The sequence below is a fragment of the Hyperolius riggenbachi genome, chromosome 1 (genome assembly GCF_040937935.1).
Source record: "Hyperolius riggenbachi isolate aHypRig1 chromosome 1, aHypRig1.pri, whole genome shotgun sequence".
Classification (NCBI taxonomy): Eukaryota; Metazoa; Chordata; class Amphibia; order Anura; family Hyperoliidae; genus Hyperolius; species Hyperolius riggenbachi.
Window position 1 is genome coordinate 347071039 of NC_090646.1, and position 288358 is coordinate 347359396.

The 288358-nt window shown below is 44.9% G+C and overlaps 2 protein-coding genes and 1 long non-coding RNA gene across 9 annotated transcripts; 2 read left to right on the plus strand and 1 right to left on the minus strand.

Annotated features, from left to right (window-relative positions):
• The first annotated feature begins 9776 nt into the window (after nucleotides 1-9776).
• Nucleotides 9777-39476, plus strand: CIMAP1D (CIMAP1 family member D). 2 transcript variants are annotated; one of them, XM_068271244.1, is made up of 5 exons: nucleotides 9777-9824; nucleotides 18020-18118; nucleotides 20605-20735; nucleotides 21536-21649; nucleotides 38887-39476. In XM_068271244.1, exons 1-5 carry the CDS (start codon nucleotides 9811-9813, stop codon nucleotides 39378-39380), a joined length of 852 nt encoding a protein of 283 aa, XP_068127345.1. In that variant the 5' UTR covers nucleotides 9777-9810; the 3' UTR covers nucleotides 39381-39476. The 2 variants fall into 2 exon arrangements, with proteins under 2 accessions (XP_068127345.1, XP_068127346.1); XM_068271245.1 differs by having other exon boundaries at nucleotides 9800-9950; nucleotides 20625-20735.
• Nucleotides 39477-43336: 3860 nt separating this feature from the next.
• LOC137550033 (uncharacterized) lies at nucleotides 43337-93502 on the minus strand. The gene is made up of 3 exons (XR_011026879.1): nucleotides 93391-93502; nucleotides 88811-89471; nucleotides 43337-43603 (listed from the first exon to the last, which is right to left on the minus strand). It is a non-coding gene; the product is annotated as an uncharacterized lncRNA (long non-coding RNA).
• Nucleotides 93503-93617: 115 nt separating this feature from the next.
• Nucleotides 93618-197464, plus strand: SHC2 (SHC adaptor protein 2). Of its 6 annotated transcripts, none has more exons than XM_068234068.1 (13): nucleotides 93618-93779; nucleotides 148803-148873; nucleotides 149760-149820; nucleotides 149984-150103; nucleotides 157860-157913; nucleotides 157991-158042; nucleotides 164651-164777; nucleotides 165773-165959; nucleotides 177289-177355; nucleotides 180589-180753; nucleotides 184392-184687; nucleotides 186124-186258; nucleotides 197184-197464. In XM_068234068.1, the coding sequence occupies exons 2-12, from the start codon at nucleotides 148806-148808 to the stop codon at nucleotides 186256-186258; spliced, it is 1332 nt and encodes a 443-aa protein (XP_068090169.1). In that variant the 5' UTR covers nucleotides 93618-93779; nucleotides 148803-148805; the 3' UTR covers nucleotides 197184-197464. The 6 variants fall into 6 exon arrangements, with proteins under 6 accessions (XP_068090169.1, XP_068090170.1, XP_068090168.1 ...); XM_068234069.1 differs by having other exon boundaries at nucleotides 93618-93765; XM_068234067.1 differs by lacking the exon at nucleotides 93618-93779 and adding an exon at nucleotides 98815-99380.
• The last annotated feature ends 90894 nt before the right edge of the window (nucleotides 197465-288358 follow it).

A 288358-nucleotide genomic window follows, 5' to 3' on the forward strand; every position in this document is an offset into this window, starting at 1 on the left:
GAAACCTACCTGGCTAACCTATACTGGGGAAACCTACCTAGCTGACCTATATTGGTGGAACCTTCCTGGCTAACCTATACTAGGGAAACCTACCTGGCTAACCTATACTGAGAAACCTATTTGGCTAACCTATACTGGGGGAATCTACCTAGCTAACCTATACTGGGGAAACCTACCTGGCTAACCTATACTGGGGAAACCTACCTAGCTGACCTATATTGGTGGAACCTTCCTGGTTAACCCAGGGCCGGATTTGTGCTTTTTGCCGCCCTAGGCCTACTATCACCAGCCGCCCCCCCCCCCTACCCCCACGACCAACAGCACCCCTCACACGTGCACGATTTATATGCATTTTTTCATCAGATTAAATATTTAATAGCCACTATGCCCCTAGATAAAAAATAAGTTGTTAATAAAGTGTACCAGACCTCAGTAAAAGGCAAAAATGTATACATACCTGGGGCTTCCCCCAGCCCTATCCGCTCTGATTGCTCCCACGCCGCCATCCTCAGTCTTCTGCAGCGCCGGTAACGGGTCCCTGCACTTCCATCAGTCTGAGCCAGTCTGACGTAAGAGAAGTACGCCCCCTATGTATCTCTCTGGCAGCTGCTGGAGCGATACACAAAGAGCACACTTCTCCTGCGTAGACTGGAACCGACAGACGGCAGAGCGGGGTCCCGGTGCCGACACTGCAGAAGACTGAGGACGGCGGTGTGGGAGTGATCCACGTGGATGGGGCTGGAGGAAGCCCCAGGTATGTATACATTTTTGCCTTTTACTGAGCTCTGAGTCCCTTTAAGTAGCCATGGCTACAGGATGATTAGGATGCCCTGACCTGTGTGACAGTGTAGAAAGCTAAAGGCCCGCATCCAATACACAATTTTTCCGACATCTGGTGATTTTTTTTTAGTGATAAGTGATCGTTTCGGTATCACGACATGGGTGCAGGAGCACGATTACATAAACAACATTTGAGATGCGCAGTGACAATGTCTTAAACGGAGGATCAGATCTTTAAACTTCAACAACTCCTGCGCAAAGTAGAAAGATCTATTGAACTCTTGTTTGCGTTCGTGTGCCATCGTCGCATGTACCAGCCGGCAGGAAGATGGATTGGAGAATGCTCGTGGACGTCTTTGTGATCCATCTTTCTACGTAGTTAGGTGAGTAATCAGTTTAAGACCAGCAGTGGAAGGGTTACAAGACAAGAAGGAGGGATGCTGCTGGTGGGAGCAGAGATAACAGCAGCAGAGATCAAAGCTGGTCAGCGAGAAAATGACAAGTGGAAGCGAGAGGGGAGGAAGAGGGGGCCGTTTACCTGGCATACCACTGGTGACTGTCTGCAGGATGTCACTTGTCCCTAAATTAGCGTGTGCTTCCGAGAGGAAAAGGCAAACTGCAGCTGTTGCTGAGAACCAGAGATGCGAGCCTGGGAGTGAAAGGGTGGTTGGAGCTTCTGCACAGCCCACTACATAATAGACTGTCATGCAGCTAGCTACAGTCTGAATCTGGCGCTGTGGAAAAGGGGGCGGCCACTCACGGAGACAGCACCAGTATTCCCTAATTGTGTGTACATGCACTGAAAATGCTGAATATATACAGGCACATATGTCATCTGGAGGGCTGAGCCATGACTCACCTGATCCCCTGTATGATAGCAGCTTCCCTCGGTCTGCTGCCCCGCTCGCTGGTGGCTGTCCACTTCCTTCTCTCCCGCATCTTCCTGTATTAGCTCTGCTGTTACTGCCCGCTTACTCCCTGCTTTCACCTTCACTTGTCCGCCTTTTATTGAGATCCAAACTTCCACTTTCTCCGCTGCCCAGGCTTTCCTCTATCAGACCTGCAGCAATCAGCGTGGCCCCCAGTGATGAGTCAGGCGAGTGGCGACCAATGAGGGCGCTGCATACTTCACATAAAGTTAGTATGAAGTATACAGTGCTGTGATTGGTCACCACTCGCCTGACTCATCACTGGGGGCCACGCTGATTGCTGCAGGTCTAATAGCGGCAGCGGAGAAAGGGGAAGTTTGGATCTCACACATAGGCAGACAAGCGGGGTGAAAGAAGGGAGTAAGCAGGCAGTAACAGTACTAGCTAGGTTACATAGCAGGCGCCCCAGCTGCCACTTCCGCCCTAGGCCTTGGCCTATTCTGACTTCCCACAAATCCGGCCCTGGGTTAACCTATACTGGGGAAACCTACCTGGCTAACCTATACTGAGAAACCTACTTGGCTAACCTATACTGGGGGAATCTACCTGGCTAACCTATATTGGGGAAACCTACCAGTGCTATATCTCACAGGTTGGCCACAGGCTTGTCAAAGAGTACGTGCAGGTACTGGGGAACCTACCTGGCTAACCTATACTGGTGGAACCTACCTGACTAACCTATACTGGTGGAACCTACCTGACTAACCTATACTGGGGAAACCTACCTGGCTAACCTATACTGGGGAAACCTACCTGGCTAACCTATACTGGGGAAACCTACCTAGCTGACCTATATTGGTGGAACCTTCCTGGCTAACCTATACTAGGGAAACCTACCTGGCTAACCTATACTGAGAAACCTATTTGGCTAACCTATACTGGGGGAATCTACCTGGCTAACCTATACTGGGGAAACCTACCTGGCTAACATATACCGGGGAAACCTACCTAGCTGACCTATATTGGTGGAACCTTCCTGGTTAACCTATACTGGGGAAACCTACCTGGCTAACCTATACTGAGAAACCTACTTGGCTAACCCATACTGGGGGAATCTACCTGGCTAACCTATATTGGGGAAACCTACCAGTGCTATATCTCACAGGTTGGCCACAGGCAACAAAAAGTCTTGTAGTGGCCCTGCTCATATTGGTGAAACCACACATTTGGATTTACTTGTTGTTTGAAGATTCTTCTTTCTTCTTGGATGGTGCACGCTGGAGTCGGACGGTATGAGACACTACAGGACGGTGGAGGGGCTTTTCTGTCTTTTTTCACCTACTAGCAAGTGCTGCAATACTGCTTGGTCTGGTTTCTCACATAACTTGGGCTGACTTTAGAAGCTACAGTTTTCCTGCTCTACATTCAAATGGAGCACGTCCAGGAATGCAGAAATGGATTGAGACTGCACATAAGGTCAGACACTATATCAATATATACCCTAATGCTCCAATTATTCTAACCTTATTTACTTGGAGCAAGTGCTGTCTTTAAATCTAGTGCACATTAAATCTCACTGTTCCACTTTTATGCTGAAAACAAGTCCTCAGTGGAAGTGACACATAAATGTTATATTGTGCTGAAATTTCAAAGTGCCTACTTTGGAAGGTATCTTCCATTTTGATCAGACTAGAACTCCTCCCCGACAGTGGAATCTCTTGTGCTAGGTACACACTGTACAATTTTGTGGCAGATTTACCTGCCACATCGATTATTTACAACGTGTCCCATGTGAATTTTTCGCCGATTTTCTGATCGATTTTCCATTCACTTCTATGGAAAAAAAACGTGATTAAAATTCCGATTGGACATGTTGGAATTAATCGTTCCGGCAGGTAACGGCCAGAAAATTGTATGGTGTGTACCTAGCATAAAAGTGCTGTGCTTTGCTTTTACTAGGGCCTTCCATTCACCAGTTCATCAAAGCATCATCAAATGTTGAGCTGGGAAAGAGAGGGCCATATGCAATTCACTTTTTCACCTGAGTTTTCTCCTAGGTGATATTTTGACAACTCAAAATAATTTTGGCAGTACTTTTTCACCAGTGCTTTTGCAACTTTTTCCATTGCAAAGTGCTAAAAAGTTATTTTAACCACTTGAGGACCGCAGTGCTAAACCCTCCTAAAGACCAGGCCATTTTTTAAAGAAATATTTACATTATTTTTTTATTAATAAATTTTGCTATGTTTACTTTTTTTTTCTAAAACCCCTTCCTCCCCCCAGCCGCCCAATCCTGGTGATCGGCTGTCATAGGCTTCTGCCTATGACAGACGATCGCTCTCTTTTGCCCCAGGGGGACAGCCGTGTCACACGGCTGTCCCCAGTACAGCGCTGCTGCAGATCGCAGTGCTGTACTTAGTCAAAAGATGGCGGTGTCGCCATCTAACAGTCTCCCGAGCAGTGATCGCTGCTCAAGGGCTGAAGGCGGGGCGGTGCTCCGCCCCGCAAGCAGGAGATGCGCGCGCAGCCTGCGCGTGATCTCCTGCAGTAGCCGGCCCCAGGACTTGACGGCAATTGGCGTTAGGCGGTATCACAAGCCCCCTAGTGGCTGGACCGCACAATGCCTTCCAATCTGTTTCAGCACACAGACCATGCAATCTGTGGTCACAATCGGTGCGCAGAAACTGCTGGGATTTTGGCAGCAGATCGACTAGAAGGGAGCTTGTGAGTTACGGTAATACAATTTACACACTATTTCAGGGTATAACTGCCACCACTCCTACAGAAGGGTATTAGTCCTAACTATACTGAGACTAATACCTGCAAATAAAACGGTTAAACACACTCTATTTTATCTAGCTATCTACTATAGTAGCGACTCTACAGAAGCTAGAGTTCTGTTTGTGCGGCTGAGTAGCAGGTGTAGCTGAACAAATAAAATGACTTTTTATAAAGTCTTTATTATAAATGCAATATAAATAATTAATATATACAGAAAATCATTAAAATCAACAATTATAGAGACATTAGTAGAGCAGTATGAAAATAAAAATGGAAGAAAACGTATACTTAAGGTCAGGTGAAATATGTCCTTTCTGGGAAAACACGTGCAGTTCTTTGTTTCAGTTCAGGAGCCAAAGTTCAGACAAGATCTCCGCTACTCTTCCTCAAAGCAGCGGCAGGCTCCCATGAAGATGGAATTGGAGGAATGAAGGAGGAGTCCCTGACAAACACTTTAGAATAATCCACAATTCTGTGTGGAGTCTTAGGTTCAGCCCAGGGGCTGGACAGGGTGCGGTTAACCTCCTGGGTGGGTTTCTGGTGCCCACCAAATATGACAGTTTTATATCTCGGCTTACGCTTCCCACACACACATAACAGTCACAGATTCATATTCCTCAGAATATGCCAGTTCATATGACATCAAACTTGGGTGCTTTCGCATGCCCAGTTAAGATGTAGCGGGATAGAATATCCTGTACTATGATTTATGATATTGTTGACCTCTGATTGTATCTAAGCTTAATTCTGTCCTGTTGTGGCCTCTCGGCACTGTTTTGTTGTATTAAAATCAATAAAATGATTTGTTAAAGATGTAGCGGGATACCTCGGGTTCTGGGTATGTCGGTGGCCTCAATGAAATATTAAAATATTTACCAGATCCGGACCAGCAGAATGAGATAACTTTCATACCTCTCATATGAACGATATTCCTTAAACCGACTAAAAATCGTAAACTCCATGTATTTCTAAGCTGTCTACATGGCTCCGGTGAGTATGAGCCCTTGCTGTGAGTGATGCTCACTTTGCTGGGGCTCACCAAATTGTATCCTTTCCAAAGAACAGGCTCACACTTAGCTGTGATCTGCCTGTGACAGGAAATCCTTTGTTTGTTGCTAATTAAACAAAACCTTGGGACAGTCACAAACAAAAGGGCTACATGAAAAGACTTCCTCTAGCAGCTATGAAAGCTAGATTTCCTAAAGAAGACCCCCTAGACATAACATCTTGAGCTGGCAACGCAACAACAATTGGTTCAGGAAACCGATTGCGATTGCATTTTCTGGTCTCACGGCTCTTCCGTGACAGGCGGTCCTGGGGCTGCCGCCGCAGCCACGCCCATTGGCGTGGGCTGGTCGTTAGGTAGTTAAATTGAAGATGAAAAATTATTTCCTAGGAGAAAACTCAGGAGAAAAAGCTAATTGCATATGGCCCAAATTACACAAATTACAAAAGTTAAAGCAAGACTATCTCCAATGCTATGATGGATACTAGGTCCAACTGCAACCTCCAAGGACTAGGACAGACACATTGAACTTAAAGTGGATCCAAGATAAACTTTTACTCATTGCGTAATTGTGTTCCTTTCATATAGTTTATAGGGCATTCCTGAAGTCAAATACTGTTTTTTAAGTTTAAAGGAGAACTGTAGTGAGAGGTATATGGAGGCTGCCATATTTATTTCCTTTTAAGCAATACCAGTTGCCTGGCTATTCAGCTAATCCTCTGCCTCTAATACTTTCAGCCATAGGCCCTGAACAAGCATGCAGCAGATCAGGTGTTTCTGACAAATTTAGACAGATATGACAAGATTAGCTGCATGCTTGTTTCTGGTGTGATTCAGACACTTCTTTAGGCAAATAGACCATCAGGGCTGCCAGGTAACTGGTATTGCTTAAAAGGAAATAAATATGGCAGCCTTCATATCCCTCTCACTACAGTTCTCCTTTAATACCCTAATCCCCTATAAACTTAACAAGCCTCCCCACAGCTTCTCCAGAGAGCCTTAGCACTCTAAGCCTTTGTAGCAAGGGCTTATGGGAGCTCAGCCAGAGCAGGAGGAGGATGAAGTTACTAGGCAGAGGTTTCAGAGGCAGAGGAGAGTGAAGTTTTCACAGTCTGAGGGCTGGAGAAACAGATCAGCTTGCCTGTGTGTAATGTGACAAACAGAACATGGCTGCTGTCATTGTATCACAGGAAGAAATAATCATATACTGTTGATCAAAACTTTAGATAAGATATATAGACAAGTTACTTGTTATAGTTAGTTTTTCATCTCAGATCGGCTTTAAAGAAAATCTGTTGTGAGGGGTAATTAGATATTTACCTTAGTAGATTAACTACTTGCCAACTGCTCCATGCCAATTGGCGTGAGCAGTGCGGCAGCCCCAGGACCGCTCCACGCCGATTAGCATGAACGGCCGTCTATGGGGCTAGCAGGAGATCGCGCGCAGTCTGCGCGCGCATCTCCTGCTTGGAAGGCGGATCCGTCGTCTATAAACATTGTACAGCGCTGCGATCTGCAGCAGCGCTGTACTGGGGACAGCCGTGTGACACGGCTGTCCCCTCCATTACTGCGGAAGTGACAAGCTGTCATAGGCTGAAGCCTATGACAGCCGATCACACTGATTGGCTGGCGGGGGGAGGGAGGGGGCAGGGGAAAATTAAAAAAAATTAAGAAATGTATTGTAAAAAGAATAAAATAAATATTTATTAAAAACATAAACACTGGGGGGGAGCGATCAGTAGAGATGGACCGAATGGTTTGCAGGCGAATGGTTCCCGGCGAACTTCCGGGGTACACGATCGCGGAGAACCACAAACTTTTCCGGAAGTTCGGTTCGCCCCCATAGTGCATCATGAGGGTCAACTTTGACCCTCTACATCACAGTCAGCAGGCACATTGTAGCCAATCAGGCTACACTCCCTCCTGGAGCCCCACCCCCCCTTATAAAAGCCTGGCAGCGTCAGGCATTGGACTCACTCGTGTGCCTGCAGTAATTAGAGAAGGGAGAGCTGCTGTGCAGAAACTTATAGGGAAAGCTTAGTTAGGCTCTTGTAAGCTTCTTAGCTTGCTCCTTGCTGATTCTTATTGCTAAAAAAACACCCTTCAACAGCTATTTTGAGAGCTAATCTTGTTCTTGTTTGCTATTTTTTTTTGTGTGGCCCTCTTGCATTATATACAGCCCTGTCAGTCAGTTGCAGCTGGCTTTTGGCCCCTTGGTGGTATAATTATTACTACTGTGCCAGGTGCACATTGTAATACCCATCACTGCATATACCTACTACCTGTTGTTCACTTCAGTGCACCCACCTACCTACGTGAGCACACGCAGTGTCACTGTGCCTGTCTGGTACCTGTCTGTGTGTGACAGGTGCACATTGTAATACCCATCACTGCATATACCTACCTGTTGTTCACTTCAGTGCACCCACCTACCTACGTGAGCGCACGCAGTGTCACTGTGCCTGTCCGGTACCTGTCTGTGTGTGACCGGTGCACATTGTAATACCCATCACTGCATATACCTACCTGTTGTTCACAGTGCACCCACCTACCTACGTGAGCGCACGCAGTGTCACTGTACCTGCTCCATACCTGTGCGTGTGTGACAGGTGCACATTTGTAATACCCATCACTGCATATACCTACCTGTTGTGTTCAGTGCACCCACCTACCTACGTGAGTGCACACAGTGTGATATACCACTCTGTGCATACCTGTTAACTGCACCTGTGTGACTGCACATTGTATTAGTCAAGTCAGTGCATAACCTTCACTTCATCCCCCCCCCCCCCCCGATATGGACAAAACGGACAAAACAGGTAGAGGCAGAGGTAGAGGGAGACCCAGAAGAAGGCCACCCGGCAAGTCTGTGCGAGGTCATGCTGATGTGATTTCGTGCGGCCCTGGATCAAAGTATAGTGCTCAGAAGAAGGCATGTCCCATCAACTCCCAAGATTGTCAGGACGTGGTTGACTATTTAACACAGAACCTCATCTTCCGCAGCCACCAGCGCTACTACAAGCACCACATCTGCTGCATTTGACAGTTCGCATGAGTTATTTGGTGGGGAAATCACTGATGCACAGCCATTATTGTTACAACCAGATGAAGGCGCTAAGCAAGTTACACCACCGGTGACACTATGGACGTAACGTGTGAGGAGGAGGATGATAAAGTACCTGCTGTTGGTGCAGTTTTGGAGGTGTCTGAGGCAAGCGAAGCTGGGCAGGATGATTATGATGATAATGATGATACGGATGCCACGTATGTTCCCAATAGAGGAGATGAACAGGGGGACAGTTCAGAGGGGGAGTCAGAGAGGAGTAGGAGGAGACAAGTTCCTGAAAGAAGCAGGGGGAGCTTGTCATCAGAAACAGCTGGTGGCAGTGTCCAGCGCCATGTATCGCCAGCTATGGACAGCCAGCCAACATGCCCTTCAACGTCAGCTGCTGATGCCACCATAGTGCCATCACGCCAGGGGGGCTCAGCGGTTTGGAAATTTTTTAATGTGTCTGCCGTAGATCAGAGAGCAATGCCTTCTGTTCTCTCTGCCTACAAAAATTGAGCCGTGGAAAGGCCAAGGGAAAACTGCCTTACGAAGGCACATGGAGAAAAGTCACAAGCTGCAATGGGAAGAGCACCAGAGGAAAATCAGCACACAAAAGAAAAGCCACCCTCCTTCTCCCCTTCCTCCTTCAGGTGCAGCATCTTTAGCCGCTTTCTCCCTTGCACCTTCACAGCCACCCTCCTCCACTCCGCCTCTGACCTTGAGCGGTTCCTGCTCCTCTGCCCACAGCAGCCAGGTGTCTGTGAAGGAAATCTTTGAGCGGAAGAAGCCAATTTCTGCCAGTCACCCCCTTTCCCGGCGTCTGACAGCTGGCTTGGCGGAACTGTTAGCTCGCCAGCTGTTACCATACCAGCTGGTGGACTCTGAGGCCTTCTGTAAATTTGTGGCCATTGGGACACTGCAGTGGAAGATACCAGGCCGTAATTATTTCTCTAAAAAGGCGATACCCAAACTGTACCGTGAAGTTGAAAGGCAAGTGTTGTCATCTCTGGCACACAGCGTTGGGTCAAGGGTCCATCTGACCACGGATGCCTGGTCTGCCAACCACGGTCAGGGCAGGTACATTACTTACACAGCCCATTGGGTCAACCTGGTGACTGATGGCAAGCAGGGAGTACGTGGCTGTGCAGCGGACCATCTTGTGACACCTCCACTGCTTACAGATAGGCCTCCTGCCACCTCCTCTCCTCCTGCTACATCCTCTTCGCTGTCATCATCCTCCTCCTCCTCCTTGGCTGAGTGGCAGTTAAACTCTACTGGTGCTGCGATCTCCTCTCCTGCTACACAGCCCCAGCTCCCCAGGGCCTATGCTGCATGCCAGGTACAACAGTGTCACGCCATCTTAGACATGTCTTGCCTCAAAGAGGCATGCAGCACTTGCAGAACAAGCTGGCAACTATGCTTTACAATGCGTTTAAGGGTGATGTCACAGCACAACGTAATAAAGGTACCACTGCCAGTAATCCTTCTCCCATGTCCACGCAGGCAAGGACAGGACGCTCCAGTGATCTCATGGTGATGTCGGACCTTTAGTGAAACGCCTTGCCTTAGTCCTTCCGGATCCACCCTCCACCAATGCCTGGACCGGCAGGTAGCCGACTACCTGGCCTTAAGTGTGGATTTAGACACTGTGAGCAGCGATGAACCCTTGGACTACTGGGTGCGCAGGCTTGACCTGTGGCCAGACCTGTCCCAATTTGCCATCCAACTTCTGTCTTGCCCTGCCTCAAGCGTCCTGTCAGAAAGGACCTTCAGCGCAGCTGGAGGCATTGTCACTGAGAAGAGAAGTCGCCTAAGCCACAAAAGTGTTCAGTACCTCACCTTTATCAAAATGAATGAGGCATGGATCCTGGAGGGCTACTGCCCGCCCCAAGACAAAGTCAGTCCCCACACACAGCATCTCTGCCTGCTCGCCGTGTGACTGCCTGTCCCAAGAGTAAGTCGCTCCCCACACAGCACCTCTGCCCGCAAACCGCTTGACTGCCTTACCTGCCTCCACCAACAGGGTCCAGGACTCCAGGTGGATTCCTGAATTTTTAAGGCCGCTATACTACTTTTTCTGGTGCGTGTACATGCCTGCCTAATTTTTCTGGCTGCAGTGCAGCTGCAACAATAAAACAAAAGGCATGTACATGTGCCAATACCCCTTCGTGATCATTGCCTTGCCACGGTGAAGGGGCTTGCGTATCACAATGAAGCAATGACCAACGGCTATATGAGTGTCTCGGGGGGTGGCACACCAAAGATAATAAGGTCGTTGCTTCATTGTGGACAGACCAAATTTGATCAGCTGGACAGTCACTGTTGTTCTATCATTGAGCTACCACAGCCCGGCAACCATATGGGGTTGAAAACCTCCACGACCTGCACTCTCGCCATGGTGCGGACCAGTCCAACACAAACAGCTATTTGCTGTGCGTTACACAGTGAGTTTGGTGTGTCAGTGTGAAGCAGTACACTAATTACACTACCTGGTTGATGAATACACAGTCAAGATGTTTTAAAGCACTTTATGCCTCCAATTTAGCAGGCGATGTGATCTGCCCTTAAAACCCTGCTCTGCGTCAAATCTGTAATTTTCCCCAGGACATGTGTCCATTCCCCTTCGTGATCGTTACCTTGCTGGGGGGAAAGGGCTTGCATATCACAATGAAGCAATGACCGGCTATATGAGTGTGTTGGGGGGCACACCTAACCCAAGATACTAAGGTTGTTGCTTCATTGTGGACAGACCAAATTCGATCAGCTGGACAGTCACTGTTGTTCAGTCATTGAGTTACCTCAGCCCGGCGACCATTTGGGCTTGAAAACCACCATCACCTGCACTCTCGCCATGGTGCGCACCAGTCCAGCACGGCCATCACTACACAAACAGCAGTTTGCGGTGCATTACACAGTGAGTTTGGTCTGTCAGTGTAAAGCAGTACACTAATTACACTACCTGGTTGATGAATACACAGTCAAGATGTTTTAAAGCACTTTATGCCTCCAATTTAGCAGGCGATGAGATTTCTGCCCTTAAAACCCTGCTCTGCGTCAAATCTGTAATTTTCCCAGGGACTTTTGGCGTGTATCCCACTCTGCCATGCCCCCCTCCAGGTGTTAGACCCCTTGAAACATCTTTTTCATCACTTTTGTGGCCAGAATTAGTGTTTGAATTTTTAAAAGTTCCCCTGCCCATTGAAGTCTTCTGCGGTTCGCAAAGTTCGCAGGTTCGCAAACTGTTGCGGAAGTTCGCGTTCGAGGTTCGCAAACCTAAAATCGGAGGTTCGAGCCATCTCTATTATCCAGACATTAACTGAGAAATTGAGGCCACTCGCTCTAGTAAAAGTGACAGATTTATATCAACACTGCAAGACAATTACTTAACTCAGTTGGTAACTAGTGTTGGGCGAACATCTAGATGTTCGGGTTCGGGCCGAACAGGCCGAACATGGCCGCGATGTTCGGGTGTTCGACCCGAACTCCGAACATAATGGAAGTCAATGGGGACCCGAACTTTTGTGGTTTGTAAAGCCTCCTTACATGCTACATACCCCAAATTTACAGGGTATGTGCACCTTGGGAGTGGGTACAAGAGGAAAAAAAATTTAGCAAAAAGAGCTTATAGTTTTTGAGAAAATCGATTTTAAAGTTTCAAAGGGAAAACTGTCTTTTAAATGCGGGAAATGTCTGTTTTCTTTGCACAGGTAACATGCTTTTTGTCGGCATGCAGTCATAAATGTAATACATATAAGAGGTTCCAGGAAAAGGGACCGGTAATGCTAACCCAGCAGCAGCACACGTGATGGAACAGGAGGAGGGTGGCGCAGGAGGAGAAGGCCACGCTTTGTGAGACACAACAACCCAGGCCTTGCATGAGGACAAAAAGCGTGCGGATAGCATGCTTTGTACCGCCATGTAGTCATAAATGTAATAAAGATAAGAGGTTCCATAAACAGGGACCGGCAACGGTAACCCAGCAGCAGCAGCAGCAGCAGCAGCACACGTGATGGAACAGGAGGAGGCGCAGGAGGAGAAGGCCACGCTTTGTGAGACACAACAACCCAGGCCTTGCATGAGGACAAAAAGCGTGCGGATAGCATGCTTTGTACCGCCATGTAGTCATAAATGTAATAAAGATAAGAGGTTCCATAAACAGGGACCGGCAACGGTAACCCAGCAGCAGCAGCAGCAGCAGCAGCACACGTGATGGAACAGGAGGAGGCGCAGGAGGAGAAGGCCACGCTTTGTGAGACACAACAACCCAGGCCTTGCATGAGGACAAAAAGCGTGCGGATATAGCAGCAATGCTTTTTGCCGCCATGCAGTCATAAATGTAATACAGATGAGAGGTTCAATAAACAGGGACCGGAAACGCTAAACCATCCCAGATGTTCATCGGTCATGTTACTTGGTTGGGGTCCAGGAGTGTTGCGTAGTCGTTTCCAATCCAGGATTGATTCATTTTAATTTGAGTCAGACGGTCTGCATTTTCTGTGGAGAGGCGGATACGCCGATCTGTGATGATGCCTCCGGCAGCACTGAAACAGCGTTCCGACATAACGCTGGCTGCCGGGCAAGCCAGCACCTCTATTGCGTACATTGCCAGTTCGTGCCAGGTGTCTAGCTTCATGCCCGGTTTCAGGTCCAGCGGTGCCAGCCACAAATCCGTCTGTTCCTTTATTCCCCTCCAAATTTCCTCCCCTGTGTGCTGCTTATCCCCAAGGCAGATCAGCTTCAGCAACGCTTGCTGACGCATGCCAACAGCTGTGCTGCACTGCTTCCACGATCCTACTGCTGCTGGTGCTGGGTTAGCATTTCCGGATGAGGTACAGCTTTGAGATGCGTTGGAGGAGAAGGAGTCAGAGAGGTAGGTGCTGCTGTTGTTATCCAGCTGTTTGCGGCGTGGGCAACACCCGCGCCGTAGCAGGTGAGGAATCGCTGCCAGGCTCCACAAGGTTCACCCAGTGCGCGGTAAGGGAGATGTATCGACCCTGGCCGAACGCACTCGTCCAGGTGTCAGTGGTGAGGTGAACCTTGCAGGCAACGGCATTCTTCAAGCTTCGGGTTATTTAGCTGACCACGTGCTCATGCAACTCAGGCACTGCAGAGCGCGCAAAGTGGTAGCGGCTGGGAACCACGTAACGTGGGATGGCCACTGACATCATGCCCTTGAAGCTGTTTGTCTCCACCACTCGATATGGCAGCATTTCGCAGGCCAGAAGCTTGGCTATGCTGGCTGGCTGTTACTGCCACGGCCCGGGGGTCATTTGCTGGCAATTTCCTCTTGTGCTCAAACATCTCAGAGACAGACAACTCAACCGTAGCGCTGCACACCGAAGGGCTGTTGGTTGTTGTGTTTGATGAACACTGGGAGACCTCAAGAGCACTAGTCCGGAAAGTGACAGTGTCAGCATCGTCTGATGTTTGTGAATGTTGTGAACCACGCAATGGCTGGGCTACTGCTGCTGCTGAGGCGGGTCTGGTGGTGAGTCTGGTGAACCCAAGGGAGGCAGTGTTGCTGGTGGTACCCTGTCCTGCCGCGTTTGCCCACAGAGTGGGATGTTTGGATAGAATGTGGCGGCTCATGCTGGTGGTGGAGAGGTTGTTAATACTTTTCCCCCTGCTCAGGCGGGTCTTGCACACCTTGCAAATCGCCATGGTAACATCCTCAGTGCAGTCTTCAAAGAAAGCCCAGACTTTAACTGGCTGAGGACTCGGACCTCGTGCGTGATGTGCTGGTGCTGCTTAACCCACTGCTGGACGCTTGAGAGGTCATCCAAGTAATTATCTGGTCCTGTTCTTTTGGATCTGTGAGGGTTGTTGTCCTGGACAACATGGGCAGTATTGAGTGGGTTTTCTTGGGTGCTCCCCTGTGGCCTGTACGTGAACCGTCAGGGGAAACACCTCTTCCCTTGCCCCTCCCTCTTTCACCGGATTTCTTCCTCATTTCACTTATCCTTAAAGTACACGCTGACTGGCAGCAGTACAGTGGCAGTACAGAAATGCTATACAGTGGTGGGTGAGCGGTGTACCACTATTGTCAGCAGTGACACAGAGCACAATGCTATACAGTGGCGGGTGAGCGGTGTACTACTGTTCCCAGCAGACACAGAGTGGAAGTAAACACAATGCTATATAGTGTGGCTGAGCCGTGTACACAGAGTGGCATTAAACACAATGCTATATAGTCTGCTATATAGTCACCCCGAACAGGGTGATGTTCTGCAGAACCCAAACAGTGGCAAACACTGTTCGCCCAACACTACTGGGAGGGAACGCAGATTTTAGTACCTAAACACACGATACAACATGTTTTCCGGGGTCGGACTCTGAGGCACATACAGATGGTCCCGATCATCATCCTCATCATACAACTCTTCTCCTGAGTCTGACCCACCCACCACCTCTGCCACCCCAACATCCCCAGACACAGACCCCTCATCGTCCTCAACATTAACTTGGGATGCTGGCCTGAGCCAGACCTCCTCCTCCACATCAGGCCCCATCATCTCCTCAATGGCAGCCCTCATTAATCGCTCTGGCGACGGACTGATGGACACAACGTTCTCCTCCGGGGAGGGCTGCTGCTGACCACTGGCTGCTGGGGTGGATGTTATAGCTTGCGTGGGGCGTTGGCTGTTGCTGTTGTTGGGAGTGCTGCTCACAGCGGAGGTCTCTGGGGAACTCATGTTGAGCTCATATAGTGGTTGACGGTGAGTGGAGTATTACTGATCCCAGCAATATACACACTGACTGGCAGAGTACGCAATGCTATATAGTGTGGCTGAGCGGTGTACACAGAGTGGCAGTAAACACAATGCTATATAGTCTGGCTGAGCGAGCGGTGTACTACTGTTCCCAGCAGAATCAGAGTGGCAGTAAACAATGGTATATAGTCTGGCTGAGCGGTGTACACAGAGTGTCAGTAAACAATGGTATATAGTCTGGCTGAGCGAGCGGTGTACTACTGTTCCCAGCAGAATCAGAGTGGCAGTAAACAATGGTATATAGTCTGGCTGAGCGAGCGGTGTACTACTGTTCCCAGCAGAATCAGAGTGGCAGTAAACAATGGTATATAGTCTGGCTGAGCGGTGTACACAGAGTGTCAGTAAACAATGGTATATAGTCTGGCTGAGCGAGCGGTGTACTACTGTTCCCAGCAGAATCAGAGTGGCAGTAAACAATGGTATATAGTCTGGCTGAGCGGTGTACACAGAGTGTCAGTAAACAATGGTATATAGTCTGGCTGAGCGGTGTACACACAATGCTATATAGTCTGCTATATAGTGTCAGTAAACAATGGTATATAGTCTGGCTGAGCGAGCGGTGTACTACTGTTCCCAGCAGAATCAGAGTGGCAGTAAACAATGGTATATAGTCTGGCTGAGCGGTGTACACAGAGTTTCAGTAAACAATGGTATATAGTCTGGCTGAGCGGTGTACACAGAGTGTCAGTAAACAATGGTATATAGTCTGGCTGAGCGGTGTACACAGAGTGGCAGTAAACACAATGCTATATAGTCTGGCTGAGCGAGCGGTGTACTACTGTTCCCAGCAGAATCAGAGTGGCAGTAAACAATGGTATATAGTCTGGCTGAGCGGTGTACACAGAGTGTCAGTAAACAATGGTATATAGTCTGGCTGAGCGGTGTACACAGAGTGTCAGTAAACAATGGTATATAGTCTGGCTGAGCGGTGTACACAGAGTGGCAGTAAACACAATGCTATATACTCTGGCTGAGCGAGCGGTGTACTACTGTTCCCAGCAGACACAGAACAGTAAACAGAATGCTATATAGTGTGGCTGAGCGAGCGGTGTACCACTATTCCCAGCAGACACAGAACAGTAAACAGAATGCTATATAGTGTGGCTGAGCGAGCGGTGTACCACTATTCCCAGCAGACACAGAACAGTAAACAGAATGCTATATAGTGTGGCTGAGCGAGCGGTGTACCACTATTCCAAACAGACACAGAACAGTGAACAGAATGCTATATAGTGTGGCTGAGCGAGCGGTGTACCACTATTCCCAGCAGACACAGAGTGGCAGTAAACAGAATGCTATATAGTGTGGCTGAGCGAGGTACACAGAGTGGCAGTAAACAGAATGCTATATAGTGTGGCTGAGCAAGCGGTGTACTACTATTCCCAGCAGACACAGAGTGGCAGTAAACAGAATGCTATATAGTGTGGCTGAGCGAGGTACACAGAGTGGCAGTAAACAGAATGCTATATAGTGTGGCTGAGCAAGCGGTGTACTACTGTTCCCAGCAGTGACACAATGACAGGGGGGACCCTGGCTAGCGTGGCTGGAGCGCGAACTACCCTGCCTGCCTACCCAAAGCTAAACCCACAGACAAATGGCGGAGATATGACGTGGTTCGGGTATTTATTTACCCGAACCACGTGACCGTTCGGCCAATCAGAGCGCGTTCGGGTCCGAACCACGTGACCCGTGCGGCCAATCACAGCGCTAGCCGAACGTTCGGGGAACGTTCGGTCATGCGCTCTTAGTTCGGCCATGTGGCCGAACGGTTTGGCCGAGCACCGTCAGGTGTTCGGCCGAACTCGAACATCACCCGAACAGGGTGATGTTCTGCAGAACCCGAACAGTGGCGAACACTGTTCGCCCAACACTATTGGTAACCGAACCAACCAGGGGAGATGTTCTGCTTGATTTGGTCATTTTAAATAGATCAGATTTTATATCTAATGTTCGAGAACATTTGGGAAATAGTGACCATAATATAGTAACATTTGACCTACTACTTAACAAGGATGTGAACAAGGGACAACTAAAACTATGAATATTTAATACAAAGCCTGCATGCAGTGAGTTAGAATAACACAAACAGTTACAGTGCAGTACTGTGAACAGGCCCATATGGGCAGTGAGTTGACATGCAGAATTGTTGTGCAATGCAACTGAGCACTGTGAACTAGCCCTCACAGGTTCTTGGGAATGTTCTCTGAACTACAGAAAGGCGAGTTAGGATAAGGTAGAAATTTACTATACTTTTGCAAAGGGCATTGTGAGCTATTGTGAAAGTAAATATTTATAAAAATATATTTTTTTTTTACAAAAAAAAATGCAGTTACTCTCTTAGTAACTTCTATCCCTAGAAGCTGTAGTCTTTGACCGTCACTTCTTTTCCATTTCATTCTATCTAGCAGAGAAGGAATTGCAACAGGTAAGGGGAATGGTAGAATAACATTCAGGCATTATCATAATGAAACTGGTCTTGCTCCAGTGACTTGGAACCTGTGTGAGTGGGGCTGATGGGTGTGTTCGGGAGGCTGTGATGAGATAGCACAGGGATAAGCTTACACATATTAGAACATCCGCAGGTCACATTACCACCCTACTGAATACGAAAGGAACATCCATGACAACACACCTTGTTCATCCAACACTGGATCTAATTCACATCCAAAATTCATCTGTCATTTTGTATACTTCCTGTAAGCCTGTGGCGTTTGCTGCTTGTGGTAAGTTGTGTTTTCTGAGTATACACTGTGTTTATCCACAGGTTATTAACAAGACCATCCAAAGACAAGTTGTCTGGCAGTGGAAGAAATGGAAGAGTTCACAGAAAGAAAAACACCCATGATTGCAGCAAAGGAAACAGGTGAGTTAGATATCACCATGTGCTAGCTTACCTTTTTGTTTTGGTTTACCAGAAGCAATTTTTAGCATACGGTACTTATTAATAGGAAGCAAGGTTAAGCAGTCCAGGTTAAATTGTAGCAACCAGAAATGTGTTTTCAAGGAAAAAGAAAAGAGTTATGAAATCAAATTACCCATTGGTTCATTAGCTTTTCACAAATCCTTACTTCTTACACCTACTTTAGATGTTAGGGTAAAGAATCAAAATCATTACAGAGGTCACTGATTCCTATTGTTTTTTTTTTCTTATATCAGATATTGTATATTGCAATTATTCGTAATATTTTAAAAGTAAACATTACTGACCTTACCTGTATTAAAATGAATTTGAAATCAAATAAGCTAATAATGTAAAAAATTGTATCTGTAGTAATAATCCTAAACAGGACTTTTCCAAGTCCCAAATTCTTATTTTGAGTTTAAAAAAATCTGGGTTTTAACATTTTCCTGTTTTCCTGGTATGATGATGATGTTATCCATTTAGTCGTATCTGACTCCTAGCGATTCTGTGGGTTAGCTCTCTGCATGCTGTCCGATCTTGTACCATTTCTGCCAGTTGCCTTAAAGCAGAATGAAACCCAGCATTTCTTCTTTGCTCTAAAAAATTATTTACATCATATTATATACAACCAGCATTTTTTTAACTAGAACAGCATTCAAAGGGTTACACACAGGACTCGAAAGTTCAATGCAGAGAAATCTGGACGAATCCAAAGTGTAGATAATGTTATCTTGTGTTTAATTAATTGTATCAAGTGAGGAATGTGACACATTCTCTGACTTTGCAGAAGCTCCTGGGCACAGACAGACACTCAAAGCATTTCTGCCTTCAATACATAATGAATAAAACCAGTTATGAATAAAATGCAAAGTCAGCCCTCAAAGCAAAAAACTGTACTTTTGGGAACTTGTAATTTCTAAATGAATAATAATACTTACACACAAATGCAAATATGATAACCGGATGTCATATAAAAAATAGGAAACCGTGTTTTTATGGAATATTATGTCACGGTTTTATACCGCTTTAAGCTCAATTCTGTGTCAGCTTTGATGGTGTCAAACCAACGCTTTTTCTGGCGGCCTTATCGCCTTTTGCCACTGATCAGTCCTAGCATTAGGTCTTTCTCTAAAGAATTTGATCATATCACGTGGCCAAAATACGTAATTCTGAGTCTGGTGATCTTGCCTTCCAGTGACATGTCTGGTCTTATACGTTCCAATACTTCCCTGGTATAGGCTGTAGCATTATGTTTAATCAGCTCCCATGCAGAGTAGTGCTGACTTAGGTGTTTGTTGTGTCTGGAAAGCACTGGAATACACATTGGAATACACATTCAGAACTGCCTGGTATGTTGTCGTGTACAGACAGCAGAACCATTGCGTTGCTAAACACGTGTGTAAAGACATTGACAATTTTAAAACAGTGACACTTTGAAAGTAAACACAACAGATTGCAGTGACATACATCTCAACTGCAATACATCGAAATCCATAACCGTACGTTTTGCTAGTTGACTACTAGAAGACATTCAGTCATAAAAGACGTGCGTCATTATGTTGATGGAAATCCTGGTATCCTGTATCTTTTTACACGCATGCGTGACTTATTGGTTGGTCAAGCGACCGCTAGTCGTTTGTACACACGTACAGACCGGACAGCCGTTTGAACGACAGTTGGTCCAACTGATCCGCCAAGTGCCTGGCTGTTATCAGTTGCTCCATTGCATTTACACATGTCCAACTTGTCATTCAAATAACAATTTGGACAACAAGTTGGTCGGAAAAGTTGGACGTGTGTACACACCTTTATTGAATTTCTTATCAGTTTTCTGTTGACACTTGACAACAGTGTTTGCACGGTTACACACAGGTTTTATGGCCTATAATTAGTTATCAGACAGAATTGCCTCTGCAGTTTTTACATCTTTTATTAAACATTACAGCAGGGGAAGGAAAAGAAAACACAAGCAATTTTGAATGTAGAATGTAAACTTTATAAACATTTTTATTTCATCATGCTACATGTCACTTCAAGTACTCTTTAAAGCACACCTGAACTGGGGGCGGGGGGTTATTTTCACTTACCTGGGGCTTCTTCCAGCTCCACGCTGTCAAGGCTACACACCTCCATTGCATTCCTGTGGCCAGATGTATTCTGCACATTGGCACTTTCAACTCTTAAAGAATTGTGCATGTGTAGAATGCTTCTGCCCATGGGAATGCAATTTAGGAGGCACGTGGTCGCGACAGTGCATGCGGCGTAGTGCAGGACTCTGCTGGGTTGGACCTGGAGGAGATCAAGGGACCTGAAAGACTACGGGAGGCTAGGAGAAGCCCTGGGTAAGTAAAAATCAACTCCCCCAGTTCAGGTGTGCTTTAATTCTGTCTACACTCACTTTACAGTTCCTAGTTCTTTTGTTCTTACTTCTTCATGTCTCTGACTAGCCAGTCATTTTCTACCTCAGGTCCTGGTCCTGCACGTTACAATCTGCCACCAACTGTGGGTTTTGTGGGCCATGACTACACAAAACACTCCAGTCCTGCATATTCTTTCCATGGACGGCCAAGCCACTCTGGTGAGTAGGACTTTTAATGCATGTATGCCAAAGTAAAATGCATTTAATAACAAATCCAATGACCTGAATGCATGAGTTTTCTACTTATTTTCCTCTTTATATTGTCATTAGTATAGAGTTACAGTATTTTTATATAGCAAATGTTTTGGATAAAATCCAACTAGCAGTAGAAAGGTTGTAGGGTCTGTAAAGTGCTCCAGTTTTCTTCTATTATTAAAGAAATGTGTGATTCTTGAGGGATTTAGAGTGCAAGTTCTTTTAGTTTTTGAAGTATCTTTATGACTGGTGTGTCATTTGAGACTATTAGCTCTGATGTGGCTCTTTGATATGATGCTAAGCATGTACAGGTAATGTTATTCTATACACCTTTTAACAGCTATAGCACATTTTGGCGGGTGCATATTATTTTGGTGCCGCTCAGTTAGGCGTGGGGAGAGCCGAATGACGGCTCTCTCAGCTGCCGCTAAACTCCGAGGCGGCGTTAAATACTATTCCCCCTCCGAGTTGTCGCAACTCGGAGGGAGATGTAATTCGGGGTTTGGGGAATTACCGCTACGCTATGACGGCACCCAGTTTCGGCGCTCGGCTCTCAGAGCCGTGCGCCGAAATGAACTGATCCGCATTTTGGCAACTTGTTGTTGTATAGAAGTGTGTTTGCTACAAAGTCATTTATAGGCCATGCCCTTTCAATTACATATAAATATCTGTACTGTATCTATAATGATAACTGATTATTACACGTTACCTTTCTCCGTGCATATTTCATGCTTCTCACCTTTTCACATGATCCATTCCTCTAGCGCATGTGAAGGACTCCAGCCCAGGACCTCGATATTATGTAGAACCATGCCTGACACGCTTTGGCCGAAGTGCTGGACCTTCTTATTCCATATTGGCTCGGGGTAGAATAGCAGGTATTTCCAAATAACACTAAATATTTTCTTCTCAATACATTGTATCATGCACCTATTGATAATGGTAAATGCTTGCAAAGCATGTACACTTACTGTGAGTACTGCCCTACTGAAGCTGTATTCCAGGCAGCAGCTTCAGCGCTAGTCTACTTTAGGGGGACCAGGCAGGAATCCCAATAGACTAGCACCGCATGTGTTTCTGCCTTCTGAGTGAAGATTTTCTAGCAAAGTACAAAAAACAAAAAACTTGTGCCAGAACTTGTTTGAGCATTCCTCCTAGTGGTGGCATATGATACAATTCAGTCACTATTAATGTTTTTTTTTCTTGAACGTATTTATTTTAATTATTCAGATTTCTTTATTTTTAAAAGCATTTAGTGAATGGCAGTTGCTCCGTGCATCTGCCAAAATAGTGTGCAGTGAGCAGGGAGGCTGGCGAGCATCTTTGTATTAATCATTTTCAGAGAATGTCTTTATAAAGAATAAAGGCCATGCTGAGAATCCCCCATGAAGAGATGGACTAGCCCAAAACCTGTCAGTAATGTCAGATTTCTACTACTTACTGAAAGCGACAGCAACATAGGAGAAAAGTAATTTATGGCTCACTTTACTCTGGGAGAAATCTACTTATTTGTGTGTGTTAAATTTTAAGATTTTCGCGGCAGTTCCTATTTAAATATTTACAAAGGGGCAGATCTTGCCCCATGGGCAGCCTTACTTGTCTGCAGCTGCTTTGATCCGCCCTCCTCCTTCTCTAAACAGTTGTAATGGCCACCACCAACATGGCCAACCGAGCCCCCATGTCTCACAGCACTGGCACATTCCTGCAGAGAGCTTCTTCCTCCCTTGCCTCTGTTGCAGTATTTGCCAGAACAACTTGAAGCATGGGGAGAGGGTCGGAGGTGCACATTAAGCTCCACCCCCAAAGGCACAACCCCTCCCAAACAACAGCTTAACTCTGCCCTCAACAACATTGGAGAGAAGCAGATCAGGAGGATGGAGAGGCAAGTTTGCTCTTACTCTCTCACCACCACCTTTCAGAACCCTCAATAAACCCTTGTTGTCCTCCCCAGCACCTTTAGTGTCTCCTCTCCACTTCAGTCCAGACCTCAGTAATCTCCTTTTCCTAACCCCCTACACCCTCTAAATCAGGGGCCAGGAACCTTTTTAGCTGAGAGAGCCATAAACGCCAGATATTTTTAAAATGTATTTCCATGAGAGCCATACAATATGTTTCAAACTGGGACAGCAGAGGGCTGGCCCTGTTGCCATGGTGATGTGTATACAGTTACGTCTGGGCAGTGGAAGTGTCAATCATGTCTTCAACTTCTCTTGGGTTTCAGCAACATCAGCAATTTCCCCGAGAGCCAGACAGGAGAAATACCGACTAACAGCTTGTACAATTACAGTGTTTTCACTAAAGTAAGACTTCTCATGAAAATAAGCCCTAGCAGGAATTCCTAGCATGCTTGAAATATAAGACATCCCCCTAATGTAAGCCCTAGTAGCAGCCCGCATGACACCAGCAAGTCACGCTCCCAATACAAAGCCTGGATACAGGAGAGCAGCAGTATAATGTGAGTTCTACAGTCCTGTATACGTGTCAGGCAATTTGTGTTTTTGTTGGAGCCAGCCCTCCTGATCTGTCCTGATAAGCATCAGCAGCACTTCACCTCTTCACCTTTTCCCAGGACACATAGCTTATCCTATCATAGCTCTGGGGAGCCTGACAGAGGTCTCTGCCTGCAAGAAATAGACTCTTACCCACATGGTCAGCAGAATTAATTAAGTGAGAGTCAATATCTGCAAACCACAAGCTCTGTGCATGCTGCTTGTGTTTCAGCATGGCATGCAGTATATACACATTTTGTATAGGAAAACTACCAGTGTTTCCCCCCAAAATAAGACATCCTCTGAAAATAAGCCCTAGCACATCTTTTGGAGCAAAAAATTAATATACAACAGTGTCTTATTTTCGGGGGAAACACGGGTAGCTAGCTGACTTGAGGGTTGATTCACTTTGTAGGACAAGATCCTTGCACTTTGGCCCAATTGGCTGCCTGTCAAGTGACAGACAGCTCATTGGGCCAATCAAAGTGTGGGTATCTAGTCCTACAAAGTCACTGGACCTGATAGGGTACAGAGTGGGACAATTGGTGCGGCCGTTAGTTTTGGGGTAGCATGAGTAAGTTAGTAGTGCATGCTACAGCAGTAGCGTACACTACTTTGAAAATGTTACTTGTGCTGCCACACTAAGCTGTGCTGCTTGAGCAGTGTAGCTTAGTGTAAAGACAAAAATGGAGAAACGAGAGCCCCAATAGTGTATTATTGTTATGGATTATGGAGTTAAACTGAAAGGAATGATACTCACAAGTGTGGGTTGCTGGTCCAGGCAACCACTATTATCACAGACGGGGAGTTTAGACCTGTCCCCGCTCAGGCTAAAAGGTCGCTCTCTGTAGATAGAAGAGGGTGTTCATACCCATCCAGCTGGTGGATACAATCGTATTCAAAAAAGGTAACAGAGGCGCCCAAAGATTAAAATCACTAAATTTAAAATATATCAAATGTATCATCCAGCACCCCCCATTTGATATATTTTAAATTAAATGATTTTAATCTTTGGGCGCCTCTGTTACCTTTTTTGAATACGAGTGTAGCTTAGTGCAGGGCTTTTCAACCTTTTCACCAATTGTACCACTTTCATTGCCTGAAAATCTTAAGTACCACCAGTGTGCCTTCGCTGCTGCGCAGTAGATTGGATGCAATCGGGCTTGGCTGTTTCTGCTGGAGCCTGAACTGAGAGCAGCTACTGCGCATGCACACACACCGACAAGGAGAACTTTGGGGCTCCCAGCGCTGGATCCCCTCTACTGAGGAGGAAGGGGGAAACCTCTTTAGGATACAAAAATGGTGGTTGAAAAATGACAGTTGGAAAATGGCAGTTGGAAGATGGTGTTACAAACCCCACAGAGCAAGCACAAGTGATCACTGTTTGCAGCAGGATATAACGAGGCTGAACACGGAAATAAGTGAATGGTGTTTATTAAGCACAACCACACAGTGTATATACAAACAATGAATAGTGCAACCAAAACCCTAACTAGTCTAACTAAGAAGTCATAAACAAATATACAGTATATACACTTAATTGAGGAATACACACAGAAACAATATACAGGTATATATACAAAATACATACAATATATATACACATCAGATCGCCGTACAAGATCGCAACACAGAAGCAAGGTCAGAGGCTAGCCATAAATCATATACCGGGTAATCAGAATAGAACCAGAGATACAGAGGACCAGAAACACACGAGACCAGAGTTCAGCAAGCACAGGGGAAGCTATGTGATGTTCTGGCACCGGCTGTAATGAGAGCTGGTCTTAAGTAAGGTAAGCCATGGGTGTGTCAGCAGATCGGCCTGCAAAGTCCCAAGCAGGTTGACCTCTGCTAGCAGGAGGTGGAAGTCCCAAGAAACTCCAGAGTCCGATGCCATCTGCAGGTAAGACTGAGGATTGCAAGTTTGATGACATGAAGTGCACAGCCCCCTGGTGGTGGATATAGAAAGTACATAAGTCCCGCACACACTGCCACCAGCAGGTAGATCAAGTCCTGAACAGGTTCCTAACAGATGGAAGTTGGAAAATGACAGTTGGAAGATGGAAGTTGGAAAATGACAGTTGGAAAATGACATTTGAAAATGGCAGTTGGAAAATGACAGTTGGAAGATGGAAGTTAGAAAATGACAGTTGAAAATGGCAGTTGGAAAATGACAGCTGGAAATGGCAGTTGGAAAATGACAGTTGGAAAATGGCAGTTGAAAATGACAGTTGGAAAATAGCAGTTGGAAAATGGCAGTTGGAAAATGACAATTGAAAAATGGCAGTTAAAATTTGACAGTTGGAAAATGGCAGTTACAAATGGCAGTTGGAAAATGGCAGTTGGAAAATGGCAGTTAAAAATTGACAGTTTAAAAATGACAGTTGGAAAATGGCAGTTGGAAAATGACAGTTGGAAAATGACAGTTGAAAAATGGCAGTTGGAAAATGGCAGTTGGAAAATGACAGTTGGAAAATGACAGTTGGAAAACGTCAGTTGAAAAATGACAGGTGGAAAATGGCAGTTGGAAAATGACAGTTGGAAAATGGCAGTTAAAATTTGACAGTTGGAAAATAGCAGTTGGAAAATGGCAGTTAAAATATGACAGTTTAAAAATGGCAGTTGGAAAATGGCAGTTGGAAAATGAAAGTTAAAAAATGGCAGTTGGAAAATGACAGTTGGAAAATGGCAGTTGAAAATGACAGTTGGAAAATGGCAGTTGGAAAATGGCAGTTGAAAAATGACAGTTGGAAAATGGCAGTTGGAAAATGACAGTGGGAAAATGGCAGTTAAAATTTGACAGTTGTAAAATGGCAGTTGTAAAATGGCAGTTTAAAAATGGCAGTTGCAAAATAGCAGTTGGAAAATGGCAGTTAAAATTTGACAGTTTAAAAATGACAGTTGGAAAATGGCAGTTGGAAAATAGCAGCTGGAAAACGACAGTTGGAAAATGACAGTTGGAAAATAGCAGTTGGATAATGACAGTTGAAAAATGACAGTTCAACTGTCATTTTTCAACTGCCAAATTTAAACTGTCATTTTATCACTGTCAAATTTCAACTGTTTAAAGGACCACTACAGTGAAAAAAGTAAGCAATTAAAGGAGAATTGAAGTGAGAGGGATATTGAGGCTGCCATATTTACACTCACCTAAAGGATTATTAGGAACACCATACTAGTACAGTGTTTGACCCCCCTTTGCCTTCAGAACTGCCTTCATTCTACGTGGCATTGATTCAACAAGGTGCTGAAAGCACTCTTCAGAAACGTTGGCCTATATTGATAGGATAGCATCTTGCAGTTGATGGAGATTTGTGGGATGCAAATCCAGGGCATTAAGCTCCCATTCCATCACATCCCAAAGATGCTCTATTGGGTTGAGATCTGGTGATTGTGGGGGCCATTTTAGTACAGTGAACTCATTGTCATGTTCAAGAAACCAATTTGAAATGATTCGAGCTTTGTGACATGGTGCATTAGCCTGCTGGAAGTAGCCATCAGAGGATGGCTACATGGTGGTCATGAAGGGATGGAGATGGTCAGAAACAATGCTCAGGTAGCCGGTGGCATTTAAACGATGCCCAATTGGCACTAAGGGGCCTAAAGTGTGCCAAGAAACATCCCCCACACCATTACACGACTACCACCAGCTTGCAGGGTGGTAACAATGCATGATGGATCCATGTACTCATTCTGTTTACGCCAAATTCGGACTCTATCGAGACTCATCAGACCAGGCAACATTTTTCAAGTCTTCAACTGTCCAATTTTGGTGAGCTTGTGGAAATTGTAGCCTCTTTTTCCTATTTGTAGTGTAGATGAGTGGTACCCGGTGGGGTCTTCTGCTGTTGTAGCCCATCCACCTCAAGGTTGTGCGTGTTGTGGCTTCACAAATGCTTTGCTGCATACCTCGGTTGTAACGAGTGTTTATTTCAGTCAACAATGCTCTTCTATCAGCTTGAATCAGTCGGCCCATTCTCCTCTGTCCTCTAGCATCAACAAGGCATTTTCGCCCATAGGACTGCTGCATACTGGATGTTTTTCCCTTTTCACACCATTCTTTGTAAACCTAGAAATGGTTGTGCGTGAAAATCCCAGTAACTGAGCAGATTGTGAAATACTCAGACCGGCCCATCTGGCACCAACAACCATGCCACGCTCAGAATTGCTTAAAGAGTAACTGTTAGCCCCCAAATTGAAATTTAAAACACTATTGCAATAATTTATTTATTATATAAGTGAGCCAAAAAGCCAATGTACAAGTTAAAAATCAATCTAATTTTGTTACTATCTAACCTTTTCCCCCAGCTCCGGACGCAAGCCGCATATCAGATACTGTAGCATGCAGAGCATGCCTATGTCTGGCCGACCCCCCTCTCCCCCCCAGGACCAGGTGCCAATATATTCTCCCCACCGCAGCTGACCGCTCTGACACGGAGAGAGTGGCAGCACTTCCAGAGCAGCACCGCAGAGCAGCCAGCGCCGTGCATCTCTCTCACATGTGATTCTCTCACATGTGACTCGGCGGCGGCTGCTCTGCGGTGCTGCTCTGGAAGTGCTGCCGCTCTCTCCGTGTCAGAGCGGTCAGCTGCGGTGGGGAGAATATATTGGCACCTGGTCCTGGGGGGGAGAGGGGGGTCGGCCAGACATAGGCATGCTCTGCATGCTACAGTATCTGATATGCGGCTTGCGTCCGGAGCTGGGGGAAAACGTTAGATAGTAACAAAATTAGATTGATTTTTAACTTGTACATTGGCTTTTTGGCTCACTTATATAATAAATAAAACATTGCAATAGTGTTTTAAATTTCAATTTGGGGGCTAACAGTTACTCTTTAACCACTTGCCGACCGCGCACTCATAACGCGCGTTGGCAAAGTGGTAGCTGCAGGACTAGCGACGCACATCTGCGTCGCCGGCTGCAGGCTAATTAATCAGGAAACAGCCGCTCGCGCGAGCGGCTGCTTCCTGTCAATTCACGGCGGGGGCTCCGTGAATAGCCTGCGGGCCGCCGATTGCGGCTCGCAGGCTAAATGTAAACACAAGCGGAAATAATCCGCTTTGTTTATATTTTTACAACGCTGCTAACAGTAGCAGCGTTGTATTAGATCAGCGATCCCCGGCCAATCAGCGGCCGGGGATCGCTGTCACATGACAGGCAGGAGCGTATTAGAGGCTGCACAGGACAGATCCATTCCTGTGCAGCCTCCGATCTCCGGGGCAGGGAGGGAGAAGAGGGGGAATGCTGCGGTGGAGGGGGCTTTGAGGTTGCCCCCCCCCCCGCCACCCACACGCATGCAGGAGCCCAGCACCCTAGTGGGGAAAAAAGGGGGGCAATCTGGTTGCTCTGCCTGTTGTTTGATCTGTGCTGGGGGCTGTAGAGCCCACCCAGCACAGATATTCCTACGGTAAATCAGCGCTGGTCCTTAAGGGGGGGGGGGGGGTAAAAGCTGGGTCCTCAAGTGGTTAAATCACCTTTCTTTCCCATTCTGACATTCAGTTTGGAGTTCAGGAGATTGTCTTGACCAGGACCACATCCCAAAATGCATTAAAGCAACTGCCATGTGATTGGTTGATTAGATAATTGCATTAATGAGAAATTGAACAGGTGTTCCTAATAATCCTTTAGGTGAGTGTATTTCCTTTTAACCACTTCACCCGAAAGGCGTTTTTACCCTAATGGACAAGAGTGAGTTTCACCTTTCAGTGTTCATCCCTTTCATTTGCCAATAGCTTAATCACTACTAATCACAATGTAATGATCTATATCTTGTTTTTTTCACCACCAATTGGGCTATTTGGGGTTGAAATTTGTTTTCAGTAATTACTTTATTTTCTATGCATTTAAAAGGGAAAAACAAGGAAAAAATGAAAAAATACACTATTTCTCCAATTTCATCCCCTATAGTTTTAATAGAAACACTGCTACTGTACATAAAACCCACACATTTTATCTGCCTATTTGTTCTGGTTATCACAACATTTTAGTTATGTCCCTAGTACAAAGTATGGTGACAATATAGTATTTGGAAATAAAGGTGTATTTTTTCTTTGGTGTTTTTTTCCCCCCTACTATTTTCACGTGTACATGCACAGGGATGCACGTGCAGGCACGGGAGCGCGCATGTGCACACGCGCATGTGCACACGCACAGCGGCAGCAGCACTGTCTGACTTATAAAAACATCCTGGAGCCATTACGAGGCTCTAGCAGGACTCTAATGACAAGTCAGCTTGTCATTAAGTGGTTAAGCAATGCCAGTTACCTGGCTTTCATGCTGATCCTCTGCCTCTAATACTTTTAGCCACTGCTCCTGAACAAGCATGCGGCAGATCAGGTGTTTCTGACATTATTGTCAGATCTGACAAGATTAGCTGTATGCTTGTTTATGGAGTGATTCAGACACTTCTGCAGAGACATAGATGAGCAGGGCTGCCAGTCAACTCATATAGTTTAATAGGAAATTAATAGCAGCCACCATATTCTTCTCACTTCAGTTGTCCTTTAAGGGAGTTCTTTTGCATCCTAAAAATCAAACAAGCTGACACTTACTTGGGGCTTCTATCGGCCCCCTGCAGCAGTAACGTCCAACGCCGTCCTATTCAGATGCTCCGTTCCCCGCCTCCAGTACCGGTGTAATCACGCCAGTGATTATACTGCGGCTGTGCGCCCATGGCCACTCACGTGCTCGCTCCCGCGCACATCATTAGGAGCTTATTTCGCAGGCGCAGTACAAGAAAATTTCGAACTGCGCCTGTGCAGAAAGCTCCCGATGATGCGAACGGGAGTAAGAATTATTCGTCTGTTTAGATGAATATTAAACCAGGACCGGCGTCAGGGAACGGAGTATCGTAGGAGAACGGGGCGTAACATTACAGCTGCAGGTGACCGATAGAAGCCCCAGGTAAGTGTCAGCTTGTCTGATTTTTCAAGCACTGCAGTCAAGGAAAACTGTGTGTGTGTGCGGTGTGTGTGTGTGTGTCTACATCAGGGCTTTTCATCCTTTTCACTAATTCTACCACTTTTATCACCTAAAAAGTACAACCAGTATGCCTGCACAGTAGATTGGATGCAATCGGGCTTGTCTGTTTCTGCTGGAGCCTAAACAGAGAGCAGCTACTGCGCATGCACACACACCGACAAGGAGAACTTTGGGGCTCCCAGCGCTGGATCCCCTCTACTGAGGAGGAAGGGGGAAACCTCTTTAGGATACAAAGGCCTCCCCTTTCCTAAGGTAAGTACCCCCCGGGGCACTTTTTTCTTACAGGTACACTTTAAGAAAATAGGGCATAATATGGGAGGGGAAAAGTAGGAGGCATTGGTGGGGAAAAAGATAACTACCCGACAGATTGTCAGCATTGGCAATCTGTAGGTAGATTGCCAATATAGGTAGCCCTGCAAGTTCCTCTCTCCCTGCCCCCTCGCCCACAACATATGAACTGGCTGCCAGGAGACTTGGGCACAGGATACAGCTGGTATGGCTATTGCTGGAAGCCAAATTACAGTGTATTTCCCATAACAGCGCTACACCCCCCCCCCAAAACCCCTCCCCCGGCCCACTTAATTATACATAGCCTGGCTCCACCACCAGAGAGCTGAGAGCTAAGCAGTGACTCACCACAAAGTTTGGCTCCCCCCTTTGCTCACTCCTTGCTGTACTACCCTGCGATATAGTTCACACCTCAGATCATTGGTAAGCCAGCCGCAGTGAAGAGACAGCCAGGCAAACAGTGCATGGTGACGGCGCGTATACTTCAAATACAGGAAGTGAGCAGTGATGTCACTTTCTGTATCTGCGCCATCACTGTGCACTGTGCGCCTGGCTGTCTCTTCCCCACTGATCTGAGGTCTCAAGTATGCTGCAGAGCAGCACAGCAAGGAACGAGGGAGGAGGAGTCAAACTTTATGGAGGCAGGACAGGACCATGAAAAGTGGCAGGCAAACCTGGTGTGTACCACCTGGCCAACAACAAAGTACCACCAGTGGTACGCGTACCACAGGTTGAAAAGCCTTGGCTTAGTGAATCAACCTCCACTGATTTGTCTGTGAGCCAGATGCAGCCATCAAAAGAGCCACATCTGGCTCCCGAGCCATAGGTTCCCTACCACTGCTCTAAAGTATTTAGTATTTCCCCTCCAGTCCCTAGTTATCCCTATTCTTAAATCAAACCTGTGACGTAAAAAGTTATTTGTCACTGCAGGGAAGCACTTGGAGGAGCAGGCAGTGGGGATTCTGCAGACAATGCTTCCACCAGCTTCTGCTCTGCAGTGCCCACGTATAGGAATTAAATAGGTGGCATGAAGCGGTGCTTCTTACCTGCAGTTATGAACAATAACGCGTTGTAGGGGAAAGCGGAGTGAGGGGGAAGATACAGGGTGGGTAGAGATACTGGACCAGCTGCCAGTGGTGAGAGAGGAGGGGCAGGGGAATGAGCCAGAGCTGCTAGACTCTATTCATTTCTCACATTGGCTGCAGTAGCACAGTCACTTTGCATTCTGACCGGCCAGAACCCGAAGTGGCCAGACTTCAGGTTCTGGCACAATATATACCGTATATATATATATATATATATATATATATATATATATATATACACATATACAGTATATATATATATATATATATGTGTATATATATATATATATATATATATATATATATATTTATAGACATATCTATATATTTATATACATGTATACCGTCAGGCCCGTATCTTGGGCCGTGCGGGGCGTGCCGCCGCCCGGGGCGCTGTTGGGAGGGGGGCGGTGTAATGGAGGGGGGAGCCGGCCCAGCGGGGAGGGCAACCCGGCCTCTCCCTCTCTCTCCTCTCCCGGGCCGCCCTCCGTGCTACCCCCTCCAGACTGCAGAGTAATGCGCAGGGAGCGCTGTATACAACATACCTCCCTGCGTTCCAAGGGCTGCTCTCTCGCCGCCGGTCTCTTCCTCTCTGTCGCCTATACGATGATACACACGCTGCTTCCGGCTAAACAGGAAGCAGCGTGTGTATCATCGTATAGGCAGAGAGGAAGAGACCGGCGGCGAGAGAGCAGCCCTTGGAACGCAGGGAGGTATGTTGTATACAGCGCTCCCTGCGCATTACTCTGCAGTCTGGAGGGGGTAGCACGGAGGGCGGCCCGGGAGAGGAGAGAGAGGGAGAGGCCGGGTTGCCCTCCCCGCTGGGCCGGCTCCCCCCTCCATTACACAGAGCAGAAGCTGGTGGAAGCATTGTCTGCAGAATCCCCACTGCCTGCTCCTCCAAGTGCTTCCCTGCAGTGACAAATAACTTTTTACGTCACAGGTTTGATTTAAGAATAGGGATAACTAGGGACTGGAGGGGAAATACTAAATACTTTAGAGCAGTGGTAGGGAACCTATGGCTCGGGAGCCAGATGTGGCTCTTTTGATGGCTGCATCTGGCTCACAGACAAATCAGTGGAGGTTGATTCACTAAGCCAAGGCTTTTCAACCTGTGGTACGCGTACCACTGGTGGTACTTTGTTGTTGGCCAGGTGGTACACACCAGGTTTGCCTGCCACTTTTCATGGTCCTGTCCTGCCTCCATAAAGTTTGACTCCTCCTCCCTCGTTCCTTGCTGTGCTGCTCTGCAGCATACTTGAGACCTCAGATCAGTGGGGAAGAGACAGCCAGGCGCACAGTGCACAATGAGCCAGAGCTGCTAGACTCTATTCATTTCTCACATTGGCTGCAGTAGCACAGTCACTTTGCATTCTGACCGGCCAGAACCCGAAGTGGCCAGACTTCAGGTTCTGGCACAATATATACCGTATATATATATATATATATATATATATATATATATATATATATACACATATACAGTATATATATATATATATATATGTGTATATATATATATATATATATATATATATATATATATTTATAGACATATCTATATATTTATATACATGTATACCGTCAGGCCCGTATCTTGGGCCGTGCGGGGCGTGCCGCCGCCCGGGGCGCTGTTGGGAGGGGGGCGGTGTAATGGAGGGGGGAGCCGGCCCAGCGGGGAGGGCAACCCGGCCTCTCCCTCTCTCTCCTCTCCCGGGCCGCCCTCCGTGCTACCCCCTCCAGACTGCAGAGTAATGCGCAGGGAGCGCTGTATACAACATACCTCCCTGCGTTCCAAGGGCTGCTCTCTCGCCGCCGGTCTCTTCCTCTCTGTCGCCTATACGATGATACACACGCTGCTTCCGGCTAAACAGGAAGCAGCGTGTGTATCATCGTATAGGCAGAGAGGAAGAGACCGGTGGCGAGAGAGCAGCGCTTGGAACGCAGGGAGGTATGTTGTATACAGCGCTCCCTGCGCATTACTCTGCAGTCTGGAGGGGGGAGCACGGAGGGCGGCCCGGGAGAGGAGAGAGAGGGAGAGGTCGGGCTGCCCTCCCCGCGGGGCCGGCTCCCCCCTCCATTATAGGGGGGCAGCTACCTATCTAACCTATACTGGGGGGCACCTACCTAATCTAACCTACGCTGGGGGGCACCTACCTAATCTAACCTATACTGGGGGGCAGCTACCTATCTAACCTATACTGAGGGGCACCTACCTAATCTAACCTACGCTGGGGGGCACCTACCTAATCTAACCTACACTGGGGGGCAGCTACCTACTCTAACCTACACTGGGGGGCAGCTACCTATCTAACCTACACTGGGGGGCAGCTACCTATCTAACCTATACTGGGGGGGGCACCTACCTAATCTAACCTATACTGGGGGGCACCTACCTAATCTAACCTACACTGGGGGGCAGCTACCTAATCTAACCTATACTGGGGGGCACCTACCTAATCTAACATACACTGGGGGGCAGCTACCTATCTAACCTACACTGGGGGGCAGCTACCTAATCTAACCTATACTGGGGGGCACCTACCTAATCTAACATACACTGGGGGGGCAGCTACCTATCTAATCTATACTGGGGGGCAGCTACCTAATCTAACCTACGCTGGGGGGCAGCTACCTATCTAACCTATACTGGGGGGCACCTACCTAATCTAACCTACACTGTAGGGCAGCTACCTATCTAACCTATACTGGGGGGCAGCTACCTATCTAACCTATACTGGAGGGCAGCTACCTAATCTAACCTATGCTGGGGGGCAGCTACCTATCTAACCTACACTGTGGGGCACCTACCTAATCTAACCTACACTGGGGGGCAGCTACCTATCTAACCTACACTGAGGGGCAGCTACCTATCTAACCTACACTGGGGGGGCAGCTACCTAATCTAACCTACACTGTGGGCACTTATCTAACCTGTATTGGGGGCACTTACCTAGCTAGCCTATACAGGTGGCAACTATACTGGCTACCTATATTGCAGGCACCTACCTAAATAGCCTATACTGGGGGCACCTACCTATCTAACCTATGCTGGGGGCAACTATTCTGGCTACCTATATTAGAGGTACCCACCTAGCTACCCTTTACTGGGGCACCTACCTATCTAACTTATACCAGGGGCGCCTGCCTATCTAACCTATACTGGGGGCAACTATACTGGCTACCTATACTGGAGGCACCTACCTGGCTAACCCATAGCGGGGGCAACTATACTGGCTCACCTATGCCTGGCTACCTATACTGGGGTACCTATTCTTGGCTACCTATACTGGGGGGACCTATACTAAGTGCAACTAGACCTGGCTAACCTATACTGCGGGCACCCATACCTTGTCCGGGGGGGGCGCAATTTTTACACCCTCGCCCTGGGTGCATTGTAACCTAGAAACTGCACTGTATACCGTCTCTCTCTCTCTCTCTCTCTATATATATATATATATATATATACTGTATACGCAGTATATGTGTATATATATACATATATACGCAAGATATGTATATATATGTGTGTGTGTGTATATCTATCCATATATATATATATATATATATATATATATATATATATATATATATATTCTGACGTAATTTAGTATTGTGCCCACAAGAGGGAGGTATAAGACCAGATTGCTGCTCCAATTACAGTTTTAACTCTTTTTTTTTAGCTGATATCTGATTTTCACATTACATGAAAGGGTTCCGTTATACACTTCATTTTTCGGACTGTAATCAAAATATATTCTGTTCTATCATCTCAATTTAAATGCTAAAGTCACAATAGCATGAACAGTGAAAATAATCAGAGAACATAAGTGATTCTCCAGATGTAGCCCATAGTTAGTAAAATGTGTCACTGCTATTAGGTATCAAAAGTTTGCAACTCTCTCTTGGATCATATGAGAACTTAAAGCACCTCTGAACAGCCCCCAACATGCTGAACCCGAATGCTCATTGTGTGTAATACGGGGTCCTAATACTTACAGGTCCTCCTATTTGGCCCATTGCTCTGCTCTGCCCCCCCATTTGTGGCTCCAGATGGATACAATCGAAGCCAAAGAATTGGTGCATGCTCTGTCCCACTCTCTACTCCCTGTACGGCAATTCTCCTGCCCAGCTATGTACTGCAGACACGGCCAGGAGCATTCTGGGAATGCACACTTTAAAACTTAACCTCGCCTTGACATAAATCACTTCTGAAACTTAACCCAGACCTCCTCTCCTAATGTAGAGTCAGTGTTTCCTAAATGCCCAACTCTAACCTCCTAAACGTAAATGTAATATCTAACCTCCCCATAGCTTATACCATAACGTTCCTAAAATACCGCCTAACCTTAATCACTAACAAACTGATACTGTCTTCTCTCTCTGGTGTTTGGTTTGTGGTCAACCATTGTAGAGCTGCACACTAGCTATCAGTTTTAATAATTGAGTGGGGAGCCTTATTCAGTTACCATATTTACTCCATAAGACGCACTTCCCACGTACGTATTAGTAGTTAGCCGCTGGTCAGTTGGACGCAAGGCGAGCTTAATGACGGCTCACCCTGCTACCGCTGAAATTTCCAGCAGCCTAAAATACTATTCCCTTGGGGGGGACACGTAATTTGCTGGCAACCTAATTACAGCTATAGCCGCGCTGATAGCAGGTGCTCCAAAGCGATCTCTGCCCCTCCCCCCACTTAATAGGCATCCCACGGGGGCCCTAATAAAGCGACAGCAGCACACTTACCTGTCTGGCAGGTACATTCCTTCCTGTCTGTCTCCTTCTATGTTCATCCTCATTGGCTCCTGTTCTTTGTGACCTGGTGGCATGTATGTACTCATGTACATGCTGCCGGGTCACCAGTGAGGACAAAGGTAGACAGGAAGGAGCAGCGACGGGGGGGGGGGGGGGGGGGCAAGCGGGTATCTTGCCCCAGGCGCAGTTTGTTGAATTCTTAAAAAGGCGACAAAACGAATGGCAGTTTAGGCGCCAAAACCTGACCTTTAGGCGCCAAAACCTGACCTTGCCCCAGGCGCAACTTGGTCTTGATCCATCCCTGGGAAGGAGCATGCTGGATGGACAAGTGAGTGCATGCCACTGTTGCTACTCTGCAGGGGTCCCGGGGGTTTCCTGTTTGCTCATAAGAGAGGGGGGGGGGGGGCAAGATGGGGGACACTGGCCCTATATTAGCTTGGTTGGAGGGGAGACAGCTATATATTACCATTGGGCAAAGGAGACAGCTTGAGGGGAGACCTGGCACGTCTCTATATTAGCTTGATAGGAGGGGAGACATCTGGACATCTGGGGGAGGGGGGGGGGAGCCCTGACACCGTCCCTATATTACCATAGGGCAGGGAAGATGGCTTGAAGGGAGACCTGGCTCCTGCTTTGGGATGATTACCCTAGCCCATCTCCTAAGAAGTAATAACACTATTGTGTGATGTGATGCGCTATCCCTGTGCCAAGAATAGGAGGACATCAAGTTTTCATGTGACCACTAACTTGGCACTTACATTTAAATGGGAGAGGAGGATATTTGATATTCATCTTTCCTGAAGGTAGACTTTAAATTGGCATTCTGAAAGCATTACTAATTCTATATCCTTTAGGGAAACTGTCTACAGACTTGCTTTTATGATTTTGCATAAACTAGTTATATCATATATTAAATCATATATTAAACTGTTGTAAAAATAATTGTGTTGATGTAAAATAAACCACAATCCAGTGATAATTGAATAAGAGCCTTATTATCATACAGTTCAGCCTTAAAGAGAATATGTACTCTAAAATTCTTACAATAAAAAAGCATACCATTCTATTCATAATGTTCTCCTGGGCCCCTCTGTGCTGTTTCTGCCACTCCCTGCTGCAATCCTGGCTTGTAATTGCCAGTTTTAGGCAGTGTTTACAAACAAAAAACATGGCTGCTAACCAGCATGTGATAGGCTGAGAGAAGCTCAGTCTATGACTCATACAGAGTCTGGAGGGGGCGTGGAGAGGGTGTGTATAGCTCCTGCCTATAACAAGCAGAGCAGCACATTCCTGCCTGAGTGCCTGAACCCGACAAAGCTGACAAAGGAAAGAAGATTAGATTATATAACAGAGATAATGCAGCCACTGTGCAACTAGGAAAGGCTGAAGTAAGACAGACCACATTAGAACAGGTATAGGAACTTATAGGATAGAACAGTGATGGCTAACCTTGGCACTCCAGCTGTGACAAAACTACAAATCCCATCATGCCTCTGCCTCCCCGAGTTATGCTTAGAGCTGTCAGAGTATTGCAATGCCTCATGGGACTTGTAGTTCCACCACAGCTGGAACGCCAAGGTTAGCCATCACTGGGATAGAAGAAATAAGGCTGTACATTTTGTTACAGAGTCTCTTTAAAAGGCAAAGTGTTCAATAAAAAGTGATATCTAAATTGCGAATTTCACTGTTTGTCCAGATATATACAAGCCTGGCGCCTCCGTGGCCCACAAGCCAGAAGGGCTGGGACAAGTAATATGACCATAGTGATTGATAGCCAATAGCCTCATGTCATGCGGCCAAGGGGTGTGAGCATATTGCTTGCGAGCCACAGAGGCGCCAGGCTGGGTATAGGTCTGGGCAAACAGCAACGACATCATTTTCTGACAACTTTCATATGAACTCATTAGTGACATGTTTATCACATGGGAAATGTATATATGATTGTTTTTAGTTTATTTCGTCATACTCTGTGTGTGTGTGATATACTGGAACCTGATAGCGAAATTTGCACTTTACAAATCACTTGTTTTTGAACACTTTGCCTTTTAAGGCTGAAGCTGTAGGATAATAAGCCTCTTATTCAGTTATCACTGGATTGTGGGCAATCTAATACTGGTTCTGTGATAATATGTAAACACAGAAGGTTATCACTTTCTGTGCTCCCAGGAAACCAGGAAGTAAATGTTGCAGGATCTCTGTTGGAGTTCTATAAAATCTGTAACAAAGCAATGTTTTTCTTTAAAGGTTATTATGCTTTTGTTTATCTTTTAGAGCAGAGAGGAAGTTCTGAGTTTAGGTTCACTTTAAATTCTGCTTCCAGTTCTTTACTGCAGTATACAAAGAGGCATCCTCTCATAGTTTTTCCACTATAACTTCATGAATAATCTTTGATTCCAGTCCATTCAATGCAAATATTTTCTCCTTGTTTGAATTATTTTTTCCATTTTTCTTTCCTTTGCCAACATAGCCATCTAAGGTGACTACTTAATAGTCAATTCTTTCTAATTGCTTTTTTAGGTTCCACAGATAATAAAGAAATGTCCCCTGGTCCTGGGATTTACAGGCCTGAGAAATGTCTTATCCCAACCCATCGCAAGGCTCCTTCTTACTCTATTGGCCCCAGAACAGCCTTCAGAACAGTTGATCAAGTTCCAGCTCCCAACACATATTCTCTGCCTCCGGTCCTGGGCTCCAAAGTTCCAGGAAAAGCTGCAGCTCCAGCTTTCAGTGTGTCTGCACGGATACATCATGGAGGGCATTCTGAAGATTTGGCTTTTACACCAGGTCCAGCTCACTATAATCTGACAGATAGTAACTCTTATCTGAAGAGAGGTCCAGCTTATTCCATGCTTGGGCGACATCAGCTGCCAAAAGCCCAGCTTGTTACTCCAGGCCCTGGAGCTCACAGTCCAGAGAAAGTAGCAGGCAACAAGAGGCGGGCACCTGCATTTTCAATGGGCATTAGGCACTCAGAGTACACTGCTCCTCTCATTATTGAAGTGTCCAACTGACATCTTACCATTTCTTATTACACAACACATGAGACAAGTGACAAATGAAAACTGGCACAGAGCTTACTTCAAAACAGAATGCTGCTGCAACATATAGTAGATCTCCTGCTGAAGTGCATTATTTTTGTTTTGAATAGGATGGCCTTGCCTAGGAGAACTCATGAAGAAGCATGTGATCAGTCTGATCAGCTAATAGATTTGTAAGGCTCTGAACTGCTGGTCATGATCACGTGTTAAACTCAGGAAGTCATCATAGCAAATCAGAACCTTACAAATCTATCAGCTGATCAAACTGATCACATGCTTCTCCATGAGTTCTCCTAAGCTTTGCTATCCCTAGTTTTTAATAGAGTGAGGATGAGGAATGGTTAGACCCTCTGTCCATTTTATATTGCAATTTGGGTTCCCTTTAGGTTGATTTGCCCTCACTTATTGTATTACAGATTGGGCCATCAAGAAAAGGCAATGCGGTGAGACCTCTGCAATGAGGAGATATACAATAATAAAAACACTTTCTTATAAGAGTGCAGTATGTTCCTGCTCATATCTGCATGCAGAGATAGGGGCACGGACCAGAAGAAGTGAAGGAAAATGCCCCAGGTGAATTGCACATAGAACCCTGACAGATGTTCTAACCCTCACCCATTCTGTTAACAGATAAAAAGAGTTACACTTCCAAGTCAGACGAAAGTCCAACTTGGAAGGATGGCTTAACCTGCAATCTACAATAAAATGTGCACTCGTGTGTTTGATGTCCTACTCTTTGGAACTCCCTACCACACTCAGTAAAGACAGCCCCATCCCTGGAGTTATTCAATTCAAGACCGAAAAGCTACCTATTTATCCTGGCATTTCCAGACGTATAGAATTCTTCCTCTGTTCCACGACTTACCAATCAACCAATTATTGGTCTGAGCCATGCTTACTCGCTTTGAGTCCTACGGGAGAAAAGCGCTTTACAAATGTTATTTGTTGTTGTTTTTGTTGTTGGTAATGGCCCATGGTATTGCGCACTGCTAGTGCTGAACATCAGGGCAATGGGAGGGACAGAATCATGTAGAAATTCATACTAGGAAAAAGTTTTCAGTATCCCTCTTTACTTCACTGCAGAGGATGAGGTTAGCTCCATTTACTGACACGTTGTGTAGGACAGTATAATTGCATGGCAAATGCACGAGATTATATTGTAATGGAATGTTAACGTCAGTGCGTGAACAGTGCTGTGCAATGGAATCAGTTGTAATCACACGAGGTAGGCTGTGCGGTTTGGGATAACATGCACAGTTGTGGTGAAGCAAACTTTCTATGTAATGTATGCGTTACATCACACATGTAACACACTATGCGACTTTTCCCCTCCATGCGATTCTGACTTTACAGGATGTGCAGTGCAACGATGTAGAGTAAAACTAGCCTTAGACAACTTCCAAATGCGCCCCAGATGCAGGCTGGCACTCATTGATACTGTGTACCATACTGTTGTAAACTATTTTCATAAGCAATGTGCTCACACATTTTAAATGCCTGGAAAACATTATTAGTAAATATTTCTTACTGTTCAGGGCAGTGCAGTTTTGGCTGTAGTTGGGTGCAAATCAAGTTCTGCTTGTGTAATCAGTACTAGAACATGCTGTCATAATAGCCTCCATTTGTTTGTGTAGCAACAAGCGACGGTACTGAACTGTTAAATATTCATCAAAGCAGCTCAAATTCCTGTTATCTAATTAGGAGAACCAGCCAACTTGGTAAAGTGGACCTGAATTCAGTACTCTTCTCTGCTCTAAAAGATACACAACAGCACAATAATCTTTAAACAAAAAACATTTCTTTGTTACAGCCGATACAAATCCTAAAATAAATCTGCACAGTTTCTACTTCCTGATTCATGGAAGCAGTCATTGTTTACAGCCTGTGCTTTCAAATGGCCTTATCTGCCATCTCTGCCATAGGCAGTCATGTGACATGGGGAGGATCAAATTACAACTTGTGATTAGACACAAATGAGGGAGAATTACACAGTCTAAACTCGTTAAATACATACAGTGTGCATTTCTGTTATGTTTTTCTTCTGTCCTGTACAAGAGTTCAGGTCCACTTTAAGGATTTTATGCCTAGAGTTTCCCTAAAAGAAATATATTGGGCTCAAGACAAGCATAAATAGAGCTTGATGTTATGCAGCAAAATATCCAGCAAGTATATTGTAGGAATATGTTATGTGTAGGCAACACATTTTATAAACAATCTCTTAAAATCAAATTTTATTTATCAGTTTAAAAATTCCTAAAAACATAACTTTTATTTGTTAATCTGTTTAAATCTTTAGATTTTTATTCAGCTAGTTACTATGTGTTATATAAAGTGTTTTGCTAATTGACTGTGCACCAGTCTCCATCATAAGAAAAGTACAACTATCCTTGCTTCTGATGTGTGTCCTCTTAAAAGGAGATTTGCAGCAGCTGTTAGTGAGCTCTCTGACACTGTAGGAAGTAATACTGTATGTTGTTTGTATCCATCTATACCATACCACTCAGAATTTTGAGGGGTATCATTCATAACATATGAGGACATTTTTTCCCCCTGGACAACTGGACAAATGTAAACCTTGCAAGGATTTTACCAAACACCCCACAGTAAGCGCCTGCCTGTTGTTCTCTGTGTATCTCACACAGGTCCATAAACATGTATATTTCCCAACTATAACAATGATATGCTAACTGTAAAAAGAAAATCTGAAAAAAAAAAATCCAACCATACAAGCAGAGAAATAAGGATTTAGAATACTTTCAGGGCCCTTTTCCACTAGCAGTCGCTAGCGTTCACGCTGAACGCTAGCGATTGCGATTCAGCAAATGTACAAAATTTCGCGGAGGTTTCCCGACGTTTGCGATCGCGATTTTGCTATGCTATGCACTGCATAGCAAAATCGCGACAAAAATCGTTCCGCCGCGCGATCGCGATTGAGTAAAAAACGAATTGCGGTAATGGAAATTACCTACCGCGATTCCTATGCTAAAAAGCAAACTGTAGCGATTTTAAAATCATTAGCAGTTTGCGGTTTTGCGATTAAGCAATCACAAACTCTCTAGTGGTAAAGGGCCCTTAGGAACAGTTGTCATGGCTGAAAACAAATATATGATTATGAATATAATACTGGGAGAAAGATCCAAATAAATATAGAAAATGCTTTTATTATCAAATTTCACTGTGGAGTGCTAGAAAAGTTAAATACCATACGCCCAATTAGCCAATTAAAAAGAACCATGTCGTTTTTCAGGGAATTGTTTTAACACCTTGTTGTTTTTAATTGGTGCCTTAGATGTATTTAACTTTTCTAAGCACTTTTTCATTGTTCATAATAAAGACATTTTGTCTCTTTCTGCCAAGTTTATCTTTTTATATAATTTATTTATTTGTCAAATCCACATATTTGCCTCAATTTATGATTTTTTTTAAGGAAGGAAGCATACTTTAAGTAATTACTATTTATTATTTATTGTTATCTACCTAGACAGTGCTTATACCGTATTTCACCATGATAACCTGCTTGAGGGGAAAAATGTCTTTGATATTCTTCTTCTTTTTTTTTTTTTTTACTTTCATGAAGGGAAAACAATTCCCCCCAGAACTATACTGTATATTGTAAACGATTTTTAGCAAAGTTTACTGTATATTGTTAATTAATCAACATTAATCTATTGAAGCCTACATGGACTTTAAAGTGTAACTGTTGGGCATAAAATAAAAAATCCATTCTTTATTTTTATCTGGTAAACAAGTAATAAGGATGCTAACCCGGCAATCCAAAAGTTAAAAATTACTATTATTTTTCTTGTTGATAAATGATCATTCTCCAGACACATAGAATAACATTAGCAGCAGATTTAAAAACTCAAAACGCTCAGAAAAACTCCTTTGGTGTGTTCCAGGCCTGATTGCCAATATTTCTCAATGCACTTGACTGGGAGGGGGATGGTCAATGATGCACAGACTGAGTAAGGGAGAAAATTATGTCAGGTTTGCCTTCAAGATAGACACAGACAAAATAGAAAATCCTAAGCAGGATTTTCTCTTTTTTTTTCCTATAGAAATATCACTAAAATCAAAACGAGGACAGTGCTATACTTATGTTTTTTTTTCCTGGGATAGTATGGTTGACAGCTCCACTTTAAATCAAGTAGATGATCAATATCCGATGTTCCATCACTGCCACTGCTAGGATTGTACTGTAATGAAATACAAAAGTACAAAGCTATAAGAAACATTGCTCGAGTGCTGTTGTGCAAAACGATCAATAGAGAAAGATCAATATAGAATCAGTAATACAATTTTAACCACTTGAGGACTGCAGTGCTAAACCCCCCTAGTGACCAGGCCATTTTTAGTAATGTGTACCACTGCAGCTTTAAGACTAAGCTGCAGATCTGCACATGATTTCCCCCCCCCCCCCTTTTCTCCCCACCAACAGAGCTCTCTGTTGGTGGGGTCTGATCGCTCCCCCATGTTTATTTTTTTTTAAATAAATATTATTGTTGTTGTTTTTATAAAAAAACTTTAATTATCATCCCTCCCTCCCTCCCCACAGCCAGCCAATTATGGCGATCAGCTGTCATAGGCTTCTGCCTATGAGAGCCGATCGCTCTCTTGTCCCGCAGGGGGACAGCCGTGTGACACGGCTGTCCCCAGTGCAGCGCTGTGTGATCGCCGTCTAACAGTCTCCTAGCGGCAATCGCTGCTCGGCGACTGAAGAGGGGGCGGAGCTCCGCCCCCCAAGCAGGAGATGCGCGCGCAACCTGCGCACGATCTCCTGCAAAACAGAGCCCCAGGACTTTACGCCGATTGGCATTAGGCGGTCCTGGGGCTGCCGCCGTGGCCACGCCCAAGGTTAATATCACTCAGATCTACCATAGTTTTAACAGATTTTCATTAGATTCTGCAATATGTTTTCTAACATAATCTAACTTTTAATTTAACCTGGCTCACAGTGATCGTGATCACAGGGACAGGAGCCAATAAAATCGGCTCCTGACTGTTATAGTGATGGCAGGGCGAGTCAGCTGTCTCGACGGGAGAGCGTACTGTGGCATGCTAATTGAAATCTATGCCCTGGCAGAGATAACAGGTCCCAAACTGGGCGTAGATTTCAATTAGCGTAATGAATACGCTTTTGGACATGCACAGTTTGCATCAGAAGAGACTCCAGACAAAGCTGTCAGTGGTGATGAGTAAGTAGAATTTGCTTCTGTAAAGGCAGCAACACGTTACCAATGTTGAGCTTGTGGAAGCCGTTTGTATAAACCAGGGGTGCCCAAATGTTTTAGGGCACCCCTGGTTAGGCCCCTTTTACACTTAATCAGTTGCTCTCAGTTATAACTGAAAGAAAACTAATTTTCAAAGTAATGCACATGGTTTCCTATGGCACCTTTCACACTTAACGCGTTTTAAATGAAATCTTCTTCCCAATGCACTGCTATGGAAAAAACGTGCACTAACGCGTACTAACGCATACTAATGCACACTAACGCATACCAACTGATTAAGTTTAAAAGGGCCTTTAGGGTCATATTGCCATTCTTGAGAGTGCTAGGGGGACAAAGTAGCAAAATTAAAAAAAAAAATTGCTGATTGCCATGTAGCATAGTCCCATAGCATAGAGATAGCATGTCCCTTTCAGTATGCAAACATAGTGCTACTGGCACAGTGGCAGCTGCGAATTAGAGGCTGTTACTGCTTCTGGCATAAGTGGCGGCTGCTAATCAGTGGCTGCTACTGCTACAGTGATGGCTGTTAACCTACAGGTAAGTACAGGGGGAGGCTGAGTGGTGATACAAGGTGGCCCCTGCATGTGGTACTGCAGCTACAGCCTGCAGGCCACTTGGAATTAACAACTGTAGAGAGCTTCGGGGGCAACCAGAAAAGGCTTGGTGGGCTGCATTTGGCCCCCGGGTGGACTTTGGACATGCCTTGTATAAACCAACTCATCTTCCACAGCCAGGAGGGAGAGCAGTTCTTATTAGAGAGAGTTAATGGATTTAGCTCCCCTAGGATGGAATTTAACTGGCCACAAGCCCATTGGCAAGATGAGAACCCCATTTCAATAGATTCATAAATAATGAGAAAGTAAAATGCACTTTAATACAGTTTGGTTTTTTAAATGTACGTGACAGTGAGATTTTAACCACTATAAGACCGCTCCACGCTAACTGCCGTGGACGCGGCGGCAGCCCCAGGCGTAAGGTCCTGTGGGCGTGATTTGCAGGATGTCGTCAGACTGATAAGACTGATTTTGACTGATCTGTTCAGCGGATACACTGGCCATACACTGCACACAGATTTTGAATCGATTTCAGCATAAAATCGATTCACAATCTGTAGACCTGCCTGCTTTCCCCTGCCAGCAGCAATACTTTACCTGTTCCGCCGGTGCGAGTCCCCAGGTTTCTGCAGTCCCTTTCTCCAGCTGGCCTTCTTCATCTTCACTTCCTGTCTCGTCCTGTGGCAAGGGGAAGTTCAAACAGTAGAGCGCCCTCTACTGTTTGAACTTCCGCTGGTTACAGGACAGGACAGGAAGGACAGGTCGTTGAAAAATTGAACATCGCTAATGACAAGCTCCCGACCCACTGGCGATCAAGCAAAATTTTCCACCTGGACAGATCGACGGAATTGATTGATTTCGGATTGGAAATAGAGATGGCCCAGCCTTGGAGAACTCATGTAGAAGCACATGATCAGTTTGATCAGCTGATAGATTTGTAAGCCTTTGATTTGCTGTGATGACTTCCTGCTTTAACACATGATCATGACCAGCAAATCAGAGCCTTACAAATCTATCAGCTGATCAAACTGATCATGTGCTTCTCCACGAGTTCTCCAAGGCTGGGCCATCCCTAATCGGAAATCGGTCAATCAGTCCGCGTTTGCGTAATCGATTTCACAGCAGATTTGATCACAGTGATTAAAATCTGCTGTCTATCGGCAGGAAATCAAATGAATGTATTGGCACCTTTAGGATGTGGCCAGGAAGAACCCCGCTATGCACCCCCCTGCGCTCCCCCCCCCATGCTCGTTACCACTGAAGATCGCTAGACAGAAGATCAATGAATGGGAATGCAGTTCCCATTCATTGGTCTAAGTCCTTGTGTGAATGAACACCGCCATCAATGAGATGGCGCCCTCATTCACAAAAGCCGATACTTACACGTCCATGCATTGCTTCCTGTTTGCGTAGTAATACTACGCATAAGGAAGTTATGCGCAAGGATATCTTGTGGCCAAATAGTAAAATTACATCTACAAACATTTTACTAACAGACTTATTTTCATTTAAAGTTAACCCCTCACCTCCCACACTCCTCAATAGTTGCCCCCCCCCAAAAAAAAAAAACCAACAAAAAATATACAATTAAAAAAAAAACATAAATAGTTACTTTAGGGAGTAGGGACTGAACTTTTTTTAATATGTATGACAAGAGGGTATATTACTGTTACTTTTTAAATCATGAGTTTGTAATAAGTGATGGACACAAAACTGAAAAAAATGTACCTCTATTTCCAAATAAAATATTGGCGCCATACATTGTACTAGGGAACATTTTTAAACGTTGCAATAACGGGGCAAATGGGCAAATAAAATACATTGATTTTAATTATGGTAGCATGTATTATTTTAAAACTATGATGGCCGAAAACTGAGAATTTTTTCAATTTTTGTCTTATTTTTCCTGTTAAAATGCAGTTAGGATAAAATAATTCTTAGCAAAAAGTACCCCCAAAGAAAGCCTTATTAGTGCAAAAAAAAAAAAAAAAAAAAAAAAGATATAGATTGTTTGATTGTGATAAGTAGTAAGTTAAGGGCGAATGAATGGAAGAAGGGCTGACAGGTGAAAATTGCTCTAGTTTTTTAAGGGGAAAACCCTTGGAGGTGAAGTGGTTAAAGGTAGCTCTATTGTTCTCTCAGTTGAAATACAAATAATCTGCTTCTTCTGTTATCTCCAGACTAAATTAGTTGAGTCAACCACCTGACTAGACAGAGTTGAAAACTTTTTATACTTGCTAACCTTTAAAAAATGTAAAGGTGGGTACTCACCTTGCAATTTACCGTACTTGGGCACGGGGGACTAGACTGACGTGGGAAGCCTCCATAGGATCCAGAGCCTTCCCTCTTCTTAGGTAAGTATCCTCAGGTACACTTTAAACACAAAATAATGCCTACTGGGTCTCATTTTAATGAATGTGCAGTAAAAAATATTTCCCTGGCAACTCCATGGTAGCATAACATATGGGCAGTTCTCCGCCTCCAACTGCCAGATAGGACCACCCTTAGTATAAGTTTGACTCCACCCAATATTCAGCATTCCTTTTTTTGTCCTCGCCGCCGATGGGACCTGCATCTTTTTCTCTCTGAGCGTTTGGCTCATTATTTTTTTTTCTTGTATAATTTTTGATGTACCTTACCTCCGCTCTTTTGCGGGCCCAGATAGGTTGCCTCGCCTATCTGATGTCCTGTGTCCTTGGTTCCTAAATGGGCCGATAGGAGCAGATGTATGCTGGATGGTCTCCAGCCTGGCCAGCACAATCCATCTAAACGATGGTATTGGCGCACCCATGTCCGCTCTGCCTGTGCCTCTTTTCGCTGCTAACAGTGGTTTTCCCCGCAGAACGGTGCCTCCGCGTGTCACTTCCGGTTTGGCGGCCGTGTTCCTGGTGGCAAGGGGGTTTAACCGGAAGTACGGCGGCGGCCATTTTGGATGTGGGCAGGTATGGCCGCGCAGACGATTTAAACAGCGCCAGATGTCAGCTCGGCGTCTATGTCCTGTGCGGCGTCCTGAGCGTCTTGCGGACAGTGGATGGTGTGACTGGGAGCATTCTTTTGCCCAAAAAAAGGTGTTTTTTTTGTACGCAGCTCTTACCTTCCCATTTGCTCAAATCTGTGATACAGGCTCTCAGTGTCTCCCCTTGCTCTGCTAATCCAGACATTGTTTGCTTGTTTCAGCTGCTCTGTCAAAATCATGGGGAAGGCATCCACAAAAGACCGAAGTAAACATAGGTAAGGAGGGTAAGTGTATTTAAAGAGGCATACTCTCTAGACTGAGGGTAGTTCTACATTACGTTTATTTGTGTTTCTTTAGGCATTCCAAAGACAAGTCATCGCGTGATCATTGCTATAACAGGCCGTCAGCCTCTACATCCTACAGAAGATCTCGATCTAAAGAAAGATCTACGGCTGCCCGGTCTAAAAGCTCTGAGTCCGATCTGATCAGGAAAAGAAGGAATGTGAGAAGAATTTCTTCTACTTCTCCTGAAGTGGACAAGGCTACAACTTCTCCACCTAGGAAGTGCTCCAAGAAGACTGACAGGCCATCGGAGGATCAGTGCTGGCTATGTGGGTCACCAATGCTACAGAATAAGTTAGTCTGTGGCTCGTGCTTTGGAGAGATTTCTGGAGAAAAACAGGATTTATCTTCAGTCATTAAACAGACTGACCGTGACGCCATGGCTGAAGTGCGAAAGGATTTCATTCCTGAAAGACGTTCTACTGCAAAGTCAAGTCGGGATGAGATAAGTGGAGATTCGGATTGGAGTTCATCCTCGTCGGAGGATTGGGAATCGACAATAGATTTCTCATCTGTTCCTAACTTTGTAGCTCAAGTGAAAGAGTCTATAGGTTGGAAAGACCCTAGTCCAAGTAAGCAAGGAAGAAAGAAAACATACTTTAAACAGCTGGAAAAGTCACAGGAATCTTTCCCTCATATGGAAGAGGTTAGAGGCATCTTTTATCATGAATGGAATAAAACAGTCAAGAAGCCCCCGATTAGAAATAGACTTAAGAAAATGTACCCCCTTTCTGACAAGGACGGTTCTTTGGTTGAGAGCTATCCAGTAGTGGACGCTTCTGTGGCTAGGCTAGCCAAAAATATCACCTTACCCTCAGAAGATGCTACGTCATTTAAAGATCCACTTAATAGACAGATTGACCAAGACCTCAAGAGATCGTATATGTCGGCTGGAGATGTGGCCAGACCCGCAGTAGCCTTAACCTCTATATCCAAAGCGATGAAGGTTTGGTCTAATTCTCTAATAGAAGCTATAGAAAGTGGAGCGGATAAAGAAACTCTAATCGCTTGGATTAACGATATGAAGTTCACTTCGGATTTTGTGGGAGAAGCATCCCTGGATGTGATAAGGAATTCAAGTAGATCAATGCTATTTTCAATTATGGCCAAGAGAGCTTTGTGGCTTAAGCCATGGATAGCGGATCCTTCATCAAAGGCGACATGGACAAGAATTCCCTATGATGGAAGGAATCTCTTTGGCCCTAAGATGGACTCAGCAATATCGCGTGTTACCGGGGGCAAATCGGGACTACTTCCCCAAGACAGAAAGTTTAGAGCCAGAAGATGGGGTCAACAAAGGCAGCAAACGTCACAAAGGTTTAGGGATTCTAAGTCTTACAAACCCATTAGAAAGTTTGAGAGTAATTGGAGACCTTCTCAACTGTCCTTTTTCAGATCAGCAAAGAATAAGTCAGCGACCACCACAGGGGGCGCTGGGAAGTCTTTTTGATATAAGGCCCGCCCAGGTAGAGATAGTGGGAGCAAGGCTGATACAGTACTTTCCTGTCTGGGCGGAAAACATATCGGAACCGTGGATCAGAAATGTGGTGTCACACCTGGTCTTTCATCAAAAAGCCAATAATGCCTCGTGTAAGGGAGACAACAATTCCAAAATCTCCTCAGAAAAATAAGATATTGATGGACTATGTAAGTTCTCTGATATCGCAGAGGGCGGTGATTCCAGTACCGCACAACGAAAGGTATCTCGGCTACTATTCACCAGTCTTCCTGGTGAGGAAAAAGTCAGGAGAATGGAGGCCAGTATTAGACTTAAAGTCCTTAAACGCATTCATCAAAATTCCAAGATTCAAAATGGAGTCCTTTCAGACGGTCATAAAGACAGTGAGAGCTGGAGATTGGATGGCCTCCCTCGACTTAAAGGATGCCTATTTTCACATCCCGATAGCTCCTTCACATCAAAAATACTTACGCTTTATCGTGGGAGGCATCCACCTTCAGTTTTGCTGTCTGCCTTTCGGTCTGTCAACCTCTCCAAGGACGTTTACCAAAATACTTCTGGCAGTAGTGGCCATTCTCAGGCTGCGGGGAATACGGTTACTGCACTACCTAGACGACATCCTTATACTGGCTAGATCAAGGGAGACGTTAATCATTCATCGAGATGTTCTGATTCACACCTTCAGGGAGTTCGGGTGGCTACTCAACCTGAAAAAAGCCAGCTAGAGCCTACCCAAAATCTCGTTTTTCTGCGGGATCTTTTTTCAACAGATCAAGATATTGTGTCGCTACCCCAGGACAAAATCGATTCATTGATTCGGAAAGTAGGCCTCATTCGAAGCAACTCAGTCATCTCTGCAAGAAAGTGTATGAGGATGTTGGGATTAATGTCATCCACGATCCCGCTAGTCAGATGGGCACATTGGAATCTTCGGAAGTTTCAAATGAATTTCTTACGTCAGTGGAAGAATCGGAGTCTGAACGATCCAATCCTGATTCCACACGAGATATGGAGAAGTCTGCAATGGTGGAAATCTCGAAAAAATCTCAACAACAGCTATTCCATCACGCCTCCTCTATGTAAAGTAGTAACATCAGACGCAAGTGCCCTAGGTTGGGGAGCAACATACAGGAGCTGGGCGGTGCAGGGGACTTGGCCATCTCCAAATACCCAGTTAGTTTCCAATGTCATCGAGCTCAGAGCTGCTCACCAAGCTTTAAAAGCTTTTCTACCGCTTCTGAGGGGATGCTCGGTGCTTTTCAGACTCGACAACAAGGCTGCAGTTTCCTATATCAAGAGGAAGGGGGGAACGCACAGCAGTTCATTACTGAGGGAAGTCACCCCTATCTTGACCCTAGCTCAGGAAAATCTGATGGACATTACAACAATATACCTCCCAGGCTCGGAGAATATTCAAGCAGACATCTTGTCGAGAAGCTCCCTAACCAACAACGAGTGGTCCCTGAGTCCTCAGGTGTTTCTGTCTATAGTGAAAAAATGGGCTGTTCCTCAGGTGGATCTATTCGCGAGTCAGAACAACAACAAGGTACCGACCTTCTTTTCTCGCTTTCCGATGAATGGAGCTGCAGGAGTGGATGCTCTAACACAGAATTGGACTTTCAAGAAAGGTTACGCCTTTCCCCCTTTTCCGTTAATTCTGAGATTTTTACAGAAGGTTTTTACTATCCAAAGTGGTGATTCTAGCAATACTCCCAGACTGGCCGAGAAGGCCTTGGTACACACTACTCAAGAGCTTACTGGTAGACCGTCCATTTCGCCTACCGTTAATCCCGGATCTTCTGTCTCAGAACGGATTCCTACATCCGAATCTCAGCAGGCTAAAACTGACGGCATGGAGGTTGAGAAACACAGACTGTTGACTCAGGGCTGTCCTCAAAGTGTTGTTCAAACTCTCTTGGCAGCAAGAAAGCCGACTACAAATGCCGTTTATAATAGTGTTTGGTATAAATTTGTTTCCTTTGCTCAAAATGTGTCCTTTGACCCGTTAAATCCGGACGTTGCTCATGTACTGCTCTTTCTTCAGAAGGGGTTGGAAGTAGGCCTGGCCTATAATACATTAAGATCTCAAATGTTGGCAATCTCGGCAGTTCTGGGCTTTCCATGGTCGACTAACATCCTGGTTAAGCAATTCTTCAGAGCAGCCTTGAAACTTCGACCATCGAGGAAGCCAAGATTTCCACAATGGGATCTCCCTTTAGTGCTGGAGTATCTGACGGGGTCCCCTTTCATACCAATAGAAAAATGCTCTCTATTTAATTTAACTTTGAAGACAGTCTTTATAATAGCCATCACTTCTGGGAGGCGAGTGTCGGAGATACAAGCGCTAAGCTGCAAAGAGCCGTTCATATCCTTCTTTGGAGATTGGGTCGTCTTAAACCCAGTGGAGGCTTTTGTGCCCAAAGTATCGTCTTATTTTCATTTTAATCAGGAATGGACATTGCCTGTCTTTATGGATCCTCTAGATTCTTCTAAAGTTCACCCCTTGGATCCGGTTTCAACAATAAAAGAGTACTTGAAGGCCACTGAGTCATTCAGGACGACGGACAGGCTATTCGTACTACCTTGGGGTCTGAACAAGGGTAAGGCAGCTACAGTAAGAACGATCTCAAAGTGGATTGTGATGATCATTCGGAGGTCATACAAAGCAAGTAACCTGTCTCCTCCTCAAGTATTATCTGCACATTCAACAAGAGGCATGTCAGCCTCTTGGGCGTCAATAGGAAAAGTTTCAGTTGAAACTATATGTAGAGCAGCTAACTGGGCATCGAGTCACACCTTCATTAGGCACTATGAAATAGAGCCGGCGACTCTGTCCACTTCAGCGTTTGGGAAAGAAGTCCTTTCATTAGCTGTTAATCATTCGTGTTGATTTATATTTTTGTTTGACTGATATGATTAAATATTCTCTTTTGGTTCAGCATACCCTCCCTTGTTGTCCTGAATTTTCTTCTCTAGTTATTAGCCCATATGTTATGCTACCATGGAGTTGCCAGGGAGAATGGAAAATTGAATACTTACTGTATTTTTCGGACTATAAGACGCTCCGGACTATAAGACGCACCTAGGTTTAGGGGGCAAAAACCAGGAAAAAAAAAACAAAAAAACCCCCTGTTGCCTCTATGATTCAGGGGCGTCTTGTAGATGTTCTTCCTTTGGTGTCCTCCTAATGTCCCCTTTATGTCCCCCTTTGTTTCCTCCAAATGTCCCCCTTTATGGCATCAATATGTCCCCCTTTATGGCACATCTATCTATAATATATACTATATGTGTTCTCCATAGGCCCCCTCTTTGTGTTCTCCATATGTCCCTCTTCATGTCCCCCTGTGTGTCCTCCATATGTCTCTCTTTATGTCCCTCTTTATGTCCTCCATATTCCCCCCCCCCTGTAGCCTTTTGATTACCCCTCCCCCTTCCTGAAGTCCCCCTCTGCCTTATGTGACGCCCTTTATGTCCTCTATATTTCCCCCCCTGTATCCTTTCGATTACCCCCCCCCCCCCTTCCTCATGTCCCCCTCTGCCTTATTTGATCCTACTGCATAAATGTAATTAGTGGCAGTGGCAGCCGCTGTCACTCACCTCATCGCTGGAGCCCGCGGTGATAAGCTTCTGACCACCTCCGGTCCTCGGTGTTGTCCTCTGAGTGTCCGGCGTCCTGATTGCCCCTCTGAAGAAAACAAGCAGCAGCAGCAGCAGCCGCGGGCATCACTCGCCTCATTGCTGGAGCCCGCGGTGATGAGCTTCTTGCCTCCTCCCGTCGGCGGTGATGTCTTCCGTGTGTCCGGTGTCCTGATGAATTCCCCCTCTGAAGATTACAATCAGTGGCAACCCGGGCAGCACATACCTCATCCTTGGAGCCCCGCGGTCAGCCGCTCCATCACACGCCTTCACTCTAGTGCTGGCACTTCCTGGTCGCATCTGTATGCGTCATTACAGATGCGACCGGCACTAGAGTGAAGGCGTGTGATGGAGCGGCTGACCGCGGGGCTCCAAGGATGAGGTATGTGCTGCCCGGGGCTGCCACTGATTGTAATCTTCAGAGGGGGAATTCATCAGGATACCGGACACACGGAAGACATCACCGCCGACGGGAGGAGGCAAGAAGCTCATCACCGCGGGCTCCAGCGATGAGGTGAGTGATGCCCGCGGCTGCTGCTGCTGCTTGTTTTCTCCACAGAGGGGCAATCAGGACGCCGGACACTCAGAGGACAACACCGAGGACCGGAGGGGGCCAGAAGCTCATCACCGCGGGCTCCAGTGATTAGGTGAGTGACAGCAGCTGCCACTGCCACTAATTGCATGCAGGAAAAGTTCAGGAAGCCCACAGGGAGTGCAGGAAGTCCCCGACATTGCCGCAAGTCCAAGGTTCATATCGGCAGGCGATCATTAAGTCGGGGACTCCCTGCCTTTGGACTATAAGACGCAGGGACTTTTTCTCCATACTTTTGGGGGAGAAAAAGTGCGTCTTATAGTCCGAAAAATACGGTACCTTTACAAGCAATTTTCCTTTCCTGGCAAACAGCTGGTGGCAGTGTCTGACGCCATGTATCGCCACCTATGGACAGCCAGCCAACATGCCCTTCAACGTCAGCTGCTGATGCCACCATAGGGCCATCATCCCAGGGGGGCTCAGCGGTTGGGACATTTTTTAGTGTGTCTGCCTCAGATTGGAGCAATGCCATCTGTTCTCTCTGCCTCCAAAAATTGAGCCGTGGAAAGGCCAACACCCACGTAGGGACAAGTACCTTACGAAGGCACATGGAGAAAGGTCACAAACTGCAATGGGAAGAGCACCTGAGCAAAAGCAGCACACAAAAGAAAAGTCACCCTCCTTCTACTCTTCCTCCTTCAGGTGCATCATCTTCAGCCGCTTTCTCCCTTGCACCTTCACAGCCACCCTCCTCCACTCCGTCTCTGCCCTTGAGTGGTTCCTGCTCCTCTGCCCACAGCAGCCAGGTGTCTGTGAAGGAAATCTTTGAGCGGAAGAAGCCAATTTCTGCCAGTCACCCCCTTGCCCGGCGTCTGACAGCTGGCTTGGCGGAACTGTTAGCTCGCCAGCTGTTACCATACCAGCTGGTGGACTCTTAGGCCTTCCGTAAATGTGTGGCCATTGGGACACCAGAGTGGAAGATGTCAGGCCGCAATTATTTCTCTAAAAAGGCGATACCCAAACTGTACCATGAAGTTGGGAGGCAAGTGGTGTCATCTCTGGCACACAGCGTTGGGTCAAGGGTCCCTCTGACCACGGATGCCTGGTCTGCCAAGCACGGTCAGGGCAGGAACATTACTTACACAGCCCATTGGGTCAACCTGGTGACCGATGGCAAGAAAGGAGTACGTCGCTGTGCAGCAGACCAACTTGTGACACCTCCACGGCTTACAGACAGGTCTCCTGCCACCTCCTCTCCTCCTGCTACATCCTCTTCGCTGTCGTCATCCTCCTCCTCCTTGGCTGAGTGGCAGTTCAACTCTACTAATGCTGCGATCTCCTCTCCAGCTACACAGCCCCAGCTGTGAAGGCGAACAGTTACGGGAGGAACAGTTTTTGGAGCAATTTTCAGCAGAACCAGATGTTACCTCAACACCTGCGGCAGCGCAGAGGGGGGAGGAGGAGCAAGAGTCGTGTTGGGAAGAGAGTCAGACTCGGATGATGAGGAAGGTGTTTCTTTGGAGGAGGAGGCGGCTGCAGAAGAACAACCGCAGCAGGCGTCGCAGGGGGCTTGTGCTGCTCAACGTTCCTGTGGTATTGTTCATGGCTGGGGGGAGGAGGAGGACTTATCTGAGGTCACTGAGAAAGAGCAAGAGGAGATGGATAGTATATCTGGATCTAACTTTGTGCAGATGGCGTCTTTCATGCTGTCCAGCCTGTTGAGGGACCCCCGTACAACAAAACTCAAGGGGAATGAGCTGTACTGGGTGGCTATGCTACTAGACCCTCGGTATAGGCACAAAGTGGCGGACATGTTACCAACTCACCTGAAGGCAGAAAGGATGCAGCACTTGCAGAACTATCTGGCAACTATGCTTTACAGTGCGTTTAAGGGTGATGTCACAGCACAACGGAATAAAGGTACCACTGCCAGTAATCCTTCTCCCAAGTCCACGCAGGAAAGGACAGGACGCTCTGGCGATCTCATGGTGATGTCGGACATGTGGACATTTAGTCAAACGCCTCGCCTTAGCGCTTCCGGATCCACCCTCCACCAACACCTGGACCGGCAGGTAGCCGACTACCTGGCCTTAAGTGTGGATGTAGATACTGTGAGCAGCGATGAACCCTTGGACTACTGGGTGCGCAGGCTTGACCTGTGGCCAGAGCTGTCCCAATTTGCCATCCAACGTCTGTCTTGCCCTGCCTCAAGCGTCCTATCAGAAAGGACCTTCAGCGGAGCTGGAGGCATTGTCACTGAGAAGAGAAGTTGCCTAAGTCACAAAAGTGTTCAGTACCTCACCTTTATCAAAATGAATGAGGCATGGATCCCCGAGGCCTACTGCCCGCCCCAAGACTAAGTCAGTCCCCACACTCAGCATCTCTGCCTGCACGCCATGTGACTGCCTGCCCCAAGACTAAGTCAATCCCCACACACACAGCATCTCTGCCTGCAGGCCGCCTGACTGCTCCGCCATCACCAACAGGGTCCAGGACTCCAGGTGGATTCCTGAATTTTTCTAGTAGCGGCCGCTATACTAATTTTTCTGGTGCATGTACATGCCTGCCTAATTTTTCTACAACAACAAAACAAAAGGCATGTACATGTGCCAATTCCCCTTCGAGATCATTATCTTGCCGCAGTGAAGGGGCTTGCGTATCACAATGAAGCAATGACCGACGGCTATATGAGTGTCTCGGGGGGGGGGGGGGGCAGAGATAATAAGCTCATTTCTTCATTGTGGACAGACCAGATTTGATCAGCTGGACAGTCACTGTTCTGTCATTCAGCTACCTCAGCCCGGCGACCATATGGGCTTGAAAACCGCCACGGCCTGCACTCTGGCCATGGTGCGCACCAGTCCAGCACGGCCGTCACTACACAAACCACTGTTTACGGTGCGTTACACAGTGAGTTTGGTGTGTCAGTGTGAAGCAGTACTCTAATTACACTCCCTGATTGATGTATACATATGCAAGATGTTTTAAAGCACTTTAGGCCTGCAATTTAGCATTCAATGTGATTTCTGCCCTTAAAACGCTGCTTTGCTTCAAAAAATTTTCCCCGGGACATTTGGCGACTATCCCACTCTGCCATGCCCCCCTCCAGGTGTTAGACCCCTTGAAACATCTTTTCCATCACTTTTCTGGCCAGCATAAGTGTTTCTAGTTTTCAAAGTTCGCCTCCCCATTGAAGTCTATTGCGGTTCGTGAAAGTTTGCGCGAACCGAACTTTCACAGAAGTTCGCAAACCCAGTTCGCGAACCGAAAATTGGAGTTTCGGGCCATCTCTATTTGTAATTATTAAAGCGGTCTGGATAATATAACCATACACTGAAATGCAGCATCCTCTGCTGAGGGAGAGGGTTCAGCCAACAAATAGAGCTCATCTGTCAAATGTCAGCTGTCACAATACTATTGACATTAAAGCCCATAAAGTCTCTGTGAGATTTTATTATTACTGATTTATATAGCGGCATCAACTTCTGTAGCGCTGTACAATATAAATCCAAAACAGGGTGCATATGACAAAGGACGTGCAAGTATATTAATGCTCTACAAGACAAATACAGCAGTTTCAAGGAAAAAGAAAGTGGAGGGAGTCCATTCATAGTTTTTTGATCAACAAAACTTAGTTTATTAAGGTCACAAAATATACAATTCAGCAGAAAAACAGGGCATCAAGATAATGACATACAATACAATACAATACAATACATAGTCAGATTCAGATATATTAATTGTTGAAACTTCCAAATACACCAATATTAGCCAAAATCTGATCTCTTACAAGGTCAGGATCAACGTAATCCTGTGCTGCTAGCCATCTGCTCCAAATCTTTTGGTATTTATCTGGGGATCCCGATGTGCATATATCATTTTCTCAAGTTTTAAAGAGGCATTAAGTTGTGAGATCCACATTTTAGTAGGAGGGTTGACACTTTTCCACATTTGAAGGATTCGTTTCCTGGCAATTCTAACGTTATCTGACAGATTTCCCTCCCCAAATACTCCCAATACGCAAACCAGAATATTACGTGGAATCTTTATAACAAGCACTTGATCAATAATGTCTAAGATGCCATGCCAGTGTCTCCTGAGTTTGGGACAGTTCCATAACGTATGTACAAGATCTCCATGATCTCTAGCACATATAGGACAAGCAGGTGTAGAAATCAGACCCATACAATATAATCATTTAGGAGTATAGTGGATTCTGTGAACAATTTGAAGTTGTGAACATTTTTGAGTGTTATTGACTGATATTAGAGGGACAGTTTGCAGCACCTCCAGCCAATCCTCATCTGTAAGATTCGGGATAACCTTATTCCACCAGGATTCTCATCTCAAAGGGAACTCCCTTTGATAATCCCTAAGCAACATATTATAGCACATAGAAATGAGGCCCTGCTTGGTCGTAGCTTGAGCAACCACATTAAATACTGGTGACGTCTGAAGTCAAAAGTATTTGCCTGCGTCCTGATCGCATGCCTAAATTGTAACAGCTGAGATTGAAGTGTATTCCTGGGTATTGGGCAGAGTAACTGTGTTAACAAATCTGCTGATAATAATCTATCTTAGACAAACACCTTGCTCAGTTTATCTATACCCATACTTTTCCATCTATGTCCAAAATCCAGATTATCCAAGTCAGGCAAATCCCAATTTTGCCAAATCGGTGTGAAGGCGCTCACCATCCAAGGAGCAAGTATAACGCCATGATGTCCGGTGCATCAAGCTAAAGTTTGTATACTCAGTGGTTGAGGAAACTTTGTTATTGAGAGCACTAGTGTTGCGCATGTGGAAGTTAACACCTTAGGATGTTGCAAACAGCAAGGAAGTAATCGCTAACTCCTGGGATCGGCCAACAACAATTGTCACGTATGTTGGGTGTACTTGTGGTGGAGGAGGGACAGATTTTTGACACCGGCACAGACTTTCAGCATAGGCATTCTTTGCTGGGCGATTGTCTGGTGCTTAATATGTCAAAATGCCCCCGCAGTAATTGAATTGATCCTGGCCAGGAACCATGTGTTTTTAAATGTATGTGTCATTTTTAACATGTGTGTAGTGCAATAGGTATTTTTGCTAAAGTCAACTAATAAATGTTTTTTTCTAATATGCTTGAGACTGCTGGTCCTAGTGGAGTGTTTGGGATAAAAATAAAGAATTGATTTTATGCCCGACAGTTACACTTTAAGGTTACAAAAAAAGTCAATTCTTCTAACTCCAGGATTATCCAATGTAGCAGAAATGTACTTTTCAGCTATCTTTTAAACCATATTGCTCTCAATTGAAAAACATAATTCCAAGATTAATTCCAAAAAATTATATAACTGGTGTATAGTTTTATTTGATACACGTTGGAGTTCTCTTTCGAATGCTGCAACACTGTTCCTTTCACATTTGTGGTGGCGCAATCTACATACCATACGAGTCAATTAGCACCTCTCCTGGCCAGGCAGATTTCCTGGCCATGCACACTGAACTATGTGAATGCAAGGTGTGTGCTGGTAGCGAGACATGCATGACAACTGAACTGAGGAAGAGGACCTGGCCATCTGGTATACCAATCCATCACTTTCCTGCACTAATCATGTACCCTACAAACTGCTCTGTTTTATTTCATACTAAAAGACAGTGCTGACACGTGACTACACCAACCAGCCTTTTTATTCTCATCAATATACTTAGATATAAAGCAGAAGAAAATCCATGTCTTTCAAAATAAAAAAAAGAACAAAACCTAAGAATGTAACAAAAAATTATTAATCACAAATGGACATAATGATGTCGGATCACTACTATACAGTAAGCTTTTGTGTACTCTTTTTTTTGGGAGTACATCTACCAGCATGCCCTGGGGCAGGCAGGGATGTGTGACACAATATATATATGTATATATATATATATATATATATATATATATATATATATATATATATATATATATATATATATATATATATATATATATACAGTGGAGGAAATAATTATTTGAGCCCTCACTGATTTTGTAAGTTTGTCCAATGACAAAGAAATGAAAAGTCTCAGAACAGTATCATTTCAATGGTAGGTTTATTTTAACAGTGGCAGATAGCACATCAAAAGGAAAATTGAAAAAATAACCTTAAATAAAAGATAGCAACTGATTTGCATTTCATTGAGTGAAATAAGTTTTTGAACCCCTACCAACCATTAAGAGTTCTGGCTCCCACAGAGTGGTTAGACACTTCTACTCAATTAGTCACCCTCATTAAGGACACCTGTCTTAACTAGTCACCTGTATAAAAGACACCTGTCCACAGAATCAATCAATCAAGCAGACTCCAAACTCTCCAACATGGGAAAGTCCAAAGAGCTGTCCAAGGATGTCAGAGACAAAATTGTAGACCTGCACAAGGCTGGAATGGGCTACAAAACCATTAGCAAGAAGCTGGGAGAGAAGGTGACAACTATTGGTGCGATTGTTCGAAAATGGAAGGAGCACAAAATGACCATCAATCAACCTCGCTCTGGGGCTCCACGCAAGATCTCACCTTGTGGGGTGTCAATGGTTCTGAGAAAGGTGAAAAAGCATCCTAGAACTACACGGGAGGAGTTAGTGAATGACCTCAAATTAGCAGGGACCACAGTCACCAAGAAAACCATTGGAAACACATTACACCGCAATGGATTAAAATCCTGCAGGGCTCGCAAGGTCCCCCTGCTCAAGAAGGCACATGTGCAGGCCCGTCTGAAGTTTGCCAATGAACACCTGAATGATTCTGTGAGTGACTGGGAGAAGGTGCTGTGGTCTGATGAGACCAAAATAGAGCTCTTTGGCATTAACTCAACTCGCTGTGTTTGGAGGAAGAAAAGTGCTGCCTATGACCCCCAAAACACCGTCCCCACCGTCAAGCATGGGGGTGGAAACATTTTGCTTTGGGGGTGTTTTTCTGCTAAGGGCACAGGACAACTTAATCGCATTAACGGGAAAATGGACGGAGCCATGTATCGTGAAATCCTGAACGACAACCTCCTTCCCTCTGCCAGGAAACTGAAAATGGGTCGTGGATGGGTGTTCCAGCACGACAATGACCCAAAACATACAGCAAAGGCAACAAAGGAGTGGCTCAAGAAGAAGCACATTAAGCTCATGGAGTGGCCCAGTCAGTCTCCGGACCTTAATCCAATAGAAAACCTATGGAGGGAGCTCAAGCTCAGAGTTGCACAGAGACAGCCTCGAAACATTAGGGATTTAGAGATGATCTGCAAAGAGGAGTGGACCAACATTCCTCCTAAAATGTGTGCAAACTTGGTCATCAATTACAAGAAACGTTTGACCTCTGTGCTTGCAAACAAGGGTTTTTCCACTAAGTATTAAAGTGGACCCAAACTAAAAATACAAGATTTCAGAAATAAAATCTGTCCTCTAAATTATAATAATAAATAGCAGCCTTTTTTCAGCTGCATAATGACAAATATAAAATATTTTACATTTATTGTAGGCACCCCTCCCTTCCTTTCATATTGCCGGGATTTTTCCAGCAAACTGGTGGAGTACATGGTGTCCGGCAATGGAGGAATTGCTAATGGCTGCCCCCTGTATAATCCTAGTTATGAAAAGAGAAGGGTGAAAAGCATGCACTGAAATGCTCATAGGCTTGAAGGAGTGTTTATTTATCTTTGTATGTGTCAGAGTGGTGCAACTAAATATTTTGAATTAAAACAAATGTTTGGTTTGGGTCCGCTTTAAAGGGAAGGTCCAAGCAAAATAAAAAAATGAGTTTCACTTACCTGGGGCTTCTATCAGCCCCATGCAGCCATCCTGTGCCCTCGTAGTCACTCACTGCTGCTCCAGTCCCCCGCTGGCAGCTTTACGACCTCGGAGGTCGGCGGGCCGCATTGCGTACGTTTTTACGCATTCCCGCTAGTGCAGGAACATTAACACATACATTTTTACGCATTACTGGTTCAATGCGTAAAAATGTACGCATTGAACCAGTAACGCGTAAAAATGTATGTGTTAATGTTCTTGCACTAGCGGGAATGCGTAAAAACGTACGCAATGCGGCCCGCCGACCTCCGAGGTCGTAAAGCTGCCAGCGGGGGACTGGAGCAGCAGTGAGTGACTACGAGGGCACAAGATGGCTGCATGGGGCTGGTAGAAGCCCCAGGTAAGTGAAACTCATTTTTTTATTTTGCTTGGACCTTCTCTTTAAGTCTTTTATTGTTAGAGGGTTCAAAAACTTATTTCACTCAATGAAATGCAAATCAGTTGCTATCTTTTATTTAAGGTTATTTTTTCAATTTTCCTTTTGATGTGCTATCTGCCACTGTTAAAATAAACCTACCATTGAAATGATACTGTTCTGAGACTTTTCATTTCTTCGTCATTTGACAAACTTACAAAATCAGTGAGGGGTCAAATAATTATTTCCTCCACTGTATATATATATATATATATATATATATATATATATATATATATATATAATATATATACAGAAAATGTTCGGCTGCTGTGGTATGTATTGCTGCCTTTAGATGGCATAGTTGCTTTAAGAGTAAAGAGGACTCTGGAAAAGTGGGTGGAGCTACAGAAAGCTAGAGGAGACTGTGAAGAGGCCATGAGGATTGAGCCACATGGTGAGAGCCTACCAAGTAAGTGGGGGGAAGCGGGGGCACAGATTAAAGTGCCCTGAACGGTTTTATCACTCTGGTGGAGGAATACAGCACCTAGAAGAAGGCTGAGTGTCTGTGGTGCTGGTGGATGTCGGTATTTGGATTATGCTGACTTTTGGAGGACTATCTCTGCTGCATTATGAAGATTTTGAATTTTATTCTCCCATTCTCAGAACCACTGGCCTGTGGTTTCTGCATTCACCATGTGGTATTGTACAAGAGACTGGCCCTTGCATCCCATGGTAGGCCTTTTCTTCCCAGTGCCAGAAGGGCAATAGCCTAGCAGTGGTGTTTGGGATCTATCATTCATTCCCTTTGCAACAAAGTCAGACACAGTGTATGTCAGGACTACTTAGCAATTATAAAAAGCCATCTTGATAACCTGTCCCCACTCACCTCAATGGTATGTGTGCTGTTGTTGCTGAGTGCAAAGGGTCAAACTTTAATTTGCAAACCTCTATAAAAGATGCTCAACCATGTGCACTTTATCTGTTTTAGACTTGGTCCACACTACATGCGTTTGCAGATTGCAATCCGTGGTCCTGGCTCCGGTTTTTGCTGCCCTTTTGCAGCATACATTTCAGATCCGTTTGCGCTCTCAAAAATGCATCCCCATCCTCAGCCGTGGGGGGGGGGGGCATTAAACAGGAGGGGGTAGCAGCCGGGAAGGGCTCACCTGGGTGCCCCCTTCAAGTAGTTTCTTTTAAAATCAATCCAGCGGCGAGTGGGGAACTCACTCACTTCCTTGTTTGTTCCACCGCTCGCCGCGTCACTTCCTGCAATGCCGCTCACTGAAGTACAAAGGGCGGCATTGCAGGAAGTGACACGGCAAGTGGTGGAACGCAAGGAAGTGAGTCAGTTCCCCACTCCCTGCTGCATTGAATTTAAAAGAAACTAGCTGGAGGGGGAGTGGGTAAGGGGGGACCCAGGTGAGGGAGGGGGGGTCCGCCCCCCCCTTTCCAACGCTGTGCCCACTGCCCCCCTTCCTGTCTGCTATCCCCTCCAGCATGGCAGCGCCCTCCCCACCCACAGACAGGGCTGGGACACTGGAAACACATCCGTTTCTGTGTCCAAAGCTGTCTGTGTAGTGGGAGATTCATTTTTCCATTGCTTTTCACTACCTCTCCGTGTATCCGGGGCCCGTGAAAAACCTGCAAATCCAGACTCTCCATTAAGTTTTTCAGCCATTGGTCCATTGGTAACATTGGTATCCGCGGTTCCGGTTTTAGCCTGGGGCAAAAAACGTTTTTAAAACAAATGTTAACTGAGCCTTAAACAGGTACCCTGGTTGGAAAACGCCATCTAGCCCACTGGCTATGGACTTGATCAAATTTATACTGTTTATTACATTTGCTTAAATCCATAAATCCGCTAAATATTCGCATCAGTGTACTAACATATGCATACATTCCACCTTCCAATGCAGAATTGTATACGTATAGAAGGGCAATAATATTTCTGCGCATGCACAATGATCCGTATAGTCGCAATTACCACACGCGTAGTTGACTTCGTAAAACATAGGTCAACTACGCGTAGCGGGTGAAGCTTCGAATAGCGGTTCTACGACTAGGCGGAAAGTGATGTTTTTAAACTTCGTCTATGAACTACGATGCGTAGTTGCGGACTACGACGTGTAGATTCGCACTGGCGTAGTTTACGAGCAACCCTGATATTTTAGAATATTATTAAACTGATGGTGGACTCTTTTGGGGAATTACTCCTGGCAACTCTCTCTGCCATTATGGACATTTATGGTGCATACAAATGATACAATCATTTTTGTTCAGTCTTACCAAATCTATGTAGTAGAAGGGTATACTGAGTGAATAGGGCCTTCTGGATGCCAGCCCCCACCAAATATTACATAGTTACATAGTTATTTGTGTTGCCAAAAGACATACGTCCATCGAGTTCAACCAGAGAACAAAGTACAACACCAGCCTGCTCCCTCACATATCCCTGTTGATCCAGAGGAAGGCGAAAAACCCTTACAAGGCATGGTCCAATTAGCCCCAAAAGGGAAAAAATTCCTTCCCGACTCCAGATGGCAATCAGATAAAATCAATGGATCAACATCACTGGGTATTACCTGGAAATTATAGCCATGTATCTTTCAATGCAAGGAAAGCATCTAAGCCCCCTTTAAATGCAGATATAGAATTTGCCATAACTACTTCCTGTAGCAATGCATTCCACACGTTAATCACTCTTACTGTAAAGAACCCTTTCCTAAATAAATGCCTAAAACGTTTTTCCTCCATGTCATCTAGTTCTTTGTAAAGGCCTAGGGACGAAAAGCTTATCTGCCAAGCTTTTATATTGCCCTCAATATAAAAACTAAAAAAAAAAAAAAAGCCAGGTGACCATCAGCAGTGGGCAAAAACTGATATCTTGCCTAGGGCCCCATTTCACCTTAATACATTTCTGATTTGCTTTGTGCAAGTCAGTAATGTCATTTGTTTTCTTCTTATCTGTCCCACAGTATTTTGAAAGTTATTCCTTAGGCCTAGGGCCCACTAGAGCTGTTTCAGCAGTGGTTTACTATTGAAGGAAGCGCTAGGCTAATAAAAGCCTATGGCAGTGATTCCACAGAAGCGGGTGCGATTTGCCGAAATTGCAACCACGGTGCCTGCAGCATTTTTAGAGCGATTGTATTTAGGTAATGCCGCAGCCAAAATTGCATTCCCTGAAATTGCTCTAGAAATTGCTCTGTAGCAATGAGTGATTTGGGATCTCTAGTGAGCCACAGAACTAAAACAGTAAAAGAGATGCCATTTTACATCTAGCGATGATGGGCAGATTCCACCAAGAGACAGTTCTTTCTCTAATCAAATCTGATTAGAGAGAGAGACCTGTTGGCTACCCATACACCGCAGGCCGATTCCCGAATTGGCCTTGTGACCGACTTGCCGACCTGACGCTATCCCCCCTAATGTTTAATGTACCCCACCCCTCCCTCCGCTGTCCATACATGCATGCCTAGTAAGGCCGCATGTGTGATGTCATATGCCACTCGCCCCCACGTTACTAGGCAACTACGTGGCGCGCGTGTATGGACACCGCAGGGAGCCCAGAGCAAGTGGAGGCCGTGGACAGGAAATGTATAGAGTGCACTGGGCCCCAGGGGGCATTAAACATTAGGGCGGACAGCGTAGAGGGTTTTGTCGTATTCAGTGCTCGTCCTGATATTGCACGCCGTTACCGCTGCGCACCCGATCAAGCAAGTTGGCCCTACATCTTGCAGCATGTCCAACTGATTAATGCGACTAATTTCGGCCGTATTGTTGGTCGGGCATGCACTCGGATTTTCATCCGATTCTAATTACAGAAAATCTCGTTATATATAAACGCTAATATAGTAAACATTTGGGTATAGTAAACTACCTCTTCAGGTTCCGGCCAATCTCCATTATAAGTCTAGGGTAGCTACACCTGGTATAGTACACTCTAATATAATAAAACTTCTGTTATTGTAAACCTGTTTTTGGCCCCTACATGACGCAGACTCTGGATATAGTAAACAATGGGCGGCGCATGCGTCACATGTCAGTGTGAAACCCATGGTCTGCTGCTCTCTTCAAGCTAGTTGCAGGAGCAAGAAGAATGGCACCCATGCTAGATATACAGTACTGTAAAAATAAGCAGCCAGGGGAAAATGAGGACTTGTGTGAATGTAAACAAAAGAGGATGCAGTGTTACCACTTCCACTTTGCAATCACCAATAAAAGTATCGTCACAGTCCTCCCAATGGATTTTACACATGTTAGCAATGATGCTCCTGGTAACGTGTGGAGTGCAGTAAAGCTACTTTCACTTGTAGTGCAGATCACAGCGGGCCTACTCACTGCAAAACTAAGAAGAGTGGAGAGGAGAGTGCTAAGTCCCATCCGCTGAGATATCGGAGCCACTTGCATTAGATGAGAATAGCTTATTATGATTGGCTGCATTTTGAAGAGAGGCTTCATGATCGGATCAAGTGTGAGCAGAAAGTTTTCCTGGACATGTGCTGCAAGTCCTGCCCATGGAGGTATCGGAGCCACTCACAGGCAGCGAGTGGCTGCCTCTATTCAGTGACGGCTGCAATTTTTAAGGAGCCCTGGATACTGTACTAGTGATTTGTCTAGCCAGGCTATGCAGCCCTAAGGTATACTTACCTTGTAGTCCACCAAATTTGCAAGTGCTAGGACTGTACCTCCAATGGGAAGACAGAGATGGTCATTTGCAGCAGAAAATGTACCGGGGCACGCTGGGCCATTTCTAGGACAATTTCTGATGTAGTAAACTTCTGATATAATAAATCACTTTTCTTTGTCCCTTTGAGATTACTATAACAAGATTATACTGTATAATTATCGAATCGGATGGTCGATATCAGTATGTTTTCAGGATATGGATGGAAACTGCAGTGCCTGAAGCAAACTCACAGTAACATGAGGAGAACATGCAAACTCCATAGAAATATTAATATAAAAATCACTGTGATGACAAGTCTGGGTGTGATAATATTCGGTGGTGTGCTTCCAAAGTTTAAGATGAACACATATGCACAGGCAGGGCTGTGGAGTAGGAGTCGAGGAGTAATTTTTAGGTACCTGGAGTCAGAGTCTTAAAAAAAGTGCTCCGACTCCTAATACATTTAAACTGTAATTAAAAGAAAAAATATGATTTTTTTTTGCTTTTCAAACTTACTTTACTCATGAAATCAATTAATTTATGTTATTAAATTTAGGGTTGATGATTACAAATTGAGGTATACAGTAGTACTATACATATGCACTCCCTGCAGGGCTGTTGAGAATCCATGGAGTACTGGCAACATTTCAAATGTTGCAAAACACTTTGCACAAATGCATGGTGGAGAATTGATATCCTTTAGCTTCAAAAGTGTGGAGAAGCTGACCCACACAGTTAGAGGATGGGATGCTTACCACAAGCTTCTATTATGCAAAATGAAGGGGATCTTTAACTTAGGTACCAGAATGTCAGGTGGCTTAAAGAGAAACCGTAACCAAGAATTTAACTTCATCTCAGTCAGTGCCGTACCTAGGGCATTTGGCACCCGGTGCTGGGTATTAAAAGACACCCCCCCCTAAAAAATGGGCGTGGCCACAACCTGCGACGAGCTTCGCGGCAAAAAATGGGCGTGGTCATGACCGGATGAGGGTGGAGCTAACTGTAATTTAAAGTATTAGCTAGTATAGTTGCCCCAGTATAGCTAGTAGTTTCCCCCAGTATAGTTGCCCCCAGTGAAGCTAGTATAGTTGCCCCCAGTGAAACTAGTTGCCCCCAGTATAGCTAGTATAGTTGCCCCCAGTATAGCTGGTTTAGTTGCCCCAGTATAGCTGGTTTAGTTGCCCCAGTATAGCTAGTTTAGTTGCCCCCAGTATAGCTAGTATAGTTGCCCCCAGTATAGCTGCCCCCAGTATAGCTAGTATACCTGCCCTCAGTATAGCTAGTTTAGTTGCCCCCCAGTATAGCTAGTTTAGTTGCCCCCCAGTATAGCTAGTTTAGTTGCCCCCAGTATAGCTAGTTTAGTTGCCCCCAGTATAGCTGCCCCCAGTATAGCTAGTATACCTGCCCCCAGTATAGCTGCCCCCAGTATAGCTGGTATAGTTGCCCCCAGTATAGCTAGTATAGTTGCCCCCAGTAAAGCTGCCCCCAGTATAGCTAGTATACCTGCCCTCAGTATAGCTAGTTTAGTTGCCCCCCAGTATAGCTAGTTTAGTTGCCCCCCAGTATAGCTAGTTTAGTTGCCCCCAGTATAGCTAGTTTAGTTGCCCCCAGTATAGCTGCCCCCAGTATAGCTAGTATACCTGCCCCCAGTATAGCTCTTATAGTTGCCCCCAGTATAGCTAGTATAGTTGCCCCCAGTATAGCTAGTATAGTTGCCCCCAGTATAGCTAGTTTAGTGGCCCCTAGTATAGCTGCCCCCAGTATAGCTGGTATAGTTGCCCCCAGTATAGCTAGTTTAGTTGCCCCTAGTATAGCTGCCCCCAGTATAGCTGCCCCCAGTATAGCTGGTATAGTTGCCCCCAGTATAGCTAGTTTAGTTGCCCCTAGTATAGCTGCCCCCAGTATAGCTGCCCCCAGTATAGCTGGTATAGTTGCCCCCAGTATAGCTGGTATAGTTGCCCCCAGTATAGCTGGTATAGTTGCCCCCAGTATAGCTAGTTTAGTTGCCCCTAGTATAGCTGCCCCCAGTATAGCTGGTTAAGTTGCCCCCAGTATAGCTGGTATAGTTGCCCCCAGTATAGCTGCCCCCAGTATAGCTAGTACAGTCCCCCCCCCCCAGTAAAGATGCCCAGGAGGGGGAGAAGCAGCGCTAGAAGAAGGGGCAGTGGGGGCAGCGGTGGGGAGGGGGGAAATATCCCCCCCCTCACCTGGGACCCCTCCTTCTGCCGCTCTCTCCCCCTCCAGAATAGCTGCGACAAGTGCGGGGCGGCCGGAGGCGTATAGACAATTACTCACCTAATCTCCGCGTTCCCAGCGTCATGACGTTACAGGTCTCCGCCTCCAATGCCGCCCACTGTGCTTCCACTAATCAGGAAGCACAGTGGGCGGCATTGAAGACAGAGACCTGTGACGTCATGACACTGCGCTCCACGCTTGGAACGTGGAAATCAGGTGAGTAATTGTTCATACGCCTCCGGCCGCCCCGCACTTGTCGCCGCTATTCTGGAGGGGGAGAGAGGCAGAAGGAGGGGTCCCGGGTGAGGGAGGGGGGGGATATTTCCCCCCTCCCCACCGCTGCCCCCACTGCCCCTCCTTCTAGCCCTGCTTCTCCCTCCAGCTGTGCTGCTGTGGGGGGTCGTGGTGACACCCCCCTGGGTGTCTGACACCCGGTGCGCCCCGCCCCCCTGCGCACTATGGTAGGGACGCCACTGATCCCAGTCAATAGCTGATACCCCCTTTTACACGATAAGATCTATTCCTGTTCACAAACGGATGATCAGGGGGCTCTGTATGGCTAATATTGTGGTGAAACCCCTCCCACAGGAAACTGTGAGGACCATGGTCCTGGCATTTTCCTGTCTGTGGACCTTTTTGCATTGTGGGAAATGGCTGTTTACAGCTGTTTCCAACTGCCAAAAAAAGCAAGCAGCAGCTACTTCTACTGACATCACCTACCAGCAGTAAAAAAAATGTCACTCACCATGTGATAAATGTCAGAAATGTCAGGAACGTTTTTCAATGGGCAAACACTGACTAAATCATTTATACATAATTATTGTAAAAATGAAGCACTTTTTTTAATACATTATTTTCACTGGAGTTTCTCTTTAAATGCAAAATGGGATTTTTTTTTTGTAATCAAATTATTTTTTTTAAAGCTTATCAAAAGTACAACGGCACATCCAGATGAAGTCAAATAGACACCAAGTACACAACATATTGTCACAAATCTGAGAAGTTCAATGTAAACAGGCATAGCATATTGAAAGCCATAGAACCAACCCTAAGAACAAGGGATATGCTCATAGTCTATACACTGTTAGGTGCCCTGCTAATGCTTGCACTCAATGTCTGAGAAACCTCAACCACAAGAGTTGAAGTAATAGCATGAAATAGAGTAGCTAGAGAATAGAGAAGAATAGAAAAGAAGGAAGATAAAGAAAGGAACAGAAAAGAAACTAACATTCCCCCAAGATCCCCGGATTTATACCATTCTTCTATATCCACCAGTCCACAAGAACAGCAACAAGCAAATCTACAGTACCCATTAGAACAGGTAGCATTCATTAATTACAAAGATGCATAGTTATACAACCTTAGGCTGTAAGAGCCTTTGCCTTGCCTCGCCTGACATTATCTTGATTTTAACTTTTTGTATTAAAATGACATTATATGGATTTTAACCACTTCACCCCAAGGCGTTTTTACCCTAACGGACAAGAGCGATTTTCACCTTTCAGTGCCCATCCCTTTCATTTGCCAATAGCTTAATCACTACTACACACAATGAAATGATCTATATCTTGTTTTTTTCACAACCAATTGGGCTTTTTGGGGTTGATATTTGTTTTCAGTAATTACTTTATTTTCTATGCATTTTAAAGGGAAAAACAAGGAAAAAATGAAAAAATACACTATTTCTCCAATTTCATCCCCTATAGTTTTCATATAAACACTGTGACTGTGCATAAAACCCACACATTTTATCTGCCTATTAGTTCTGGTTATCACAACATTTTAATTATGTCCCTAGTACAAAGTATGGTGACAATATAGTATTTTGAAATAAAGATGTATTTTTTCTTTGGTGGTTTTTTTTCTCTCACTATTTTCACATGCACGCACGGGAGCGTGCACGTGCGGACGCATGCAAGTGCAAGCACGCACATGGACGCGTGCAGTGGCAGCAGCACTGTCTGACTTATAAAAACGTCTTGGAGCCATTAAGAGGCTCTAGCAGGATGTTTTTATAAGTCAGCTTGTCATTAAGTGGTTAATGTATTGTTACAACTCCAGTTCATGTTTTCCATAGATTTTTGAGGGCTTACATACTGTATTTACCTGTCAGGTGTGTAGCCCAGTGAAGAATGGGTGAAGTATATATGTCATTTCCTGTATGTGTAAAGCGAACTATGACTAATGGACCTGTGAGTCTAAAACATGGCTGCCTACGGTATTCTGTTTGTCAGTTGTGCCAAATTAAAGATCCTGGACGCATTATGCCATGGAGTGCTGTAGGCCGTCTTGTTGAATTCACGGAACTCTCAGTAAACAAACATTACACAGAGATTATTTGACAGGGCTAAAGATGTCACCACCTTTAATTTCAGATTGTAAGAAGCAGGGAAAGATTTTATAATGGGCACACACTGACTAAGTAATTTATAAAGTAACGTAAAAAAAATTAGCTATTTCAATCATTACATTATTTTCACTACAGTTCCTCTTGTGGCTGGTTTCACACTACAAAATGGCATCAGTGTTGTGGTGCGGTGCGCCAGCTGCACCACACCGCCAAAAATAGACCTTCATGGGACACCGCGTTAGTGCATGGTGTTTCCTGTCTGGCATCTGTCCAAACAGGAAGTGATGCACGCTTGCGGTCACTTCCTGTTTTGGGTATGTGAAAGGGTATGGAAGCGTATTGTTAAAATTAATTCCGCGCATGCATGTCGCGACGCTGCAACACCAACGTGTTTAAAGAACCCTGCATCGCCGTAGACTAACATGACTTCCAGGCCGACGCAGATCACCGCAGGAGACATGCAGTAATGTACGTATGTGCTAGCGTTAAATCAGGCACTTCTGGCGTAGCGTACCACAACGTGAGAAGTATGAACTTCCTCATAGACTTTCATTAAGCTGGGGTAGCAGTGCGTCAATGTACCGCACCGCCACAGTGTGATCATTATTTGAACTTTTGCAAACGTTAGATTTATTATGTGTGTACGAGTGCATTTTTACCTGGCACCCAATATGCCAGTAACTGACTAACTGTAATACACTCCAGAGATCTGTATAATGCTGCAACATGAATTACAGCTGTGAAAGCATGGTCAGGGTGCCCCACATTACAGGGCATCCCTGCAGTGTCTCAGGAGATGCCCTAAGCCAGCGGATTACAAATCCTGCATGGTGGGTACCAGGACCCATCTTCACTAGGGCATAATTATTCGGAGAAGATGAGTTCCGTTTTGTCCTATTTTAGTTTATAAATGATCCCATAACTATTAGATCATGTTTTGCAGCATGCAAAGCTACCAAAAAGAATAAAAAATGAGTCTGACTTCAGTAAATAGAATTCTTATTAGTTGCTATGGATGACTGCATGTTGCACACCATCACTGCCTTTTGAACTCTATTACTAAATAAGCTCATATTAAAGCATGCTTTTCCTCAGATCTCCGTACAGTGTTTGCCTTACTCACCTCCCCCACCACTAACGTCATACAGCCCTTTCCCCAGCTATGTAAAGAAAATAAATTATGCACAATCTAGTTGAGTTTTATGCAAACAAGTGTCTCTGAGGAATAAGATTATACTGATCTATGTATGCGAAATCAGCCTTCTAAAACGGTGCACTGAACACACTGGAGGTGATGAAATGAGACAAATACATAACATGGGCACCAGTGCTTACATAGTGGACTGCTGGAATAGGATCAAGGCTGCATTAAGATGTCTGGCCTTGTCTTTTGTGTTCCCACCCAGTCTCAAAATCAACTGTAGAGTTCTAGTTCAATGCTTGAGGGAAGGCAGCCAATCTGTGCAGCTGTCCATCTCTGTCTCTATATTTCATCTACCTTGCTTGCCTTTCTGTTTCTAATTATCTTGCTCTTTACCTCGCTTTATCTCTCCCTCTTCACCATGCTCCTGTTATTGGCTCTGTGGAGCACCATAGCCTCTCTCCTATGCATGCATTTATGCATTACTCCAGCTCTCTCTGCTCATTACCAATACATTTACTGATGCTTCACCTCCCACTAAAATATTATTAGATTTGTAGAATGTGTGCTGCTGCTTTGCCTGCTGATAGCCAATTTCTTCCAGAGCAGCACCTCCTGTCATGTTCTATGTAGCTCATCATGTGGCAAGACAAAAGCCAAATGGGTTAATTGTGCAATTGCCACTGTATCCCAGTGTTATTTGGCTGCAGGCCGGTTACAGTAGTGATGGAGGATTCAGCTAGGAATGTTAGAACAGACTGAACAGGCACAAGATGTATCAGGATTAGAAGGGTTAATTGTTTCTTTGATATCACAGCAGGTCTGCTACTCTATAGGTCAGCGGCTGATTAAGTCACACAGAGTTTGGAGCTAACAGCTGGGGACCTGTAATTAGAGGGTTAATTAGAGGTTCTCGTTATTCATTATTAATAATGGGGACTTGCATTGTTATTAACTATTTATGAGCTAATGGACTGTATAGAAAGCCTTCATCGCTGTGGAAACAATAAGGTATCTCACTTATATGTAAATCAGTAAATTTAAAGTGAAAGTCCACTTTTGCTTAGAAATGCTTGTTGCTTTCACTTCAGCTCTATGCATTGCAAGGAGTTATGACTTTGACCCTAACGGACCAGATCCTAACGAATGTGAATAGATCCTACGTTAATCAACAGGATCCGTTCACATTGCTCCCTTATAACGGTTCCATTTGTCCCATTCTGCCGTAAGGACCACAAATGTGACCAATTACTTAAAGGACAACTGAAGTCAGAAGAATATGGAGGCTGCCATATTTATTTCCTTTTGTAACGATCGGTGTCAGCACGCAGAGAGAATCTGATTATTGGCGATCTGCAGTATCACCAAGAATACAGATATATACCCGATTATTGATGATCTGCAGAATCACCGATAATCCAAGTATAACTAACCTCTGGACACCTATATAGTGTGAGTGTTTGGTGCAACAGTAATGACTTGGAGTAAGAAGTGCAAAAGCCGTCCAGCAGCCTGAGACCTCCAAAGGGGTGGAGTCCCAGGCTGAAGGTAGGAAGGACCTGTGAGTGAGTGACACCTGTAAGATGGATGTCACTAGCAGATCTGGAGACTATCTCTTAAAGGAGAGAGATAGCTCTCAAGGTCGGGCAAGCCAGGTCGGCAACACACGGACAGACAAGGTACATAGACAGAAGGCTGATTCGGTATCCAAAGGCAGGCAGGGTTTGGCAACAGATAATCAGATATGCATAGGGACCGAATCAGAAAGCAGAGGGATAGTCAGAAAAGCAGTAGGTCATAACAGATATCAAAGAATGCCTAGTCTTGGGTGTGAGGTCCATGGTCTCTACACCCTGGAACTAGTCTGGAGTATAATATGATGGTACACAGTATCCCTAGTCTTGGGTGTGAGGTCCGTGGTCTCGACACCCTGGAACTAGTCTGAAGTATAACAGAATGATAACACAAAGTCCCTGATCTTGGGTGTGAGGTCCGTGGTCTCGACACCCTGGAACTAGTCCGAGGTATAACACAATGATAACACAAAGTCCCTAATCTTGGGTGTGAGGTCCGTGGTCTCGACACCCTGGAACTAGTCTGAGGTATAACACAATGATAACACAAAGTCCCTAATCTTGGGTGTGAGGTCCGTCCGTGGTCTCGACACCCTGGAACTAGTCTGAAGTATAACACAATGATTAACAGAAGTAATCTGGCTCAGTGTGAATTCCCAGGTCCTCCCGGTTCTAACACACTGTAGGATCTGACTAAGGTCAGTGTTCGCAACGGCAGACAACTTGGACAGGGGGACAAAATGAGCCATCTTACTGAATCGATCGACTACCACCCAAATGACCGTCATGCCCTCAGACCTGGGGAGTTCGCCCACAAAATCCATGGACAAATGGGTCCAAGGTTCACTCGGAACTGGCAAAGGCTGCAATGTTCCAACAGGTGCCTGACGGGAGGGTTTGCTCCTAGCACACACTGCACACTCTCTTACATACTCCTTACAGTCTGTTGCCAATGACGGCCACCAAGCACATCTAGCAGTTAGATCCTCAGTTCTGGTGGCCCCCGGATGCCCAGCATTCTTGTGGGAATGAAACAGCTGCAACAGTTGTAGGCGAAAAGACAATGGTACAAACATGACCCCCTCAGGCTTCCCCTCTGGAACATCCTGTTGAAATGGCCACAGAGTGACAGTCCAGTCTTTCCAGGTCTCAGTGGCTGCCAGGACCACCTTCTGAGGTATAATGGTCTCAGGGTCTGAGGGCTGTGCTGTCTCGGGCTCAAAACACCTGGATAAGGCATCAGCCTTGATGTTCTTACTACCAGGGGTATACGTGATTACAAATCTAAATCTTGAGAAAAATAACGACCACCGGGCCTCTCGGGGGCTAAGTCTCTTAGCGCCCTCAATCTACTCCACATTTTTGTGGTCAGTGTAAACAGTAATGGTGTGTTCTGCCCCTTCTAGCCAATGTCGCCATTTCTCAAAGGCCAACTTGATGGCTAGAAGTTCCCGATTGCCTATATCGTAGTTTTTCTCTGCGGGTGAAAACCTACGGGAAAAATAGGCACAAGGATGCAGTTTTCCCTGTAAACCGGAACGCTGAGACAGCACAGCCCCTACCCCTACCTCTGAGGCATCTACCTCCACGATAAAGGGAAAGGTGACGTCTACATGTCTCAATATGGGTGCAGAACAGAACAATTTCTTCAGAGTGGAGAAAGCAGCATGGGCCTCTGGGGACCAGTGGTGAGTATCTGCCCCTTTCTTGGTGAGACTGGTGAGAGGCGAGATCACCATAGAGTACCCTTTTATGAACATCCTGTAGTAGTTGGCGAACCCCAGGAATCTCTGGAGAGCCTTCAGTCCCACAGGCTGTGGCCATTCCAAGACAGCTGAAACCTTTACAGGGTCCATAGAGAGGCCAGAGGTCGAGATTATGTACCCCAGAAAGGCGACAGAGGTCACTTCGAAAATGCATTTTTCCAATTTAGCATACAGCATATTCTGTCTCAACTTCTGTAACACAAACCCAACATGTTTCCTGTGTTCTGAGAGGTTGGATGAGAAAATCAGTATATCGTCTAAGTACACCAAGACGAATTTGCCCAACACTTCTCTGAACACCTCGTTAATCAGCTCTTGGAAGACGGCCGGGGCGTTACACAACCCGAAGGGCATCACTAGGTACTCGTAATGCCCGTCGGGTGTGTTAAAGGCCGTCTTCCATTCATCACCGTCCCTGATATGCACAAGGTTGTATGCACCCCTCAAATCCAGCTTCGAGAAAACCTTAGCATTGGTGACCTGGGTAAACAAATCGTCAAGTAAAGGCAAAGGGTAACGATTTTTTACTGTAATCTTATTTAAGCCCCGATAATCAATGCATGGACAGAGGCCTCCATCCTTCTTTTTCACAAAAAAGAATCCTGCCCCTGCTGGTGACCGAGAGGGACGAATAAAGCCTTTAGCTAAGTTTTCTCTGATGTATTCTTGCATAGCTAATTTCTCTGGCCCAGATAAATTATAGAGATGACCTCTAGGGGGCATACAACCAGACCTGAGATCAATGGGACAATCAAAAGGACGGTGAGGAGGAAGTTTATCTGCTGACTTGGGACTAAACACGTCCGCAAATTCTGAATACTGGCTTGGCAAACCTTCCACCTGAATCTTGGTGTTACCCAAGGTTACCTTCGCTAAACAATGATGATGACAATGGGTAGACCAGCTCGTTAGCTGACCTGAAGCCCAATTGATCTGAGGAGAGTGAAGTTGTAACCATGGCATACCAAGAATGATCATGGAAGTCGTCATCCGCAAGACCAGAAACTGTAGATTCTCTTTATGTAACACCCCCACCGTAACCCTTAACTCTGGGGTCTGAGACAGAGGGTATTTACTCTGCAGAGGAGAGTCGTCCACTGCAGTGACCAGAATCCGTTGATTCAAAGGGGAAATAGAAATCCCCAATCCCCAAAGCAGAGGGATAGTCAGAAAAGCAGTAGGTCATAACAGATATCAAACAATGCCTAGTCTTGGGTGTGAGGTCCGTGGTCTCTACACCCTGGAACTAGTCTGAGGTATAACACAATGATAACACAAAGTCCCTAATCTTGGGTGTGAGGTCCGTGGTCTCAACACCCTGGAACTAGTCTGAAGTATAACACAATGATTAACAGAAGTAATCTGGCTCAGTGTGAATTCCCAGGTCCTCCCGGTTCTAACACACTGTAGGATCTGACTAAGGTCTGAGTGCTTCCACGTAAGTGTTCGCAACGGCAGACAACTTGAGACTGACCAGCAGTGACTATATATAAAGCAGCGCTTTCCGGCGCCACCCATCAGTGATTGATAGATTCTAAGGAGTGTCTGCAACACCTCAACCAAATAACTGTGTGTGCTAGGGCTCCAAACAAGAGCAATTATATGGTAGAGAAAGAAAGCCCTTAAAAAAATAGCACCTCCCACAGCAAAATTTGAAAAAGTATAACAAATCTTTATTCAACATTGGGTATATTAATAATCACAGTACTGATGATTCAATTAAGAATAAAACCATTTAAAAACCAAGCAAATATTCCAACATTATTATTATTATTATTATTTTTTATTTATATAGCGCCAACATCTTCCGTAGCGCTGTACATAGTACAAACAAATAATGGGGAACAAATATACGTAAGAAATACAAGACACTGTACAGTCATGACATTGAATAGAGTAAATACAGATACATACATAGTTGATATGTAGTTGGTACATATACATATGTTAAAATTACAGCAGTATGAGAAACACTAGGAGGAGGTCCCTGCCCTTGCGAGCTTACAATCTAGAGGGTAGTGGGGAGGAAACAAAGGGGAAGGAAACACAAGGATTAGTGGGTGAGCCAGTGTGCCTTCAGTGCTGCCTATAGCAAATTATAGGCTTGTCTGAACAGGTGTGTTTTCAGAGTACGTTTTAAGGTTTCCAGACTCGTGGCATGACGAACCGGTTGAGGGAGAGAGTTCCAAAGGAGAGGGACCGCCCGTGAGAAGTCTTGGATGCGAGAGTGAGAGGAGGTGACTAGGATGGAGGACAAAAGGGTCTCCTGTGAGGAACGGAGGGTCCGAGCGGGGAGGTATCTGGAGATTAAAGAGGAAATGTATGGAGGCGATAGCTTGTGTAGAGCTTTGTATGCAAGTGTGAGAAGTTTAAACTGGATCCTTTGGGCAACTGGTAACCAATGGAGGGATTGGCAGAGAGGGGCTGCCTCAGAGGATCTAGAAGAGAGGTGGATGAGACGGGCCGCAGAGTTTAGTAGGGATTGGAGAGGTGCCAATCTGCTTTTTGGTAGACCACAGAGTAGGGTGTTGCAGTAGTCAAGACGGGAGATGATTAGGGCATGCACAAGCATTTTAGTTGCTTCTTGTGAAAGGAAGGGACGGATTCTGGAAATGTTTTTGAGATGGAAGTAGCAGGAGGTAGTTAAAGTGTTAATATGTGGTTTAAAGGAGAGCTCAGAGTCCAGAGTTACCCCTAGGCAACGAGCTTTGGGGGTTGATGCTATTGGGGTGTTCTCTACATTGATTGTGACAGTGGGAGGTGGAACAGAGAGCGAAGGTGGAAATATTACAATCTCCGTTTTGCTCATATTGAGTTTAAGGAAGCGGGATGACATACATGTAGATACAGCGGATAGACATTTGGGGACTTTTGATAGTAGTGTGGAGAGGTCTGGGGCAGAACAATAAATTTGGGTGTCATCAGCATAGAGGTGGTATTGAAACCCAAAAGAGCTTATTATCTGTCCCAGGCCATGGGTGTAAATGGAAAAGAGGAGGGGTCCGAGGACGGACCCTTGTGGTACTCCCACAGACAGTGGGCGTGGAGAGGAGTTGGAATTGGCATAGGAGACCATGAAAGAACGTCCAGACAGGTAGGAGTTGAGCCAGGAGTGTGCTAAGCCCTTGATTCCCAGTGTTGAGAGGGTTTGGAGAAGCAGGGTATGATCAACAGTGTCGAAGGCAGAGGACAGATCTAGGAGTATTAGTACCGAAAATCTGCCTTTGGCTTTAGCAACTAGGAGGTCATTGGCAACCTTAGTGAGAACGGTTTCCGTAGAGTGTTGAGGGCGGAAGCCAGACTGGAAGGGGTCCAACAGGGAATTAGCAGAGAGAAAGTTAGACAACTCTGAGTAAATGTGGCGTTCCAGCAGTTTGGAGGCAAAGGGAAGGAGAGAGACTGGGCGGTAATTAGAAAGGGCAGTAGAGTCTAAAGAGGGTTTTTTGATTAGTGGTGTTATGATAGCTTGTTTAAATGAAGAAGGGAAAATGCCAGTTGAGATGGAAAGGTTAAACAGTGTTGTTAAAGCAGGAATGAGGGGGGAGGAGAGCTGGGGGATAAGATGAGAGGGAATAGGGTCTGAGGCGCATGTAGTAAGATGAGCTTTAGAGATTAGTGAAGAAAGATGCTGTTCAGTTAAGGCAGAGAAGGTTGTTAGCAGGGAGGGGGTTTGAGTGGGTGAGTGGTTATGTGGAGAGGGATAGTTAATAGTAGGGGAGCTGCCGGGCAGAGAGGAAAAAGGAAGAGGTGATTGGACCGGTGAAGAGGGTTGCTTTTGAAAGCTGTTCTGTAGCGTTTCAATTTTGCTCACAAAATATGCTGCAAAGTCCTCTGCAGACAAGCTTGTGGTTGTAGGGGGAGGCGGGGGGTGGAGAAGAGAGTTGAAGGTGTTAAAAAGTTGTTTAGGGTTATGGGATTGTGAAGAAATAAGTATAGAGAAGTATGACTGCTTTGCAAGTGAGAGAGCGTCCCTGAGCTGGAGCAGCGTGTTTTTATAGTGGGCAAAGTCATCTGCGTTGGAGCTTTTCCTCCACTGCCGTTCTGCTGCCCTGGACTGTCTTTTCAGTTGTTTGATGGGTTCAGTCAGCCAGGGCTGTCTGTTGATGCGGCGGGGGCTGAAGTTGGTGAGAGGGGCGGCTGTGTTCATGGCAGCAGAGACTGTGGTGGAGTAGTAGATGGATGCTGACTCGGGGTCGGTGTAGGATGACAGGGAGCCCAGGGGTTTTAGAGAATCAGCTAGGGAGCAGAGGTCGAGGTTGCGATAATTCCTGCATAAGCGTGATGGCTGCACTACAGTAGCTGGAGGAGGCAGGGAGGGGCTGATTGTAAACGTTATGAGATTGTGATCTGAAAGGGGGAATGAAGAGTTATTAAATGTGGAAACTGGACAGAGCCGGGTAAAAACTAGGTCCAAAGTGTGGCCATCTTTGTGGGTGGAGGTTGAGGACCATTGGGAGAGGTCATAGGATGAGGTGAGTGAGAGGAATTTTGTGGTAGTGGAACAGTTAGTGTCTATGGGGATGTTAAAGTCCCCAATGATGATGGAAGGAATGTCAGTGGATAGAAAGTGGAGAAGCCATGTTGAAAAGTGGTCAATGAAGGTGGAGGCTGTTCCAGGAGGACGGTAGATGACAGCAACCTGGAACTGGTGAGGGGAGTAGATGCGGACAGCATGAGCCTCAAAGGAAGAGAAAGCCAGAGAAGGTGCAGGTGCAAGCGGTGTAAAGGAGCAGTGTTCGGAAAGAAGAATTCCCACCCCACCCCCATGTTTGTCACCCGATCTAGGTGTGTGGCTAAACTTGAGGCCACCGTATGAAAGGGCAGCTGGAGACACAGTATCAGATGGGGTTAGCCATGTCTCAGTGAGCCCCAGGAAGGTGAAAGCATTAGTGATGAACAGATCATGGACGTGAGCTAGTTTGTTGACTACAGAGCGTGCATTCCAGAGAGCCCCAGATATGGGAGGGGGAGAGCTGGGAAGGCAAGAAATGGTGATCAGGTTACATCGGTTGCTGCATATGAAACAATCACTCTAAATGCAATATATTGTATAATGACACAATGCTGCTGTCAGATATAAAACCCCACAGTAGGCTCAATATTGAGCCCAACAGGGGGAGAACCCGGGTTCAGTATACAACCTAATGTGATACAGGACCAATAAACACCTGTGCAATAAAAAAAAAACAAAAAACCACACGTATAAATATCACATATATAAGATTATGAAATAAAGTGCACAATTGCTATCCAAGTATACAGTATTACTAGTGATAAGATGCCTAGTAAAAAATTAAGGCAAAGGAGCAGCCCATAGGAAAAAGAGCATGAAGTGGAGTAGTGCATAAAATAGGAGATACTTAGCCCAGAAATGGTGAAGTCAATCTCAGCAGCACAGCAGGGAACAAGTAATCCCCTCAGAGGACAAGATCCCACTAGTTCCGCGAGAGTCACCTCGCTTTATCAAGGCAGACAACTTGAGACTGACCAGCAGTGACTATATATAAAGCAGCGCTTTCCGGCGCCACCCATCAGTGATTGACCAATAGTCACTTGCTCTGAGGTCAGCTGACCAACCTGGTCAGCTGATCCCTCCTCAGCTGTCATAAAGGTTCTGCCTCTCAGCGCGCGCACGCGTATTTCTCAATCTGTGTAAACTAACAGACCCAGTCACACCAGATGCACGCTGCTGCGTGCAAACCGCCGTGCTGGACGCGGAATCAGCCGCCTTGCTGTCAGTACACGCGGCGGCTTTTCCGCGTTCCATTACACCTTTTAAACAATACCAGTTGCCTGGCAGCTCTGCTGATCTCTTTGGCTGCAGTAGTGTCCAGAAACAAGCATGCAGCTAACACCATCATATCTGACAATGTCAAACACCTGATCTGCGTATGCTTGTTCAGGGATTATGGCTAAAAGTATAAGAGGGTCAGCAGGATAGCCAGGCAACTGGTATTACTTAAAATGAAATAAATATGGCAGCCTCCATATCCATCTTGCTACAGTTGTCCTTTAAGAGAGAGGGGGAGGCGGGGAGGTGAGTTTGAAGAGGTGGTTTTGAGGGCTTGTTTAATTGTGCTGAAGGAAGAAGGGAACCTAATGAGATGAGGGAGGGAATTTCAGAGAGTGGGGGGAGGCCTAGAGGAATCTTGGAGTCATGCATGGAATGCATGAATTAGCATGATCAATGTAATGCAAACTACATTCTCCTTGCATTCATATTTTATGTATATGTTATACAGCTTGATTGTGGACTAATAAAAATGACATGAAGTTATTTAGTTGTATTAATTAATAACATTTAAATGCATTTAAATGCAAGGAGGAATTATTTGCATAATTGATCATGGAGAAGCAGAGAGGGTGGTCAGGAGTTCAGGTTTTTGAGTAAGGTTGGAAACGTACCGGTAATTGGGCAAGAACACTGAAGTGCTTTAAAGGGAATGCAAAGTAGCTTGAATATGAATCTGAAGTGAAACGATAAGAGTGTGTGCCAAGGGTTTGGTGATCTCTGCGGATAGGAAAGGGGGTATTTTGGAAATGTTGTGCAAGCTTAAAGGAATACTATCGATTGAAACGACCTTTTTTTTGTAATACTCTATATTAGTGTACAAATTACCACTAGTGCTAGGGGCACTTTATTTATTCACCCAGGTCTCTCTCTTGCTATCCATGCTTAAAAATTCATTTCTCACACAGCTCATAGTAGTTTGGGTGACCCTGAGCTGCTTGGTTACTCTGTCACACAGCTCACAAATATATTTCACTGTGTCACTCACAGCATGCAGGAGACATGAGGAGAAATAGGCTGATCTGAGGTGGTAACAGGTAACTAAATGAGCTGGAATATTGCTGGAATATAACTAGCTATACAACGAGTCTGTGTTTACACTCAGACTGGCTGCCTGCTTGAGGTGATTCACTCCAGGCTGCATCCACTTTACAAGCTGCTGAGAGGGGCAGACCACTGTTTACAATTAGCATTATTAGTATCTTTATCAGTCAAGAGAAGCAAAGATAAACACACATTGCTAGAATCTTAGCCCCTTACCATCATATCAATAGGATTCTTTCAGCAAGGTGATAATTCAACTATAAACTGAGGAGTTGATAGCAACTCCCCTGTGCAGACATGGTCTAAAGCTGGCCACTAACGGTCCAATTTCTAGCGAAAAATCGTTCGAGCGATCAGAAATTCTGATCGGACGAAAAATCGTTCACTACATCATCAACTAACCAATCATTGCTTCCTATCTATCATGACCACCAAGAAAATCCAAATTTTCGTTCGACGAAAATTCATTCGGGCGACATTTTTTTCACTCGTTCATAATCGATCGTGTCCACCAATGGAGATTATTTACAACCAATCCGATCAGAATTTCTGATCGCTCGAACAATTTTTCGCTAGAAATTGGACCGTTAGTGGCCAGCTTTAGCCCTTTGGGAGCCCTCAGTTTTTAGATACATTTGTATCCAACACTGAAACTGACGGAGGATTTTACAGCTGAGAGGAACAGCTGTGTGAGGAATCAAATTGCTCCTAGTACTTGTCCTAATGTGTGCTACAACATACAGCATTTAAAAATAAATGCATACATCGATAGTATTCCTTTAAGTGAAAGGCACTACTAATACTTTGCATATGTGGAGTAAAGGAGAATAAAGAGTGCCTATATAGAGGGGAATATGACTAGATTATTTACAGGTAAGGATATGTCTGGAAGGTGGCAGAGGAGGAGAAGGGGGGTGGGGGGGATTGGTTAAGTTCAATCTTAAAGTGAACCTCTGGACTAAAAATCTACTCAGCAGAACTAAAAAGGCTTGGTGTTTCATTAACAGTTTCACAGCATCAGAACTTTGTTTTTCTTACCAAAGCATCATTTTTAGCTGCATTTTTAGCTAAGCTCCACCCATCAAAGAAAAAAGCCCTGGCTTTTTTCCCTGATGCTGTGCAGAGCATGATGGGATTTCCTATGTTGTTATTCACGGTACCTAGCAACTGGGAGAAGTGCTCAGGGCACAGGACAGTTGGAACTGTGTCTCATGCTCCCTGTCACCTCCTTTCAACCAAAAAGATGGCTGCCATCATGAAATCAAACATTTGCCTGTTCTTTTAAAACAGTTCTATTATGTATATATTTTAGTTAACATAACTAATGTAACTTAATGACAGTATGTTTGTTTAGGCTGGAGTTCCTCTTTAAGTAAGAATCAAAAGTGAGAAATTCAAATAAGACCATGCAAAGGTTTCTGGTTGTTGGTGAAGAAGTGACAGGTCAGGATGGCAAGCAAGGAATTATACAATCATTATAGAAGGATTATTACAGATAAGTAGAAAAAAGAAACATTACATGTGAAGAAGATAAAATTGTCTGAAAATAGATCCAGACACTGCTGAACCATAAAAATCGCCATCACAATTGTAATTGCACACTAATTGTCGATTACAATCCAATCTGAGATTGTCTTGTGTAGGAATGCTTTGGGGTTTCCTTTCTATGTTAGGGTAGCCATACACTGGTCGATAGCCATCAGATCGACCAAGAGATCGATCCCTCTCTGATCTAATCTGATCACAGAGGGATCTATTGGCTGCCCATACACTGAACACAGATTTGAATCGATTTCAGCATGCTGCCTGCCTCGCCGTCCCCAGGTCCTTCCTGCTCCCCTGGCCAGCAGCAATAACATCACCTTTCCGGCCGGCGTGAGTCCCCTGGATACGTGCTGATTCACTTCTTTCGGCGTCCTCCATATCCTCTTCACTTTCTGTCTCATCCTGGGGACTCTACTGTTTGAACTTCGTCTTGCCACAGGACACGACAGGAAGTGAAGAGAATATGGAGAAGAAGGCCAGCCAGAAGAAGTGACAGCACGGACTCGGGGACTTGCGCCGGCTGAACAGGGGATGTTACTGCTGCATCGGTTGCTGCCGAATCGAAAACCGCTAGCGATGCGCTCCCCACCCGCCGCCGATCGAGCTAAATTTTCCATCAGGACCAATCGACTGAATCAACCAATGTCGGATGGCAATCAGTCCATCGGTCAGCGTTTGGGTTATCGATTTCACAGCAGATTAAATCACAGCAATCAAATCTGCTGTATATTGGCGGGAATTCGAGCCAGTGTATGGGTATCTTACGACTTCTGTTTCATTTAGACTAGTGTGTAGACTCTCCATTTACATATCAAAGGGCAGATGCTACAAGGCCTTGAGAAAATTAACACCTAAGGTGCGTACACACATGCGACTATAGTCGTTTGTAACGATCGTTCCCCGATCTTTACCAACGACGATCGTTACAAAAAACGAACCAACGACTATTAAGGCAAACGACGAACGAGGCAAATCGCTACAAAACAAAGTTCTGTCTTGGCGGATTTTTACCACCGACGATCGTTAGCAAAAGTGGTACATCGTTGGAAACGATCGTTCGTACCAGGCTGGACATGCGCATTTCACTTTTTCTCCAAGGAACTTTACAATTTTATGCGCAGGCGCATTAAGTGCTTTTACGTGGTGTAACGTTCGTTCTAACTATGTGATCGTTACACACTTTTTACAACTAACTTTACTTCGGTCGTTCTTTCGTCAATTAAAAGATCGTTCGTCGTTGACAACGAACGATCGTTGTCGCATGTGTGTACGTACCACTAGTCTTAGCACCTAAAGGTAGCCATACATCTAGCGATGTATGGGCAGATTTGACCAAGAGACACATCTCTCTCTGATAAAATATGATAAGAGAAAGATCTGTCAGCTGCCCATACACCACAGGCCGATTCCCCATCAATTTCATGCTTGTGCCTCCCTAACGAAGAATGTCTCCCTGGTGCCCCATGTAAAATATACATTACTTGTCTGCGGCCTGTGCTTGTACCCCGCTGCCTCCGAGATTCCTCATCTGCATAAACGTGCACCCCACGTGGTTCCTAGTAAGGGCGTGCGTGTGTGACATCATGCGCGCGCCCTTACTAGAAACCACGTGGGGCGTTTGTGTATGAAGAGGGGAAGCACCCAGAGCAGCAGAGGGACAAGCGCAGGCCATGGACAGGTAATGTATACTTTACACGGGGCACCGGGGGGGGGCATTCTTCATTGGGGGGGTTTCGTTGTGTTCGTCGATCATCACTAAATTGCATGCTGTTCACGCTTGCGCACCCAATCAAGCAAGTCGGCCCTACATCTTGCAACATGCACGATAGAGAATAGAGCCAATTATCATTCCGAAATTGGTCGCATTGTCGGTCAGGCATGCACTTGAAGGCACACATTTTCATCCAATTCGATTATAATAATCGAATCGGATGGTTGGACAGCTGCCAAGTTGCCTGATGTATGGCCACCTTAAGTGTGAAACAAATGCCAAATCAGAAATGAGGAAGCCTATAGCCAAGGTGGTCAGATTTCTGGTGTACATGTAATTAAGGCACAGGGAAATTTGGTCACGGGGGATTGGTGGGGGGGGAGTCGAAAAAAAGGCTCACCCTGCTCCTGCCAAAGTCCCGGTGGCATTAATTAATATCCCTCCTCCAGGCCACCATGGACACAGGGTTAAGTCGTAATTCGGCTGCCAGCTATTGTTGGCGGCCAAATTATGTTGTTTTTATAGTAATTTGGGCTCTGTCTTTTGACGGCACCCAAATTGCTGGCTGAACGCTGCTATAGCTGCTGACCGCAAGAGAAGGAAGTTTACTTACCCTTGCCGGCTGTTTACTACAGTTGCGTTTCACATCGCATTCCTTGTCAGTCCAGAAGAAGGAAGCATGGGAGTGACATGGAACGCAAGTGGAGCGCATCATATCCAGGCAGTGGCATGGGTAAGTTAACCCCCCCTTCTCCCGCGGTCAGCACTGGCTAATTTAAATTCAGAAATGTAGGTCCAACCCTGTACTTTTATATAGGCCAACATTTCTAGACTTATAGTCAAGGATATAAGGTAATAAAAATGGTGGCAGACAGTTGACCTGATCATAACTGATGCCTTGTGCATCTTTGAGAAGTTAATTCCAAACTGTGCAGATCTTGACAACTGATCCAGCAGATAGATAGGTGAAAAGATAATGACAGGAACAGCTCCTGCATGCATGAGGCAAGATGGCTGAAACAAACAGAAAAACAAGCTAGAGGGAGGAGTTGGCCACAGCTAGAGCTACAAGAGAGGAGCTGTGACAAACATTTAATGGGACTGTGAATCTGCTGCACAGCAAGAAAATGCATGTCTAACATGACACTCCCCGTCTGATATCTTTAGATTTCAAATTATATACAATATTTAAATGATGAGACTTGTGCTGGTACACTTGAAAAACTAGAGGGAAAGTAGGACAATAATAAAAACAGTACATAAATGCTTAGTCTTTTCTTCAGAGGGGAAGTCAACAACATGCACCAATCCTTCTTCCCTCCCTTGAAAACAAAGCTAAGAAACTCCAGAGAACTGCTGCTGTGATGTAAGTTACAGCAACTCTAGAGAATGCCATGGATCAAGTCATTAGTCTTGAAGAGGCATCCTCTTGTTTGAATAGAAGAAGTACCTGTTAATTAATGGGTCTAAAGTAAAGTTGCAGAACCTTCTTTAAACACCCTGACTTTGTCTTTCCGTACCTTCCCATTGCTGCTTTGCATAGTTTTGTTCAGAGCCGGGACAAGGTCCTCAGGCACCCAAGGCTAAGACACCAAAGTGTGCCCCTCCATCCCTCCCACCCCAGCCGTCACACACTGATTGCTATTAGACTAAGGTGCCTCAAGGCCTCCAACACCTTAATCTCTAGTTATCTAGCTTGCAGTCACTGCCATGTATCCCCTTTTCTTATTTCTCTCTACTTCAAACACAATAGGGGAATGATAGCTGAGTGAGTTGTGCCCCCCCTCCTATACTGCGCCCTGAGGCTGGAACCCCTCTCGCATCTGCATCGGCCGGCCCTGGTTTTGGTAATGCATTAATGAAGCAAGAAGTATCCATTGATTCTATCACTTCAATGTGGTCTGCACGAGTGCTTAGGCAAGTTAACAGCAAGGCCCAACATTTACTGTTAGCTGCTCCACCACAAGTCTTGCATGTAACTATGGACCAGGGTCCAAAAACATTAAAACCAACATTAGTGAATGGCGGTTCAGTACTTAAACTTTCTATATTTGGCGCTTTAACGCAACAATCTTCAAGTTCAACGTCAGGCCACCACCACACCTCTAGTTTAAAATACACTCACTGGAGGATGAGATCAAATGTTTAATACCAGCTTAAAATCAACCAGTTTACAACTCACACAAAATATGTCTAATAGCGCAGGTGTAAGAAGCAAGTCGCAGGTAACCGCCTACGTTACCACTCCGCGTGGTCCCAAATCCACCGCTCTCTCCTCCATCACCCTTACACCTGTGCTATTATGTATACCTGTAATAGACATAATGCTTGTAATAGACATACTTTTTTAAAGTGTGAGTTGTTAATTAACTGGTTGATTTTAAGTTGGTATTAAACATTTGAAGCAGTATTACACTATTGGAGCTTTTTCATCATGCATGTCTTGGCCCACTGATTGAGAGTGAAAGGAGACATAGCCCATTGATGACCAGACAGATATGGATTATATACACGCATATGATCATTTGGTATGATCTCATCCTCCGGTGAGTGCGTTTTGAACTAGGGGTGTGGTGGTGGTTTGACGTTGAACTCGAAATTCATATCGGACACGTTGGAAATAATCGATCTGGCAGGTAACTCTAACAGACAATTGTATGGTGTGTACCTAGCATCATTAGAACAGTATTTACCGGCTTTGGCATCAGCTTGTCCTTACTAAGGATGAAACCTGTGCTTAACTTGCCATTTGGGCCTGTAACTGACGTCTGTAGGGTACTGCAGCTATGGCTTCCATTGATGTATCCAGAAAAAAAACATGGATCTCTTTTGATGGCGTTTGTTAAGGATAAAAGGGTGTAACAAAGAGGTATTTTAAGTTTCTCTAATGCTTTCAGTGAGTGCTTCCATGAATCCCATTTTTGTTGTCACAGGCTGATACTTGAAATGTGAAGGTATCTTGTTTGATATCACGCAACAGTCCAAGGCTACGCGGCATAAAGGGCGAGTGAGTGAGATCCTGGTTCAAATTCCTTTATGCAGATGGCATAGTCTTCAGAATAATAATGATTTCATTATGTTCTTTCTGTTAGAAACAATTTTATGCAGTCTGAGATTGGCTGTGGCAAGCATCCCCTGAGTTCTGGTAAGAAGATCAATCGCTTCTTCTTTTGTTGGCAGAGATTTCAGTCCTTGGTTTTCAGAAAAGTTTCTCTCAACAAATTGGCGTGCATCAGATCCAAATTCTTTTTCACCCTCTTGTGAAAACCATAAGTTGCCACCGCAGCTGAAGGGCTGTTACCAACCTCATGCACCTTCATCTGAATCTCAGGAAGTGTCGGTTGTCTTCACGAACTATAAAACAGTGAAACAATTACTGAATGTCAGCTATCACAGCAACTGGTTCTTGCCTAAAACAAATTAAAATTTCAATGAGGTTGTTGTTCAGATTACAGTAGGTCCTGTGAGGACTAACGGTCACTTAAGTCAAAAACCACCCTAACATGATCTGGTTTTGTGAGGGTGGTACAAATCAAAACAAGGGGGATACCAACATTCTTCTCCTTGCATAAGCAATAGATCAGGCTCAGCATAATTTCTCTCAAACACTTTCGGCATAAAGTCAACAAAGTGCATTTTCTTCATGGGTTTCCTGTTCAGAGAGCGCTCTAATGCTGGGAATACACGGTTCATTTTTGAAGTGATGGTTCAATAGATAATTTCCGACATGTCCGATCTCCCTTTCATTCCTTTTCGCCAATCGATTTCTGATAGAAGTGAATGGGAAAAGATAAGAAAAACAAGCGGAAGATACGAGAATCGACTGCAGAATCGAGTGGCAAAAACGATCGAGAGGAGAATCGAGCGCCAGAAACGAACCGTGTATTCCCAGCATTAGGAAATAAAGCATGCTTCTGCTTATTGACCTTACTTTGAACCTGAGCTTCGGTTCGGGATTACTTTAAGTTTAGGTGGTGAGAGGCAGATGCAGGAGTAGGGATCTACATTCTGTTGGCAGGAATCTGGTTGCACTCAATGAAGGTGGGCAATGGTATTTCTATTTTCGCTGAGCTCCATAAATAAAAGTCTATATTAATTAGGAGTATTTGTACCTTACTAGTGATACTTATTCAATGAAATTGTCTGTTATTTAACATACTGTATAATTCCCCTGGGGTGGTAAAGGACATGCTTGTTTATCAACTCCCTGACACCAACAGGGTGAAAATTTCTTACATTTTTTATTACACTGTTAATATACACCACTAGGCAAATTCTCCTAACATGAAAATATACATGAACCCAAGAAATTGAAGTTTTTTTAGGATGTGGAAGGTGTGCTAGTAACTAGCTGCCTATCAGTTTTCCAGTGGGTATGTTAATGAATTCGCTGTAATTAGGGTGTGGAACTCAGTATTTACCGTAATAGTTAATTATCAGTAGTGAGTGGAACTCAGTATTTAATAGTTCATCATCAGTAGCTAAGATGATCAGTGTTATTACATTTGGATGACACAGTTACCAGTAGTAGTACCTGGAGGTCACTCATACTTTCCCTAGTATGTGTGTTCATTTTAAAATAAGCTTCATGCAGCAAATCTTCTAGAATCACCTCTACTTAACTACCTGACTGCGGCAGAAAGACACTTGAGGCTATTTCCTGACTGACTAATTCCAAAGATGGAGATTCTGGTTGGTTAATGCCAGACCATAGCAGTGTACATTCTTTCTCAAACTCACTAATGGGATGAACGTAACATCTCAAATTGGGCTGACAGGTGGCATCTTGTCTGTGTTGTCAGGCAATGTGCCTTGGCCAAGCCACTGCTATCTGCTCCACCAGGAGCGATGATCTGTCTGTGGAGAAGGGAATGCTGTAGATGAGTGATAAAGGTGGAGGTTGCTGAATGGAAATCTACCTCTAGCATGACTAAAGCATACTTCACAAGCTAGATGAAACTCGTCCAAGGTGGACGAAAATCACTCCCTTTACCGAGAATCCAGCATGTGTACAGCAGCCCATGACCTCTTGGCTGCCTGGCAGATCACTTCAACCGAGCAACGGCCAAGAACATTGTTCTCACCACTTATCCCGCCCACCATGTGAATTCGCTCCCACGCCGCTCTGTCCCTTCGCATAGGAATAAAGCACTTGCTATCCTGCAAGCTAGTGGTGCATATGTACAGCCTCTGCCCTGCAATGTTGCCCAAAGGATTGGGTGCCGGTCCCCGACGTGTGACATGCCTTGTATGTGGCTTAAGTGAGTAAGCTCCAAGCAAGGTCTGCACTTATTCCTGTGTTTGAAGCTATTAATTGTACACAGGAACAGCTGGATTCATTTGTTTACAGGGTTTCTCTGGGGAAATCCTTGACACCAGCCAATTGATTGCCATCTGGTGGCTTTCATTTTTTAGTTCAGCTTCCACTTCCTGGATCTCAGTAAACAGTTTGATGCTAAGCAGGACCGTTTCTAGACTTTTTGCTGCCTGAGGCAAACTTTTGAGGACCCCCCCCCCCCTCCCCGATTTGGAATGATCACACAGAACCCGAAAATGTTTACCCTTAGTGTAGGTAGGTAGGTAGCCAGGTATAGGTGCCCCCTGTATAGGGTAGCCAGGTATAGTTACCCCGAGTATAAGTAGCCAGTATAGGTGCCCCAGTATACGTAGCTAGTACTGTAATTAGCCAATATTGTTGCCCCCTGTATAGGTAACCAGTATAGTTGCCCTAGTATAGGTAGCTAGTATAGATGCCCCAAGTATAGGTTAGCCAGTATAGGTTGCTAGCCTAGTATAGTTGCCCCAGTATAGGTAGCTAGTATAGTTGCCCCCAGTATAGGTAGTTTAGTTGCCCCAGTATAGGTTATATAGTTGCCCCAGTATAGGTAGCTAGTGTAGATGCCCCCAGTATAGGTAGTATAGTTTCCCCAGTAAAGGTAGTATTGTTGCCCAGATTAGCCAGGTAGATGGCCAGCCTGCTCCCCCCCCCCCTCCCTGCAGCCGCCGTTCTCCCTACCTTCTGATCCCGCAGCCACATCCTTTAGGATAGGTCCCAGACGGCCCCCTCACCCCTTATAGATCTCAGATCAGTGCGACACGCAGCTGCTGTGCAGAGAAAGCAGGACAGTGGTTCCCCTGGTAGCGACAATATACAGGAAGTAAGCACAGGCGGACGGGACATAGACGGCCACTGCTGCCTTAAGAACTAGTTTCACCTGGCATCATGGGCCATCCACCACTGATGCTAAGAGAATTTTAAGCTCACCCTCCTGTTGGTGAAAGTCCAGCATTGTGTGTTTCCCAAGCAGTCCATATGGTATAACAATTGTACAGGGTGGGCCATTTATATGGATACACCTTAATAAAATGTGGTGGTGCACCATATTATGGGTGTCAGGTACCAGCATTCCTAAATAAACAGTTTCCTGGAAAGTGGATTGGTCGTCGTGGGCCAGTTCAATGGCCCCCAAGGTCTCCCGATCTGACCCCCGTAGACTTTTATCTTTGGGGTCATCTGAAGGCAATTGTTTATGCTGTGAAGATACAAGATGTGCAGCACCTGAAACTACGGATACTGGAAGCCTGTGCTAGCATTTCTCCTGTGTGTTGCTATAAGTGTGTGAAGAGTGGGAGATGAGGGTTGCATTGACAATCCAACACAATGGGCAGCGCACTGACCACATTTTATAAGTGGTCAGAAACTTGTAAATAACTCATGAAAGAATAAAGTTACGTTAAAACCAAGCACACCATTGTTTGTCTTGTGAAATTCCCAATAAGTTTGATGTGTCACATGACCCTTTTCTTATTGAAAAAACAAAAGTTGGATTCAAAATGGCCACCATGGTCACCGCCCATCTTGAAAAGTTTCCCCCCTCACATATACTAATATGCCACAAACAGGAAGTTAATATCACCAACCATTCCCATTTTATTAAGGTGTATACATATAAATGGCCCACCCTGTATAACAATTGTTGTTAGTTTACATAAATGTCACAGGGATGGCTTTTAAAATACACGTTATGGCTCCGGGCCTACTAAAGACCCTTTTATTGCTGAGTCAAAGTTATGCTACCACTATGACCAGGGCCGCCTACAGCACATGATTGACATGAGAGCAGGGAGAGGCCTTGTTCATTCTAGGGCCCTGTGGAGTGTGGACACAGAATCAAACAAACTGGGCCCCAGCTGCTGCAGTAATGTACTGTAAGTTTCCCTCATCCATCCATCCCTGCTGCTGCTGCATTGCTTTTAATCTCTCCCTACTCACGCTGTTTGCTGTGGGGATGCTGTGACTGTGTGTGCTATTGTGCTGTGTATCCGTGTAATTTCATCAGCCTGGGCTGGGGTGGGCTGGTCTCATAACACTGCTCTCTCCAGACTCTCTCCTCCTTGTCCCGCCTCCCTGAGCTGGTGGTGGATTCTAGTTTCGATTTCCTTGCTGTCCACCACTAGCTCAGCTCCACCCCCATGTCTCCAACTCACTTCCTCACACAGCGCAGGGGCTGATGGGAGGTGGAGAAATGGAGAGAGATCAGCTAACAGCCAGGAGAAGCATGTGTGACTGTGACTGAATCTCAGGTCTCAACACAGACAGCAGGACCCAGACAGCACAGAGCACTGCACAGCCAGGCTCTTGAAAAAAGTATGTATTGATGGGTGAGTGAGATTTTTTTTTGAAGGTTTATTATTTTGTTTAAGATACATCTTAATGGGGCTTATTTTAAAGTGAATTTTAGATTATGTTTGTTTATAGTTACCTGGATCTTCCTCCCTCCCCATGAGCACTGTGGCCTCACTCCTTGTCTTCTTGCACTATGCATCCCAGTAATCCGTCCAGCCGCACTCCTCTGCGCATACGCGAGTTGACCCCGCGTGCACCCCTTGTTGCGCTCCCAAAGATGGGAGCATTCTGTGTCTGCGCAGTAGTACCACAACCATGCGTAGAAGCCTACGACTTGCGCGGCGACTGAACGGATTACCAGGAGTCAAAGCGTCAGAACAAAGGGGGTGAAGAGGATGGTAAGAGAGGCCACATTCCTCATGGGGCTGGAGGAATCCCCAGGTCAGTATAAATGAGGCCCAGTGTACCATCTCAGGTACACTTTAAAAGATACCAGAGCCATATGCGTCTCCCCCCTTTGTCACCTAATTTCCCCCTGCAGCCTCTTCTGTGCAACTGGGTCAGTGAGTAAGTTGCAGTAGTGCTCAGGCACTGGCCCGGCTGCGCAAGTCCTATATCGCGCAACCACGGCCAGGAGCAATGCACAACGTACCCGTGACACGCACATGTGCAACTTGCCTACGTGGAAGGGGGTGCAAGGGGGCAAATAGGTAACACAAAGGAAGGGTCCGGAATAGAACGGACATGAGAACAATACATGCCTGGTCCCCCTGTTTTTCCAATTCCTTTTGGCTCTGGTATCCTTTCAAGGGTTATTAAAGTAAAAAAAATGCAGTTTAATTTATCTGGGGCTTCTTGCAGCCCCCTATAGTCATCCTGTGCACGCCCTCCAGTCAGCAGTGGTAACCCCCTCAAAGCTGGCTGGTGATCACAGGAACATTCTACTTATGAGAAGAAATGATTTTCCCATACTGCGCATGCACAGAATGCTGCTGCAAGAAGCCCCAGGTAAGTAAGGCCCGGTTCACATTAGCGGTTGTTTGCCAAACGGACCGGATGACCTGACCGGATCCGGACCGGATCCGGATCGGAACCGTACGGTTCTGATCCGGATCCGATCCGGATCCGGTCAGGTTGCATCAGGTGGTAATCAGGATGCGATCCGGATCCGTTTGGCAAAGTAACGTAAAAAAAAAAAAAATGTTGGGGTCTGGGAGGTCAGCAGAAGGGGGACCTGTGGAATCAGGCCCTCTGCTGTTTAGCACTCACCTCCACCTGCGACATGCTGCCAACATCTCCGGATCCGGATCCAGCTGTGCTGCTCCACTCCAAAATGCTTGCCCACGTGTCCCCAGCCAATATCGCCGCAACAATCCGCATAGGAAGTGGGGTAGAACATCCGGATTTCTCAGCCAGTGTGTTGTGCGGCCTCCGGTTCCCATTGGTTTGTATTGGCCGGATGGTGCAGTCCGGCTCCGCCCCGGATACGGCTGCCGGAGGGGCCGGATGAAAAAATAGCGCATGTTGGAACGGAAGCCGGAGTCCGGATCCGGCCCGGATCCGGTCCGGCTCCGGTTCTGCAGAACGGACCCATGTGAACGGACGCATAGGCTTTAATTGCTATGCCGTGCGTCCGTTCCGTCCGTTCTGCAGGCGGTGCGGCTCCGGCACGGCGATTCCGGAGGGCCACCGCAAGTGTGAACCGGGCCTTAAAGTCTAAAGTAAAAAAAAAGTTAAAAAAAAAAGCAGTTTAATGAAATCCTGAGTAATTGTAATGAAGCAGTGTCCGTACTATTTGTCCAAAATGCAATCTATGGACACAAACTGTGTCCTCCATTCTCTGCCCCTCACAAATCTGTTCAGCTACAACTTGGTCCAGACTAGGGGGTTGGGGTGTTTGAACTACGGTAGTAAAAGTCTGCCCGCATGCGCAGTTCAGGCCGTTTGTATAAAGCATATGAGCAATTTATTCAGAATGATGTGTCTGCGCTCCCGGTGGCTTCTTGAGTGGTGTGCTGCACTCATAGCAGCTGCCAGCAGTACATAAGAAATGAACTGTGAATGCAGGGCAAAGTTTGTTTGTCCAGTATGGGGCCCAAAAATTTCTGAAGGCGGCCCTGAGTATGACTACTACCGTATAACTTTATTTACCCACTATGCCACCAACATCCACTCTGAGGGCTAACTGAGAGGACATATGGCTAGGAAACAAGCTTTTCCTCTGGACCTCTTCATAACTTATTGCAACCTCTACCATTGTAAACCTTTTTAATTCTATGTCGGACTATGTAAGACATTGTCATTTTTCAGGATAGGCACAATGTTGGACATACGCTGATATAGAAACACATGGCTGCCGCTAGGGCCTTTTTCTGTCCCTTAAAATCAAAGTGTTGGATTAAGTCCAACACTGTGATTGCAGCTGGCCCCTACTCTGCTGCTTTGCCACATAATTTAAATATATTTAGCTGGCACATTTGGGTTCGTCGCTAGGGGGAGTGCTGCCACATTTATTCCAGCACAATGTCAGGCTATGTGGATCAAAGTGTCAGACAGAGTCTGACACTTTGACCCACTTTGGTATCATGTGTAATAACATTATTAAGTTGGTGCACGTGCAATAGAGGTGGAGCTACAGCATGCTAGCTTGAGCTAGCCCTGCTAGTGCGAGGAGGTAAGGCCTGTACTCGCCCAATGATATTCCCGACAACAGGGGATACTTTGAGTGATAAACTGTCATTTTTGCAATCTCGTAATGGATACAGGTGCATGATCATGCAAATGTCATTTAGCAGCATGCGCCAATATCGACTTTCACGGTGGATCAGATCTTCAAGATCCCCGACAACTCTTGTGCAAAGTACCATGAGTGCTTGAAGTCTCGTTTGCACCCGCCGTGTGCCATAATGTGACATCACGCATACCCGCCAGGCCAGAAGATGGATGGGCAAACGCTCGTCATCGTGGGATGTCGCTGGGATCCATCTTTCTGGGTTGCGAGGTGAGCTGTAGAGATTCAGCCAGATCCCTCTACAGCAGCATTCACACATCCCTCCCCTCCTCCATTCCAGGGGGCCAGACGGGTGGGCAGGTGCGCGCACGTGGTGGTGGGTGCACAGACATGTGGCGGTGATGACTAGAGCCCGTTTTTAAATGGGCTAAGGTCACTAGTTTAGAATAATGCCCTCAGTGCTAGAAAATGTATGTGCAGATATTGAGAGAATGTCACAATGGGTCAATGATCAGAAGCAAAGTACTGTAGTCAAAACCCAGTGCTGGCATCCAGTCCACCTAAGCTGAATTCACATGCACACTGTAATGCCATTAAGTCTCTAAATATGTTGAAGGGACAAATCTTATCTCCCCCCCTCCAGATTAATTTTGTGGTCTAGCCAACTAGACTGAGGGCCCGTTCAGACTATGTGCGTTCCTAGCCGTTTTTACAGAACGCATACAGAAAGATTTTACGCATAGTAACAGTTACTAATGTTTTCTAATGACCTCGTTCACATGTATGCGTATGAGGCGCAGACGTTTCTCATCCGCATTGCTGCACACAGTTCTGTGCATCACGCACAGAAACGGACACAATGAAAGTCTATGGACGCGTATCAAAAATGCGTACTATTGCGTTTTTAGTGTACATTTCCCTCTGCGGTTCCCATAATTCTTTTCTGTTTCCCGGGTCACGTGTGTGTGCATAATGTGTGTTTTCATGCGTTTTTCAACTTGCGTTTCTTTGAATTTATACGCGTTCTACAAACGCTGACAGTCTGAACAGGGCCTGAGGGTAGGTGCACACATAAAATAACATGAACAAGGCTGCGTTTTATGTCATGTTTCATTTTATGTTGTGTGCGTTTTTACTGCGTTTTTGGTACGTTTGCGTTAGCGTTTTCTTTTTACAGCAGATGCATTCAAGCGTTTTGTGTGCGTTTTAATGCGTTTGCGGTTCACATATAAAAACGCATATGCGTGTTGTATGCGGTTTTTTAAATTGCATTTTATGCAAATAACTAGGAAGACAGGAAGGGGAAATACATCACAAAAGGCATAGAAAAACGCATACCATTGCTTTCCATTTACTTTCATTATGTGCGTTTTTGATGCGTTTTTGCATTTTGCATATTATGCAACAAAACCAGCATTTTTCAAAAACGCATATGCATTTTTTACTGCGGCCCATAGACTTCCATTAGCGGCAAAACCGCAGCGTTTTCCGCAACGCTAGCATTTCTGCTAAGTGTGCTCCTAGCCTCAGGAGAAGAATACAAACTCAGGGGCTATTTTATTAATAGCAATATTCAAACATTTTTATTCAGCATTATAAAGTTATTTAGCAGTCTCGCCTTAACTGCTTTACTGATTCATGTGAAATATGATTTTGGTGACAGGTCTGCTTTAAGCCATTCCCTACCCTTCATACTGTAAACCTAGGCCATACAGCTGCTCATCTTCTTTAACTGATGAATCACCTTTCATTTTGTTTTAATACACAATACTTACTCATCTCCTATCTTGGTAGGAGATCAGAACATACATCTTGTGAACTTCTTTTAATTATCTGTTCAGTAGTTTTTAAAAATTGTTTTTATCATTTATTGCCAATATAGATATCAGTAAGATGTATTCTTTCAATACAGAGGTTAATTCTTGCAATTCCCAAATGTCAGGATGCAAGCTACTTGTTCAAATAAATCACTGAATTTTGGTCTGAGGGGGTTTGTATTTGTACGTTTCAACGCGGTTGCTTAGGAACACTGCAGGAAAAGGACAAGTCAGTTTCGAGCAGCATGTGCATGGCCAATGCAGAATATACTTCATGACACAAAGGCATCTTGAACTTAAACTAGCTTTGTTTATTAAATATAATCATTATTGTGAGTGTGAGGGGATGAGAAGATGCTGTGGCAGGTTCTGCTGACCTGACCTGGGATGATGTGTGTGGTGGGGGTACATGAGTAATATGAGAATGACATCATCCTGTGAGAGTGGATCCTCCCGAGGGAGAAGGGGAAAGCAGGAGGAGGGAATGAGAGAGGAGCAATCACTCTGAAAGCTCTGGATGAATCCCAGTACACGGCATGCTGGCTGACTCCAAGTATGATCGCTTTCGCAATGACTCCATAACTTCTGCAGAGAAACAGATGCCACTGACAGCTGAAGCTATGAGTGGACAAGTAGCCCCTAGTTCTCCAGCCACCTCACCTGCTTTAGGTCAGCCATTTGCTGAACCGCAAGGTCCAGATGAACAAGACATGGCTACTACCTTCTGCATGATGATACCCCGGATGGGACAGTGGAAATTCTCAAGTCCTGCAGCTTTCCTGAGCCGATCTCCATCTGGAGCTAGCAAGGATTTGTCTCTGGAGAAACCGGGGGCTTCTGGGGGACTAGGGTCGGTGTTCGGAGCCTGTGACCCAGTTTGTTCCACACCTTGTACTCTGCAGGTGATAAACCGGTTGCGAGGGGGAGCAGGAACAGCTGGAGGAGGAAGAAAGTCTTCGCGAGCAGAGACATATAAGCTATCTGGAGAGGAGTGGACCCGCAAAGGGAATTTTATAAGCAAACCAGCTCAGGGATGGCTTCATCCTGATGACCGTCTGCAGGGTCCTGGGGTGTCTTATATTGTGAGGGTAAGTCATGCACCACCAAGGACAGAGTGAAACATCTGTGAAGAATCCACAAATGAAAATCATTTTGGGTGGGGCTATTGTGTGCATAATACAGATGCAGCAGCACTGTGCAAAAGTATGTATGTGTGGATGCTGAAGACTATACAGTGTGCTCTTGGTTAAGCAGAAAGCATTGAAATGACTGCAGTGATCAAATACAAAAAAAGAGCTTTCTGCTAATATACGTTTTCTAATAAAATACATTAACCTCTTTTATTCTGATGACCCATAACACTTTGTGATACACCCATTCTTATCACAGTTCTGTGTATTGCCCCTTTAACGAATGGCTCAGCGCAGAGAGAGTAGTGCGCAGGTTGCTGTGTCCTGTTAACTGATTGGCTATGTTCCCTTCTCCCTAGTGCTGATTTGTAAAAGTGCTGATGCAATGTTATTCTCCTTTGTTTTGCTGAACACTGATTGGCTAATGACTTCTTTGTTTTGGAAGGAGCAAAGGAAGGTCTGGTGATGATACTGTAACCATATTACCTTCTAGAGCAGTTGCTTTTAAGCAGTCCTTACAGGCCATTAGCTGCTCGCCAGCATTGCCAAATCAACATTAAATACCATTTTCACTCTAGGCCGCAATGTTTTTCCAGCTTAGAAATAAAAAATTTAAATTATGTAGTGCAGACTTAGTCATCTTTTAAGAAATGGTATAAACCTAACGATCACTGTAGGCACATCTTAAAAAATCAATACATCAATAATAAATTTACATTTCTAATCAAATGGAATGTTAGGCCAAAGCTACGTGGGCAACCCCTGGAAGTTACATCTGGTTACAAGGTTAGCAAAGGCACATCAGGTAAATGGTAACATCTAAAATAGATGATAGGCATAACAGCTGCCATGTTTATGTTATGACAGGTCAAGTTTAAAGGACACCTGAACTGAGAAGGATATGGAGGCTGCCATATTTAAGTCAGTTTAAACAATATCAGTTCCTTGGCTTTGCCCTGCTGATCCTGTGCCTCTAATACTTTAGTCCATAGACCCTGAACAAACATGCAGATCAGATGTTTCTGACTAAAGTCTGACTTAATCTAGTCGGTCTCTTTAGTTGCAAGCTGCATACTTGTTTCAGCTGTGTGATGCAGATACCACTGCAGCCAAAAGGTGCGTAAACATCTTTGATGGATGTAGCCCGTCAGGGATTGGGACCTGATCCCTTCGGGTGACATCGCTGGGCTAGGCTGCACAGATGTGTTGTGTTGCTATGGGGGGGGGGGGGTGGCCTTAGGGATTACAGATTGTAGTGTGCGTGACATCATGGCTGTCACTGGAGGTGAGTTGTCCCACCGGGCTGATTGCTTGCAGGTCGGGAGTAGTGCACCTCTGTACACATGCATGATTATCAGCTGAGGCGGTCATTATCAGCCAACTTTAATCAAGCATGTGTACAAAGCTGAAGAGATTGTTTAGACTGCCAGACAACTGGTATTGCTAAAAAGAAAATAAATATGGCAGCCTCTATAGCCATCTCAGTCCAGGTGTCCTGTAACTAGTCCTCATATATGCCAATTATTAGCATTAAAGGCTTATTGTACATTTGATAACCAGTGCCTTTGTGTACTGCTGGCAACCATTTAGCTAGTGTGATGATGAAGTGTGGAAGGTTAGTGTGAGGGTTTGGCTAAAATAAGGTGGTGCACAAAAGACCGACCCAACTGCCTGTCACATGTGTGAGTATACAGGCAAACGCTGCCCCCCCCGTGTGGCTCTTTCTCTGTCCCTGCTGTGTGTATCCTTTCCAGATTTATTGAAGCCTGTCTCGCCTGCTGCTCTATGAGAGTTACCCGTACAAATGCAGGTGACACAGGCTTCAGTAAAGCCTGGGAGGACACACACAGCAGGGACAGAGGCACATGGGGGCAATGTTTGCCTGTATGCTCACACATGTGACAGGCAGCCAGACCGGTCTTTTGTGAGACGCCCTGTAATGTGGCTATGGTAGCTGGCTTGGATTAGGCAAAATGATCAGGTTAAAGTGTACCTAAGATGAAAGCCGTCTCAGGTACCATACTTGTCTGGAGCTTTCTTAAAGGGGTTTCTTCTGCGAATGAGGAAAAAAATAAAAAGTGGATTTATGCATAAACTATTAAACATCCTTCTGAAATAGTGTAAAAAGTTTTTTTTTAAATGAATGGTTTCATCAATACAACATGTAATGTAAACAGTGACATATGAAGGACTGGGAGGCTAATCCATTTGTTAGGGGTGGTTTTTTTTTACTTTCTTTTCACAACTATAACTCCTGCCTAAGCAGTTTTCAGTGGTATAACCCACTTCTAGCAGGAATCGCTGTTATAGCCCTAACAGCTGAGCTCTACTGAGCTGCTGAATATGCTTACATTGTTGCTAGGCAACCAGAGGCCGTGTAGAGACTCGTTTGTGAAAAGAGTCATAAGCTGCTGAGAGAATGAATCAGTCCCATCTACACCATATGATTCTTTGTCAGATTCGATTCAATATGATTTGATTCATTGATTTGATTCAATCTGACATGTCCGATTCATGATTCGATTCAAATTGAATCGAATCATGAATCGGACATGTCAGATTGAATCAAATCAATGAATCAAATCATATTGAATCGAATCTGACAAAGAATCATATGGTGTAGATGGGACTGATTCATTCTCTCAGCAGCTTATGACTCTTTTTTACAAAGGAGTCTCTGCACGGCCTCTGGTTGCCTAGCAACAATGTAGACACATTCAGCAACTCAGCAGAGCTCTGCCCTTAGGGCTATAACTGTGATTCCTGCTGGAAGTGGGTTATACCACTGAAAACTACTTAGGCAGGAGTTAGGTTTGTGAAAAGAAAGAAAAAAAAACACCCCTAACAAATGGATTAGCCTCCCAGCCGTCATCCGTCACTATTTACATTACGTGTTGTATTGATGAAACCATTCATTTTTTTTTAAAAAGCTTTTTACACTATTTTAGAAGGATGATTAATAGTTTATGCATAAACCACTTTTTATTTTTTTCCTCATTCGCGAAAGAACCCCTTTAAGCCACTCGGGGAGACAGCGAGGGACTGAGTGGCCTCAAGGGAGCTTAACAATGCCCCAGGTAAGTATAGAACATGAGATAGCTTTCATCTCAGGTTATCTTTAAGTTAGTTTTGATATTTTTGAATAAAGTTTAGTTTTATGCTTTTTTGAAATGGTTACAAAAATTCAGTCAGAAGTTTTTCTTTGAAATCTGAATACAGTGAGGAAGGGTTATTGCGGTCTGTGCTCTTGTTGGAGAGATTCCCCATCACTTCCTGTTCTGGGTGGTACATGCACCAGACAGGAAGTGACAGAAATACTCTCCATAGGACTCAGCCAGCCCTACAAATCTCTCAGGGTCCATTCACACTGAATCAGTTGCTGTCAGTTATAACTGAACAGGCAAGTGATGTGCAATCCAGTATCTATGTTTCTCTATGGGTCAGTTCACTGCTATAGAACAATTAATCAATCAAACTGCATTCATTTTTCAAAGGTCGGTGTGAAAAAGGCCATAGGCATTAAAACAGTAGCAAGAAATGAGGACACATTTTCATAAAAACAACCAAGACAGCAATGTAAATGTGCTAGATTTTCTAACCATCCTCCACTTTGTCAAAAATAAAAAGTTTTGACTTGAGTTCTGTTTTAAAGTTAGGCTTAGGTTAGGCTTTCGCTTCTGGTAAGAATCGGACTGGGCCACAGTAGTACAGTTTTTTTCCTCGGTGGGCCCTGCCTCCAGGTCTCTGGTGGGCCCCCCTCCTTGTCTGACAGAGCTCCAATTGCTGCCTGTAGCACAAAAATTCTCTTCTCAGTGCTGTAATCACTCATGCTGAGAGCAGTGACGTAGCTAATGAGCTGTAGGCCTCGATGCAAATTTTACAATGGGGCCCCCAAGCACTCTATACATAACAATTGATACGACGCACCAAAACCTGCCAATGGCAACTACAGTGTCAGAGGTGCAAGAAAGGGATGCAAAATAGCTTGTTAATGATTACCACTGTTCAAAGTATCTATAGAAGTGATTATTATGAGCACAGGACCAATAGAGAGGTAATACTGTAGTTGAGGGAGGGCCCTTCGGGGCCCCTTTGGCCCAAGGGCCCCAATACGGTCGCAACCTCTGCACAGTAGGCGATTACTTTATATTGAAGGAGGGAACTCAATGCAAAGTTTTGCTGGGCAGCAGTGTCTCTGAATTACAATGAAAAATTGATCTCCTAAGAGAAAACTCAGGAGAAAAAGTGAATTGCATATGGGCCACGGTGTGAAAGTATTACCTAGGAGAAAACGCAGGAGGAACACTTTAGTTGCATATGGCCCATAATGTGAACTAAGCCAAAGAGTTCGGATTTTACCAGTTAATGTGAGGTGCAAAGTTTGGATTAGGGTTATAAGAAGAGTCAAAGCCCAACAGAAGGAAAAAATGCATTTTAGTTGTGGATGGTGTGCAACAGGGTTAAAAACTCAGCAGAGTTTTTATTGCTGTGTGTGGCACACTAATAGAGAATTATCATTACTTTCTATCATTCCAGGTGCTAAACTGGTGTCAAATCATGTCCACAGGTCACATGGACCGCACTAATCCTTAAAGGGCAACTGAAGCAAGAAAGATATGGAGACTGCCATATTTATTTCCTTTTAAGCAATACCAGTTGCCTGACTATCCTGCTAATCCTCTACCTCTAATACTTTTATCCATAAACCCTGAACAAGCATGCAGCAGATCAGGTGTTTCTGACATTTTTGGCAGATCTTAAAGATAAGCTTTATGCTTTTTTTCTGGCATTATTCAGACACTACTGCATCCTAATAGACCAGCAGGACTGCCAGGCAACTGGTATTGTATAAAAGGAAATAAATATGGCAGGTTCCATACATTTCTCACTTCAGTTGTCCTTTAAAGTGATACTGAAGTGAAAAAATACTTATGATGTAATGATTTGTGTGTAGTACTGATAATAAAACATTAGTAGCAAAGAAAAGAGTCTTCATATTTACATTTTTACATATATAGCTTTTTTTTATAACATTAGATAATTCTGTCATATTTGTAATTACAAGCCACACTCTGTATTTTAAACTAAAAAACAAGCAGAGCTAATGACCCTTTCAACTTACCTGCTGTAAAAAATCTCATCTAAATCTGTCTCTGACTGTTTCTTTGATGTACAAGTTCTCCAGAAAACACCGACACAAGTTGGGTCAGAGAGCTCAGAGAAGGTCTTTAACATACAAAACAACTGAAGTTTCTTAACTCTTCCTCTACTGTAAACAATATGAGACTCATATCTGTGCTACTAATCTTCTGGGTCTTATACTGGGAATACACGGTACGTTTTCGCCGCTCGATTGAGCCATTTAGATGGCTCGATTGATAATTTCCAACATGTCTGATCACCCGCCCGATCGATTCCGCACGCATCGGGGACAATGGAAAAAGATAAGGAAAACGAGCAGAAGATGAGAGGTTAGCCCGCAGAATCGAGCGGGGAATCAATCGGGCTGCAGAATCGAGCCGCAAAAACGCACCGTGTATTCCCAGCATTAGCTGTACTACACATACAATTCATTATATCATACGTTTATTTTGACTTCAGATTCCCTTTAACCACTTTACCCCCGCGTGTACGTATTTCTCCGCCCCCTTTTTCCATCCTTTAACAACCAGGGACGGAGAAATACGTACTTTCCGCGTTCCCGACGCTGTCCGCGCTCCCGCTTGTAAACACGCCGCCCGCCGCTAGTAAACACGCCGCCGCCCGCTCGCCCAGAGATCAATGAACGGGAAAATCCATTCCCGTTCGTTGATCTAAGCCCCGCAATGATCCGCTGCTCTCCTATGGGCAGCGCGATCATTGTGAGAAAAAACTCACGTGTCCAGCCTCCTTATACTTCCTCCAAGCTTCCGGAAGGAAGCTTGGAGGTCGCATTAAAACAAAAAGTTACTGTGGCCATCTTGTGGCCAAATAGTAAACTACACCCTACACATTTTTCACATACAAATAAATGACTTTTACACATAAAATTAACTCATTACCTCCCACACTCCCCATTTTTTTTCTTTTTTGTAATTAAAAAAAAATTAAAAAATTTACAATTAAAAAAAATACATAAATAGTTACCTTAGGGACTGAACTTTTTAAATATTTATGTCAAGAGGGTATAACACTGTTACTTTATAAACTATGGGCTTGTAATTAGGGATGGACGCAAAAATGAAAAAAATGCACCTTTATTTCCAAATAAAATATTGGCGCCAAACATTGTGATAGGGACATAATTTAAATGGTTTTATAACCGGGACAAAAGGGCAAATACATTTCATGGGTTTTAATTACAGTAGCATGCATTATTTAAAAACTATAATGGCCAAAAACTGAAAAATAATTATTTTTTTCCCCACATTTTTCCTATTTTCCCATTAAAACACATTTAGAAAAAAATAATTCTTGGCATAATGTCCCACCTAAAGAAAGCCTAATTGGTGGCGGAAAAAACAAGATATAGTTCATTTCATTGCGATAAGTAATGATAAAGTTATAGACGAATGAATGGAAGGAGCGCTGAAAGGTGAAAATTGCTCTGGTGCTCAGGGGGTAAAACCCCTCAGTGGTGAAGTGGTTAAGGCCCTTTTACACTTACCATGTCACATCTTCGTACACTCCCTTGCTGCAGCTTGTCAAAGTGGCCATTAAAGTCTATGAGATGTGACACACTGCGGTGCGACACAATGCAACAGAAGTGCTCTGGGCGCCGCAGACACAAGCTGCAGATTTTTGCCCTGCATTTCCCAGAACTCACGTGTTCAGTTTTCTTTTTTTTTTTCTTCAGTCTCACCGCAGATATAATGTGGGGTGAAAAATTTCAGCAGCGGTGCAATTGTTCTGAATCGCACAGCTACAGCCAGGGTCGGACTGGGACACTAAGGGCCCACCGAGGAAGTTTCAGCCTGGGGCACCCGCCCCCCCCCCCCACGCTCCTCCTCCCCCCACGCTCCTCGCTCCCCCCCCCATCCCATTTTGGGCTCACATATACATGTACTGTAGAAATTTTGCATGATTTTATGGTAGGGAATAGATTATAAACACTTCTGAGGACAGTGTCCAATAGGGATATGTCCGCATGCGGCGCGCTCAGCGCGCCGCAGCAAAAATGAATGAGTGTCGCCATGCACTGGAACATGGGCGTGATCATGATGGGTCATGGGCAGACTTTAAAAAAAAAACACACAAAATAAGTAGCGGTTTTATTCACAGAGATTAGGTCCGACCAGATACATTTTAGATAAAATAATCAAGTAGTTACATGCCTCATGATAATTCATCAAGTAGTCAAATGGCAGCAGATTTTCCGACAAAATGCAATCAGATTGGCGGCAGATATCCCCACAAAATGCAAATAGATTGGCGGCAGATATCCCCACAAAATGCAATCAAAGTGGCGGCAGATATCCCCACAAAATGCAATCAAATTGGCGGCAGATATTCCCACAAAATGCAAACAGATTGGTGACAGATATCCCCTCAAAATGCAATCAAATTGGCGGCAGATATCCCCACAAAATGCAATCAAATTGGCGGTAGATATCCCCACAAAATGCAAATAAATTGGCGGCAGATATCCCCACAAAATGCAATCAAAGTGGCGGCAGATATCCCCACAAAATGCAATCAAATTGGCGGCAGATATCCCCACAAAATGCAAACAGATTGGCGGCAGATATCCCCACAAAATGCAATCAAATTGGCGGCAGATATCCCCACAAAATGCAATCAAATTGGCGGTAGATATCCCCACAAAATGCAAATAAATTGGCGGCAGATATCCCCACAAAATGCAATCAAAGTGGCGGCAGATATCCCCACAAAATGCAAACAAATTGGCGGCAGATATCCCCACAAAATGCAATCAAATTGGCGGCAGATATCCCCACAAAATGCAAACAAATTGGCGGCAGATATCCCCACAAAATGCAAACAGATTGGCGTCAGATATCCCCACAAAATGCAATCAAATTGGCGGCAGATATCCCCACAAAATGCAATCAAATTGGCAGCAGATATCCCCACGAAATGCAAACAGATTGGCAGCAGATATCCCCACAAAATGCAATCAAATTGGCGGCAGATATCCCTACAAAATGCAATCAAATTGGCGGCAGATATCCCCACAAAGTCTGGTCCCCTGTTAGTGGGGGCTCCCATGCTGGAAGGGGGTGCAGTGGGCACAGAACGGCAGGGAGGGGGGGAAGCCTCCCCCTCCTCCCTCACCTGGAGCTCCCCCCTCCCTCACCTGGAGCCCCTCCCCCCCAGTTTAGGTAAGCAGGTCACAAGTGTCCCCAGTTAGGTAGGTCTAAGTTCCCCCCCAGCTTGGTAGGGGGGGCAGTGGGCACTGAAAGCGGCGGGGAAGCTTTCTCCCCCCCCCCTCACCTGGAGCCCCTCCGTATAGGTAGGCAGGCCGCAGGCGCAGGTCACAGGTGTCCCACAGTGCAGGAAGGGGGGCAGTGGGCACACAGAGCGGCGGGGAGGGGGGAAGCTTCCCCACCCCTCCCTCACCTAGGGGCCCCCCTTCCGCGCTCCCCCTTCCGTACTCCCCCTCCCTCCAAAATCTCAGCCAGCGGCAGCGAGCGGGGAATAGCTTACCGGCATGAAGACATCAGTCATCAGAGGAGATCCATCGCTCTGCGTGCCGCTGGCTGGTCTCCGTCTCTCCTGCAATGCAATGACCAATCACGCTCTTGCAGTACTTCCTGTGAGAGCGTGATTGGTCAGTGCATTGCAGGAGACGGGAGACGGAGACCAGCCAGTGGCACGCAGAGCGATGGATCTCTTCTGATGACTGATATCTTCATGCCGGTAAAGCTATTCCCCGCTCGCTGCCGCTGGCTGAGATTTTGGAGGGAGGGGGAGTGCGGAAGGGGGAGCGCGGAAGGGGAGGGCCCCTAGGTGAGGGGGGGAATCTTCTCCCCTCCCTGCCGTACTTTGTGCCCAATTTCCCCCCTTCCTGCGCTGTGCCGGCTCTGGGGCCCCCAGGAGGCGGTGCCCACCGATGGAATCATCGGCAGTTCGGTGGGTCAGTCCGAGGCTGGCTACAGCAGAAATAAGCATGCAGCTAATCCAGTGAGAAACTTCTGATCTGCATGCTTGTTCAGGATCTATGGGTAAAAGTAGAGGCACAGGATCAGCAGAACAGCCAGGCAATTTGCATCCTTTAAGAGGACATAAATATAGTAGCCTCCATATTCCTCTCAGTTCAGGAGTTCTTTTAATCATATTTGTAGTCCCAAAAGTCACTTGAGGCACTCATGGGATGCTATGATAAAGAACCTGGACTGATATTGCATGCTGTGGCCTTGTTTAAATCTATATTCTTATATGCAAGGTATGTGAGTGATACCCTGTCATATATCACTCTGTAGTAGGGAGTGAGTGCAGTTATTTGGGGTATAGAAGTCCTAAAAAGAAATAAGTTACCCTGCCACAGTTGTAATACTAAATAAAACATTTTTTTTGTAGCAACAGAATCCATAAGGTTTGGTTCCCATTTGTTGCAAAACACATACCCCCTCTGTATGTTTTCTGCAGCTCTGAGAAAGGAAGGCAGTGAACTGTTAAAATAGGCTTTGCTTCCAGTTGTTAGAAAAAATGGAACACAAAAGTCCTAACCTGCTACGTTTTCCGGGCGATAGGATGTGTTACCCATAGCCACCTATGGTGCTAAGGCATCCACTCCGGAGCAGAGCATGACAAGAAAACACAGCGAAGCTGACTTTGAACTTTTCTGCTCTGTGGCCAATGGATTGTCACCAATGGGAACCTCGCCACAAGCCTATTACACACTTTCAATTAAGTTTGACCAATCACGGACCAATTTAACCACCTTCATGAAGTATGAGGGTTGACAGATATTGAATACTATGACAAGATTATGTAGGTAAACCCTCATACTACATGGTAATGATGTTAGCTACGAATACGTAGCTACTGGTAATTGAAATTTAAATTAGATTTACTTAACTATAGCCGATGCGTTCCAGTTGCAGTCCATGTAAAGCCACTACTTCCTCCTTTCGGGTTTGAAGGTTTAAGTAGTACAAACAAAACAAACACAGAACATTTATATCATGCTTTTCTCCTGGCGGACTCAAAGCGCCAGAGCTGTAGCCACTAGGACGCGCTCATTAGGCAGTAGCAGTGTTAGGGAGTCTTGCCCAAGGTCTCCTACTGAATAGGTGCTGGCTTACTGAATAGGAGGAGCCAAGATTCAAACCCAGGTCTCCTGTGTCAGAGGCAGAGCCCTTAACCAGTACACTATCCAGCCAATTAGGAGAGTTATGTGGGCCACAAGTGGAACACATCAGCTATAGGCGACAGCATAGGTAAATTAACCAACCTCCCTGTTTACATAGATTTTGAAAAAGGCATATATTATGTTCAACCTCACTACTTAGCTCCAGTTATTCTGAACCAGAGGAAGGCAAAATAAAAAGCAGAAGTAAATATGGGGAGGGATACACCACTCTGTGAAACACCACATGGGTAAATATTGTAACAATGAACACATTGGTGCCAGTGGGAGTGTGGGGTCTGCAGGCAGACACTGTACAGGAACTACAGCTACACTGCTTTGCACTGAATCAAGCACTAGTAGTGCAGGTACAGGGTAGGTGAAAAAGGTATAATGTACCTACTATAGGATTTTTCCAAACATATCTATTTATTGCAGATTTAGTGGACACAAAAGAGCTTCTGACATGGAGCCAGACAGCCAGTCAATGCAAAACATTAGTGCAGGTGGCAGTTTGCATAGTAGTTGACAAGGTTTCATTTAAAATGTATCTTATTTAATGGTGCAAGGTGATAGACTGTAATAGGTGAAGGATCGAAATCAAGTAGCTATCTAATAGTATAATACCTGATTTGCCAAGCATCCTCTAGTGTATGGCCAGCTTTACTATACAATATTAGTTGTTCTAGTTTACAGCTTTCATGAAATATAAGATTATATTTGCAGATTAAACAAATCGTCGGAAAAACACAAAAGCAATTGCACCTTGTGTGAAACTGTATGGAAAAATGTGTTATAATTTGGAAAATTCATAATCCCATCACATTGCAATCACCATTTTCAGTGGAAAAGGTCCCTTACTGACACCATACTAGAAATGACATCAGGCTTTTTTTTACCCTGGGGCTTTGCGTTGCATACACTGTAAAAAAAAAGGATTGCAATGCAACAGAAGGAAAAAGTCACATCACACGGTACACTTGCAATGTGAGGCATACAGTATGTAAAAAGTATGCTTCACTGCAGCTGTAAACACACATTGTCTAGTACCGCACAGCATAACTCGTACAATTCTTATAAATTCTGTCACACCGCACTAATAATGTTCCAATGTGAACTCACCAGTGCAATATGTCATGAGACAGAACACCATGTACCCAACTGTGACATTTTTAGGAAACAGTTGGTAAAACATGATACCATTAGCAAATAGCAAAACAGGAATCTGAATTGCAAATTCAGAGATTTTTCCAGTGACAACAGTGTGTAACATATTCACAAGTGTCCATCTGATCTTTATCCATAGACCTTGTAATTGAGCATTCTATACTTGTGTATACATGGCATAACAAACCCCTTTGGGATTAGCACTATGGAGTTTGTGCATAAATCAGTTATACATGTTGCTTTTAGTGCCTTACTACATGGTGAATGCATATAAAATAACTGTTGGATTGCAGATGTTATTGTATTTGTGGTTTTTCAAGCATTACAATATGGAAGCAAATATGGCTTATACTTAGGTCTCTTAAGCTGGTGAAAAGTGGGAAGCATTAGAGGGGCAAAATGATCTACCCAGAGTGGTCTGGAATTAAAGTGTACTCGAGCTGAAGCTTGGTTACAAAATGAGATATTTACCTAAAGAGAGGGAAGCCTCAGGATCCTATTGAGGCTTCCCTCAGTGATCTGATGCCCCCCCCCCCCCCCCTCGCACAGCACACATATGTGGTAAAAGATATAAATTAGAGTAAATAGCTTTACATGAAGAATTATGAATATATTACATAAGAAAATAAAGACTGAAATGTGCAAAATATTAAATTCTTTATTTCTGGCAAAAAAACTTCACATATCAGAAATGTTAACACAATGCCTATAAGTGCATAACTCTAGTCCCAGGACTGTAAATGCATAAAATCACACAACTATCCCTAATTAAGGATCTTGTATCACAATATGGGTTGTTAATAAAAGCAATAGCTTACAAGAATGCAACCAATATGATTGATACATACAGGATTTCTAGCACTTCACAAGTATATTGAAAGATAAGATATCCACCTTACTATTCAGATGCTCTGTAACCAGATAGCCAGGGTAGAGATCCCTGTCTCTCTCTCTCTCAACTTCAAAGAAATTCCTTGCTGAGCCTGTAGTTTTATGTTCTTGTGCTGCTGATGAAGTTCAGCGTGAGGCAAAGCTGCAGAGTGTGATGTGATACATGTATTTTAGTGTTCTCTGCAACGACTCTGGGCAGTGAAACAGTTAACTGCAAACTCTCCTGCTCTGTGAAGAGGTCGGGACATTTGACCAGTGCCCCGTGATGCCGTGATAGAGGCTGCAAATTGTTAGAGCCACGGCGAAAACGTGACACTTGGCCGGTCTGACTTTTGTCTTCCATCAGTGCACCCATGCAGTAGCCTGTGCATGTAGGCCCGTGCATGTGCAGTAAGCTGGAGCCATTCATTTACAAGAGGCTCTGTGCTACTGCATATGCGCGGCCATGCTCGTAACAGGAGAGAAGTGTGGCCCTGATGTAGAGGGGGGCTGCACTGAATGAGGAGGGGACATTGTAGCACAGAGGGAAGCCTCAATAGAATCCTAAGGCTTCCCTCTCTTTAGTTAAATATCTCTTTTTGAACCCGAGCTTTGGCTCGGGTTTCTTTTAAAGAAGAACTTCAGGTTCTGCTAAACAAAATAATTTCCATACTTATCAGTATTTGCAATTAATATTTGAAAACTGGATCGTTGCAGGGACTGCTTCCCTGTAGTTATGCTGGTGGGTGGAAAATACACAATAGTGATATCACATATATATCCTATTTTCATCCCTAATATCCTCCCATTTCCACTATCCAAAGTGCTTGTTCAGCACCTACAACTCCATTCTCCACCCCCCTCCTCCTTCATCTTGCTTATCAGCTGAAGAATTTGCAACATACTTCACTGATAGAATTGACAAAATCTGAAGTGAATTCTCCATGCAGCCCTGAAATCCCACCTCCACACCTCTCATTGACTGTTCTCTAACTGCCTTCTCTCCACTCTCTGAACATTCTCTCTCCTATATAATATCCAAAGCTCATCTAAACATCTGTTCTTTGGATCCTATTCCCTCTAATCTCATTCCACAGCTATTCTCCTCTAACATGCCTGCACTAACATGGCTATTTAACCTGTCCCTCTCCACTGGCATCGTTCCGTCCCCACTCAAAAAGGATATTGTGACACCACTACTTAAAAAAAACATCTCTAGATCCTACCACACTCACCAACTACTGCCCAGTGTCACTTCTCAATTTGCATCCAAATTACTTGATTGTCATATACACACTGAATTAAGCCATTATTTATCTGCTAGCACCCTGCTTGATCAGTTCCAGTCTGGCTTTCGCTCTAACCACTCCACAAAAACAGCTCTCACTAAAGTTGCCAATTATTTTCTTACAGCTAAATCCAAAGGTCATTTTTCCATACTCAACCTTCTTGATCTATCATCAGCATTTGATACTGTTGACCACACCTTACTCCTACAGATACTTTCATCTGTAGGCATAAAGGGCCTCGCTCTCTCATGGTTATCTTCCTACCTCTCTGGAAAGTCCTTCACTTTCTCTTACTCAGATCACATCTCTTCTCCTCATCCTTTGTCTGTGGGGGTTCCTCAAGGCTCTGTCCTTAGCCCTCTCCTCTTTTCCATCTACATGCATGGTCTTGGTGACTTAATCAACTCATTTGGGTTTCAATACCACCTATATGCAGATGATACACAACTGTAACTCTTGGCCCCAGGCCTTAACTCCCTCCTCACACGTGTTCCTGACTGCTTGTCTGCTATATCCTTCTTCATGTCCTCTTGCTTCTTAAGACTTAATATGAGTTAAACAGAACTTATCATTTTCCACTGTCTCTGCCCACTACTCTGCATGAAATAACAATAAATGTTAATAACACTCCCATAACTTCAGTTCCCAAAGCACAGTGCTTAGGGGTAATAGTCAACTCCTCTCTCTCTCTTTTATTCCTCATGTTCAATCCCTAACCAGCTCCTGTCATCTCCAACTCAAAAACATATCTCGCATCCAACCTTTTCTCACTCACAACTAAAATGTTAATACATGCTCTTAAAATATTTTGTCTGGACTATTGTAACATACTACTGTGTGGACTACCCTTTTAACAGACTGGCCCCGCTCCAGTCAGTACTGATCTCAGTTGCCTGTCTCATTCATCTTTCTTCTCGATCTTCCTCTGCTGCCCCTCTCTGTCAATCTCTTCACTGGCTGCCAATTAACCAGAGGATCCAGTTCAAACTCTTAACCCTAACCTACAAAGCTCTCCACAATCTCCCCTGTACATCTCCTCACTAATTTCCAGATACCAACCCAATCGCAATCTCAGATCTGAAAATGATCTTCTGTTGTCCTCCTCTAGAATTATGTCCTTACATTCACGTTTGCAAGATTTTGCATGTGCTTCACACGTTTGGAATGCCCTCCCATCCCAACACATCCTTCACTCGCCAACCTTTATTACCTTTAAACGCTCTCTGAAAACTTAGCTGTTTCGACAAGCATGTGCTGTACCTTCCCCTTTGTCCTAAGACCAAATTGCACTCCTACTAGATATCCTAAAGCTAAAACACACTGCCTCTACATGTTTATTGTATAATACTCCTCCTCTTGTTCCTCCCCCCCCCCCCATTCCCTTTAGATTGTAAGCTCGCAAGGGCAGGGCTCTCTCCCCCTTTTGTGTCCTGGAAGTCATTATACATTTAATTCATCATGTTACTTTTATCACTGTCATTACCAATTCTGTATCTTGTATTCTGTATTTTGCATCGTTTTTGTATTTTCTCACCAATTATGTATTTTGTCGGTATTATTATGTACCCCATGCTTGTTTCTTACTTTCTACAGCGCCACGGAATATGTTGGCACTTTATAAATCAATAATAATAATAAGAGAAGGAGAGCCTTCAATTCTAAGGTAATAGGGTAGATCTACAGGTAGGGGGAGCTGTGTACAAGGTGGTGGTCAGTGGCTAGTTAAGGGTCTTACGTGTCTAAAGGTCCGTACACACGCCGGACTGGAGGCAACGACGGGTCCGTCGTCGCCTCCCGCTGGGTGGGCGTTCCAACGACAGTCCGGCGTGCGTACGCACTGTCGGCGGACTGATACGGCTGCTTCTGAGCGATCCGCCCGGCGGATCGCTCAGAAACAGCCGTATCAGTCCGCCGACAGTGCGTACACACGCCGGACTGTCGTTGAAACGCCCACCCAGCGGGAGGTGACAACGGACCCGTCGTTGCCTCCGGTCCGGCGTGTGTACGGACCTTTAGGTGAGATTATTTGCTGTGAGCTTTCGGGTTCTGCCTAAAGATATCACCTGTGGATGAGTGACAAACAGATTGTGGAAGGGACGTTCCAGAGAAATGGGAAAATTAAGAAGATTGTGTATGTGAGAATAAGGAGAGGTGCCTAGAGAGAAAAATATTGTTGGTAAAGTGAAGATTATACTGTATACAGGGCAGTATCTGGAGACAAGTGTGATTAAGAAGGGAGTAGCAAGATTGTAGAGTACTTTGTAGGCAAGAGTTAGGCTACATTCACAGCGGAGCACTGCGATGCAACCTAATGGCTGCATTATAGCACAGAACGTCGCATTGTCAAGCACTACCTGCTATGCACAGATAACTTGCTATGCAACATGCAGATAACATGCAGGGCAATATTCATGTTCATTGCGTTGTATTCCTGCTTTTACAGGGATAGCTTAGAAGGGTGCTTGATTTTTATCCTTTGTGTGATAGGCAGCCAGTGAAATGGCTGATTGAGCAGGTTGGCAAGCATTACAGGAGTGAGAGGAGAGGTAGATTTTAATATGTAGAATATGGATACTCTGCGCATCATGGCCCGGGCCTTACACAATACACATATTGTCATATTAGCCTACCTGTTAATTTGGATTGCCCCAGTTCCAAGCTGCATAGAATAAACATTGTACGCAAGCATTGCTTGCATGCATGCCAAAACTATCTGCATTTAATTAATCATCACTACTTGTACGATTACGTTGTTATTTATTATGAAAATGTGTATCTTGTGAAAAGTCATTATATTTTGTAAAAATGTTTTTTAGGGGACACTCTGCCTAATTATGGTATTTAGGGATTTATGCTGGCTAATTATGTTGTTTGAGGGAACATGCTGCCTAATTATATTGTTTTGTGAGACACTCTGCCTAACGATCAGGGGCATAGCAATAGGGGTTGCAGGGGTAGCGACCTCATCAGGGCCCTTGGGCCAGAGGGGCCCCATGAGGCCCTTCCTAAACCAAAGTATAAGCTGTTTATTGGTCCTGTGGTGGTAATAATCACTTCTATAGATGCTTTGAATAGTAGTAATTATTAACAAACTGTTCCCCATCCCCTTCTTGCACCTCTAATACTGTAGATCAGGGCTTTTCAACCTTTTCACCAATTGTACCACTTTCATTGCCTGAAAATCTTAAGTACCACCAGTGTGCCTTCGCTGCTGCGCAGTAGATTGGACGCAATCGGGCTTGGCTGTTTCTGCTGGAGCCTGAACGGAGAGCAGCTACTGCGCATGCACACACACCGACAAGGAGAACTTTGGGGCTCCCAGCGCTGGATCCCATCTGCTGAGGAGGAAGGGGGAAACCTCTTTAGGATACAAAAATGGCGGTTGAAAAATGACAGTTGGAAAATGGCAGTTGGAAGATGGCAATTGGAAAATGACAGTTGGAAAATGACAGTTGGAAAATGACAGTTGAAAAATGACAGTTCGAAAATGGCAGTTGGAAAATGACAGTTGGAAAATGGCAGTTAAAAATGACAGTTGGAAAATGGCAGTTGAAAATGACAGTTGGAAACCGGCAGTTGGAAAATGGCAGTTAAAATTTAAGAGTTGGAAAATGGCGGTTAAAAATGGCAGTTGGAAAATGGCAGTTGGAAAACGGCAGTTAAAATTTGACAGTTTAAAAATGGCAGCTGGAAAATGGCAGTTGGAAAACGGCAGTTAAAATTTGACAGTTTAAAAATGGCAGCTGGAAAATGGCAGTTGGAAAATGACAGTTGGAAAATGGCAGTTGAAAATGGCAGTTCAAAAATCGACAGTTGGAAAATGGCAGTTGAAAATGACAGTTTGGAAAATGGCAGTTGGAAAACTTCAGTTTAAAAATGACAGTTGAAAAATGACAGTTGGAAAATGTCAGTTGAAAAATGACAGTTGGAAAATGTCAGTTGGAAAATGACAGTTGGAAAATGGCAGTTAAAATTTGACAGTTGGAAAATGGCAGTTGGAAAACGGCAGTTAAAATTTGACAGTTTAAAAATGACAGTTTAAAAATGACAGTTCGAAAATGGCAGTTGAAAATGACAGTTGGAAAATGGCAGTTGAAAAATGGCAGTTGAAAAATGGCAGTTGGAAAATGGCAGTTGGAAAATGACAGTTGGAAAATGACAGTTGGAAAATGGCAGTTGAAAATGACAGTTTGGAAAATGGCAGTTGGAAAACATCAGTTGAAAAATGACAGTTGGAAAATGGCAGTTGGAAAATGACAGATGGAAAATGGCAGTTAAAATTTGACAGTTGGAAAATGGCAGTTGGAAAACGGCAGTTGGAAAATGGCAGTTAAAATTTGACAGTTTAAAAATGACAGTTGGAAAATGGCAGTTGGAAAATGACAGTTGGAAAATGGCAGTTGAAAAATGACAGTTGAAAATGACAGTTGGAAAACGGCAGTTGGAAAATGGCAGTTGGAAAATGACAGTTGGAAAATGGCAGTTAAAATTTGACAGTTGGAAAATGGCAGTTAAAAATGGCAGTTGGAAAATGGCAGTTGAAAATGACAGTTGGAAATGGCAGTTGAAAAATGACAGTTGGAAAAAGGCAGTTGGAAAATGACAGTTGGAAAATGGCAGTTAAAATTTGACAGTTGGAAAATGGCAGTTGGAAAATGGCAGTTGGAAAATAGCAGTTGGAAAACGGTAGTTAAAATTTGACAGTTGGAAAATGGCAGTTGGAAAATAGCAGCTGTAAAACGACAGTTGGAAAATGAGAGTTGGAAAATAGCAGTTGGATAATGACAGTTGAAAAATGACAGTTCAACTGTCATTTTTCAACTGCCAAATTTAAACTGTCATTTTATAACTGTCTTTTTTAAACTGTCATTTTCCAACTGTCAAATTTCAACTGTTTAAAGGACCACTACTGAAAAAGTAAGCAGTTAAAGGAGAATTGAAGTGAGAGGGATATTGAGGCTGCCATATTTACACTCACCTAAAGGATTATTAGGAACACCATACTAGTACAGTGTTTGACCCCCTTTTGCCTTCAGAACTGCCTTAATTCTACGTGGCATTGATTCAACAAGGTGCTGAAAGCACTCTTTAGAAACGTTGGCCCATATTGATAGGATAGCATCTTGCAGTTGATGGAGATTTGTGGGATGCAAATCCAAGGCATTAAGCTCCCATTCCATCACATCCCAAAGATGCTCTATTGGGTTGAGATCTGGTGATTGTGGGGGCCATTTTAGTACAGTGAACTCATTGTCATGTTCAAGAAACCAATTTGAAATGATTCGAGCTTTGTGACATGGTGCATTATCCTTCTGGAAGTAGCCATCAGAGGATGGCTACATGGTGGTCATGAAGGGATGGAGATGGTCAGAAACAATGCTCAGGTAGCCGGTGGCATTTAAACGATGCCCAATTGGCACTAAGGGGCCTAAAGTGTGCCAAGAAAACATCCCCCACACCATTACACAACCACCACTAGCTTGCAGAGTGGTAACAATGCATGATGGATCCATGTACTCATTCTGTTTACGCCAAATTCTGACTCTATCGAGACTCATCAGACCAAGCAACATTTTTCAAGTCTTCAACTGTCCAATTTTGGTGAGCTTGTGGAAATTGTAGCCTCTTTTTCCTATTTGTAGTGGAGATGAGTGGTACCCGGTGGGGTCTTCTGCTGTTGTAGCCCATCCACCTCAAAGTTGTGCGTGTTGTGGCTTCACAAATGCTTTGCTGCATACCTCGGTTGTAACGAGTGGTTATTATAACCAAATCTAACTCTGATCAAATCGGCGTGAACTAGATGGTGAGCAAATCAGCATGAACTAGATGGTGAGCAAATCAGCGTGAACTAGATGGTGAGCAAATCAGCGTGAACTAGATGGTGAGCAAATCAGCGTGAACTAGATGGCGAGCAAATCAGTGTAAACTAGATGGTGAGCAAATCAGTGTGAACTAGATGGTGAGCAAATCAGTGTGAACTAGATGGTAAACAAATCAGTGTGAACTAGATGCTGAGCAAATCAGTGTGAACTAGATGGTGAGCAAATCAGTGTAAACTAGATGGTGAGCAAATCAGTGTGAACTAGATGGTGATCTAATCAGTGTGAACTAGATGGTGATCTAATCAGTGTGAACTAGATGGTGATATAATCAGTGTGAACTAGATGGTGATATAATCAGTGTGAACTAGATGGTGATATAATCAGTGTGAACTAGATGGTGATCTGATCAGTGTGAACTAGATGGTGATATAATCAGTGTGAACTAGATGGTGATATAATCAGTGTGAACTAGATGGTGATATAATCAGTGTGAACTAGATGGTGATATAATCAGTGTGAACTAGATGGTGATATAATCAGTGTGAACTAGATGGTGATATAATCAGTGTGAACTAGATGGTGATATAATCAGTGTGAACTAGATGGTGATATAATCAGTGTGAACTAGATGGTGATGATGTTAGAACCATATCAGCTCAGACTCCTACTGTGTAGAGCTAGTCAATGAGATGCAAATAATTCCGAGTTGATGCAGAAGTATGCAACATTTGAATACAAATTAATGTAACTTAAAAATTGAAGGTGGAATTCAATTGGTCCATTTTCATAATTTATATAATCCTTCAAAACAGCATGCCTTCCATGTTATATATCAAAAGGTCGGAAAAGGTTGAAGAGCAAATGTGATTCTAAAAATCTAAAATTGACTGCTATGAGATAGTAAAAGATTGCTACTCAATTGGGTCATATTAGACCATAGTACAATTTGCTGAAAAGTAAATGAATGATTGTGCAGTTGCAGTCTCGTGTGCACCCACAGTGAACTTTTTTATATAAATCACAGAACGCATTCATTTATTAAAGCCCTAGCCCAGGCTCCAGTTTTTTTTTGTTTTTATTTCTGCTACACATGATAATATTATTAGCGATGCATAATATTCTGTGCATTAGGCAATTCATATATTTAAAGCAGCAAGGTGGCATAGTGGTTAGCGCTCTTGCCTTTTAGCACTGGGTCCCCAGTTCAAATCCCAGCCAGGTCAACATCTGCAAGGAGTTTGTATGTTCTACCCGTATCTGCATGGGTTTCCTCTGAGCACTCTGGTTTCCACCCACATCCCAAAAACATACAGATAAGTTAATTGGCTTCCCCCTAAATTGGCCCTAGACTATGATACATGCACTATACGATACATACATATGACTATGGTAGGGACTAGATTGTGAGCCCCTCTGAGGGGGGCCCTCTGTACTCTGTACAGCACTACGTAATATGTTGTCGCTATATAAATACTTAAAATAAATAATACCTAGCCTAGTGATAACTGGCTAGGTTCTGTAACTTCTTTCCCAGTTGAGATGACAATGTAATTTAATTTCACTGAAAAAAACTCTGTTCAGACTCCTTTCCTATCCCATCATCTCATACATAAGGTAGTCAGAGATGACCTTGGATGATGCAGCAGCCATTTTCTACCTGTAAGCAAATATTACCTGACTACACCCACCCCAACCTTTTGCTTAGAAATTAACTTTGTGTGACCAGTACCCCAGCTACAGCAGAGTGTCCTGATAAAAGCAATGTTGCAGTGTTGGCCACAAAGAGCTGATCTTTCAATATTTTGGGTGGAGCTGGAGAGCAAGAGCTGCTTGTTACTGGGAACAGGTGATATTCAGATGAATTAGGCTCAACAATGCAGGGAACTTTGCCTGTTTTGGTTTGTTGCCCTTTGTCAAGTGCCTATTTGCTTAGAACAACAAATGTGTGCATCAGCAAGGAATGGAGCTAGAGGGCTCAGCCAGCAAGATCATTTCAATATATTTATTGCAAAACTACAGATATGCCATGCACAAAATATTGTCGCTATGTAAGGCAAATGTACTATCCTATGCATTAAATAAACAGAAGGTTGATAAGGCCCTTTTAGCAATTTATGATGTTTCCTAGACTGTATTTGGATGTTGGGACTCTTTTTGCTGACTTTTAGGTCTGATGCCTTTAAAAAATATATTTAATAATCTATCTTTAATATGCATTAGTATAGGGGTCTAACAGAGAGAGGTTATTATAACGACAGCATGTTGTTGTTGGTTTTTTTTCATCCAAAGCCATACCTTCCTTTCAGTTTTGCTATTTATACTTTGAGGGTAGTTTCTGTCTGATAGGTTAGAGCCACAGGCCAATCAGTCCTGCTGTACAGATCTTGTCTGTGCTAATCAGCCATTTGTTCTGGCTAATAAGATGGGGATTTCCCTAATCACTGGAAACTATGAATAGCATCACTGTCACTGAATACAGTGTTATAGGCTCCATTTAGAAACAATTCTTTCTATTCTGTTTTAATTTTTTTCCTATTGAAAGGGCCATTGGGACATCAGAAGCTGGCAGAGAGAATCTGCTTAGCAGTCTTTACACAAAAATGGGGAAAAAGCACTACTTAGTTTTCACAAAGATGAGCAACATTTCTATTGTTCTCATAAGCAGTCGGTGCTATGGTCATTCATTTCCATGTGTCATGCAGGGACTCCAGATGCATAGACATTGCTCTGCAGCATCTGTAAATATAATAACTGTATGATGTATGGCTTAGTCAGATCAGTATTGTCTGCAGGAGCTATTAGTGACTGCTAGCAACACTCAAGGCATTAAGGCAAGAAAAAGCCTTCAGTGAGTGAAGTGCCATTATATTCTTGGTGTATGGCGTCATTATTTATTATTAGTGTACATACACTGGATGATATTATCATTGTCTGTTTATAAGATGCATGCTGGACTGTCTTGCAGTTTGGCTTTTGCCAGCTTGGAAGTTGAAAGCTTCTAAAAAGAAAGGCAAGCACATGATTCCATATTACAGTATAGTAGTAATATGGACTTTACACTACTTTTGTGTTTACTTCCATGCAGCCAGATATATATTTTCACCATTAACATATAATGATCATTTCATGGTCTGTTACATTGTTAATTTGGCAGAAAAGAAGACATCCATCCATCAAGTACAACCATAAAAAAAAAAAAGAAAGAAAAATCACAGTCCTGAACCTGCATATATCCCAGTTGATCCAGAGGAAAGCAAGAAAAACAAAACAATAAAACATTAGGGCCTGAGCCCACTAACGCAGTTGTGTCCGCTTCTGTCCACTTTTCAGCATCTTTGACATTGATGTGTAACTGAAAAGCAGACACAACTGTATCAGTGGGCTCAGGCCCTTACAAGGCTTGGACTAGTTAGCTTTAAAAGGGGAAATTCCTTCCCAACTTCTAATTGTAGTCTGATAAATACCCTGGATCAACATATAGTATTTATAACCATGGATGCCCTACATTGCAAGGAATCCAGACACAGATCATGTCCCCTTGTCCTTTGTACAAACCTATGGACAAAAAGCTCATTTTCCAAGCTTTAGTACTGCCCTCTGATATATTATATATATTATGTATACATGCTAACCAGGTCACCCCTTAGGCGTCTTTTTTCCAAGCTAAATAAGCCCAGTTTGTCCAACCTTTCTTGGAAAGTGAAACCTTCCATTCCTCTGATTAATTTAGTTGCTCGTCTTTGTATCTGCTGTAGAACATCATTGTCTTTTCTATACTGTGGTGCCCAAAACTGTATCCAATATTCCAGATGTAGCCTCACAAGTGATTGATACAGAGGGAGTAGTATACTAGCTAGTAGCTAGAAATAGTAGTATACTAGTAGTTGTAACGATCGGTAAAGCACAGAGAGGATCTGATTACCAGTGATCTGCAGAATCACTGGGAATACAGATGTATACCAGATTATACGTGATCTGCAGTATCACTGATAATCCGATATACTAGCTAACCTCTGTTCACCTGAGTAGAGTGTAGTGTTTGGTGTAACAGTAACACTTTGAGGACTAGGCCTCAGTGCAGCAAGGAGTACTGCACAGATTCCTTCCGCAGACCTGAGCTCCCCAAGACGGGAGGAGTCAGACTGACAGTAGGAAGGATAGTCTGAAAGTGACCCTCAGGAGGAAGGGTCGCTAACAGAGCGAGGAACCGCCTCTAACGGTAAGGTCGGTTCTCGAGGTCGGACAAGCCAGGTTGTACACACACGGACAGATAAAGTACAAGATCAGGAGGCAAAGACGGAGTCAAAGTACAGGCAGGGTTCAGCAACGGGGTATCAGATATATCGGGGTACAAAATCAGGAGGCAGAAGCAGAGTCAAGGAACGAGCCGGGGTTCGGCAACAGAGTATCAGAAATATCGAAGTACAAGATCAGAGTTCAGGAGGATAGTCAAGGCAGGCAAAAGTCATAACAGATAATCACAATCAAACTAGTACTTTAGCTATCAACAGAATCTAGCTAAGTGTAGGATTACAGCTCCAGCTGGTCCCGGCACACTTGCGGATCTGACTACGGATCTGGGTGCTCCCACATATGTGATCGCACGCCAGACAAAGAGCAAGTGAACAACCAGCAGTATATATACTCTAGGACCTTTCCAGGACCTCCCTAATTGCTGGTCCAATGAGAGCAGTGGAATTTGTCAGCTGACCCAGCTGGTCAGCCGACTCCCTTCTAACTGCTATTTAAACTCTGCCTCTGTGCTCGCGGGCGTGTAAGTCTGAATCTTGGTGGACTATCAGTCCCAGCCACACCAGTACTGTCATGCAATGTATCTAGTGCGGGGGCCGCCTCTGAAAGGATTCCGCCGTTACCAATGCGGATTCCGCCGCACTGCCTATGCGGCATGCGGCGTTTTTTCTGCGTTGTGACGCCATGCTGGACGCGGAAACGGCCGCCTCACCTCGAGAGACAGCGGCCTTTCCGCGTTTCCTTACAGTACCCCCCCCCCCCCCGAGGAGTGGACTCCGGACAACTCCCACCAGGTTTCTCGGGGTGTAAGGCATGAAACTCCCTCACCAACTCATCCGCATGCATACGGTTCCCAGGTACCCATTGCCTCTCCTCGATGCCATACCCTTTCCAATGTACGAGGTACTGTACCGAGTTTTGTACCTTGCGAGCATCTAATATTTTTTCCACTTCATATTCGGGTTGGGTATCTACCAACACAGGAGGAGGAGGAGTAGGACCCACCTGGACTGCAGGTTTAAGAAGGGACACGTGGAAGGACTTCACCCCCCGCATGCTGGTGGGAAGGTCAATGGTATACGTAACATTGTTAATCTTTTTAGTCACGGAAAATGGGCCCACAAACCTGGGACCCAGTTTGGCAGATGGCTGCTTCAGGGTCAAGTGACGTGTGGACACCCAGACTAGATCTCCTGGCTGAAACTTCCATTCCACGGACCGTCTCTTATCTGCTTGACCCTTCTGACTCTGGAACGCCTTCTGCAAATTCCCCTTAACAATTCCCCAATTGTCCCTGAGTGACCTCTGCCAATCCTCCAGTGCAGGAAATGGGGACGAGACAACTGGAAAAGGGGAGAATTTGGGTGACCTCCCTGTTACAATCTGGAATGGGGAAAACCCAGACGAGGAATTCTTTAAATTATTTTGGGCGAATTCCGCGAAGGGCAAAAATTTCACCCATTCACTTTGTGCCTCTGCAACGTAACATCTCAGGAATTGCTCCAGAGATTGGTTAATGCGTTCTGTCTGCCCATTCGTCTGTGGGTGGTAGCCTGACGAGAACGACAATTTCATGCCCATTTGGTGACAAAATGCCCTCCAGAATCCAGACACAAACTGGACTCCCCTATCAGACACAATGTCTTCCGGAATGCGTGAATGATAAACAATTTGGCTAATTCTTGAGCCGAGGTGAGTCCTTTCAGGGGCACAAAATGGGCCATCTTGCTAAACCGGTCGACTACCACCCAAATAACAGACATGCCTTCAGACCTGGGCAATTCCCCCACAAAATCCATGGACAGGTGGGTCCATGGCTCACTCGGGGTGGGCAAAGGCTGCAACCTTCCTACAGGTGCCAGCCGGGAGGGTTTACTCCTGGCACATACCGCACACTCCTTAACAAACTCCTTGCAATCTGTTGCCAAGGAAGGCCACCAAGCACACCTGGCAATCAGATCCTGCGTTCTGGCCGCTCCAGGATGACCAGCATTCTTGTGGGTGTGAAAGAGTTGCAGAACTTGTAACCGGAATGGCAGTGGGATAAACAAGACCCCTTTGGGTTTCCCCTCAGGAACATCCCGCTGAAAGGGACCCAAAATCTCTGTCCAATCCTCCCAAGTCTCCGTGGCGGCTAACACCAGTTTCTGCGGGATGATGGATTCAGGAGCGGGGGGCTGTGCTGTCTCAGGTTCAAAACACCTGGAGAGGGCATCTGCTTTGACGTTTTTGCTGCCTGGAGTGTACGTGATTATGAACCTGAATCTCGTAAAAAATAAGGACCACCGGGCCTGACGGGGACTCAGCCTCTTAGCCCCCTCGATGTATTCCAAGTTCTTGTGGTCAGTGTAAACAGTGATCGTGTGCTCTGCCCCCTCTAACCAGTGGCGCCACTCCTCAAATGCCAACTTAATAGCCAGAAGTTCCCGGTTGCCTATATCATAATTTTTTTTCTGCAGGTGAAAACCTGCGGGAAAAATAAGCACATGGGTGTAATCTGCCCTGCAACCCAGACCGTTGAGACAGCACCGCCCCCACCCCAACTTCTGAGGCATCAACCTCCACAATGAAGGGAAAGGACGTGTCAACATGCCTCAAAATTGGTGCTGAGCAAAATAATTTTTTCAATAGAGCAAATGCCGCCACGGCTTCAGGAGACCAGTGGTTGGTATCCGCCCCTTTTTTCGTGAGACTGGTAATTGGGGAAACTAACGTGGAGTATCCCTTAATGAACCTCCTGTAATAGTTCGCGAACCCTAAAAATCTCTGCAAGGCCTTCAACCCCACTGGCTGTGGCCACTCCAACACGGCTGTGACCTTGGCAGGATCCATTGAGAGGCCCGAGGTGGAAATTACGTATCCCAGAAACGTGACCGTGGTCACTTCAAATATACACTTTTCCACCTTAGCGTAGAGCCTATTCTGTCTTAATTTGTTTAGGACAAATTTCACGTGGACCCTGTGTTCGGAGAGGTTATTGGAGTAAATTAGTATATCATCCAGGTATACCAGTACGAATTTACCCAATACCTCCCGGAATACCTCATTGATTAGTTCCTGGAAGACGGCTGGTGCATTGCACAACCCGAAGGGCATCACTAAGTACTCGTAATGCCCGTCGGGTGTGTTAAAGGCCGTCTTCCATTCATCGCCCCTTCTAATGCGGATTAGGTTGTATGCCCCCCTCAGATCTAACTTAGAAAAGATCTTAGCAGTAGTGAGCTGCGTGAATAAGTCGTCTATCAATGGTAACGGATAGCGATTCTTCACCGTGATTTTATTGAGACCTCGGTAATCGATACAAGGTCGAAGACCCCCGTCTTTCTTCTTAACGAAAAAGAAGCCGGCCCCAGCAGGTGACCGAGAGGGCCGAATAAACCCCTTGGCCAAGTTGTCACGAATGTATTCCTGCATAGCCAACTTCTCGGGACCGGACAAGTTATACAGGTGACCCCTAGGGGGCATACAACCAGCACGGAGATCAATGGGGCAATCGAACGGGCGATGAGGAGGTAATTGATCAGCAGACTTGGGACAAAAAACATCAGAAAAATCGGAATATACCTCGGGAACACCCTCCCACGTAAACCTTGGTCTGACCCAATGTCACCTTCCCCAGACACTGCTGATGACAATGATCGGACCTATTGGTTACCTGGCCCGTAGCCCAGTCGATTTGTGGAGAGTGGGCTTGTAACCAAGGCATGCCTAGGATAATAGTGGAGGTTGACATATGTAAAACGAAAAACTGTAATTGTTCCCCATGCAGTACCCCTATCGTGACCTTCACCTGCGGAGTCTGTGACAGGGGACGATCCCGTTGCAGAGGGGAATCGTCTACTGCCGTGACCTGAATGGGGGGTATCACAGGAGTGAGCGGAATACCCAACTCCTGAGCAAACTCAAAGTTCATAAAATTGGCCGCTGAGCCTGAGTCAATGAAAGCCTCAGTAGCCACAGATTTCTTCTCCCATGTAACTGTACAAGGGAGAAGCAATTTCTTTTCTTTAAGGGGTGCAAGTGGCGTGCCTAGGGTGTCACCCCCCACTACTCCTAGGCAAATTTGTTTCCCGACTTGTTCGGGCAGTTGATCCGCCATTCTCCGCCTTCGCTTCACCTGGGTCAATTTCGAACAACCAATCTGCATTGGTTCGGGTGGAGGCAAGGCCGGAGGAGATGAGACAGATGAAGATGGTGTTACTAAGGGTGCAGCGGAGGGTGCCGCATATGATGTTACCCTGGCACGGTGACTGCCCCGAATCTGCCTCTGATGGCGTAATCGACGGTCGACTCGAATGGCCGATGTGATGGCCTCATCGACTGTCCTGGGCTCGGGCAAGGTTAGCATTAAATCGGAGACCTCCTCCGATAACCCAGACAAGAAGTAATCCATGAGGGCAAAATTATCAAATCTGGCCGTGACTGACCATCTGCGAAATTCTGCCGCGTAATCCTCGACTGAACCCCCGTCTTGCCGCAAAAGTTTGAGCTTCCGCTCAGAGGTTGCCGCAAGGTCAGGGTCGTCGTAAATTACGGCCATGGACTTAAAGAATTCCTCTACCGAGGTCAGAGCAGTATCGGTAGGAGGCAGGTTGTATGCCCATGACTGGGAGTCACCAGTCAGCAAAGTTTTAATAAAGGTGACCCGTTGGGTCTCAGTCCCCGAGGATCGGGGTCTCAACTCGAAGTACGATAACACTCTACTCTTAAAATTCCGGAAGTCAGACTTGTGGCCGGAAAATTTATCTGGTACGGGCATACGTATGTCAGCACTAGGAGGGGATCGCACTGAATCAACTGACGTCTGGAGAGTTCGCACAGAGCCTGATAAGACATCAATCATAGTCTTGTGGCTACCCAGCACTTGGTTGATGTTTTCCACCGAAGTGGCAAGTGCGCCCAGACGGTCAGTGTGTGCGTCCATTTGCATTATTTGGTCTAGCGTTCTGTAACGATCGGTGAAGCACAGAGAGGATCTGATTACCAGTGATCTGCAGAATCACTGGGAATACAGATGTATACCAGATTATACGTGATCTGCAGTATCACTGATAATTTGATATACTAGCTAACCTCTGTTCACCTGAGTAGAGTGTAGTGTTTGGTGTAACAGTAACACTTTGAGGACTAGGCCTCAGTGCAGCAAGGAGTACTGCACAGATTCCTTCCGCAGACCTGAGCTCTCCAAGACGGGAGGAGTCAGACTGACAGTAGGAAGGATAGTCTGAAAGTGACCCTCAGGAGGAAGGGTCGCTAACAGAGCGAGGAACCGCCTCTAACGGTAAGGTCGGTTCTCGAGGTCGGACAAGCCAGGTCGTACACACACGGACAGATAAAGTACAAGATCAGGAGGCAAAGACGGAGTCAAAGTACAGGCAGGGTTCAGCAACGGGGTATCAGATATATCAGGGTACAAAATCAGGAGGCAGAAGCAGAGTCAAGGAACAAGCCGGGGTTCGGCAACAGAGTATCAGAAATATCGAAGTACAAGATCAGAGTTCAGGAGGATAGTCAAGGCAGGCAAAAGTCATAACAGATAATCACAATCAAACTAGTACTTTAGCTATCAACAGAATCTAGCTAAGTGTAGGATTACAGCTCCAGCTGGTCCCGTCACACTTGCGGATCTGACTACGGATCTGGGTGCTCCCACATATGTGATCGCACGCCAGACAAAGAGCAAGTGAACAACCAGCAGTATATATACTCTAGGACCTTTCCAGGACCTCCCTAATTGCTGGTCCAATGAGAGCAGTGGAATTTGTCAGCTGACCCAGCTGGTCAGCCAACTCCCTTCTAACTGCTATTTAAACTCTGCCTCTGTGCTCGCGCGCGTGTAAGTCTGAATCTTGGTGGACTATCAGTCCCAGCCACACCAGTACTGTCATGCAATGTATCTAGTGCGGGGGCCGCCTCTGATGCGGATTCCGCCGTTACCAATGCGGATTCCGCCGCACTGCCTATGCGGCATGCGGCGTTTTTTCTGCGTTGTGACGCCATGCTGGACGCGGAAACGGCCGCCTCACCTCGAGAGACAGCGGCCTTTCCGCGTTTCCTTACAGTACCCCCCCCCCCCCCCCCGAGGAGTGGACTCCGGACAACTCCCACCAGGTTTCTCGGGGTGTAAGGCATGAAACTCCCTCACCAACTCATCCGCATGCATACGGTTCCCAGGTACCCATTGCCTCTCCTCGATGCCATACCCTTTCCAATGTACGAGGTACTGTACCGAGTTTTGTACCTTGCGAGCATCTAATATTTTTTCCACTTCATATTCGGGTTGGGTATCTACCAACACAGGAGGAGGAGGAGTAGGACCCACCTGGACTGCAGGTTTAAGAAGGGACACGTGGAAGGACTTCACCCCCCGCATGCTGGTGGGAAGGTCAATGGTATACGTAACATTGTTAATCTTTTTAGTCACGGAAAATGGGCCCACAAACCTGGGACCCAGTTTGGCAGATGGCTGCTTCAGGGTCAAGTGACGTGTGGACACCCAGACTAGATCTCCTGGCTGAAACTTCCATTCCACGGACCGTCTCTTATCTGCTTGACCCTTCTGACTCTGGAACGCCTTCTGCAAATTCCCCTTAACAATTCCCCAATTGTCCCTGAGTGACCTCTGCCAATCCTCCAGTGCAGGAAATGGGGACGAGACAACTGGAAAAGGGGAGAATTTGGGTGACCTCCCTGTTACAATCTGGAATGGGGAAAACCCAGACGAGGAATTCTTTAAATTATTTTGGGCGAATTCCGCGAAGGGCAAAAATTTCACCCATTCACTTTGTGCCTCTGCAACGTAACATCTCAGGAATTGCTCCAGAGATTGGTTAATGCGTTCTGTCTGCCCATTCGTCTGTGGGTGGTAGCCTGACGAGAACGACAATTTCATGCCCATTTGGTGACAAAATGCCCTCCAGAATCCAGACACAAACTGGACTCCCCTATCAGACACAATGTCTTCCGGAATGCGTGAATGATAAACAATTTGGCTAATTCTTGAGCCGAGGTGAGTCCTTTCAGGGGCACAAAATGGGCCATCTTGCTAAACCGGTCGACTACCACCCAAATAACAGACATGCCTTCAGACCTGGGCAATTCCCCCACAAAATCCATGGACAGGTGGGTCCATGGCTCACTCGGGGTGGGCAAAGGCTGCAACCTTCCTACAGGTGCCAGCCGGGAGGGTTTACTCCTGGCACATACCGCACACTCCTTAACAAACTCCTTGCAATCTGTTGCCAAGGAAGGCCACCAAGCACACCTGGCAATCAGATCCTGCGTTCTGGCCGCTCCAGGATGACCAGCATTCTTGTGGGTGTGAAAGAGTTGCAGAACTTGTAACCGGAATGGCAGTGGGATAAACAAGACCCCTTTGGGTTTCCCCTCAGGAACATCCCGCTGAAAGGGACCCAAAATCTCTGTCCAATCCTCCCAAGTCTCCGTGGCGGCTAACACCAGTTTCTGCGGGATGATGGATTCAGGAGCGGGGGGCTGTGCTGTCTCAGGTTCAAAACACCTGGAGAGGGCATCTGCTTTGACGTTTTTGCTGCCTGGAGTGTACGTGATTATGAACCTGAATCTCGTAAAAAATAAGGACCACCGGGCCTGACGGGGACTCAGCCTCTTAGCCCCCTCGATGTATTCCAAGTTCTTGTGGTCAGTGTAAACAGTGATCGTGTGCTCTGCCCCCTCTAACCAGTGGCGCCACTCCTCAAATGCCAACTTAATAGCCAGAAGTTCCCGGTTGCCTATATCATAATTTTTTTCTGCAGGTGAAAACCTGCGGGAAAAATAAGCACATGGGTGTAATCTGCCCTGCAACCCAGACCGTTGAGACAGCACCGCCCCCACCCCAACTTCTGAGGCATCAACCTCCACAATGAAGGGAAAGGACGTGTCAACATGCCTCAAAATTGGTGCTGAGCAAAATAATTTTTTCAATAGAGCAAATGCCGCCACGGCTTCAGGAGACCAGTGGTTGGTATCCGCCCCTTTTTTCGTGAGACTGGTAATTGGGGAAACTAACGTGGAGTATCCCTTAATGAACCTCCTGTAATAGTTCGCGAACCCTAAAAATCTCTGCAAGGCCTTCAACCCCACTGGCTGTGGCCACTCCAACACGGCTGTGACCTTGGCAGGATCCATTGAGAGGCCCGAGGTGGAAATTACGTATCCCAGAAACGTGACCGTGGTCACTTCAAATATACACTTTTCCACCTTAGCGTAGAGCCTATTCTGTCTTAATTTGTTTAGGACAAATTTCACGTGGACCCTGTGTTCGGAGAGGTTATTGGAGTAAATTAGTATATCATCCAGGTATACCAGTACGAATTTACCCAATACCTCCCGGAATACCTCATTGATTAGTTCCTGGAAGACGGCTGGTGCATTGCACAACCCGAAGGGCATCACTAAGTACTCGTAATGCCCGTCGGGTGTGTTAAAGGCCGTCTTCCATTCATCGCCCCTTCTAATGCGGATTAGGTTGTATGCCCCCCTCAGATCTAACTTAGAAAAGATCTTAGCAGTAGTGAGCTGCGTGAATAAGTCGTCTATCAATGGTAACGGATAGCGATTCTTCACCGTGATTTTATTGAGACCTCGGTAATCGATACAAGGTCGAAGACCCCAGTCTTTCTTCTTAACGAAAAAGAAGCCGGCCCCAGCAGGTGACCGAGAGGGCCGAATAAACCCCTTGGCCAAGTTGTCACGAATGTATTCCTGCATAGCCAACTTCTCGGGACCGGACAAGTTATACAGGTGACCCCTAGGGGGCATACAACCAGCACGGAGATCAATGGGGCAATCGAACGGGCGATGAGGAGGTAATTGATCAGCAGACTTGGGACAAAAAACATCAGAAAAATCGGAATATACCTCGGGAACACCCTCCCACGTAAACCTTGGTCTGACCCAATGTCACCTTCCCCAGACACTGCTGATGACAATGATCGGACCATCTGGTTACCTGGCCCGTAGCCCAGTCGATTTGTGGAGAGTGGGCTTGTAACCAAGGCATGCCTAGGATAATAGTGGAGGTTGACATATGTAAAACGAAAAACTGTAATTGTTCCCCATGCAGTACCCCTATCGTGACCTTCACCTGCGGAGTCTGTGACAGGGGACGATCCCGTTGCAGAGGGGAATCGTCTACTGCCGTGACCTGAATGGGGGGTGTCACAGGAGTGAGCGGTATACCCAACTCCTGAGCAAACTCAAAGTTCATAAAATTGGCCGCTGAGCCTGAGTCAATGAAAGCCTCAGTAGCCACAGATTTCTTCTCCCATGTAACTGTACAAGGGAGAAGCAATTTCTTTTCTTTAAGGGGTGCAAGTGGCGTGCCTAGGGTGTCACCCCCCACTACTCCTAGGCAAATTCGTTTCCCGACTTGTTCGGGCAGTTGATCCGCCATTCTCCGCCTTCGCTTCACCTGGGTCAATTTCGAACAACCAATCTGCATTGGTTCGGGTGGAGGCAAGGCCGGAGGAGATGAGACAGATGGAGATGGTGTTACTAAGGGTGCAGCGGAGGGTGCCGCATATGATGTTACCCTGGCACGGTGACTGCCCCGAATCTGCCTCTGATGGCGTAATCGACGGTCGACTCGAATGGCCAATGTGATGGCCTCATCGACTGTCCTGGGCTCGGGCAAGGTTAGCATTAAATCGGAGACCTCCTCCGATAACCCAGACAAGAAGTAATCCATGAGGGCAAAATTATCAAATCTGGCCGTGACTGACCATCTGCGAAATTCTGCCGCGTAATCCTCGACTGAACCCCCGTCTTGCCGCAAAAGTTTGAGCTTCCGCTCAGAGGTTGCCGCAAGGTCAGGGTCGTCGTAAATTACGGCCATGGACTTAAAGAATTCCTCTACCGAGGTCAGAGCAGTATCGGTAGGAGGCAGGTTGTATGCCCATGACTGGGAGTCACCAGTCAGCAAAGTTTTAATAAAGGTGACCCGTTGGGTCTCAGTCCCCGAGGATCGGGGTCTCAACTCGAAGTACGATAACACTCTACTCTTAAAATTCCGGAAGTCAGACTTGTGGCCGGAAAATTTATCTGGTACGGGCATACGTATGTCAGCACTAGGAGGGGATCGCACTGAATCAACTGACGTCTGGAGAGTTCGCACAGAGCCTGATAAGACATCAATCATAGTCTTGTGGCTACCCAGCACTTGGTTGATGTTTTCCACCGAAGTGGCAAGTGCGCCCAGACGGTCAGTGTGTGCGTCCATTTGCATTATTTGGTCTAGCGTTCTGTAACGATCGGTGAAGCACAGAGAGGATCTGATTACCAGTGATCTGCAGAATCACTGGGAATACAGATGTATACCAGATTATACGTGATCTGCAGTATCACTGATAATTTGATATACTAGCTAACCTCTGTTCACCTGAGTAGAGTGTAGTGTTTGGTGTAACAGTAACACTTTGAGGACTAGGCCTCAGTGCAGCAAGGAGTACTGCACAGATTCCTTCCGCAGACCTGAGCTCTCCAAGACGGGAGGAGTCAGACTGACAGTAGGAAGGATAGTCTGAAAGTGACCCTCAGGAGGAAGGGTCGCTAACAGAGCGAGGAACCGCCTCTAACGGTAAGGTCGGTTCTCGAGGTCGGACAAGCCAGGTCGTACACACACGGACAGATAAAGTACAAGATCAGGAGGCAAAGACGGAGTCAAAGTACAGGCAGGGTTCAGCAACGGGGTATCAGATATATCAGGGTACAAAATCAGGAGGCAGAAGCAGAGTCAAGGAACAAGCCGGGGTTCGGCAACAGAGTATCAGAAATATCGAAGTACAAGATCAGAGTTCAGGAGGATAGTCAAGGCAGGCAAAAGTCATAACAGATAATCACAATCAAACTAGTACTTTAGCTATCAACAGAATCTAGCTAAGTGTAGGATTACAGCTCCAGCTGGTCCCGGCACACTTGCGGATCTGACTACGGATCTGGGTGCTCCCACATATGTGATCGCACGCCAGACAAAGAGCAAGTGAACAACCAGCAGTATATATACTCTAGGACCTTTCCAGGACCTCCCTAATTGCTGGTCCAATGAGAGCAGTGGAATTTGTCAGCTGACCCAGCTGGTCAGCCAACTCCCTTCTAACTGCTATTTAAACTCTGCCTCTGTGCTCGCGCGCGTGTAAGTCTGAATCTTGGTGGACTATCAGTCCCAGCCACACCAGTACTGTCATGCAATGTATCTAGTGCGGGGGCCGCCTCTGATGCGGATTCCGCCGTTACCAATGCGGATTCCGCCGCACTGCCTATGCGGCATGCAGCGTTTTTTCCGCGTTGTGACGCCATGCTGGACGCGGAAACGGCCGCCTCACCTCGAGAGACAGCGGCCTTTCCGCGTTTCCTTACAGTAGTGTACTATCTCAAGATTGTTTTAATTCCTGGTTTATGCATCCTAGAAATGTATTTGCTTTATGGTGGCCATATATTTAGCGATTTAGCTGTACGATCGACCATTCGATTTTATCATTTTATAGAATTGACAGTATATTGAGTGTGTTCCAGAATTCCCAATCGATGAAAAGTGGCTGCTATCATGTCGAATCGACCAGCTTAGTCGATCGAGCAGGATGCAAGATATTGGTCGATCGCACAGGAATCGGCTACTATTCACATGTCATGCGATTGACTCTGAATCGATTTTGCATTCAGAGCATGGAGACTCATCATTTGTCAGATCAAACGTGAAGGTGAATCGCAGGTGAATCGCATAGGATATCATTTGTAGTGTGTGGGTCACTAGTCGATCGACTTTCAATCAACAATACTGAATCCTTAATAAAGCAGATCGCTTTGTCAGTTGAATCAGAATTGCTAGATATATGGCTAGCTTTAGTTGCCGCTGCTTGGAATTCCATATGATTATATGACTTCACTTGTTTTCAAAATGTATTCCCAAGTCCTTCTCCAAGTCTGATGTTCCCAGCTGTATGCCACTTAGCTAATATGGTGCTCTACTGTTGGCATGTCCAAGGTGCATGACTTTACATTTATCTACATTTACTACTTCATAATGGGCAACAGTACCATACATTGCTGTAGATACATTGTGTTATTGATTTGACTTCTCTCAGCATATCTGAGTTTACTCCTGGCCATCTAGGGCTGTTTCACACGTTGGAAACCTAAGAAGTTGCCTGTGGTACCTTTGGTATGGGGGGAGTACCAGAGAACCAAGTCAAATACACTATGTTTTATGGAATCATTATATATAGCTGCAATGTTAAGGCGAGATGATAAGGCCCAATGGTATACAAGTGAAAAACACATTCTGAGGATATGCTGCAAAATCTAGACCTCCATAGCGAAACAACCTCCAGTGATTAGCATAGCTTTGCGACCTGATGGGCTTATTATGTACAACACAGAAATATCCCTCTACACTGAATCTCTAGACTATAAAACTTAACTTTTAATAAAATACTAAAAGAGCAATCTGGCTAGTAGATATCTTATGTCACTTGCAAATATTGCAAATATTGCAGGGCCTACTCTGTCAGTCAATTGGGAGATAGCTAGTTGCCATCCAAGGTTCTATTGCAATATAGATAAATATTAAGTTACACAACCCCCACCAAACAACCCAACATGTTTCACTTCAAGACGAAGCTTTTTCAAGGGAAAAGTGCTTTTAAAAAGTGCTATTAGTGATAAGGTGCAAAGATAACATTCTAAAAACAAGTATAAGATATAGCCTATAGGCTCATGACATTATAGCAGCCATGACATAATAGGCTTATGACATTATAGGCTGCTATAATGTCATGAGCCTATAGGCTATATCTTATACTTGTTTTTAGAATGTTATCTTTGCACCTTATCACTAATAGCACTTTTTAAAAGCACTTTTCCCTTGAAAAAGCTTCGTCTTGAAGTGAAACATGTTGGGTTGTTTGGTGGGGGTTGTGTAACTTAATATTTATCTATATTGCAATAGGACCTGGGATGGTAACTAGCTATCTCCCAATTGACTGACAGAGTAGGCCCTGCAATATTTGCAAGTGACATAAGATATCTACTAGCCAGATTGCTCTTTTAGTATTTTATTAAAAGTTAAGTTTTATATTCTAGAGATTCAGTGTAGAGGGATATTTCAAAATCAGGGTCTGTTTCAGTTATGGGCTTATTATGTAACTGATTGATAATTGATTTAGATTTAGATTGATAGAATTGATTTAGATTTGTTCTTGGTAGATAACAAAACAGAAATGTGCCTTCAAGGAAGGCATTTACGATTATTCAGGTTGGAGTGAGCATATGAGGTCTCCCACAATGCATCGCTGCTGTATATGCAGATCAGCCTTTTGTTGTCCCTGTAAGCTAAACACACCTTGAGAAGCACTGGAATGCAATGATGTGTCAGCTTGTTAATTGTACAGAGCCGCACTAATCCAAAATGCACACAGACTGTTTCGGACTGGTAAATCCTCATCAGTAAATGGCATGGATTAATAAAGCTCTGTGGGGTAGGACTTGAAACACAGTTACCGATTGCCCAGCAAGCTCATGGTGAATCAGAACTCGTACTTTGTAAATTGTCACTATAGCTAGTAAACTACTGTCAAATTAGTAATTTCACATTTATGGAAATGTACATGCCACTATTGTTATAGGGGGAAGTGGGGTGAAAGTGAAAAGGGGGTTAAATGGCCAGGACCGGGCATGTGAGCAGCTAATACAGTGACGTTTTCAAACTACACAGCACTGTATGTATTTGTACGTGTGTCGCTGGATGTCCTGATGTGTATTTCCCTCAAGTTTTTGTACTATGTACAGTGCTACGGAAGATAATGGTACTATATAAATACAATAATAAGAAATAATAAGAAAGCTGACTATTCTGTGATCAATGCAATCAATTTTAGTTTCAGATTTTTGTTAAAAAAGCTTGCAAATCAAAGGGCAGGGTTGCCTGTAATTGTTGCCACAGCCATACCTACCAATGAAAAGGCTGTGGGTCATTATGGAGGCATAGCTGTGATGGTGTGAGCTGTTGGCTGTGCTCCCTGTGCGCCCCCCCTTCCCGCTATGAATGACAACAATGTGATTCAAGGGCTTTGTATGGACTGCGTGGAGTATCTGGAGACCTTTTTTATATTGCAGAAATGAAATATTTCTTGTTAGTGCTGCACAAGGCTAAACATGACTTTTTGGTTCTTTACATGGTGTCATTCATACCAATGTGGTATTGTGTGCACCACCGATAGCCATCTTGCATTCTGTATTTTGATACATTACAGTGTCACTAAGAGCTGGCAACTGTAACCAATTTCTTAGCCTTCAGTAGTTTATCAAGCCTGATCTCTGCCATATCGAGACATAAAAAGTACTCAGTCAGTGGCGTTAAACAGCGCTCAGTTACCTGGTGAGCGATATGTACATGAAGTTAATCAGGACTTTGTTGAGCATGTCTGCCTGCAGATGCTTCTGGATGATATGATGTCATATACCTTTGGACAGTTTCCCAGTTATATATGGCAAACAGATTGTTGGCCAGAGATAAATGCCTAGGGACCAGCATTGGTCTTCTTGTACAATATCGCCTCTGGGTGTCAAATCTGGTCTTTATTCAATCTGACATTGCTAACTTGACTTTCTTCCAAAGTTTCTGGTTTTAACTGGTGTGCAATTAGGTCACCACACTTTCCTTATTTCTATAAATAGGATAACAGATCTATTCAGAAATAGACTACCAACAGAGACACTAGGGGAGTTTACTAATTCTGTTGCACAGCTAGCGATACAAAACATGAGCAGTGTGCATCCGATTCACTTATGCTGTATGTAGCAGTGCAGCTTGGTTTACAAATCATAGCCCTTTAAAGTGACACCAAAGCGAAAAAAAACTTATGATATAATGCAGGGGTCAGGAACCTTTTTGGCTGAGAGAGCCATAAACACTACATATTTTAAAATGTATTTCCGTGAGAGCCATACAATATGTTTCAAACTGGGACAGTAGGGCTCACGTCCCTGTTGCCATGGTGATGTGTATACAGTTGATCTGCTGGGCAGCGGAAGTCCCAGACACGTCTTCAGCTTCTCTTGGGTTTCAGCAACTTCCCCGAGAGCCAGACAGGAGAAATACCAACTAACAGCTTGTACAGTTAACTAGCTGACTTGGAAATTGATTCAGTTTGTAGGATGAAATCCCCGCACTTTGGCCCAATAGGCTGCCTTTCAAGTGACAGACAGCCTATTGGACCAATCAAAGTGCAGGGATCTTGTTATACAAAATCACTGGACCTCACTGGTCCAGAGTGGGACAATTGCAGCAGCCGTTAGTTTTGGGGGTAGCGCGAGTAAGCTAGTAGTGTGCATGCTACAGGCGTAGCGTGCCTACTTTGAAAATTTTACTTGCGCTGCCACACTAAGCTGCGCTGCTTGAGCAGTGTAGCTTAGTGAATCAACCCTACTGATTTGTATGTGAGCCAGATGTAGCCATCAAAAGAGCCACATCTGGCTCCTGAGCCATAGGTTCCCTACCAGTGATATAATGAATAGTATTTGTAGTACGGATAATTAATAGAACATTAGTGTAACGATCGGTGGGCGCAGAGAGTATCTGATTACCGGTGATCTGCAGTATCACCGGAAATACAGATATATACCAGATTATAAGTGAACTGCAGTCTCACCGATAATCCGATATACAAACTAACCTCTGATCACCCGAGTAGAGTGTAGTGTTTGGTGTAACTGTAACACTAAGAGGACAAGGCCTCAATGCAGTAAGGAGTACTGCACAGATTCCTTCCGCAGACCTGAGCTCTCCAAGACGGGAGGAGTCAGACTGATAGTAGGAAGGAATATCTGAAAGTGACCCTCAGGAGGAAGGATCGCTAACAGAGCGAGGAACCGCCTCTAACGGTAAGGTCGGTTCTCGAGGTCGGACAAGCCAGGTCGTACACACACGGACAGATAAAGTACAGGATCGGGAGGCAAAGGCAGAGTCAAAGTACAGGCAGGGTTCAGCAACGGGGTATCAGAAATATCGGGGTACAAAATCAGGAGGCAGAAGCAGAGTCAAGGAACGAGCCGGGGTTCGGCAACAGAGTATCAGAAATATCGAGGTGCAAGATCAGAGTTCAGGAGGATAGTCGAGGCAGGCAAAAGTCATAACATATAATCACAATCAAACTAGTACTTTAGCTATCAAATATCTAGCTAAGTGTAGGATTACAGCTCCAGCTGGTCCCGGCACACTTCAGGATCTGACTACGGATCTGGGTGCTCCCACGTATGTGATCGCACGCCAGACAAAGAGCAAGTGAACAACCAGCAGTATATATACTCTAGGACCTTTCCAGGACCTCCCTAATTGCTGGTCCAATGGGAGCAGTGGAATTTGTCAGCTGACCCAGCTGGTCAGCCGACACCCTTCTAACTGCTATTTAAACTCTGCCTCTGTGCTCGCGCGCGTGTAAGTCTGAATCTTGGTGGACTATCAGTCCCAGCCACACCAGTACTGTTTTGCAATGTATCTAATGCGGGGGTCGCCTCTGATGTGGATTCCGCCGTTACCAATGCGGATTCCGCCGCACTGCCCATGCGGCATGCGGCGTTTTTTCCGCGTTGTGACGCCATGCTGGACGCGGAAACAGCCGCCTCACCTCGAGAGACGGCGGCTTTTCCGCGTTTCCTCACAGTACCCCCCTCCCGAGGAGTGGACTCCGGACAACTCCCACCAGGCTTCTCGGGATGTACAGCATGAAATTCCTTCACTAACTCGTCCGCATGCATGCGGTTCCTAGGTACCCATTGCCTCTCCTCAATCCCGTACCCCTTCCAATGTACGAGGTACTGTACCGAGTTCTGTACAGTACGTGAATCTATGATCTTCTCCACTTCGTACTCGGGTTGGGCATCCACCAACACGGGAGGAGGAGGAGTAGGACCTACCTGGACTGCTGGTTTAAGAAGGGACACGTGGAAGGACCTCACCCCCCGCATGCTGGTGGGAAGGTCAATGGAATAAGTAACATTATTAATCTTCTTGGTCACGGAAAATGGGCCCACAAACCTGGGACCCAGTTTGGCAGATGGCTGCTTCAGGGTCAAGTGACGTGTGGACACCCAGACTAGATCCCCTGGCCGAAACTTCCATTCCACGGACCGTCTCTTATCTGCTTGACCCTTCTGACTCTGGAACGCCTTCTGTAAATTCCCCTTAACAATTCCCCAATTGTCCCTGAGTGATCTCTGCCAATTTTCCAGTGCTGGAAATGGAGACGAGACAACTGGAAAAGGGGAAAATTTGGGTGACCTCCCTGTTACAATCTGAAATGGGGAAAACCCAGACGAGGAATTCTTTAAATTATTTTGAGCGAATTCCGCGAAGGGCAAAAATTTCACCCAGTCACTCTGCGCCTCAGAAACGTAGCATCTCAGAAATTGCTCCAGGGATTGGTTAATGCGTTCTGTCTGCCCATTGGTCTGTGGGTGGTAGCCTGACGAGAAAGACAATTTCATGCCCATTTGGTGGCAAAATGCCCTCCAGAATCCAGACACAAACTGGACTCCCCTATCAGACACGATGTCTTCCGGAATGCCATGCAGCCGGAAAATGTGAATGATAAACAATTCAGCCAGTTCTTGAGCCGAGGGGAGTCCTTTCAGGGGCACAAAATGGGCCATTTTGCTAAACCGATCGACTACCACCCAAATGACCGACATGCCTTCAGACCTGGGCAATTCCCCCACAAAATCCATGGACAAGTGGGTCCATGGCTCACTCGGGGTGGGCAAAGGCTGCAACCTTCCTACAGATGCCAGCCGGGAGGGCTTACTCCGGGCGCACACCGCACACTCCCTAACATACTCCTTGCAATCTGTTGCCAAGGAAGGCCACCAAGCACACCTGGCAATCAGATCCTGCGTTCTGGCAGCTCCAGGATGACCAGCATTCTTATGGGCGTGAAAGAGTTGCAGAACCTGTAACCGGAATGGTAGTGGTATGAACAAGACCCCTTCGGGTTTCCCTTCAGGAACCTCCTGCTGAAAGGGACCCAAGATCTCTGTCCACTCTTCCCAAGACTCCGTGGCGGCTAACACCAGTTTCTGCGGAATGATGGATTCAGGAGTGTGAGGCTGTGCTGTCTCAGGTTCGAAACACCTGGAGAGGGCATCTGCCTTGATGTTTTTGCTACCTGGAGTGTATGTGATTATAAACCTGAATCTCGTAAAAAACAAGGACCACCGGGCCTGACGAGGACTAAGCCTCTTAGCCCCCTCGATGTACTCCAAGTTCTTGTGGTCGGTGTAAACAGTGATCGTGTGCTCTGCCCCCTCCAGCCAGTGGCGCCACTCCTCAAATGCCAATTTAATGGCCAGGAGCTCTCTGTTGCCTATATCGTAGTTTCTCTCTGCCGGAGAGAACCTACGGGAAAAGTACGCACAGGGGTGTAGTCTTCCCTGTAACCCTGATCGCTGAGACAGCACAGCCCCTACCCCGACCTCCGAGGCATCGACCTCAACAATGAACGGATAAGCGGTGTCGACATGTCTCAGGATTGGTGCGGAACAAAACAATTTTTTCAGACTAGAAAATGCATTCTGAGCCTCCGGAGACCAGTGGGTAGTATCTGCCCCCTTTTTTGTGAGACTGGTAAGGGGTGCAATGATCGTGGAGTACCCTTTTATAAACCTCCTATAATAATTTGCAAAACCCAGGAATCTCTGGAGGGCTTTCAGACCCACAGGTTGCGGCCATTCTAGGACAGCTGTGACTTTAGCAGGGTCCATTGACAGACCTGAGGTAGAAATCACATACCCCAGAAACGTGACGGATGTCACCTCAAAAATACACTTTTCTAACTTGGCGTAGAGTCTATTCTGTCTTAATTTGTTTAGGACAAATTTCACATGGACCCTGTGTTCAAGGAGGTTATTGGAATAAATTAATATATCATCGAGGTATACCAGTACGAATTTACCCAATACCTCCCGGAATACCTCATTGATTAGTTCCTGGAAGACGGCGGGCGCATTGCACAACCCGAAGGGCATCACTAAGTATTCGTAATGCCCGTCGGGTGTGTTAAAGGCCGTCTTCCATTCATCGCCCCTTCTAATGCGGATTAGGTTGTATGCCCCCCTCAGATCTAACTTAGAAAAGATCTTTGCAGTAGTGACCTGCGTGAATAAGTCGTCTATCAATGGTAACGGATAGCGATTCTTTACCGTGATTTTATTGAGACCTCGGTAGTCGATACAAGGTCGAAGACCCCCGTCTTTTTTCTTAACGAAAAAGAAACCGGCCCCAGCAGGTGACCGAGAGGGCCGAATAAACCCCTTGGCCAGGTTGTCACGAATGTACTCCTGCATGGCCAACTTCTCGGGACCGGACAAGTTATACAGGTGACCCCTAGGGGGCATACAACCAGCACGGAGATCAATGGGGCAATCGAACGGGCGATGAGGAGGTAATTGATCAGCAGACTTGGGACAAAAGACATCAGAAAAATCGGAATACACCTCGGGAACACCCTCCACATACACCTTGGTCTGACCCAATGTCACCTTTCCTAGACACTGTTGGTGACAACGATCAGACCATCTGGTTACCTGACCCGTGGCCCAGTCGATTTGTGGAGAGTGGGCCTGTAACCAAGGCATACCTAAGATAATAGTGGAGGTTGACATGTTCAAAACGAAAAACTGTAACTGTTCCCCATGCAATACCCCTATCGTGACCCTCACCTGCGGAGTCTGAGACAGGGGACGATCCCGTTGCAGCGGGGAATCGTCTACTGCCGTGACCTGAATGGGGGGACTTACTGGAGTGAGAGGAATACCCAACTCCCGAGCAAATTCAAGGTTCATAAAATTGGCCGCTGAGCCAGAGTCAATAAAAGCTTCAGTGTCCACAGACTTATCCTCCCACGTAATAGTACAGGGGAGAAGTAACTTCTTCTCTTTTTGGGGTGAGAATGAAGTGCCTAGGGTGTCACCCCCCACTACTCCTAGGCAGACCCGTTTCCCGACTTGTTAGGGCAGTTTCGCACCCTGTGCCCTGCTTCTGCACAATACAGGCACAGTTGTTCTGTTATTCTCCGCCTACGTTCCACCTGGGTCAATCTTGATCGACCAATTTGCATGGGTTCGGGTGGTGGTGAGGCTGGAGAGGGTGACACCGGTGGAGATGCCGTTACTGCGGGCGTACCAGAAGGTGCCACATACGAAGTCACCCTGACCCGGTGACTGCCCCTAGTCTGCCTCTGATGGTGTAGTCGACGATCGACTCTGATGGCCGATGATATGGCCTCATCGACTGTTGCGGGCTCGGGTAAGGTTAGCATCAAATCAGAGACCTCCTCCGACAACCCAGATAGAAAATAATCCATCAGAGCAAAATTGTCGAATCTGGCGGTAACAGACCACCTACGAAATTCTGCTGCGTAATCCTCGACCGACCCTCTGCCTTGCCGCAAAAGTTTGAGCTTTCGCTCTGAAGTTGCCGCAAGGTCAGGGTCGTCGTATATTACGGCCATAGCCTTAAAAAATTCCTCGACTGAGGTCAGAGCTAAACTAGTGGGGGACAGGTTGTATGCCCAGGACTGGGAATCACCAGTTAACAGTGTTTTAATGAAAATGACCCGTTGGGTCTCAGTCCCCGAGGATCGGGGTCTTAACTCGAAGTATGACAACACTCTACTCTTGAAATTCCGGAAGTCAGACTTGTGGCCGGAAAATTTATCAGGTACAGGCATACGTATGTCATCACTAGGAGGGGATCGCACTGAATCAACTGACGTCTGGAGGGTTTGCACAGAGCCTGAAAGGGCATCAATCAAAGCTTTGTGCTGGCCCAGTGCTTGATGAAGGTTATCCACCGAAGTGGCAAGCATACCCAGACGACCAGTGTTTGCGTCCATTTTGTTTTTTGGTCTGGCGTTCTGTAACGATCGGTGGGCGCAGAGAGTATCTGATTACCGGTGATCTGCAGTATCACCGGAAATACAGATATATACCAGATTATAAGTGAACTGCAGTCTCACCGATAATCCGATATACAAACTAACCTCTGATCACCCGAGTAGAGTGTAGTGTTTGGTGTAACTGTAACACTAAGAGGACAAGGCCTCAATGCAGTAAGGAGTACTGCACAGATTCCTTCCGCAGACCTGAGCTCTCCAAGACGGGAGGAGTCAGACTGATAGTAGGAAGGAATATCTGAAAGTGACCCTCAGGAGGAAGGATCGCTAACAGAGCGAGGAACCGCCTCTAACGGTAAGGTCGGTTCTCGAGGTCGGACAAGCCAGGTCGTACACACACGGACAGATAAAGTACAGGATCGGGAGGCAAAGGCAGAGTCAAAGTACAGGCAGGGTTCAGCAACGGGGTATCAGAAATATCGGGGTACAAAATCAGGAGGCAGAAGCAGAGTCAAGGAACGAGCCGGGGTTCGGCAACAGAGTATCAGAAATATCGAGGTGCAAGATCAGAGTTCAGGAGGATAGTCGAGGCAGGCAAAAGTCATAACATATAATCACAATCAAACTAGTACTTTAGCTATCAAATATCTAGCTAAGTGTAGGATTACAGCTCCAGCTGGTCCCGGCACACTTCAGGATCTGACTACGGATCTGGGTGCTCCCACGTATGTGATCGCACGCCAGACAAAGAGCAAGTGAACAACCAGCAGTATATATACTCTAGGACCTTTCCAGGACCTCCCTAATTGCTGGTCCAATGGGAGCAGTGGAATTTGTCAGCTGACCCAGCTGGTCAGCCGACACCCTTCTAACTGCTATTTAAACTCTGCCTCTGTGCTCGCGCGCGTGTAAGTCTGAATCTTGGTGGACTATCAGTCCCAGCCACACCAGTACTGTTTTGCAATGTATCTAATGCGGGGGTCGCCTCTGATGTGGATTCCGCCGTTACCAATGCGGATTCCGCCGCACTGCCCATGCGGCATGCGGCGTTTTTTCCGCGTTGTGACGCCATGCTGGACGCGGAAACAGCCGCCTCACCTCGAGAGACGGCGGCTTTTCCGCGTTTCCTCACAATTAGTAGTAAAGAAAAGAGTGCCATATTTCTTAAACAAACAAGAAACAGTGAGAGACAGGTTGAGATAAGTGCTTCAGAAAGCAGCACTTTAGCCGTTCCAAGTTGCATCGGAGAACTCAGAGTAGCTCTTTTGCATAGATAACAACTGAAGATTCTTAATCCTTCATGTACTGGAAAAAATATGAGACTCATATCTGTGCTACTAATGTTCTTTTTCTTAGCTGTACTACACATACAATTCATCATATCACAAGTTTATTCTCACTTCAGATTCCCTTTAAAGCTTAGAAATACAACTTCACCATACAGCAAAAATAACAAAAACACATCCCAGCCACCTTCCAGAAAAGAGAGTTCATTGTTTCCACATATTCCATCACAGAATCCCAGATCCATGACTAGTCACTTTCATTCTAGGGTCCATACACGAGTGGTAGAGGGTAATGCAACCTACGCAAACAATAAAACAAAAACTAGAAAAGAAGCCCACTGGGCCAGTTAAAACTAAATAAAACCTGTTCAGGTCATTTATTGTGGGATGGTCCAATTTTGCCTCAGATAAAAAAAACTCTTCAAATGACATCAGGAGACACATATACACATTCTAGGGTTTTGACAGAAACACTCAAAAAGGACCTTTTGTAAACTCTAAAGTGTGCATAGCTTAAAGGGGAAAACAAACCCTAACATTACTCTGGAGTATCTTCTTCAAAAAGTAACCTACATATATACAACATATTTTCTAGTCAAGTGTGCAGGTGTTCAATCACAGACAAATTATATCAGTAACAGGCAGAAATAAATCAGTACATTTTTGTGATAAGCAGGTAATAATTGTGATATTCTAAAGGCAGGCTGGTGGTGATCAACAGGTTCAATCAGTCAAACAGTGAGCAATAGATGTTTGTGGCAGGCAGGTAGTATATGATTGTTTTAGTGGTAGGATGACAGTAACGATTCCCTCCCCCTCCCCCCCCCCCCACGTTTTCCACTGTGAACCCTATCATCACATCAGATCAACCTTTTCAAGAAACATTAGGTCTAGGGGCTGTGGACTCCAATGGATCCTTCTTATGGCTATATGCAAACAACAGGTAAAGTGCTCCCAAGTCCTTCCCTTGAGAATCCACAAATGTTCTCAAAATCTACTTTAGCAGTTCACTGAAAAGCTCACAGAGGCCATTGGTCTGCAGTTGACAAAGAATAGTCATGGTATGTCATTATGTTGTATTTTCTAGGCATGGTTTGACTAAGTAGGTTGATCCCCCCAAACGTTGTTTATTGCTTGTGCAAAGTCTGTTTATAAATAAGACAGCTTCTATTGAAATTGGATGGTGCCGGTCTCATCGCTTTAAAACAGGATTGTAGCTCACTGTGCTGCTGAACCAATAGGCCAGGCACATCGTTCTAACAAATGAATGAATAACAGATGGACAAAACTGAGTGTACAGAGTACACATGTTGTTAAAGTTTACAAAAAAAAACCCTTTCTGGGCAGAGTGGGATGGGATACCAGAGATTACCCCTGACGTAAATCTTAAACTGATAGGAGCAAACAGGTAACTAAGGACACTACAGACCAAAAATAGTAATAAACTTGTACTACCAATCATGCCCATACCATAGCCATAGCAAACATTGCTTGCAAGTGTTATCATGACCATTATGTTTTAATCTTCTAAGTAATTTTTTCCTAAAAAGGGCTTCCAGTAGTGGCCAGCTCCACACTAAAACTAATCTGTGCATCTGCATATTTACTGAAATGTTTTCCAACTCTTTACACGATAAACACATGGTAGGCTTTGAATAATTGCCTTTATGACAAAACATAATTTGTAATATTGTAAAAAGCATCAGGAGATGTGCCAAGATTTGTATTCCTTCCATGGCTAGTCACAGAAGAGGGCGTCATTTGTCCTACCCTCTAGAAAACTCTACTATGTATCTATTACCAGGGGTCGAGTGTATCTATTACCAGCGGCACGCACAGTGTCAACTCGCCGGAACAGGAGGAGGTAAGTCCCGCCCACTGATGCCCGCTGCCAGCCACCGCCGCAAACGTTCTGGAGGGGAGAGCCAGGAAGAGGAGCCCCAAGGTGAGGGAGGGGGGGGTCTAGACGTTCGCCCTTCCCCGTTGCTCTGCACAATGCTCCTCTCCACTGCGCTGCTCCCCTCCAGCTGGGGGGACACCTGGCTACCGATTCTGGGGATGCCTATAGACTGGCTATACTGGGGACACCTATACACCTGGCTACATATACTGGGGACACCTATACACCTGGCTACATATACTGGGGACACCTATACACCTGGCGACATATACTGGGGACACCTATACACCTGGCGACATATACTGGGGACACCTATACACCTGGCTATACTGGGGCCACTATACACCTGGCTACATATACTGGGGACACCTATACACCTGGCTACATATACTGGGGACACCTATACACCTGGCTATACTGGGGCCACTATACACCTGGCTACATATACTGGGGACACCTATACACCTGGCTACATATACTGGGCACATATACACCTGGCTATACTGGGGGCATCTATACACCTGGCTACATATACTGGGGACACCTATACACCTCGCAACATATACTGCGGACACCTATACACCTGTCTATACTGGGGACACCTGAACACCTGGTTACATATACTGGGGACACCTGGCTATACTGGGGACACCTATAGACCTGGCTACCTATTCTGGGGACATCTATACACCTGGCCACCTATTCTGGAATGTCTCTACATCTGGCCACCTATTCTGGGGACAACTATACACATGGCTACTTATACTGGGGAAACCTATCGACCTGGCTAGCTATACTGGGGGTACCTATTTTGGGGGAACTGCTGTCAGACCTGTATTTTTGGGGAACTGCTGATGCCAGATTACGTGTATTTTGGGGAACCACAGCCAGATTGTGTATGTTGGGGGACCACTGCTGCCAGATTACATGTATTTTGGGTGTTACGTGTATTTTGGGTGATCTACTGCCAGGTTTCGCGTATTTTGGGGAACTGCTTCCAGATTATGTGTATGTTGGGGGAACTGCTGCCAGATTGTCTATTTTGGGGGAACCACTGCCATATTATCTGTATTTTGGAGGAACCTCTGCCAGATTATGTGTATTTTTGGTGAAATGCTGTCAGATTACATCTACTTTTTCGGGATACACTTCGACAGAGCTCAAACTTCCCCTGGCAGACCTTTTATACCACTGCTAAGGCCATGTATATTTGACCCCATCCATGACCACACCCACGCTATGCTTAACCACGCCCATTTTTTGGCGCTACGCACGGGGCAGGGATTTTTAAGGTGAGTCCACTCACCTCTTTTTTCAGGACTAGAGCCCTGTCTATTACCCTAGATAGCAAAACCTCTAATATCTTGTAATGCTCCATAACATTTAGATAAAACAACATAAAATGTAAGAAATAATATTGTTGCTTAACACCCATGTTCCTTATTTTTGTGGTTCACAAAGATAAGTCTGCCCCCTACCACTAGAAAGATCCCTGCAGATTACCTGACTCATCATTTATTATTTCATTTATAGCAGAACTAATGTGTTAACTGACGTAATGCTGACTTCTAACATTACATCCTCTCTCTTTTTCACGTTAGTACATGGGCTGCATTGAAGTTCTTCGCTCTATGAGATCACTGGATTTTAACACAAGGACTCAAGTCACAAGGTGAGTAATACGCTAAGAGGAAAAAAAAGTAAAATTAACAATACCAACTAAATTAATATATACAAGGTAGCACCAAGAAGTACTAACATAGCACACACAGGTTTTTGCCATTGGTATTCTGCCTTGCACAAATTATCAGGATAATATGCAACTCTGATCTCTTGACTCGTGCTGCATCCCTGGTGGCTAGCCTTCTCCCAACCTAACGTAGCCCTAAAATCCTCTCTATCCTATGCCTAAAGGTGGCCACACATGATACAATAAAAGGATCCGATTTTACAGCAATTCGATAAAAACGATCGGATATCCCAAAAAATCGAAAGCTTTTTTTTTTTCATTCGACTGAAAAATCTGATCGGATATACCGTTTTCTTCGATTTTTATCGATCCGGAATGCCAGATATTTTTCTTCAATCTTTCTAAAGATTGTATGGTGTGTGTTAGATTGTCAATTTATTAATATATACACCCTAGCAATTTTGTCAGCGTTTCCAATAATTTTTTATCATAATTAGGGAAAAATTGAACACGTGTGTGGTACATTGGTCATATTTTTGAAATGTTACATTCAGTCAGAAAAATTGATTGCAATTCTTAAATTGAACAGATAGTTGAAAAATTGTATGGTGTGTGGCCACCTTAACTCTAATCTCCCTCCAATACTGTGCTTAATAACCCTAACTAGAACCTATTCATGATACTATAAAACCAACAGCCCTGCACCTAACCCATAACACTGCAAAATCCTAGTGTAGCAATGAATGAAGTTATAGCAAATTGTCAATATCAGTTGTCCCTGGTAATTGTTTATGTGACTAGATAACTGTGTGACTCCACAAAAAGTAAAAAAAAAAACAACTAATGCTAAATACATTTTCTGTAACAGAGAAGCCATCAACAGGCTATATGAGGCTGTCCCAGGAGTCAGAGGCACCTGGAAAAAGAAGGTGAGTAAGCTGATCCATGAAGGCTTTATCTGCCTATGTAAAATAACCATAGGCTGAATCCTTTTGAGCATGCAGTGCTTTTCTTGATGCATGTGGAGACAGAAATTCTAATCACAATGCTGCAGCTTTCTGTTCTACTTTATTTCTGGTTCTTTTCTTTTAGGCACCAAACAAAGCGTTAACTTCCATTCTGGGCAGAAGTAATCTTCGTTTTGCAGGAATTAGTATTGCTGTAAACATATCCATTGAAGGACTTAACCTCAGCATCCCAACCTCTCGACAAGTAAGTATCTGTTACATGATTAAAGCTCTTGCTCAGTGCTACAGTATGCATTACATTCTATAGCCATTTTATTTTAGCACAAGTTTATAATATACTTGAAATATTAATTACAGTACTTCAGCATCCTGTACAGGCGTTCTTCTTGTGTGTTGTTTGGCATTGGTTCATGCTGCTCAAAGCTTTAACTCCACCCCCATTTTTAATGATGTGTTGGGGTGGGGGAGGGGGGGAAGAGAGGAAGGGGGGGGGGGTCTTGGATTAGGTCAGGGCTTCTACTGGGATTTTATTGAAGTCTGAATATGCAGTGGGTTCATTTCACGCATTTCCCATTGCTCTTTTGGTTGTCACAGAGTGCAGAATTGAGGTTAAAGGTGACCACACACCATACAATTTTTTTATATATTTTCAATTCAAAAATTGCAATCAATTCTTCTGACTGATTGTAACATTTCAAAAATCAGACCAATCAGACCACAGGCAAGTGCCTACCTGCAAAAGAGTGCAAGCCCCACTTATGGGATATAATACACACCGAGCATACACATGACCTATCTACCACTGGAGGAGGATGTTAGTTTCCTGTAACAGCTTGCATGCAACCTATTAAGTACTCGTCCCTCCCACTGCGAAGAAGTCGATCCTCCATGGGAGGGGCCTAACACTAACTAAATCCTAACCTATGTATATGCATAGCCTGGGCTGGGTGCGGCTAATCAAATAAAATCAAAAAATGAAAATTGCGCAAAAGGTGGATCAGCGCAACACCAGGCCGCCTCCAAATGGCCTCCAATCAGAGATGCGCTGAGCCCCCCAAGAAACTACAAACGCACCTTGAACCCAAACAGAAGCTCTGCATATACACCAAAAGCATGGCTGTTAAGTTAGGAAACTAACATCCTCCTCCATCCTCCTTCTTCGCAGTGGGAGGGACGAGTACTTAATAGGTTGCATGCAAGCTGTTACAGGAAACTAACATCCTCCTCCAGTGGTAGATAGGTCATGTGTATGCTCGGTGTGTATTATATCCCATAAGTGGGGCTTGCACTCTTTTGCAGGTAGGCACTTGCCTGTTTTTAAGTAGCGCTGTTCGTTTCCTTGCTATGTACTAATTTAATTCGTTTTTGGTCAGCTGCTCCCACTTAACAGCCATGCTTTTGGTGTATATGCAGAGCTTCTGTTTGGGTTCAAGGTGCGTTTGTAGTTTCTTGGGGGGCTCAGCGCACTTCTGATTGGAGGCCATTCGGAGGCGGCCTGGTGTTGCGCTGATCCACCTTTTGCGCAATTTTCATTTTTCGATTTTATTTGATTAGCCGCACCCAGGCTATGCATATACATAGGTTAGGATTTAGTTAGTGTTAGGCCCCTCCCATGGAGGATCGACTTCTTCGCAGTGGGAGGGACGAGTATTTAATAGGTTGCATGCAAGCTGTTACAGGAAACTAACATCCTCCTCCAGTGGTAGATAGGTCATGTGTATGCTCGGTGTGTATTATATCCCATAAGTGGGGCTTGCACTCTTTTGCAGGTAGGCACTTGCCTGTTTTTAAGTAGCGCTGTTCATTTCCTTGCTAAATACAGATATACAACCTGACTGCACTAATGGAAATGCCTAGTGCAGTGTGACGTTTGCGGAATCGTTTTCGTGGTCAGCGCACGAGATGCGCACTGACACAGCGAAAACCTTCCACAAGCGTATAATTGGGTGAACCCAGGTTAGGTGCAAGGCACCAGCAGAGGGCAATCCCCACCGGCAGATGGCGCTGTGGAGTGCAGACGAGTACAATCGCTGCACGGCCACAGATGCCAGATGGGGATTGTACAGATCAAGACAATGCGGGGCTGAACAGCCCATAAAGAGAAAGAGCACAGGGACAGGACGAATGTGTGTTCACCAATCTAGTCGCGACCCTGCGACGGTGAACACACATCAGCAGAAACAAAAGTAGGAACGCGATCGCGAGAAAGGCGATCGCCAGAAGTGACACAAGACAGACTAGAACAGAACACAAGAGGAGCAAAGGCACAGCAAATAATACAATGAGAATGATACAGAAAATAACAAACGCTAACTAAATGCGAACACCGCACTCATTCGCAACAGCGAACGCGTTTATGCGCGGTCTCCGCGTGTTAAGCACAACAGAGACAAGCACGCCTAACTAACCACCAACAGACAAACACGAAACAAAGAACGTGAACGCTTGCTTAACGGTTACCTCACCGAGCCTACAGCAAGCGCCCGTATCAGACAAGACAGACGAACGAGAAACAAGAACTAGGCAGAAAGGATCCACCGCTCTTCCCCCAGAGCAAGTGTGATCCAAGCAGGAACACAGATCAGAAAGATCCACAGCCGCTAACGCTAGCGGCTAGTGCGATCTAAACTCAGGAACAAGAAAACAGATCAGAAGGATCCACAGTGCTAGCGCTAGAGGCTAATGCGATTCAGGAACACAGAACAGAAGGATCCACAGCACTAGCGCAAGGCGAGTGCGCTCCAGGCAAGACAGATCAGAAGGGGCTACCAGTAACAACCGCTGTTCCAGTTAGCACCCAGACACACAGAACGATTTCCTGCCGACCACCGCTGGGACAGGACAATCGCAACAAACAAACAAACAGATATGCAATCCTAACTGCACTAGGGAAACTAAGTAGTGCAGTCCCATGAATTACTCTAAGCTAACTTTAACAAAAAGTAGCATGGCTGACACTCTAGGAGTGTTTACTACAAACCCTGAAGGAATGACCAGCAAAGGACTCTGGGAAACATAGCTCTTTATACTGCCAGTTATCAAAGGAGGCAGGTAGGGGTTTTGCATAACGAATGTATGCAAATTCCTCAGCAGCAGAACAGACCAGAAACTTGCAATGGAAAGACAGGTCTCTCTTCCAGAGACCTGCAGCCCACAGACTAGAGGAATGGTCAAACAGCTGTCTGCCAGTGCAGCCATCTGAGCGGATCCTCACATGCAGTTCCAAGGAATTACTCTAAGGTAAACTTTAACAAAGAAACAGGACTGATACTCTAGGAGAGTTCATCAGTAACAAACCATGAAGATGACCAGCCAAGGATTCTGGGAGAACATGGTATTTATACTGCCAGCCTTCAAAGGAGGCAGGTAGGCGATTTGCATAATGAATGTATGCAAATTCCTCAGCAGCAGAACAGGTCTGAAACTTGCAAAGCAAACACAGGTCTCTTTTCCAGAGAACTGCAGCCCTCAGGAATGGTCAAACAGCTGTCTGAGCGGATCATTACAGTACCCCCCCCCCCTCTAGGGACGGATTCCAGACGTCTCTCAAAACTGGCGTTTCCAAAAAACTCTAGCTGAAGACTCATGAAGGTCGGGACAGCCCGACAAGGCCCAATTCTAGAGTCAATCGTCCCGAAACCGACCTCGTCAGAAACAGAAGCCACCAAAACATGCCCATCAGTACTACAAGCCTCAGCGTAACACCCATCAGAACTGTGAATGCCAGGGAAGAAGCCATCGACACCCTCCAGGCAATACCCACAACTTTCCAGGGAGCGTCTGAAAATACCAAACCTGCCACAATACCTGTTCGAAGTGTCCCTTTCAACACAAAAGCCACTGTTGATCCTATCCAGGGTACCAAGCAAAATTTCTCCCGGAATCTCCCAGAACCCTTTAAAGCTCCGCAGAGATCCCAAGAGGCCAGAACGCTCACCAGGCTCACATGGAGAACTACCAAGAACCCCTATGGAACCTATGATTATTCCGGATTCAGAATTACCAGGACACCCATGAAGATCAGGACTTTCAGGGACCACTTTTGGGCATGCAAGCAGGCAGGCAATATCAGAACATGTCTCCACCGAGGAAGCATCTGAGCATGCTGGTAACCGAGGCACACTTGGGCTTTCTGTATCACAGAGCACATCGGGGTACACCAGCACAGGAGAAACCTCAGGACATGTCGGGGAACTGCCAACCTCAGAGTCCGACACAACAAGACTAAAACCAGGACCGGGCAGAAAATCATCACGAGTAGAAATCACGGGTACTGGTCTTTCAAAAGAAGACTCGGACTCAGACTCAGAAATTTCTGTGACTGTAATATCATCTAACCAAAACTCATCATTGACTACACATGAGTGAAGCTCCACAAGAGCTGCAAAGGTAGTCAGCACAACAGCGATGTCCACTGAAGTGGGCAAAACCTCAGACGGATCTGGGGGGCAGAAGGCATCTCCTAGAAGTTCTGCACCCTTTAGGAGGGACTTGGAAACCTCCAAAACATCAAACAAGATCTCAGGAGTGTTATTTTCCAAGTTTTCTGACGAGGATTCTGAACTTTCCATGTTACAGGGCCAAACATTAAATACCTCCTGCGGACAGGGCAGATGTCCCAGGAATGGTTCTACCATATGCTGAGACTGAATTTCATCATCAAGACAAGGATACACAGGAATATCTAGTGAAACTTATGGTGGCCATACATGGTACAATAAAAACGTTCGATTATCCCGTTTATTCGATCTAAATGATCGAATCGAATGAAAGTTGAAAATATTTTTTTTCCGATCAAGAAATTCGAACGATTATCCTGTTTTTTCGAGAAAAATCAGATTGGACATGCTGGAAAAATCTTCATATTCGATCTAACGGAATAATCGAACTAAATTATCTAATCGAAAAAAAAAAATGAAAAATTGTACCATGTATGGCCACCATAACTCTGACTCTCTGAGTTTCGTTTCACTGCAGGCAGAATCCTCCATAGCAGTCAAACCAGACTGCAATTCTAAAATAGCAGAGAAACAGGTGAGAATAGTAGCAATACCTAGACGAGCCTCTAGGGTCACTGCAGGAGATTTTGTACAAGGCAATATTGACTCATCCAGAGTACAGGGTGGGAAATCATTACTTTCCTCAGTATCAGATTCGCAAAACCAAAGCGCTGTCTCACCCCTAGACTCGGCTAACAATGTCGAATCCGAGGAGACAGAACGCAAAATTTGCGAATCTAAGATCGCTTTAGGTTGCGAAACTGACGCTTCCAAAGCGCAAGCCTCCGCAATCTGTGGAGCGGACTGCAAGGTGTTCAAAGGGTTACTTTTGAGGCTGCATGGTTTAGGAATTTTCTCCATAGCAGGATTATGTGAAAAACAGGCATCAGATCGCACAGATTCAAACTCCAAACAAACAGAAGAGAATCTATCAGAATTCACACAGGTGTCCACAAACAAGGCACACCCATTCATTTCAGGTCGCACAGTGTTTAAACTCACTTGCTTTACCCCAGAAAGGCAGGAATAATCATGTGACAACGGTGTCTCTTTATTGGAATCAATTGGTTGGTGTGTGTGCAATTCATCCAAAATCGTCTGCCACACACAAATCACCGGATCCACAACACACTCGTCACACTCATCAGAATCAATCAAAATGTACATAGAATCGAGACAATCATTCAGAATATCTTCACTTTTTGCGATGTAAAAATCGCAAAAGGCCTTCCAATCAAACTCCAATTCCTCCATCAAAGCTCCCAACTCCCATGGAGCAAATGGAGGTTCAAACAACCCTGTATCAAGGTAAGATTCATATGGGCTGGGATCAGGAATATGCACAGATTTTTTAACTGCTTTAATATAATGTATGATCCTACCTATAATAGGATCCACATATGCCATTGCCTTAGGCAATGAAATCTGAAGCAAATCGAACATTCCCTCTACCCTGGGAATTTCGGTTGGGCTGGTCATCCTGTAACGTTTGCGGAATAGCTTCCGTCGTCAGCGCACCAGACGTGCACTGCTGCAGTGGAAATCCTCCACAAACGTGTAATTTGGAGAACCCAGGTTAGGTGCAATGCACCAGTAGAGGGCAATTCCCACCAGCAGATGGAGCTGTGGAGTGCAGACGAGCCCAGCCTCTGCACGGCCACAGATGCCAGATGGGAATTGTACAGATAAAGGCAAAGTAGGGCACGATAGCCCTCTAAGAGAGAGAGCACAGAGACAGACTAAATGTGTGTTCCCCAATCTAGTCGCCACCCAGCGACGGTGAACACACATCCGCAGAAACAAAGCAGGAACGCAATCGCAGGAGAGAGGCGATTGCCAGAAGTGACACAAGGCGGAACATCACAGAGCACGAGAGTAGCAAAGGCACAGCAAAGAACAATGAGAAGGTAAAGAAAATAACAAACGCTAGCTAAACGCGAACACCACACTCATTCGCAACAGCGAACGCATTTACGGCGCGGTCTCCGCATGATAAGCGCAACAGAGACAAGCATGCCACCCTAACTAACCAACGAGACACACAAACACGAAATAGAGAACGAGAACGCTTGCTTAACGGTTACCTCACCGAGCCTACAGCAAGCGTTCGTATCAGACAAGACAGAGAGAAGGAGCAGCCAGCACCAACCGCAGCTCTGGCCTACACTCCCAGACAGAGTTCAGAAGGAACCACCGCTGCTACCGCTAGAGCGAGTGCGATCCAGACAAACAAACAAACAGAAACAGGAATAGGTCAGATAAGATCCACCGCTCTTCCGCCAGAGCAAGTGCAATCCGGGTTCAGGGACAGGACAGGAAGGATCCACTGCTCTTTCCGCCAGAGCGAGTGTGAACCAAATACAGAAACAGAGATAGCAGAATCCACTGCTCTTTTCCACCAGAGCAAGTGTGATCCAAGTACAGAAACAGAGCTAGCAGGATCCACTGCTCTTTTCCAGACAGAGCAAGTATGATCCAAGTACAGAAACAGAGCTAGCAGGATCCACTGCTCTTCCGCCAGAGCGAGTGCGATCCACATGGCAAGACAGACAGGAGTAACCAATAGCAACCACAGCTACGGTAAAACTCCAAGACATGGACTAGAGAGATCCACTGCCACTAACGCTAGGGCAAGTGCGATCCAGGTTCTGGACCAAACGATTCACCATCGCCAACCGCTGGCGACAGTGCAATCGCAATGACAAGACAAGACAGAACAGGCAATACAGATATAGAACCTGACTGCACTAATGGGAATGCCTAGTGCAGTCCCAAGGAATTACTCTAAGGTAAACTTTAACAAAGAAACAGGACTGATACTCTAAGAGAGTTCATCAGTAACAAACCATGAAGATGACCAGCCAAGGATTCTGGGAGAACATGGTATTTATACTGCCAGCCTTCAAAGGAGGTAGGTAGGTGATTTGCATAATGAATGTATGCAAATTCCTCAGCAGCAGAACAGGTCTGAAACTTGCAAAGCAAAGACAGGTCTCTTTTCCAGAGACCTGCGGCCTCTAGACTTAAGGAATGGTCAAACAGCTGTCTGTCTGTGCAGACAGCTAAGTGGATCATTACAGGGACAAGCTCAGGCTGCAGACAGGTAATGTATCCTTTACACGGGGCACCAGGGGGACATTTAATTTAGGGGGGCACAGCGTTGTGATGGCGAGGCGGCAGATGTGGCGCACAAGGCAGATTCCGGATCGATTTCAGCATGAAATTGATCGGGAATCAGCTTGTGGTGTATGGGCATCTGACAGATCTCTCTTATCAGATTTGATAAGAGAGAGATTTGTCTCTTGGTCGAATCTGCCCATACATCACTAGATGTATGGTTACCTTAAGGGTAAATTTGCCTCATCAGGATGCATTCAGCAACAAGCTTGACAAAGGCTGTAACCATTTCTACTTTGTTAAATACAGAATAAAAACTTAGCTAAAACTCCAGTTTCAATGTGTAAAATAGCTGCAATAGATGGATATATGTTTTATTTCCAGATTATCGCTAACCATCATATGCAAGCCATCTCTTTTGCATCAGGAGGGGATGTGGTAAGGCTCAGTTTTGTGTGTCCATTTCTTGGTTAGAATGTGAAGTAGAGCAATGACAGGTTTCTGTTCTCCCACAGGATACCACTGATTATGTGGCATATGTGGCCAAGGACCCAATAAACCAGAGAGGTAACAAATTCAAAACTTTTTATATTCATGCTCATCTATTATCAGACGAACAGGTGAAGGGCAGATGTAAACATAACCAAACAGGAAGTGAATATACAATTTGAAAATCGTTTTTTACCAGATAATAATTACATTAAATAATTTTTCAAATAAATACTCTTAAAATGCAGAATTGTAGATAAGTTGTTCGATTCCCACACACATTGTATTCACCACCTGTGATTATAAATACATGTGTAGCACAGTCTCAGAACAAACTGTCAGTTTTTGCCAAGCACAGGGCTTCTGCAACTACATTTAACATGCTTCACATCATTGTTGTGCATCTGTTTGAGTGCCAGCTTAGTGCCACACTTAATTCTTTTGAAAGTCGGCGGTTTCCTGGCTATTTCTATAGGTAAGAATTAAAACCCTTGTTTTAACTCCATTTTATGGCGGGAGATCTCTTCACACTTCTTATTGGTGTTACAGTTGACTCTTAAAAAACAAACTGTATGAAGGTTGGCATGTAGAAGAAGTTGGGAATGGATTCCCCAATGAGGTAATTTTTAGTAAAAACTCCAAAGACAGGACTTGTTTGCTGATAATTCTCTGTCAGGAGATGCCCTCTATCTTCCTGCCATGGTTCCCAGATATAACATGATCAAATTCATCCCACATGGATGCAGGTTGCAGTAAGAACCTAACAAAGGGTCAAAAGTGAGGAAGATTGGTCTGAATCTGTTCACTATCACTATTCCTCACTTAAAATGCAAATTCTAGTCTGGTCCTGTTGATGCTTTGCCCTTCATATTCCAATGAGGTTTCAAGCAGAAATCAAATAGGCATACGTGGATTATTGTGCAGCATTGGCTTTCTATCCAACACATTATAAAACTACAGACCCACTACTCTCTCCCCATCTGCTTTTCCACAACACCTAATGACTGTTTCTATGAGTTCTCCCTTGAAATGAATCACGCGTCTGTCTTCTTCATGATGATTCAATAGACTACATGCAGATTCAATCAAAACATCTCTTTATCTGTCATAAGTGGAATTGAGCATATGGCCACCCTCACCATTCCCCACTTTTCATGACAGTAGAATAGAGTTTTGGCTGAACTTCTACTTTTGTTGTTAAGATGCTACCGTATTAAAATGTTGTATTCTTCCGATCATCCTAGCACAGACAGTTGTAAACTGAGATATTGTACATACTGTAGTTATGTCTTTCTGTGTACTCATTTCATCCCAGTTAGTTAACTTTGAATACCTAATTTAATTACTGAGTAACCAGACAGAGGGTAGGTAGAGATCTTTTTGTGCAATTTATCGTTCTATTGGCTGCTGTAGCTACAGCTCTGGCTTTAGATTGTGGCTGTTTGAACGTCTCTTCAGAATGTTTATTGAAACATTTGTGTTCAAACATACATGTATGTACACAGTCATATTTTCATCCAACAACAATATGGCCACTGTTTTATATTTGCACTTTTCACTTTACCACATGGAGACAACATTAAAGCAAAGCAGGATTATAAAATATTGCACGTAAAGGACCACCATCACAAAAATCGTAAAATTGTAAATACATGTAAACAAATACAAATAATTAGTTTCTTCCATAGTAAAATGAGCCATAAGGAGATGAGCTGGTCCAAAACCTGCCGCTTCTGTCAGATTTCTACTGCCTACTGTAAGTGACAGCAACATAGGAGAAAAGTCATTTATAGCTCATTTTACTCTGTAAGAAACGCATTTCTAATTTCTATTTGTTTACGTGTATTTTAAATTTTACAATTTTTGTGATAGTGGTCCTTTACTTTTTCTAAACCTACACTTATGGATACTTCCTTGTTGGATGCAATGTCTGTCAGGAGATGCAATGTCCTACTTTCTCTGCTAGTTTTGACTGTCATTTAAGTTTGCTAGCAGAAATCCTTCATACAAATCAATTGATTCTCCACCAGTAATCTTTTTAGACTGATCAATACAACTCTTCATTGGGAGGTAAGGCAAAAGCATCTTTCAATTAGTCTTGGTATACATCAGCAGATAGAAGTATACAAATGAAAAAAGAAGTCTGCAGCTGGAAAAAAATACTCTTTACTTTTATATTAATAATGATTTTAGTTGCTGCATCAACTTTTAACCCATTGTTATAAATAAGTAAGGTGTCAAAATAGCCCCCATTTACCTATCTAACTGTTAGGTGCTGGACATATTGAGAGTCCCTTCATTATTAATGGGAAGTCCTTCAGGACCTACCTTCACATGCGTGGAGGTAGTAATGCCCACAGCCTCCTTGGCAGCCTCCATATTTCAGAGTTTTGGTTTCACAAATTTCCAAATATGAATCGGGTTTCAGGAAGACTGCTGTACACATTAGCAAGGCTGGTGTGCTTATCTGCGCTCCGAATTTTGAGTAAATTAGATAGCACCACCTGACCAGGAGATATTGAAAAATCTGTGTGCCCATGAGCATGGTGCTTTGTGAGGAGGGAAGAATTTACTACCTCTTTCCTCTTGTATAGCCCCCTTTCTTATTATTACTGATGGTCATGCGAGCTGGTAACTGGAGCTAGGGGAATCTCTGTGCATGGTGCTTTTAAGGTGGGAATAATATACCGCCCCTTTCCCCTTGTAAAGCCTCATTCCCTACTACTGTTGGTCATGGGAGCTGGTAACCAAAGCTATGGGAGACATTCTTGTGGTATCTCAACATGATGCAACCAGCTTCTGTAGCTGGGACAAGCATATCCCAGGGGTGGAGATGAGACAACATCACACTGTTTGATTTGAACTGCAGGAATGCAGTTTAAATCAAACAAAAGCACAGTCCTGCTTTGTGTTATCAGTTAAAGTGAATCTGTAGTGTAAATAGAAAGAAAAAACAGATACTCACCCAAGGAGAGGGAAGGCTCTGGGTCCTATAGAGCCTTACCATTCTCCTGCCGGTCTCCTCATTCCCCCGCAGGCTCTTCTGTTTGCCTCTCCCGCTGTGGGAGACTTCAAGCCAGACTGCAAACAGGGGTAACCTGCGGGGGAACGCAGAAACTGGGAGGTGTCTGCTTTGGGCAGGTCTTGAGTCCTAAAATCAGACACACAAGATGGCCGAAAAGCTCTTGTGAATAATTAAAGCGGTCTAACACCCAGCATTTCAACTTTGCTTTAAAAGATTGTTTACAGCTTAGAAACTATTATGCCAGATTTTTGTTAAGCAGAAATTCACTGAATGGGTTAAACATGACATTTTAGTTTTGCATTTAGCTAGAAATCCGCGTCTGAGGTTTAGATTTAGATAGGGGGAATCTTTGTTTGGAATGCAAATAGACTTCTGAAAAGCCTGTCTGTGAAGCCCTCTGTGCTCTCTCCGAGAGGTGTTTGTTTATTTACATTGTATATAGATACATTTGTATCTTAACCTCAGCACGGACGCGGATTTCTAGCTAAATGCAACACTAAAATGTCATGTTTAACCCATTCAGTGAATTTCTGCTAAAAAAAAATCTGGCATAATAGTTTCTAAGCTGTAAGCAATCTTTTAAAGCAAAGTTGAAATGCTGGGTGTTAGACCACTTTAAGTAATACCAAATGAGATTATTTACGCTCAACATGCACATATACATTATGTATGTACATAATTAGGAGCTAAATGACAACAAAACTTTCCCCCATAGCTTTCAATTGTCAGTGCATCATCAAATTCCTAAAATAGGATAAAACAGATTTTAAAGGCACTAATCATATTTTAGAGTATCATCTCCTCCATGTCTATTACCGTAGCTCTTTTTGAATGATACATTGTTGCAGAGAACATAAGTCATAGATGTAAGAGCAACCAAGTAGCTACATTAAAGCCATAAGGTTGTTAATTAAGGATATAACATAATGGTGGTATTACTCATAGCTGCACGATGACATAGTTTTGCTGTATAGTGATCTATAGTGTCACCCAGCCACACTGTGTTCTACCCATAATCCTGTGGAGAATATGGCATATGGAAGATAACACTACAGTGAGCTGAGCTCAGTATGACATTAGGCAGTGAGTGGGGGGTCCTAAGATCTCAGGAGGACAAATCCTGTATCATATCTGCTAAGCTATTTTAGTATTATGTAGTTGTTGGTTTACGTAGATGTTTCATAAGATCATGCACAGCAGGCAAGAATGGAAATCTGCTCCTTTGTAGTTGTAGGAGGTCCACAATCATTATGTTGCCAGAACACCATATTGAATACTCATAAATATTTATCGCTGCCCACATTTGTTCCATACGCTGAGTTTAAACACTACAAATACGTAACTGACAATATACAGCTTTTTTTCAGAATAATAAAGTTAACTGTTGTTTATCTGTTGTCTGCTCTGACATCTTATTAATGTACAGTTTTATGTCAGTTTTGGTTGAAGTGAAATAAAAGCATTAAATAACACCTATCTGTGATTCTGGAGATTTTTCCAGTATTGCAGTACTAAATTTGGCAAGCGCCCTCATGACAATGTGGGTACACCTCCCTGCTTATTTCCCTATCATTCATGTTCAACAATATCATAATGATGCCGAGAAGAGAGGGTCTTCTGAATTACATGATTTGAACTGATCAGGTCTGAATATTCCAACAAGATGTACAAGCTTTTAATCAGTAGAGATATAGGTGAACAGCTCGCCTGCAAACAGTTATGGGCCTGTACTACTTCCGGGTTATGCTCTCTGAGTAGTACGCATTGCCCTGGCCCGGCGGTGCATGTCCTTGATTGTGCACGCAATCAAGGACGTGCAGCACTGGGACAGGGCATGTGTACTACTCAGAGAGCGTGACCCGGAAGTAGTACAGGCCCATAGCTGTTCGCAGGCAAACTGTTCACTTACATCTCTAAGAATCAGTCTTTAGGAAAAAAGTTTAATGCTGACCTCTTCTTTACACCTTCTAAGTACACCTGAAGTGAGAGGGATATGGAGGCTGCCATGTTTGTTTCCTTTTAAGCAATACCATGTGCTTGCCAGTCCGGTTGGCTCTTGCTGCAGAAGTGTCTGAATTACACACCTGAAACAAGCATGGAACTCATCCAGTCAGACTTCAGTTAGAAACATCTGATGTGCATGCTTGTTTAGGGTCTACGGCTAAAAGTATTAGAGGAAGAGGATCATCAGGACAGCCAGGCAATTTGCATTGTTTAAAAGGAAATAAATATGTCAGCCTCCATAATCCGCTCACTTCAGGGGTGCTGTAAATTGGTATTATACTCCCAAAACTAACATTTCAGTAACTACTCATAGATGCATAAAGGAACATTTGAAAACACTCCCAAGCATTCTATTAGCATGAGAAAAAGTGAGCCAATTCATGAGTGTCTATGCCAGAAGTCAGCTGTTAGGCTATACCTTCTTAAAGTGGGTATACTCCCAAAACAAAAATTTCAGTAACTACTCTTAGATACATAAAATAACATCTGAAAGCATCCCCAAGACTTTTCTCTGCGTAAAAAGGTTTACCGGTACTTTCACGGCAGCAAGCAGTACAGGATTGCTTATCTCTGGCTCATTGGCAAATGTAATAATTGCTGGCAGCAATAATCTCTTTGCCTGCATCTTCACTCCACCCCCTCCTTTTCTGCTGAGGTGACTCAGCTGTTGCCAGAGTGATGTGTCTATTCAGCAGAGGGAGCAGCATCAAGACACAGGCAGACAGTGTCTCCTAGCTGGCAATGATTACATTTGCCAATAAGCCAGAGATAAGCAAGCCTGTACTGCTCTCTGTAGTGAAAGTAAATGTTATTAACTCACAGGGAGTGTTTGGGAATGTTTTCTAATGTTCTTTTATGAATATAAGAATAGTTACAGAAATGTTAGTTTTGGGAGTATAATAACTTTAAGAATGTATAGCATAACAGCTAACTTCTAACCTAGCCATGAATTGGCTCACTGTCTCTCATGCTAATAAAAGGGTTCTATTCATCACAGAAATAATGCCATAATGTGAATACTATTCAGTAGTCCCAACATCCAGTGGTCATTTGACTGGTCTTTAGAATACTTATATTGGGATGCAAATCCATCTTTTTGCCTGGAGTTGGCCTTTAATGACCAAAGCATTAATGAAATTCAAAGGACATAATTATGCTTCATGGCTACAAGATATGAGCCATCTGGGGCACTATGACTTCTTGACATTATTAACAGCAATTATTACAAGCATGGATCTCACAATACTGCAAACCCGTAAGCATAAGAGCAAGTTCTATGTAACAAATATTACATAATTATGTTTTCACTGATCTAGCAATGGCAAACGGGTCAGACATATTTAGCAGTAATCTATGAAGACTGACAAATGTGTAGAGGATAAATGAAAAAGAAATGGAAAGAAAAAAGTAATGCAAACATGTAATAAGAAGACCAAATAAAAGTATTTTCTGCTATCCTACTCTAGGGATATGGTGCATGAAAATTAACATTACAAAGTCTGTCCATTACTCCTTTCCTTCTTTCACACTTCAAGCCATTTGTGGATTTCATCTCGGTGTTAATCTGTGTTTTTGTCTCTTGCTATACCCTTGCTGTCCTACTTTGAACCATCCTTGTCTTCCCATCTCTCCCCTTGTGTCCCTAAATCATCCGCAGCCTGTCACATTCTGGAGTGCTGTGATGGGTTGGCCCAAAGTGTGATCAGCACTGTAGGACAAGCCTTTGAGTTGAGGTTCAAACAGTTCCTGCACAGCCCCCCCAAAGTGGCAGCACCCCCAGACAGGTATGCTGAGAAAATAGCTCAACCCTCTCTCTGTTCTAATGTTAGACTTTTCAGCCAAGCGTTGCCATTAATTAAAATATGTCATATGCAATATCATGTCTTGTATACCCATATTTGAAATACAAAAATAGAGTTAAAAGGACAAGTATAGCAAAAAATTGTAAATTTCAAAATATAGTACATTTCTACAAGAGTAAAATGCACCATAAATTACTTTTCTCCTATGTTGCCGTCACTTACAGTAGGCAGTATTAATCTGACAGATCTGAAAGGTTTTGAGCTATTCCTCCATCTCCTCATGGGGGATTCTCATTATTTCCTTTATTCTTGAAAAAACTACTCAATGGAAACGATCTATGTAAGGATGCCGGCCGGCCTTCCTACTTGCTTGCATGCTATTTTGGCAGTTGGACTGAGCAACTGCTTTTGAAGTGCTTATGAAAATAAAGAAAACCCAGACGAGGTTTAGTCGTAAACCTGTCAGATAGGAAAAAAGTAATTTGTATTGCACTTTATTCTGGAAGAAATGTACATTTTATACAAAAGCATTTAAAATTTTACAATGTTTTGCTATAGTAGCCCTTTAAAATAAATGAGTGTTGTACCAGTGTACTAACTCCAGTCCTCGACTTGTTATTAAAACCTGGGCATTTGATTGATTTGTACATATAAATGAAGGCAAACATTTGTGTTGCCCATATCAGTGCGATTCTCCTAGTTTTTTTTATAGTGCAAATCGATTAATCTTCTTTCCGTTTTGTACCATCCTGTGCAATGACCTTGGGAAAATCACGTTGATTTACTGTTTGGATTAATAAGTCCACAACACTCAAGCACAGATATATGCTATATTATGAATACATTGCCTTTTTGCATTTTGCCTAAAGGCTGGAATTAACAGCTGCTCCATTCTGTAACCTGAAATGCAAAATCTGTAATTTTAGCCTGTAAATTGTGTTGGCCCATTTCCTTTATATGTCATTTTTCTTCTGCAGGGTTGTTATTGGAAGTGAAGATCTTGCGTGGGGTGCTGAGGATGAACAGAATTCAGAACACAACTATTACAACAGCATTCCGGGCAAAGAGCCCCCTCTTGGAGGAGTACAGGACTGCAGAATGAGAGATCCTGCCTCACTAACTCCTTCTAACAGTCAAATGGCAACCAATGGGCAGTGGGTACAGGTGAGACAGACACTTCATTTTCACTTTCTTACATCCAGTACCCACATTGTACCTGATTGTTGTATTATCATCAAACTCTGTTAGCAGCTTTGCTTTTTAAAAATGTATGCATTCATATTGTTTTATTTCACTCTTTAGTATATAGTTTTTATTGTGAGCATAGATTCTGAATCATTGGTCCAGGATTGTTTTTTTATTTACAATGACGGTAATTTATTTCAGAAATTATACCATTTTTGTATTTGTAAATGTTTACATTTTTTGTATATTCTGGCATATATTTATTTAACTTCCCTGGCAGTTCATTTCTTTCTGGATTTGTGGGTCTAAACCCGGTACATTTTTTTCCAAGAATTTTAGGCCTCCAATTCTTAAAGAGACTCTGGAACAAAATTGTCAGCCTTGTTTCTTCTATCCTATAAGTTCCTATACCTGTTCTAATTTGGTCTGTCTTACTGCAGCCTTTCCTAGTTGCACAGTCGCTGTAATATCCTGTTATCTAATCTAATCTTCTTTCCTTTGTCCGCTTTGTCGGCTCAGGCAGGCAAGAATGTGCTGCTCTGCTTTTGATGGGGAGAATTATTATTATTATTATTGATTTATAAAACGCCAACATATTCCATGGCGCTGTACAAAGTAAGGAACAAACATGGGGTACATAATACAGACAATGGTGTACACTAATATACATGATACATAATTAGTGACAAAATACAAAAAATTATACAGCATACAGAATACAAAATACAGAATTGGTAATGACAGTGATAAAAGTAACATGATGAATAAAATGTATAATGATTTCCAAGACACAAAAGGGGGAGAGAGCCCTGCCCTTGCGAGCTTACAATCTAACTGGAGAAGCTATACACACCCTCTCCAAGCCCCCTGCAGGCTCTGTATGAGTCACAGACTGAGCTTCTCTGAGCCTATCACAAGCTGGTTAGCAGCCATGTCTTTTGTTTGTAAACACTGCCTAAAACTGGCAATTACAAGCCAGGATTGCAGCAAAGAGTGGCAGAAAAAGACCAGAGGGGCCCAGGAGAACATAATGAATAGAATGGTATGCTTTTTATTGTAAGAATTTTAGAGTACAGCTTCTCTTTAAGTCATAACTCACCAAAATATGTCCAAATAAAGGTCTTAGACACCCCGCGTATAATAAAAGACTAATACACAAAATTGTTGAAATAAATGTATGGATACACTTAAAAATGGTGAATCAGACTATACAGTATGTACATCTATAACTACTATACTTCCCGCATGTGGTTTATTTTGAAACAGGGAATGGCAGAGAGGGCGACATCACATTCAGGGCAGTAGAAGCGTGATGCCTTTCAGACTTTTTTTCCTTTTCTATCAGTCTTAGGCAGGTAGGCAGAGGTTGGTACAGGCGGCATGAAGAGAGTAGTCAAAATCCAGGCAGAGGTCGGTGCAGGTGGAGGGCACAGAGTAGTCAGAATCCAGGCAAAAATATGTAACAGTAAGGCAGATTGGCAGAAGCACTTAGCTCAGAAGCAGTTGGGAACCAAATTACTATATTCTTAACATCCTGTGCTTTCAAATGAGGTTATCTGCCATCTCTGCCACGGTAGTCAGGTGACACAGGGGAGAGATCAAATTACAACTTGTGATTAGAGACAAATGAGGAGTAATTAGACAGGCTAAACTCTCTACATACATACAGGCTGCATTTCTCTCTGTTTACCTTCTGTCCTGTATTCAGGTCCAGAGGGAAATAAGACAAGCTAAGCTCTCTACATACAGTGGGATGCGAAAGTTTGGGCAACCTTGTTAATCTTCATGTTTTTCCTGTTTAAATTGTTGGTTGTTATGATAAAAAATGTCAGTTAAATATATCATACAGGAGACACACACAGTGATAGTTGAGAAGTGAAATGGAGTTTATTGGATTTACAGAATGTGTGCAATAATTGTTTAAAGAGGAACTGTAACATCAAAATGTCCCCTGGGGGGTACTCACCTCGGGTGGGGGAAGCCTCAGGATCCTAATGAGGCTTCCCACGCTGTCCTCCGTCCCTCGGGGGTCTCGCTGCAGCCCTCCGTACAGCGGCGACGTAAATATTTACCTTCCCGGATCCTGCGCAGGCGCTCTGGTGGCTGTCGGCTCCAAAGTAGGCGGAAATACCCAATCGTCGTTGGGTCTGCTCTACTGCGCAGGCGCAAGTCTCCGGCGCCTGCGCAGCAGAGCGGACCCGACGGAGATCGGGTATTTCCGTCTAGTTCCGAGCCGAAAGCAGCCACAGCGCCCCCGCTGGAGCCTGCAAAGGTAAATATTGAACTGACAGTCGAGTCTGTCGCCGGCTGTTTGGAGGGCTGCAGCGAGACCCCCGTGGGACAGAGGACGGCGTGGGAAGCCTCATTAGGATCCCGAGGCTTCCCCCACCCGAGGTGAGTACCCCCCAGGGGATCTTTTTGATGTTACAGAGTCTCTTTAAAGAGACTCTGTAACAAAAATTGCATCCTGTTTTTAATCATCCTACAAGTTCCAAAACCCATTCTAATGTGCTCTGGCTTACTGCAGCACTTTCTACTATCACCATCTCTGTAATAAATCAGCTTATCTCTCCCCTGGCTGACTTGTCGTCCTATGTCTGGTAGACTGCCAAGTTCTTCAGTGTTGTGGTTCTGCTATGCACTCCTCCCTCCAGGCCCCTCTATGCACACTGCCTGTGTGTTATTTAGATGAGGGCAGCTTCTCTCTTCTTTCTTATCTTTTACAAGCTGGATAAATTGTCCTCTGAGCTGGCTGGGCATTCACATACTGAGGAATTATAGACAAGGGCAGAGCTGTTTGCAGCAAAAAACGAGCAGCCTGACACTTCAGTGCATGAGAGCTGCAGGGGACAGAAGGTAAACACACAAATGATCTCTTGAGATTCAAAAGGAAGGGTGTATACAGCCTGCTTGTGTATGGATGTATTTTCTATGTGTGGACATACTGTACATCAACCTACTTCCTGTTTTGGTGGCCATTTTGTTTGTTTATAAACAAACTTTTCAAAACTGTTTTTAACCACTTTTAATGCGGCGGGGAGCTGCGAAATTAAGACAGAGGGGAATAGGAGATGTCCCCTAACGCACTGGTATGTTTACTTTTGTGCAATTTTAACAATACAGATTCTCTTTAAACAAAATTAGGCAGGTGCATAAATTTGGGCACCACAAAAATGAAATGAAATCAATATTTAGTAGATTCTCCTTTTTACATAAATTACAGCCTCTAAATGCTTCCTGTAGGTTCCAATGAGAGCCTGGATTCTGGTTGAAGGTATTTTGAACCACTCCTCTTTACAAAACATCTGTAGTTCATACAGGTTTCATGGCTTCCGAGCATGTACAGCTCTCTTTAACTCACACCACAGATTTTCAATTATATTCGGGTCTGGGGACTGAGATGGCCATTCCAGAAATGTTGTACTTGTTCCTCTGCATGAATGCCTTAGTGGATTTTGAGCAGTGTTTAGGGTTGTTGTCTTGTTGAAAGATCCAGTCCTGGCGCAGCTTCAGCTTTGTCACTGATTCCTGGACATTGATCTCCAGAATCTGTTGATACTGACTGGAATCCATGCGTCCCTCAACTTTGACAAGATTCCCAGTCCCTGCACTGGCCACACAGCCCCACAGCATGATGGAACTACCACCATATTTTACTGTAGGTAGCAGGTGTTTTTCTTGGAATGCTGTGTTCTTTTTCCGCCATGCATAAAGTCCCTAGTTATGCCCAAATAACTCAATTTTAGTTTCATCTGTCCACAGCACCTTATTCCAAAATGAAGCTGGCTTGTCCAAATGTGCTTTAGCATACCTCAAGCAGCTCTGTTGGTGCTGTGGACAGAGGAAAGGCTTCCTCTGCATCGCTCTAGCACACAGCATCTCCTTGTGTAAAGTGTGCCGAATGGTTGAATGATGCACAGTGACTCCATCTGCAGCAATATGATGTTGTAGGTCTTTGGTGCTGGTCTGTATGCTGACTCTGACTGTTTTCACCATTCGTCGCTTCTGTCTATCTGAGATTTTTCTTGGCCTGCCACTTCGAGCCTTAACTTGAACTGAACCTGTGGTCTTCCATTTCCTCAGTATGTTCCTAATTGTGGAAAATCTCTGAGACAGCTTTCTGTATCCTTCCCCTAAACCATGATGGTGAACAATCTTTGTCTTCAGGTAATTTGCGAGTTGTTTTGAGACCCCCATGTTGCTACTCTTCAGAGAAATGTAAAAGAGGAGGGAAACTTACAATTGACCCCCTTAAATACACTTTCTAATACTTGGATTCACCTGTGCATGTAGGTCAGGTGTCACTGAGCTTACAAAGCCAATTTGAGTTCCAATAATTAGTTCTAAAGGTTTCGGAATCAATAAAATTACAAATTTATGCACCTGCCTAATTTTATTTAAACCATTATTGCGCACTTTCTGTAAATCAAATAAACTTAATTTCACTTCTCAAATATCACTGTGTGTGTCTCCTATATGATATATTTAGCTGACATTTTTTATCGTAACAACCAACGATTTATACAGGAATATCATGACGAATAACAAGGATGCCCAAACTTTCGCATCCCACTGTACATACTGGCTGCATTGCTCTGTTTACCTTCTGTCCTGTGCAAGAGATCGGGTCCAGAGGGGGGATTAGACAGGCTAAACTTTCTCCATACGTACTGGGTGCATTTCTCCATTTTCCTTCTGTCCTGTGCAACAGTTCAGGTCCACTTTAAATTTTGTCACGCCACTTGCGTACCGCCGCACAGCCGCTGATTGGCCACTGGGATCCAGGAAGATGAGTTGAGATGGGAATCCCGGTGGTCAGTAATGGAAGCCTGGAGTCCCGCTGAGGAGCGCCAATCGCGGGTGGGACCTGGGTAAGCAGTAGCAGCAGTTATTTTAGCTAGCCGGAGTGTAGCTCCTTACCGCTCCCAGCATCTAATTCCTCCACCAGGGAGGTTAAAGTGTTATTGAATTTATACTTACATTTGCTTAAAATAACTTAAATGAAGCACTGAACATAATATAAAATACATGCATTGCTGATTCTACATCTGTGTTAAAATATATACTTTTCACTTGTCGTCAGCAGCTGTGACCTAAATACTATTTATAATAACATTACACTATATACTAACTATGTACCTATATGCTATATAACCACGTTATACCATATACCTATATAATATATAATTATGCTACACTATATACCATATTTACAATATATGCACCAATACACAACAAAACATCACATTATACAAGTCTAAGCTACACTACACTGTGCTAAACTACACTATAATACTCTATTATAATACACTACGGAATACTATACAACAAAATACTACACCTAAACTATAACACTAACACATTTAAAACAATTTTTTTTATATACAAGCTAGCTAGCTAAGAGAGAACAGATCACTACTAGCAAACAGCAGCGGGCAGACATCAATGAACAGGCTGCTTTGTTTTTGATCACAGTGGTCACATGATCACTGTGATCATGTGACTTACAGAGTGCCAATTGGCTGCTCAGCTACTAGCCACGGGACCCAGCTGCAGTGTAAAACCGGGTCCCAAAATACCAGGAGGAGAGGCACACAGACACACTGCTCACGCAGAGCTCTCCTCCATTGTTATGATCACAGTGATCACATGATCACTGCGATCAAGTAACCCGCAGAGCTGCGTTTGGCCGCTCTGACACTACCAATAGGACCTGGCTATAGTGTACTGCCAGGTCCCGTGGGATACTTTCAGCAGCGGTGATGGGTGGACACGGAAACCAGCGGTCATATATACAGTGGGTTGCAAAAGTATTCGGCCCCCTTGAATTTTTCCACATTTTGTCATATTACTGCCACAAACATGAATCAATTTTATTGGAATTCCACATGAAAGACCAACACAAAGTGGTGTACACATGAGAAGTGGAACGAAAATCATACATGATTCCAATTTTTTTTTTACAAAAAAATAACTGCAAAGTGGTGTGTGCATAATTATTCAGCCCCCTTTGATCTAAAGTGCAGTCAGTTGCCTATAGACATTGCCTGATGAGTGCTAATGACTAAATAGAGGGCACCTGTGTGTAATCTAATGTCAGTACAAATACAGCTACTCTGTGAGGGCCTCAGAGGTTGTCTAAGAGAATATTGGGTGCAACAACACCGTGAAGTCCAAAGAACACACAAGACAGGTCTGGGATCAAGTTATTGAGAAATTTAAAGCAGGCTTAGGCTACAAAAAGATTTCCAAAGCCTTGAACATCCCACGGAGCACTGTTCAAGCTATCATTCAGAAATGAAAGGAGTATGGCACAACTGTAAACCTACCAAGACAAGGCCGTCCACCTAAACTCACAGGCCAAACAAGGAGAGCGCTGATCAGAAATGCAGTCAAGAGGCCCATGGTGACTCTGGACGAGCTGCAGAGATCTACAGCTCAGGTGGGAAACTCTGTCCATAGGACAACTATTAGTCATGCACTGTACAAAGTTGGCCTTTATGGAAGAGTGGCAAGAAGAAAGGCATTGTTAACAGAAAGCATAAGGAGGCCCGTTTGCAGTTTGCCACAAGCCATGTGGGGGACACGGCAACCATGTGGAAGAAGGTGCTCTGGTCAGATGAGACCAAAATGGAACTTTTTGGCCAAAATGCAAAACGCTATGTGTGGTAGAAAACTAACACTGCATCCCCACTGTCAAATATGGTGGTGGCAGCATCATGCTCGGGGGGTGCATCTCTTCAGCAGGGACAGGGAAGCTGGTCAGAGTTGATGGGAAGATGGATGGAGCCAAATACAGGGCAAACTTGGAAGAAAACCTCTTGGAGACTGCAAAAGACTTGAGACTGGGGCGGAGGTTCACCTTCCAGCAGGACAATGACCCTAAACATAAAGCCAGGGCAACAATGGAATGGTTTAAAACAAAACATATCTATGTGTTAGAATGGCCCAGTCAAAGTCCAGATCTAAATCCAATCGAGAATCTGTGGCAAGGAGCTGGAGCTGTTTTGCAAAGAAGAATGGGCAAGGATTTCAGTCTCTAGATGTGCAAAGCTGGTAGAGACATACCCTAAAAGACTGGCAGCTGTAATTGCAGCAAAAGGTGGTTCTACAACATATTGACTCAGGGGGCCGGATAATTACGCACACCCCACTTTGCAGTTATTTATTTGTAAAAAATGTTTGGAATGGTGTATGATTTTCGATCCACTTCTCACATGTACACCACTTTGTATTGGTCTTTCACGTGGACTTCCAATAAAATTGATGCATGTTTGTGGCAGTAATGTGACAAAATGTGGAAAACTTCAAGAGGGCCAAATACTTTTGCAACCCACTGTATACAGTAGCAATAAAAAGGATGTGAACCCTTTGGAATTATATGGATTTCTGCACACATTGGTCATAATAAAATGTGATCTGATCTTAATCTAAGTCACAATAAAAGACAGTCACAGTCTGCTTAAACTAATACCACACAAATAATTAAATTGTTCCATGTTTTTATTAAACACACAATGTAAACATTCACAGTGTAGGTGGAAAAGGTATGTGAACCCTTGGATTTAATAACTGGTTGAACCTCTTTTGGCAGCAATAACTTCAGCAAAACGTTTCCTGTAGTTGCAGATCAGCCGTGCACAATGGTCAGGAGTATTTTTTGACCATTTCTCTTTACAGAACTGTTTCAGTTCAGCAATATTCTTGGGATATCAATCAAAAACAGATGGCACATCCGAAGTGAATCTATAGTGGTTCTATATAAAACATATATCCAACGTTTTGGAGCCACATAGGGCCCCTTTGTCAAAGCACAATTTGCTTGAAGGCAACAATCTGTCTGCCGCTGTAATAAAGCTCCAGTAGGATTAATCACCCTGGCGTTCTATTAAGATCGCCAGGGCGGCTGCGGGAGGGTTTTTTTTTTAATTAAAAAAAAACTATTTCATGCAGCCAAATGAAAGTTGGCTGCATGAAAGCCCACTAGAGGGCGCTCCGGATGCGTTCTTCTGATCGCCTCCGGCGGCCAGAAGTAACACGGAAGGCCGCAATGAGCGGCCTTCCGTGTTTTGCTTACCTCGTCGCCATGGCGACGAGCGGAGTGACGTCATGGACGTCAGCCGACGTCCTGACGTCAGCCGCCTCCGATCCAGCCCTTAGCGCTGGCCGGAACTATTTGTTCCGGCTGCGCAGGGCTCGGGCGGCTGGGGGGACCCTCTTTCGCCGCTGCTCACGGGCCCTACGTGGCTCCGAAACGTTGACTATATGTTTTGTATGGAACCAATAAAGATTCACTTTGGATGTGCCAGCTCTTTTTGATTGAACATTGTACAAAGAGCGTCATCCGTCTTTTTTCAGCTGACACCCCCCCCCCCCCCCCCTTTGAGACAATGGGTTTGATCCTGTGGTGTGTGCGAGACAACACAATAACCAATATTCTTGGGATGTCTTGTGTAAATCGCTTTCTTGAGGTCATGCCACAGCATCTCAATTGGGTTGAGGTCAGGACTCTGACTGGGTCACTCCAGATCCAGAACACATATCTTGTTCTATTTAAGCCATTCTGTTGTTGATTTACTTCTGTGCTTTGGGCCGTTGTCCTGTTGCAACATCTTCTGCTGAGCTTCAGCTGGTGGACAGATCTCCTTAATTTTTCCTGCAAAATGTCTTGATAAACTTGGGAATTCATTTTTTCCTTCGATGATAGCAATCCGTCCAGACCCTGATGCAGCAAAGCAGCCCCAAACCATGATGCTTCCACCACCATACTTCAGTTTGGATGAGGTTTTGATGTTGGTGTGCTGTGCCTCGCTTTATCCACACATAGTGTTGTGTGTTTCTTCCAAACAACTCAACTTTGGTTTCATCTGTCCACAGAATATTTTGCCAGTACTGCTGTGGAACATCCAGGTGCTCTTTTGCAAATGTTAAACGTGCAGATTTTTTTTTTTAGACAGCAGTGGCTTTCTCTGTGGTATCCTCCCATTGACTCTATTCTTGTTTAGTGTTTTATGTATCATAGATTCACTAACAGGGATGTTAGCATATGCCAGAGACTTTCGTAAGTCTTTAACTGACACTCTAGGACTCTTCTTCACCTCATTGAGCATTCTGCGCTGTGCTCTTGCAATCATCTTTACAGGACGGCCACTCTTAGGGAGAGTAGCAGCAGTCCTGAACTTTCTCCATTTATAGACAATTTGTCTTATCATGGACTGATAGACATCAAGGCTTTTGGAGATACCTTTATAACCCTTTCCAACTTTATGCAAGCCAACAATTCTTAATCGTGGGTCTTCTGAGAGCTCTTTTGTTTGAGGCATCATTCACACCAGACAATGTTTCTTGGGAAAAGCAAACCCAAAACTGGTGTGTGTGTTTTTTTATAGGGCAGGGCAGTTGTAACCAACACCTCCAATCTCATCTCATTGATTGGACTCAAATTAGCTCTTGGAGATGTCATTAGTCTAGGGGTTCACATATTTTTTCCACCTGCACTGTTAATGTTACATGGTGTGTTGAAAAAAAAACATGGAAACATTGAATTATTTGTGTGGTATTGGTTTAAGCAGACTGTGATTGTCTATTGTTGGTCTGCACAAAACCTTATTCTGTCCTCCTCCAGAATCACCTGTGCTCACATGTACAAGATTTTTCCCGAGCAACACCCCTCTTCTGGAATCCCCTTCAAAAACACATCCATCATTTTTTAACTTTGGAAATCTTTAAAGAGAACCCGAGGTGGGGATCTTAGAATGAAACCTATACACAGAGGCTGGGTCTGGCTATAGTGCCCAGCCTCTGTTGCTATTTGAATCCCCCCTAAGTCCCCCCTGCACGCCGTTCTAGCCCATAAATTACAGCCGCGCTGTCGGGCAATGTTTACCTAGCTAATGTCATTCACGCCGCTCCCCCCGCCTCCTGCAGAGCGCCGGTCCCCGCCCGTGTCCCTTCCCTCCAATCAGCGGCGAAGGAAGGGACACGGGCGGGGACCGGCGCTCTGCAGGAGGTGGGGGAGCGGCGTGAGTGACACTAGGGAGGTAAATACAGCCCGCTGCGACACGTTGCGTGTCGCCAGCGCGGCTGTAATTTATGGGGGAGAGCGAAGCGCAGGGGGGACTTTGGGGGGATTCAAATAGCAACAGAGGCTGGGCACTATAGCCAGACCCAGCCTCTGTTCATTCTAAGATCCTCACCTCGGGTTCTCTTTAAAGTAGGGTTAAGCTGTATACATGATAAATTTAAATAAAAAAAACATTGTTCACATTAATTTGCATGAATAGCATCAAATCATAATTGTTGAAAACACTTCTTGCTCTTCTCAGCTTCAGAAGTAAGGGAATGCAGCAGGTACAAACAGGTACATACTCGTGACTGCAATAATTATTTATGCTGGGGGGAGGGAGCAATTGTTTATATGCATTTTGATCAATGTAGAATTCATTATTTATGAAACTGTTTGATACCACTTACTCCCTCAAAACTCATTTTTTCAAGCAAGCAAATGCTCTCACTTATGCCATTCCCCCTCAGCCTCTGGCCATACTGTGCTTATTAATTAGTCAATATAACCTAAAAACACACTGCCTCTAGGTGTACATATTGTATATTACCCATTACCCTTAACTCTTGTTTCCTCCTTTTTCCTTTGGATAGTAAGCTTGCAATGGCAAGGCTCTCTCACTATTTTGTGTCTTGGATTTTGCTATACATTTTGAACCTTATGTTACATTTGTCATTGTAATTACTATGTCTACGAATTCAGTTGTATGTACCAATGTGGATATGTTGTACATACCATTGTCTTTAATATGATATACCCCATGTTTGTTTGTTTTTCCTTGTACAGAGCCACAGAATATGTTGGTGATTTATAAATTACTAATTGTAATACTCCTATTTATCACTTTTGCTGTTATTGGCACTGTGCTGATAGTGCTATGAAGGGGGAACTGGTGATTAGTGCGAGTGATGAACAGCTAAGTTTTTACTTATCAATTAAAGTACATTAGGCTTTTTAATTGCCACCATAAGGGTATTATGGTAGTGGCAGTTCTTGACTATTCAGCACTCCATTTTTGTGACTATCACTCTTCTAAAAATAAATACCGTAGTCCTCTAACTTGTTTCTTGTTAGGAGGATAGCAATGTTATTTGGGAAAGAGATGAGCTGTATTCTTTTAGGCCCCTTTAAGTATTAAGTGCTTCCAGATGGTTATACCTAAATATTCAATTCACATGATATTTCTATACTTGTTTACTGTGCCATTTTATAAACTGATTCTTATTCTAACCTTGTTCTTTGTAGATAGGAGCGCTTACCAAAAGGCCAGCAGCATCGCATTTAGGGTCCCAGTGGGAACTAGAAGATCAAGGTAAGTGTAAAGTAGACTCTACTAGTGTTAGCATTTCCAGCTTTCAGCTTTCAAACCTGAACTTATAATAAAGTCATGAGTTTAAACAATTGTATTTATCCTACTCCTAAATAGAATCTTTCCACAAAAAGAGAGAATGACTAGCACTTCGGCTGTATAAACTCACCACATCGATGCTGGCCACCGACCAATCATCCTCATATGGCCAATCATTAATTCTATCCAACAAATCCATAGTATCCCTCAGTAGCGATGGGAGGTCAGACAGCAGGGGCCTAAGGGTGTGGTCCAGGTATCGGGACAGGGGCTCAGTGAGAGACCTCCGTCCCGACACGGTCGGCCTGCCCGGTGGCTCCACCAGGGACTTAAAAATCTTCGGGAGGAAGTACCACACTGGGGATATAGGAAAAACCGGAAGCAAACCTTCACCGACAGATTTAGTTATCACTTGTTGCTCTACCCCTAATCTTAAGAAGGATCTAAGCTGTCTCTGGTAGGTCAGGGTTGGACTCGATTTCAATCTGACATAACAATCAGTACAGTTTAAACGCCGATACGCTTCCTTTTTATAATAATCAACACTCATGATTACAATATTTCCGCCTTTATCGGCTTTTTTTACAATTAAGTCCTCCCGTGATCTAAGCCAGGACAGTGCCTTAACTTCCATAGGTGTTAAAGAGAAACTCCAACCTAGAATTGAACTTTATCCAAATCAGTAGCTGATACCCCCTTTTACATGAAAAATATAATGATTTTCTCAAACAGACCATCAGGGGGCGCTGTATGACTGATTTTGTGCTGAAACCAAGCTCTGAGTACCGCGGTACTCTGGGCAAACTGCCACAATGTAACAATGTTCACAGACAGGAATTAGCTGTTTACAGCTGTCTCTAACAGCCAAAACAGCTAGGAGCAGCTACATAACCTGCCCACAGTAAAAATGTCACCATGTAATAAATGTCAGAATGTAAATCGGGGAGAGGAAAGATTTTACAATGAGCAAACACTGACTAAATCATTTATACATAATTATGGTAAAAAATGAAGCACTTTTTTTACTACATTATTTTCACTGGAGTTCCTCTTTAAATTTGGTTTATCTTTTGGATATATCAAAGCCTTCATTTCCCTCAGCACAGTTTGTTGAAAAATATCAAGAGAGGATCCCGCCATTACTGGAAAAGGTTTAATACATTTACATGGTTTAAATGCTTGCAGGACATCCTCAGTATTTTTGTTCTCTCTTAATAAATCTTCCAGGATCTGCAGACATTGCAGGTCCTGGGTATTTGATAACTCTGGAGGTATGAAACCTAGATTTCCTATCAGGGGGTCTCCCTCAGATTCAAACCCTTCACCTTTTGACTGCTTAATGGCAAAAAACTTGTCAATGTTCAATCGTCTGATGGCCATATACAAATCCACTTCAAATCTGAAATACTCAAATTGTTGGACAATTGCAAAATGTAAACCCTTCTTTAGAGTCTGTAGACATTCATCAGGTATATGCTCTCCACTTCTATTTACTATTTGTAATTCTTCCTTAATAGGACCCATTATTTCTTCATTTCCTCCTATGGCAGCCCCTTCCAGGTCACCTGCCTCTTCTCTCCTCCTCCCCCTTCGCCTACCCCCTCTCCTTCTCCTCCTAAAGGGACATCTTTTCTTTTGGGGTTACCCTTCTTATTGGATTTCTTTTTATTTGATCCTCCATCATTGTCTGAATCGGACCCAGAATCTGTTGTCCAACCTTCCCTCAGATGGCGTCTAGGGAATCGCCTTGGTGGACACTGGGGAGCTGGAAACCATTCAAAAACCTTGCCATTAAGGAAGTCCTCTTGATCTCTCAAGTACTTGGACAATTTTCTTTCCTTAGTTTCCTTTTCAACACTTTCAACTTTTTTATTAATTTTTGTAGATATGCTTTTAAATTTCTCCTCCTCCACCACCTCTTTAAGTTGTTGCTGCAGCTTCTCCCCTTCCTCCATCACTTTTACATGTTCCTGTGCTGTTCTTTCTTTTACTAAACTGGTAAGATTTTTCCAATGTAGTAGGTGAAAATCTTGTCAGATAGGGAGGAGCGCTCTCCATCGGGGGCCTCCTCTGGTTTTTATCATCTGCTGCCAATAAATTGTTTTTATGGTAACACGAGCACTGGTGCCCGCCTTTTCTATTTATCCTAAATAGAATCTCCCTGAAATCCCACAGCTTTATTTTGTTTATCAGGATGGTTGTTTCAAAATGTTATACAGCAACTTTTTAGAAAAATCTATACCAATTTACTTATCTGTCCCCTGCAATTAGAAGTGTTTCTTAGCCATATGTTTTGTGAGCTGTATTTAATTATCAATGAAGGTTAAAAGACCTCTGTCGCGAAAACCTTAAAATGTAAAATACACGTAAACATATACAAATAAGAAGTGAGCTTCTTCCAGAGTAAAATGAGCCATACATTACTTTTCTCCTATGTTGGTAAAATGAGCCATACATTACTTTTCTCCTATGTTGCTGTCATTTACAGTAAGTATTAGAAATCTGACGTTACCGACAGATTTTGGACAAGCCCATCTTCTCATGGGGGGTTCTCAGGGCTTTCTTTATTTTTGAAAGAACTTAGTGAATGGCAGTTGCTCCATCCAACTGCCAAAATAGTGTGCAGCGAGCAGGGAGGCTGGCCAGCATCTTTGTATAAAGATTTTTCAGGGAATGTCTTTATAAAGAATAAAGGCCATGTTGAGAATCCCCTATGAAGAGATGGACTAACCTAAGACCTGTCGGTAATGTCAGATTTCTACTACCTACTGTAAGTGACAGCAACATAGGAGAAAAGTAATTTATGGCTCATTTTACTCTGGAAGAAATGTACTTCTTATTTGTATGGGTTTTACATTTTAAGATTTTCGCGACAGTTCCACTTTAAGATACGTACTCATGCAAGAAGACCTTTTGCCTGCAGGGATCTGAGCATGATCCCTCTGATGGACAGTTCATGGCCAAATACAGATATGTTGTGAGGCTACAACCTTGCCTGTTGCTTTTGGGGGAGGAGGGGAGAAGGGACAATCATGTGGTAGATGATGGAATAGCTTCCAACAGGAGAGGTAAGGATCTTCTTGACATTATCTTTCCCGGAAGCAATAAATACAAGAGTATACATGGTTTAAGAAAGTACTTACAAACCCCAGGCGGAGGGTGTTCACTTTTTAATTCACGTGCTTTTTCTCTGTCAGGGTCATCTAGTGATGTAGTCCAAGCATCCAATGGGCGTGCAGCAGGTCTTCGAGATTATGAGGAACATATGTATGTCAATACGCAGAGTTTGGAAGCACTGAATATGGACAAAGAGCCGTATATGATTCCAGAAGACAGTCCAAAGAGGGACCTGTTTGACATGCGTAGGTGGTCTTGACAGCTGTACCTATATAGTTATGACTGCTTGTATTCATATTTTAAAATGAGATAAAAATCAAAAGCTGTCTTTGTAAAATACCAAGTGACAGAAATAGTGTGATCTGAAAATGACAGAAATAGTGTGATCTGAAAATGACAGAAATGGTGTGATCTGAAAATGACAGAAATGGTATGATCTGAAAATAACGCACAGTGAACAAGTGTAGCATGTGAGCCAGTAGCTTTTAATATGGAATGCTGTAGTTATTAGATCCAGGCCATGATTTTAAAACTTCTAAAGTCTTGCAGTCAGTTTATGGATAGCTGCACACATAGCTAACCACATCGCTATGGCATGAATTACTGCCACATCTGTACATGCAAGAATCCCTGCAAAATATGCAACGGAGATGCAGTTTCACAACTGGGTTGTGAGGTACTGTCCTTGTGATGTACACTTTAGCAGGTAATAAAAGTACATCACAAGGAAGCCAATCAGAATGGTTATCCCCAGTAACCACTTTGACTGAATAAACTTAGAACTGATGTTGAAATATAAATATGTGCTTCTGTTTTCAGATTGTCATGGAAATGCTGATAAGCCTCTTTGTGATAGCAAGCATGATAGCTCTCCCTGCATCTGTGCATAGATATGTTTCATAACAACAATTAAGAGCTGTGGTGCTATCTGTTTCTACCTAGGATGTTGTGATTATTGATTAACCTTTTTGCTCAAGGCGCTATTCCTCCAAATGGCTAGAATTTATCCTTAGGTGACATGCTGAAAATCATTATATTTTAGTTTCAAATACTTTTTTTAAAGATATCCACAAGAAAAACAAGGTACAGCCAATCATTCAAAGAGCCCCATAGGAGCACATAGAAAATAAAAAAACAATAATTCCACTTAAAAGTCTCTGACCGGATTCCTGCAAGTGACATGTAGCATTACCATAAACGCACAGAGAGTTCTGCAGAACTAAAATGATCAACTATCAGAGTCTGTAGTCAAACAAAGAAAAGACATCCATGTTAGGATATAATAACCAAACTGAGTTGCCAGCTTGTGCTAATAATAATATAAATCTTTATTTGAAAATAATGGTACATAAATATAAATCTAAGTCGGCGTAGGAAAAAAAATGTTAGTAAAATTAAAAATAAATGTATTCAGATTTGGTCCAAGTTCATACCTCCGTTGGTGCAACAAAAGTCAGTACTTGGCTGTTTTATTGTATGCGGTACAAAGTTTGTATGCCATCTTATTGGTGGGCACCTGTCTCGGTCATTAACACTGAATCTATCAGCAATATCGGGAAGGACTGGGCACCATGACAAAATGTCAGTGTGGTCACACACAGCTGGGTATAGATTAGGAATGTTAGGGTTAGGGGATAGGGATGGTAGAGGCTAGCTTTAGTTGTTAAGGTTATATAGGGTTATATTTAGGCACCAGGAAGGGGTTAGGTGTCAGGAAGGTGTTAGGAAGATGGTTAGAGTTAGGTGTGATGAAGGTTTCATGTTAAAGAAAGTTTAGAGTTAGGTATCAGGAAGGAGTAATCCTTAAGAGAAATGTTAATGTTATGTGAGGAAGGGGTGAATGTTAAGGGAAAGGATAGTGTTAAGCGTCTGGTGGGTCAGGCGTTTACGCTAATGAAGAGAGGGTAGGGAAAGTCACCTGGAAAGGAATTTCAAACTAAGGTAATAACTTAGGGTTAGACAGGCTGGGAAAGCCTAGGCTGAGGCAAGGGCTCCATGAGTACTCAGCGACTTGTCTGTCTCCTCCTCTGACCTTCCCCTCTGGCTCCTCTCCTTACCAAAAAATGAAGTTGGTAAGCATGAGAAGCCTTAGGTGGTACCTTGCCTGGGTCCTCATTTTACCCTTAATCCATCTGAATTCAGGTGACTGAAGGGGAGATGCACTGAAAACACCAATAAAAATAATGGTTCCTATCCACAATGTCCACTCACACTGAATTTATCAATGTACCTCTGAGGGTGGCAAAGCCTTATCCCCAAGTAAAAGACCATATTTGAATAAATCAAGATCAGGTTGGCTGGATCATTTATCGTCACCAGTAATTCCATCCGAGAAAAAACATAATACATCAGGCCTGCTGCATTATTAGAAATGTAAATAAATAATTTACCAGTTTTGGAAGGAATGAAAGGTAATAAATATTTCTAATCTTAAAAGTCATTTAAAGGTTGCCAAATAGTAAATAATTCATGCAGAAAAATTATAAAAAGAAGTCAGTAGAAAAGTATTTTATAATTTAATAGTCTACTCAGTTAATGTGTCAGCTACCTATCTCGGAGCATATACAGTATAACTAAGGAGTTTCCTATCTTAAATGATTTGACATAATCTGAAAAAAACGGAAACAGAGCAGAAAGAAAGTGTAGCTAATAGTACAAATAATCCGGCTGTATAACAAAAACAAAAAGTCAGTAAAGATGTTGCATTGCAAATAAACTGTACATAGAGCATTAGTGGTAGAATAACATTTACACACCAGGTTAGAGGTAACAATATCTGTAAAAACTGAAGGTCTTCCTACATTTTCTAAAATAGTGCAGTAGCATAGATCACAGTATTGTGAGTGCTTATCTGACAGATCGCAAACTCCAGCTGTGGCATAATTACTAGGGGAATAGTCCTTACAGTAGTAGGGGTCCCAGGGCAGGGAGCCCTTAACTCATTACTCTCCCCCTCTAATACAGGCTTACCTTCTTTAGAGCCCTCTGGTACCCTTCAATGACAGCCATGCAGAGCAGCATTGCACAGGTATTGTTGTAGCTACCAATCACAACATGTGCTACAGTATTGTTGATTACACTTGTTAGGAGTTGGGTGTAGCTAGGCCTCTTGCACACTGCAAGCGATTCCGATTCAGATTCCGCTTTTAAATCAGTTTTTACATCCGATTCAGATTCTGATTTGCAGTGTGCAGGGAGCAAACTGCAAATCTGAATCAGAATCGGATGTAAAAACTGATTAAAAAGCGGAATCGGAATCGCTTGCAGTGTGCAAGAGGCTGTTATGAAGGTGTCTCACCCTTGGCAGAGGGGCGCCCTAACTATTTGGATCACTATGGTGAGTGCAGTAGGGTGAATATAGCAATAATCTATAACACTTGTTTATTCTTATCACTGTCACATCAGGTTTTAATCAGTATAGAAGTGCACATCAATGATATAATATAATTTTTTAGCAATAAATGATACAATCTTTATTGTATAATCTTACTGTATCTGTGTAATATGAGGGACTACCTAAAGTATCAGAACAAAGTATACTCACTCAGTTTACTCACCCTACTACATAGATTTGGAAAGATTGTACAATCAAGATTGTATTGTTGATGGGTTCCTAAAAAGTACCCATACTCTCTACATTTTTTTTCATTGATATAAGGCCCTATTGATCATTCATTAATCAGTACATGAAACAAACATTGATGTGGAGTTTTTTTATTTTTAAATTTACATTCACCCCATCGGTTTACAACACTATTATCGAATTCTATGTCTGGTCTTGTGCCCTCTTTTACCTCTTGTGTGTACAGAGGCTGAAAGAAAGAATGCTTATTTATTAGAACATTCAACAACAATAAAACACACCCCATTTCTTTGTTTTAAGGTCCATTCGAAGATGCATTGAAACTCCATGAGTCTTGTCTGACAGTGCCCCAAAAGGCAGAAGATCAATGGCCAAGTCCACCAACAAGAAGAGCACCTGTTGCTCCTACAGAAGAACAACTCAAGGGAGAACCATGGTACCAAGGAAAAATGAGCAGAAGGGAAGCAGAAAAACTTCTTCAAAGAGATGGAGATTTTTTGGTCAGGGACAGCATCACCAACCCAGGACAATATGTTCTCACAGGCATGCACAAAGGACAGCCTAAACATTTGTTATTGGTGGACCCAGAAGGAGTGGTAAGACGTTTCATGATGACAGTGGCATGCATGAAAAGCACTGCTCAGAGCCCTATAGACCCTTTGTGAATCATGCAAATTTAAAATAGACTTCCTATAAATGACAGCTTTAAATTAGCTTGGATAGATGTGCAAACATTTTATGTCTCTATAACAGGGGTTATTGAACCAAAGCAAGTAGTAAGTAAGCTTACTATTTATATCAATAATTTGCATAGCGGGTGGCACTGGGGCCCACTATTTTACCATTTATAGCTGCTAATTGTAGCCTTTGACATTGGTACCTATGGTGGCAAAGTCAGGCGGGGGGAGTCTTTAAGGTTGGGTGTGGGGGTTAAAGAGAATCTGTAAGAGAAAAAAACCCTTTTGGGCATATTTTTCTCGGGAGGGGGAGCCTCTGGATCCTAATGAGGCTTCCCCCATCCTCCTAAGCCTCACAAATCCAGTGCTGGCTTCCCAAAAACCACAGGCAGCTCAGTAGCACCTGCAATATTTACCTTTCCCGGTGGCTTTCTGATTGGGTTCAGGAGGAAATAGCCAATCCCGATTGGGTCCGCACTACTGTGCATGCGCAAGTCGCGTGCTCCTGAGCAGTAGAGCAGACCAGAGTAGGCTATTTCTGCCTGAGCCTGGTCAAAACGCAGCTACTGCGCCTGCACTGGATCACAGTAGGTAAATATTTACCTCGCTGGTGTTTGGGGGCTTCCAGCGCTGGATCGGCAAGTCTTCAGAGGACAGGGGAAGCCTGATTGGGATCCACAGGCTTCCCCCTCCTGAGGTAAGTATCCCCCGGGGAGGGAGAAGGGGGGTTTTCTTACAGATTTCCTTAAGGTTAAGCACCACCAGGCAGTTTTAGGGTTAGGTTGCATCAGGAAGGGTTTTTAGTGTTTAGTGGCACCACCAGGGGAGGCTTAGGGTTAGGCAGCCCTGGTGGAGTCCTCAGTGTTAGGCACTACCTTGGGGGTTTTAGGGTTATTGGTTACTGTTAGGCTTTGAGAGGGAGGGCTAGTGTTAGGATAAGGATAGGTTATAGTAATATATTGGTAAAAGACTACCAATAGTTTAATATCAGAATTACCTAGTAGAATATCGGTAATTTTATAGATAATCTACTAGCGGCTCTACTAGCGGATAATCTCCAGCACCCGTTTACATGTAAGCTATTGAACAGCTTTATCGCTTTGTTTTCTGTCATATCCATATTATGTCCAAACATTTATTAACTATAATTTATTTTTAATCCACTGCAAAAAAATATATATATGGAACTCGAGTCAAATATTTCTTTCTTATTTTTTTTATTGTTTAGTTTTTGGCCAGCAATAGCATAGAGCAATTATGGTGTCAAAATACATTAGTGTTTTGTATACTTGGCACAGTTTCAGTATGAGCAGAGCCAATAAATGTCAGACTATTCATAATTTCTTTTTCCACAGGTCCGGACAAAAGATGTGCTATTTGAGAGTATCAGTCATCTGATTTCCTACCATCTACATAACCAACAGCCAATTGTTGCAGCAGAGAGTGAACTGCATCTTAGGCAGGTGATTGCTCGAAGAGTAGTACCCTAGGTAAGATATCATAGCGAAAACGCCACTTATCTTCAACAAGTCCTACAAAATAACACAGGATGAGTAAAGTTTTTGTACCAAAATCTTCAACATTTTTTCAAAAATAAAGACATATTACCTGTATAAGAGAAAGTCAACAGAACTACATAGATGTGACGAGAACAGAGGCGCCAAAAGATTAAAAACAGTACTTAAAAGGTTAAAAAATGCTTAGGAGGCAGTGGTGGACTTACCTCCTGCAAGCAGACACAACAAGCTGTGTATTTCGAACAAATTAAATTTATTGGTACACTCCGGGGGGTAGTCGCAACGCGTTTCGCAGGCAGAACCCGCTTCCTCAGGCAATAGTGAGTGGAGTACACAACTGGGGACAAGAGGCATAATTGATGTATATTCCCAGACATATGCATAGGTGAGTATGACAGACAAAGTAGTGGTATTATGTACATAGGTAAGTATAACAGATAAACAGTAACCTCTGTATAGGCAAGTATAGCAAGTCTAGGGTGGTAAACACTAAATATATGTATATATGTGTATATATATGTATACACTGGTATATAAGGCGATATGGGGAAGCGGAGTGAGGTATACTGTGGAGAGTTAGGATAGTTAGGGGCCATGGCAGGGGTGGGGAACTTCCTTATTTTTAGTGTATGGACATGTGTGTATATATATATGCACCCATCTCGCTTTGTGAGTGGGGGGGTATACAAAGTATATAGGTGTTTATAGAAAGAATGGGGGGGCAAGAAGGCGGGGAACCCTAAGTACGTGGAATGGTATAATAGGGGTATGGGAAGTGTGGAGGGAGGGGGTTGATATCATTACACTCGCTGTGGGGTGCGGGGGAGAAGGAAGGGAGAGAGAGGGTGTGTTTTATTTGGGGAGTATAAGGGTCCATGCGGGACCAGACCGAGACTAGTAGGGGGCATGTTGTGCAGTGTTCATTAAGTATGCATTGCGATAAAGGGGAGTGATAGACAAGTTTCACTTACCAGCATTAGGTCCGGGTAACACCTGGCGCCTTGTTACCATGGTGCTCCGGACCTGCTGTTTAAATGTGGCAGAGTGGCGTGTCTAGACCTATCAGAGGTCGGAGGCCGGCTCTTGGTTTCCCGCCCCACGGGGACGGTTCCTCTGTGTCTTACGTCCAGTGCGACCGTTTTTGTCGCAACTGGATGATGTAGTGGGTAGGGGATGGACGTAGCGTATTGCCGTCATAATCAGGGCGGCACACTCACAGCGGTGGGGTATCCCATGTGACGTCATGCGTGTGCACTACGCATGCGCTAGATGTCGCTGCGGCCATATTTGTTTTGGGAGAAGCTGGCTCCCCCGGCGAGTCTCGCCGCTATGGAAAAAAAGGGGGTTTGTGGGTGCGGGGTGGTGCGCACCCACAAACCCCCTTTTTTTCCATAGCGGCGAGACTCGCCGGGGGAGCCAGCTTCTCCCAAAACAAATATGGCCGCAGCGACATCTGGCGCATGCGTAGTGCACACGCATGACGTCACATGGGATACCCCACCGCTGTGAGTGTGCCGCCCTGATTATGACGGCAATACGCTACGTCCATCCCCTACCCACTACATCATCCAGTTGCGACAAAAACGGTCGCACTGGACGTAAGACACAGAGGAACCGTCCCCGTGGGGCGGGAAACCAAGAGCCGGCCTCCGCCCTCTGATAGGTCTAGACACGCCACTCTGCCACATTTAAACAGCAGGTCCGGAGCACCATGGTAACGAGGCGCCAGGTGTTACCCGGACCTAATGCTGGTAAGTGAAACTTGTCTATCACTCCCCTTTATCGCAATGCATACTTAACCACTTCAGGACCACAGTCTTTCTACCCCTTAAGGACCAGGCACTTTTTTTCCATTCAGACCACTGCAGCTTTCACGGTTTATTGCTCGGTCATACAACCTACCACCTAAATGAATTTTACCTCCTTTTCTTGTCACTAATAAAGCTTTCTTTTGATGCTATTTGATTGCCCCTGCGATTTTTACTTTTTATTATATTCATCAAAAAAGACATGAATTTTGGCAAAAAAATGATTTTTTTAACTTTCTGTGCTGACATTTTTCAAATAAAGTAAAATTTCTGTATACATGCAGCGCGAAAAATGTGGACAAACATGTTTTTGATTAAAGAAACCCCTTCAGTGTATATTTATTGGTTTGGGTAAAAGTTATAGCGTTTACAAACTATGGTGCCAAAAGTGAATTTTCCCATTTTCAAGCATCTCTGACTTTTCTGCGCACCTGTCAGGTTTCATGAGGGGCTAAAATTCCAGGATAGTACAAATACCCCCCAAATGACCCCATTTTGGAAAGAAGACATCCCAAAGTATTCAGTGAGAGGCATGGTGAGTTCATAGAAGATTTTATTTTTTGTCACAAGTTAGCGGAAAATGACACTTTCTGACAAAAAAAAAGAAAAAAAAAAAGTTTCCATTTCTTCTAACTTGCAACAAAAAAAAATGAAATCTGCCACGGACTCACTATGCTCCTCTCTGAATACCTTGAAGTGTCTACTTTCCAAAATGGGGTCATTTGTGGGGTGTGTTCACTGTCCTGGCATTTTGGGGGGTGCCTAATTGTAAGCACCCCTGTAAAGCCTAAAGATGCTCATTGGACTTTTGGCCCCTTAGCGCAGTTAGGCTGCAAAAAAGTGCCACACATGTGGTATTGCCGTACTCAGGAGAAGTAGTATAATGTGTTTTGGGGTGTATTTTTACACATACCCATGCTGGGTGGGAGAAATATCTCCATAAATGACAATTGTTTTATTTTTTTTACACACAATTGTCTATTTATAGAGATATTTCTTCCACTCAGCATGGGTATGTGGAAAAATACACCCCAAAACACATTATACTACTTCTCCTGAGTACGGCGATACCACATGTGTGGCACTTTTTTGCACCCTAACTGCGCTAAGGGGCCCAAAGTTCAATGAGTACCTTTAGGATTTCACAGGTCATTTTGAGAAATTTAGTTTCTAGACTACTCCTCACGGTTTAGGGCCCCTAAAATGCCAGGACAGTATAGGAACCCCACAAATTACCCCATTTTAGAAAGACGACACCCCAAGGTATTCCGTTAGGAGGATGGTGAGTTCATAGAAGATTTTATTTTTTTGTCACAAGTTAGCGGAAATTGATTTTAATTGTTTTTTTTCACAAAGTGTCATTTTCCGCTAACTTGTGACAAAAAATAAAATCTTCTATGAACTTACCATACTCCTAACGGAATACCTTGGGGTGTCTTCTTTCTAAAATGGGGTCATTTGTGGGGTTCCTATACTGCCCTGGCATTTTAGGGGCCCTAAACCGTGAGGAGTAGTCTTGAAACCAAATGTCGCAAAATGACCTGTGAAATCCTAAAGGTACTCATTGGACTTTGGGCCTCTTAGCGCACTTAGGGTGCAAAAAAGTGCCACACATGTGGTACCGCCGTACTCAGGAGAAGTAGTATAATGTGTTTTGGGGTGTATTTTTACACATACCCATGCTGGGTGGGAGAAATATCTCTGTAAATGACAATTGTTTGATTTTTTTTTACACACAATTGTCCTTTTACAGAGAGATTTCTCCCACCCAGCATGGGTATGTGTAAAAATACACCCCAAAACACAATATACTACTTCTTCTGAGTACGGCGATACCACATGTGTGACACTTTTTTGCAACCTAGGTGCGCTAAGGGGCCTAACGTCCTATTCACAGGTCATTTTGAGGCCTTTGGATTCTAGACTACTGCTCACGGTTTAGGGCCCCTTAAATGCCAGGGCAGTATAGGAACCCCACAAGTGACCCCATTTTAGAAAGAAGACACCCCAAGGTATTCTGTTAGGAGTATGGTGAGTTCATAGAAGATTTTTTTTTTGTCACAAGTTAGCGGAAAATGACACTTTGTGAAAAAAAAAAACAATACATATCAATTTCCGCTAACTTGTGACAAAAAATAAAATCTTCTATGAACTCATCATACACCTAACAGAATACCTTGGGGTGTCTTCTTTCTAAAATGGGGTCACTTGTGGGGTTCCTATACTGCCCTGGCATTTTACGGGCCCAAAACTGTGAGTAGTCTGGAAACCAAATTTCTCAAAATGACTGATCAGGGGTATAAGCATCTGCAAATTTTGATGACAGGTGGTCTATGAGGGGGCAAATTTTGTGGAACCGGTCATAAGCAGGGTGGCCTCTTAGATGACAGGATGTTTTGGGCCTGATCTGATGGATAGGAGTGCTAGGGGGTGACAGGAGGTGATTGATGGGTGTCTCAGGGGGCGGTTAGAGGGGAAAATAGATGCAATCAATGCACTGGGGAGGTGATCGGAAGGGGGTCTGAGGGGGACCTGAGGGTTTGGCTGAGTGATCAGGAGCCCACACGGGGCAAATTAGGGCCTGATCTGATGGGTAGGTGTGCTAGGGGGTGACAGGAGGTGATTGATGGGTGTCTCAAGGTGTGATTAGAGGGGGGAAATAGATGCAAGCAATGCACTAGCGAGGTGATCAGGGCTGGGGTCTGAGGACGTTCTGAGGTGTGGGCGGGTGATTGGGTGCCCGCAAGGGGCAGATTAGGGTCTAATCTGATGGGTAACCGTGACAGGTGGTGATAGGGGGTGATTGATGGGTAATTAGTGGGTGTTTAGAGGAGAGAATAGATGTAAACAATGGATTTGGGAGGTGATCTGATGTCGGATCTGCGGGCGATCTATTGGTGTGGGTGGGTGATCAGATTGCCCGCAAGGGGCAGGTTAGGGGCTGATTGATGGGTGGCAGTGACAGGGGGTGATTGATGGGTGGCAGTGACAGGGGGTGATTGATAGGTGATTGACAGGTGATCAGTGGGTTATTACAGGGAATAACAGATGTAAATATTGCACTGGCGAATTGATAAAGGGGGGTCTGAGGGCAATCTGAGCGTGTGGGCGGGTGATTGGGTGCCTGCAAGGGGTAGATTAGGGTCTAATCTGATGGGTAACAGTGACAGGTGGTGATAGGGGGTGATTGATAGGTGATTGATGGGTAATTAGTGGGTGTTTAGAGGAGAGAATAGATGTAAACAATGGATTTGGGAGGTGATCTGATGTCGGATCTGCGGGCGATCTATTGGTGTGGGTGGGTGATCAGATTGCCCGCAAGGGGCAGGTTAGGGGCTGATTGATGGGTGGCAGCAGTGGCGTACTTAGGGCATTTGACACCCGGTGCTAGGTATTGAAAGACACCCTCCCACCCATGGTCCACCGCCTGCGGCGCGCAAAGCGCGCCGCGGCGAAAAAATGGGCGTGGCTATGACCGGATGGGGCGGAGCTAATTTAAAAGTGCACCCAAGTTTTAGTCAACCTTTCTCCAGAAAATTCACATCATTGCGCAGCTTTTCTCCAGAAAATACACAAAATGTCAGAAGCTTTCAACATAAAATACACGTAATGCGAGAACATTTCACCAGACATTACACGTTATGTGAGCAGATTTCACAAGAAAATACATTCAATCATGTCGGCAGATTTGACCAGAAAAAAATCATTCAATCTTGCGGTAGATTTGACCAGAACATACACAATGTCAGCACCAGATTTCACCACAAAATACACAATATCGGTAGTTAAACTGACCACAAAATACACAATGACGGTAGTTAAACTGACCACAAAATACACAATGACGGTAGTTAAACTGACCACAAAATACACAATGACGGTAGTTAAACTGACCACAAAATACACAATGTCGGCAGTTAATCTGACCACAAAATACACAATGTCGGTAGCAGATCTGACCACAAAATACACAATATCGGTAGCAGATTTGAGTGTTGGCAAGCTGATAGCCTGGTGGGTAGGTGGTTAAGGGTGAGCAGCCTGATTGCCTAGTGGGTAGGTGGGCAGCCTGCTGGGTAGCAGTGGTGGGTAGGGGGGCAGCAGTGGTGGGTAGGTGGGCAGCCTGCTGAGTAGCCTGGTGGGTAGGTGGGCAGCAGTGGTGGGTAGGTGGGTAGCATGGTGGGTAGCCTGGTGGGTAGGGGGGCAGCAGTGGTGGGTAGGTGGGCAGCCTGCTGGGTAGCAGTGGTGGGTAGGTGGGCAGCCTGCTGGGTAGCAGTGGTGGGTAGGTGGGCAGCAGTGGTGGGTAGGTGGGCAGCCTGCTGGGTAGCCTGGTGGGTAGGTGGGCAGCCTGCTGGGTAGCAGTGGTGGGTAGGTGGGCAGCAGTGGTGGGTAGGTGGGCAGCCTGCTGGGTAGCCTGGTGGGTAGGTGGGCAGCCTGCTGGGTAGCCTGGTGGGTAGGTGGGCAGCAGTAGTGGGTAGGTGGGCAGCAGTGGTGGGTAGGTGGGCAGCAGTGGTGCGTAGGTGGGTAGCAGTGGTGGGTAGGTGGGCAGCAGTGGTGGGTAGCCTGGTGGGTAGATGGGCAGCCTGCTGGGTAGCCTGGTGGGTAGGAGGGCAGCAGTGGTGGGTAGGTGGGCAGCAGCGGTGGGTAGGTGGGCAGCAGTGGTGGGTAGCCTGGTGGGTAGGTGGGCAGCCTGCTGGGTAGCCTGGTGGGTAGGTGGGCAGCAGTGGTGGGTAGGTGGGCAGCAGTGGTGGGTAGCCTGGTGGGTAGGTGGGCAGCAGTGGTGGGTAGGTGGGCAGCAGTGGTGGATAGGTGGGCAGCAGTGGTGGGTAGGTGGGCAGCAGTGGTGGATAGGTGGGCAGCAGTGGTGGGTAGCCTGCTGGGTAGCCTGGTGGGTAGGTAGGCAGCAGTAGTGGGTAGATGGGCAGCCTGCTGGGTAGCCTGGTGGGTAGGTGGGCAGCAGTGGTGGGTAGGTGGGCAGCAGTGGTGGGTAGCCTGCTGGGTAGCCTGCTGGGTAGGTGGGCAGCAGTGGTGGGTAGCCTGGTGGGTAGGTGGGCAGCCTGCTGGGTAGCCTGGTGGGTAGGTGGGCAGCAGTGGTGGGTAGGTGGGCAGCAGTGGTGGGTAGCCTGGTGGGTAGGTGGGCAGCAGTGGTGGGTAGGTGGGCAGCAGTGGTGGATAGGTGGGCAGCAGTGGTGGGTAGGTGGGCAGCAGTGGTGGATAGGTGGGCAGCAGTGGTGGGTAGCCTGCTGGGTAGCCTGGTGGGTAGGTAGGCAGCAGTAGTGGGTAGATGGGCAGCCTGCTGGGTAGCCTGGTGGGTAGGTGGGCAGCAGTGGTGGGTAGGTGGGCAGCAGTGGTGGGTAGCCTGCTGGGTAGCCTGCTGGGTAGGTGGGCAGCAGTGGTGGGTAGGTGGGCAGCAGTGGTGGGTAGGTGGGCAGCAGCGGTGGGTAGCCTGGTGGGTAGGTGGGCAGCAGTGGTGGGTAGGTGGGCAGCAGCGGTGGGTAGCCTGGTGGGTAGGTGGGCAGCAGTGGTGGGTAGGTGGTGGGCAACAGCGGTAGGTAGGTGGGCAGCAGCGGTGGGTGGCCGGGCCGGTGCACCTGTAAAAGAAAAAAAAAACATTCACTTACCTGCAGATGAAACCTCTCTTCCGAATCCCAGGCAGCCTCCGCAGCTCCTCTTGAATGTCCCGCGCCGTCTCCTGCTACGTCATCAGTGCAGGGCTACGGGAAGATGGCCACCGAAGCCCGCACTGGAGACAAAAATAGACGGCAAGATGGCGTCGGCGGCCATCTTGCCGTCTATTTTTGTCTCCAGTGCGGGCTTCGGCGGCCATCTTCCCGTAGCCCTGCTCGGGTAAACTGAGGGCGGCTATCAGCCGCCCTGTCAGTGCCCGTTCTGCCCTTGGAGGGGAAGCGCCGAAGGAGGGGACCCAGGTGAGGGAGATGTGGGGGGGTATTTCCCCCCTCCCCGCCGACGCTGCCACCCCTCCTTCAGCGCTGCTTCCCCTCCTGTGTCATCAAGGCTTCTGGGGAGGCCTTGATGACACCCCCCCTGGAGCTGACACCCGGAGCGGAGCGCTCCTGGCCGCCCCATGGTAGGGACGCCACTGGGTGGCAGTGACAGGGGGTGATTGATGGGTGGCAGTGACAGGGGGTGATTGATAGGTGATTGACAGGTGATCAGTGGGTTATTACAGGGAATAACAGATGTAAATATTGCACTGGCGAATTGATAAAGGGGGGTCTGAGGGCAATCTGAGCGTGTGGGCGGGTGATTGGGTGCCCGCAAGGGGTAGATTAGGGTCTAATCTGATGGGTAACAGTGACAGGTGGTGATAGGGGGTGATTGATAGGTGATTGATGGGTAATTAGTGGGTGTTTAGAGGAGAGAATAGATGTAAACAATGGATTTGGGAGGTGATCTGATGTCGGATCTGCGGGCGATCTATTGGTGTGGGTGGGTGATCAGATTGCCCGCAAGGGGCAGGTTAGGGGCTGATTGATGGGTGGCAGTGACAGGGGGTGATTGATGGGTGGCAGTGACAGGGGGTGATTGATAGGTGATTGACAGGTGATCAGTGGGTTATTACAGGGAATAACAGATGTAAATATTGCACTGGCGAATTGATAAAGGGGGGTCTGAGGGCAATCTGAGCGTGTGGGCGGGTGATTGGGTGCCCGCAAGGGGTAGATTAGGGTCTAATCTGATGGGTAACAGTGACAGGTGGTGATAGGGGGTGATTGATAGGTGATTGATGGGTAATTAGTGGGTGTTTAGAGGAGAGAATAGATGTAAACAATGGATTTGGGAGGTGATCTGATGACGGATCTGCGGGCGATCTATTGGTGTGGGTGGGTGATCAGATTGCCCGCAAGGGGCAGGTTAGGGGCTGATTGATGGGTAGCAGAGACAGGGGGTGATTGACTGGTGATTGACGGGTGATTGACAGGTGATTGACAGGTGATCAGGGGGGATAGATGCATACAGTACACGGGGGGAGGGGTCTGGGGAGAATCTGAGGGGTGGGGGGGTGATCAGGAGGGGGCAGTGGGCAGGGGGGGGGATAAAAAAAAAAATAGCGTTGACAGATAGTGACAGGGAGTGATTGATGGGTGATTAGGGGGGTGACTGGGTGCAAACAGTGGTCTGGGGGGTGGGCAGGGGGGGTCTGAGGGGTGCTGTGGGCGATCAGGGGGCAGGGGGAGGGAAATCAGTGTGCTTGGGTGCAGACTAGGGTGGCTGCAGCCTGCCCTGGTGGTCCCTCGGACACTGGGACCACCAGGGCAGGAGGCAGCCAGTATAATAGGCTTTGTATACATTACAAAGCCTATTATACAATGTAAGTGCGGCGATCCGGGTGCTAGTAACCCGCCGGCGCTTCCGAACGGCCGGCGGGTTACTACGAGCGGTGGGCGGAGCCAGTCCCCGGCGGCTGATCGCGTCACGAATGACGCGATCGCCGCATAACCACTCCCGCAGCCGCCCCCGCCGATGGGCGTATTGCGGTCGTTTGGGCCCGGACTTTGCCGCCGCCCATCGGCTGGGGGCGGTCCTTAAGTGGTTAATGAACACTGCACAACATGCTCCCTACTAGTCTCGGTCTGGTCCCGCATGGACCCTTATACTCCCCAAATAAAACCCACCCTCTCTCTCCCTTCCTTCTCCCCCGCACCCCACAGCGAGTGTAATGATATCAACCCCCTCCCTCCACACTTCCTATACCCCTATTATACCATTCCACGTACTTAGGGTTCCCCGCCTTCTTGCCCCCCCATTCTTTCTATAAACACCTATATACTTTGTATACCCCCCACTCACAAAGCGAGATGGGTGCATATATATATACACACATGTCCATACACTAAAAATAAGGAAGTTCCCCACCCCTGCCATGGCCCCTAACTATCCTAACTCTCCACAGTATACCTCACTCCGCTTCCCCATATCGCCTTATATACCAGTGTATACATATATATACACATATATACATATATTTAGTGTTTACCACCCTAGACTTGCTATACTTGCCTATACAGAGGTTACTGTTTATCTGTTATACTTACCTATGTACATAATACCTACTTTGTCTGTCATACTCACCTATGCATATGTCTGGGAATATACATCAATTATGCCTCTTGTCCCCAGTTGTGTACTCCACTCACTATTGCCTGAGGAAGCGGGTTCTGCCTGCGAAACGCGTTGCGACTACCCCCCGGAGTGTACCAATAAATTTAATTTGTTCGAAATACACAGCTTGTTGTGTCTGCTTGCAGGAGGTAAGTCCACCACTGCCTCCTAAGCATTTTTTAACCTTTTAAGTACTGTTTTTATTCTTTTGGCGCCTCTGTTCTCGTCATATTGAATATCCACCCTTGGTCGAGGGGGATACCCCATCTTTTTCCTATCTACAGAGAGCGACTTCTTATTCCTGAGTGAGGACAGGCAAATCTCCTCACCTGCGTATATAGTGGTTGCCTGGAGGTAACCCGTGTTTGTGAGTATATTGTACTCTTCTTTAACTTTTCACATTATCATAACCTACTACACTATATTTTGGCTCTCGGTTCTTCTCTTTACATAGAACTACATAGATGATGATTAATACAGGCCCTTTTGAAGCCTAGTTGCTTCGGTGCCCAAAACACTATAGTCACTATAGTCCCTATTCAATTAACTTTTCTCCTGAGCTTTCTCAGAGATATTTATCAATATAACATCTTTTAAGCCCTTGACAAGCAAGAGTATATTTAAATTCAGTTCGGTATTACTCATATAACTACGATTTTTCAGGTGCTGAAGAATTATTTCTTAGATAAAACAAAAACATTTTCTCCTTGGAGAAATCTGTAGAGAAAACTTAACTGGATGGGGGCCCTATCCATCTATATACTACTGAGCAAGAATCAACTGGTTTTGTTTTACATTGGGATTGTGTACTGAATATTCATTTTAATAAAAAGTTACACATACAGGCAAAAAAATAGCATGCTTACAAATGTAGTTCTGCCTAGCTTAAATTAGGAAAGCTTGAATGCTAATTTCTAGGTAAAACTCTTATAAAGTAAAATACATGGCATATTGTGTGTCTTTCAGAGTAATCTGCTCTTCAAGATGATCCATTTTCAAAGTGGGAAGCAAGAGGAGGCACTCAAGGAACAGGTCACAAGTGTAAAAACACGGACTGGACTAAAGCGGCCCTCTGTTCGCCCTTCTGCCTAATACACCACATTTCTGCTTTGTTCTACGACTGTACTTGCCTGCCACTAGAGGGAGTAGAGGACATTCAGTACTCTAGAAGAGGATCATGCCAAGTATCAGTCATCACTGTTGACTGGCTGTGACAATTAAAACTATTACTGTTAATAATCATTCAAGGAAGGGTGGCTTTGTTGTAGGCACTGACATGTGGAACGACGTCTTTAATACAGACCTGTAATTACCTTCTTTTTTTTTTAACTGTCAAAGACAATCTATACCAGTGAATATATTTTCTGTTTTGTTATAAAATCTTACTCCTACTTGGTCCTCATTTTCAGATACACCTGTGCATCTTCCATGCATGGCTAATGTATTTTCAGAATTAATTGTGCTGTGAACCATTGCTAGGAAAATGATTTACTTTTTGTTAATCATTTATAGCGGCATGATCATTAAGATCTGTTACGCTGCACTGATAAAAGTCTATCAAAGTCATTTTGGGCACAAAGCGGCACTATTGTTAAATTAGTGAAACTTAAATTAAAAATATGATAATCACACTGTAAAATAACATAATTATGTGTTAAATAAAAAAACAAACAAACAATTAAACTCAGATAAAATGAATCAGTCAATTACAACGTTCAGAAGATTGCCGTTGGGAATTGCTTTTCCTGAAGAATGTTTGGACCTGCATACAGAGGGTTAAATAAGAGTGTTATTTGTGTGAGAAATATCCACACCTGGGGGCTGTGAAAGTAACACTGAAACATTACAACAACTTCTGCAGCTCCCAAGGGGATATATGAGCAAATGGCACTCTTTACTCTTAAGTTGCGATGCTCCGATGGCAACTTAGCACCTCTAGGATCTCCAGCAACAACTATGGACTTGGGCCACTGCTAGCTCCATTACTCTGTAAAATCAGAAGCATACTGCTTGTGTGCCATCATCTGACGTGCGCAGTACACATCTTATTTCACAGGTTAACAGATCTGGCCATGGTTTAGCTCGTAAGTGCTGCTGAAGGTCAAAGAGGTGCTTTGCTGCCAAAGGGGCAGTGTAACTTAGCATAAAGGGTGCCATTAGCTCAAAAATCCCTGGGGGAGCTGTGGAAGTCACTGGAATGTTCCAGCACTGCTTTCACAGCTTTAAGAGGTGGATTTTGATGACAAACACAGCTTTTTATAAACCCTATTTATAAAGGAATGCATTTATCCAAAAGTTCAAAAGACAGCATTCATCTGAAAATTATAAATGAGTGATCCCTTTTATCATGGTTTAATTAGGTTTTTTTTTTTCTATTTAACACGTTATCTTATTTTACTGTGTAATTTATTTCTTAATTACAACTAATTTCACTATAATGCTTTTTTAAACAGTAGGGTAACCAGTCCAGAGCCAAGGTCTTCCAGTGCGCAAGGCAGAGTTGCTAACGTGTGCCTCCCCCCACCCATCAGACCCTGGTTGATTGTTCAGGCCCCTTCCCTCATCAATCATTTACTCAGGCTTATATTGAGGGGTGTTCTCCAGTGCCTTCCCTCCCCTCCCTTATCAAATCAGAGCCTGCAGCTTCCTTACTGAGAGAATTGCCACCCCCCATTTACCCATACATAGGGTTACGTATCCACATACTCACCACCCCTTCTGACATGCCCCTTGTATTATAGAGTGGATAGAGATAGGCTGGCACATACGCCACCTGTCAGCACTCATCCACTGATCAACATAATGACAGCTGGGGATGAAAGGACAGTTGGGCAGATGTCTCTGCTCTGAATTTGTGCCTGGCCACAGGTGCTCTGATTCAAATGCACCACCTCACTTCCTTACTCAAAGCTGGCAACTCTCTTGCCTCTGACTCGGCATGGCCCTGCTACCAACTATGAGATATTTTTTTACTATTTTGGTGATACCAGTTTAAGAATGTATTAGTTAGTATGGGTTTCTGTACTTTCTACTGAATTACTGCTCTTTGTAATTTCTTCTTATTCACACTAGACAATATGTGCACAAGTGCGATTTTGAGCATGCATTCTCAATGCAAAAAGGGATCCGTTTTAACACAAACTTCGGTGACTCCAACACATTATAATCTGATGGGAAATTGTGTGAATAGTGTTCCCGGGCGTGTTACATCACAATGTGCTGAAACGCTTTCTGTATTGTGAACAGTCAATGGACTTTCTTATCACAATGCATGTCGCAAAAATATGCTCCAGCATATAGTGCAAATGAGCCTTAAGAGAATCTGAACTAACATGAAAAAGCAGCCTGACCTCCCCAGTATACAGTCAACACCAATAGGTTATAGAAATGTCAGATACTCACCCTCCCCACTCCTCTAAGGCCACTCCAGGATCTTCAAATAGACTACTGAAAACAGGCTTTTACTGGTGATACTACGAGTGACTTCTCAGTGTGACATGAGATGCCACAGTGACTAATCAGTGAGACTGAGTATGGTTAACCTGCAGCCAACCGCTCCACGCCAGTTGACGTGAACGTGGCGGCAGCCCCAGGACCGCTCAACGACAATTGTCGTGAAGTCATGGGGGCGAAGAATACAGGGGATCCAGCACGCCTATGCGCACGTATCCCTGCTTGAATGACTCCGTCATCAGTCTCCCAGCGGAGATCGCTGCTAGGAGAATGTTAGATGGCGAAACCACAGTATATTTACATGATACAGTGCTGAGATCTATGGCAGCGCTGTACTGGGGACAACCATGTGATACGGCTGTCCCTGTGGGAGGCCTATGACAGCCGATCGCTGTCATTGGCTGGTGGGGGAAGGGATGGTGGGGAAAAATGTATAAATAAATAGGAATATTTATTAAAAAAAATGTATAAACAAGTTAAAAAAAAACATGTCGGCAGCGACCAGAGTCCACCAACAGAAGCCTCTGTTGGTGGGCAGAAAAGGGGGGATCACTTGTGTGCTGAGTTGTACAGCTCTGCAGCAAGCCCTTAAAGCTGCAGTGGCCTAATTTGTAAAAAAAATAGCATGGTCAATAGGGGGGGGGGGGGGGGGGGTTGGTGTAAGCCTACGGTCCTTAAGTGTAGGATTAGAGGACATGGGCAATACTCTGAAACTTCCAGAAGTGGCTTAGCTTTAGTGTCATTGGTTGCATAGGCCCCACAGTATATTGTGAGTGCATGAGTGTGTGTATAACACAATCACAGCACAATTCTGTGATACAGACCACCAAAACATGAATCAAATAGCTGCAGTGTGAGAAGAAAAGTCGGAGCAGCTAAGTGGAGGTGGGGCATTTTGATAATCATTACCACTATTCAAAACACATACATAGGTGATCATTAACACTATAGGATCAATAAATAGCTAATACAGCAGGTGAAGGAAGGCCCTAGTTGGCCCTTTGGTTCAGAGGCCTGCATGCAGTTGCAGTCTCTGCCTGTAATATTACTATAACATTGTCTTGCAGTCTGACTTATCTGGAGTAGGGAGGTTGAATATTTGATACAGGTCCCCCTCATGGCATCCTGTGTGGTGTCAGGGCTGTTTGTCATTTTTATTTTAGATTCATTTTAAATAAATATCAGGCTTTCCTCCAGTTCAGTCAACAAAAAGATCTATTGAAGCGGTACAGGCCTAATGACTATGTGTAAAATGTTGTAGCCTATTGCAGTTAGACTTGTTTTACTGTGCTTCAGTTTGATCAGGAAGTTCTGCTTGTTTGCTCTGGGTGAACGTACTTAAATGTTTACTACTTAAATAAGCTTTAAAATGCATAACATATCTCTCACTATGCCAGACTAGTTAACTATATAGAAGCAAGTAAATGGAGAAGCACCAGATACTCATACTTTACTCTTTCCTGTGGCGGTATAGCTTGTCAAACTGGATACAGATCCCTTGCTTTTGTATATAATGTGATTTTACAGGTGTTAACTTACTAGTGTTCTTTATCTCAGTAAGCATAAGCAAGTACATTTATTGGGTCCAGCCAGGTGAATGCAAAGATCCTTCACAAACATCCATCGTATGGCTTCTAAGGAAAATAATTATAAATAATTTAAGGTGTTATGAAAATGGCAATGAAGAAATTTGTTTGGTGCATCTGTTATCTAAAACCTTCAATCAGATTTCAGCTCCTGTTTTTTGGACTGAGTTGGAATGATGACAGCGGTGGACCAATATGGACAAGCTAACTTTCAGTATCTAATAAATAAAGCCTACGCTGCCTTCCACATGATCACAACACTCTCCGAAGCAAGATCTGCAAAGAAGCCAATGAGTCTGGCTGCCTGCTACTATGTTGATGTTGTCCGTTAGTGACTGTTTGCATATTTCCTTTACTGCAACCCTCACCCCATGCAGGATTTTCATAGTAAGAAATGCTTACACAAGAAGACTGCCAGACCTTTTTTTCACACTGGAAATACAGATTAGGGCCGCAGAGACAATTTAGCCTAACATTATGTTTTTTGGAGACAACAGGAGTCCCTAGAATAAACCACTGCAATCACAGAGAGAGGGCACAAAACTTTTATGGAACTACTGTTCTTGTTGTGAACTGGACCCAAAACCTTAGTGCTGCACTTATTAGTCATTGCGAGGAATGGTATTGGGCAATGCAGTGGTTGTGTTTGAGGGGGTTGAGAAATATTGCCTTATCCTGAATTCCATTGGCTGGTTTTAATTAAAAGACAAAGAAAATATGTGTCCTTTCTAAACAGTTGTTTTATTGTCATACTGTACAAGTGTTGTTGGTCAATACATGCTGAATGGTTTTATTTATTTATTAAACCCCCGGAATTTAAATATACTTTGGATAATGGGTAATTTGGAATGTCACTACTGGTAGATCTGGTGCATTCCTTTTTTACAAAAGAAATCAAGTTTCCCAAAATATTTTTGAATGCATCTTTGTCCAGTGGTGGACATAATGGCGACCTATTAATGTTTAAGGCTGCTTTCACAGTAAGACGTTACAGGCGCACATTAGAGCAGCCTGTAAAGCAGCCCAACTCACGGTAATGAAAAATCAATGGGCTGTTCACAGTGCCCACGTTGCGTTACATTGTAACGCTGCACGCAGGGGCGTATCTGGGTAATATAGCGCCTATGGCAAACACTGAAATTGCGCCCCATATCCATACCGGAGGTCTCCCTTCAGTATGGATATCCAGAGGTGTGTCCATCCCAGTATAGGTAGCCAGAGGTGCCCCCCTCCCAGCATAGGTATTTAGATACCCCCCCCCCCATATAAGTAGCTTCCCCAGTATAGGTTGCTAGAGTTAGCCCCCCAAGTATAAGTAACAAGCGGCATCCCTCAGTATGGTAGTGGAGCATGAGAGAGGAGGGGGCCGAGGGAGGAGGAGACGGCCATGGCGCCCATGGTGCTGTGGCGCCCATGGCATGAGCCATGCTTGCACCCCTCTAGATACGCCTCTGGCTGCACGTTATTTAAAAGTGCAGCATGCTGTGCGTTCTACGCGGCTTTATCCACGTTAGACTGTTTGCACATGCTCAATATTGTGGTTTTTTTTTTTGTGGAGGAGGGGAGAGTCCGCTATTGTTAGCCACACGGCTAATTAATATTCACTGCACTGCCGTGTAGTGATTGGAAGTTTGGCTCGATTCATTGAATCGATTCATTGAAAAGAGCCGAATTTCCTATCTCTACTGTTCAGAATTGATTCATTGAAAAGAGCCGGACTTCCCATCACTAGGCCCAGTCCTGCTGCTCTGAATCGATTCTGAACAGTAGAGAAAGGAAGTCCGGCTCTTTTTAATGAATCAATTCATTGAAAAGAGCCAGACTTCCCATCACTTCTGCTGTGTTTTCTTCCTGGAGCGGCTGCTGATTGGCTGGCGGGACCATGTGATGCGGAGTGTTCCGATCACGTGGTCCCTGCAAGGTATGAGACAAAACAGGCGCACCAATGGCCGCACAACGCGGCTCACTCTGCCGTCCTCCTCCAACACCAAAAGTCATTGCGTTAGGGGCACGTTATGCGACCATAACTGTCACAGACCGCTAGGCCGGTCTGCGGATGGGGTAAATCGTTCAGCGTCAGAAATCCTCTTACACGGTCATTTGTTCATCACGAAGGGTAACCCGCGTTCGCAATTTGATGAACCGACTCGCGAAGGGAGCGTTCTGATACCAACCGAATCACTCCACACACATACAATTCAAAGATCTGCCACCAAGCGAGTTACACAGCCCGCTACTGTAATTATACTAGGACTTGGAGAACACTTTAGTAACCCCTAGCAGTATGCAGGAACCTGGGTCAGATCGTTATATCTGGGCCGGGTTCTCGCATACGGGTTATAAAGGTGTATTGCTATTAAACACAGGGTAGCGAGTTCAGGAGAATAGGTACGATTGTGTATGTTCAGCAACAGGTCATAACCGCTAAACGATTTTTAAACGTTTAATAACACAAATGCATTACATACAGTTATATACACCTATTAACATATAAAACACAGAGCTTAAAAATAAAAAGGATTAAAATCAGAAAGTTCTTACTTAGTTAGCTGAGCAGTCCATTTGAAGGATGAAGAAAATAGTCCAGTTTAAAGTAGGCATTCAGGTTAAAGTCTTTGTACACAACATGCGCCCGGTTCTCCTTGAGCACATGCCTAGAGCTTCCTGGTAGATGGGAATTGAAGAACTGGGAGGAGTCCCTTGCAAACGCTTTTTACTGACCAGAGTTTTGGGGCGGTCACTACCTGGAAAGTAGGTGTGTTTGAGGCAGGGTTACCTCCTGGCAGTCAGGTTGCCACCCACAGACTTGGAGCAAGGAATGTACCAATTATTAATAATTTGTGTAATTCCGCCCCAGATGGGTGCATCGCAAATCCGAGACCATATTCATAAGCAGCATGCGACTCTGTATTAAATGAGCAAATTTGGACAGAGGCGCCAGGCAGGTTAAAATGATCTAAAAACAACTAAAAAGGAGGAGTACAGGTGGACTTACCTCCTGAAATGATGGACAATCAAGATTGTTCAAATCGCAAATAACAATTTATTTTGGCACTCCGCAACGCGTTTCGCAGGTATAACCCGCTTCATCAGGCAAGGAGTGCAAGCTCAAAAAGGTCCAATAGTGGCAATGCGGCAGAGGCGCATTGCCACTATTGGACCTTTTTGAGCTTGCACTCCTTGCCTGATGAAGCGGGTTATACCTGCGAAACGCGTTGCGGAGTGCCAAAATAAATTGTTATTTGCGATTTGAACAATCTTGATTGTCCATCATTTCAGGAGGTAAGTCCACCTGTACTCCTCCTTTTTAGTTGTTTTTAGATCATTTTAACCTGCCTGGCGCCTCTGTCCAAATTTGCACAGTATATAGTCCACCTTGGGTGGAGGGGACTGTCCCCTTCTTTCTATCTACAGAGAGCGACTTCTTAAACCTGAGTGGGGTCAGGTTCTAATACTCCCCACCTGCAGTTCAAGTGGTTGCCTATGTGGTAACCCGTGTTTGTGAGTATATCCACATCTGTTAATTATTTCGCCAACAATTGTTAGACTTACTGCACTATATTGGGCTCTCGGTTTTTCTTTTTGTTTCAAGTGCATCTGTATTAAATGAGACTATACACGCCTAGTCTGTCGAATTTGCTCTACGCAGGCCGGATAAAGTGGTCTCTCTATTGATTCCTGATAGCCAGAAAATTATAAAATCATGTGAGTGATAGAACTGATTTCTGGGTATCAGGAAATGTGTTTGTTGTCTTTCTGTGCCAAACCCATCTTGAATTATTAATAAAGTAAATGTCCCCATTGTGTGAAGCTATAAGCTTGGAGGGAAATTTGAAGTTCAACCAGTTTGAGCTGGTTTGGTGGAACATGAGCTGTGTGACCAAATGGCTGCTCCCCAGGTGGTCTGGCCACTTGTGAATTCTTTCCTGACCTGAACAGGATGTGGGGGAGGGCTGTACTCCTCCCATGCTCTCAGAAGAAGAGCAAAGAAAGGCATTTGTTATTCTACCCAGGGCTGACAGTAACTGTGTGGGGCCATACGAAAATCGTTGGCGTTTACGCGCACGACTTTCCGTAATGTCCGTCACATCTCCCCCTTACCAGTCGGACGCACAGAGTGGGTCTGCATGACCCGCTCTACGCGCCGCTTAGCTACTGAACGGGTTCTCGACTTCTTATCTGACTGCCCTTTAGACAACTCACCAGAAGCATAAGGCCTCATGGTCCGGTGTGTCCCAGTGTCCGCTTTGCGGACGGTGCGATGCACACCCACAGGCTTACCTCTAAAGGCCTGGCTGGGTTTGCGTAGCGCTTCCTGTAAGGGAGAGAGTCGTTGGCTGACATCCGGGTCACTTCCTGACTCTCGGGTGTCAGCCTGCGAATCTGGAAGCAGCGTGGCATACCCCTGCTCTAACTGACTACACCTTGGCACAACATTTTGGTCAGCACAACCTAGGTGGACATTAGAGCACATTTTAAAAAACGAATCAGCCTTTACCGGGGTGGCGAGGCTTGCCCCTTCTCCAGGAAGGATAGAGGGTGGACCTCTGGGCCGTTTTGCACTGGGTTGCTTCTGCAAGGGGAAAACATGCAAGGGTGAGACAGGGAAGGAGCGGCCTGTCTCCACCAGCTGTTTGTTAACAGCAGGCAATGGTGGAGCACTCTGGCTGTCATAGGAGGAGGGGAGGTCTAGGCCCCCAGCTGCCTGCTCTGACACCTGGCCTGCTTCCACTGCCAAGCACGGATATGACCCAGGCAACACAAGACTGTTACCTCTTAGGTTAGAGGCAATCACACTTAAACATAAATCATTTTTAGTAATAGGAGATTCAGCATGAAATCTATTAGCAACATCTGGTACAACATTAACATCACAGTTACGTTCATTTTTCACATCATGTACACAGGTATCTGGAACAACAGTGACAGGTTTAGAATCAGACAAACCGTGATTAGACAGCTGTCCATTAGAAGCAGGTACCTCTTCCTTGCCTCCTTCCCTAGGAGGGCTAGGTACCATTACCCTTGCTGCCTCCCTCTGTCCCACCCCAAGCTTGTACAGTACCTGAGTGGGTCCAGACTGGCAATCCGGGGTGTTGATCACAGGTTCATAAAAGGATCGTAGGGTGCCAAGATCGGTGCCCAACAGCACAGGCACTGGGATGTCATCTGTCACCCCCACAACTTTTGACTGGCGTCCCCTTCCCCAATTGAGAACAACACGAGCTTTGGCGATGCGTGCGTGTGTGCCACCAACTCCCACAAGTGTGACACGCTCATTAGGCAGGAAATTCTCCCTGGCTACAAGATGAGAGCGAACCAAGGTAAGCTCTGCACCTGTGTCGCGGAAACCAACAGCGATCTGGTCGTTAGCTTCCACGACTTGATGATTTCCGGAAAGTCGAGGATTTGCTGCTCCCATGACGAGGTAGGCGTGGGCAGTAGAGGATGCGCTAGCCACTTCTGCGCTAGGCTCTGGAGACGGCGTCCTCACCTCGGGGCAGGCAGACTTGAGGTGTCCTCGCTGTCCACAGTGGTAACACTTCGGAACATATGTGGCATCAGGCGGATGAGTAGCAGGTGCAGCATCCGGCCTCTGTGGCTGTGGGACCCGATTCCCACGGTTAGCAGGGGGAGGAGAGCTGGGTTGCATAGGTCTCCCCCCTCTCTAGCTCGGGACTGGAGGTTTGCGGCTGTCCGGCACACGGGTGGCCACAAAAGTGTCTGCAAGTTCTGCGGCAGCTTTGGCGGATTCAGGCTTCCGCTCCAAGACAAACTGCCGGACATCTGGAGTGCAGCAGTTCAGCAACTGCTCCTGCACGATGAGGTCCTCCAGACCTTGGTGAGAGTCTTTTTTGAGGCCCCGTGACCACTGCCTGAACACAGTCAGCAGGCGACTCTCCAGGTCGGTGTAAGAGTCGGTGTGGCCTTTCTGCAGGGAGCGAAACTTTTTGCGATAGACCTCTGGGGTCAACTGGTATTTGGCGATAATTGCAGCTTTTATCGCCTCATAGTCATTGTCTTTCTCAGCGGGTAAGTCCACAAACGCCTCAAGCACTTTGTCCCGCAAGTTGGGTGTCAGATATCTCGCCCACTGCTCCTGGGGCAGATGATGCTGACGGCAAGTCTTTTCAAATGAGTGTAAATAAGTGTCCGGGTCGGTTCCCTTCTCCATTTCTGGGAACTTAAATTTTGGAGTCCCAAACAGGCCTGCTGTGGGCCGGGGTTCCAGAGCACTTTGCGAGGGATTTTGGCCTTGCGCTCGCAGTTTGGCCATTTCAAGGTCATGTCTGCGTGCGGCTTCTCTCTCCTCTCTTTCCGCTACTTGCTCAGCCCGCCACCGGCGTTCTGAAGATTCCCGTTCAGCCTGGCGTTCTGCGCGGTCAGCATTTTCTCTGACGATCTGCATGTACAGCTCAGGATTTGTCTCCAACAGCCTTTGTAATCCTGGTTGCATTCCAGCATCAGGAACACAGAACAGGTTGGCATGGGCGGGCTCCTGCCGGCCACCATGCTCCTCAGCAGTTACAGCGACCGATTCAGACGCGGTCCCGTTTTCCTCTGGGTCTGGAAGTAGGTTGCTTTGCTCCAACCGCTCACTTTCCTCTGCCCCAGTTACAGCACCGTCTGAACCAGGAGTGTGCTCTCCCAGCATCTGCTCCGGCTGGGTATTCAGTCGCAACAAGTCCTCGATCAATTGAGATTTCTTTTTTCTATATGTCATAATGCCTTTTTCCTCACACAAGTTTACTAGGTCTGCCACTGACATTTTCTTGTATCTTGCTGCAGCCATTTTTGCCAAATAAAAGATAGGATAGCAAAAGAGATTGGGGGGGAACTCTGTGCTACACGTTTAGTCTATATAAATGGTAATGCAACGGTTATCGACCACAGATTTTTGATCTGTTCTGGCAGGTTAATCAAATAACGTTGCCGTTGATGTTCTGAACATACACAAATCCCAGTAAGCTGCCAAACAATGTCACAGACCGCTAGGCCGGTCTGCGGATGGGGTAAATCGTTCAGCGTCAGAAATCCTCTTACACGGTCATTTGTTCATCACGAAGGGTAACCCGCGTTCGCAATTTGATGAACTGACTCGCGAAGGGAGCGTTCTGATACCAACCGAATCACTCCACACACATACAATTCAAAGATCTGCCACCAAGCGAGTTACACAGCCCGCTACTGTAATTATACTAGGACTTGGAGAACACTTTAGTAACCCCTAGCAGTATTCAGGAACCTGGGTCAGATCGTTATATCTGGGCCGGGTTCTCGCATACGGGTTATAAAGGTGTATTGCTATTAAACACAGGGTAGCGAGTTCAGGAGAATAGGTACGATTGTGTATGTTCAGCAACAGGTCATAACCGCTAAACGATTTTTAAACGTTTAATAACACAAATGCATTACATACAGTTATATACACCTATTAACATATAAAACACAGAGCTTAAAAATAAAAAGGATTAAAATCAGAAAGTTCTTACTTAGTTAGCTGAGCAGTCCATTTGAAGGATGAAGAAAATAGTCCAGTTTAAAGTAGGCATTCAGGTTAAAGTCTTTGTACACAACATGCGCCCGGTTCTCCTTGAGCACATGCCTAGAGCTTCCTGGTAGATGGGAATTGAAGAACTGGGAGGAGTCCCTTGCAAACGCTTTTTACTGACCAGAGTTTTGGGGCGGTCACTACCTGGAAAGTAGGTGTGTTTGAGGCAGGGTTACCTCCTGGCAGTCAGGTTGCCACCCACAGACTTGGAGCAAGGAATGTACCAATTATTAATAATTTGTGTAATTCCGCCCCAGATGGGTGCATCGCAGATCCGAGACCATATTCATAAGCAGCATGCGACTCTGTATTAAATGAGCAAATTTGGACAGAGGCGCCAGGCAGGTTAAAATGATCTAAAAACAACTAAAAAGGAGGAGTACAGGTGGACTTACCTCCTGAAATGATGGACAATCAAGATTGTTCAAATCGCAAATAACAATTTATTTTGGCACTCCGCAACGCGTTTCGCAGGTATAACCCGCTTCATCAGGCAAGGAGTGCAAGCTCAAAAAGGTCCAATAGTGGCAATGCGGCAGAGGCGCATTGCCACTATTGGACCTTTTTGAGCTTGCACTCCTTGCCTGATGAAGCGGGTTATACCTGCGAAACGCGTTGCGGAGTGCCAAAATAAATTGTTATTTGCGATTTGAACAATCTTGATTGTCCATCATTTCAGGAGGTAAGTCCACCTGTACTCCTCCTTTTTAGTTGTTTTTAGATCATTTTAACCTGCCTGGCGCCTCTGTCCAAATTTGCACAGTATATAGTCCACCTTGGGTGGAGGGGACTGTCCCCTTCTTTCTATCTACAGAGAGCGACTTCTTAAACCTGAGTGGGGTCAGGTTCTAATACTCCCCACCTGCAGTTCAAGTGGTTGCCTATGTGGTAACCCGTGTTTGTGAGTATATCCACATCTGTTAATTATTTCGCCAACAATTGTTAGACTTACTGCACTATATTGGGCTCTCGGTTTTTCTTTTTGTTTCAAGTGCATCTGTATTAAATGAGACTATACACGCCTAGTCTGTCGAATTTGCTCTACGCAGGCCGGATAAAGTGGTCTCTCTATTGATTCCTGATAGCCAGAAAATTATAAAATCATGTGAGTGATAGAACTGATTTCTGGGTATCAGGAAATGTGTTTGTTGTCTTTCTGTGCCAAACCCATCTTGAATTATTAATAAAGTAAATGTCCCCATTGTGTGAAGCTATAAGCTTGGAGGGAAATTTGAAGTTCAACCAGTTTGAGCTGGTTTGGTGGAACATGAGCTGTGTGACCAAATGGCTGCTCCCCAGGTGGTCTGGCCACTTGTGAATTCTTTCCTGACCTGAACAGGATGTGGGGGAGGGCTGTACTCCTCCCATGCTCTCAGAAGAAGAGCAAAGAAAGGCATTTGTTATTCTACCCAGGGCTGACAGTAACTGTGTGGGGCCATACGAAAATCGTTGGCGTTTACGCGCACGACTTTCCGTAATGTCCGTCACATCTCCCCCTTACCAGTCGGACGCACAGAGTGGGTCTGCATGACCCGCTCTACGCGCCGCTTAGCTACTGAACGGGTTCTCGACTTCTTATCTGACTGCCCTTTAGACAACTCACCAGAAGCATAAGGCCTCATGGTCCGGTGTGTCCCAGTGTCCGCTTTGCGGACGGTGCGATGCACACCCACAGGCTTACCTCTAAAGGCCTGGCTGGGTTTGCGTAGCGCTTCCTGTAAGGGAGAGAGTCGTTGGCTGACATCCGGGTCACTTCCTGACTCTCGGGTGTCAGCCTGCGAATCTGGAAGCAGCGTGGCATACCCCTGCTCTAACTGACTACACCTTGGCACAACATTTTGGTCAGCACAACCTAGGTGGACATTAGAGCACATTTTAAAAAACGAATCAGCCTTTACCGGGGTGGCGAGGCTTGCCCCTTCTCCAGGAAGGATAGAGGGTGGACCTCTGGGCCGTTTTGCACTGGGTTGCTTCTGCAAGGGGAAAACATGCAAGGGTGAGACAGGGAAGGAGCGGCCTGTCTCCACCAGCTGTTTGTTAACAGCAGGCAATGGTGGAGCACTCTGGCTGTCATAGGAGGAGGGGAGGTCTAGGCCCCCAGCTGCCTGCTCTGACACCTGGCCTGCTTCCACTGCCAAGCACGGATATGACCCAGGCAACACAAGACTGTTACCTCTTAGGTTAGAGGCAATCACACTTAAACATAAATCATTTTTAGTAATAGGAGATTCAGCATGAAATCTATTAGCAACATCTGGTACAACATTAACATCACAGTTACGTTCATTTTTCACATCATGTACACAGGTATCTGGAACAACAGTGACAGGTTTAGAATCAGACAAACCGTGATTAGACAGCTGTCCATTAGAAGCAGGTACCTCTTCCTTGCCTCCTTCCCTAGGAGGGCTAGGTACCATTACCCTTGCTGCCTCCCTCTGTCCCACCCCAAGCTTGTACAGTACCTGAGTGGGTCCAGACTGGCAATCCGGGGTGTTGATCACAGGTTCATAAAAGGATCGTAGGGTGCCAAGATCGGTGCCCAACAGCACAGGCACTGGGATGTCATCTGTCACCCCCACAACTTTTGACTGGCGTCCCCTTCCCCAATTGAGAACAACACGAGCTTTGGCGATGCGTGCGTGTGTGCCACCAACTCCCACAAGTGTGACACGCTCATTAGGCAGGAAATTCTCCCTGGCTACAAGATGAGAGCGAACCAAGGTAAGCTCTGCACCTGTGTCGCGGAAACCAACAGCGATCTGGTCGTTAGCTTCCACGACTTGATGATTTCCGGAAAGTCGAGGATTTGCTGCTCCCATGACGAGGTAGGCGTGGGCAGTAGAGGATGCGCTAGCCACTTCTGCGCTAGGCTCTGGAGACGGCGTCCTCACCTCGGGGCAGGCAGACTTGAGGTGTCCTCGCTGTCCACAGTGGTAACACTTCGGAACATATGTGGCATCAGGCGGATGAGTAGCAGGTGCAGCATCCGGCCTCTGTGGCTGTGGGACCCGATTCCCACGGTTAGCAGGGGGAGGAGAGCTGGGTTGCATAGGTCTCCCCCCTCTCTAGCTCGGGACTGGAGGTTTGCGGCTGTCCGGCACACGGGTGGCCACAAAAGTGTCTGCAAGTTCTGCGGCAGCTTTGGCGGATTCAGGCTTCCGCTCCAAGACAAACTGCCGGACATCTGGAGTGCAGCAGTTCAGCAACTGCTCCTGCACGATGAGGTCCTCCAGACCTTGGTGAGAGTCTTTTTTGAGGCCCCGTGACCACTGCCTGAACACAGTCAGCAGGCGACTCTCCAGGTCGGTGTAAGAGTCGGTGTGGCCTTTCTGCAGGGAGCGAAACTTTTTGCGATAGACCTCTGGGGTCAACTGGTATTTGGCGATAATTGCAGCTTTTATCGCCTCATAGTCATTGTCTTTCTCAGCGGGTAAGTCCACAAACGCCTCAAGCACTTTGTCCCGCAAGTTGGGTGTCAGATATCTCGCCCACTGCTCCTGGGGCAGATGATGCTGACGGCAAGTCTTTTCAAATGAGTGTAAATAAGTGTCCGGGTCGGTTCCCTTCTCCATTTCTGGGAACTTAAATTTTGGAGTCCCAAACAGGCCTGCTGTGGGCCGGGGTTCCAGAGCACTTTGCGAGGGATTTTGGCCTTGCGCTCGCAGTTTGGCCATTTCAAGGTCATGTCTGCGTGCGGCTTCTCTCTCCTCTCTTTCCGCTACTTGCTCAGCCCGCCACCGGCGTTCTGAAGATTCCCGTTCAGCCTGGCGTTCTGCGCGGTCAGCATTTTCTCTGACGATCTGCATGTACAGCTCAGGATTTGTCTCCAACAGCCTTTGTAATCCTGGTTGCATTCCAGCATCAGGAACACAGAACAGGTTGGCATGGGCGGGCTCCTGCCGGCCACCATGCTCCTCAGCAGTTACAGCGACCGATTCAGACGCGGTCCCGTTTTCCTCTGGGTCTGGAAGTAGGTTGCTTTGCTCCAACCGCTCACTTTCCTCTGCCCCAGTTACAGCACCGTCTGAACCAGGAGTGTGCTCTCCCAGCATCTGCTCCGGCTGGGTATTCAGTCGCAACAAGTCCTCGATCAATTGAGATTTCTTTTTTCTATATGTCATAATGCCTTTTTCCTCACACAAGTTTACTAGGTCTGCCACTGACATTTTCTTGTATCTTGCTGCAGCCATTTTTGCCAAATAAAAGATAGGATAGCAAAAGAGATTGGGGGGGAACTCTGTGCTACACGTTTAGTCTATATAAATGGTAATGCAACGGTTATCGACCACAGATTTTTGATCTGTTCTGGCAGGTTAATCAAATAACGTTGCCGTTGATGTTCTGAACATACACAAATCCCAGTAAGCTGCCAAACAATGTCACAGACCGCTAGGCCGGTCTGCGGATGGGGTAAATCGTTCAGCGTCAGAAATCCTCTTACACGGTCATTTGTTCATCACGAAGGGTAACCCGCGTTCGCAATTTGATGAACTGACTCGCGAAGGGAGCGTTCTGATACCAACCGAATCACTCCACACACATACAATTCAAAGATCTGCCACCAAGCGAGTTACACAGCCCGCTACTGTAATTATACTAGGACTTGGAGAACACTTTAGTAACCCCTAGCAGTATTCAGGAACCTGGGTCAGATCGTTATATCTGGGCCGGGTTCTCGCATACGGGTTATAAAGGTGTATTACTATTAAACACAGGGTAGCGAGTTCAGGAGAATAGGTACGATTGTGTATGTTCAGCAACAGGTCATAACCGCTAAACGATTTTTAAACGTTTAATAACACAAATGCATTACATACAGTTATATACACCTATTAACATATAAAACACAGAGCTTAAAAATAAAAAGGATTAAAATCAGAAAGTTCTTACTTAGTTAGCTGAGCAGTCCATTTGAAGGATGAAGAAAATAGTCCAGTTTAAAGTAGGCATTCAGGTTAAAGTCTTTGTACACAACATGCGCCCGGTTCTCCTTGAGCACATGCCTAGACCTTCCTGGTAGATGGGAATTGAAGAACTGGGAGGAGTCCCTTGCAAACGCTTTTTACTGACCAGAGTTTTGGGGCGGTCACTACCTGGAAAGTAGGTGTGTTTGAGGCAGGGTTACCTCCTGGCAGTCAGGTTGCCACCCACAGACTTGGAGCAAGGAATGTACCAATTATTAATAATTTGTGTAATTCCGCCCCAGATGGGTGCATCGCAAATCCGAGACCATATTCATAAGCAGCATGCGACTCTGTATTAAATGAGACTATACACGCCTAGTCTGTCGAATTTGCTCTACGCAGGCCGGATAAAGTGGTCTCTCTATTGATTCCTGATAGCCAGAAAATTATAAAATCATGTGAGTGATAGAACTGATTTCTGGGTATCAGGAAATGTGTTTGTTGTCTTTCTGTGCCAAACCCATCTTGAATTATTAATAAAGTAAATGTCCCCATTGTGTGAAGCTATAAGCTTGGAGGGAAATTTGAAGTTCAACCAGTTTGAGCTGGTTTGGTGGAACATGAGCTGTGTGACCAAATGGCTGCTCCCCAGGTGGTCTGGCCACTTGTGAATTCTTTCCTGACCTCAACAGGATGTCGGGGTGGGCTGTACTCCTGCCATGCTCTCAGAAGAAGAGCAAAGAAAGGCATTTGCTATTCTACCCAGGGCTGACAGTAACTGTGTGGGGCCATACGAAAATCGTTGGCGTTTACGCGCACGACTTTCCGTAATGTCCGTCACAATAAAGTCCCCTAAAACGCAGCGTCCTGGTCCTGGTGGGAAAGAGGCCTAAATAAATTAACAAGATCTTTTAACTTGACCATAATCCCTTCACAGCATACTCCAATTATTCCCCATTTTTGTGTGCCTTTTTTTTAGCTCAGTGGCTAGAATTTCCCCAGCAATACAGGGCTACTGGGTCATCTTATTTTTATAATTGTAAGAAATGGGACGAGTTTCATTTGGTTCCTTTGAACATTTTGTTCTCTTATGATATTGAATTATCATTGGTTAAGAGGCAAACTCATTTTTTTGTGTTCTTTGGTCTATTCATTAAGTGTAATGCCTCTGCATGCAAACTCCAGGTACACTTATTTTGACAGTTGAAATTAAATATTTTCTCTCCCATACAGATTTCCTTCCCCCTGGCTTTAGAAACTATTGTCCTTGGGCAGGGAGCACACTTATTTGATTTGTGCACGTGTTGCCACAGACAGCAAAATGCAGAAATCTGGTCATTTTTCATTTAAAGGGATACTGTAGGGGGGGTCGGGGGAAAATGAGTTGAACTTACCCAAGGCTTCTAATGGTCCCCCGCAGACATCCTGTGCCCGCGCAGCCACTCACCGATGCTCTGGCCCCGCCTCCGGTTCACTTCTGGAATTTCAGACTTTAAAGTCTGAAAACCACTGCACCTGCGTTGCCATGTCCTCGATCCCGCTGATGTCACCAGGAGCGTACTGCGCAGACACAGACCATACTGGGCCTGAGCCGTATGTTCCTGGTGACATCAGCGGGATCGAGGACGCGGCAACGCAGGCGCAGTGGTTTTCAGACTTTAAAGTCTGAAATTCCAGAAGTGAACTGGAGGCGGGGCCAGAGCTTCGTTGAGTGGCTGCGCGGGCACAGGATGTCTGCGGGGGATCATTAGAAGCCCCGGGTAAGTTCAACTCATTTTCCCCTGACCCCCCTACAGTATCCCTTTAATGTTTATAGATGATGCCATGTCCAGCGGCCAGCGTAACAAGTATCTCATGCTGAATCTTCTAATCTTGTAATGTTATTTAAACATTATATTATTTTGTTGACTTTTGTGTTTTTGTTTTAATCTAGCCATTTTTTTTTTTTTTTTATAAAAATGCCCATACTCACTCTTATTCAAGGAGTGCAAAGTTGTTTTCATTCTTCATTGAACCCATTGAATATCATTATTGTAGCATTTTGAATTTACTAAAAATTGTTCCATACAGTAACTATGATTTATTCTAAACTACTGGTATATGTCCAGTAGTTTCTTCATGTGCCCCGGTTGAGCTTTCTTTAACTGGCTTGGCAATCTCAGTTGATAAGTGTAGAACCCACACATTTTACTACAGGAAAGTGCAACTGACTTGGGGTACACATTCATTTTAGTGAAACCTATGCAGGATTCACATTAGCTCTGCAGTGCTCTGTTTTTACAGCATACTTTGGCATGCAGAATTTTGTTCACTGATGCATGCAAAACAGGCCATGAGGCCAAATGTAAAGTTTATTCTCACAAATGTACAGATTCTTACTCCCCTAAGCACAGTGGGCTGCATACACCAAGCTGGTTTGCTTGAGTTTGAATGTTGAATTTTCAGTGGTGACGAACAGAAAATTATCTTAACATGCAAATTTCCACTGGCCCAGAGAGGAAATTAAATCTAGCCATTTAAAGCCTCTATATGTCTTTTAATTAACCAGTAGCCAGGTAACTTACTGGCAGTTGCTGGACTTGACTGGCTTAAAGGAAACCTGAGGCAGGGGTAAAAAGGTGACATTTACTTACCTGGTGCTTCTTCCAGCCCTCATAGTCTGAGGCTGCATTTCCACTTGTGCGGTGGGAATAGTTGCGGGAAAAATTCGCATGCGGATGATTTTCATAGATGACGATGTATGCAAATTTAACCATGGCAGTGCTGGTGTGTTTTTCCATTGTTTCTATGCGAATTCGCATGAAAATTCGCATACCCAAACCGCGTGCGAATTTCCTATTAAATACATTGTATGCGATTCGAATAGCGATATGCGATATGCGAATTCTGATGGCTCTGCCATGCGAATTTTTTCTGCACAGAAAAACGCAAAGGAATCCTGACAAGTGGAAACAGTCCCATTCACTTGAATTGCTATGCGAATTCGCATCCGAAAAATGCATGCGAATTTGCAATAGTGGAAACGGGCCCTTAGAGGTTCCTCTGTGTCCTCCTTGCCCCTTCCATTGTACCACTGTACCCCTCAGAAAAATCTCTGACTAGTCTAGTCACAGACTTATGTGCGTTTACGATGCCTTCTGCACGCCTCATTGGCTGGGAGCATCTTGTTTATGCACAGCTCATAAACACTTGTAACTGCACATGTGCAGAGCAATCTAGAGGAAGGACCTGACAAATAAGTTTACAGAGTTGGGGGAGGAAGGAATTAACACATAAAGGGGGAGGGGCGTGTATGTCCAAAAGATGGGGTTGGAGCTAGGAAAGATGACAGGTATTCAATGGTAAACAGATAAATGTTTATGGCCTTCTGGAATTAGTTGAAGGCTGGGCAAATATGATGGAGGAGGGAGTTCCATAGAGTAGGGGCTGCTCTGGAGAAGTCCTGGAGCCTTGCGAGTGAGCAAGTGATGCAAAGGATGGACATCCCTTAAGTGTTGATGGAGCGGAATGGAGAGAGCAGGTCGGGAAGTATCTGTGGAAGAGATTCAACATGTATGAAGGGGAGGTATGGTGGATGGATTTGTATACCAGGCAGAGCAAGTTAAAGTGAAAGGACTTGTGAAGAGGGCAGCTGAACAGGAGTGGCAGGAGGAGTGAACGAGTCTGGAAGCTGCATTCATACTGGATTGCAGGGGTCAGAGTCTGTTCTCAGGAAGTCCAGAAAAAAAAACATTGCAGTAGTCCAGACTGGAGATGACCAGAGCATGGACCAAGATTTTGGTGGTGCTGGAGGTTAAGTAGGGACAAATTTTGCCAATGTTGCACAAAAGTGGCAAGACCTGGAGATGTTCTGGATGTAGGGGGTTGAAGGTTGATGAAGATCTTCCTAAGTTCTTCCTACATTCTATCAGTGTATGAGATCACTATACTGCTCCATGGTTTCTGATTCTATCCATGGGAAAGGTCCTTTGACAACATTTATCATCAACATGTAATGCTAATTCATCATCCTCCCCTAGGCATTTCACATAATACAACCCTTCAGCCAGGATACTTGGACAATTATTAGGAAAGTCAAGTAGCTAGAAGACTTGTTAGCTGGAGTTAGTGGATTACCTGTAATATGTATATATATATATATATATATATATATATATATATATATAAGCTGATGGCCCAGGGCTGCCGGGGTATATATTTGGTTGGTGTTGGCTCCACCCACTTTTTCTAACCCTGTTACGTTTGAGAACCCTACCATTAAAGGACTTCCGAGGCCAAAAACAAGAAAATGACACTATACCTTTTTAATATCAGAATCCACGGAGGACGTCCAGCGCGTCCCCCGCACCGTTCCGCCGTCATTGCAGCCCTTTTCGTTCCCCCATGGCTCGGCCCGACCCCACTGAACGGGTCGCATGGATGCCACAAGTAAGATGGCCGCCGCCTTGAGCCGCGGCTGCGCAGTACGCTTTGCCGCGAGTGCGACTGCGCAGCCTTGGGCAGCATAACGGGACTCTGTACGCGGCGGGAGGTGGGCTAAAGGCTGCGCAGTCGCACTCGCGGCAAAGCGTACTGCGCAGCCGCGGCTCAAGGCGGCGGCCATCTTACTTGTGGCATCCATGTAACCCGTTCAGTGGGGTCGGGCCGAGCCATGGGGGAACGAAAAGGGCTGCAATGACGGCGGAACGGTGCGGGGGACGCGCTGGACGTCCACCGTGGATTCTGATATTAAAAAGGTATAGTGTCATTTTCTTGTTTTTGGCCTCGGAAGTCCTTTAACAGTGTAAGAATGGCTGCAGTTTACATTTTCCCAGTGAAATATGAATTTGTCTCCGCCCACTTTTTGGTTATGGGGATGAAAAGTATCCTATATGATATTCCATGTAATGTACTATGTGTGTGCCAAATTTCATTCAAATCCGTTCAGCCATTGTTGCGTGATTGAGTAATAAACATCCAAAATTTCGCATTTATAATATTAGTGAGATTTATATAAAATTGTAGTGGGTGCTTTTTGTCTTTTGGGATAGCGCACACAGTGCAAATCAAATCTGGAGATAGTCTTTCTTTATGATTCACCATCGCTAGTGTGTATTTGTGTTGTCCACACAATTTACAGACTATTTACAATATTTCATGAAAAATGGGAAACAAAACATACTTTGCCACTAGATGGGCTGCTAACTATAGCTTAATCACTTCAGCCTTCAGTCGTTTTTCACCTTATGCATCCAAGCAATTTTCACCTTCTATTTATTCGCCAATAACTTTATCACTACTTATCACAATGAATTGATCTACTGTATATCTTGTTTTTTCTGCCACCAATTAGCAGGGCCAGTTGTAGCTACACTGGGGCTCTGGGGCAAAATTAACCTTGGGGCCCCCGACACACAACCTCTGTGCTTCCCCCCCCCCCCCCCAAAAAAAAAAAACCAGTATTTAGTGGCTTTTGTAAGAGGGGCTCTGGTAGAAAGTTAGAAGTCCGGGCACCCGACCACACCTGAACAGGGGGTCACTGGGTTCTGGAGGAGAGAATGAGGGTTGTTAAGGGTGCAGGGTTTTAGCAAACAGGGTGTTACTGGGATCTACAGGGGAGAGAATGGTGGGAGGGAACAAGAATTACTAGAGTCTGCAGGGGAGAGAACATGTTTACTGGAGTTTACAAATGAGAGAACGAGAGTGCAGAGGAAAGGGAACAGGGTTACTGGAGTCTACAGGAGAGAGAAAGTGGGTGCAGGGGAGAGAGGAGTCTGCAGAGGAAAGAATGAGGATGCAGGGGGAAGAGAACAGGTTGCTGGCATCTGCAGGGAGGACAGTGAGGGTGCGGGGGGGGGGGGGGGGGGAGAACAGGGGGTTATTGGGGTCTGCAGGGAGAAGAGTGAGGTTGCAGAGGGAGAAATCAGGTAATTACTGGGGTCTGCAGGGGAGGAAAGTGAGGGTACGTGTGTGTGTTGGGAAAGGCATTACTGGAGTCTGCAATGGAGAGAATGGGGTCTGCAGGGGGAAGTGAAGAGGGGATTAATGGGGTTCCCAGGGGAGAGAGAGTGTGTGTGTGTGGGGGTGGGGGGGAGGAGAACAGGGGGATACTGGGGGCTAGAGAGATGACAGTGAGGATGCAGGGTGGGGGGGGGGTTGAGTGAGAGAACAGAGGGATACTGTCAGGCGACAGGCAGCAGGCTTGAAGTCCCATACCAACCCCCCATGTCAGGCCAGGCTTCAACTTCAAGAACTCTCCCACCCCCCACCGGAGTGAGCAATTAAGCCTGACTCACCAGCGCAGAGTCAGGCAGGCAGGCAGATCTGAGGCGATTCCGTCCAGCCAGGTCCAGCCTGAAATAACAGCAAGCATCTTCCCTCCTCGCAGGCATGGACGCACTGACGCGATGTCCATGCCTGTTTCACATGGGCAGAGTACCGCGTTATGACTGGCTGCGTGTATGTAATGCACACAACCTGGTTACCATGGAGACCAGGAAGCTGCCACCACTGCCAGGAGGAATCTGCTCCCCGACTCAATTCTCACTCAGCCCAGGCAGACTGAAAACATTGAGCAGGCAGCCAAAGTATCTGGCGGCTGCTGTAGCTGGGACGCACTTCAAGTGGTCATATTTTTTTGGATGGCAAAGGGGGCCCCCAGGGACTCTAGGGCCCAGAGGCAATTGCCCCCTTTGCCTTACTTGTTGGGCCGGCCCTGGCAATTAGCCTTTCTTTGGGTGGTACATTTTGGTGGAAAAAATTCATTATATCTCAGTTGTCGGCGATTAAAGCTTTAAAGTAATACATGCTACCATAATTAAAACCCACGTATTTTATTTGCCCATTTGTCCCGGTTATTACATAAATTAAATTATGTCCCTATCACAATGTATGGCACCAATATTTTATTTGGAAATAAAGGTGCATTTTTTCAGTTTTGCGTCCATAACTATTTACAAGCTAGTAATTTAAAAAATATTAGTAATAAACCCTCATATTAAAAAAGTTCAGACCCTTAGGTAACTATTTATGTTGTTTTTTTTTGTTTTTGCTTTGTTTTTTTGTTAAAAATTTTATTTGGAAAACAAATGTATTTGGGTATTTTTGGAAGTGTGGGAGGTAAACAGTTAATTTTAAATGAAATGTATTGTGTTTATTAAAAAAAAAAATGTATGTAGATGTAGTTTTACTATTTGGCCACAAGATGACCTCAGTCATTTTTTAAAATTTCCATCCTGTGAGTGCTCTCGCTTACAGGAAGTGTAGGAAGGACGTGATTTTTTTTTCCTTTTTTGTTCAGAAAGATCACGGCTTCTCATAGAAGCCGTCGGTCTTTCTAATGTGGACTTAGATCAATGAATGGGAACTACATGCCCATGTGTCCCACTGCTGATCGCCGCCGCTTGGTTCCCCTACACAGCCTGGTGGCCGGCAGAAACATGGAGATATCCATTGGGCTGCAAAAGACTTCACAGTAGACCAATGAAAATTCTTCCTGTTGCTAGGGAGAATTGGTCTATTGCTTGCCGGCCTCCCGGCTGAATACAGAGGGGCCAAGCAGTATTGATCGATGGCGCGACAAGTGAGCTGCGAATGCTTCAGATGGGCGGAGTGTATGGTGCAGAGCTGATGCAAAATGGTGCGCATCTGCTTAGTGTATGCGCTTACCGTCTCCATTTTGCATCCGCTAAAGCAAGATCTGAGCCTAAGGAGATAGACTAGAGAACATTGGTTAAGAAAATGAATGCCCTCATCCAGTGCTGGATCTTGTATAAAGCAATGTGAACAAAAAATAACTACTGGGATACTATTCAAGGAACACAAATCACCCTATATTAACCACTTCCGGATACCGGGTGGTTTTGCTGATCGGTGCTGCGTGGGCTCTCCAGCCCGCAGCACCGATCAGCTAGCAGCCAGGCCGATCAGACTTCCCCCCTTTTTTCCCCACTAGGGGGATGTCCTGCTGGGGGGGTCTGATTGCCGCCGGCTGCTTGCGCTTGCGGGGGGGGGGGCTCTCTTCAAAGCCCCCCTCCGCAGCGCTTCCTGGCCGCCTTCCCCTTCCCTCCCTCTACCTCCCCCTGTGAGCAGCGCAGGACGGAATTCCGTCCTGCGCCTGATGGGATAGGCTTCAGCCTATCAGGTGCCGGCGGTCCCCGGCCAATCAGAGGCCGGGGATCGCCGATCTCCGCCACGGCGCTGCTGCGCAGCAGCGCCGTATACATGTAAACACCGGGGAAGATCTTCCCCGTGTGTTTACATTTACCCTGCGAGCCACGATCGGCGGCTCGCAGGGTGTTCACGGAGACACCCTCCGTGAACTGACATGGAACGGCCGCTCGTATGCAATCCACTTCAGGATTCAGGGGCGTAGTTAAGCGTACGCCGAATCCTGAAGTGGTTAAACATACAATAAACCAATGGTTAATAGCGCTCAACGGTCACTATAATCAGTCTCTAAAACATCAATTGGATAAAACTATGTAAGATCCAATTGATGTTTTATAGACTGATTATAGTGACTGTTGAGCGCTATTGACCATTGGTTTATTGTATGTTTAATTGGAGGGGAACACTCCCCTTTAAGGTCTAGCGATCCAGCTACCACAGTAGATTTGCCATTTGCAATTTTAATTACATAATAGTGTGTTTTGTATAGGAATCTTCATAGGCCGAAGGAGCGCACTTTTTTCATAATTGTGTGCACGCTATATTAGCTTGACATGCTACTTTGCATCCTGTAATCAATGGATGTAATAAAACCTGTCTAAGGCCTGCAGACAATAATAGTCTCTGTGGAGCCAAGAAAAAAATCAATCAAAGTCCAAAAAGATCTTGCATTGCTTCTTTAAATTTCAGGAATGCTGTGGACTCCATGTATCACACATATATATTATGATTTGCATTATACATGTCATGCAAGATTGCACAGGAAAGTTGAGCAAGCAATATGCAGCAATAGTATAGCATGCGTCACTGCTGTTAAAACATCCAGCTAACAATGATCATGGACAAAAAGAGATAGAGCGATCTCACCCATATCTGATTGTCGAACTGCCTGACTAGATTCTGAGGAAAGTCCATGCATCCATGGCTTGGGGAAATTCCGCTCTTAAACTGTATACCATGGCCTTGTTTCCCAAGGGTATACCGTAAGTGTAATCCAGGTCTGCTCTGATTGCTGAGCAATATGTGCATATGTCATCTCCGCTACTCCATCATGGATGTTGTGGTATTAGTTCAGTGACGTACACAAACCATCATTGGTGCAAATGTGTAGAGAGGGTTGCACGTGTTGACCGGTTTCACTGAGCATGACGGCTTTTTCAAGACAACTGAAATGTCCGCAATCACTTGCTGGTTTAACGTAATCAGTGTAAAGAGATGTCTGCGCTCTTTACGGTACCCTGAGGTATATGACACTCTTCAACAGTAATTCAGTTCCAACACATGCACCAATCTGGTTGTCCACGGTGATCTGAAGTCGCAATCCTCAGAAAAAGAGACAAAAAGATACAAGGATGGCCGTAATAGTGTAGTATCCTCTTAATTTCATGCACCTCCACCCTTGCATGTGCAATACGTATTAACAAGTGAACACCAGCACATTCATATATGCAGAGCGCTCACCAGCTAAATATGCTGCTCAATCACAAACAGCAAAGATCGCATAATCAATCATCATCCACAGTAATTCTCTTGGCTCCTCTCAGCTGTCAGTCAGTAGTTCCTCAGATGAAAAGACAATAAAAGTACATGGTGCAGTATCCTTTCGGTATTATTACTCCTACACCAATAAAACCGTGAGCACAGTATTCTGCACCTGCCACTCAGTGCCTTCACACCTGTGTTTTAGGGCCCGCAGTCACCACGTGGTAACCACCACACTACAATACTCTACATCAGCAGTGTGATCCCGCACCAGTGTCAAACGGTTGCGCCCACCAGATCAGGGTGCTGCTCAATCACAAACAGCCAATATCGCTTTGTGTACGCTTAACATATGCTTCCCAGCTTCTCCTCTCATGATAAATGCTCCACTCCTAAACAGACGCTTCTATAGCGCAATAATGACTTTAATATGAAGATAAAAGTTGTGATATCACACTCACATGTTCCAAATGTAAAAACGCATATAGTAAAATAATCCAGTGTCCTGGACCCTTCATATCTAAAGAATGTATATAAAGAGATAATCCATATACAGATTGCTCATGCTTGAGGTATGTCAGGCTGAACTAAAACTCCCTAATGTTTTTTCCGGTTTGCGTATTACCAAGTATTACATGCACTTTCCTGGTATCTACAGCTCCACCATGCCATGTGAGCGCAGTTTGGCAGCGTCCCGGTTGCCCTCCACACTTCTCCTGTGTTGGAATTAATAAAAGATGGCCCAGCCAAACATCTCATTGGAGATATTTATAAAGTACTGGTTGAACACAAAGACCTCGCACATACTAACCAGTTTAAGTCGCGATGGTCAGCACTGATATCTGACTTAGACGACGAAGATTGGGAGGAGGCCCTTGCAGCATCATAGCAGGTCTCGCAATCTACATGAAAGTCTTACCCTACTATATATTTTACATCAAACATATTTAACCCATTCTAGGACGCACAAAATTAATTGAGCAGTCCCTGATATGTGTCCTAAGTGTCGAGCCCTGACCCCCTCATTTATTATGGGAAAGCCCACCTGTCAGCGAGTTCTGGCAGCAGGTTGTAAAAGAAATCCTGTCATAAAAAAATACCCCTCTGGGGGATACTAACCTCGGTAGGGGGAAGCCTCTGGATCCTAATGAGGCTTCCCCCGTCCTCCGGTGTCACTCCGTTAAGTGCCCGGATCCCCCGAAGTGCAGCGATGTAAATATTTACTTCTCTGCAATCCTGCACAGGCGTACTAGTGGCTTTTCATTCGGATAAAGCAGAAATAGCCGAACCCGATCGATCAGCTCTACTGCACAGGCACAAGTCCTTTTGCACCTGCGCAGTAGAGCGGATACGATCAGGCTCGGCTATTTCTGCCTAGCCCGAAGGAAGAGCCGCTACAGTGCCTGCGCTGGATCCCAAAGAGGTAAATAAATCATCCCTTGTCAGGCTTGTCGGGGGACGATTGCGTGAGGCTTCGGGGGAGCCAGCGCTGGATTGCCTGCAGCTACAGGGATGGGGAAGCCTCATTGGGACTCTGAGGCTTCCCCCTCCCGAGGTAAGTACCCCCAGGGGAGTTTTTGTTTGAGTCTCTTTAAATTCCTTCCTGATAAGATGGGTTGTCCCATGTCTACTGACTTGACGCAATGCATGTTAGGTGTATTTTCCGATGCGAGCTTACAGGTAGACACCAAAAAGTTCCTGCCTGAAATCCTATTTGCAGCAAGGCAGGAAATTGCATTGAAGTGGCTAAGCCCTCATGTACCAACTAGATCTGAATGGATGAGAAAGATAGATAAAGGCCTACCATATAATAAACTAATTTATGGTTACAGAAATGCACAAACTACATTTCATAAAATATGGCATAGGTGGCGTGAGCGATAAATCTGGCTCCTCGGCAAGAAATGTGTCCTCCATACCGAGATCATGTCCCCTTGTCCGTTGTACAACCTCAGGGACAAAAAGCTTACCTGTCAAGCTTTATTTATTGCCCTCTAATCTCTAATGTATTTATACATATTAATCAGGTCACTTCTCAGTAGCCTTTTTTTCCAAGCTAAATAAGCCCGGGTTGTCCAACCTTTCTTGGAAAGTTAGATTTTCCATCTTTGGTGCCCATTTTGTTCTAGAAGTTCAATGTTTTTTCTATAGTGTGGTGCCCAAAACTGTATCCCATACTCCAGATGTGACCTCACAATTGATTTATACAGAGGGAATAGTATACTACCATCTCAATATTTTATTTCCCGTTTTATGCATCCCAGAATTTTATTTGCTTTAGCTACCACTGCTTGGCATTGTATAAGATTACTTAACTTGTTATCTACCAGTATTCCCAAGTCCTTTTTCAAGTTTTATGTTCCCAGCTGTATGCCATTTATTTTGTATGGTGCTTTACCATTGGTATCTCCAAGGTGGATGACTTTACATTTATCATCATTAAATTTAATCTGTCATGTGCCTGTTCATTTGACCATGTTGTCAAGATCCTGAAGTAATATTTAATTATTATTCTTTGTGTTGATAATTCTGCACAACTTTGCATCATCTGCAAAAATTACTACATTACTCTGTATTCCATCTACTACATTATTAATAAATACATTGAAAATAATTGGACCAAGTACTGACCCCTGTGGGACCCCACTGCTAACAGTTTCCATTTTGAGTATGTTATGTAGGCCACTTTTCGCCTTCTATTCCTTAAAGTGGACCCAAATAAAAAATACAAGATTTCAGAAATAAAATGTATTTTCTAAATTATAATAATAAATAGCAGCCTTTTTTCAGCTGCATGATGACAAAGATAAAATATTTTACATTTATTGGAGGAACCCCTCCCCTCCTTTCATATTGCCGGGACAAAATCCGGCAAACTGGTGGAGTAGGTGGTGTCCAGCAAAGGTGGAATTGCTAATGGCTGCCACCTGTATAACCCTAGTTATGAAAAGAGAAGGGTGAAAAGCATGCACTGAAATGCTCATAGGCTTGAAGGAGTGTTTATTTATTTTTGTATGTGTCAGAGTGGTGCAACTAAATATTTTCAATTAAAAAAATGTTTGGTTTGGGTCCGCTTTAACCAGTTCTCTATCCACATACACACATTTCCTCCAAGTTAAGTTTGCAGATGATACGACTGTCATTGGGCTTATATCAGACAATGAGGAAGCTGCATACAGAGAAGAAGTTAGGAACCTGACTGCATGGTGCGACATTAACAACCTGTTATTAAATACAAAGAAGACCAAAGAAATTATTCTGGACTTTAGGACCACCAAAAAGACCACTCACCTACTGCTAATGATCAATGCAGAGGCTGTGGAGAGAGTTTCCAGCTTCACATTTTTGAGAGTCACCATCGCAGAGAACCTGTCCTGGGCTGACAATGCTTTAGCTCTAACTGGCAAAGCACAACAACGCCTCTACTTTCTGAGAAAACTAAGGAGCGCTAACCTCCCACAGAAGCTGCTGGTTAATTTCTACAGATGCACTATAGAAAGCGTTCTGACCAATTGCATGACGGCCTGGTACAACAGCTGCACGAAGGCTACTAGAGAAGCCCTGCAGCGAGTTGTTAAAACAGCAGAAGCCATTATTGGCACTGAACTACCATCACTGGAACTTTTGTATAATACTCGCAGCGTGAGAAGGGCCAAAAACATTATCAAGGACAACACACACCCTGGAAATACCCTGTTTGAGCTCCTTCCATCAGGTAAACGTTTTAGAATTTAGATCAATCCGCACACACACAAACAGACTGAAAGACAGCTTTTTCCCATCCGCCATAAACTTGATAAACTCTGAATCCTCTCTGAAATAATTAACACTGTGTACAAATTGTTTAAACATCTGTCATACCTGGCATTGTATAATTTCTTCTCTTCCTTGTTACTATCACTATGTTCCCTATATGCACCGTGAGGTTGTCATGAAAAGTAATTTCGTTGTGCTACACAATGACAATAAAGTGAATTGAATTGAATTGAATTGAAGTCCCTGTATCCTCAGCTTCTGCACAGGAGTTTCCAGTGATCCCAAAAATGTGTTTATTAGGCATCTTTTGCCAATAAATAAACGGGATGAAGCCACAGCAATTTTAATACATAAAATGTTAAAATTGGTAGATATTGGGTGTGTGACACTGGTGAGTCATGATAAATCCATATGAAAGAGGTAAATCAGTTTTGCACTGCCATATAGAAAGTGGGCTTATAAACAGTGAAATAGACAGATCGTGTTTGAAGCATATGGAACCACTGGAATAATAACACAGGGACAGTTAATAATGAGTGGAATAGGTGTATTTGTACTTCTAGACCAAAGACCCAACTAAGACCAATCGCACTTGAACTACTGAAAAGTATGTCAAATAGCCACATGCATGTGTACAACTCCCCATCTTTCCAATGCTTGTATTATTTACTTACTAGCACTATATCTCCCAAAATGTTTTGCCTATATTTTATAATCGGCAATCATAGGCCACTGTGGTTTTCTTTATTGCTTGGTCCTTTATACTAGATAAGATCGTGTTTTCTATTATATTTATTATCTATTCAGACTGTATGTAACCTGTTTACTACTACTGAAATAAGAGAACCACCTTCTGTGTAAGGCTTTTCAGCATAAAATATATTATGATTTCCATTTTTTATGTTTTTTTACCATGATTTTTTGTAACAAAAACAAAACATAAACAGTGTTAAATTAAAAAAAAAAAAAGAATGAATGAAGAAAGTACCAAAAATACCAGTTGAATGGAGATAAGTAAATATGCTATATTTTGAGTCACCTGATACTTCAAGATCAGTTTACCCGCAATTTAAAGTCATGGTGTGCTTGGCATTGGATGTATTTGAAGATGGCTTAGTAACCTTAACACACATCAAAGCTATTATATTCCTTGAGGATAATATGCAAATTAAATTTCATAAATGTCACCCTGTGCTTTACAGTATTTACCACCACAAAGTGGACACTACAGTAAATGTGCATTGAAAAAAAAAAGTACATTTGCAAAAGTGCTTGGCACTGGCGTACCAATAGGGGATGCGACCCCTTCTGTCGCGGGGGGGTCCGGGGCCCCCCTAGGGCCCGCTCAGGGTCTTTTGGGGGCAGGAGGGGTCGCAGCATAAGAGGAGAGTGTGGCAGATCGGTGGGGAGGGGGGAAATTCCCCCCAATCCCTCACCTCGGGCTCTCCTCTCTGCGCTCCCCCTCCTGCAATCATTGGTAAAAAAGCGGGCAGGCAGCAGCAGCGGTGGCGGCAGGATGATACATTACCTCCTTCTCGCTGGAGGACATCCGTTCTAAGAGCATCTTGCAACTTCCTGTGTAAACAGGAAGTTGCTCTTAGAGAACGGAAGTCCTCCAGCGAGAAGGAGGTAATGTATCATTCTGCCGCCACCGCTGCTGCTGCCTGCCCGCTGCCACCAATGATTGCAAGAGGGGGAGCGCTGAGAGGAGAGCTCGAGGTGAGGGAGGGGGGGAGGAATTTCCCCCCTCCCCACCGATCTGCCACACTCTCCTCTTATGCTGCGACCCCTCCTGCCCCCCAAAAGCCCCAGAGCGGGCCCTGGGGGGGTGAGGGGATTGGCCCGGATTTTTTTTTTTTGCAGGGGGGCCCGGGGATTTCTAGGTACGCCCCTGGTGCTTGGGGCACCTACAAAACAGCATGATTGCATTTGCTTGTGATGAAATTGTAGACTTATCATTAGCTATGTGCTTCGCAATAATAAATGTCCTTCACCCTTGATTGAAGATATATTTACCTCTCTGGCTGGAAGACCAAAGTTCAATAAAGTCGATCTATTACAGGCTTACAAGCAAAAGAGGAAGGTGCCAATTCCTTACTATTAACACACCAAAAAGACTGCACGCACAGGTACAACTGATAAGGACCTCGCTCTCTCCTGGATATCTTCCTACCTCTCTGGAAGGTCTTTCACTGTTTCTTATTCAGATCAGGCCTCCTCTTCACATCCTCTGTCTGTAGGGATACCTCAAGGCTCTGTCCTCGGTCCCCTCCTCTTCTCCGTCTACATGCACGGTCTTGGTAACTTAATCAGCTCATTTGGTTTCCAATACCACCTATATGCAGATGATACACAACTGTACCTCTCGGCCCCAGACCTTAACTCCCTCCTCACACGGGTTCCCGACTGCCTGTCCGCTATTTCCTCTTTCATGTCCTCTCACTTCTTAAAACTTAATATGAATAAAACTGAACTAATAGTCTTTCCACCATCCCTGTCCACCCCTTTGCCTGATATTACAATAAATGTTAACAACAAGTCTATAACATCAGTTCCCAAAGCACGGTGCTTGGGGGTAATATTTGATTCTTTTCTCTCATTTACTCCTCACATTAACTCCTTAACCAGCTCCTGCCATTTCCAACTGAAAAACATAGCCCGTATCCGACCTTTTCTCTCCCATGATACAACCAAAATGTTAGTACATGCTCTTATTATATCTCGATTGAACTATTGCAATACATTGCTTGGTGGACTTCCAACTAACCAACTAGCACCGCTCAATTCTGTACTGAACTCTGCTGCTTGACTCATTCATCTCTCCTCTCGCTCTTCCTCTGCTGACCCTCTCTGTCAAGCTCTTCACTGGCTACCAATTAATGAGAGGATTCAGTTCAAACTCTTAACCCTAACCTACAAAGCTCTCCACAATCTCTCTCCCCTGTACATCTCCTCACTAGTCTTCTGATACCAACCCAACTGCAATCTCAGATCTGCACACAAGCTTCTTCTATCCTCTTCTACAATTACCTCCTCACATTCACGTGTACAAGACTTCTCACGTGCCTCACCCCTCCTCTGGAATGCCCTTCCACAACACATCCGCCACTCTCCCACCTTTGAAATCTTTAAACGCTCCCTCAAAACCCACTTTTTCCGACAAGCATATTCTCTAGCTTAGGCCATGCACCCGCCACCCACTAAATAACCTAATTACGCACTGCCTGTACATATACTGTATACTTTCCCACCTCTTGTTTCCAACACATTCCTTTAGATTGTAAGCTCGCAAGGGCAGGGCTCTCACCCTTTTGTGTCATGGAATGTTATTAATTTAATTGCTTGCACACTGTTAGACATTTATACATTTTAGTCATCATGTTAAATCAAATTGTAATCAGCAGTGCTGTATCTTGTATCAGTGTTCATATTTGATGTACTGTATATCATTGTCTGTATCATTATGTATCCCTTGAATGTTTTCTTACATTGTACAGCGCCACGGAATATGTTGGTGCTTTATAAATAAATAATAATAATAATAATAAGTGATTGGTATTTTCTAAGCTCTCTCATTTGGCAAAGAGTGATGAATCAGGTTTTTAGGGAAATTTTCATAATCAGTATTACTTAGATGATATAACTGTGGAAAAAGTCAAAAGACAGTATAACTTGAAGAATTCAGGCTGGGAGCCAGAAAAGGAAAATGAGCATTCTTTCAAAATTCTATACAATATTCTGGCTATGTTATTGATGAATGGGTTACCCAAAATGAGGGTCTGATTTACCCATATTGATTATAATCGGGTTGTGGGTAGCAGGCTGCAGGTCAGGTAGTTAAAGCAAGCATAATACATAATGTTATGGGCATTAGAGGAAAGAGACGTAGGAGCACAGGGCAGGCATAGAAGCACATGGGAACAGAGGAACTGTTGAGAGACACTCAGTTTAGCTGCATCCATAGTTATCTGGCTATTGCCCACACACGTGTTACTGCATATAAGACTAGTTAAAGACAGGCTTTTACTGTCAAACAGGTACTCACCCTTAAGGTATGTACTCACGTTGCAATTTTACCGACCACCGATGATCTTTTGAGAGGCCAGCAGTAATTTCCACAATATTGTGACGTGGGTACAGGCGCATGACCACCCAAACGCCGCTTAGTGTCGCATGGCAATAACGACCGTCACGGTGGATCAGATCATTAAGATCCATGACGACTCCCATGCAAAGTACCGTGATCACTTGAAGTCTCGTTCTCGCCCTTCATGTAACATTGCGCGACCTCGCACTTGACAGGAAGAGGCATCGCTAATGATGGTCATCAAGAGGACGTTGCTGGACCCATCAGAAGTGAGTACAGAGCTTAATATCTGAAAATTGAGCGTGGACTCATTGTCCATTCCTTCTTCAGAAAGTGTTGCAGCTCATAGCTGCAGTGGCACAAGTGTTGCACTGTCCACCACAATGCATGCTGGGAGAAGTATTATATTAATGTGACTACTGGCTGGAATATGTGGTCACATTAGTGTACTACATCTCCCAGTGTGCATTGCAGCTGCCAGGGTGACACTTTCATTGCTGCAGCTATGAGTTGCAGCACTTTCAGAAAATGTATCTGCGCATTTAGACAGGGAACTAGGAAGCAGTGCCCTGAAGATAATTGTGCATTAATCTGACCCCAGGGCCCACATTATTTATGAACCTCTCTTGAGGAGAGGTTTGTTTTAGATTTTTTTTATGGTGTTTATGTCTCTTTAATTGTACCCTGCACAGCCTAAAGGAGAAGGGGTCAGGAATTGGGTGCTCCATTCTGCTAATTTTAATTTAAAGAGACTCTGATATCTCAAAAAAAAAGTATTTTTATTTAACAAATAATATTTGTTTAATAAAGTTTAATATCTTAGCCCTAACTAAACCGCCACATTCCTGCCGCTGTAAACTATCTAAATCCCCCCAAACTCCCCGGTGGGCAATCGGGGCAGCGCTTCTGTGAGAGGCAGAGCTATGAGCTGTAGCTTTGCCTCTCAGTGGGTCTGTCAGCCCGGATCGACGCCTCTCCCCCGCCCCTCTCAGTCTTCCTTCGCTGAGAGGGGCGGGGGAGAGGCGGAGATCTGCCGCTGACAGACGCGTGTGAGACAGGGCTGCAGCTCATAGCCCTGCCTCACACTGAAGCGCTTAGGGCAGCAAAATCCACGACCAAGAAAGTTGTGGCTTTTGCAGGGGAGAGGGAGGGCGAGTTAGGGGGGATTTAGATAGTTTACAGCAGCGGTTTAGTTAGGGCTAAGATATTAAACATATTTGTTAAATAAAAATACTTTTTTTGTGACTGCAGAGTCTCTTTAAGGACTGTTACGCCTCTGTTTTTATTGATTTAAATTCAAGTTGAGAAAACAAATCTTCAAAACACCTTTTTGGCTTTGGTTCGTGTGTAAAATTAGGTTTCATTTACTCTACAGCTTTCCAATGAGACTTTCAATGTGTATCTTAGAAGAAATGGAAAAAGGAGATTGTGGGTCTGGAGGCTTGGTGGGCAGATGCTGGTATCAGGTTCAAAGCAGTATGCGGGTTGGGAGCAAGTAGCGGTCGTGGGTGTGAAAAATTAGACCTGTCCCGATTGTGAGTACCAGGCCATGGCCAATGGTTTTGGGTAGGTCTGAAACATGACAGCCAACAGTTAATACCATTGGTGAAGCCTGCAATACAGTTGTAAAGAAGATTCCAGGTTTGTTTGAGGCCAAGGACCCACTGAAGAACTTTCAGCTGAGCTTTGGGATCGCTGTCGATGAAAGTGGATGGAGGTGCACACACTGGAGCAATTGCGATTTACCCAAAATCACAATCGTTCTGCCTGCACCATTTCGCTAGAAATCACAATTCTATGTTAAGTATAGGATTGATGCAAAACCGCTATTCAATTGCTATACATAGCATTTTCAGCTCTTGTACAACTCTGAAACCACTAGCTTATCCAGAATCCCATGGAAAACTCCAAAACTGCAAATTTTTAATCACAATTACTTTTGCAATCGCTAGCACTTAAATAAAATTGCTACAAAAAGAACCAGGAATCATTGCTGGAGTAGCCTTACTAAAATGCTAGCAAAAATGCTGAGCTATTGCAACTGCGATAAGCAATCTGTAATGGGTACCAAGCCTGAGATTCTGTCTAAATCGCTGCTAAAGGATAGTGAGATTTGTTGACCTATAAGCAGCAGAGATGAAATGGACAGTTGACAACAATGCTGGAGAAGAATGGAATTCTTTGTTATAACCACTTGTGCATAAATACAGGGTTCAGTGATTTGAGGTATTTAGAGGTAATTCATGTGCTGCTTAGTGCAGCCTTACTGAACTAATGCATCAGGCCCAATCATTCTTATATCCCTTTTGGAGAATGTATATTTTATGTACATGCTCAGACATATAGATTTTCAGGGGTCTATGTGCTTCCTGTCTGAGTCTATAGAAAGGAGTAAACTGGTGTGGTATAATTTAAAATGCATGGCCACCTCTGTTGCAAACCATCTACCCAGGGGCGTAGAAACAGCCCCTGCAAGGGATGCAGCCGCACGGGGCCCCAGAAGCTGCAGGGGGTCCTGTGGGGGGAAGAAGTTCCTTTTCCCTGTCCTGGGAGACTGACAACTAAGGGCGTGGAAAGAAGAAGCTTTCTGCTCTCTGCACAATTGTTCTAATGACTGCATGTGCTCAACCACTCATAATGAAAGTTTTGTAGACAAAGTTTTGTAGACAATCCCTATTCCGTGTGCAGCAGGCTCTTGTGTAAAGGGCCCAGCCCCCAACCCTTTCTACCCCTCCCCAAGTGCTGTGAACTGTAGTGATGCCAGAGGAGTCTGAAGAGCCAGTTCTGCTCCATCAGAGGAGGACAAAGTGAGTGGAATAAGAAGGTGAGGCTGGGTGAACACTCATCTGTCACTTTTCTGTGTGCATTTTTTTCTGTATGCATTTTCTGCACACCACAGGGTGCATATGCAATTAACCTTTTCACCTGAGTTTTCTCCTAGGAGATAATTTCTATACACCAGAAAAAAAGCTATTCATTCGGCAATAACAATAATAATTGAGAAATCTTTTCTCCAAAGTACAAAAATCTTTATTCAATAGGTAACATGTCAAATAAAAACAATTAAAAACTACTAAATGCAGCAGGGCATAGTGTCATAATAAATACAATGATCTATGATGCAAGTCACAAAATAACACTGGAAGACAAGGGCTGATACAGTAAAAAGTACAATCTGGGCCAAGCGAGCAACGTAGGGAAACAGAGGTATATATAATGCAGACACCCGATCCAGGTGTGAGAAATGTAGGAGGCAATAGACAAGCCTACTACTTGCGTGCAAATGGCGCAGAGACCTCTATGTAGAAAAGTAACAGTATCTTACCACAAACGTCCCCAGGAAAACACCAGCCGTGCTGCCCCTTACGTGTATCGCACCAGTCCGTTGCTTTTCAGAGGATAGTGAGGTACGCGATCATTCCCCATTAAATACAAGCGCTTCCACCCTGACTGTCTGCACCACATGGCCATGTCATGCTGACGCAATGGCGTTGCGGGTCATCACGTGACGCGCTTGCCCAATCGTATCCTTTCTAAAATCGCTGCAATTGGTATAGGAGAAAGAAAAGAATATAAATTAGGAAAAAATGCTAGTAGAAGTAAGAAAATTATATATATACTAGTAGACCCAAGCCTGTTTAAAAATGGGCTCTGGGTCTTTTTTTACCACCGCCGCCACCGCCGTCAGTCACTGCGCATGCACCCGCGGCGCGTGCCCTCCACCCACCCACCTCGCTCCCTGATCCCTCCAGCAGTCCCTTACTGCGCACATGCGCAGTAACAAAATACCGGGGACACAGGGACACATAACTGCTGGACGCAGCGACACAGGCAAATTATTATAGAGGATAAGAAAAATATACTCGTATCTAGCAATTTATATAAGCAGAGAGATATAATGTACAAAAACTTGGAAAAATGTATATATCGCCACCTTGTGGTAAAAAATGAAAAAACATACAGCAATACAAAATACAAGTGGATACAAATACTTGTGCAAACAATGTGTTGACACAGTAAAATACATCAGTGACAATTTAACAATGTGCAAAAAAATAAGATTAAACATGCTCTCTTTAAAGTGCATCTCGCATGACAAATGTAAACAATAAAAAATAATAAATAAATGTGAAAAAGATTTTCTGTGCAAAAAATTTTTTCGCATAAAAAATGCAAGGGACTGGTATAATGTCCATTAAAGTGATCCTCGTGCAAATGGTGATCGTAAAAACAATCACGGAATTTCAACATAGGAAATATCCACATAATAATGTCCTGAAGTAAAAAATACAAAATATGTGTGAAGTAAAACACAAGAACAATTATCACAAAAAGCAGCAGTGAGCTGGTTTTTTTTTTTTTTTGTGTGCAAATTTTGTGATTTTCATCATAGATCATTGTATTTATTATGACACTATGCCCTGCTGCATTTAGTAGTTTTTAATTGGTTTTATTTGACACGTTACCTATTGAATAAAGATTTTTGTACTTTGGAGAAAAGATTTCTCAATTATTATTGTTATTGCCGAATGGATGGCTTTTTCTCTGGTGTATAGTACTTACGTTATACATCCTAGGCGATGTTATAGAATTGGCTCACATGTTGTGTTACCCTAGGAGATAATTTTTCATTTTCTATTAAATTAACTTTCCAGCACTCAGCAAATGAAAAGGTACCATAAATTAGCCTACTTCTTTGCCTACTTTTTGGTACTTTTTCAATTGCAAAGTTGTGAAACGTTATTCTAAATAGAAGATGAAAAATTATCAACTAGGTGACAACACAGGAGAAAAAAACAATTGCATATGGGCCATTGCGTGTCTGTATGCGTAAAAACATGCATGTTTTATGTTTTATCACAGAAGCTAATGTAATTGATAGAGAAAATGTGTACAGTGCTTGACTGCTGTCTGTTATTATCTGCATGGGGAAAATACATCCAAGTTTGCACTAGCCAATTGAATAACATTGGTTCTCAGTTTACCTGTGCAGAAAGCGAGGGGGGGGGGGGATGGCGACCCATTCAAAATTTTGCAGGGGGCCCAGTGATTTCTAGTAATGCCCCTGAACCTGATATTAATGTACACTGTAAGTTAAATGTAAGTTATTAATTTGTAACACACTTTAAAAATGATTACAAGGTGTGTTCTAGTGTTTTGTATAAAAAATAAAAAATAAAATAAAATAAAAAAAGTATAATCTATATACCCTAAATCCAGTAATAATAAAACTATGTTATAAGCATCTCCGGAGCCCAGCCTCTAAAGTTCTAATATGCCTAGTTCTATTTATTTCTGTTTTTTTTATTTTATGGTTGGGAAAAGGGTGAGGCGAGTGACAACGTTAGCCTTTGCCATTTCTCTGCTGTGGCCCCGATTTTAGACTTTTCCTTTTACTTCCTGTCATCTGTGATTTTGCTACTGTGACAGGAAGTGCTGCACTTATATTAAATCCTCACATCACTTCAAATCTTAAACAATCCAATCAGATTCATGGAATCAATCCGATTTTCGGATCAATCTGATCTGATTGGTTAGGAGATTTTTATCCATTAGTGGTCCCAAACGATCATTTCTAATCGTTCATACGATGGATCGTTTGTAAACAATGGATCGGCAAATTGTATCATTAGTGGCCATCTTAAAGATAAAACACTTTAAGATTGGAGGAATCAGATTGGACCAATCGCATTGCACCTTTGGACCAATCACGTTGCACCTTTGGACCAATCACGTTGCACCTATGGACCAATCGTGTTGCACCTTTGGACCAATCGCATTGCATGATTGGACAAATCAGATAGAGAAAATGTGTACAGTGCTTGACTGCTGTCTGTTATTATCTACATAGGGAAAACACATTCAAGTGTGCACTAGCCAATTGTATACCATTGGTTCCCAGTTTATCTGTACAGAAAGTGTGTGTGGGGGTGGGGGTGGGGGGGGGCATTTAAAGTTTCACGGGGGGGCTCAATGATTTCTAGTTACGCCCCTGCTTCTACCGCAGAGTTTCAGGAGTTACATCATAGCCAATGAACTACATGGTCTCAGTTGGAAGAAATGGTTTGTTTTGCTATTGCAATGGCATCTGAAAATCGTGACATTGCTCATTAATGCAAAGATCTTTCAAAAGAAGGATCATGAAGCAAATAGCACTAGTAATTCTTATTCAGATGTCTTTAGCCAGCTTTAGACAAAGAAAAAGCAAAGATGTGTTCACTGCTTGACGTAATCTCAGCAGGGTTGAGGCAATTCTAGTTGGATCAGGATTTGTGTGGATGATATGCTTACCTATAATTACAACATCTCAGTGACAAGATACAGTAGCCTATAAAAGCTTATTATCTGCTGAAAATGAATCTAGCGGAAACTCTGTTAACAGAGAAAGAAATAAATGTAATACAGTTGTGTCAATAAATGAAAACAATGCCTATTCCACATTGCTATAAATAGCAGTATACTCAGTGCTGGATTTCTTTAAAGGTCACATAATCCACGGCCTAAAGAAATGGCTACTGTACAGGGGAGCAATCACAAAATAAGTGTGTTGTTGTTCAGACACTATTCAATCAAGTCTGACTCTTTGCGTTCCCATGGACAGCGTGCCAGGCCTCTCTATCCTCTACTGCCTCTTAAAGCTTGCCCAAGCTCATGTTTGTTGCTTCCATGATACTATATAGCCATCTCATCCTCTGCCATTCCCTCTTTCTTTTTCCTCATAATTCCCCAGCTTCAGGATCTTCTCCAATGAATCCTGACTTCTCATTATGGGCCCGATCCATTTAACTTTTTCTCCTAAGTTTTCTACTAGAAGATCATTTTTCATCTTCTGTTAAACATTTTTAGCACTCTACAATTGAAAAAGTACCAAAACGTGGTAGAAATTTATTGTCAAAAGTATTCTGAGTATTTTCTTGCTTGCTGGGGTCTTAAAAGGTATTTTAGTGATAAGATGTTCATTTATTTAATGATTAACTGACTGGATCTTCTTGCAGTCCAAAGGACTCTCAGAACTTCTCCCCAGCACCTTAGTTCGAAGGTGTTAATTCTTTGGTGTACAACCTTATATGGTCCAACTCTCACAACCATACATTACTACTAGAAAAGCCTTGTCTTTAACTATACAAACCTTTGTTAGCAAGGTGACATCTGTACTTTTGATTTCATTGTCTAAGTTTGTCATTGCTTTCCATCCAATGAGTAAATGTCTTGTAATTTCATGGCTGCAGTCACTGTCTACAGTGATCTTTGAGAACACATCCAACACTGCTTGCATTTCTCCTTCCTCTACATACCCGCAAGGGATTTTTTTTTTTAATGTTGTGCCGTAGGTCAACTTTTGGATTCTCCTCTTTCACTCTCGTTAAGAGGCTTCTTAATTCTTCTCCACTTTCTGCCATAAGAGTCCTATCTGCTTATCTGAGGTTGTTGATATTTCAGCAATCTTAATTCCAACTTTGCTTCATCCAGTTCAGCATTTAAGGTGATATACTCTGCATATAAGTTTAATAAATATGGTGACAGTGTACAGCCTTGTCGTACACTAACCCAATCAGTTGTTGTCACGGACGGTTGTGTGGCCGCAGACGTGTCCTTGAACCGCCCGTGAAGAAAATGCGATCGCAATCGATTCTCTGCATCGATCGCGATTAAGATCGATAGAACCTGGGCTCTCTCTTCCTCTCAGCAGAGAACTAGCAGTAACTTAGGTGTAGGGTGCTGTCACGGAACAGCCGGGAGAAACGTGGGCAAATCTGGAAGATTCACAGTCGATTTTTCTGATTTCCTGGTCAGATGTGCGCAGTCATGGCAAGTGATCAGAGACTGACATTTCTTAGTTTAAAAGACTGTTTTTTTTTCTCTCTCCTTCCTTCCACCAGAAGGCAGGAGCCTGCTGCAGAGTGTCCCCGGCACCCAACTGTGCTAATGGCCCATCCGTCAGATGAAGTTGATAAGCAGCATGGCAGAACCAATTTATTTGGGAAAAAGTCAGACTCTCTGGCTACAATCCCAGCAGGGGAGCTGACACGTAGCTTGCTGCCCCCAAGCTTCAAAAGAGCCTTCACCTAGGAATGACCTGCTGTAAATCCCAGATGTATATAATATTCCATAAACTGCTATATGTGTCATATTTTCTGTATTGCCAGGCTGGCAGACCCTCCAAACTAACAGAGCATGCAGGGCCCTGTCTGGCGCTGGTTCTGAGAAAGTTTCAGAGCATTCTGAGGTAAAGACTGCCAGTTAGGCAGTTCGAAAGTGCCCTGATGATGCCACAGGAGTCCCACCCGTCATGTCTGGTATCAGGGCGCTGGGTAAATCGGGACGAATCTGAAATTGTTAGTAAATCTGCCCTGACCTGTACGGTTCTGTGAGATAGAGCCCATATATGGTTAGATATGATTTCTGGGCTCCAGGACAAGGGGAGGACTCTCATATTCTAAGGGGGTGTGTGGCTCCCGCCCTCACTCCCTCCTCCTGGATCAGGGGCATAAGAATGGCAGAGGAGCCAAACTCAGTGTCCTCCACTTTGAACATCATCCTTGATTATATCCTTGCCAGCTTGAGGACATGCTGGCACCTGGTGTGTTTGGACTTTGAACTGAACTGAAACAAGGAACTTTACAAGTTTTCCCAGAACGGACATCTTTCCACGAACCTAAGTATTTTATCCTTTTCTTTTCATACTGCGCTACTAATGTCTCAATAATTGTTGATTTTAATGATTGTCTGTATATATTAATTATATATATTGCATTTTTAATAAACCAACGCTATCGTCATTTTATTGATTCAGCTACCCTGCTATTCAGCTGCACAAACTGAACCCAGACTTCTGGAGAGACGCTACTTTTGTTGCTAGCTAGACAGAATAGAGTGTGTTTAACCGTTTTTATTTGTAGATCTAGGCAGCCAGTCAGTGAGTTCCTCTGTCTCAGAAAACAGAGGTGGTGGCAGTTATACCCTGAAATAGTGTGTAATTTGTAATTACCGTAACTCACAGGCTCCCTTCTGGTCGGTCTGCTGCCAAATTCTGATGGTTTCTGCGCACCGATCGTGACCACAGCTTGCATGGTCGGTGTGCTGAAACCGATTGGAAGGCAATTTGCGTTCCGGCCACGAGGGGTCTTGTGACAGTTGTACCATGTTCAGTTCTCACAGTTGCTTCCTCAGGAAACATGTAGGTGATCTGGTACTCCCATCACCAACAGCCAAAGGCTTTAGTATATTCAATGAAGCAGAAGTAAATGTTTCTATGGAACTTCCTTGCCATCTCCATAATCATCTGCCTCTTCGAAAACCAGCTTGCCCTTCCACTAGTTCTCGGTTCACATATTGCTAAAGCCTAGCCAGCAAAATCTAGCTCATAACTTTGTTAGCACGTGAAACTGCAATTTTTTGGTAGTTTAAACGTTCCTTGGCATTTCCCTTTTTTGGTATTGGGATGTAAATTGACCTTTTCCAGCCCTGTGGTGTTGTTGTTGTTGTGGTGTTCCAGTAGGTGTAAGAAAGCCTGCATTATATAAGATGAAGGGAGTCAAGCTGGACACATCCAAATCCACTGTGGTTGAAAACAGCAACCAACATGAAGACAATCTGGGACTCAACCTTATAATTACAGATAATGTCCTTTATTAAATAATGAGTATTAATGACAGGGGAGGTTGAACATGAAAGAGGGGGCTGCTGCACATGGAAGATCAGGTTCCAGTTAGCAGGGCCGGCCTAAGGCAGAGGCTGCGCAGGTGCCAGCCTCTGGGTGCCGTGCCATCAGGGTGTATTCTTCTAACCCCTCTTTTCCCCCACTGTCCCCTGTTCCACTCAAACTAACCTCCCCAGGTCCCTGACTCAAGTCACATTTGTTCCTCTTCTCAGTGGTATCCTTGACACCTCCTGAATCAGAAGTGGACTGGCCTGGGTGAGGGGTGGGAGATTTTCCCTAGGCTGCCCACTCCTTCCTCGAGAAATTGGTGTTGGTTTGTGGCAGTACTGGCCAGTAGAAACAGCCACTCAATTCTATGTACCGCCCCTGCATGGTCCCACAAAGCAATGCCCCTCCCACAAAGACAGACCTTCATATAGTCCAAGAGTCCCATCAGCTATTATAACTGCAGTCTGCAGCAGACAGCCCAGGACCCTGGCTGCAGCTGACCAGTGACCACACCAGGTTCTGAAAGATGTTACCATGCCCTATTTGAAGCATGTATGGAGAGGGTGACAGAAGGGGTGACAGAGGCAGACAGAGGGGAGTGATAGAGGCAGGCCTCATACTTAGTGACACACACACACACACACACACACACACACACACACACACACACACACACACACACACTTTAACCCTCAAACACTCGGGCTGGTTTCCCACATGAGCCAAACTCCAGTGGGGCCAGACAGAGTAATGTACTCACTGCTGGTCCGTCTGTAGTCCGGTTGCAGCCTGGGGCGAATGTGTTTCCAGAATAGGTTATATGGGAAGCACATCCACTTTTCTAGAAAAATCGAGGACTGCATTTCTGCTCCATCCTGTGAGTGTGAACTAACAGTTTTCCGATGCTGTAAAACTATAGTGGGAACCTAGCCACATACATCCTATGTGAAGTGGGAGTGTGTTTACAGCGTTATGTCAACTGGGATGGTTTGGACATTTCATCTAATACAATGGGGAAAAATATTAGGTCAATTGTGGGATATTGTCACATGCCAGGATATATACCAGTCGATTTATCAAGATTAGTGCAAAGAAAGCTGGAGCAAAAGAGGAGAACTTCCCAAGAGAAGCCAGTCAGAATTCTTGTTACGTTTAAAAGGAGTCTGAAGGCAAAATGAAAGAAAAAAACAGATACTTACCTAAGGAGAGGGAAGGCTCTGCGTTCTATAAAGCCTTCCCATTGCTTTCTTCGTCCTGTTGTGCCTGCGCTGGCTTCCCTGTTAGCAGTCTTCAACCCATGGGTCGGAGACTGCTCTCTTCCACTGCAGGTGGGCTTCTGAAGTCTTTGGGAGCCTTCCTGTTGCTCTCCTCATCCCGTCGTTCCTGCGCTGGCTTCCTCGTTAGCAGTCTCCAACCCATGGGTTGGAGACTGCTCTCTTCCGCTGTGAGTGGGCTTCAAAAGTCTTTGGGATCACTCGGGCTCCTGAAGACAAGCTGTTCCATACTGCACAGGCACGAGTGCCCTCTTTTTCGCACACGTAGTACAGAGCTCTGGAATACTTCTCTTTAACCACTTGAGGACCACAGTCTTTTCGCCCCTTAAGGACCAGAGCCTTTTTCTCCATTCAGACCACTGCAGCTTTCACGGTTTATTGCTCGCTCATGCAACCTACCACCTAAATGAATTTTACCTCCTTTTCTTGTCACTAATACAGCTTTCTTTTGGTGCTATTTGATTGCTGCTGCGAGTTTTACTTTTTATTATATTCATCAAAAAAGACATGAATTTTGTCAAAAAAATTACTTTTTTAACTTTCTGTGCTGACATTTTTCAAATAAAGTAAAATTTCCTATACATTTGAGCGCGAAAGTTACTCTGCTACATGTCTTTGATAAAAAAAAAACATTCAGTGTATATTTATTGGATTTGGTAAAAGTTATAGCGTTTACAAACTATGGTGCCAAAAGTGAATTTTCCCATTTTCAAGCATCTCTGACTTTTCTGCGCACCTGTCAGGTTTCATGAGGGGCTAAAATTCCAGGATAGTACAAATACCCCCCAAATGACCCCATTTTGGAAAGAAGACATCCCAAAGTATTCAGTGAGAGGCATGGTGAGTTTATAGAAGATTTTATTTTTTGTCACAAGTTAGCGGAAAATGACACTTTGTGACAAAAAAAAAAAAAAGTTTCCATTTCTTCTAACTTGCGACAAAAAAAAATGAAATCTGCCACGGACTCACTATGCTCCTCTCTGAATACCTTGAAGTGTCTACTTTCCAAAATGGGGTAATTTGTGGGGTGTGTTCACTGTCCTGGCATTTTGGGGGGTGCCTAATTGTAAGCACCCCTGTAAAGCCTAAAGATGCTCATTGGACTTTGGGCCCCTTAGCGCAGTTAGACTGCAAAAAAGTGCCACACATGTGGTATTGCCGTACTCAGGAGAAGTAGTATAATGTGTTTTGGGGTGTGTTTTTACACATACCCATGCTGGGTGGGAGAAATATCTCCGTAAATGACAATTTTTTAATTTTTTTTACACACAATTGTCTATTTATAGATTTATTTCTCCCACTCAGCATGGGTATGTGGAAAAATACACCCCAAAACACATTATACTACTTCTCCTGAGTACGGCGATACCACATGTGTGGCACTTTTTTGCACCCTAACTGCGCTAAGGGGCCCAAAGTCCAATGAGTACCTTTAGGATTTCACAGGTCATTTTGAGAAATTTGGTTTCAAGACTACTCCTCACGGTTTAGGGCCCCTAAAATGCCAGGACAGTATAGGAACCCCACAAATTACCCCATTTTAGAAAGAAGACACCCCAAGGTATTCCGTTAGGAGTTTGGTGAGTTCATAGAAGTTTTTTTTTTGTCACAAGTTAGCGGAAATTGATTTTAATTGTTTTTTTTCACAAAGTGTCATTTTCCGCTAACTTGTGACAAAAAATAAAATCTTCTATGAACTCACCGTACTCCTAACGGAATACCTTGGGGTGTCTTCTTTCTAAAATGGGGTCATTTGTGGGGTTCCTATACTGCCCTGGCATTTTAGGGGCCCTAAACCGTGAGGAGTAGTCTTGAAACCAAATGTCGCAAAATGACCTGTGAAATCCTAAAGGTACTCATTAGACTTTGGGCCCCTTAGCGCAGTTAGGGTGCAAAAAAGTGCCACACATGTGGTATCGCCGTACTCAGAAGAAGTAGTATAATGTGTTTTGGGGTGTATTTTTACACATACAGATGCTGGGTGGGAGAAATATCTCTGTAAATGACAATTATTTGATTTTTTTTACATACAATTGTCCATTTACAGAGAGATTTCTCCCACCCAGCATGGGTATGTATAAAAATACACCCCAAAACACATTATACTACTTCTTCTGAGTACGGCGATACCACATGTGTGACACTTTTTTGCAGCCTAGGTGCGCTAAGGGGCCCAATGTCCTATTCACAGGTCATTTTGAGGCATTTGTTTTCTAGACTACTCCTCACGGTTTAGGGCCCCTAAAATGCCAGGGCAGTATAGGAACCCCACAAGTGACCCCATTTTAGAAAGAAGACACCCCAAGGTATTCTGTTAGGAGTATGGTGAGTTCATAGAAGATTTTTTTTTGTCACAAGTTGGCGGAAAATGACACTTTGTGAAAAAAAAACAATACATATCAATTTCTGCTAACTTGTGACAAAAAATAAAATCTTCTATGAACTCATCATACACCTAACAGAATACCTTGGGGTGTCTTCTTTCTAAAATGGGGTCACTTGTGGGGTTCCTATACTGCCCTGGCATTTTAGGGGCCCTAAACCGTGAGGAGTAGTCTTGAACCCAAATGTCTCAAAATGACCTGTGAAATCCTAAAGGTACTCATTGGACTTTGGGCCCCTTAGCACAGTTAGGCTGCAAAAAAGTGTCACACATGTGGTATCGCCGTACTCAGGAGAAGTAGTATAATGTGTTTTGTGGTGTATTTTTACATATAACCATGCTGGGTGGGAGAAATGTCTCTGTAAATGACACATTTTTGATTTTTTTTTACACACAATTGTCCATTTACAGAGAGATTTCTCCCACCCAGCATGGGTATGTGTAAAAATACACCCCAAAACACATTATACTACTTCTCCTGAGTATGGCGATACCACAGGTGTGACACTTTTTTGCAGCCTAGGTGCGCTAAGGGGCCCAACGTCCTATTCACAGGTCATTTTGAGGCATTTGTTTTCTAGACTACTCCTCATGGTTTAGGGCCCCTAAAATGCCAGGGCAGTATAGGAACCCCACAAGTGACCCCATTTTAGAAAGAAGACACCCCAAGGTATTCCGTTAGGGGTATGGTGAGTTCATAGAAGATTTTATTTTTTGTCACAAGTTAGTGAAAAATGACACTTTGTGAAAAAAACTATAAAAATCCAATTTCCGCTAACTTTTGACAAAAAATAAAATCTTCTATGAACTCATCATACACCTAACAGAATACCTTGGGGTGTCTTCTTTCTAAAATGGGGTCACTTGTGGGGTTCCTATACTGCCCTGGCATTTTACGGGCCCAAAACCGTGAGTAGTCTGGAAACCAAATGTCTCAAAATGACTGTTCAGGGGTATAAGCATCTGCAAATTTTGATGACAGGTGGTCTATGAGGGGGCAAATTTTGTGGAACCGGTCATAAGCAGGGTGGCCTCTTAGATGACAGGATGTATTGGGCCTGATCTGATGGATAGGAGTGCTTGGGGGGGTGACAGGAGGTGATTGATGGGTGTCTCAGGGGGCGGTTAGAGGGGAAAATAGATGCAATCAATGCACTGGGGAGGTGATCGGAAGGGGGTCTGAGGGGGATCTGAGGGTTTGGTCGAGTGATCAGGAGCCCACACGGGGCAAATTAGGGCCTGATCTGATGGGTAGGTGTGCTAGGGGGTGACAGGAGGTGATTGATGGGTGTCTCAAGGTGTGATTAGAGGGGGGAAATAGATGCAAGCAATGCACTGGCGAGGTGATCAGGGCTGGGGTCTGAGGGCGTTCTGAGGTGTGGGCGGGTGATTGGGTGCCCTAGGGGCAGATTAGGGTCTAATCTGATGGGTAACAGTGACAGGTGGTGATAGGGGGTGATTGATGGGTAATTAGTGGGTGTTTAGAGGAGAGAAGAGATGTAAACACTGCACTTGGGAGGTGATCTGATGTCGGACCTGCGGGCGATCTATTGGTGTGGGTGGGTGATCAGATTGCCCGCAAGGGGCAGGTTAGGGGCTGATTGATGGGTGGCAGTGACAGGGGGTGATTGATGGGTGGCAGTGACAGGGGGTGATTGATGGTTGATTGACAGGTGATCAGTGGGTTATTACAGGGAATAACAGATGTAAATATTGCACTGGCGAATTGATAAGGGGGGGTCTGAGGGCAATCTGAGCATGTGGGCGGGTGATTGGGTGCCCGCAAGGGGCAGATTAGGGTCTAATCTGATGGGTAACAGTGACAGGTGGTGATAGGGGGTGATTGATGGGTAATTAGTGGGTGTTTAGAGGAGAGAAGAGATGTAAACACTGCACTTGGGAGGTGATCTGATGTCGGACCTGCGGGCGATCTATTGGTGTGGGTGGGTGATCAGATTGCCCGCAAGGGGCAGGTTAGGGGCTGATTGATGGGTGGCAGTGACAGGGGGTGATTGATGGGTGGCAGTGACAGGGGGTGATTGATGGGTGATTGACAGGTGATTGGCAGGTGATCAGGGGGGATAGATGCATACAGTACACAGGGGGGGGGGGTCTGGGGACAATCTGAGGGGTGGGGGGATGATCAGGAGGGAGTAGGGGGCAGATTAGGGACTAAAAAAAAAATAGCGTTGACAGATAGTGACAGGGAGTGATTGATGGGTGATTAGGGGGGTGACTGGGTGCAAACAGTGGTCTGGGGGGTGGGCAGGGGGGGGGTCTGAGGGGTTCTGTGGGCGATCAGGGGGCAGGGGGGGGGGAAATCAGTGTGCTTGGGTGCAGACTAGGGTGGCTGCAGCCTGCCCTGGTGGTCCCTCGGACACTGGGACCACCAGGGCAGGAGGCAGCCAGTATAATAGGCTTTGTATACATTACAAAGCCTATTATACATTGTTTCAGCGGCGATCCGGGTGCTAGTAACCCGCCGGTGCTTCCGAACGGCCGGCGGGGTACAGCGATCAGCCGGCGGCTGATCGCGTCACGAATGATGCGATCGCCGCATAGCCACTCCCGCAGCCGCCCCCGCCGATGGGCGTATTGCGGTCGTTTGGGCCCGGACTTTGCCGCCGCCCATCGGCTGGGGGCGGTCCTTAAGTGGTTAACAACACCTATCTGGTTTCTCTGAGTACCTTTACCTTTGCTGCATTTTACTTTGTTTATTTGGTTTTGTCACTTTCTCAAGATGTCACCTTTGACTGAACATGTTTGGTGGGATGTTCTTGTAGCGAAGAGTCATCTGATAGAGTTGTGTTGCAAATAGCATCATGTCATATACTAGATCATCCTATTTTGCTGTTTCTGTGTGTGGGGGTGTTGGTGATTAAAGCCACTGCTCAGTGTTCACTGCCGGAAGAAAACACTTACAAATGTATCTCCACCTTTACAGCATGCTCAAACAGACAAATAAATGAGCATTACAGGAGTGACTGGAGATCTGAAGACATCCTGCAAGTGGCTGAATGCTATCTATTTACTCTTGTCAATGTAAAGGTTGGTACACACCTTATAATTTTGTTGCCCGTTGCAACATTGCTGGGTTGGCCTGTACAGACACATATTCCTTTGGCTATGAGGAGGTGGAGAGATGATGGAGGGACGACGTATCGGTGCGTATGTGATGTCACATGATGGGTAACGGTGTAGACAATGACCATCGCTGGGGAGTGAGTTGATCCACTGGGTGGATCGGATGCAGATTTGGGGTTGCTGTAGACATGCTTGTTGGCTGAGGTGGCCATTATTGGCCTCAGTCCTCAGCCGAGTTTAGTCAAGTGTATGTAGGAGCCTTAACTCCAACATTTTAAGCTTATGAGCATACACCAAAAATAATTTCACAGTTTTCATGTTCTCTGCTTTGACTGCAAGAAAATGTGTGATCAACAGTTCACTCTTATGTCAATGCCATAAATATATACAAAAGGGCGTATTTATAAAGAATGATGTTGATCTGATAGTAGATTGCCACTTTCCTCTATTTAAAATATGATCTCCATTTTTATAATGGCTTATTTATAAAAGGGGTATCAGATTTTGTTCACTGGCTACCAGTACTGTGACCACCATACTGTATTTAATTTAAAGTGGTAACAGATGAAGTAAGAGATTGCCAGCTCTGACTGTTGCTTTTTGCCAAAGAAATAAGAATTAATAGCATGCGGTCCTTTGACTTTCAATACAGCTGCACAGAGCTAAAACATAGGAGAAACTGAGAGCCCAATATAGTGTAGTATGTTGAAAACAAAGGGTAAATGATCAGTGAGAAGAATATACTCACAAACATGGGTTACCACTCAGGCAACCACTGTATAGGCAGGTGAGGAGATTAAGCCTGTCCTTACCCAGGACTAAGAAGTTGCTCTCTGTAGTCAGGAAAACAAGAGGGTAGGTCACCCCTCCACCAGTTGTGGACACAGTATAGCTGTATGAGAACAAAGGCACCAGCAGGTTAAAATGGATACATTTTTTAAAATTTGCTCGGAGGAAGCGGACATGAAAGCAGACATGAAAGACTGTCTGAATAATAACAAACACATTTATTATATGGTACCCCAAAGGTGCAACGTGTTTCGCAGGCAACGCCCGCTTCATCAGGCAATAAGGTGGGGACAAAACAGAATTTCGGCAGTAACGAGTGAAGCGCCTCTGTCGAAATACTGTTTTGTCCCCACCTTATTGCCTGATGAAGCGGGCGTTGCCTGCGAAACGCGTTGCACCTTTGGGGTACCATATAATAAATGTGTTTGTTATTATTCAGTCTTTCGTGTCTGCTTTCTGGAGGTAAGTCCACCGCTTCCTCCGAGCAAATTTTAAAGTTTTTATCCATTTTCATCCTGCTGGCGCCTCTGTTCTCATACAGCTGCACAGAGCTGCTTCTTATAGGGAACCTGAAATGAGAGGGATATGAAGGCTGCCATATTTATTTCCTTTTAAAAAATACCAGTCGTCTGTCTGTCCTGCTGATTCTCAGCTTCCAATACTTTTAGCCATAGACCCAGAACAAGTATGCAGATCAGATGCTAACACAATCTGACAAGATTATCCACCTGCCTGTTTTAAGTGTGTGAATAAGACAACACTAAAGCCAAAGATTAGCAGGACAGTCAGGTAACTAGTATTGTTTACAAGGAAAAAATATGGCAGCCTCCTGTTGCTCGCTCTAATAAATCAGTGTGACTTAATTTTTCTCCCCTGCACTCTACGCACGTTAGTGGCAGCGATTAATGCGACCAATGCCAGGCAATATTGGTCACATTGTCGCTCAGACATGCACTTGGCGGCAGCGATTTTTATCCAATTCCAATTATAATAATCGAAATAGGTTGTCCGCCACCTGATGTATGGCCACCTTTATTAAGAAAACACAGCCAGCACCATACCTAAATGTTGAGCATGAAAAAAGTTACTGGAATGTACTAAGAGCTAGTGACTAACCAAACAACAAATAAATAAAAAAGCAGCTCAATAAAGCACCAGACCAGATTGTATATAGAAAGTTTAAATATCCAAGCTTTATTAAACAATTCAAGATCAATGTATAAAAACACTAGCAGGTGGAATCTGGGGAAAACAAGTAGTAAATATGGCCAACAGTATTGACTCAATCAGCGATGATTCTCACAAAAACCATCATTAAAGAGGAACTGTAACATAAAAAGATCCCCTGGGGGGTACTCACCTCGGGTGGGGGAAGCCTCCGGATCCTAATGAGGCTTCCCACGCCGTCCTCCATCCGTCAGGGGTCTCGCTGCAGCCCTCCGTGGAGTCCGGGCAGCGGTGACGTCATTATTTACCTTCCTGGCTCCTGCGCAGGCGCTCTGACGGCTGTCGGCTCCGAACTACACGGAAATACCCGATCGCCGTCGGGTCCGCTCTACTGCGCAGGCGCAAGTTTCCTGCGCCTGCGCAGTAGAGCGGACCCGAATGAGATCGGGTATTTCCGTGTAGTTCGGAATGGAAAGCCGCCACAGCGCCCCCGCTGGAGCCAGCAAAGGTAAATATTGAAATGACAGTCGGCACAGTCGCCGGCTGTTCGGAGGGCTGCGGAGAGACCCCCGTGGGACAGAGGACGGCGTGGGAAGCCTCATTAGGATTCGGAGGCTTCCCCCACCCGAGGTGAGTACCCCCCAGGGGATCTTTTGAATGTTACAGAGTCTCTTTAACCACTTAATTAACAGTGGTCTCTGCCCCCAGAGACCCAGAGACCGATGGTACCAGAAACGGTGGAACACCGACGGATAACGACGAATCGCTGCACATACCCACCACAATTGCCGTCACCGCCGCACGTCGGGAACCTGGGGCGCCCACTCTGCTATCTCTATGACAGCAGAGTTCCTGTGAAAATTAAACCACATTGATTAGATTATAGATTTGCAAAACACACTAGACACCCACATATATGAAAATTAAACCACATTGATTACCGTAGTTTTTAGGTTTGCAAAACACACTACACATACACATACAGGGCCAAAAATGTGAAAATGACAAAAAAAACCCTGTTTGAATCAGTGATCGAAGTGCAGGACAAGGGATAATGGATTCAAAAAGAGGTAAACAGGGTGATAAGTCTTAAATTGTCAATTCAATTTCAGCTTGGTGTAATTTGCCTTCTTAAAACAGAAGGAAATTTGCAATAATTCAGTTATAAGTGAACATTTGTGGTTACCCACAATGCACTATCACTGACAAACTGAATTCAATTTCAGTAACACAACAATAAGACACTATGGATTTGATTCAGGAACAAAAAGTACAGTATTATGCATTATTGTATGGATTTATGCTGGTTATTTTACGTGACAAAGTCTTACAGCTCAAAACATAGTCTCTCTTAACAATGAAAAAGCATAAAATAACAGGTTAGTAAGCAGATGAGGTACTAGCACGCACAAAATTCCACCTGTTACCTGCTTATTTTATGTATGTTACTTAGTATGTTACTCATGTATGTTACTTAGTATGTATGTACTAACATGTAGTATGTTAGTTAATGTAAGCTATTTTTCAGCAATAACCTTTATTCACATAAATTAACATGTGTAAATCCATGCATTACAGCATAAAGCTGCTTTGTGTATTAACCCTTAAATGAGGTAAGACAAAACACAGCCTAAAAACAGAAAAAAAATATAAAAAAACAAACATATCCTATTTTAAACCGTGCCTGGCCATCAGCAAAATACTTTCCAAACCAATCAAAACAGACAAAACAATGCAGCCAGGTATATAGGCTATAAGTCCTGCCACTACATAAAACACATTAAAATACATACACATACATTATTTAGAACTTAATCACTGATCCTGCATACTAATTCATTAATACTAATTTTAATTAAATCAAGATAATCACTTACATTATTCTACTACCCTTACAAACTAAAAAAAAATACTAGCTCATCCAGGTCAAGCCAACCTACATTGTTTGAAATTGTACTCCTGGCTGACATTCAACATGCCTAGCAAACAGCCTTGGGTATGGTTAAAAACCAAAGTTAGTACCTGCTATCGTTGTTTTGAACAATCCCTCAGGGCAAGGTGAGACATCACTCCTCCCAGACACAGGAACAGGCAGCAATTCCCCTATAAAAAAGTAAGACAGTTAGTTCACCCTCAGTGTGTTTAGCCAAGTACCCGACAGGTGTACAACCAACTAACCCACATCCGTGCAACTATCAGACATAGACAATTATCACCAGTGTGGGATCGATGCCCTGAAGGATTGTTGAAAACAACGTTAGCAGGTACTAACTTTGTTTTTTCCCTACAATCCTTCAGGGCAAGGTGAGACGATTAACAAGTAATACAATCTTATGCTGGGAATACACCATACAATTTTCTGTTAGATTTTTCTGTTAGATTATTTTCTGTAGAGACTGGTCATTATCTCTGGTGCATTGTCTTCTGGTTATCTCCTGCTGAGTAGAACAATGCCTAATTGCTAGGCAGATAGATGGTTAGATAGATAATTTCCACATGTTGGAAATTATCTATCTGGCAGGTAAATCTTATGCTGGGGATACATGGTACGACCCGGCGGCTCGATTAGCCACCGGATCGACTCTCGCCGCGTCCCCGCGGGTGGCCGGATTGATCCCCGCTCGTCCCCGCGGGCGCTCCTTATCTTCCGCTCGATTCCCTACTATTGTCCGCCTGCGGGGATCGAGCGGGGAATCTATCCGGCGGGTCATCGGACCTGTCGGATATTATCAATCGAGCCATCAGCGGCTCAATTGATAAGGGACAAACATTCTGTGTATGCCCAGCATAAAATTCTTACAATAAAAAGCATACCATTCTATTCATTAAGTTCTCCTGGGCCCCTCTGTACTGTTTCTGCCACTCCCTGCTGCAATCCTGGCTTGTAATTGCCAGTTTTAGGCAGTGTTTACAAACAAAAGACATAGCTGCTAACCAGAATGTGATAGACTGTGGAGAGGGTGTGTGTATATCTTCTGCCTATAACAGCAGACAGCACATTCCTGCCTGAGCCCGACAAAGCCGTCATAGGAAAGAAGATTAGATTATATAATGGAGATAATACAGCCACTGTGAAACTAGGAAAGGCTGCAGGAAGACAGACCACATTAGAACAGGTATAGGAACTTATAGGATAGAAGAAATAAAGCTGAAAATTTTGTTACAGAGTCTCTTTAAGTATGTGACAGGTGTTATATACTTTGCTTATTTTTGTATTTTCAAACTAAAACTTCAGAGTCTGCTGATAAAGCTAAGCCTCCTGCTACCTATAAAAGATGCCCCTTGTGTGATTACAAGCTCATGTTGTCATATGCTAAAACTTTATGTCAATTATGTATAGACAAGGTTTTGGGGGAGCACCCAGAGCCTTCTTTGCAGGATACCTTGCAATCTTTTAGAGAAGAAATTAAAGCTGAATTAGCTTCATTTAAAGGGACACTTAAGCCAGAAAAAAATGAGTTTTACTCACCTGGGACTTCTACCAGCCCCCTGCAGCAGTCTTGTGCCCTCGCAGCCACTCACTAATCCTCTGGTCCTCCGCTGCCAGCTAGTTTCGTTTTTGCCGACAGGCCCCTCAGGACTGGCCACGCGTAGCTTTCTCCTCATTCCCGACTGTAATTAGCGCCATTGCAGGCCGCAACGCGTACAGTTGCGGCCCGCAATAGCGCTAATTACGGGAATGCGGAGAAAGCTACGCATGGCCAGTCCTGACGGGCCTGTCGGCAAAAACGAAACTAGCTGGCAGCGGAGGACCAGAGGATTAGTGAGTAGTTGCGAGGGCACAGGACTGCTGCAGGGGGCGGGTAGAAGCCCCAGGTGAGTAAAACTCATTTTTTTTCCTGGCTTAAGTGTCCCTTTAAGTCTTCTTTAACTGAGGCAGGTCCATCGACTTCTCAAAATCGCATTATTTGCTGTTCCAGAGACTGACAGAGATAGCGATGTTCAGATTGATCCTGTTGCTAGTTCTGAGGAGTCAGACTCAAGGGAAGTAGAGTCTGAGGTACAAGGTTTAAGTTTTCTGTAGAAGATACTGAAACTTTGATTGCAGCTATTAATGATACGCTGGAATTAAATAAAGATGTGGTGTCTAATTTATCAGTACATGATCAGTTATACAAGGGTATGGAGGAAAAAGATGGTCTTGTTTTTCCAGTTCATAAAGATATCAGACAGACTATTGTGAAAGAGTAGAATGATCCAGAGAAAAGGTTGTTATCTTCTAAAGCTATTAAGTAAAGTTTTCCTTTTTCGGTAGAGGATACAGCTCTTTGGGATAAATGTCCCAAATTGGATGCCCCGTTTTCTCAGGTTACTAAACAAGGCGATCTAGCATTTGAGGATCTACCTGAGCTTAAGGATCCTATTGATACAAAAATTGATGCTTATCTGAAAAGAACTTGGGAGGCTAGTGCAGCTACATTTAGACCTGCTGTTGCCTCCACTTGTGTGGCTAGAACTTTGGCGCTATGGATCAATCAGCTCAAAGCTAGCATTCTGGCTGTAGCGCCTGTTGAACAGTTAATTACTTCAATTACGATTCTTTCGAAAGGTGCTGCATATCTGGCGGATGCTTCCACTGAGATGGTTAGATTTACAGCTAGATCCACTGCTCTTGCCAATGTTACTCGAAGAGCATTGTGGTTAAAAATGTGGGACGGTCAGTGCTGCTTGGACACCACTTTTCACTATCTGGATTTAATTTGGATCCGGATACCCAGATATCCGATCCGGGTCAGATATCGGAGTTTAAAATGTTCCAATTGGGATCAGATTCGGATATCCGACCTCAGTATCCGGCCAGATTCGGCTATCCGGATAAAAAAACGGAAGTGACCTGAAAATGGCAAAAAAAAACTTTTGGAGGTCTCTCTCTCTCTCTCTAGGCCTGGATGCCTTCGAAAGGTATATTTGCCATTGAAGGTGATTTTGGCTTCTGCTCGGATATCGGAACTAACTATCTGCCCAGAGAAGCATTAGTTCCATTAAGAGAAGAGTCGGTCCTAGTCAATCCATACTTGGACGACTTACTTATTCTCGGGAATTCAACCGATCAGCTGAAGAATTATTTAGTGTTGGAACACCTTCAATCTCTAGGATGGATTATCAATCTGTAAAAGTCTTCATTGGCTCCAAGTCAGAGAACTATGTTTCTCGGTATGATATTAGACTCAACAAATCACATGATTTTTCTTCCTCCAGAAAAAATTGTAAAGTTAACCTTAGCGATACATGCAATACAGGTTTCTGCTGGAGAACTGGGACAGTCGGCTTCAAACACTAGATTTCAGGGTGACCATTCCACAAACTATTGTGTTGTCTCTTCAGTGGTGGGTGATGGAGTCCAACCTGGGGCAGACCCTGGAAAGAACCAGTAGACAAAATTATAACTATGGATGCAAGTTCATGGGGCTGGGGAGCTGGGGAAAATGGACAAAATAAGAATCCCAGAAATCGTCCAATTGGTGAGAATTAAGGGCAGTGAAATTGGCTCTAATACAGAGGCGCTCCGTCTCCGTCAATGGATCTGTTTGCGACGGAGTTCAATGCTCAGGTTCCGAAATTTTTCTTGTTAAAGGGACTCCGAGCTCATCTAAAAAATAAAAGTTGTACTCACCCGGGGCTTTTTCCAGCCCAGTGCTGGTCGGGAGGTCCCACGACGGCGTCCTGGCTCCTCTCCTACTCCCCGCTCCGGAATGGCTGACCGGCCGCAGCCCGGACGACACTCGGCCGAGTGTCGGGCTGCTCCTTCCGCGTATGATGCCGCTGATGTCACACACCGGCCACCTTGCATCATCACGGCGGCCGGCGTGGCAGTACCGCGCATGCGCGCTTTAATCGCGCATGCGCAGTACTTTCACGCCGGCCGCCGTGATGACGCGAGGCGGCCGGCGTGTGACGTCAGCCGCGTCATACGCGGAAGAAGCAGCCCGACACTCGGCCGAGTGTCGCCCGGGTTGCGGCCGGTCAGCCATTCCGGAGCGGGGAGTAGGAGAGGAGCCAGGATGCTGTCGTGGGACCTCCCGACCAGCACTGGGCTGGAAAAAGCCCCGGGTGAGTACAACTTTTATTTTTTAGATGAGCTCGGAGTCCCTTTAAACCCCAGAGAGGAAGGCTTAGTAGTGAATGCATTCAATCACAAATGGAGATTTCCGATTCTCTATGCATTTCCACCTATGAATCTAATCCCAGCAGTTCTCAACAAGAGGATAGATTGTAGGAGTCGAATGATCTTGATTGTTCCTTTTTGATCAAGGAGAAGCTGGTTTGCATTACTCAAAAGATTGGCGACGGAAGATCCTTGCAGATCAGATTTGTTGTATCAGGGGGATCTGTGGCCCCCCCCAACCAGACAGTTTGAGTTTAGCAGTATGGATCCTGAATTAATGATGCTTAAGAAAATGAGAGTGTCTGATAAGGCAGCCCCTACCTTGATTGGTAGTCACAAAAAATTTACTAGAAAGATTTATTTAAAATACTGGAAAACATTCCATCTTTGGCTTAGCAAAGCCAAGTTTGATAGCCTTTTGGTACCAGCAGTTTCGGATTTCCTTCAGGAAGGCTGGGATAAAAGATTGCTATTAGCACTATGAAAGTGCGGATTGCAGCTTTATCTGCATTTTCAGGTATTTCTTTATCCTCTTCTCCCTTGATTGTGAGGTTTTTCAAGGCTCTTACCAGGAAAATTCAAGTTTACAAGACTTATGTTCCCCCCATGGGTTTTGTCGATTGTATTGAAGGGGTTACGTAAGGAACCCTTTGGACCTCTAAAGGAAAGTTCCCTTAAGTTTTTGACATTAAAAACAGTATTTTTAGTGGCAATCACCACAGCCAGAAGGGTTAGTGAGATTAAGGCTTTATCTAGGAAAAGCCCTTATTTTCAATATTTTCAGGACAGATTAGTGCTGCAAACTGATCCAAAGTTTTGTCCTAAGGTTATGTCAAAATTTCATAGCTCATAAGACATTATTTTACCTACTTTTTGTGTTAATCCAAGCTGTGAGAAAGAGAATATTTTTCACTCATTAGATGTTAGAAGATGTGTATTGGAATACCTAAACAAAATGTCAGATATCAGGAAGTCAGATTCCTTATTTATTTAGTTTTAAGGGAAGAAATTAGGTCAAAGAGTTTCTAAATCTACTATTGCTAATCGGATTACCATATTTTTCGGACTATAAGACACTTTTTCTTCCCCAAAAGTAGGGAGAAAAAGTCCCTGCGTCTTATAGTCCAAAGGCAGGGAGTCCCCGACTTAACGATCGCCAGCCAATATTAACCGTCGACCTGCCGCGATGTCGGGGACTCGCTGCACTCCACGGTGTCCTCCTAATCTTTCACTGCATGAATGCAATTATTGGAAGCCGCTGTCACTCACCTGATCGCTGGAGCCTGCAGTGATGAGCTGCTGGCCTCCTCCTGTCCTCAATGTTGTCCTCTGTGAAGATAACAAGCAGCGGCAATCACGGGCATCACATACCTTATCCTCTCACACTCCTTCACTCTAGTGCTGGGACTTCCTTGTCGCGTCTGTATGCGTCACTACTGACGTGACCGGCACTAGAGTGAAGGAGTGTGAGACAGCGGTTGCCACGTAGGCTCCAAGGATAAGGTATGTGATGCCCATGGCTGCCCCTGCTTGTTATCTTCACAGAGGGGGAATCGATCAGGACGCCGGACACACAGAGGACAACACCGAGGACAAGAGGGGGCCAGCAGCTCATCACCGTGGGCTCCAGCGATCAGGTAATTGAAAGCGGCTGCCACTGCCGCTAATTGCATTCATGCAGCAGGACATAGGACATGGAGGGGGACATCAGGAAGATAGGAGGGGGCCAGAAGCTCATCACCGCGGGCTCCAGCGATGAGGTGAGTGATGGAGGGTGACATCAGGAAGACACAAAGTGGGACATCGAAAGGACACAATGGGAGACACCGATCCACCACTACCCACCGCGAAAGCCTCCCCTGAGACGCATAGCGCAGCCTGGCCAATCACCGCCAGGCTGCGCTATGGGGTGGATTGGATGACGTCATGCTGTCATTTCCGATCGTCGCCATGGCGACGACAGAAGCCGAAACAGGAAATCACGTTCATCGCTGGATCACAGACGCGTAAGTATCGCCGGAAAAAAAAAAGGTAGACAGGGAGCTGAGCCAATGGGGGAAGTCTTGTAACTAGCACTAGGCTAGCTGCATGATAGAACAAAAAAATATTGAAAAAAACCCCGCCCGCGGGAATTAGAACACCAGGGTGGTTAAAGGGGGACATATGGAGGACATAAAGGGGGATATTTGGAGGACACAAAGGGAGACATATTAAGGACTTAAAGGGGGATATTTGGAGGACACAAAGGGGGACATTTGGAGGACACGAAGGGGAAAATCTGGACACAAAGTGGTACATTTGGAGGACACAAAGGGGGAAATCTGGAGGACACAAAGGGGAACATCAGGTTGATACAAAGAGGGACATAAAGGGGGCATTAGGAGGACACCAAGGGGACAGGAGGAGGGCACCAAAGGGGCACAGGAGTAGGACACAATAATTAGGGGAAGAACATCTACAAGACGCCCCTGGACCATAGACGCACCAGGTTTAGTTTTTTTTCCCCAAAATGTTTGCCCTCTAAACCTAGGTGCGTCTTATAGTCCGGTGCGTCTTATAGTCCGAAAAATACGGTAAGTTAGCAATTGTAGAGTCTTACAAGGTCATGGGGTTAGATATACCGGCATTGTTTAAAGCTCATTCTACTAGGCCTATGGCAGCTTCATGGGCTAATAATGCAGGGGCTATGCCAGAACAAATCTGTGAAGCGGCACAGCAACGTCATCAAGCTTTTCAACAATCAATCGTCATTATTGCATTGATGCAATGTCGGCTCATGATCAAGCTTTTGGAACAAAGGTTCTCCAAGTGGTGGTCCCACCCTAATGCTGAGAATACACCATACAATTTTCTGTTAGATTTTCTGTTAAGCCCCATCTACACCATACAATTTTTTGTCCGATTCAATACAATTAACTGATTCGATATGATCCGACATGTCCGATCGGGATTCAATTCGATTTGATTAGATTCAATTTGCCATTGTTTTGCAATGGCAAATTGAATCGAATCAAATTCCGATCGGACATGTCGGATTGAATGGAATCGAATCAATGAATCGAATCGGACAAAAAATTGTATGATGTAGATGGGGCTTAAAGCAATACCAACTGCCATCTAAATAGTATCTTCAGCAGTGAATAGACAAACAAACCCTTGCAGTTCTGCTGGGCTTTTAACACCTAACTTTACAACACAGCATAGAAAGCAAACATATCTCTTCATTTAATGTTCATATCAGAAGACACACTTTTTGTCACAAAGGTGCAATTCATGGCAACACGGACGCATCCAGCCAGAACTAGGGGAAGGGGGAAAACAAGGGCGAATGAGGTAGAGAGGAGGAGTGTAGAGACTGAGATAAAGCAGAGAGTGTATCTGTATTACAGTCCCACATCACACAGAGGCTACTTGCCTGTAATGTGTCTCCTGTCACTGCCAGCCTCTCACACAAGCTGCAGGCAGCCCTCCTGAAGTCTAGGGACTGTCAAAAACTCTTCAACATGTGAAATAACGTATGTAGCTGTGCACATGCAGTCTTTGCAATGGTGAGAGAGCTTAGTTTTTCCCACAGACCCTGCAGGAAGCAAGCCTCTGTACATTTACCAGCTTGCCCTCTTCAGCGATTTCAGGGAATCTTTTCTTAAAGGTACAGGAGTCTCAAGGGGATATTCCAGACAACGGTAACCCCCGGCTAAATGTACCAGATACTCTGAAAGCTCTGCCACACTGGACAGAGAACCAGAATTTTCCAAGATACAAGGCAGGACTTCAGGAACACTCACTAAACAGGACTGAAATTCCGAGACTTCTATTATTTTTACCAGAGAGTCAGAATTATCTATGTTACAGGGCAAGACTTCGAAAACATTCAGAGGACAGGGCTGGAGTTCCCTGGCTGCTACAACATTAGACAGGGATTCAACAACATTAGCTAAATCAGACTGTGTACAGAGTAAGGCAAGTAAAACACTTGCTGATGAGGACAATGCTTCAATGGACAGAGATTCATCAAGCGTAACTAGACTGGACTGTAATTCTAAGACAGCTGCTAAACAGGTGAGTATTACTGCAACACCAACTGAAGTAAGCAGAGCCTCAAAAAATAGTGGATAGAACCTGCGGCGCGTGGGCGTGGCAATGACCGGATGAGGGCGGAGCTAACTGTAACTTAAAGCGAACCCGGGGTGAGGGTTTATTTCCTTTTAAACAATACTAGTTGCCTGGCGGCCCTGCTGATCTATTTGGCTGCAGTAATAAACTGAATTACACCAGCAACAAGCATGCAGCTAATCTTCTCAGTTCTGACAATATTGTCAGAAACCCCTGACCTGCTGCATGCTTGTTCAGGGTCTATGGTTGAAAGAATAAGAGGCAGAGGACCAGCACGGCAGCCAGGCAACTGGTATTGCTTAAAAGGAGAGAAATATGGCAGCCTCAATATTATTCTCACCTCAGGTTCCCTTGAAAAGTGCAACGCAAAGACAGTGGGCCCAAGTTTTGGTGACCCTTTCCCCAGAAAATTCACATAATTGTGCAGGTTTTCTCAAGAAAATACACATATATGCCCAAAAAATACGTGCAATCATGTTGGCAGATATGCCCAGAAAATACGTGCAATCATGTCGGCAGATATGCCCAGAAAATACGTGCAATCAAGTCGGCAGATATGCCCAGAAAATACGTGCAATCAAGTCGGCAGATATGCCCAGAAAATACGTGCAAACAAGTCGGCAGATATGCCCAGAAAATACATGCAATCAAGTCGGCAGATATGCCCAGAAAATACGTGCAAACAAGTCGGCAGATATGCCCAGAAAATACGTGCAATCATGTCGGCAGACCTGCCCAGAACATACACCTGCTAATATAAATAAAACAAAAACATTTACTCACCTGCAGCAGCAGACCTCCTGTCCCAGCCTCCATCCGGCGCGCAGCTCCCATGGGTGGTTGGGTGGGTAGCCGGGTGAGTGGGTAGGTAGGTAGCTGGGTGGGTGGTTAGGTAGGTAGCCGGGTGGGTAGGTAGGAAGCCTGGTGGGTGGGTAGGTAGCCGGGTGGGTAGGTAGGTAGCCGGGTGGGTAGGTAGGAAGCTTGGTGGGTGGGTAGGTAGCCTGGTGGGTGGGTAGGTAGGTAGCCTGGTGGGTGGGTAGGTAGCCTGGTGGGTGGGTTGGTAACTAGCCCGGTAGGTAGCCGGGTGGGTGGTTAGGTAGGTAGCCGGGTGGGTGGTTAGGTAGGTAGCCGGGTGGGTAGGTAGGTAGGTAGCCTGGTGGGTGGGTGGGTACCCGGGTGGGTGGGTAGGTAGCCTGGTGGGTGGGTTGGTAACTAGCCCGGAAGGTAGCCGGGTGGGTGGTTAGGTAGGTAGCCGGGTGGGTGGTTAGGTAGGTAGCCGGGTGGGTGGTTAGGTAGGTAGCCGGGTGGGTAGGTAGGTAGGTAGCCGGGTGGGTAGGTAGCCGGGTGGGTAGGTGGGTAGGTAGCCGGGTGGGTGGTTAGGTAGTTGGGTGGGTGGTTAGGTAGGAAGCCTGGTGGGAGGGTAGGTAGCCGGGTGGGTAGGTAGCCGGGTGGGTGGTTAGGTAGTTGGGTGGGTGGTTAGGTAGGAAGCCTGGTGGGTGGGTAGGTAGCCGGGTGGGTAGGTAGGTAGGAAGCCTGGTGGGTGGTTAGGTAGTCGGGTGGGTAGGTAGGAAGCCTGGTGGGTGGGTAGGTAGGTAGCCGGGTGGGTAGGTGGTTAGGTAGCCGGGTGGGTAGCTATCCGGGTGGGGGGCCCGACTCCTATCCTCCCTCCCTCCCTCCCTTCCTCACCTCGGGGGGCCCCCTCCCGATATGCGCGGCGGGAGAGCTAGCGGCAAATGCAGGAAGTCTTCAGGGCTCTCCAGGCATCCGATAGAGGCACAGCCGCTTAGTCTCCAATATGTCTCCAACTGGAGACATATTGGAGACTAAGCGGCTGGGCCTCTAGCGGATGCCTGGAGAGCCCTGAAGACTTCCTGCATTTGCCGCTCGCTCGCTCGCTCTCCCGCCACGCATATCGGGAGGGGGGCCCCCCGAGGTGAGGGAGGGAGGGAGGATAGGAGTCGGGGGGCCCCCCGGGGGAATAAAGTAATAAAAAAAAATATAAAAAAAAAAAATACTTAATGGGCCCCTGAAGAAAACGGAACTTCAGGGGCCCTCGTGCGGCGGCACGGCCTGCACGGCCGTATGTCCGCCACTAACCTGTTGGACAGTATAATGATTCTATGAACTGAGCTTCATTGGACAGAATTACTGAGTAATTCATGGTACAGCAGGGTGAATTTACTGGAACATTTTCTGGATAAGGCAATGATTCCGTGATTTCAGGTTCACATAACAAAGGCTCTGAATCATTCACTGAACTAGAGCAAGGTGTTGAAACAGGAGGCCCAGAGCACAGAATGTGTGATGTTGGAACATTCAGATGCTTGGTTTGAAATTTTCCCAAACAGGGTTTCTGATACTCAGAATCTGTAGGACTGAAACAGTCAGCAACAGATCTGAAGAAAGGACATGCATTCATAATTTTGCAATTCTGCAAGAAAGTCGAAAAAGACTTCTTGCCTCCATTATAACGAGTTAAAGAAGCTAGATGTGCATCTCTTCTTGGTTGTAGGGAAACAAGGCTAGCAGGTGATGTCATTGCTAGGGGCAACGGAGAGACAGAATCAACATTGGTTACTGAGTGTTGCACACACTGACTCCCATAGCGATCATTCAAGATCTCATTCCATGCATCAATTAGAGGAATCACAAACTCATGCACACACAGATTCATTTCAATCAAAGAAAAAGCAGACTCAATGCATGCATGCAAAATTATGTTACTCTTAACAGTGTAGAATTCATAGAAATATTTTCGATCATTCTCCAATTCATAAATCAAAGCTTCAATTTCCCATTTTTCAAACGAAGGATCCCATTCATTCTTGTCAGGAACTAAACAATTATTCTGGGCATAAATTTACAGCTTGAACTGTCTGCAGGAAGCTAGCTGGAGTGGACTTGGCTTGGTTTACTCCTGATAGAGAATCAACTTGACTAACTGGATCATTACTAGAGTATTTCCTATTCTAAAGAATTTCCAGGACCTGCAACAATTGTTGTACTGCAGGATATGCAAATTCTCCTTGCTGCACAAACAATTTGATTTGCTCAATACTCTGTAATATTTCCTCATAAGAATATTCAGACAATTCTTTTAAACAAAAATCTTTATCCTCCCTGACTAGCAAGCAGAGTTCACTGGTAGTTTCATAAGTCCATTTGACTCCCATGAATGACAATTGAATTTCATTATCTGCTAATGACAGAGTCTGACTATGGGTCAGATGTGCAGTTGCTATGGGCAACGACACTGCTGGTTGTGAACATTTTCTGGAATGTTTACATTTAGCTCTATTCAAGACTTTAGACTTTGCTGCACTGGGTGACTGTGACTTCAAAGATGAAACAATACTTTTAGTGGAATTGCTTGCATACAGATTGCTTTTAAAAGCTGCCGAAGACATATTAGATTGACTAGCAATCAAGAGTTCATTGAGAGGATATGGTAATGGGGATATTCTTAACAAAAGCCATAAAAATCACAAAAGCTATAACATTCTAGAGGCTTTTCTCTCAGAGTAGTGTGATTCAAAACATCAACTGCCCAATCAAAAAGTTTGCCTTTGAACAGAGTGTAAACTATCTGATCAGCCCAGGTAGGAAAAGGTGTAGCCTGAAAATCTGGGTTTAACAAAAATCTAACCAATTCTGGCAAAAATGTGCTTGCTGTTTCACAGTTAAGCTTTTCAATTCTTTGAAAAAACAAGGAACCATAACTCACTGTGTCAGAGCCCTCCTCCATGTGGGTTTGTGTTTGGCCCGACATAATGTAATGATGTAATGCTAGGGGGGTATACTTTCTGAGTCAGTGTGTGTGTTCAAGACTATGTAGCTGGGTAATGGAAGAGGCTCCACAGGTGGCCACAGGAGTAAAGAACAAGGGAGCAAGATTGCCCAGAGCAACTGCAGCTCTGGGCCGCCTATCAGGCTAGATGCTATGTGATACAATACACAACAGACGTAGTCGGTAACAGGCTAGGGTCATACACGTTAGATCAGATGGCTGCGTTACAATGGACTAGGCGGAATCGGAGTCGGTAGCAGGCTAAGGTAATACACATTAATTCAGAAAAATAACAAAGGGCTCAACCAACGGATAAATATATATTTGCAGATCTGCATATATATTTATCAAGAAACTAGCTAAAGCACAAGTAATAACAATTAACAAGACGGGAGAGAGGAGGAGCGGACGTCATGACGTAGGTTCGTCCGCGCCGCTTCCCCACCACGAGACGGAGCTAAGGCGTTTGTGGAGCTGGCCCTGTAGAGGAACCAGACGCCCGGGGGCGCGATAGGAGAGGCGGCTACCGCGGCTCGGAAGGGAGCCGGAGCGGGCGGCGACAGCTGGCGGAGTGGAGCGGAGTGCGGCTGGACGCCGTAGGCTCTGGGTCAGGAGTGCGCCGAGTGCGCCAAGATTGCCCGGTGGAAGTGGAGGCAAGGCGGTGGAGGCGAAGAGTTTCCCCTCGAGCAGGCTGAGGGAGGAAGGGCCAGGAGGACTTGACTGAGAGGGGGTGAAGAGAGTAGAGTGACCCCGGAGAGTTGCCCACGTCCATCTGTGTCACGCTGAGCGATCCTGTCAGCTTGGAGTTGTGAGAGGACGGAAATTTGAAAGCAGGCTGTGAAGGTGAGACGGTTGCCCCCATCGCCTCCCTTGTACTGCGAAGTCTCCACATAAAATATGATAGCAGGTTAAGTGGTAGGGCTGGAACCTGAAGTGATGCATGGTCTGGCAGCAGTGGGAGCAAGTGTGACGTGCTGTATTAAGCTTTAGCTGTTCTTGTGAACCTAAAAGTGTCTGTCAGCTTGCAGAGATCACACTGAAGTATATTAAAGGCCGCGCTGAACACCTTGAGATGGCAGGGGGCACAAAGAAAAAGGGCACTGAAACGGGGAACGTGGGGGCGACAGGTACCGGGACTAAGACACCACAGAGGGGTGCAGCAGACTTTTTTACCCCGGCAAATACTGGTAGCCCGCACGAAAGAACAGCAGCAAAGACAAGTAGAACAGCCCAGGAGAGCCCACCTCAACCTGACATAAACAGAAAATCCACTAGTCTAGAAGAAATGTGGGCATACCTACAAATGTTGCCTACAAAACAGGACTTAAGTGATCAGACGGAAAAAATATTAGCCGCCACACGTGTAGAGGTGAACACATTAAGAGAAGAGGTGGGAGTGTTAACCGCACGGGCGGAGGCACTAGAGCAGGAACTCTCTAAGGTGAAAACAACGCTGATGGAGCTACAGCAAGAAAGAAATAATCAAAAATTAATTAATAGGGTGGTGTATACCCAACTAGAAGATATGCAAAATCGCTCCAGACGCTCAAACATCAGGATCCGGGGGCTGCAGGAATCCATAGGAGGAGAGAGGCTGCGTCAAACTGCTCAGATTATCTTTAATAGGATCTTGAAAAGGCCGGAAGATCAAGCGATTGTTATTGACAGAATTCATTGGGCGCTGGGATTAAACCCAAGAACAGGGGAAAAAGATAGGGATGTGATTTGTCGCCTACACTATTACACGGAAAAAGAAGCAGTTATGACAGCAGCGTGGAAACATCCAGAAATAGAATTTGAAGGCAAATCGCTACAACTTTTCCAAGATCTGGCAACGTCAACGCTTCAACAAAGGAGAGCCCTTAAACCCCTGATTCAGGTGCTACAGAGGGAAGGAGCGATCTATAGATGGGGTACCCATTTTCTCTGCAAATTAAAAGGGGAGCTCTTGCGTTTACTCTTAGAAAGCCTGAGGACCTGCCCGAACTTTTTAGAACATTTGATATTGCAGCGGTTGAGCTTCCTGACTGGGACATGGAGGGGATAATGTTGGGTAAGACGCGGCTAGGCCGCCGAAGCTGAAAGTTATTCTACAACATTTCTATACTGCTGAACTGAACATTATATGCCTAAGGAGTACTAACCTCCACATTAAGTAATATCTCCAACCGAGGGAGGGGTTGAAAGTGCTACGGACTGGGGGGGATGGGAGGGGAAGAGAAATGTATCTAGGATATGTTTGGGTGTAAAACTGATGTACACAACCAGGTTTTGAGGGGTGGGTTGCAGGGGAGGGGGGAGGGGGGGAGGTGGTTAGTAGGGGTGGACGGGGGGCGCACCTGGGTGCCCCCCTCGTCCAGCCTGGAAACCAGGGGGTGGAGAGGGAGAGTGGTGTGATATAATGCCATGTAATTACACACAATATGGGAAGATACAAGGGAGGTATATAGGTTGTGAGTGGGTGTGAAATACATGTAGACAAATTATGTTTGGTAGGGGGGGGTGTGGGGGCGGGGGAGGGAGGCGGTCGGTAAGGGTGGACAGGGGGTGCACCGCGGTGCCCCCCTTGCCCAGCCTGAAAACCAGGGGGGGGAAGGGGAGTGGTGTGATATAATGGTATGTATTTACACATAATATGTGAAGACACAATGGAGGTATATAGGTTGTGAATGGGTGTGAAATATATTTATACAATTGTACCTTGAGGGATGGGGTGGGGGGGGGGGTGGTCTGTAGGGGTGGACGGGGGGTGCACCACAGGTGCCCCCCTCGCCCAGCCTGAAAACCAGGGGGTAGAGGGGGGGGGAGGGAGAGTGGAGCGATCTAAGGATAGGTAATTACACACAACAGGTGAAGATATAATGAAATATAGGTGGTTAAAGTTAAGTGGTGTGCTAACAAGGCCCTAAGCTTAGGATAAAAGTGTATAGGACAGCGGAGGGGGGGTATGGGTGCAGAAATGGGGGGGTAGGGGAGCAATGTGTGATGTGATTAGAACCGCGGGGTGGATTGCCACAGATCGTACAGGGTGGTTGTAAGGATTGAAAAGGTGAATACACACGATTAAAGTAGAGAGGTGGTTAACTAAAACCCTAAAGTGTAGGTTAGGGGATGTAGAAGGTCCTGTTAGGAGGGGGTAATGGGGAGGAAATGGGGGATATAGAGTGACACATGGGGTGTGGTTAGGTTTAGGCGGGGGGGGGGGGGGATTGATATATACTCCAAAAGGGAAAATACATTGTGTGTGTTTTTGAGTGCTCTTTTGAGGATAAGAATATGGGAGGTGATGTGCATTGATGTGGGGGGTGGGGGGGTGAAGAGCTGTTGTTTGAAATTGTAAAAGGTGGATAGTACCAGTAGGGGTGGTTAAAGGGGAAAGTTATAATGATTAAGAGGACCATAATATGTGGGGAAAAAAAAAACAAAAAAAAGGGGAAATTTTTCTGACCCATCTCCCTGGAACCGTATATAATAGCCCAGCACTAGGGAGGGTTGGAGTGAGTAGTGTGGGGGAGGAGGAGGAGGTTAGGAATAGGAGTTAGGAGGAATAGGGGAAAAGTAGGGGGAGGCGTATTGTGTAGGTAACAGCAGGGAAGGCAAAGAGGAGATGATCCGTCTGGTGGGGGGGGGGGTGGGGGGGCGCCTTACGTGTGGTGATGTACCGTCTTCAGCCTCTTAAAGGGCTGAGAGCCCTGGAAAGTGGAGGGGAGAAAAACCCTCAAAATAGAAGGATTTTCATACACCCCGGTAGAAGGGAGAGTGGACGACGTCCACTAAACGAGAGTAGGCAGGGAAGGCTGGCTGTTTTAAACTTTTCTTTTGGTGTTCTTTTCTTTTTCTCTTTCTTTCTTTCACTTTTTTGGCACTGTTTTGGAAATTCCCCACCGGTCCATAAAAGAAGAGTAGACAAACAAAAAAGATGACACAAATTAATATGGTCTCCCAGAATGTCCATGGGCTGAATATCCCAGAAAAGAGAGCTATATTACTCCAGAGTCTCCATAAACAACAAATCCATGTTGCTTTCTTGCAGGAAACACACCTGAGAGGGGAACAACATCCAGGGATTACCAATAGAAGGTACCCGATCGCATACTATAGTAACAATACGGAAGCTAAAAGTAGAGGAGTAGCAATAGTACTAGCAAATAGTATACGTCAAGAGGAGATCGAAATAAGTAAAGACACACAGGGAAGATATCTAATAATAAAGGGGGTATTTAATGACAGAAGGATGACGTTAGGGGTAATATACGCGCCAAATACGGGACAGGTGGGATTTATGGATCAGTTTTTGAATAAACTAGATGAATTTGCAGAGGGTACAATAGTGGTGGCAGGGGACCTAAATTTTGTAATGGACCCCCAGGTAGATACTTCCAAGGGGAAGTCATCCCTCACCAGAGGAGCCCATCAAAGAGTCAGGAGGGAATTAAGTAAGCGCCAATTAGTGGACATCTGGCGGATCCAACACCCCACATCAAGGGATTATACATATTATTCGCCCCAGCATAAATCATATTCGAGATTGGACTACTTCCTGGTCTCGCATAATTTATTATCAGAAGAAATTGAGACAAGAATTGAATCATCGGTAATATCAGACCACTCCCCGATCAGTATCAAGGTGGGATTTAGACTAAGGGAGAGGGGCCCATGGAATTGGAAGTTAAATGAATCATTGTTGAGAAAAGAGGAAAGGGTGCGGATGGTCGAGGAGGAGATGAAACATTACTTCGAGGAGAACGCCAGAGGTGAGATATCGCCGATAGTGGTGTGGGAGGCCCATAAGGTGGTAATGAGGGAAATCCTGATAAGAGAGGGGAGTAGAATAACCAGTTCGGCCTTTCTGGACGAGCTTTCTCGTCCAGAAAGGCACTGCTGCTTTTAATGCGTGGTGCGCGCGATCGGGCGCGCGCCCGCGCGCGCACCCGCCGCTAGCCCCCCGATCAGTGAATGGGAATATAATTCCCATTCACCGATCTAACTTCCCCGCAGAAATACCGACGCTTTCTCTCCAGAGAGCGTGGTATTTCTGCCCCCCAGGAAACAACTCCTCTGAATTTTTGTTCCTGGATGCGAAATGGTTCGCATCCAGGACTTTTCTCACTGTGGCCATCTTGTGGCCAAATAGTAAACTGCACCCACATACATTTTTAATTAAAGAATTTGCTTATTTTACATGTAAAATAAGCAGTTTCCCTCCCACACCAAAAATTACCCACATACATTTTTTTTATTAAAAAAAAAAAATAAAAAAAATACAATTAAAAAAAAAACAACAACATAAATAGTTACCCAAGGGTCTAAACTTTTTAAATATACATGTCAAGAGAGTATGTTATTATATTATTTAAAATTATAAGCTTATAAATAGTGATGGACGCAAATAGAAAAAATGCACCTTTATTTCTAAATGAAATATCGGCACCATAAGTTGTGATAGGGACATCGTTTAAATGGTGTAATAAACGGGACAGATGGGCAAATAAAATACATGGGTTTTAATTACGGTAGCGTATATTAATTTCAAACTATAATGGCCAAAAACTGAGAAATAATGAATTTTTCTCATTTCTTTCTTAATCTTCCTGTTAAAATGGAATTAGAAAAAAATAATTCTTAGCAAAATGTACTACCCACAGAAAGCCTAATTAGTGGCGGAAAAAACAAGATATAGATCAATTCATTGTGATAAGTAGCAATAAAGTTATAGGCGAATGAATGGGAGGTGAACGTTGCTCGGATGCATGAGATTTTCGGCACTGCGGCGCTGAACCGGTTAAAGAAAGCGAGGGAAGGGGAAATAGCAGGGTGCCTGGCAGAAATAACAAGGCTGGAGGGACAGCATAAAAAAACGTTAGCAGAAAATGTACGGACAGACCTGATAAGAGAAAGAGAAAAGCTTAAGAATTTGCTATTCTCAAAAGCAAAATTTGCAGCAACTAGATGTAAAAGAAATTTCTATGAGTTTGGAAACAAGGGAAGTAGGTTGCTGGCGAGACAGCTAAAGCAGCAACAGACGGCGAATTACATTCCATTTTTGTGCGATAATAAAGGGCAGAAGCATTATAGGAATGAGTCCTTATGCAGGATGTTCCATAAATACTATGCTAAACTGTATGGGATGGAAGAGGGTGAATTGGGGAGCAGGGAGGGCATGCAGGACTATGTGACAGCCTCTGGCATGGGAAAAATACATCCTATGGATGCAGATAATATGGAAAGAGAAATATCTGTGGAGGAATTGGATAGAGCACTGGGGCAAATGCCAGGGGGGAAGGCCCCAGGCCCGGACGGATACACCCTTGAATATTATAGGAGATTTGGAGAAATCCTGAAGCCGTACTGGGTGAGGGCATTAAATGCCATTAAGGCAAAGGATAACTGTGAGGGTAGACTGGGCCGGGAATCCCTGGTGTCACATATCTCGGTGATTCCAAAGGAGGGGAAGGATTTGGCATCCTGCGCGGGATATAGGCCCATATCCTTACTCAACATAGATCTAAAGGTGCTAGCAAAAATCTTAGCAAATAGGATAAACCCAGTATTAAAGGAGTTGGTGCATTATGACCAGGTGGGATTTATACAGGGGAGGGAGGCAAGGGATAACACCGTGAGGTCGGTAGATGTGATTCAGTGGATTGGATCCTCACCTGGCCCTGTTGTCTTGCTATCTACAGACGCGGAAAAAGCATTTGACAGGGTCAGGTGGGGATATATTAAGGTGGTGTTGGAACATATAGGCTTGGGTGAAAACATGAGAGCCTGGATAGCATCTATGTATAAAGATTTAACGGCCAGAGTCAAAGTAAACGGAATATTGTCTAGCCCCCTGGAAATAACAAATGGAACCCGGCAGGGTTGCCCGTTATCCCCCCTGGTATTTGCCCTAACTCTGGAGCCTTTCCTGAGAACAATTCGCAATAACACAGATATTACAGGAGTAAAAATAGGTCTGACAGAGCATAAGATCGCTGCATACGCGGACGACTTGTTGTTCTATCTGACAAATCCCAGAATAGCTCTGCCAAACTTAATGAAGGCATTTACGGAATATGGGAGGATTGCAAATTTTAAGATTAACTGGGATAAATGTGAGGCGATGAGTATGGGGATGAAGGAGGAGGAAGTAGAACAAATAAAAACAAATTTTCCATTTAGATGGATGAAAGACTCCTTAAATTACCTAGGTATAAAACTGGCGAGAAATACGCAGGAGAATATTAGATTAAATTACTATCCATTGCTCAATATCCTGAAAAAAGATCTTGAAAGATGGGTTAAACTGAAACTTTCCTGGTTTGGAAGGATTAATGTGCTTAAAATGAATATTATGCCGAGGCTGTTATATGTCTTCCAGGCCCTCCCTGTTCCTCTACCCAGGAGCTACCTGGATGAATTAAGAAGGATGTTTACAAAATTTATATGGCAGAATAGAAGGGCTAGGTTGAAATTTGCATTTATCTCACAGTCAAAAGATAAAGGGGGTCTTGCGGTACCGGATCCCATAAGATATTATCAGGCAGCTGTCTGTACAAGGGTGGTTGATTGGAACAGAAATGAAGCCTCTAAACAGTGGGTGGGGGTGGAAAAGGAATTTGTGGAGGGTGAACTGAGGGAAGCCCCCTGGCTCCCATATGTATTGGAGGATTATCGAATGCCAGGTACACTGGTAGAAAATACCCTGAAGACTTTTAAGAAGGTAAGTAGTAGGAGGGAGATTTCTATGAGCCCCTCTCCCCTTATGCCATTGTTGGGAAATAGCAGATTCCCACCGGGGTGCCTAAAAGGTGGTTACAGAGAATGGAGGATGGGAAGAAGCCCACAGATTTGCTCCATGATTAGAAAAGGTAGATGGTTGGATGAAAGGGAAATAGCAGAACAACTTCAGGTGATGCAGATAGATAGGTGGAGTATGTATCAATTTAGACATTTCCTTCTCACATTGGGCACGAGGGAGACACTTTCAAGGGAACTGACTCAGTTTGAGAGGCTCTGTCTGATGGAGGGACCGACAAAGGGAACATTAGCAAAAATCTATAAAATATTGGAGGAAGAGGAAGACCATACTCTAAAGTACAAAATAAAGTGGGAGGGGGACATGGGGAGGAATTGGGAGAGCACCCAATGGGAAAGAATTCTGAGGATGACACACAAGGCCTCGATGTCCACTAGAATACAGGAATCTGGGTATAAGTTAGTAATGAGGTGGTATTATACGCCAGTTAGATTAAACAAGATGAGTGGGGCAAGCCCAATGTGCTGGAGGTGTGGTAAGGAAAGAGGAGAGTTGCGGCATATCTGGTGGACATGTGAAGGCCTCGCTGGATATTGGGAGAAGGTAAAGAAATATATATGGGAACTGGCTGGAATACCAGTTCAGTCAGGTCCGGAGGTATATTTGCTACATCTGGTGGAAAAAGGGATTAAAGAGTATAGAGGGTCATTGGGGATGCACTTAATTAATGCAGCTCGAATTCTAATTGCAAGAAACTGGAAGTGTCAACAGGCCCCCTCCATAAGGGAATGGTTTACAGAAATAGACCAAACTTATCAGATGGAAGAACTTTCAAGTATAATTAAGGGAAAAGAAAATCGGGGGTGGGATAAATGGTTAGAATTCAGAGAAACAGAAGAATACGAGAAGGGTAAGATATAGTGTCCAGAAGGGGATGGGAGGCTCGCCTATGGGCAGGGAGACATAGGCCTGGGCTCGTAGGTATCTGCTGGTGGCCGGGCGGTTGGTGGAGGTGGCACACGGTGGAGTTCCGGGGCTGAGGCCATTATGTATAAATCTTGGTCGGCAAGAAGAGAAAGACAGGTGGGACCGGTGGGTATCTATTCACTACACTGGGTGTGATCTAAATCTCTGGGTGGTGGTTCTAAATCTTGTACCAGTGTCTTTTAGAGAGGGGTTGTAAACTGAGGAGAAGGAAAGGGCTTCTTCCCCAAGATGGGAGAAAGGTTAGGAAGGAGGTAGGGCTAATAAGAATTGGTGTAGGAAGAGGTGAGAGAAGAAGTACTGCCCTGGGAACAGTGGAGGTGGGTCAGATTTGGGGAAGGGGAGGGGGGGGGGGGGGGGTAGACACACTTTTAGGAGTATATGTATAAGATGTTGTACTGGTATCTCTTTGTCTCTTTTTGTAAGATGATGGGAAATATTTATTGTTGGATAAATAAAGAATAAAAAAAAAAAAAAAAAAAAAAACAATTAACAAGACAAACAACAGACAGACAGACAGACGGAATGCTTTGCCAATCTAGTCGCTGCCCCAGCGGCAGCAACATTCACACTGATGTAGACAAGACTAACAGGTAGGAGCGTAACTAATGGCAACCGCTGCTTTAGTTACGTCATCAAGAACAAGGCAAGAAGGAATACTACCAGTCACCAACGTGGTGCTGGCAGAATCCAAGATATTAGGATCAGAAGGACTTTACTGTATCCCCGTGGATACAGCAAATGTCCAAGCAAGAAACAAGATTAAACAATGCAATATACAATTCACATGAATGATCCAGCAACAACACAGAGAGCTGAACGCTATGTCAGGCGGGAGGCAGACTTTTATGTGGACGACAGCCAATGGATGCAGACATGCAAATTCCCACACAGCTGAAAGGTAATCACTCAATCCTGAGCTAGCTTGATTACAAGCTTCTAGCTGAAAGACTCTCATAACAAATACATGCAATATTGTGCAATTACATGCATGTAGGAAATCCAGGGCTATCTGGCTGCAGTTCAACTGCAGCAAGCAATAGGAGGAGTCATGACAGCATCCTGAGCTGCTCTGAACTGCAGAGTAATAGCAAATGACAATAAGACTTATTGCAAATGCGCAACCGAATGCAAGCAGATAAGTCAGAACTGCTCGGTTGCAGTTCCACTGCAACCGACAGAACATGCTACAGGAGAGATCCTGACATGCTGGATAATTTCAGCCGAATAATTTCATTACCCACTATCCATGGCCGCCTGGAGGGGGAATAGTATTCAACACGGCCAGGACTCTTACAGCAGCAGGATCAGCCATATACCGGCTGTATCCTGCGCCCAAGTCTCCCGCGCTGATTCCTCTTGTACGCATCTCAGTCGCCTTTTTTCCAAGCTAAATAAGCCCAGTTTGTCCAACTTTTCTTGGTAAGTGAGATCTTCCACCCATCTGATTAATTTAGTTGCCCATCTTTGTACCTGTTCCAGAAGTTCAATGTCCTTTCTATAGTGTGGTGCCCAAAACTGTATTCCAGATGTGGCCTCACAAGTGATTTATACAGAGGGAGTAGTATACTAGCATCTCAAGACATTATTTCCCTTTTTATGCATCCCAGAATTTTTTTGCTTTAGCTACCGCTGCTTGGCATTGTATACCATTGCCTAACTTGTTATCGACCAGTATCCGTAACAGTAAGTCCTTCTCCAAGTCAGATGTTCCCAGCTGTATGTCGTTTATTTTATATGATGATCTACCATTGGTACGTCCAAGGTGCATGACTTTACATTTATCAACATTAAATTTCATCTACCACGTGCCTGCCCATATGGCGATGTTGTCAAGGTCCTGCTGTAATATGTCACTATCAGTCTTCGTGTCAATAATTCTGCATCATTTTGTATCATCAGCAAAGATGACTACACTACTCTGTATTCCCTCTACTAGATCATTAATAAATACATTGAAAAGAAAAGGACCAAGTAGTGACCCCTGTGGAACCCACTGCTAACAGTTTCCCATTTTGAGTATGCTCTGTTTTCAACCACTCTTTGCCTTTTATGCCTTAACCAGTTCTCTATCCACATACACACATTTTCTCCTAGTCCCTGTATCCCTAGTCCCTGTATCTCCTAGTCCCTGTACACAATCAATTCTTACTGGCCAATGTTTGGCTGAAGCTGTTGCAGCTACAGTGTTTTTCATATAGGTTCAAGAAAGCAACACGTCTCCCGAGCCCTGTGATTCCTGTAACAAGTGCTCTGGCTGCTAGCACTTGCATACGTAATTGCTCCATATATATGCACATAGATAAGTGTGTGAGCCTATTCTTCCACAGCTATAATGATCTGCTTCGCTGAGGGATAATTTAATATATTCAATGCCACTAAGACACTCCCTACCGCTAAAAATATCGCTGGAAATGGTCTTCAGGGTAAAATGACACAGTGGCGATGCGTATCCATCTGACGCCTGTAGTTCCCCCAGGGGTCCCCAGATATAGTTTTCCATATTATATTAAGGAATGTTTACTGTTATTGTTCTATGGATAATTTTCTGTGCTGTCACGCCGTGTGCTGTACTCTAATTTATTTGTGTGGTGATAATTATCTTATTGCACTGTGTGCTGTTTGCCTTGCAGTCGTTCAATATTATTTTGTGCAGCGAGGTGTGGTCATTGGTACTTTGTATGCTTTTCATTACAAAAATAAAAGTGTGCATTTAGCTCATCTCTATGTCATCTCTGTCGCCGTTTCGAACGCATAAACCGCTCTTTGTCAAGTGAATGCTTTCACTTGACAAAGAGCGGTTTATCCGTTCGAAACGGCGACAGTCCGTTGTGACTAGAATTGGGCTGCAATGGAGGCGTAACCTATTCTGGAGGAAGTCCTCATGCCATTGTATGCAGCTAAGAGCTATACTTACTACCAAGAGCTATAGTTACATTCTGGGAGTCCGGATGTCATGGCTATTTTTATTCACTCTTTTTTGTGAATAAATATTCTGCTTTTTAAGAATTGGCAAGTGCTGGTCATCTTTACTTTTTTGAAATGACTATTTAAGTAATTTTTTAAATTTATTTTTAATTAATTAAGTAAAAGTAAAAATAGACTATGTATCAATATTTACAGAATAGGGAACACACTGAAAAGAAAAAAATATAAATATATGTGTTAAAATAACAGAATTACACCCTTATAAGTAACTATGTTAAACATACCTAGAGGGATACTATTCATTAAAAATGACCTGTTGTCTGTGGTCTCCTTGTCTAGGCCAAAGCAATTCCAGGAGACAGAGCTAGGACATGGTTCTCCAGCACCCAAGGCTGAGACATCAAAGTGCGCCGTCTTACCCACCCACCCCAGGCGTCACACACTGATTGTTATTAGACTTAGAGGTGCCCCAGGGCCTCCAACCCATCCAACACCTTCATCTCTAGTTATCTGGCTTGCAGTCATTGCAGTGTTTTTATTCTTTCTCTCTGCTTCAAACACAATAGGGGAATGATAGCTGAGTGAGTTGTGCGCCCCCTCCTATGCCGCTCCCTGAGGCTGGAGCCTCTTTCGCCTCTGCCTCGGCCCTGCCAGTAGAATTATATTATATAAAACATGACAATATTAAAATTATTTCACTACCCGGTATCATTCCTGAATGCAAAAATGGAATACATAACTGCACTGACATATATTGGAGATCATTCAGGTGCATTAGGATAATCCTTGTGATAGTCCAAAAAGACCATGAGTACATTAGAAGTAGTACAGGAAATAGAAGAATGAGCAGGGAAGAAGAAAAGATGGAATTGAAGGGTAGATTGTAGAGAGTTGGAGAGAGAGGGGGATCAAGTGATTGACCTTGCATGATCAGGACATTCGGGGTTTCTCTGATTAAAGTTAGATTAAGTGGCTAGTGCAGTAAGGTCTATTCCTTAATTACTCAAAAAATTATCTATAAGGGGGGGACACATTTTTTTGGAATAGGTCCATTTTATCTTCAAGCTTTGCCCTTAAACCTACTATACACCAGTAAGATTGACCAAAATAGGCACTGATGGTGACTCCCGTTGTTTTAAAGAGTAACTGTCAGGCTGCAAAAGCTAATTTAAACCTCTATTCTCCTGGGTTAAACAGTTTAGAAGGAAGCCAAAAAGGCAATACTGCAGTTAAAAATCTCTCTTACTTTAGATGTTTGCTGACAGCAAGGCTCCGTATTCCCAGGCTCCTAAGGAGGACGCAAGCCGAATAACAGATACTGCAAAGCATTCTGGGGCCCTCCCCTGGCTGCTAGTGAGGCTCAAGTTACAACAGCATGTAACAGTCTAGCTCACAGCACTAATAAATTTGCGGGCAGAGTACACTGCAGGAGTCTGCTATTGTTCCTAGCCACATGGCTAATTAATATTCACTGCACAGTAGTGTTATTCATTGCCAGCGTTTGTGAGAGTGGAATCATCAGGAAGCAGGCAGGACATGACGACACATTTGGCTTCATAGGAGACAGACAAACATGGAACCTGCCATGAGCTGTCAGGAGCATCATTCTCTGCAAATACTACATAAAAATTATGTGAAGTACAAACGTGGACAGTGAAATGCATATGTAATGTAAGTACAGCCAATCTTTAGCTACTGATATATGTGTTTATTTTCTCTGAGACCTTATACCTAACAGCTCCTCTTTAAATGTGGTCAACCCGAAGCTGATTTTCTACATTGCATTTGGACTTATACTCTTGTTCAAAATTCTTGGAATTTAATTACTGCTTACCTTTCTGAACTATTGGGTCGTCCAATTTTATCCTCTTATAAGGCCTGTATGCTAGGCATCATTGATAAGGTCTCATGTAGTAAACACAAGAAAAAAATGCTTAGAATAGTCTATTTCTATGCTCGGAAATGTCTAGCCCTTGAATGGAAACTGGCACAAAGCCCATCTGTTAATGAGTGGAAAGCTATAATTAATCAAAATTTACCGTTATACAAATTGACATATCAAGCTAGGTGTCATGAATCTAAATTTGACAAAGTATGGAACATTGGGTAGAAGCAGCAAATTCAACAGTGCCCAATCTTGATATCAGCGTAAGTATTTCAGATATTTATCTTTGAGACAGCAATAGGTCCCATTAGATGTTTTGTCTTTATAATGTACAGGTTGCCTTGGAATAACCTGCATAACTTTCTCTATGCTATGTATGCTTGCATTACACTTGAAGTCTACTCTGTGTCACAAGCTTTACTACTAGCCTGGAATCTCTTGGACCCTTGTAGTTCTCTGTTTGTTCATGGGCTTGGGGGGTGGATGGGATTGGTTTACTTTATGTAACATTGTTGTTGTTGTATCTGAAAATAAAAAAAGAGATATTAGCTTACATTAGTTTATACTTAATCTGCTCAAAAGCAATAGAGGAGGTTTAGCAAGATGCTGCAATTGGCTGCTTTAATGCTAGAAAGATAAAAGCAAGTAGCTGGCACTGTGTTTTAGTAAGACCTTGAATTTTTCGCCCCCAGTAGTGCTTCCACTGGATCTTTATGCTGGGAATACACGTCTCAATTCTGAGCCATTTAGATGGCTCGATAGATAATTTCCGACAAGTCCAATCTCCCGCCCGATCGTTTTGCCGCTCGATTCCGCATTGAGCACAATGGAAAAAAGATAAGAAAAACGAGTGGAAGATAAGAGAATCGCCTGCGGAATCGAGCAGGGAATCGATCGAGCGGGAGAATCGAGTGGCAAAATCGAGCCGTGTATGCCAAGCATCACCGATGGAAAAGCCCCAAACTGTGTAAATCCTTTGTTATGTCTTTGTCCAATTTTTTTTACTTTTGGGCATTCCCCTCCACTAAATGTGAATATAGGTGACACCCTCTAAAACAATGGCCTGATGACTACCCCGCTAATCCTGAACACCTGAGAAGGAGTCATATACCATCTACATCTAATTGTAAAGAAACGCGGAAAAGCCGCCGCTTCTACTCAGAGCAAGGCGGCTGTTTCCACAGATGGCATGGCGGAATGCAGAAAAACCGCCGCGTCTGACGCGGCGGTTAGCACGCATGGATCTGGCACTGACAATTTGTCCCAGCGCGGGGAGACCGCCGCCGCTTGTGCTGGTAGCGGTGCGGCCAACCCCGCGCACGGCTCTGCAGAGACATTGCGAGACTTGGCAGGTGTGGCTGGAACCAGTAGTCCACCTAGATTCAGAATGACACGCGTGCGCGCGGAGAGGCAGAGCTTATATGGCAGCCACAAAAGGGTCAGCTGACCAAGGTGGTCAGCTGACAATTCCACCACTCCTGATTGGTCCAGCACTTAGGGGAGGCGCTGGAGAGCGCTGATGTATATATACTGGATGCTGGTCATTCTTCCAGTGTCTGGCGTTGCGATCACAACGTGGTAGCACTCAGACCTTGTTTGTATCTATGTTCTAGCATAGTTTCCAAAGGTGTTGACGATCAAGGACCTCACACCTTAGCGTTAGGAATTATTGATCTGTATTATTTGTTATGACCTTTTGCCTGCCTGACTATTCCTCTGAACTCTGATTCTGTACATTGCTATTTCTGATATCCTGTTGCCAAACTCTGCTCGTTTCTGAACTCTGTATCTGCCTCCTGACTCTGTACCTCGTTATTCTGATACCCCGTTGCCGAACCCTGCCCGTCTTTTGGATTATGTATCTGTCTCCTGAATCTGTACCTTATCTGTCTGTGTGTTAACGACCTGGCTTGCCTGACCTCGAGAACTGGCCTTACTGTTAGAGGCAGTTCCCAGACCTGTTAGTGACACCCCCACTTTGGTGTCACTTTCGCTCTGTCCTTCCTTCACTCAGCCTGGCTCCTCCCCCGGGACAGTCTAGGCCATTGGAAGGAACATACTTCTGTGCAGTACTCCTTACTGCCCCTGCACCTTCTCCTGAGGTGCAGTACCCTAGGTATTATTGTTGCACCTAACACTCACTTGTTATCTCAGGTGTCCAGAGGTTAGTAGATATATCTGATTATCGGTGATACTGCAGATCACCAATAATCGGGTATATTCTGTATTCTCGGTGATACTGCAGTTCACCGGTAATCAGACCCTCTCTGTGTTACACCGATTGTTACAGAACGCCAGACCAAAACAATATGGACGCACGCACTGACCGTCTGGGCGCACTTGCCACTTCGGTGGATAACATCAACCAAGTGCTGGGTAATCACCAAGCGTTAATTGATGCCCTATCAGGGTCTGTACAAGCCCTCCAGACATCAGTGGATGAGGTGCGATCCCCTCCTAGCGTTGACATACGTATGCCCGTACCCGAAAGATTTTCTGGCCACAGATCTGACTTTCGTAATTTTAGGAGTAGAGTGTTATCCTATTTCGAGTTGAGACCCCGATCTTCAGGAACCGAGGCCCAAAAGGTCACATTTATTAAAACCTTGTTATCTGGCGACTCCCAGACATGGGCATACAGTTTACCCACCGGAGATTTAGCCCTTACCTCTGTGGAGGAATTCTTTAAAGCCATGGCTGTAATTTACGACGATCCGGACCTTGCCTCGACTTCTGATCGGAAGCTCAAGCTCTTGCGTCAAGGCAAGGGTCCGGTCGAAGATTATGCAGCAGAATTTAGGAGGTGGTCAGTTACAGCTAGGTGGGACACTTATGCCCTATTAGATTGTTTCTTGTCAGGGCTGTCTGATGAGGTCTCTGATCTGATGCTAGGTCAGCCTGAGCCCAGAACAGTCGATGAGGCCATCTCAGCGGCCATTCGGATCGACCGCAGGCTGCGCTATCAAAAACAGACCAGGGGTAGTCACCGTGTTAGAGTGGTCTCTTATGCAGCAACTCCAGTGACCCCACCTCCTGCTGCCTCGTCTCCTCCCGTCTTGCCTCCACCCAAGCCAATGCAGATTGGTCGGTCTAAGCTGTCCCAGGTGGAGCGAAGACGGAGGATGACTGAACAACTGTGTCTGTACTGCGCTGAAGGGGGGCATAGAGTACGGAATTGTCCTAATAAGCCGGGAAACGCTGCCGTCTAGGAGTTGTAGGGGGTAACACCCTAGGCGTACGTCTCTTACCCCAACAGGATAGACGGTTACTTCTCCCTTGTACAGTTACATGGGAGGATAAAACCGAGATCACTGAAGCCTTTATTGATTCAGGCTCTGTGGCTAATTTTATGGATTTTGAATTTGCTAAGAAATTGGGTATTCCGATCGCCCCGGTAAAACCACCCATTCAGGTTACGGCAGTAGATTATTCCCCTTTGCAGAAAGATCATCCGCTGTCTCGGACACCGGAGGTGGGAGTCACTATAGGGGTACTGCATACAGAGAAACTGCAGTTTTTTGTATTGCACATGACATCCTCCACTGTCATCTTAGGGATGCCCTTGTTGCACCTTCACTCCCCACAGATCAATTGGGCCACCGGTCAGCTAACGAGTTGGTCAGATCACTGTGTTCAACAGTGCTTAGGGAAGGTGACTTTGGGCCAAACCAAGGTGCATATAGAAGGGGTACCCGAGCAGTATTCGGACTATTCAGATGTGTTTTGTCCCAAGGCTGCTGATAAGTTACCTCCACATCGCCCTTTCGATTGCCCCATCGATCTCCGGTCTGGTTGCATGCCTCCTCGGGGCCATCTGTACAATTTGTCTGGGCCTGAAAAATTGGCCATGCAGGAGTATATCCGTAAAAATTTGGCCAAGGGCTTTATCCGCCCATCCTGATCGCCGGCCGGGGCAGGCTTCTTTTTTGTAAAGAAAAAAGACGGGGGCCTGCGGCCGTGCATTGATTACCGGGGCCTGAATAAAATCCCAGTGAAGAATCGCTATCCGTTACCCTTAATAGACGATTTATTCACGCAGGTCACCGACGCTAAGATTTTTTCGAAGTTAGATTTACGAGGGGCATACAACCTGGTACGAATAAGAGAGGGCGTTGAGTGGAAAACGGCCTTTAACACACCCGATGGGCATTACAAGTACCTGTAATGATCGCTGCTGCAGCAGGTGTTGCTGGAAGTAGTAGTGCTGCAGCTCAGGCAGTTCTGATCTCTTTCCATGCAAGCTGCATAGCTTTGTCTGCCTTTCCCTGCTGTCAGCTTGTGACTGATTATCATTCACCTGTGTGGGAATCTGCATGTCTGCTCCCATTGGATGACCTCAGTATAAAGATCTGCTTCCTGCAGGACTCCTCGGGTTTTCATAGCTTCAGTTTAAGCCTGTCTTGCTGTCGCTTCAGCCCCCGATCGTGTTTCTTGTTCTAAAAGATACTTTGCTGGTTTTGCATCATATATTGGTTCATTGCCCATATATATGCATACCAGCACGTTTATTATTTTCCTTGTATTCGTGTTACGTTGATACATCAGTGTCGCTGATGTATACGTACACGAACTGTTTATATCCTGTGTGCAGTTAGTCAGCTTTGCAGCACGTTTTGGTAGTTTGCGCGTATCGTGAGCACCCGTGCTGAGCTAGTACCCTGCTCCTGGTCCTGTTCGTGGATTGCGTTCATCTCTGCGAGGAGATAACGAATCCTTCTGAATCCTGTTCTGTTACTGTTTGTGGATTGCGTTCATCTCTGCGAAGAGATAACGAATCCTTCTGAATCCTGTTCTGTTACCGTTTGTGGATTGCGTTCATCTCTGCGAAGAGATAGCGAATCCTTCTGAGTCCTGTTCCCTGTATTACTCCAGTCCTAGTCAGCGTTCCTGCTTATGTCATATATCGGTTCATTGCCGATATATACATATGTTAGTCAGACGTTACAAATAGTTTCATTGATAGCTGTAATTGTAATACGCTAGGAAAACATACTTATTGTATATTTGTCTGTGTTACGTTCATCTATCTTGATCCTGCTATTTCCTGACTATCCTGTCCTGTCTTTGTGAGGCACGCCATCGCTGCATTCGCATTGGCTGCCTCATTCCAGTCTGTCTTGTTTTGGACGCTTGCTGTCGCTAAGTAGCCGCTAGCTAGCAAGCGTTCATTCTGTCTACCTGTCCTGATCACCTCAGTTCTGGTTTATGCGCTCAGCGCTACTTTGCGCTGAGACGTTATAACGAAAGCATTGTTTGTGGCTGTCAGATCTGCACCAGCTCTGTGCGCCACAATCTCCTATTGGAGTCAGTCCTCCCCTCCACTATACTAGGGATAGCCTGTTTCCTTGTGCTGGTGTGTGTACCTCCTCCACGCCAGCTCATGCGTTGCATGCTGACTGTGGAAAATACACCACCAAGCCTTACATTATGAAAACCCCATTACCAATCCCCATTGTGGGGGGGATTCCCAGAAAGTATGACACTGTTAATTATGGTTCCTGTTCCTTTAAGAAATTTGAAGAACTTAACTCTGAAACAGAAAATGAGTTTTTCTCTGAATGTGCCAGGTTCCTGGCCAATCCCGATCTCCAAGCGACTCCTGTTTCAACCTGGGCACTCCAACTAAGTTATATTTTGTTTAAAGGGGAATTATTCCAGTGGGCATTTGATGTTCTCAATTATTCCGATTTGAAAGAGAGACCGCTGGAATTTCTAGCGTTTGTGATCCATAACTGGTTGCGCATAGATCCATTGCCTTTTCCTCTTAATGAACTCCTGGCAGCAGGCCAATCAGCTTCTCCTTCAATTGCTTGCAAAAATGTTCAGCAAGCAGAAAGTGTTACTGATAATTTTCCTGCAGCCTTGAATAAATCACCAAAAACAGCAGGGTCTAAGGCAAAACGCAAACGTTCTAAGAAACGTGTCCGATCTGCAGAGTCGTTATCCTTAGCGACTGAGACCTATAATGAGATTCTGCCATTAACAGATAATGAAATGCAATTGTCTTTCAGGGGAGTTAAATGGACTTATGAAACTACTAATGAACTTTCCTCCCTGGCTAGGGAAAATAAAGATTTTTGTTTAAAGCGGAATATAACCCTGCATTTCAACTTTGCTCTAAAACATTATTTACAGTATATTATATGCAACCAGCATTTTTTTTTTTTTTACTAGACCAGCATTGGAAGGGTTACACAGGGCTTTAAAGTCCCTAGAGATTTCTGCAGACGCATCCGAACTTCAGTTAGATACTTTTTGTTTACAAATATGTATCTTTTAAGTGTTTATTGTGACTCATCTCTCTCACTGAGAAGGAGCTTGGAGGACAGCCAAAGAGTGTGTAACTGTTTATCAATAGATACATCTAACTAAATAGAATGTAACTATCTGAACGTCTGCACGGAACTTAAAACCTCTGTGTTTAACCCTTCCAATGCTGGTCTAGTAAAAAAAAAATGCTTTTTACATATAATATGCTGTAAATAATGTTTTAGAGCAAAGTTGAAATGCAGGGTTATATTCCGCTTTAAAAGAATTATCTGAGTATGATTATGAGGAGATATTACAGAGTATTGAACAAATCAACTTATTTGTGAAGCAAGGAAAGTTTGCATACACTACAGTTCAGCACTTGCTACAGGTATTGGAGATTCTTAGGAATAAGGAATCTGCCAATCACCTGCTAATTAACCCAATATATGTCCCTGCTACAATCATATCTGCAAACCATGATCTGCCTGTTAAGTATGCTTGGAATCCTCCATTTGAGAAAGGAGAGATGGAAGCTCTGGTCAATGAATGGAAGAATGATTCAAGTTCATTTTGTCAATTTTACAGTGCAAAAAGTGAATTAGTATTGAATGCATGCATTAAGTCTGCCTATAACCTAATACAAACTGGTGTGTGTGGGTATGACTTTGTGGCTCCATTGATTGATGTGTGGGAACTGATTTTGGATGATTTTTATGTGACTCCGAATTCGCAAATTTGGCGTTCTGACCCGCCTGCTTCAGCACCTTTGGCTGATTCAGCAGGTGATTCGGAGCTCTTTTTGTGTGAAATTGAAGTTCCTGCAATTCCACCCTGTACCATGGATAACTCAGTGTTACTTACCAGTAAAACAGAAGCCACTAATACATTCTTAACCTTGCCCTGCGCAAATTTCTCAGCAGAGAATCCAGAGGTCCTGCTGACTTCCGAGTCCAGCCTAGCCAGTACTCATGACTCTTTGTTCAGTGAAACAGACACCAGAAAAATCTTGCCTGCCTCTGCAAACACTTCTGCAGAAATTACCTGTGTTAATAAAGTTCAACTCCTGTCTGATCCAGCAGATGCCAATAGATGCACTACATCAGTTTCCGAGTCCCAGCAATCCTGTCTAGAAACCTCAGAACCCCAGCATCTGAATTTTCCAATTTTACAAATGAATGGTGATTCAGATGCGCAAACATTGTGTCTTGATCTTCCTGTTTCTACACCTCGCTCTAGTTTCGTGAATAGCTCAGAGCATCTGCTATGTGAACCTGAAATCGCAGAATTATTACCTTGTTCAGAAAATATTCCAGTAAATTTGCCCTGTATCGTGAATAGCTCAGAGCATCTGCTATGTGAACCTGAAATCGCAGAATTATTACCTTGTTCAGAAAATGTTCCAGTAAATTTGCTCTGTACCATGAATTGTGCAGTAGATCTCTCCAATGAAACTCAGGTCACAGAATCATTATGCTGTCCAGCAGGTGCTTCCATGGTTTTGCCCTGCAATATGGACTGTTCAGTGATCCTGTCCAGTGAAGCTGTGGTCGCAGAGTCTTATGCTTCACCCAGTACTTTGGATACTTCAAACCCTCTAGCTGAGGAGTCTGAGGCACTGCTTACCTCAGTTGGTGTTGCAGTAATATTCACTTGTCTAGCAGCTGTTTTGGAATTACAGTCTGCTCTAATAAAACTTGATGAATTTCTGCCCAGCAAAGCAGAAGCCATTGAAATATTGTCCTCGTCAGCAAGTGTGTTAGATACCTTGCCCTGTACACAGTCTGATTTAACCAATGTTGTTGAGTCCCTCTCCAGTGTTGTAACAGCCGAGGAACTCCAGCCCTGTCCTCTGAATGTTTCAGAAGTCTTGCCCTGTAACATGGATAATTCTGATTCTCTGGTCAAAATAATAGAAATCTCAGAATTTCAGTCCGGTCTGATGAGTGTTCCTGAAACCCAGCCCTGTATCCTGAAAGATTCTGGTTCTCTGGCCGCTGTGGCAGAGGTTCCAGAGTCCCCTTCCTGTCCAGGGAATTCCTCAGTTTTGCCTAGTCCAGTGGGGGCTGCTGCAATACTGACTTGTTCTGCAGCGCCTCATGAGCTCCAATCCAGTGTATTAGATGAGTCTCTGTCCAGTCCAGAGGTAGTTGTGGAGTCCCTATCTGGTTCAGTGCATACATCAGAAGATTTGTCCTGTCTTGTTAGTGCCCCTGAATCTGATTTGTTACTGACTTTGCTGGAATCAGCGACATCTAAGTCTGATCCTGCATTCTCGTGTAAAAGTCCAGTAGTTGCGAAGTCTAGTCATGATGATTTTTTTTGGGCCAGTCCTGGTTTTGGTCCTGTCTTGGCTGACCCTGAGGCTCACAGTTCCTTGACATGCCCAGAGGTTTCTCTTGTGCCAGTGTGCCCAGATGTTCTTTGTGTGCCAGAATGCCCAAGTGTGTCTAAGGTGTTAGCGTGCTCTGATGCTTCCTTAGTGGGAACATGTTCTGATGTTGCCAGTCTGCCTGCATGCCCAGAGATGGTTCTGGTCCCTGAAAGCCCTGATCTTGATGTTTGTCCTTGTGGCCCGACTCGGGAATTGCCCTAGGTTCCATAGGGGTTCTTGATAGTTCTCCTTGTGAGCCTAAGGGGCGTTCTGACCTATGGGGATCTCTTTGGAGCTTCAAGGTGTTCTGGGAGGTCTCTGAGAAAACTTGTCCTGGTGCCTTGGACTGGTTCAACAGTGGGTCTTGTGTTGGTAAAGACAGTCCCGGTGGGCATTGCAAAGGCTTTGGCGTTTTTGAACAGTTCCTGGAAGGCGGTGGGTATCGCTCAGGGAGTTTCGGAGGGCTTTCTTCTGGAAATCATGGTTCTGATGGGTGTCACACTGGGGCTTGTAGTACTGATGGGCATGGTTCTGTAGGTTCTGGTTCTGATGGGTCCAGTCTTGTGGGGACTGATTCTGGAATTCGGTCTTGCCGGGCTGTCCCGGTCATCATGAATTATCAGTCAGACTGTTTTGTTGGGAATTTCAGTTTTGAAAAGCGTCTGGAATCCGCTTTTAAGGGCGGGGGTACCTGTAATGATCGCTGCTGCAGCAGGTGTTGCTGGAAGTAGTAGTGCTGCAGCTCAGGCAGTTCTGATCTCTTTCCATGCAAGCTGCATAGCTTTGTCTGCCTTTCCCTGCTGTCAGCTTGTGACTGATTATCATTCACCTGTGTGGGAATCTGCATGTCTGCTCCCATTGGATGACCTCAGTATAAAGATCTGCTTCCTGCAGGACTCCTCGGGTTTTCATAGCTTCAGTTTAAGCCTGTCTTGCTGTCGCTTCAGCCCCCGATCGTGTTTCTTGTTCTAAAAGATACTTTGCTGGTTTTGCATCATATATTGGTTCATTGCCCATATATATGCATACCAGCACGTTTATTATTTTCCTTGTATTCGTGTTACGTTGATACATCAGTGTCGCTGATGTATACGTACACGAACTGTTTATATACTGTGTGCAGTTAGTCAGCTTTCCAGCACGTTTTGGTAGTTTGCGCGTATCGTGAGCACCCGTGCTGAGCTAGTATCCTGCTCCTGGTCCTGTTCGTGGATTGCGTTCAACTCTGCGAGGAGATAACGAATCCTTCTGAATCCTGTTCTGTTACTGTTTGTGGATTGCGTTCATCTCTGCGAAGAGATAACGAATCCTTCTGAATCCTGTTCTGTTACCGTTTGTGGATTGCGTTCATCTCTGCGAAGAGATAGCGAATCCTTCTGAGTCCTGTTCCCTGTATTACTCCAGTCCTAGTCAGCGTTCCTGCTTATGTCATATATCGGTTCATTGCCGATATATACATATGTTAGTCAGACGTTACAAATAGTTTCATTGATAGCTGTAATTGTAATACGCTAGGAAAACATACTTATTGTATATTTGTCTGTGTTACGTTCATCTATCTTGATCCTGCTATTTCCTGACTATCCTGTCCTGTCTTTGTGAGGCACGCCATCGCTGCATTCGCATTGGCTGCCTCATTCCAGTCTGTCTTGTTTTGGACGCTTGCTGTCGCTAAGTAGCCGCTAGCTAGCAAGCGTTCATTCTGTCTACCTGTCCTGATCTCCTCAGTTCTGGTTTATGCGCTCAGCGCTACTTTGCGCTGAGACGTTATAACGAAAGCATTGTTTGTGGCTGTCAGATCTGCACCAGCTCTGTGCGCCACAATCTCCTATTGGAGTCAGTCCTCCCCTCCACTATACTAGGGATAGCCTGTTTCCTTGTGCTGGTGTGTGTACCTCCTCCACGCCAGCTCATGCGTTGCATGCTGACTGTGGAAAATACACCACCAAGCCTTACAGTACCTAGTGATGCCCTTCGGGTTGTGTAATGCCCCGGCCGTTTTCCAAGAACTCATCAATGAGGTCTTCAGAGAGGTGTTGGGGAGATTCGTTTTAGTTTATCTTGACGATATACTTATTTTTTCCAACAACCTCTCTGAGCATAGGACCCATGTTAGATTTGTGTTAGACAAACTGAGACAGAACTTGCTTTACGCTAAATTGGAAAAGTGTATATTCGAGGTAACATCTGTCGCTTTTCTAGGGTACATAATTTCCACCTCGGGCTTGTCTATGGACCCTGCCAAAGTCTCCGCTGTTCTAGAATGGCCTCAGCTGGTTGGGTTGAAGTCTCTTCAGCGGTTCTTAGGCTTTTCAAATTACTATAGAAGGTTCATAAAGGGGTACTCCACAGTCATTTCACCCCTCACCAGTCTCACTAAAAAGGGGGCGGATACCACTCACTGGTCCCCTGAGGCTTTTCAGCACCCATCCTAAGACACGTGGATACTTCTTTTCCTTTTGTTGTTGAGGTAGACGCCTCGGAGGTCAGAGTGGGGGCTGTGCTGTCTCAGCGGTCAGGCTTGCAGGGTAGATTGCATCCGTGTGCCTATTTTTCTCGTAGGTTCTCCCCAGCAGAGAGAAACTATGATATAGGCAACAGGGAACTCTTGGCCATTAAATTGGCCTTTGAAGAGTGGCGTCATTGGTTAGAAGGAG

Excerpts from the sequence above, each read along its gene's own strand:
- SHC2 (XM_068234067.1), top strand. The coding sequence starts at position 98,829 with ATGCTGGCTGACTCCAAGTATGATCGCTTTCGCAATGACTCCATAACT. Across the intron at positions 150,104-157,859 it reads GCATCCCAACCTCTCGACAA|ATTATCGCTAACCATCATAT; the intron begins GTAAGTATCTGT and ends TTTTATTTCCAG. Across the intron at positions 180,754-184,391 it reads GAGGGACCTGTTTGACATGC|GTCCATTCGAAGATGCATTG; the intron begins GTAGGTGGTCTT and ends CTTTGTTTTAAG.
- CIMAP1D (XM_068271244.1), top strand. Across the intron at positions 20,736-21,535 it reads TGGACGGCCAAGCCACTCTG|CGCATGTGAAGGACTCCAGC; the intron begins GTGAGTAGGACT and ends CCATTCCTCTAG. Across the intron at positions 21,650-38,886 it reads GGCTCGGGGTAGAATAGCAG|GTTCCACAGATAATAAAGAA; the intron begins GTATTTCCAAAT and ends TTGCTTTTTTAG.